The sequence below is a fragment of the Dromaius novaehollandiae genome, unplaced genomic scaffold (assembly GCF_036370855.1).
Source record: "Dromaius novaehollandiae isolate bDroNov1 unplaced genomic scaffold, bDroNov1.hap1 HAP1_SCAFFOLD_58, whole genome shotgun sequence".
Taxonomy (NCBI): domain Eukaryota; kingdom Metazoa; phylum Chordata; class Aves; order Casuariiformes; family Dromaiidae; genus Dromaius; species Dromaius novaehollandiae.
In genome coordinates, this window is record NW_026991493.1 from 949,984 (window position 1) to 1,237,573 (window position 287,590).

General features: G+C 48.0%; 1 protein-coding gene across 1 annotated transcript; it reads left to right on the plus strand.

The window, feature by feature from the left end:
• The first annotated feature begins 187,409 nt into the window (after positions 1-187,409).
• LOC135326978 (transmembrane protein 18-like) lies at positions 187,410-193,573 on the plus strand. The gene is made up of 7 exons (XM_064504620.1): positions 187,410-187,417; positions 187,990-188,043; positions 188,379-188,526; positions 188,846-188,966; positions 191,478-191,532; positions 192,386-192,479; positions 192,602-193,573. Exons 1-7 carry the CDS (start codon positions 187,410-187,412, stop codon positions 192,686-192,688), a joined length of 567 nt encoding a protein of 188 aa, XP_064360690.1. The 3' UTR covers positions 192,689-193,573.
• Positions 193,574-287,590: the final 94,017 nt, after the last annotated feature.

The following is a 287,590-nucleotide window of genomic DNA, read 5'->3' on the forward strand; positions in this document are numbered from 1 at the left end:
CCGTGTAGTTAGGAACAGAGGAACTGGCATGAGACAATCAAACACTAAGGAGGAGACCAGGCGATTCCCAGTCAATCCACAATGAGAGGAAACAGGAGACTCAGAAAATACTGTGGAAATTGGAGTAAATTTATGGGATGTAGTTTTGGATTTTGAGGGTCACGTAATGGCAATACTGAAGGTTTAGAAGTTCCCTTTCTAGTGGATACTGGAGCCACCCTTTCCCTTTTAAATTTTGAGCCTAAAGGATGCAAATCATCAGATAAAATAGTGATGCAAGGAGTGATGGGAAAGGGCGAATGAATGTTATCTAAGCCCTTATTACTCACTATTGGGGGTACAACAGTGTGGGGACGTTTTATAATTTCCACAGACGCACCTATATGCCTTTTGGGGAGAGATCTCCTGCAAGCCTTGGATACTCAGATCTGCTTACAGCCGGAAGGGATAAAGCTAATAATTATGGGTTCATGTGTTCTGGCTAAGACACCAGAACCAGAGTCAACTAATCTGCAAATTCCAACAGGTTTAGAATCAGTTTCTAAAAAATTATGGAGCTCTTCAGGAATGGATGTGGGACTACTGAAATCAGCCGGTCCAGTCTCGATAAAAACAAAGGGGGGATTGCCTCCTGCAGTTAAACAATATCCTATCCCAAAGGAAGAGAGAAGAGTATCCAAAAACAAACTGATCATTATCTGAAAATGGGTATCCTTAGAGTCTGTGAATCCCCATATAACACCCCAATTCTGCCAGTTAAAAAGAACAGGCAAGATGCTGATGGTGATCCAGAGTATCGCTTTGTACAAGACTTAAGGGCTATAAACCAACATGTAGTTGCTCCACATCCAGTAGTCCCCGACCCATCAACCATTTTACTACAGATACCCCACTGGGCAACTTATTTTACTGTGATTGACCTAACAGCAGCCTTTTTTAGTATACCGATAGCTGAAGATAGCCAAGATCTCTTTGCTTTCACTTGGAAGGGACAACAATTAACTTGGACAAGGCTGCCACAGGGATTTACTGGGTCTCCGACTGTTTTTTCGCGTATACTTAAAAATGACCTCTCAGATATCGAACTTCCAGGACATTCTGCATTAATACAATATGTAGATGATTTGTTATTAGCAAGTAAAGATTATGAGACATGTTTGAAAGATACTGTTTCTCTGTGTAACGCTCTTGCAGAAAAAGGGCATCGAGCATCTCTGTCTAAACTCCAGCTGTGTCAAAGAGAGGTAAAATATTTGGGTTTTATCTTAAGAGAAGGACACAGGTTAGTTGATCCAGAACGAGTAAAGACAATTCTTGATATGCCTCGTACTGTAACAAAAAAACAGCTTAGGGGATTTTTAGGAGCTGTAGGATTCTGCCGACCGTGGATTCCGGGGTTAGCAGAATTTACTAAGCCTCTGGTACAGGCAACAAAAAAGGAGGAAATAGAGCCTTTGGCCTGGGGCCCAGAAAGGGAGAAAGCTTTTACATCTGTGAAAAAAGCGTTGGTTTCAGCCCCTGCTCTCGGGTTACCAGATTATAGCAAACTATTTGAATTATTTGTCCATGAGCGACAGGGAGTAGCAAGTGGGGTACTCACCCAAAAACTAGGCCCTCACCGTAGACCAGTGGCCTATTACTCCACGCAACTAGATGAGGTAGCTAAAGGCACTCCAGGACGCATCAGAGCAATAGCAGCTACTGCAGCTCTTATTGAAAAAAACACGACCTGTGGTTTTGGGTCATTCATTAACTGTGTATGTGCCACATGAAGTAGAACTGTTAATGAAGCAATATGCGACTCAAGCACTATCCCCACAGAGAGCTGACTGCTATGAACTGATAATACTGCATGCAGATAATGTGACTTTCAAAAGATGCAATATTTTGAATCCAGCAACGCTATTGCCTCAACCGGAGGACGGAGAGCCACATCATTCCTGTGAGCAGGTGGTCGTCAGCTCGAGCAAGCCCCGGGAGGACCTTAAAGATGAACCTTTGGAGAACCCGGACTTAGTTCTGTTTACAGATGGGTCATCCTATTATTTGGACGGAAGACGTCACTCCGGCTATGCTGTCACTAACGTCTTTGAGGTGCTCGAGGCCAATCCTTTGTCTCCATCAGTAAGTGCTCAAGGAGCAGAATTAATAGCATTGACCCAAGCAGCAAAAAATAGGTAAGAGCTTGCGGGTAAATATCTATACCGACTCTAAATATGCATTTGGAGTGTGTCATGCAACAGGGATGTTATGGAAAGAACGAGGATTCTTGCCGTCATCAGGAAAGAAATTAGCTAATGGAGAAGAAATACGTAATTTGCTGGAAGCAGTTCAACTGCCCAAAGAAATTGCGGTAATACACTGCCCAGCCCATACTAAAGACACTACAGAAATTAGCAGAGGAAATGCTCTAGCCAACGCTGCTGCGAGGGCTGCAGCTCAACAACCTCTGAGAGAATGTATGGGGGCAGTTCCAAGGATGGACCAGAGTGAGTGGCCAAACTTAATAGACCCCAAAACTATGTATGAAAAAGACTGCTCAGTGGAAGAGAAAAAACAATGGGAACAGTGGGAAGCAAAACAAAATGGTGATGGAATATGGACAATTTGGGAAAAACCAATTCTACCAAAAAAATATTTAATTACTATAGCTAGGTGGTTTCACGATAAAGCTCATGGGGGAGCCGAGGGAATAGCTAAACAGGTACAGAAAGTATGGGCTGCTCCAGGAATCTATGCAGCTGCTAGAAGAATAACAAATAGCTGCCCGACCTGCCAGAAGTTTTCAAATAACAAGCCAAGCTCAGATTTGGGGGGGACGACCATGGGCTTACTTCCCTTTCCAGAAGCTGCAAATAGCTTATGCAGATATGCCATCTGTCTATGGATAGAAACACTTGTTAGTGATAATAGATCAGTTATCAGGCTGGGTAGAAGCTTTTCCAACAAGAAAGGCTGACACAGGGGGAGTGGTAAAAGCCTTACTGAAGGAAATCATACCCAGGTATGGGGTCCCAGAAGCCATTGATTCAGACAGGGGTGCCCATTTTACAGCAAGCATAATCAATCAGTTATGTAAATCGTTAGGAATAAAAAGAAACCTACATGCTCCTTATCACCCACAATCTTCAGGACAAGTAGAAAGAATGAATAGAACATTAAAAGAGAAAATAGCAAGAATATGCACACATGCTAGCCTAAAATGGCCAGAGGCATTAAACTTAGCTCTGTGGGATGTTCGAAATTCTCCACGGCAACCCATAGGACTACCACCAGCAGAAATTCTTTTTGGGAGACATTTAGCGATACCAGGGACTTATATCCCTGCTAAGACCAGCCTATTAGACGGAGATGAACGAGTAACACAATAGGTACTAGCCTTACAAGAACGGTTTAAGGCCTTGCAAAATCAGGCTCAGTGGTTTCAGCCGGTGCCATCAGACATTCAGGCACATGCTATACAGCCTGGAGATAAAGTGTTGATAAAGGTATTCTCGCGAAAAACAAAACTAGAACCAAAATGGGAAGGACCCTATACTGTATTGTTAAGTTCTTACTGCGCTGTTAAAATTCTAGGAAAAGAGAATTGGATTCACCACTCTCACGTGAAACGAGTGACAGTCCAAGAAGCAAACACAGCAGAGGTTGCAGCAGAACAGTGAAAACAACCACGTAAAGCTTGATGCTACTTTCTGTAACCTGTGGTCAAAGAACCTTAGAGTGGCCATGGTCCCAGGCCCGTGTTAAGTATACCGGAAGTATGAGATTAAGTTCTGATAAAAACTTAAACCTCTCAACCCTGCTCATGCATGGAACTGAAGTATACTCAGAAAATGAATGGAGCTGGGATAATACTAACCAACTTCCCCAACTCCTGGGAAGGACAGGAAAGGAAATAAAGATAGGGTGTCGAGTGATCAACGGGTCCACCCATGAGAAGGCAACTCAAATCTCTCTCACTAAAATCAAATCAAATGAAAAAGAAAGGAAAATTTGTGCCACTGAAAAACTGGATTGTTGGTACAATTTTACCTTAGAACAACCTGTTGTTATAGTTTGCCTGTGGGCTCACCACAATGTGGGACTGTCATTTAAATTTAAAATAGACATTATTGAGCCCAGTACAGCAATACCTACCCTGACTACAATTATTTCCACCAATATAAATAACTCTGTTACCATGAAGAGTAAGAAAACCTTATCCCCACAAATCTTTGAAATTGGACCGTATGTGATTAGAAATACAGGCCAACAACGAGTGTTATTTAATCCATCATGGTCTCTCAAACGAGTAGAGCTATTAATGCAAATTATATCTCTACAATCAAACCGACCTGTTCACCATTCTTAGGTACGTCCTATGTGGGATGGACGGCGTGGTTACATAGGCGAACCCTCACCTCTCCAAAATGAACAAGGAGAGATGTGACCGGTATCATAGGAACAGGATTGGGAGTCCTAAACAGTATAGATGCTGAAGTACTCGTAAATAAACTGAGCACAACAACAAGTGACTTATACAGATTAAAACATCCATTGAGGTCTTCTCTATTAGCATTAGGAACTAACCAATGGCTTTCATCCGAGATATTACCTCAGTGGGAAAAAATGAATGAAAAAGATCACCACTTGATAGTGGATGCACTTGGGGAAGCCCAAATTAATATTTCCCTGGCCCTCAGTTGCATCCAAGCTCAACTGTGGATGCAATCTATGGCAGCAGCGATTATAAGGGAGGGGAAGAAGGCACTTTACCCACTGAAATTCGAAAGGTAATTTGGGATAATGTGACCGAATTTGAAAAGGAATTCCAATCCTGGTGGTATCTGGTCAATTTTACTTATGATCCTATCAACACTGAGGCCACAGCCTTTGTTTCAACAATACGTAATGCTCCAACATATACAATATATCCAATCATTGCGTTAGGATTAAATCACAATGGAGCTATACTCTATCCATTGGAACACAGAGTATGGGCCCAACGAAATGGAAATAAATGGCAAACTGTGGACGTTAGCGCATGTATTGTACAGGAACAGCAAGGGTTTATTTGTGAAAGTAATACCATCAAAGCCCAAGACATTTGTCTTGACACTGAGCAAAATGTTTGTCACTTTGAAATACACCCTGATGAAACACCTGCAACTATACTTGTATATATTGGGAGAGGGTGTGTATGTATGAGAACCTTTTGTAGTCTTATAGTTATAGATGGCATTGTAGTAGATATGAGTAATCATTGAAATATTTGTATTTGTAGCTTTACCAAAATCATGGGATGTGATTTCAATTATTCAGCTCCTATCACGTCTTATCAATTGTTACAATCTAATTATACATTAATTCAAAATTTACTACCTACTCCCATTGGGATGAATCTCACCCTGGTAAGGAAACTACTGCAACATGATGATTTGCATCGACTGCTAGAGCGCATCCGGAACAGTGGACAGAAAACTCTAATCACTGTTCACCATGATGCAAAAGAGATACATCATATCTTAGAAAGGGTAAAAAGGGACGGAGAACATCATGGCTGGGAAACTCTTCTAGGGTGGTCACCAACCACAACAGGGATTTATAATCATGTATTGCACCCGGTAGTAGTTGTGTTCAGTTTAACTGTGTTATGCCTATTGCTTACGATCATATTATATATAAGAGTATGGAAAGTGATAGTATGCCTCGAAAGACTTCAAGAACTCTGTTTAAAATATTAGCAGGGATGCTTCATAAAAACAAAGGGGGGAAACTGTTAAAGAATAGTGAATTGAAACTGTCTAGAAATGGCTGCTTAGCACAACTTACATAAAACTTGCTTAGCATGAGTGGCTAGATTTGCTGAAGCCTTAGGCCGTGCGTGGGAAAAGTAACGAATTTTTACTTAGTTTAATAAAAAATAGTGCCTCAGAGCTCGTTCAGGCTGGGAAGATAAGGGAGCCACACGCAGTCTGCGCACCTGTGTCACCGACTCCGAGAGGGAAGACGCCAAAACAATGGGGGAAAATAAGACCTTGGGAGGCAACCGCCAGACCCAACAAAAACAGAAGTACAACCGTCATCAGAGACTGCAAAAAAACAAGAATAAGGAGAAAACCAGCTTGCCTCAGAAAGACGATGAGACCCAATGAGGAGCAGGAGACCCCAGACCAAAAAATTACTATTGGTCTAACTATCGCGTGAGGGGTGGGAAATGGAAGTCGAAAAGACTATAATTACCCAGGATTTGTTTATGTTAGGGTCCCTCTTCGGAGGCACCCAGCTCGAGCTGTAATTACGGCACGCGTGTGATTAAAATTTACTTTGTTTTGATTTGGCTCTGAACTTTACTTGGGGGAACCTAGGGTCGAGCCCTGTTATGGTGGCCGACAAGCCTAATTTCCGTAACAGGCCGATGAGGCTGCAAAAAGGGCAGCATTATCCATGTCAGTGGCAGCATTAGTTCCAGAGAGACTGTTAAAAATGGAAATTCCAGTATACACTGAAAAAGAAAATAAATTAGCAGAAATACTGAAATGCATAAAAACTCCTGAAGGATGGTGGGTGACATCTACTGGACAGTGTGTGGTAACTTTGCCGATAATGAAGAAGCTGATGAAGCAAATACATGGTAGTACCCACATGGGAGCTGAGGCATTGGTTGAAACAGTTAAAAGATTTGCTGTGGGAGTTAGTATGTTAATAATTGCAAAGGGTATTACACAAAAATGTGAAATCTGTCTTAGAAATAATCCCAGGATTCAGAAGAAGCCCCCCCCAGGGGAAGTAAAAAGGGGCTTCATGCCTGGGGATTACTGGCAAATTGATTTTTCTGAATTACCAAGATGTAATGGATATAAATATTTGTTGGTAATTGTTGACACCTTTTCAGGATGGCCTGAGGCTTTCCCGTGTCGTACCACTAAAGCAGGGGAGGTAGTGAAAATGTTATTAAAAGAAATCATACCAAGATTTAGGGTACCAGAAGGGTTTTCTTCAGATAGGGGACCTCATTTTATAGCAGAAATAGTACAACAAATCTCAAAAATACTACAAATTAAATGGGACTTACATACCCCCTGGAGGCCACAATCCAGTGGAAAAGTGGAAAGAATGAATCAAACAATTAAGAGACAGGTAGGAAAATTGTGTCAGGAGACTCAGATGAAATGGACTGATGTTTTACCTCTGGCATTATTAAGAACCAGAATAACCCCAAGGGTTAGGGAGAAAGTTAGTCCATTTGAGATTCTGTATGGCAAACCTTACACTGTAAATTTAACTGGAAATGAAATTCAAATGCACGTTAAGGGTGATCAAATTTTAAGTGATTATCTCTTGTCTATGGCAAAGGTTCTTCTCTCCGTAGGTACATCCAGTTATACTTTTAGATTACACCCGAGTGAAAGCAGTACCTCGAGAGACGTGGAAAGCTGAACAAGTTCAACCTCTAAAGTTAAAAATATATAAAGATATATGAGATGTATTAGAAGCGAATCGGTTTTAAATTTAGATTGTATTCAGGGAAAAAATGCTTTAATCTGATTGTTAGGAATAGGGTTAATATTGTTGTTACGGTATCTGTGTAAAAATGATGTTCTCCTTAACAACCAGGGGAGAAATGTGGTGGTTAGTTTTTCTAGGTTACCTGAGCCAAACAATTAAAGGGAATCAGGAAGGATTTTGGAGTCACAATCTCCATTTGGAAGTAATTACGAAATCTATGAAGATAGTTAACCAGCGGGATTGCTGGGTGTGTACCCACTTCCCTGAACTTTCCAACAAGGGCTTCCCACTAATTGGAGTGCCTATGAAACAACCAAACAGGAATGGGAAGTCCAGAGTGTGACAGGAGATTATTATCAATGTATCCAAAGATGTAATAATAGTAATAAATGGTGGGAGAAAACTATACTTTATGGAAAGCAACCGATCAACTGTACTGGAGCCATTAAGGTAGGAGGTTATAAAGATTGCTCTCGGATACCTGAATAGGTTATAAGTGGCCAAGTAAGGAACTAAATGGGTGGCGTGTTCCAAAAGGTAGTGGATGGTATTGGTTGTGTGGAAACAAGGCACGAAAAGTGCTACCTCCTAATTGGTCAGGGACATGTACTTTAGGGGCAATAATCCCTAATGTTACTATAAGAAAAGAATTGAGTAATAAATACCAAAAATCCTGGCTAAGAACATTCATAAGGAGACAAAAGAGGGTCAATAATCCTTTAATAGATCGACCTACTAGGTTGCAGTCATTCGTAAGGTGGCTGTTTCCACAACTGGGAGTGAGTGAACTTGAAAAAGCAATAGTAAATATTTCAGCAGTTATTGAAAAAAATAGGGAATAAAACCTCTGATGCCACTGCAGCTTTACAAGAGGAGGTTTCAGAAATTGCTAAAATAACTACCCAAAACAGGATGGCTCTAGAGATGTTATTGGCATCTCAGGGAGGAGTATGTACAGTAATAAATACTAGTTGCTGTGTATATGTGGATCAAAGCGGGAGAATTTCTACCGATCTAAATGAAATCTGGAAGCAGACTGAAATCTTACATGGGGTTCAGAAAGAGGATACCTCTTTTGGATTTGAAGAAACATGGAAATGGTTGACTTCCTGGTTCCCTGACGTGAGCTCATGGGTTAAAAAGTGTTTAACAATTTTGGGAATGGTGTTAGTAGTTTTTGTATGCGTTTATGTAGTGATTCAATGCATTTGTAGATGTTGTACAAAATTAATATGGGAAAGATTTTAAAAGAGTGAGACTAATATGAAAATGATCATATAAGTCTCAAAGGGGGGAATTGTTACAAGACAACCCTGGGAAGCTCAGAAGGAATGCGTGAACTAGGTAGATTAGGATAACTTCTAACATTAAGTCTGAAGTGGTCTAGAGGTAGCCACTTAGATAAAACTTGCTTCATGAGTAGCTAAATTTGCTGAAGCCTTAGGCCGCACTCCTAGTTCAGTAAGAAAGGGCCCCAGAGCTGGTGCAGGCTGGAAAGATAAGGGAGTTACAAGCAGGCTGCATTCCTGTGCCCCACACTCCGAAAGGGAGGATGTCAAGGCTTTGAAATAAGGCCTGCTTGGGCACCAGGACCTTGGGAAGCAAAACCTCCTCTCGCTGCTGAAACAATGTTAATTAAGGGGTCTGGACTATCTCCCCCTTGTCAGGACTTTGGGAGATAACACCTACTGTCCCTGCTGGGGCAGTGTTAATTGATCTCCCCTCATCAGGACCTTGGGAGACAGGGGTGGGACCCGGGGAATGAAGAAATCACTAACCAATCAGTGTAAAAGGGAAAATTGCAAATCTGGCAATTTGTTTGTATAAATGCTACTTGAAAAGTTGGGGGGGGGTGTGTGCTTGATTTGTGGGAAACGACCGAGCACCCAGGCTTGTGCAACTCTGAAATAAATAAGCAAATGTCTCTCCTGAGTGTGTAATTATTGGCTTATTGCACACCGGGCAACGAATCCGCTTTTCGGACAACAGCAGCAGCCTCAGTGCCTGATATACGAAGGGCAGGCCAGTGCCTGCTGGCTGTGCTTGTGAGGTCACAGCAGCCTCAGTGCCTCCGAGGCCAGTGGCAGGCCCATAGCTGCTGGCTGTGCTCGTGAGGTCACAGCAGTCCCATTGACGGATATGCCAGTGGGATGCCCAAGGCTGTTTGCTGTGCTTGTGAGGTCACATTTGTCTCAGTGCTTCACAGGCCAGTGGCAGGCTCCTGGCTGCTGGCTGTGCTCGTGAGGTCACAGCAGCCTCTGTGCCCTATAGGGCAGTGGCAGGCTCATGGCTGTTTGCTGTGCTTGTGAGCTCACAGCAGTCTGAGTGCCTGATAGCCAGTGGCAGACCCACAGCTGCTGGCTGTGCTTGTAACATCACAGCAGTCCTATTGCCTGATAAGCCTGTGGCAGGCCTCTGTCTGCTGGCTGCCTTTTGAGGTCACATTTGTCTCTGTACCTTATAGGGCAGTGGGAGGCCCCTGGCTACTCGCTGTGCTTGTGAGGTCACAGCAGCCTCCTTTTCCTGTAGGCCAGAGGCAGGCCCATAGCTGCTGGCTGTGCTTGTCAGGTCACAACACTCCTACAGCCTGATAGGCCAGCAGCAGGCCCCTGGCTGCTGACTGTGGTTGTGAGGTCACAGCAGCCTCAGTGCCTCATAGGCCAGTGGCAGGCCCATAGCTGCTGGCTGTGCTTGTGAGGTCACAGCAGCCTCAGTGCCTGACAGGCCCATGGGCGGCCAATGGCTGCTTGGTGTGCTTTTGAGGTCACAGCAGCCTCCATGCATCATAAGCCAGTGGCAGGCCCATAGCTGCTGGCTGTGCTTGTAAGGTCACAGCAGTCCTATTTCCTGATAGGCCCGTGGCAAGCCTCTGTCTGCTGGCTGCCTTTTGAGGTCACATTTGTCTCTGTACCTTATAGTGCAGTGGGAGGCCCCTGGCTGCTGGCTGTGCTTGTGAGGTCACAGCAGCCTCCTTTTCCTGTAGGCCAGAGGGAGGCCAATGGCTGCTTGGTGTGCTGGTTAGGTCAAAGCAGCCTCAGTGCCTGTTTGGACAGTGGCAGGCCAATGGCTGCTGGCTGTGCTTGTGAGGTCACATCAGCCTCTGTACCCTATAGGCCAGTGGCAGGCCCATAGCTGCTGGCTGTGCTTGTCAGGTCACAACACTCCTACAGCCTGAGAGGCCAGCAGCAGGCCCCTGGCTGCTGACTGTGCTTGTTGAGGTCATAGCAGCCTCAGTGCCTCATAGCACAGTGGCAGGCCCATAGCTGCTGGCTGTGCTTGTAAGATCACAGCAGTCCTATTTCCTGATAGGCCCGTGGCAGGCCTCTGTCTGCTGGCTGCCTTTTGAGGTCACATTTGTCTCTGTACCTTATAGGGCAATGGCAGGCCTCTTGCTCCTCGCTGTATTTGTGAGGTCACTGCAGCCTCAGTGCTTCACAGGCCAATGGCAGGCCCCTGGCTGCTGGCTGTGCTTGTGAGGTCACAGCAGCCTCCGTGCCCTTTATGGCAGTGGCAGGCCCGTGACAGTGTGCTGTGCTTGTGAATAATTTGTAGTACAGAGGATCTGACAATGAAGGATAATCCTCTTTTGAGAATCTGAAGGGCTATAAAGCCCTGCTCTCTCTTGGCATGGCTCAGGCAACAGTTTGTGGTGTTTTAGGGGCGGCACTAATTGCTGCCCGGTGGGGGAGACAAGGTGATAAAAAGACCATTGAGTCCTTGGGAGAACACATAAGAAACTCCCAGAGTCAAGCCAAAGAGACAATCGAGTTCTTGCAAGACTCCCGGAGTCGAGCCAAAGAGACAGTTGAGTCTTTGCAAGAACAGGTAAGAAACTTGCAAAGTCAACTCACTGCGGAGCGCAACCATACTCAGCGGCTTCACATAATCTTATCAGACTCACTAGACCGAGAGAGAATCCTGCGGTCTGAATTGGAAGAAAACAGGCGGGGGGTTGATGATAGTGAACCGGGATTCTCGAATGTGGCCGAACTAGACGGAAAACAGGCATCTGATCTAAAATCCATATATCCAATTAAAGAATTAGAAGACAGCAGGAACTCCTTTTATCCTGGAGATGGGAACGTAGTAATGAGACCCTTGATTAAAACGGAAACCACTGACAATGGTCAGGGGGGTATTCAACGACGTACCACGCGTATGATCCCCTATTCCCCTCAGGACTTCGGAAAAATACTCCCGGGGCTCCCGGGAAACTGAAACTGAGTATGTGTGGAGAGTCTCCCTCACCGGGGGGGATCGCATTCTGCTGAGCGAAGATGAAGCTAGAGGATATTGGGGACCCAGAGTCTTTCTAACCACAAATGATAACAGGGAACCATGGTCCTTGACCCAGAGGGTAGCCTACTGGGCAGGAGGATTAGACCCAATGGAAAGAGGAGACCCTTTTTCTATTAAAACACCCACAGCGGGCCACATTCTGGAAAGCGTGCAGAAAACTGCTTGCCTCCAATTGATGCATGACCGTTTGCTGCTTCTGCAGCAGCCCTCCCCCATGCAGTGTGTGGCTGACCCCGAGAGGTCACATCCTCTGATCAGGGGACTTCCTGATGCTTTAAAACTATATGCTGTTCAGCTGCAAGACCGATTACGAACTCCCCGACTGAGACGAAGGGGAGGCCCCCCCGACATGACTTGGGGGGAGGTGGCACAGGAGCTAATTAATTACGGAAGGCGTATGGGATTCACTGGCCAGGGGGAAACAAAGCATAAAGCAGAAATAAGAAGAGTTGAGGAAAGTGGGAGGCAATATAAATCACTGCAACACCCACATCCTGGGAAACCGGTACGGGTGTTGGATAGCAGGAGACAATTATTATGGGCAGAAGGCATTTCAAAGGGAATTCCCAGAGAAGTCATGGATAGGTTACCAACTCCCAACCTGGAAGGTTTGGTAAGAAGTTGGGACAGGATAAGGGGAACCCCATCTTCCTCAAACCCCAAAGTTCCTCCTCCCTTATCCCAAGACCCCGTCTGCACCCCAGGACTCTTAAAACGAACCCTGAGACCGCACATTCCCGGATGGGCGCGACGAATATCTGATGCAGTAACTAAAGTCAATGGACGATGGGGAGTAAATGGCTGCCCCAGACTCGCTGCTTTTTGCCCTAATCCTCCATCCCTCTTACCTGGGACTGGGGAGAATAAGAAACCGAGGAATCCCTTGTATTACCCGGGACAACCGGTTCTAGTGGACTTACCCACTGTGGGACAAATACCTCTAGTACTAAAAGCTTCAAAAAATCTGTATGCATGGGTAGCTACTGATACCCATGGGAAAGATCATAGAATCCATGCCAGGTGGATCCTCCCTTCCTTTTAGGTCAACAATGTAAAAGGAAGAGGGCACTGGGGAAGAAGACTTGTCTTATGTTGAGCTTGAGTGTCCTCAACGATACTACCTGTGGTAGTTATAACAGTTATTTTTATCATTTTTTGTAATTGTGTGCTGCGATCATAATTAGCTTTATTGTTGAAAACACAACAGCCAAGAATGGCATTCTTAACCTGTGTTGGAAAGATACTTCTTGTCTTAATGTGCTTATATGTGCTATGGCAAACCTACCACCAGAATACACTTCTGGGGCTTGGTATTGTACCGGCCAAATAGGTGATGGGGCAACCACCTTCTTCAGCCCTCTGGGCCACAGAGGTGCAACTTACTTTCAATTCCCACCAGGGATAAACGGGCCATTTGCTCAGGGCATTGGAGCTAAGAAGGGGCATTACTGGATATGCAGGCACACAGCATATACATTTTTACCCACGGGGTGGTTGGGAATTTGTTATATAGGGATTATCAGACCTTTGTTTTTCCTTTTGCCAGAAGCAAGTGGACCTCGGTTAGGCATAAAGGTATATGATAACCTTGGAGACAGAAGTGTTGCCTGTAAGACGCGATCCATTAAGGGAAATTTGGGCGGGACGCAAAAATGGGGAAATAATCAGACTACAAGCGGCTCTAGAAATTATTACCAACAAAACCGCTGACACGATAGATCTTCTAACTTGGCAATCCCAACAGATGCGCACGGCAATCCTTCAGCACCACATGGTTTTTAGATTACCTGTTAGCTGAAGAGGGAGAAGTGTGTGGGAAATTAAATATTCCTAACTGTTGTTTGGAAATAGATGATGTAGGCGAAGTAGTTCTCCAGTTAACCAAAGATATCAGAAAAATAGCCCACGTCCTCGTCCAAACCTGGAATGGCTGGAGTGGCGATTTGTAGTCCTGGTTACTGGGGGCACCGTGGGTGAAACAGTTAATATTGTATTTGTTAGGTGCAGTTGCCGCCTTAATGTTCTTGTATAATTCCTTGCTTTGTTCAATTAATCGGACATGTTGTGTCAAATATGCAATTTGTTCCTACCACCTTGCCGGACGGCATAAAGAAAATCCGTGCCATCCATTGGCCGTGGCCAACCACAGTACCCATCATTTCCCAGTTTCTCCTGAAGGAGGAAATTGCATATTGACATCCACGGCGCATTTGCCAGCTGTTTTATGCCTATTGTAACAATCCTACCTCATTAACTCAGTTTTGATGTCTGTTTTGTAAAGTTAAATGTTGTTGAAGTTGTTAAAGAATAAGCTTGCATTGAGCAAGACCTCTGTTTAATCACTGTTAAGCACTTTATTTTTTACCCAAACCCATGTTGTTCCCACGACTTCCCCCCCGTCCCTAATTCTCTCTCCTTTCCTTCCTTGCTTGCTTGCTTTCTTTCTCTCTCTCTCTCTCCTGCTGCCAGGCTGCAATGTTGAGACACGGGGTGGTGTAGAGGACCGGTACTAAATGCGGTTTTGTCTTGACATTGCTGCTGCTGCTGCAAAGCTGCCGCTGCCAAGGTGTGTCGGGCAATGCCGCGCTGGCGCCCCCGGGAGCCGTCTGCGAAGTAAACAACCTCGTGCACCTGCACAGGGTAAAAAGGGTGCGAAAAGGGCAGAAGGGCGTCTCTAGGGCACGAACCGCACGTACTCATTTGCCATCTGCGCATGAGCAGGAGACCCCCAGATACCCCAGCCCATTTCTGGAAGGTTCCGAGAGGGCGGACTGCGCATGACGGTTAATCTGCATGGGAAGCGAGGAAGCACCTCCCAGAGGCCGGGCAAGAACCTATAAAAACTGCAGACTGTGTGAATGGGGGGGCTTGCTTGCGACGACTGAAGAACTCGAGCAGAGTCAGCGGAACCAGATGGGAGCTTCCCCCCTCTGCCCCCCCGCCCCGCCGCAAGGACTCCCAAAAGAAGAGGACCAACGGGACGCCGCTGGATCCACGGGTGGTGATATCTTTCTCTCTCTCTCTTCCCCTTTTCCTCTCTTTTTCCCTAAACGTGTGACGCGGGACATGTCTCGTTAGTTGATTCCATTTTGCCTTAATAAATCTTAAACTGGTTGGCTGGTGTCGTTTTCACCTTAATTGAGTGCAAGGGCATCACGAACTTGGTCGTTGGTCCTAAGGGGAGGGAGGTCGTCCTGAACGACTCCTTTCGGGCCGCGACACGTGTCTGATAGGTCACTGGCAGGCCCATAGCTGCTGGCTGTGCTTGTGAGGTCACAGCAGTCCTATAGCCTGATAGGCCAGTGGGATGGCTCCTGGCTGTTGGCTGTCCTTGTGAGGTCATAGCAGCATCAGTGCCTCATAGGCCAAAGGGAGTCCCCTGGCTGCTGGCTTTGCTTGTGAGGTCACAGCAGCCTCAGTGTCTCATAGGGCAGTGGCAGGCCCCTGGCTGCTGGTTGTGCTTGTGAGGCCATGTTTGTCTCCGTGCTTCACAGTTCAGTGGCAGGCCCACAGCTGCTGCCTGTGCTTGTGAAGGCACAGGAGTCCTAGTTCCTCATACACCAGGGGCAGGCCCATGGCTGCTGGCTGTGCTTGTGAGGTCACAGCAGTATGAGTGCCTGATAGCCAGTGCGAGGTCCATAGCTGCTGGTTGTGCTTGTGAGGTCAGAGAAGCCTCAGTGCCTCATAGGCCAGTGGCAGGCCCATAGCTGCTGGCTGTGCTTGTGAGGTCACAGCAGCCTCAGTGCTTCACAGGCCAGTGGCACGCCCATAGCTGCTGGCTGTGCTTGTGAGGTCACAGCAGTCCTACAGCCTGATAGGCCAGTGGCAGACCCACAGCTGCTGGCTTTGCTTGTGAGGTCACAGCAGCCTCAGTGTCTTATAGGGCAGTGGCAGGCCCCTGTCTGCTGTCTGTGCTTGTGAGGTCACAGCAGCCTCAGTGCTTCACAGGCCAGTGGCAGGCCCATAGCTGCTGGCTGTGCTTGTCAGGTCACAGCAGTCCTATTGCCTGATAGGCAAGTGGCAGACCCACAGCTGCTGGCTTTGCTTGTGAGGTCACAGCAGCCTCAGTGTCTTATAGGGCAGTGGCAGGCCCCTGTCTGCTGTCTGTGCTTGTGAGGTCACAGCAGCCTCAGTGCTTCACAGGCCAGTGGCAGGCCCCTGTCTGCTGGCTGTGCTTGTCAGGTCACAGCAGTCCTATTGCCTGATAGGCAAGTGGCAGACCCACAGCTGCTGGCTTTGCTTGTGAGGTCACAGCAGCCTCAGTGTCTCATAGGGCAGTGGCAGGCCCCTGTCTGCTGTCTGTGCTCGTGAGGTCACAGCAGCCTCAGTGCTTCACAGGCCAATGGCAGGCCCCTGTCTGCTGCCTGTGCTTGTGAGGTGACAGCAGCCTCCGTGCCCTTTATGGCAGTGGCAGGCCCGTGACAGTGTGCTGTGCTTGTGAGGTCAGAGCAGTGTCAGCGCCTCATCAGGCAGTGGCAGGCCCCTGGCTGCTGGCTGTGTGTTGTGAGGTCACAGCAGCCTCAGTGCCTCCTAGGCCAGTGACAGACCCACAGCTCAGTGCTCCTGAGGCCAGTGGCAGGCTCTTGGCTGCTGGCTGTGCTTGTGAGTCACAGCACCCTCAGTGCCTCATAGGGCAGTGGCAGGCTCATGGCTGCTGGCTGTGCTTGTGAGGTCACAGCAGCCTCAGGGCCTCATAAGCCACTGGTAGGCTAATGGTTGCTAGGTGTGCTTGTGAGGTCACAGTAGCCTCAGTACCTCCTAGGGCAGTGTCAAGCCCCTGTCTGCTGGCTGTGCTTGTGAGGTCACAGCAGCCTCAGTGCCTCCTAGGCCAGTGGCAGGCTCATGGCTGCTGGCTGTGCTTGTGAGGTCACAGCAGCCTCAGGGCCTCATAGGTTAGGGGCAAGCGCCCCCTTCTGTTTGTGCTTGTCAGGTCACAGCAGCCTCCATGCCTCCTAGGCCAGTGACAGACTCACAGCTGCTTGCTGTGCTTGTGACGTCACAGCAGTCCTATTGCCTGATAGGTCAGTGGCAGGCCAATGGCTGCTGGCTGTCCTGTTGACGTCACAGCAGTCTGAGTGACTGATAGGCCAGTGGCAGGCCTCTGGGTGCTGGCTGTTTTTGTGACGTTACAGCAGCCTCAGTGCCTCATAGGCCAGTGGTATGCCCTTGCTGCTGGCTGCTGGCTGTGCTTGTGAGGTCATAGCAGGTCTGTTGCCTGATAGGCCACTGGCACGCCTCTGTCTGCTAGCTGCATTTTGAGGTCACCTTTGTCATAGTGCCTCACTGGGCAGTGAGAGCTCCATGCCTGCTGGCTGCGTTATGAGGTCACGTTTGTCTTGGGGCCTTATAGGGCAGTTGGAGGCCCTTGGCTGCTTGGTGTGCTTGTGAGGTCACAGCAGCCTCAGTGCCTGATAGGCCCGTGGGAGGCCAATGGCTGCTTGGTGTGCTTTTGAGGTCACAACAGCCTCCGTGCCTCCTAGGCCCGTGGAGGCCCGTAGCTGCTGGCTGTGCTTGTAAGGTCACAGCAGTCCTATTTCCTGATAGGCCTGTGGCAGGCCTCTGTCTGCTGGCTGCCTTTTGAGGTCATATTTGTCTCTGTATCTTATAGGGCAGTGGCAGGATCCTGGCTGCTGGCTGTGCTTGTGAGGTCACAGCAGCCTCAGTGCCTCCGAGGCCAGTGGCAGGCTCATGGTTGCTGGCTGTGCTGGTGAGGTCACAGCAGCCTCAGTGCCTCCTAGGCCAGTGGCAGGCTCCTGGCTGCTGGCAGTGTTTGTGAGGTCACAGCAGCCTCCGTGTCTCATAGGGCAGTGTCAGGCTCATAGTTGCTGGCGGTGCTTGTGAGGTCACAGCAACCTCAGTGCCTTATAAGCCAGTGGCAGGCCCCTGACTGCTGGCTGTGCTTGTGAGGTCACAGCAGCCTCAGTGCCCCTGAGGCCAGTTGTAGGCTCCTAGCTGCTGGCTGTGCTGGTGAGGTCACAGCAGCCTCAGTGCCTCCGAGGCCAGTGGCAGGCTCATGACTGCTTTCTGTGCTTGTGAGGTCACAGAAGCCTCCGTGCCTCCGAGGCCAGTGGCAGGCTCATGACTGCTTTCTGTGCTTGTGAGGTCACAGCAGCCTCCGTGCCTCAAAGGCCAGTGGCAGGCTCATGGCTGCTTTCTGTGCTTGTCAGGTCACAGCAGCCTCAGTGCTTCTCAGGGCAGTGGCAGGCTCCTGGCTGCTGGCTGTGCTTGTCAGGTGACAGCAGCCTGAGTGCCTCCGAGGCCAGTGGCATGCTCCTGGCTGCTCCTGTGCTTGTGAGGTCACAGCAGCCTCCATGCCTCCTTGGCCACTGGCTAGCTCATGGCTGTTGGATGTGCTTGTGAGGTCACAGCAACCTCAGTGCCTCCTAAGCCAGTGGCAGGCCCCTGACTGCTGGCTGTGCTGGTGAGGTCACAGCAGCCTCAGTGCCTCCTAAGCCAGTGGCAGGCTCATGGCTGCTGGCTGTGTTTGTGAGGTCACAGCAGCCTCAGTGCCTCCTAGGCCAGTGGCAGGCTCTTGGCTGCTGGCTGTGCTTGTGAGGTCACAGCACCCTCAGTGCCCCATAGGGCAGTGGCAGGCTCATGGCTGCTGGCTGTGCTTGTGAGGTCACAGCAGCCTCAGTGCCTCCGAGGCCAGCGGCAGGCTCATGGCTGCTGGCTGGGCTTGTGAGGTCACAGCAGCCTCAGGGCCTCATAGGTTAGGGGCAAGCGCCCCCTTCTGTTTGTGCTTGTCAGGTCACAGCAGCCTCCATGCCTCGTAGGCCAGTGGCAGTCCCCTGGCTGCTGGTTGTGCTTTTGAGGTCACAGCAGCCTCAGTGCCTCCTATGGCAGTGGCAGGCTCCTGGCTGCTGGCTGTGACTGTGAGGTCACAGCAGCCTCAGTGCCTCATAAGTTAGTCTACAGCGCCTCCTGCTGGCTGTGCTTGTGAGGTCACAGCAGCCTCAGTGCATCCTAGGCCAGTGTCAGGCTCATGGCTGCTGGCTGAGCTTGGGAGGTCACAGCAGTCTCAGTGCCTCCTAGGCCAGTAGCAAGCTCCTGGCTGCTGGCTGTGCTTGTGAGGTCACAGCAGCCTCAGTGCCTCCTAGGCCAGTGGCAGGCTCATGGCTGCTGGCTGTGCTTGTGAGGTCACAGCAGCCTCAGTGCCTCCGAGGCCAGTGGCAGGCTCATGGCTGCTGGCTGTGCTTGTGAGGTCACAGTAGCCTCAGTGCCTCCTACGGCAGTGGCAGGCTCCTGGCTGCTGGCTCTGCTGGTGAGGTCACAGCAGCCTCAGTGCCTCATAAGTTAGTCTACAGCGCCTCCTGCTGGCTGTGCTTGTGAGGTCACAGCAGCCTCAGTGCCTCCTAGGCCAGTGGCAGGCTCATGGATGTTGGATGTGCTTGTGAGGTCACAGCAGCCTCAGTGCCTCCTAGGCCAGTTGCAGGCTCCTGGCTACTGGCTGTGCTTGTGAGGTCACAGCAGCCTCATTGCCTCCGAGGCCAGCGGGAGGCTCATGGCTGCTGGCTGTGCTTGGGAGGTCACAGCAGCCTCAGTGCCTCCGAGGCCAGCGGCAGGCTCATGGCTGTTGGATGTGCTTGTGAGGTCACAGCAGCCTCATTGCCTCCGAGGCCAGCGGCAGGCTCATGGCTGCTGGCTGTGCTTGTGAGGTCACAGCAGCCTCAGTGCCTCCTAAGCCAGTGGCAGGCCCCTAACTGCTGGCTGTGCTTGTGAGGTCACAGCAGCCTCAGTTCCTCCGAGGCCAGTGGCAGGCTCATGGCTACTAGCTGTGCTTGTGAGGTCACAGCAGCCTCAGTGCCTCCTAGGCCAGTGGCAGGATCTTGGCTGCTGGCTGTGCTTGTGAGGTCACAGCACCCTCAGTGCCCCATAGGACAGTGGCAGGCTCATGGTTGCTGGCTGTGCTTGTGAGGTCACAGCAGCCTCAGTGCCTCCCAGGCGACTGGCAAGCTCATGGCTGCTGGCTGGGCTTGTGAGGTCACAGCAGCCTCAGGGCCTCATAGGTTAGGGGCAAGCGCTCCCTTCTGTTTGTGCTTGACAGGTCACAGCAGCCTCCGTGCCTCGTAGGCCAGTGGCAGTCCCCTTCCTGCTGGTTGTGCTTTTGAGGTCACAGCAGCCTCAGTGCCTCCTATGGCAGTGGCAGGCTCCTGGCTGCTGGCTGTGCTGGTGAGGTCACAGCAGCCTGAGTGCCTCATAAGTTAGTCTACAGCGCCTCCTGCTGGCTGTGCTTGTGAGGTCACAGCAGCCTCAGTGCCTCCTAGGCCAGTGGCAGGCTCATGGATGTTGGATGTGCTTGTGAGGTCACAGCAGCCTCAGTGCCTCCTAGGCCAGTTGCAGGCTCCTGGCTACTGGCTGTGCTTGTGAGGTCACAGCAGCCTCATTGCCTCCGAGGCCAGCGGGAGGCTCATGGCTGCTGGCTGTGCTTGGGAGGTCACAGCAGCCTCAGTGCCTCCGAGGCCAGCGGCAGGCTCATGGCTGTTGGATGTGCTTGTGAGGTCACAGCAGCCTCATTGCCTCCGAGGCCAGCGGCAGGCTCATGGCTGCTGGCTGTGCTTGTGAGGTCACAGCAGCCTCAGTGCCTCCTAAGCCAGTGGCAGGCCCCTAACTGCTGGCTGTGCTTGTGAGGTCACAGCAGCCTCAGTTCCTCCGAGGCCAGTGGCAGGCTCATGGCTACTAGCTGTGCTTGTGAGGTCACAGCAGCCTCAGTGCCTCCTAGGCCAGTGGCAGGATCTTGGCTGCTGGCTGTGCTTGTGAGGTCACAGCACCCTCAGTGCCCCATAGGACAGTGGCAGGCTCATGGCTGCTGGCTGTGCTTGTGAGGTCACAGCAGCCTCAGTGCCTCCCAGGCGACTGGCAAGCTCATGGCTGCTGGCTGGGCTTGTGAGGTCACAGCAGCCTCAGGGCCTCATAGGTTAGGGGCAAGCGCTCCCTTCTGTTTGTGCTTGACAGGTCACAGCAGCCTCCGTGCCTCGTAGGCCAGTGGCAGTCCCCTTCCTGCTGGTTGTGCTTGTGAGGTCACAGCAGCCTCAGTGCCTCCTAGGCCAGTTGCAGGCTCCTGGCTACTGGCTGTGCTTGTGAGGTCACAGCAGCCTCAGTGCCTCCTAGGCCAGTAGCAGGCTCATGGCTGCTGGCTGTGCTTGGGAGGTCACAGCAGCCTCATTGCCTCCGAGGCCAGCGGCAGGCTCATGGCTGTTGGATGTGCTTGTGAGGTCACAGCAGCCTCATTGCCTCCGAGGCCAGCGGCAGGCTCCTGGCTGCTGGTTGTGCTGGTGAGGTCACAGCAGCCTCAGTGCCTCCTAGGCCAGTGGCAGGCTCCTGGCTGCTGGCTGTGCTTGTGAGGTCACAGCAGTCCTACAGCCTGATAGGCCAGTGGCAGGCTCCTGGCTGCTGGCTGTGCTTGTGAGGTCACAGCAGCCTCACTGCCTCCTAGGCCAGTGTCAGGCTCCTGGCTACTGGCTGTGCTTGTGAGGTCACAGCAGCCTCAGTGCCTCCTAGGCCAGTAGCAGGCTCATGGCTGCTGGCTGTGCTTGGGAGGTCACAGCAGCCTCATTGCCTCCGAGGCCAGCGGCAGGCTCATGGCTGCTGGCTGTGCTTGTGAGGTCACAGCAGCCTCAGTGCCTCCTAGGCCAGTGGCAGGCTCATGGCTGCTGGCTGTGCTTGTGAGGTCACAGCAGCCTCAGTGCCTCCTAGGCCGGTAGCAGGCTCATGGCTGCTGGCTGTGCTTGTGAGGTCACAGCAGCCTCAGTGCCTCCTAGGCTAGTGGCAGGCTCCTGGCTGCTGGCTGTGCTTGTGACGTCACAGCAGCCTGAGTGCCTCCTAGGCCAGTGGCAGGCTCCTGGCTGCTGGCTGTGACTGTGAGGTCACAGCAGCCTCACTGCCTCCTAGGCCAGTAGCAGGCTCGTGGCTACTGGCTGTGCTTGTGAGGTCACAGCAGCCTCAGTGCCTCCTAGGCCAGTAGCAGGCTCATGGCTGCTGGCTGTGCTTGTGAGGTCACAGCAGCCTCATTCCCTCCGAGGCCAGCGGCAGGCTCATGGCTGTTGGATGTGCTTGTGAGGTCACAGCAGCCTCATTGCCTCCTAGGCCAGTGGCAGGCCCTTCACTGCTGGCTGTGCTTGTGAGCTCACAGCAGTCCTATTGCCTGATAGGTCTGTGGCAGGCCAATGGCTGCTGGCTGTGCTTGTGAGGTCACAGCAGTCTGAATGACTGATAGGCCAGTGGCAGGCCTCTGGGTGCTGGCTGATTTTGTGAGGTCACAGCAGCCTCAGTGCCTCATAGGCCAGTGGCAGGCCCATAGCTGCTGGCTGTGCTTGTCAGGTCACAGCAGTCCTATTCCTGATAGGCCCGTGGGAGGCCTCTGTCTGCTGGCTGCCTTTCGAGGTCACATTTGTCTCTGTACCTTATAGGGCAGTGGGAGGCCGCTGGCTACTCGCTGTGCTTGTGAGGTCACATCAGCCTCCTTTTCCTGTAGGCCAGTGGCAGACCCACAGCTGCTGGCTTTGCTTGTGACGTCACAGCAGCCTCAGTGTCTTACAGGCAGTGGCAGGCTCATGGCTGCTGGCTGTGCTTGTGAGGTCACAGCAGCCTCCGTGCCTTTTATGGCAGTGGCCGGCTCGCGACAGTGTGCTGTGCTTGTGAGGTCAGATCAGTGTCAGCGCCTCATCGGGCAGTGGAAGGCCAATGGCTGCTGGCTGTGTTTGTGAGGTCACATCAGCCTCCGTTCCCTATAGGCCAGTGGCAGGCCCTTCACTGCTGGCTGTGCTTGTGAGCTCACAGCAGTGTCAGCGCCTCATCAGGCAGTGGAAGGCCCCTGGCTGCTGGCTGTGCTTGTGAGCTCACAGCAGTCCTATTGCCTGATAGGTCTGTGGCAGGCCTCTGGCTGCTGGCTGATTTTGTGAGGTCACAGCAGCCTCAGTGCCTCATATGCCAGTGCGATGCCCTGGCTGCTGGCTGCTGGCTGTGCTTGTGAGGTCACAGCAGTCCTGTTGCCTGATAGGCCAGTGGCAGGCCCATGGCTGCTGGCTGCGTTTTGAGGTCACCTTTGTCTTAGTGCCTCATTGGCCAGTGGGATGCCCATGGCTGCTGGCTGTACTTGTGATGTCACGGAAGTACCAGTGCCTGATAGGGCAGGGACAGCTCCATGCCTGCTGGCTGCGTTATGAGGTCACGTTTGTCTCGGGGCCTCATAGGGCAGTTGGATGCCCATGCCTGCTGGCCGTGCTTGTCAGGTCACAGCAGTCCTATTCCTGATAGGCCAGTTCAAGGCCAATGACTGCTGTGAGGTCAGAGAAGCCTCAGTGCCCTATAGGCCAGTGGGAGGCCCATAGCTGCTGGCTGTGCTTGTGAGGTCACAGCAGCCTCAGTGCCCTATAGGGCAGTTTCAGGCCCATACATGCTGGCTGTGCTTGTGAGGTCACAGCAGCCTCAGTGCTTCACAGGCCAATGGCAGGCCCCTGGCTGCTGGCTGTGCTTGTGAGGTCACAGCAGCCTCCGTGCCCTTTATGGCAGTGGCAGGCCCGTGACAGTGTGCTGTGCTTGTGAATAATTTGTAGTACAGAGGATCCGACAATGAAGGATAATCCTCTTTTTGCGAATCTGAAGGGCTATAAAGCCCTGCTCTCTCTTGGCATGGCTCGGGCAACAGTTTGTGGTGTTTTAGGGGCGGCACTAATTGCTGCCCGGTGGGGGAGGCAAGGTGATAAAAAGACCATTGAGTCCTTGGGAGAACACATAAGAAACTCCCAGAGTCGAGCCAAAGAGACAATCGAGTTCTTGCAAGACTCCCGGAGTCGAGCCAAAGAGACAGCTGAGTCTTTGCAAGAACAGGTAAGAAACTTGCAAAGTCAACTCACTGCGGAGCGCAACCTTACTCAGCGGCTTCACATAATCTTATCAGACTCACTAGACCGAGAGAGAATCCTGCGGTCTGAATTGGAAGAAAACAGGCGTGGGGTTAATGATAGTGAACCGGGATTCTCGAATTTGGCCGAACTAGACGGAAAACAGGCATCTGATCTAAAATCCATATATCCAATTAAAGAATTAGAAGACAGCAGGAACTGCTTTTATCCTGGAGATGGGAATGTAGTAATGAGACCCTTGATTAAAACGGAAACCACTGATAATGGTCAGGGGGTATTCAACGACGTACCACGTGTATTATCCCCTATTCCCCTCAGGACTTGGCTAAAATACAGGAAAAATACTCCCGGGGCTCCCGGGAAACTGAAACTGAGTATGTGTGGAGAGTCTCCCTCACCGGGGGGGATCGCATTCTGCTGAGCGAAGATGAAGCTAGAGGATATTGGGGACCCAGAGTCTTTCTAACCACAAATGATAACAGGGAACCATGGTCCTTGACCCAGAGGGTAGCCTACTGGGCAGGAGGATTAGACCAATGGAAAGAGGAGACCCTTTTTCTATTAAAACACCCACAGCGGGCCACATTCTGGAAAGCGTGCAGAAAACTGCTTGCCTCCAATTGATGCATGACCGTTTGCTGCTTCCGCAGCAGCCCTCCCCCATGCAGTGTGTGGCAGACCCCGAGAGGTTACATCCTCTGATCAGGGGACTTCCTGATGCTGTTCAGCTGCAAGACCGATTACGAACTCCCCGACCGAGACGAAGGGGAGGCCCCCCCAACATGACTTGGGGGGAGGTGGCACAGGAGCTAATTAATTACGGAAGGCATATGGGATTCACTGGCCAGGGGGAAACAAAGCATAAAGCAGAAATAAGAAGAGTTGAGGAAAGTGGGAGGCAATATAAATCACTGCAACACCCACATCCTGGGAAACCGGTACGGGTGTTGGATAGCAGGAGACAATTATTATGGGCAGAAGGCATTTCAAAGGGAATTCCCAGAGAAGTCATGGATAGGTTACCAACTCCCAACCTGGAAGGTTTGGTAAGAAGTTGGGACAGGATAAGGGGAACCCCATCTTCCTCAAACCCCAAAGTTCCTCCTCCCTTATCCCAAGACCCCGTCTGCACCCCAGGACTCTTAAAACGAACCCTGAGACCGCACAATCCCGGATGGGCGCGACGAATATCTGATGCAGTAACTAAAGTCAATGGACGATGGGGAGTAAATGGCTGCCCCAGACTCGCTGCTTTTTGCCCTAATCCTCCATCCCTCTTACCTGGGACTGGGGAGAATAAGAAACCGAGGAATCCCTTGTATTACCCGGGACAACCGGTTCTAGTGGACTTACCCACTGTGGGACAAATACCTCTAGTACTAAAAGCTTCAAAAAATCTGTATGCATGGGTAGCTACTGATGCCCATGGGAAAGATCATAGAATCCATGCCAGGTGGATCCTCCCTTCCTTTTAGGTCAACAATGTAAAAGGAAGAGGGCACTGGGGAAGAAGACTTGTCTTATGTTGAGCTTGAGTGTCCTCAACGATACTACCTGTGGTAGTTATAACAGTTATTTTTATCATTTTTTGTAATTGTGTGCTGCGATCATAATTAGCTTTATTGTTGAAAACACAACAGCCAAGAATGGCATTCTTAACTTGTGTTGGAAAGATACTTCTTGTCTTAATGTGCTTATATGTGCTATGGCAAACCTACCACCAGAATACACTTCTGGGGCTTGGTATTGTACCGGCCGAATAGGTGATGGGGCAACCACCTTCTTCAGCCCTCTGGGCAACAGAGATGCAACTTACTTTCAATTCCCACCAGGGATAAACGGGCCATTTGCTCAGGGCATTGGAGCTAAGAAGGGGCATTACTGGATATGCAGGCACACAGCATATACATTTTTACCCACGGGGTGGTTGGGAATTTGTTATATAGGGATTATCAGACCTTTGTTTTTCCTTTTGCCAGAAGCAAGTGGACCTCGGTTAGGCATAAAGGTATATGATAACCTTGGAGACAGAAGTGTTGCCTGTAAGACGCGATCCATTAAGGGAAATTTGGGCGGGACGCAAAAATGGGGAAATAATCAGACTACAAGCGGCTCTAGAAATTATTACCAACAAAACCGCTGACACGATAGATCTTCTAACTTGGCAATCCCAACAGATGCGCACGGCAATCCTTCAGCACCACATGGTTTTTAGATTACCTGTTAGCTGAAGAGGGAGAAGTGTGTGGGAAATTAAATATTCCTAACTGTTGTTTGGAAATAGATGATGTAGGCGAAGTAGTTCTCCAGTTAACCAAAGATATCAGAAAAATAGCCCACGTCCTCGTCCAAACCTGGAATGGCTGGAGTGGCGATTTGTAGTCCTGGTTACTGGGGGCACCGTGGGTGAAACAGTTAATATTGTATTTGTTAGGTGCAGTTGCCGCCTTAATGTTCTTGTATAATTCCTTGCTTTGTTCAATTAATCGGACATGTTGTGTCAAATATGCAATTTGTTCCTACCACCTTGCCGGACGGCATAAAGAAAATCCGTGCCATCCATTGGCCGTGGCCAACCACAGTACCCATCATTTCCCAGTTTCTCCTGAAGGAGGAAATTGCATATTGACATCCACAGCGCATTTGCCAGCTGTTTTATGCCTATTGTAACAATCCTACCTCATTAACTCAGTTTTGATGTCTGTTTTGTAAAGTTAAATGTTGTTGAAGTTGTTAAAGAATAAGCTTGCATTGAGCAAGACCTCTGTTTAATCACTGTTAAGCACTTTATTTTTTACCCAAACCCATGTTGTTCCCACGACTTCCCCCCCGTCCCTAATTCTCTCTCCTTTTCTTCCTTGCTTGCTTGCTTTCTTTCTCTCTCTCTCTCTCCTGCTGCCAAGCTGCAATGTTGAGACACGGGGTGGTGTAGAGGACCGGTACTAAATGCGGTTTTGTCTTGACATTGCTGCTGCTGCTGCAAAGCTGCCGCTGCCAAGGTGTGTCGGGCAATGCCGCGCTGGCGCCCCCGGGAGCTGTCTGCGAAGTAAACAACCTCGTGCACCTGCACGGGGTAAAAAGGGTGCGAAAAGGGCAGAAGGGCGTCTCTAGGGCACGAACCGCACGTACTCATTTGCCATCTGCGCATGAGCAGGAGACCCCCAGATACCCCAGCCCATTTCTGGAAGGTTCCGAGAGGGCGGACTGCGCATGACGGTTAATCTGCATGGGAAGCGAGGAAGCACCTCCCAGAGGCCGGGCAAGAACCTATAAAAACTGCAGGCTGTGTGAATGGGGGGGCTTGCTTGCGACGACTGAAGAACTCGAGCAGAGTCAGCGGAACCAGACGGGAGCTTCCCCCCTCTGCCCCCCCGCCCCGCCGCAAGGACTCCCAAAAGAAGAGGACCAACGGGACGCCGCTGGATCCACGGGTGGTGATATCTTTCTCTCTCTCTCTTCCCCTTTTCCTCTCTTTTTCCCTAAACGTGTGACGCGGGACATGTCTCGTTAGTTGATTCCATTTTGCCTTAATAAATCTTAAACTGGTTGGCTGGTGTCGTTTTCACCTTAATTGAGTGCAAGGGCATCACGAACTTGGTCGTTGGTCCTAAGGGGAGGGAGGTCGTCCTGAACGACTCCTTTCGGGCCGCGACACGTGTCTGATAGGTCACTGGCAGGCCCATAGCTGCTGGCTGTGCTTGTGAGGTCACAGCAGTCCTATAGCCTGATAGGCCAGTGGGATGGCTCCTGGCTGTTGGCTGTCCTTGTGAGGTCATAGCAGCATCAGTGCCTCATAGGCCAAAGGGAGTCCCCTGGCTGCTGGCTTTGCTTGTGAGGTCACAGCAGCCTCAGTGTCTCATAGGGCAGTGGCAGGCCCCTGGCTGCTGGTTGTGCTTGTGAGGCCATGTTTGTCTCCGTGCTTCACAGTTCAGTGGCAGGCCCACAGCTGCTGCCTGTGCTTGTGAAGGCACAGGAGTCCTAGTTCCTCATACACCAGGGGCAGGCCCATGGCTGCTGGCTGTGCTTGTGAGGTCACAGCAGTATGAGTGCCTGATAGCCAGTGCGAGGTCCATAGCTGCTGGTTGTGCTTGTGAGGTCAGAGAAGCCTCAGTGCCTCATAGGCCAGTGGCAGGCCCATAGCTGCTGGCTGTGCTTGTGAGGTCACAGCAGTCCTATTTCCTGATAGGCCCGTGGGAGGCCCCGTCTGCTGGCTGCCTTTTGAGGTCACATTTGTCTCTGTACCTTATAGGGCAATGGCAGGCCTCTGGCTCCTCGCTGTGCTTGTGAGGTCACAGCAGCCTCAGTGCCCTATAGGCCAGTGGCAGGCCCATAGCTGCTGGCTGTGCTTGTCAGGTCACAGCAGTCCTATTGCCTGACAGGCCAGTGGCAGACCCACAGCTGCTGGCTGTGCTTGTGACGTCACAGCAGCCTCAGTGTCTTATAGGGCAGTTGGATGCCCATGCCTGCTGGCCGTGCTTGTGAGGTCACAGCAGCCTCAGTGCCTGATAGGCCAGTTTGAGGCCAATGACTGCTGGGTGGGCTTGTGAGGTCACAGCAGCCTCAGTGCCTCATAGGCGAGAGAGAGGCCCCTGGCTGCTGGCTGTGTTTGTGAGTGTTAAAGAATAGTGAATTGAAACTGTCTAGAAATAGCTGCTTAGCACAACTTACATAAAACTTGCTTAGCATGAGTGGCTAGATTTGCTGAAGCCTTAGGCTGCATGTGGGAAAAGTAACGAATCTTTACCTAGTTTAATAAAAAATAGTGCCTCAGAGCTCATTCAGGCTGGGAAAATAAGGAAGCCACACGCAGTCTGCGCTCCTGTGTCACCGACTCCGAGAGGGAAGACGCCAAAACAATTGGGAAAATAAGACCTTGGGAAACAGCCGCCAGACCCAACAAAAACAGAGGTACAACCATCATCAGAGACTGCAAAAAAACAAAAAAAAGGAGAAAACCAGCTTGCCTCAGAAAGATGATGAGACCCAATCAGGAGCAGGAGACCCCAGACCAAAAAATTACTATTGGGCTAACTACCGCGTGAGGGGTGGGAAATGGAAGTCGAAAAGACTATAATTACCCAGGATTTGTTTATGTTAGGGTCCCTCTTCGGAGGCACCCAGCTCGAGCTGTAATTACGGTACGCGCGTGATTAAAATTATCTGATTTGTTTTGATTTGGCTCTGAACTTTACTTGGGGGAACCTAGGGTCGAGCCCTGTTATGGTGGCCGACAGGCCTAATTTCCATAACAGTTTGGCACCCCAGATGGGACCCTAGGCGACCACTGTTGGGGCCTCTCATCTCCAAACAATCATCTGGCGCCATCGGGTGAGTTCACCTGGGATCTTTGGCAACGAGAGGCACCGAGAAGGTGAGTCTTAAACTCCCGCCTAAATTCTAAATTCTGGTCTGGTAACAGTGCACTGAAAGGGTACGCGGACTGATCACCGTAAGGCGTACCAGGTGTGTGGGGGGGGTACGCGGGCTGGCCACTGTAAGGCATACCAGGGGGACAGGTAGGAGTCCCATCCCCAGGGTTAGAGTGGGTTTTAAGTCCCAGCTCGGTCCGGCCGGAGGAGGGTTGTGCAGCCTGATCAGCATAAGGCGCACTGCAAAACTGTAAGACCGAAATCTAGAGTCACCGTGACTGGTGTGAGTGTAAACAGCACTGTGTGTTGTGTGTGTGTGTGTGTGTGTGTGTGTGTGTGTGTGTGTGTGTGTGTGAGTGCGTGTAGCCTGGGAACCGATTGGGGCACCCGTCGGCTGAGAAGCCGCCTGCTGCGAAGGGACAGCAGTCCTAGCAGTTAAAGACGCGGGTGGTGTGAGTGCAGTTCCCAGAGAGCGAGAGAAAGAGAGGGAGAGAAATAGTGTGTGTGATCACACCAGCTACAGGGACTGGTGTTACCGGGAAGGAAGTGCACTGCCTGATTTGCTTAAGACGCACTTTTCAGGAACTCAATATGGGAAATAATTTCGGCATAGAAAAGGGGACGCCCTTAGCCGAAATTTTGGTAAACTGGAGTAAGATTGATGGTACCAAAAATTTAGGGAGAAAAAGGTTAGTCCAACTATGTCAGGAGGATTGGCCGTTCCTGACTAAGGAAGGTAATCTGGCAGAGCGATGGCCACCCCAGGGGTCCTTCAGTTACCAGGAACTAACTTTCCTGCGTCATCATTTGCAGAATAGGTTCCCCAGACAAATGGATTACTGGTATGTATGGGACAACTGGGCATTTGCTAGATGAAAAGAGGCGCCTAGGAAAGAGAGACTCTTTCCTCAGAATGCTGTAAGTACCGCAGCTGCTGAAACGCTTGTGGAAACTATTCCACCCTATGCGCTACCCTCTGCTTCAGCTTCCCTACACCCCCGCTTGCCTTCCGCCCCCGCCTTTCAAGCTCCTCTGGAAGGCCTTCCTGTGCCAGGAGTGCCCCCACCCGGTCTGGAAGGGGTACCTCGGGTCGCCACAACACGAGTTTACCGACCCTGGAGACCCCAAGATTTAATTATATGGAGTCAACGGCTCCCCAGACTTAGGGATGATCCAGAAAGAGTGTTACAAATCATAAGGGGAATTATGCGGGCGTATGACCCTACCTGGGGAGATGTACAAATGCTCCTTGAATCTGTGTTCACTCCAGATGAAAGGTGCTCAAGTTTGGATGCAAACCGCCGTTGGGCAGCAGAGGGGTGTGTTGGGGCTGCTCAAACAGCCTGGCCAGCTGTGGACCCCGGATGGAATCATAATGTAGATGCAGATTACAGGCAGTTGCAATTAGCCAGAGAGGGCTTAGAAGAAGCTATACGTTTGGCAGGACAAAAGACTGCAAATTGGTCTAAAGTAAGGCAGTGTCAGCAACAGGCAGAGGAACACCCCTCGGCTTTCTTTGCTAGGCTAATTAAGCAAGTCAGAATGTATGGGGGAGGACTAGACCCAGAAGCCGAGGCTAACAGGCCGCTAATGATTTCCACATTTGTAGACCAAGCAGCCCCGGACATTAGAAAGTAGTTTTCCAAACATGTTCCTGACTGGCCAGGAAAGTGAATGGATGAAATAATACGTTTAGCCACATTTGTGTATAATAGTCGAGAGGAGGAGAGGGCAAAAGAAAAGAGACAGCAAAAAAAAGAGGAAGTTAGTGTGTTAGCAGCTGTGTTAAGAGATGGATTTAGAGGACCCAGGGGGAGGGGACGTGAAAGAGCCAGGAGAGATAGATGGAACCAAAGTGAACGTGCTGTACAGTCAGGAGTTAATGATGTTTGTTATTATTGTGGGGAACAAGGACACTGGCAGCAGGAGTGCCCAGTGAGGCCCCGTGTAGTTAGGAACAGAGGAACCGGCATGAGACAATCAAACACTAAGGAGGAGACCAGGCGATTCCCAGTCAATCCACAATGAGAGGAAACAGGAGACTCAGAAAATACTGTGGAAATTGGAGTAAATTTATGGGATGTAGTTTTGGATTTTGAGGGTCACGTAATGGCAATACTGAAGGTTTAGAAGTTCCCTTTCTAGTGGATACTGGAGCCACCCTTTCCCTTTTAAATTTTGAGCCTAAAGGATGCAAATCATCAGATAAAATAGTGATGCAAGGAGTGATGGGAAAGGGCGAATGAATGTTATCTAAGCCCTTATTACTCACTATTGAGGGTAAAACAGTGTGGGGACATTTTATAATTTCCACAGACGCACCTATATGCCTTTTGGGGAGAGATCTCCTGCAAGCCTTGGATACTCAGATCTGCTTACAGCCGGAAGGGATAAAGCTAATAATTATGGGTTCATGTGTTCTGGCTAAGACACCAGAACCAGAGTCAACTAATCTGCAAATTCCAACAGGTTTAGAATCAGTTTCTAAAAAATTATGGAGCTCTTCAGGAATGGATGTGGGACTACTGAAATCAGCCGGTCCAGTCTTGATAAAAACAAAGGGGGGATTGCCTCCTGCAGTTAAACAATATCCTATCCCAAAGGAAGCAGAGAAGAGTATCCAAAAACAAACTGATCATTATCTGAAAATGGGTATCCTTAGAGTCTGTGAATCCCCATATAACACCCCAATTCTGCCAGTTAAAAAGAACAGGCAAGATGCTGATGGTGATCCAGAGTATCGCTTTGTACAAGACTTAAGGGCTATAAACCAACATGTAATTGCTCCACATCCAGTAGTCCCCGACCCATCAACCATTTTACTACAGATACCCCACTGGGCAACTTATTTTACTGTGACTGACCTAACAGCAGCCTTTTTTAGTATACCGATAGCTGAAGATAGCCAAGATCTCTTTGCTTTCACTTGAAAGGGACAACAATTAACTTGGACAAGGCTGCCACAGGGATTTACTGGGTCTCCGACTGTTTTTTCGCGTATACTTAAAAATGACCTCTCAGATATCGAACTTCCAGGACATTCTGCATTAATACAATATGTAGATGATTTGTTATTAGCAAGTAAAGATTATGAGACATGTTTGAAAGATACTGTTTCTCTATGTAACGCTCTTGCAGAAAAAGGGCATCGAGCATCTCTGTCTAAACTCCAGCTGTGTCAAAGAGAGGTAAAATATTTGGGTTTTATCTTAAGAGAAGGACACAGGTTAGTTGATCCAGAACGAGTAAAGACAATTCTTGATATGCCTCGTCCTGTAACAAAAAAACAGCTTAGGGGATTTTTAGGAGCTGTAGGATTCTGCCGACCGTGGATTCCGGGGTTAGCAGAACTTACTAAGCCTCTGGTACAGGCAACAAAAAAGGAGGAGATAGAGCCTTTGGCCTGGGGCCCAAGGCCCCAGGGAAAGGGAGAAAGCTTTTACATCTGTGAAAAAAGCGTTGGTTTCAGCCCCTGCTCTCGGGTTACCAGATTATAGCAAACTATTTGAATTATTTGTCCATGAGCGACAGGGAGTAGCAAGTGGGGTACTCACCCAAAAACTAGGCCCTCACCGTAGACCAGTGGCCTATTACTCCACGCAACTAGATGAGGTAGCTAAAGGCACTCCAGGACGCATCAGAGCAACAGCAGCTACTGCAGCTCTTACTGAAAAAAACACGACCTGTGGTTTTGGGTCATTCATTGACTGTGTATGTGCCACATGAAGTAGAACTGTTAATGAAGCAATATGCGACTCAAGCACTATCCCCACAGAGAGCTGACCGCTATGAACTGATAATACTGCATGCAGATAATGTGACTTTCAAAAGATGCAATATTTTGAATCCAGCAACGCTATTGCCTCAACCGGAGGACGGAGAGCCACATCATTCCTGTGAGCAGGTGGTCGTCAGCTCGAGCAAGCCCCGGGAGGACCTTAAAGATGAACCTTTGGAGAACCCGGACTTAGTTCTGTTTACAGATGGGTCATCCTATTATTTGGACGGAAGACGTCACTCCGGCTATGCTGTCACTAACGTCTTTGAGGTGCTCGAGGCCAATCCTTTGTCTCCATCAGTAAGTGCTCAAGGAGCAGAATTAATAGCATTGACCCAAGCAGCAAAAAATAGGTAAGAGCTTGCGGGTAAATATCTATACCGACTCTAAATATGCATTTGGAGTGTGTCATGCAACAGGGATGTTATGGAAAGAACGAGGATTCTTGTCGTCATCAGGAAAGAAATTAGCTAATGGAGAAGAAATACGTAATTTGCTGGAAGCAGTTCAACTGCCCAAAGAAATTGCGGTAATACACTGCCCAGCCCATACTAAAGACACTACAGAAATTAGCAGAGGAAATGCTCTAGCCAACGCTGCTGCGAGGGCTGCAGCTCAACAACCTCTGAGAGAATGTATGGGGGCAGTTCCAAGGATGGACCAGAGTGAGTGGCCAAACTTAACAGACCCCAAAACTATGTATGAAAAAGACTGCTCAGTGGAAGAGAAAAAACAATGGGAACAGTGGGAAGCAAAACAAAATGGTGATGGAATATGGACAATTGGGGAAAAACCAATTCTACCAAAAAAATATTTAATTACTATAGCTAGGTGGTTTCACGATAAAGCTTATGGGGGAGCCGAGGGAATAGCTAAACAGGTACAGAAAGTATGGGCTGCTCCAGGAATCTATGCAGCTGCTAGAAGAATAACAAATAGCTGCCCGACCTGCCAGAAGTTTTCAAATAACAAGCCAAGCTCAGATTTGGGGGGGACGACCATGGGCTTACTTCCCTTTCCAGAAGCTGCAAATAGCTTATGCAGATATGCCATCTGTCTATGGATAGAAACACTTGTTAGTGATAATAGATCAGTTATCAGGCTGGGTAGAAGCTTTTCCAACAAGAAAGGCTGACACAGGGGGAATGGTAAAAGCCTTACTGAAGGAAATCATACCCAGGTATGGGGTCCCAGAAGCCATTGATTCAGACAGGGGTGCCCATTTTACAGCAAGCATAATCAATCAGTTATGTAAATCGTTAGGAATAAAAAGAAACCTACATGCTCCTTATCACCCACAATCTTCAGGACAAGTAGAAAGAATGAATAGAACATTAAAAGAGAAAATAGCAAGAATATGCACACATGCTAGCCTAAAATGGCCAGAGGCATTAAACTTAGCTCTGTGGGATGTTCGAAATTCTCCACGGCAACCCATAGGACTACCACCAGCAGAAATTCTTTTTGGGAGACATTTAGCGATACCAGGGACTTATATCCCTGCTAAGACCAGCCTATTAGACGGAGATGAACGAGTAACAGGTACTAGCCTTACAAGAACGGTTTAAGGCCTTGCAAAATCAGGCTCAGTGGTTTCAGCCGGTGCCATCAGACATTCAGGCACATGCTATACAGCCTGGAGATAAAGTGTTGATAAAGGTATTCTCGCGAAAAACAAAACTAGAACCAAAATGGGAAGGACCCTATACTGTATTGTTAAGTTCTTACTGCGCTGTTAAAATTCTAGGAAAAGAGAATTGGATTCACCACTCTCACATGAAACGAGTGACAGTCCAAGAAGCAAACACAGCAGAGGTTGCAGCAGAACAGTGAAAACAACCACGTAAAGCTCGATGGGATACACGACTTCCCCAGGGTAATCTGTTCGGACTCGCCTCACTAACACAAATCTCTTTCCCTTTACTGTACCCTGCTGTTTCAAACCCTGGCAATGCTACTTTCCCTAAGCTGTGGTCAAAGAACCTTAGAGTGGCCATGGTCCCAGGCCCGTGTTAAGTATACCGGAAGTATGGGATTAAGTTCTGATAAAAACTTAAACCTCTCAGCCCTGGTCATGCATGGAACTGAAGTATACTCAGAAAATGAATGGAGCTGGGATAATACTAACCAACTTCCCCAACTCCTGGGAAGGACAGGAAAGGAAATAAAGATAGGGTGTCGAGTGATCAACGGGTCCACCCATGAGAAGGCAACTCAAATCTCTCTCACTAAAATCAAATCAAATGAAAAAGAAAGGAAAATTTGTGCCACTGAAAAACTGGATTGTTGGTACAATTTTACCTTAGAACAACCTGTTGTTATAGTTTGCCTGTGGGCTCACCACAATGTGGGACTGTCATTTAAATTTAAAATAGACATTATTGAGCCCAGTACAGCAATACCTACCCTGACTACAATTATTTCCACCAATATAAATAACTCTGTTACCGTGAAGAGTAAGAAAACCTTATCCCCACAAATCTTTGAAATTGGACCGTATGTGATTAGAAATACAGGCCAACAACGAGTGTTATTTAATCCATCATGGTCTCTCAAACGAGTAGAGCTATTAATGCAAATTATATCTCTACAATCAAACCGACCTGTTCACCATTCTTAGGTACGTCCTATGTGGGATGGACGGCGTGGTTACATAGGCGAACCCTCACCTCTCCAAAATGAACAAGGAGAGATGTGACCGGTATCATAGGAACAGGATTGGGAGTCCTAAACAGTATAGATGCTGAAGTACTCGTAAATAAACTGAGCACAACAACAAGTGACTTATACAGATTAAAACATCCATTGAGGTCTTCTCTATTAGCATTAGGAACTAACCAATGGCTTTCATCCGAGATATTACCTCAGTGGGAAAAAATGAATGAAAAAGATCACCACTTGATAGTGGATGCACTTGGGGAAGCCCAAATTAATATTTCCCTGGCCCTCAGTTGCATCCAAGCTCAACTGTGGATGCAATCTATGGCAGCAGCGATTATAAGGGAGGGGAAGAAGGCACTTTACCCACTGAAATTCGAAAGGTAATTTGGGATAATGTGACCGAATTTGAAAAGGAATTCCAATCCTGGTGGTATCTGGTCAATTTTACTTATGATCCTATCAACACTGAGGCCACAGCCTTTGTTTCAACAATACGTAATGCTCCAACATATACAATATATCCAATCATTGCATTAGGATTAAATCACAATGGAGCTATACTCTATCCATTGGAACACAGAGTATGGGCCCAACGAAATGGAAATAAATGGCAAACTGTGGACGTTAGCGCATGTATTGTACAGGAACAGCAAGGGTTTATTTGTGAAAGTAATACCATCAAAGCCCAAGACATTTGTCTTGACACTGAGCAAAATGTTTGTCACTTTGAAATACACCCTGATGAAACACCTGCAACTATACTTGTATATATTGGGAGAGGGTGTGTACGTATGAGAACCTTTTGTAGTCTTATAGTTATAGATGGCATTGTAGTAGATATGAGTAATCATTGAAATATTTGTATTTGTAGCTTTACCAAAATCATGGGATGTGATTTCAATTATTCAGCTCCTATCACGTCTTATCAATTGTTACAATCTAATTATACATTAATTCAAAATTTATTACCTACTCCCATTGGGATGAATCTCACCCTGGTAAGGAAACTACTGCAACATGATGATTTGCATCAACTGCTAGAGCGCATCCGGAACAGTGGACAGAAAACTCTAATCACTGTTCACCATGATGCAAAAGAGATACATCATATCTTAGAAAGGGTAAAAAGGGACGGAGAACATCATGGCTGGGAAACTCTTCTAGGGTGGTCACCAACCACAACAGGGATTTATAATCATGTATTGCACCCGGTAGTAGTTGTGTTCAGTTTAACTGTGTTATGCCTATTGCTTACGATCATATTATATATAAGAGTATGGAAAGTGATAGTATGCCTTGAAAGACTTCGAGAACTCTGTTTAAAATATTAGCAGGGATGCTTCATAAAAACAAAGGGGGGAAACTGTTAAAGAATAGTGAATTGAAACTGTCTAGAAATGGCTGCTTAGCACAACTTATATAAAACTTGCTTAGCATGAGTGGCTAGATTTGCTGAAGCCTTAGGCCGTGCGTGGGAAAAGTAACGAATCTTTACTTAGTTTAATAAAAAATAGTGCCTCAGAGCTCGTTCAGGCTGGGAAGATAAGGGAGCCACACGCAGTCTGCGCACCTGTGTCACCGACTCCGAGAGGGAAGACGCCAAAACAATGGGGGAAAATAAGACCTTGGGAGGCAACCGCCAGACCCAACAAAAACAGAAGTACAACCGTCATCAGAGACTGCAAAAAAACAAGAATAAGGAGAAAACCAGCTTGCCTCAGAAAGACGATGAGACCCAATGAGGAGCAGGAGACCCCAGACCAAAAAATTACTATTGGTCTAACTATCGCGTGAGGGGTGGGAAATGGAAGTCGAAAAGACTATAATTACCCAGGATTTGTTTATGTTAGGGTCCCTCTTCGGAGGCACCCAGCTCGAGCTGTAATTACGGCACGCGTGTGATTAAAATTTACTTTGTTTTGATTTGGCTCTGAACTTTACTTGGGGGAACCTAGGGTCGAACTCTGTTATGGTGGCCGACAAGCCTAATTTCCGTAACAGGCCGATGAGGCTGCAAAAAGGGCAGCATTATCCATGTCAGTGGCAGCATTAGTTCCAGAGAGACTGTTAAAAATGGAAATTCCAGTATACACTGAAAAAGAAAATAAATTAGCAGAAATACTGAAATGCATAAAAACTCCTGAAGGATGGTGGGTGACATCTACTGGACAGTGTGTGGTAACTTTGCCGATAATGAAGAAGCTGATGAAGCAAATACATGGTAGTACCCACATGGGAGCTGAGGCATTGGTTGAAACAGTTAAAAGATTTGCTGTGGGAGTTAGTATGTTAATAATTGCAAAGGGTATTACACAAAAATGTGAAATCTGTCTTAGAAATAATCCCAGGATTCAGAAGAAGCCCCCCCAGGGGAAGTAAAAAGGGGCTTCATGCCTGGGGATTACTGGCAAATTGATTTTTCTGAATTACCAAGATGTAATGGATATAAACATTTGTTGGTAATTGTTGACACCTTTTCAGGATGGCCTGAGGCTTTCCCGTGTCGTACCACTAAAGCAGGGGAGGTAGTGAAAATGTTATTAAAAGAAATCATACCAAGATTTAGGGTACCAGAAGGGTTTTCTTCAGATAGGGGACCTCATTTTATAGCAGAAATAGTACAACAAATCTCAAAAATACTACAAATTAAATGGGACTTACATACCCCCTGGAGGCCACAATCCAGTGGAAAAGTGGAAAGAATGAATCAAACAATTAAGAGACAGGTAGGAAAATTGTGTCAGGAGACTCAGATGAAATGGACTGATGTTTTACCTCTGGCATTATTAAGAACCAGAATAACCCCAAGGGTTAGGGAGAAAGTTAGTCCATTTGAGATTCTGTATGGCAAACCTTACACTGTAAATTTAACTGGAAATGAAATTCAAATGCACGTTAAGGGTGATCAAATTTTAAGTGATTATCTCTTGTCTATGGCAAAGGTTCTTCTCTCCGTAGGTACATCCAGTTATACTTTTAGATTACACCCGAGTGAAAGCAGTACCTCGAGAGACGTGGAAAGCTGAACAAGTTCAACCTCTAAAGTTAAAAATATATAAAGATATATGAGATGTATTAGAAGCGAATCGGTTTTAAATTTAGATTGTATTCAGGGAAAAAATGCTTTAATCTGATTGTTAGGAATAGGGTTAATATTGTTGTTACGGTATCTGTGTAAAAATGATGTTCTCCTTAACAACCAGGGGAGAAATGTGGTGGTTAGTTTTTCTAGGTTACCTGAGCCAAACAATTAAAGGGAATCAGGAAGGATTTTGGAGTCACAATCTCCATTTGGAAGTAATTACGAAATCTATGAAGATAGTTAACCAGAGGGATTGCTGGGTGTGTACCCACTTCCCTGAACTTTCCAACAAGGGCTTCCCACTAATTGGAGTGCCTATGAAACAACCAAACAGGAATGGGAAGTCCAGAGTGTGACAGGAGATTATTATCAATGTATCCAAAGATGTAATAATAGTAATAAATGGTGGGAGAAAACTATACTTTATGGAAAGCAACCGATCAACTGTACTGGAGCCATTAAGGTAGGAGGTTATAAAGATTGCTCTCGGATACCTGAATAGGTTATAAGTGGCCAAGTAAGGAACTAAATGGGTGGCGTGTTCCAAAAGGTAGTGGATGGTATTGGTTGTGTGGAAACAAGGCACGAAAAGTGCTACCTCCTAATTGGTCAGGGACATGTACTTTAGGGGCAATAATCCCTAATGTTACTATAAGAAAAGAATTGAGTAATAAATACCAAAAATCCTGGCTAAGAACATTCATAAGGAGACAAAAGAGGGTCAATAATCCTTTAATAGATCGACCTACTAGGTTGCAGTCATTCGTAAGGTGGCTCTTTCCACAACTGGGAGTGAGTGAACTTGAAAAAGCAATAGTAAATATTTCAGCAGTTATTGAAAAAAATAGGGAATAAAACCTCTGATGCCACTGCAGCTTTACAAGAGGAGGTTTCAGAAATTGCTAAAATAACTACCCAAAACAGGATGGCTCTAGATATGTTATTGGCATCTCAGGGAGGAGTATGTACAATAATAAATACTAGTTGCTGTGTATATGTGGATCAAAGCGGGAGAATTTCTACCGATCTAAATGAAATCTGGAAGCAGACTGAAATCTTACATGGGGTTCAGAAAGAGGATACCTCTTTTGGATTTGAAGAAACATGGAAATGGTTGACTTCCTGGTTCCCTGACGTGAGCTCATGGGTTAAAAAGTGTTTAACAGTTTTGGGAATGGTGTTAGTAGTTTTTGTATGCGTTTATGTAGTGATTCAATGCATTTGTAGATGTTGTACAAAATTAATATGGGAAAGATTTTAAAAGAGTGAGACTAATATGAAAATGATCATATAAGTCTCAAAGGGGGGAATTGTTACAAGACAACCCTGGGAAGCTCAGAAGGAATGCGTGAACTAGGTAGATTAGGATAACTTCTAACATTAAGTCTGAAGTGGTCTAGAGGTAGCCACTTAGATAAAACTTGCTTCATGAGTAGCTAAATTTGCTGAAGCCTTAGGCCGCACTCCTAGTTCAGTAAGAAAGGGCCCCAGAGCTGGTGCAGGCTGGAAAGATAAGGGAGTTACAAGCAGTTTGCATTCCTGTGCCCCACACTCCGAAAGGGAGGATGTCAAGGCTTTGAAATAAGGCCTGCTTGGGCACCAGGACCTTGGGAAGCAAAACAGCAGCAGCCTCAGTGCCTGATATACGAGGGGCAGGCCAGTGCCTGCTGGCTGTGCTTGTGAGGTCACAGCAGCCTCCGTGCCCTATAGGCCAGTGGCAGGCCCATAGCTGCTGGCTGTGCTCGTGAGGTGACAGCAGTCCCATTGACTGATATGCCAGTGGGATGCCCAAGGCTGTTTGCTGTGCTTGTGAGGTCACATTTGTCTCAGTGCTTCACAGGCCAGTGGCAGGCTCCTGGCTGCTGGCTGTGCTCGTGAGGTCACAGCAGTCTGAGTGCCTGATAGCCAGTGGCAGACCCACAGCTGCTGGCTGTGCTTGTAACGTCACAGCAGTCCTATTGCCTGATAGGCCCGTGGCAGGCCTCTGTCTGCTGGCTGCCTTTTGAGGTCACATTTGTCTCTGTACCTTATAGGGCAGTGGGAGGCCCCTGGCTACTCGCTGTGCTTGTGAGGTCCCATCAGCCTCCTTTTCCTGTAGGCCAGAGGGAGGCCAATGGCTGCTTGGTGTGCTGGTGAGGTCAGAGCAAACTCAGTGCCTGTTTGGACAGTGGCAGGCCAATGGCTGCTGGCTGTGCTTGTGAGGTCACAACACTCCTACAGCCTGATAGGCCAGCATCAGGCCCCTGGCTGCTGACTGTGCTTGTGAGGTCACAGCAGCCTCAGTGCTGTATAGGCCAGTGGCAGGCCAATGGCGGCTGGCTGTGCTTGTGAGGTCACAACACTCCTACAGCCTGATAGGCCAGCAGCAGGCCCCTGGCTGCTGACTGTGCTTGCGGGGTCATAGAAGCCTCAGTGCATCATAAGCCAGTGGCAGGCCCGAAGCTGCTGGCTGTGCTTGTGAGGTCACAGCAGTCCTGTTTCCTGATAGGCCAGTGGCAGGCCTCTGTCTGCCTTTTGAGGTCACATTTGTCTCTGTACCTTATAGTGCAGTGGGAGGCCCCTGGCTGCTGGCTGTGCTTGTGAGGTCACAGCAGCCTCCTTTTCCTGTAGGCCAGAGGGAGGCCAATGGCTGCTTGGTGTGCTGGTTAGGTCAAAGCAGCCTCAGTGCCTGATTGGACAGTGGCAGGCCAATGGCTGCTGGCTGTGCTTGTGAAGTCACATCAGCCTCTGTACCCTATAGGCCAGTGGCAGGCCCATAGCTGCTGGCTGTGCTTGTCAGGTCACAACACTCCTACAGCCTGAGAGGCCAGCAGCAGGCCCCTGGCTGCTGACTGTGCTTGTGAGGTCACAGCAGCCTCAGTGCTGTATAGGCCAGTGGCAGGCCAATGGCTGCTGGCTGTGCTTGTGAGGTCACAACACTCCTACAGCCTGATAGGCCAGCAGCAGGCCCCTGGCTGCTGACTGTGCTTGTGGGGTCATAGAAGCCTCAGTGCATCATAAGCCAGTGGCAGGCCCAAAGCTGCTGGCTGTGCTTGTCAGGTCACAGCAGTCCTGTTTCCTGATAGGCCAGCGGCAGGCCCCTGGCTGCTGACTGTGCTTGTTGAGGTCATAGCAGCCTCAGTGCCTCATAGGCCAGTGGCAGGCCCATAGCTGCTGGCTGTGCTTGTAAGGTCACAGCAGTCCTATTTCCTGATAGGCCCGTGGCAGGCCTCTGTCTGCTGGCTGCCTTTTGAGGTCACATTTGTCTCTGTACCTTATAGGGCAATGGCAGGCCTCTTGCTCCTCGCTGTATTTGTGAGGTCACTGCAGCCTCAGTGCTTCACAGGCCAATGGCAGGCCCCTGGCTGCTGGCTGTGCTTGTGAGGTCACAGCAGCCTCCGTGCCCTTTATGGCAGTGGCAGGCCCGTGAGAGTGTGCTGTGCTTGTGAATAATTTGTAGTACAGAGGATCTGACAATGAAGGATAATCCTCTTTTGAGAATCTGAAGGGCTATAAAGCCCTGCTCTCTCTTGGCATGGCTCAGGCAACAGTTTGTGGTGTTTTAGGGGCGGCACTAATTGCTGCCCGGTGGGGAGGCAAGGTGATAAAAAGACCATTGAGTCCTTGGGAGAACACATAAGAAACTCCCAGAGTCGAGCCAAAGAGACAATCGAGTTCTTGCAAGACTCCCGGAGTCGAGCCAAAGAGACAGTTGAGTCTTTGCAAGAACAGGTAAGAAACTTGCAAAGTCAACTCACTGCGGAGCGCAACCATACTCAGCGGCTTCACATAATCTTATCGGACTCACTAGACCGAGAGAGAATCCTGCGGTCTGAATTGGAAGAAAACAGGCGGGGGGTTGATGATAGTGAACCGGGATTCTCGAATGTGGCCGAACTAGACGGAAAACAGGCATCTGATCTAAAATCCATATATCCAATTAAAGAATTAGAAGACAGCAGGAACTGCTTTTATCCTGGAGATGGGAACGTAGTAATGAGACCCTTGATTAAAACGGAAACCACTGACAATGGTCAGGGGGGTATTCAACGACGTACCACGCGTATGATCCCCTATTCCCCTCAGGACTTCGGAAAAAATACTCCCGGGGCTCCCGGGAAACTGAAACTGAGTATGTGTGGAGAGTCTCCCTCACCGGGGGGGGATCGCATTCTGCTGAGCGAAGATGAAGCTAGAGGATATTGGGGACCCAGAGTCTTTCTAACCACAAATGATAACAGGGAACCATGGTCCTTGACCCAGAGGGTAGCCTACTGGGCAGGAGGATTAGACCAATGGAAAGAGGAGACCCTTTTTCTATTAAAACACCCACAGCGGGCCACATTCTGGAAAGCGTGCAGAAAACTGCTTGCCTCCAATTGATGCATGACCGTTTGCTGCTTCTGCAGCAGCCCTCCCCCATGCAGTGTGTGGCAGACCCCAAGAGGTCACATCCTCTGATCAGGGGACTTCCTGATGCTTTAAAACAATATGCTGTTCAGCTGCAAGACCGATTACGAACTCCCCGACCGAGACGAAGGGGAGGCCCCCCCAACATGACTTGGGGGGAGGTGGCACAGGAGCTAATTAATTACGGAAGGCGTATGGGATTCACTGGCCGGGGGAAACAAAGCATAAAGCAGAAATAAGAAGAGTTGAGGAAAGTGGGAGGCAATATAAATCACTGCAACACCCACATCCTGGGAAACCGGTACGGGTGTTGGATAGCAGGAGACAATTATTATGGGCAGAAGGCATTTCAAAGGGAATTCCCAGAGAAGTCATGGATAGGTTACCAACTCCCAACCTGGAAGGTTTGGTAAGAAGTTGGGACAGGATAAGGGGAACCCCATCTTCCTCAAACCCCAAAGTTCCTCCTCCCTTATCCCAAGACCCCGTCTGCACCCCAGGACTCTTAAAACGAACCCTGAGACCGCACAATCCCGGATGGGCGCGACGAATATCTGATGCAGTAACTAAAGTCAATGGACGATGGGGAGTAAATGGCTGCCCCAGACTCGCTGCTTTTTGCCCTAATCCTCCATCCCTCTTACCTGGGACTGGGGAGAATAAGAAACCGAGGAATCCCTTGTATTACCCGGGACAACCGGTTCTAGTGGACTTACCCACTGTGGGACAAATACCTCTAGCACTAAAAGCTTCAAAAAATCTGTATGCATGGGTAGCTACTGATGCCCATGGGAAAGATCATAGAATCCATGCCAGGTGGATCCTCCCTTCCTTTTAGGTCAACAATGTAAAAGGAAGAGGGCACTGGGGAAGAAGACTTGTCTTATGTTGAGCTTGAGTGTCCTCAACGATACTACCTGTGGTAGTTATAACAGTTATTTTTATCATTTTTTGTAATTGTGTGCTGCGATCATAATTAGCTTTATTGTTGAAAACACAACAGCCAAGAATGGCATTCTTAACCTGTGTTGGAAAGATACTTCTTGTCTTAATGTGCTTATATGTGCTATGGCAAACCTACCACCAGAATACACTTCTGGGGCTTGGTATTGTACCGGCCAAATAGGTGATGGGGCAACCACCTTCTTCAGCCCTCTGGGCAACAGAGATGCAACTTACTTTCAATTCCCACCAGGGATAAACGGGCCATTTGCTCAGGGCATTGGAGCTAAGAAGGGGCATTACTGGATATGCAGGCACACAGCATATACATTTTTACCCACGGGGTGGTTGGGAATTTGTTATATAGGGATTATCAGACCTTTGTTTTTCCTTTTGCCAGAAGCAAGTGGACCTCGGTTAGGCATAAAGGTATATGATAACCTTGGAGACAGAAGTGTTGCCTGTAAGACGCGATCCATTAAGGGAAATTTGGGCGGGACGCAAAAATGGGGAAATAATCAGACTACAAGCGGCTCTAGAAATTATTACCAACAAAACCGCTGACACGATAGATCTTCTAACTTGGCAATCCCAACAGATGCGCACGGCAATCCTTCAGCACCACATGGTTTTTAGATTACCTGTTAGCTGAAGAGGGAGAAGTGTGTGGGAAATTAAATATTCCTAACTGTTGTTTGGAAATAGATGATGTAGGCGAAGTAGTTCTCCAGTTAACCAAAGATATCAGAAAAATAGCCCACGTCCCCGTCCAAACCTGGAATGGCTGGAGTGGCAATTTGTAGTCCTGGTTACTGGGGGCACCGTGGGTGAAACAGTTAATATTGTATTTGTTAGGTGCAGTTGCCGCCTTAATGTTCTTGTATAATTCCTTGCTTTGTTCAATTAATCGGACATGTTGTGTCAAATATGCAATTTGTTCCTACCACCTTGCCGGACGGCATAAAGAAAATCCGTGCCATCCATTGGCCGTGGCCAACCACAGTACCCATCATTTCCCAGTTTCTCCTGAAGGAGGAAATTGCATATTGACATCCACAGCGCATTTGCCAGCTGTTTTATGCCTATTGTAACAATCCTACCTCATTAACTCAGTTTTGATGTCTGTTTTGTAAAGTTAAATGTTGTTGAAGTTGTTAAAGAATAAGCTTGCATTGAGCAAGACCTCTGTTTAATCACTGTTAAGCACTTTATTTTTTACCCAAACCCATGTTGTTCCCACGACTTCCCCCCCGTCCCTAATTCTCTCTCCTTTCCTTCCTTGCTTGCTTGCTTTCTTTCTCTCTCTCTCTCTCCTGCTGCCAAGCTGCAATGTTGAGACACGGGGTGGTGTAGAGGACCGGTACTAAATGCGGTTTTGTCTTGACATTGCTGCTGCTGCTGCAAAGCTGCCGCTGCCAAGGTGTGTCGGGCAATGCCGCGCTGGCGCCCCCGGGAGCTGTCTGCGAAGTAAACAACCTCGTGCACCTGCACGGGGTAAAAAGGGTGCGAAAAGGGCAGAAGGGCGTCTCTAGGGCACGAACCGCACGTACTCATTTGCCATCTGCGCATGAGCAGGAGACCCCCAGATACCCCAGCCCATTTCTGGAAGGTTCCGAGAGGGCGGACTGCGCATGACGGTTAATCTGCATGGGAAGCGAGGAAGCACCTCCCAGAGGCCGGGCAAGAACCTATAAAAACTGCAGACTGTGTGAATGGGGGGGCTTGCTTGCGACGACTGAAGAACTCGAGCAGAGTCAGCGGAACCAGACGGGAGCTTCCCCCCTCTGCCCCCCCGCCCCGCCGCAAGGACTCCCAAAAGAAGAGGACCAACGGGACGCCGCTGGATCCACGGGTGGTGATATCTTTCTCTCTCTCTCTTCCCCTTTTCCTCTCTTTTTCCCTAAACGTGTGACGCGGGACATGTCTCGTTAGTTGATTCCATTTTGCCTTAATAAATCTTAAACTGGTTGGCTGGTGTCGTTTTCACCTTAATTGAGTGCAAGGGCATCACGAACTTGGTCGTTGGTCCTAAGGGGAGGGAGGTCGTCCTGAACGACTCCTTTCGGGCCGCGACACGTGTCTGATAGGTCACTGGCAGGCCCATAGCTGCTGGCTGTGCTTGTGAGGTCACAGCAGTCCTATAGCCTGATAGGCCAGTGGGATGGCTCCTGGCTGTTGGCTGTCCTTGTGAGGTCATAGCAGCATCAGTGCCTCATAGGCCAAAGGGAGTCCCCTGGCTGCTGGCTTTGCTTGTGAGGTCACAGCAGCCTCAGTGTCTCATAGGGCAGTGGCAGGCCCCTGGCTGCTGGTTGTGCTTGTGAGGCCATGTTTGTCTCCGTGCTTCACAGTTCAGTGGCAGGCCCACAGCTGCTGCCTGTGCTTGTGAAGGCACAGGAGTCCTAGTTCCTCATACACCAGGGGCAGGCCCATGGCTGCTGGCTGTGCTTGTGAGGTCACAGCAGTATGAGTGCCTGATAGCCAGTGCGAGGTCCATAGCTGCTGGTTGTGCTTGTGAGGTCAGAGAAGCCTCAGTGCCTCATAGGCCAGTGGCAGGCCCATAGCTGCTGGCTGTGCTTGTGAGGTCACAGCAGTCCTATTTCCTGATAGGCCCGTGGGAGGCCCCGTCTGCTGGCTGCCTTTTGAGGTCACATTTGTCTCTGTACCTTATAGGGCAATGGCAGGCCTCTGGCTCCTCGCTGTGCTTGTGAGGTCACAGCAGCCTCAGTGCCCTATAGGCCAGTGGCAGGCCCATAGCTGCTGGCTGTGCTTGTCAGGTCACAGCAGTCCTATTGCCTGACAGGCCAGTGGCAGACCCACAGCTGCTGGCTGTGCTTGTGACGTCACAGCAGCCTCAGTGTCTTATAGGGCAGTTGGATGCCCATGCCTGCTGGCCGTGCTTGTGAGGTCACAGCAGCCTCAGTGCCTGATAGGCCAGTTTGAGGCCAATGACTGCTGGGTGGGCTTGTGAGGTCACAGCAGCCTCAGTGCCTCATAGGCGAGAGAGAGGCCCCTGGCTGCTGGCTGTGTTTGTGAGTGTTAAAGAATAGTGAATTGAAACTGTCTAGAAATAGCTGCTTAGCACAACTTACATAAAACTTGCTTAGCATGAGTGGCTAGATTTGCTGAAGCCTTAGGCTGCATGTGGGAAAAGTAACGAATCTTTACCTAGTTTAATAAAAAATAGTGCCTCAGAGCTCATTCAGGCTGGGAAAATAAGGAAGCCACACGCAGTCTGCGCTCCTGTGTCACCGACTCCGAGAGGGAAGACGCCAAAACAATTGGGAAATAAGACCTTGGGAAACAGCCGCCAGACCCAACAAAAACAGAGGTACAACCATCATCAGAGACTGCAAAAAAACAAAAAAAAAGGAGAAAACCAGCTTGCCTCAGAAAGATGATGAGACCCAATGAGGAGCAGGAGACCCCAGACCAAAAAATTACTATTGGGCTAACTACCGCGTGAGGGGTGGGAAATGGAAGTCGAAAAGACTATAATTACCCAGGATTTGTTTATGTTAGGGTCCCTCTTCGGAGGCACCCAGCTCGAGCTGTAATTACGGTACGCGCGTGATTAAAATTATCTGATTTGTTTTGATTTGGCTCTGAACTTTACTTGGGGGAACCTAGGGTCGAGCCCTGTTATGGTGGCCGACAGGCCTAATTTCCATAACAGTTTGGCACCCCAGATGGGACCCTAGGCGACCACTGTTGGGGCCTCTCATCTCCAAACAATCATCTGGCGCCATCGGGTGAGTTCACCTGGGATCTTTGGCAACGAGAGGCACCGAGAAGGTGAGTCTTAAACTCCCGCCTAAATTCTAAATTCTGGTCTGGTAACAGTGCACTGAAGGGGTACGCGGACTGATCACCGTAAGGCGTACCAGGTGTGTGGGGGGGGTACGCGGGCTGGCCACTGTAAGGCATACCAGGGGGACAGGTAGGAGTCCCATCCCCAGGGTTAGAGTGGGTTTTAAGTCCCAGCTCGGTCCGGCCGGAGGAGGGTTGTGCAGCCTGATCAGCATAAGGCGCACTGCAAAACTGTAAGACCGAAATCTAGAGTCACCGTGACTGGTGTGAGTGTAAACAGCACTGTGTGTTTGTGTGTGTGTGTGTGTGTGTGTGTGTGTGTGTGTGTGAGTGCGTGTAGCCTGGGAACCGATTGGGGCACCCGTCGGCTGAGAAGCCGCCTGCTGCGAAGGGACAGCAGTCCTAGCAGTTAAAGACGCGGGTGGTGTGAGTGCAGTTCCCAGAGAGCGAGAGAAAGAGAGGGAGAGAAATAGTGTGTGTGATCACACCAGCTACAGGGACTGGTGTTACCGGGAAGGAAGTGCACTGCCTGATTTGCTTAAGACACACTTTTCAGGAACTCAATATGGGAAATAATTTCGGCATAGAAAAGGGGACGCCCTTAGCCGAAATTTTGGTAAACTGGAGTAAGATTGATGGTACCAAAAATTTAGGGAGAAAAAGGTTAGTCCAACTATGTCAGGAGGATTGGCCGTTCCTGACTAAGGAAGGTAATCTGGCAGAGCGATGGCCACCCCAGGGGTCCTTCAGTTACCAGGAACTAACTTTCCTGCGTCATCATTTGCAGAATAGGTTCCCCAGACAAATGGATTACTGGTATGTATGGGACAACTGGGCATTTGCTAGATGAAAAGAGGCGCCTAGGAAAGAGAGACTCTTTCCTCAGAATGCTGTAAGTACCGCAGCTGCTGAAACGCTTGTGGAAACTATTCCACCCTATGCGCTACCCTCTGCTTCAGCTTCCCTACACCCCCGCTTGCCTTCCGCCCCCGCCTTTCAAGCTCCTCTGGAAGGCCTTCCTGTGCCAGGAGTGCCCCCACCCGGTCTGGAAGGGGTACCTCGGGTCGCCACAACACGAGTTTACTGACCCTGGAGACCCCAAGATTTAATTATATGGAGTCAACGGCTCCCCAGACTTAGGGATGATCCAGAAAGAGTGTTACAAATCATAAGGGGAATTATGCGGGCGTATGACCCTACCTGGGGAGATGTACAAATGCTCCTTGAATCTGTGTTCACTCCAGATGAAAGGTGCTCAATTTTGGATGCAAACTGCCGTTGGGCAGCAGAGGGGTGTGTTGGGGCTGCTCAAACAGCCTGGCCAGCTGTGGACCCCGGATGGAATCATAATGTAGATGCAGATTACAGGCAGTTGCAATTAGCCAGAGAGGGCTTAGAAGAAGCTATACGTTTGGCAGGACAAAAGACTGCAAATTGGTCTAAAGTAAGGGAGTGTCAGCAACAGGCAGAGGAACACCCCTCGGCTTTCTTTGCTAGGCTAATTAAGCAAGTCAGAATGTATGGGGGAGGACTAGACCCAGAAGCCGAGGCTAACAGGCCGCTAATGATTTCCACATTTGTAGACCAAGCAGCCCCGGACATTAGAAAGTAGTTTTCCAAACATGTTCCTGACTGGCCAGGAAAGCGAATGGATGAAATAATACGTTTAGCCACATTTGTGTATAATAGTCGAGAGGAGGAGAGGGCAAAAGAAAAGAGACAGCAAAAAAAAGAGGAAGTTAGTGTGTTAGCAGCTGTGTTAAGAGATGGATTTAGAGGACCCAGGGGGAGGGGACGTGAAAGAGCCAGGAGAGATAGATGGAACCAAAGTGAACGTGCTGTACAGTCAGGAGTTAATGATGTTTGTTATTATTGTGGGGAACAAGGACACTGGCAGCAGGAGTGCCCAGTGAGGCCCCGTGTAGTTAGGAACAGAGGAACCGGCATGAGACAATCAAACACTAAGGAGGAGACCAGGCGATTCCCAGTCAATCCACAATGAGAGGAAACAGGAGACTCAGAAAATACTGTGGAAATTGGAGTAAATTTATGGGATGTAGTTTTGGATTTTGAGGGTCACGTAATGGCAATACTGAAGGTTTAGAAGTTCCCTTTCTAGTGGATACTGGAGCCACCCTTTCCCTTTTAAATTTTGAGCCTAAAGGATGCAAATCATCAGATAAAATAGTGATGCAAGGAGTGATGGGAAAGGGCGAATGAATGTTATCTAAGCCCTTATTACTCACTATTGAGGGTAAAACAGTGTGGGGACATTTTATAATTTCCACAGACGCACCTATATGCCTTTTGGGGAGAGATCTCCTGCAAGCCTTGGATACTCAGATCTGCTTACAGCCGGAAGGGATAAAGCTAATAATTATGGGTTCATGTGTTCTGGCTAAGACACCAGAACCAGAGTCAACTAATCTGCAAATTCCAACAGGTTTAGAATCAGTTTCTAAAAAATTATGGAGCTCTTCAGGAATGGATGTGGGACTACTGAAATCAGCCGGTCCAGTCTCGATAAAAACAAAGGGGGGATTGCCTCCTGCAGTTAAACAATATCCTATCCCAAAGGAAGCAGAGAAGAGTATCCAAAAACAAACTGATCATTATCTGAAAATGGGTATCCTTAGAGTCTGTGAATCCCCATATAACACCCCAATTCTGCCAGTTAAAAAGAACAGGCAAGATGCTGATGGTGATCCAGAGTATCGCTTTGTACAAGACTTAAGGGCTATAAACCAACATGTAATTGCTCCACATCCAGTAGTCCCCGACCCATCAACCATTTTACTACAGATACCCCACTGGGCAACTTATTTTACTGTGACTGACCTAACAGCAGCCTTTTTTAGTATACCGATAGCTGAAGATAGCCAAGATCTCTTTGCTTTCACTTGAAAGGGACAACAATTAACTTGGACAAGGCTGCCACAGGGATTTACTGGGTCTCCGACTGTTTTTTCGCGTATACTTAAAAATGACCTCTCAGATATCGAACTTCCAGGACATTCTGCATTAATACAATATGTAGATGATTTGTTATTAGCAAGTAAAGATTATGAGACATGTTTGAAAGATACTGTTTCTCTGTGTAACGCTCTTGCAGAAAAAGGGCATCGAGCATCTCTGTCTAAACTCCAGCTGTGTCAAAGAGAGGTAAAATATTTGGGTTTTATCTTAAGAGAAGGACACAGGTTAGTTGATCCAGAACGAGTAAAGACAATTCTTGATATGCCTCGTCCTGTAACAAAAAAACAGCTTAGGGGATTTTTAGGAGCTGTAGGATTCTGCCGACCGTGGATTCCGGGGTTAGCAGAACTTACTAAGCCTCTGGTACAGGCAACAAAAAAGGAGGAGATAGAGCCTTTGGCCTGGGGCCCAGAAAGGGAGAAAGCTTTTACATCTGTGAAAAAAGCGTTGGTTTCAGCCCCTGCTCTCGGGTTACCAGATTATAGCAAACTATTTGAATTATTTGTCCATGAGCGACAGGGAGTAGCAAGTGGGGTACTCACCCAAAAACTAGGCCCTCACCGTAGACCAGTGGCCTATTACTCCACGCAACTAGATGAGGTAGCTAAAGGCACTCCAGGACACATCAGAGCAATAGCAGCTACTGCAGCTCTTACTGAAAAAAACACGACCTGTGGTTTTGGGTCATTCATTGACTGTGTATGTGCCACATGAAGTAGAACTGTTAATGAAGCAATATGCGACTCAAGCACTATCCCCACAGAGAGCTGACCGCTATGAACTGATAATACTGCATGCAGATAATGTGACTTTCAAAAGATGCAATATTTTGAATCCAGCAACGCTATTGCCTCAACCGGAGGACGGAGAGCCACATCATTCCTGTGAGCAGGTGGTCGTCAGCTCGAGCAAGCCCCGGGAGGACCTTAAAGATGAACCTTTGGAGAACCCGGACTTAGTTCTGTTTACAGATGGGTCATCCTATTATTTGGACGGAAGACGTCACTCCGGCTATGCTGTCACTAACGTCTTTGAGGTGCTCGAGGCCAATCCTTTGTCTCCATCAGTAAGTGCTCAAGGAGCAGAATTAATAGCATTGACCCAAGCAGCAAAAAATAGGTAAGAGCTTGCGGGTAAATATCTATACCGACTCTAAATATGCATTTGGAGTGTGTCATGCAACAGGGATGTTGTGGAAAGAACGAGGATTCTTGCCGTCATCAGGAAAGAAATTAGCTAATGGAGAAGAAATACGTAATTTGCTGGAAGCAGTTCAACTGCCCAAAGAAATTGCGGTAATACACTGCCCAGCCCATACTAAAGACACTACAGAAATTAGCAGAGGAAATGCTCTAGCCAACGCTGCTGCGAGGGCTGCAGCTCAACAACCTCTGAGAGAATGTATGGGGGCAGTTCCAAGGATGGACCAGAGTGAGTGGCCAAACTTAATAGACCCCAAAACTATGTATGAAAAAGACTGCTCAGTGGAAGAGAAAAAACAATGGGAACAGTGGGAAGCAAAACAAAATGGTGATGGAATATGGACAATTGGGGAAAAACCAATTCTACCAAAAAAATATTTAATTACTATAGCTAGGTGGTTTCACGATAAAGCTTATGGGGGAGCCGAGGGAATAGCTAAACAGGTACAGAAAGTATGGGCTGCTCCAGGAATCTATGCAGCTGCTAGAAGAATAACAAATAGCTGCCCGACCTGCCAGAAGTTTTCAAATAACAAGCCAAGCTCAGATTTGGGGGGGACGACCATGGGCTTACTTCCCTTTCCAGAAGCTGCAAATAGCTTATGCAGATATGCCATCTGTCTATGGATACAAACACTTGTTAGTGATAATAGATCAGTTATCAGGCTGGGTAGAAGCTTTTCCAACAAGAAAGGCTGACACAGGGGGAATGGTAAAAGCCTTACTGAAGGAAATCATACCCAGGTATGGGGTCCCAGAAGCCATTGATTCAGACAGGGGTGCCCATTTTACAGCAAGCATAATCAATCAGTTATGTAAATCGTTAGGAATAAAAAGAAACCTACATGCTCCTTATCACCCACAATCTTCAGGACAAGTAGAAAGAATGAATAGAACATTAAAAGAGAAAATAGCAAGAATATGCACACATGCTAGCCTAAAATGGCCAGAGGCATTAAACTTAGCTCTGTGGGATGTTCGAAATTCTCCACGGCAACCCATAGGACTACCACCAGCAGAAATTCTTTTTGGGAGACATTTAGCGATACCAGGGACTTATATCCCTGCTAAGACCAGCCTATTAGACGGAGATGAACGAGTAACACAATACGTACTAGCCTTACAAGAACGGTTTAAGGCCTTGCAAAATCAGGCTCAGTGGTTTCAGCCAGTGCCATCAGACATTCAGGCACATGATATACAGCCTGGAGATAAAGTGTTGATAAAGGTATTCTCGCGAAAAACAAAACTAGAACCAAAATGGGAAGGACCCTATACTGTATTGTTAAGTTCTTACTGCGCTGTTAAAATTCTAGGAAAAGAGAATTGGATTCACCACTCTCACGTGAAACGAGTGACAGTCCAAGAAGCAAACACAGCAGAGGTTGCAGCAGAACAGTGAAAACAACCACGTAAAGCTTGATGCTACTTTCTGTAACCTGTGGTCAAAGAACCTTAGAGTGGCCATGGTCCCAGGCCCGTGTTAAGTATACCAGAAGTATGGGATTAAGTTCTGATAAAAACTTAAACCTCTCAACCCTGCTCATGCATGGAACTGAAGTATACTCAGAAAATGAATGGAGCTGGGATAATACTAACCAACTTCCCCAACTCCTGGGAAGGACAGGAAAGGAAATAAAGATAGGGTGTCGAGTGATCAACGGGTCCACCCATGAGAAGGCAACTCAAATCTCTCTCACTAAAATCAAATCAAATGAAAAAGAAAGGAAAATTTGTGCCACTGAAAAACTGGATTGTTGGTACAATTTTACCTTAGAACAACCTGTTTTTATAGTTTGCCTGTGGGCTCACCACAATGTGGGACTATCATTTGAATTTAAAATAGACATTATTGAGCCCAGTACAGCAATACCTACCCTGACTACAATTATTTCCACCAATATAAATAACTCTGTTACCATGAAGAGTAAGAAAACCTTATCCCCACAAATCTTTGAAATTGGACCGTATGTGATTAGAAATACAGGCCAACAACGAGTGTTATTTAATCCATCATGGTCTCTCAAACGAGTAGAGCTATTAATGCAAATTATATCTCTACAATCAAACCGACCTGTTCACCATTCTTAGGTACGTCCTATGTGGGATGGACGGCGTGGTTACATAGGCGAACCCTCACCTCTCCAAAATGAACAAGGAGAGATGTGACCGGTATCATAGGAACAGGATTGGGAGTCCTAAACAGTATAGATGCTGAAGTACTCGTAAATAAACTGAGCACAACAACAAGTGACTTATACAGATTAAAACATCCATTGAGGTCTTCTCTATTAGCATTAGGAACTAACCAATGGCTTTCATCCGAGATATTACCTCAGTGGGAAAAAATGAATGAAAAAGATCACCACTTGATAGTGGATGCACTTGGGGAAGCCCAAATTAATATTTCCCTGGCCCTCAGTTGCATCCAAGCTCAACTGTGGATGCAATCTATGGCAGCAGCGATTATAAGGGAGGGGAAGAAGGCACTTTACCCACTGAAATTCGAAAGGTAATTTGGGATAATGTGACCGAATTTGAAAAGGAATTCCAATCCTGGTGGTATCTGGTCAATTTTACTTATGATCCTATCAACACTAAGGCCACAGCCTTTGTTTCAACAATACGTAATGCTCCAACATATACAATATATCCAATCATTGCGTTAGGATTAAATCACAATGGAGCTATACTCTATCCATTGGAACACAGAGTATGGGCCCAACGAAATGGAAATAAATGGCAAACTGTGGACGTTAGCGCATGTATTGTACAGGAACAGCAAGGGTTTATTTGTGAAAGTAATACCATCAAAGCCCAAGACATTTGTCTTGACACTGAGCAAAATGTTTGTCACTTTGAAATACACCCTGATGAAACACCTGCAACTATACTTGTATATATTGGGAGAGGGTGTGTATGTATGAGAACCTTTTGTAGTCTTATAGTTATAGATGGCATTGTAGTAGATATGAGTAATCATTGAAATATTTGTATTTGTAGCTTTACCAAAATCATGGGATGTGATTTCAGTTATTCAGCTCCTATCACGTCTTATCAATTGTTACAATCTAATTATACATTAATTCAAAATTTACTACCTACTCCCATTGGGATGAATCTCACCCTGGTAAGGAAACTACTGCAACATGATGATTTGCATCAACTGCTAGAGCGCATCCGGAACAGTGGACAGAAAACTCTAATCACTGTTCACCATGATGCAAAAGAGATACATCATATCTTAGAAAGGGTAAAAAGGGATGGAGAACATCATGGCTGGGAAACTCTTCTAGGGTGGTCACCAACCACAACAGGGATTTATAATCATGTATTGCACCCGGTAGTAGTTGTGTTCAGTTTAACTGTGTTATGCCTATTGCTTACGATCATATTATATATAAGAGTATGGAAAGTGATAGTATGCCTCGAAAGACTTCGAGAACTCTGTTTAAAATATTAGCAGGGATGCTTCATAAAAACAAAGGGGGGAAACTGTTAAAGAATAGTGAATTGAAACTGTCTAGAAATGGCTGCTTAGCACAACTTACATAAAACTTGCTTAGCATGAGTGGCTAGATTTGCTGAAGCCTTAGGCCGTGCGTGGGAAAAGTAACGAATCTTTACTTAGTTTAATAAAAAATAGTGCCTCAGAGCTCGTTCAGGCTGGGAAGATAAGGGAGCCACACGCAGTCTGCGCACCTGTGTCACCGACTCCGAGAGGGAAGACGCCAAAACAATGGGGGAAAATAAGACCTTGGGAGGCAACCGCCAGACCCAACAAAAACAGAAGTACAACCGTCATCAGAGACTGCAAAAAAACAAGAATAAGGAGAAAACCAGCTTGCCTCAGAAAGACGATGAGACCCAATGAGGAGCAGGAGACCCCAGACCAAAAAATTACTATTGGTCTAACTATCGCGTGAGGGGTGGGAAATGGAAGTTGAAAAGACTATAATTACCCAGGATTTGTTTATGTTAGGGTCCCTTTTCGGAGGCACCCAGCTCGAGCTGTAATTACGGCACGCGTGTGATTAAAATTTACTTTGTTTTGATTTGGCTCTGAACTTTACTTGGGGGAACCTAGGGTCGAACTCTGTTATGGTGGCCGACAAGCCTAATTTCCGTAACAGGCCGATGAGGCTGCAAAAAGGGCAGCATTATCCATGTCAGTGGCAGCATTAGTTCCAGAGAGACTGTTAAAAATGGAAATTCCAGTATACACTGAAAAAGAAAATAAATTAGCAGAAATACTGAAATGCATAAAAACTCCTGAAGGATGGTGGGTGACATCTACTGGACAGTGTGTGGTAACTTTGCCGATAATGAAGAAGCTGATGAAGCAAATACATGGTAGTACCCACATGGGAGCTGAGGCATTGGTTGAAACAGTTAAAAGATTTGCTGTGGGAGTTAGTATGTTAATAATTGCAAAGGGTATTACACAAAAATGTGAAATCTGTCTTAGAAATAATCCCAGGATTCAGAAGCCCCCCCAGGGGAAGTAAAAAGGGGCTTCATGCCTGGGGATTACTGGCAAATTGATTTTTCTGAATTACCAAGATGTAATGGATATAAACATTTGTTGGTAATTGTTGACACCTTTTCAGGATGGCCTGAGGCTTTCCCGTGTCGTACCACTAAAGCAGGGGAGGTAGTGAAAATGTTATTAAAAGAAATCATACCAAGATTTAGGGTACCAGAAGGGTTTTCTTCAGATAGGGGACCTCATTTTATAGCAGAAATAGTACAACAAATCTCAAAAATACTACAAATTAAATGGGACTTACATACCCCCTGGAGGCCACAATCCAGTGGAAAAGTGGAAAGAATGAATCAAACAATTAAGAGACAGGTAGGAAAATTGTGTCAGGAGACTCAGATGAAATGGACTGATGTTTTACCTCTGGCATTATTAAGAACCAGAATAACCCCAAGGGTTAGGGAGAAAGTTAGTCCATTTGAGATTCTGTATGGCAAACCTTACACTGTAAATTTAACTGGAAATGAAATTCAAATGCACGTTAAGGGTGATCAAATTTTAAGTGATTATCTCTTGTCTATGGCAAAGGTTCTTCTCTCCGTAGGTACATCCAGTTATACTTTTAGATTACACCCGAGTGAAAGCAGTACCTCGAGAGACGTGGAAAGCTGAACAAGTTCAACCTCTAAAGTTAAAAATATATAAAGATATATGAGATGTATTAGAAGCGAATCGGTTTTAAATTTAGATTGTATTCAGGGAAAAAATGCTTTAATCTGATTGTTAGGAATAGGGTTAATATTGTTGTTACGGTATCTGTGTAAAAATGATGTTCTCCTTAACAACCAGGGGAGAAATGTGGTGGTTAGTTTTTCTAGGTTACCTGAGCCAAACAATTAAAGGGAATCAGGAAGGATTTTGGAGTCACAATCTCCATTTGGAAGTAATTACGAAATCTATGAAGATAGTTAACCAGAGGGATTGCTGGGTGTGTACCCACTTCCCTGAACTTTCCAACAAGGGCTTCCCACTAATTGGAGTGCCTATGAAACAACCAAACAGGAATGGGAAGTCCAGAGTGTGACAGGAGATTATTATCAATGTATCCAAAGATGTAATAATAGTAATAAATGGTGGGAGAAAACTATACTTTATGGAAAGCAACCGATCAACTGTACTGGAGCCATTAAGGTAGGAGGTTATAAAGATTGCTCTCGGATACCTGAATAGGTTATAAGTGGCCAAGTAAGGAACTAAATGGGTGGCGTGTTCCAAAAGGTAGTGGATGGTATTGGTTGTGTGGAAACAAGGCACGAAAAGTGCTACCTCCTAATTGGTCAGGGACATGTACTTTAGGGGCAATAATCCCTAATGTTACTATAAGAAAAGAATTGAGTAATAAATACCAAAAATCCTGGCTAAGAACATTCATAAGGAGACAAAAGAGGGTCAATAATCCTTTAATAGATCGACCTACTAGGTTGCAGTCATTCGTAAGGTGGCTCTTTCCACAACTGGGAGTGAGTGAACTTGAAAAAGCAATAGTAAATATTTCAGCAGTTATTGAAAAAAATAGGGAATAAAACCTCTGATGCCACTGCAGCTTTACAAGAGGAGGTTTCAGAAATTGCTAAAATAACTACCCAAAACAGGATGGCTCTAGATATGTTATTGGCATCTCAGGGAGGAGTATGTACAATAATAAATACTAGTTGCTGTGTATATGTGGATCAAAGCGGGAGAATTTCTACCGATCTAAATGAAATCTGGAAGCAGACTGAAATCTTACATGGGGTTCAGAAAGAGGATACCTCTTTTGGATTTGAAGAAACATGGAAATGGTTGACTTCCTGGTTCCCTGACGTGAGCTCATGGGTTAAAAAGTGTTTAACAGTTTTGGGAATGGTGTTAGTAGTTTTTGTATGCGTTTATGTAGTGATTCAATGCATTTGTAGATGTTGTACAAAATTAATATGGGAAAGATTTTAAAAGAGTGAGACTAATATGAAAATGATCATATAAGTCTCAAAGGGGGGAATTGTTACAAGACAACCCTGGGAAGCTCAGAAGGAATGCGTGAACTAGGTAGATTAGGATAACTTCTAACATTAAGTCTGAAGTGGTCTAGAGGTAGCCACTTAGATAAAACTTGCTTCATGAGTAGCTAAATTTGCTGAAGCCTTAGGCCGCACTCCTAGTTCAGTAAGAAAGGGCCCCAGAGCTGGTGCAGGCTGGAAAGATAAGGGAGTTACAAGCAGTTTGCATTCCTGTGCCCCACACTCCGAAAGGGAGGATGTCAAGGCTTTGAAATAAGGCCTGCTTGGGCACCAGGACCTTGGGAAGCAAAACAGCAGCAGCCTCAGTGCCTGATATACGAGGGGCAGGCCAGTGCCTGCTGGCTGTGCTTGTGAGGTCACAGCAGCCTCCGTGCCCTATAGGCCAGTGGCAGGCCCATAGCTGCTGGCTGTGCTCGTGAGGTGACAGCAGTCCCATTGACTGATATGCCAGTGGGATGCCCAAGGCTGTTTGCTGTGCTTGTGAGGTCACATTTGTCTCAGTGCTTCACAGGCCAGTGGCAGGCTCCTGGCTGCTGGCTGTGCTCGTGAGGTCACAGCAGCCTCTGTGCCCTATAGGGCAATGGCAGGCTCATGGCTGTTTGCTGTGCTTATGAGCTCACAGCAGTCTGAGTGCCTGATAGCCAGTGGCAGACCCACAGCTGCTGGCTGTGCTTGTAACGTCACAGCAGTCCTATTGCCTGATAGGCCTGTGGCAGGCCTCTGTCTGCTGGCTGCCTTTTGAGGTCACATTTGTCTCTGTACCTTATAGGGCAGTGGGAGGCCCCTGGCTACTCGCTGTGCTTGTGAGGTCCCATCAGCCTCCTTTTCCTGTAGGCCAGTGGCAGGCCCATAGCTGCTGGCTGTGCTTGTGAGGTCACAACACTCCTACAGCCTGATAGGCCAGCATCAGGCCCCTGGCTGCTGACTGTGCTTGTGGGGTCATAGACGCCTCAGTGCATCATAAGCCAGTGGCAGGCCCAAAGCTGCTGGCTGTGCTTGTAAGGTCACAGCAGTCCTATTTCCTGATAGGCCAGTGGCAGACCTCTGTCTGCCTTTTGAGGTCACATTTGTCTCTGCACCTTATAGTGCAGTGGGAGGCCCCTGGCTGCTGGCTGTGCTTGTGAGGTCACAGCAGCCTCCTTTTCCTGTAGGCCAGAGGGAGGCCAATGGCTACTTGGTGTGCTGGTTAGGTCAAAGCAGCCTCAGTGCCTGTTTGGACAGTGGCAGGCCAATGGCTGCTGGCTGTGCTTGTGAGGTCACATCAGCCTCTGTACCCTATAGGCCAGTGGCAGGCCCATAGCTGCTGGCTGTGCTTGTCAGGTCACAACACTCCTACAGCCTGAGAGGCCAGCAGCAGGCCCCTGGCTGCTGACTGTGCTTGTTGAGGTCATAGCAGCCTCAGTGCCTCATAGGCCAGTGGCAGGCCCATAGCTGCTGGCTGTGCTTGTAAGGTCACAGCAGTCCTATTTCCTGATAGGCCCGTGGCAGGCCTCTGTCTGCTGGCTGCCTTTTGAGGTCACATTTGTCTCTGTACCTTATAGGGCAATGGCAGGCCTCTTGCTCCTCGCTGTATTTGTGAGGTCACTGCAGCCTCAGTGCTTCACAGGCCAATGGCAGGCCCCTGGCTGCTGGCTGTGCTTGTGAGGTCACAGCAGCCTCCGTGCCCTTTATGGCAGTGGCAGGCCCGTGACAGTGTGCTGTGCTTGTGAATAATTTGTAGTACAGAGGATCTGACAATGAAGGATAATCCTTTTTTGAGAATCTGAAGGGCTATAAAGCCCTGCTCTCTCTTGGCATGGCTCGGGCAACAGTTTGTGGTGTTTTAGGGGCGGCACTAATTGCTGCCCGGTGGGGGAGGCAAGGTGATAAAAAGACCATTGAGTCCTTGGGAGAACACATAAGAAACTCCCAGAGTCAAGCCAAAGAGACAATCGAGTTCTTGCAAGACTCCCGGAGTCGAGCCAAAGAGACAGTTGAGTCTTTGCAAGAACAGGTAAGAAACTTGCAAAGTCAACTCACTGCGGAGCGCAACCATACTCAGCGGCTTCACATAATCTTATCGGACTCACTAGACCGAGAGAGAATCCTGCGGTCTGAATTGGAAGAAAACAGGCGGGGGGTTGATGATAGTGAACCGGGATTCTCGAATGTGGCCGAACTAGACGGAAAACAGGCATCTGATCTAAAATCCATATATCCAATTAAAGAATTAGAAGACAGCAGGAACTCCTTTTATCCTGGAGATGGGAACGTAGTAATGAGACCCTTGATTAAAACGGAAACCACTGACAATGGTCAGGGGGGTATTCAACGACGTACCACGCGTATGATCCCCTATTCCCCTCAGGACTTCGGAAAAAATACTCCCGGGGCTCCCGGGAAACTGAAACTGAGTATGTGTGGAGAGTCTCCCTCACCGGGGGGGGATCGCATTCTGCTGAGCGAAGATGAAGCTAGAGGATATTGGGGACCCAGAGTCTTTCTAACCACAAATGATAACAGGGAACCATGGTCCTTGACCCAGAGGGTAGCCTACTGGGCAGGAGGATTAGACCAATGGAAAGAGGAGACCCTTTTTCTATTAAAACACCCACAGCGGGCCACATTCTGGAAAGCGTGCAGAAAACTGCTTGCCTCCAATTGATGCATGACCGTTTGCTGCTTCCGCAGCAGCCCTCCCCCATGCAGTGTGTGGCAGACCCCGAGAGGTCACATCCTCTGATCAGGGGACTTCCTGATGCTTTAAAACAATATGCTGTTCAGCTGCAAGACCGATTACGAACTCCCCGACCGAGACGAAGGGGAGGCCCCCCCAACATGACTTGGGGGGAGGTGGCACAGGAGCTAATTAATTACGGAAGGCGTATGGGATTCACTGGCCAGGGGGAAACAAAGCATAAAGCAGAAATAAGAAGAGTTGAGGAAAGTGGGAGGCAATATAAATCACTGCAACACCCACATCCTGGGAAACTGGTACGGGTGTTGGATAGCAGGAGACAATTATTATGGGCAGAAGGCATTTCAAAGGGAATTCCCAGAGAAGTCATGGATAGGTTACCAACTCCCAACCTGGAAGGTTTGGTAAGAAGTTGGGACAGGATAAGGGGAACCCCATCTTCCTCAAACCCCAAAGTTCCTCCTCCCTTATCCCAAGACCCCGTCTGCACCCCAGGACTCTTAAAACGAACCCTGAGACCGCACATTCCTGGATGGGCGCGACAAATATCTGATGCAGTAACTAAAGTCAATGGACGATGGGGAGTAAATGGCTGCCCCAGACTCGCTGCTTTTTGCCCTAATCCTCCATCCCTCTTACCTGGGACTGGGGAGAATAAGAAACCGAGGAATCCCTTGTATTACCCGGGACAACCGGTTCTAGTGGACTTACCCACTGTGGGACAAATACCTCTAGTACTAAAAGCTTCAAAAAATCTGTATGCATGGGTAGCTACTGATGCCCATGGGAAAGATCATAGAATCCATGCCAGGTGGATCCTCCCTTCCTTTTAGGTCAACAATGTAAAAGGAAGAGGGCACTGGGGAAGAAGACTTGTCTTATGTTGAGCTTGAGTGTCCTCAACGATACTACCTGTGGTAGTTATAACAGTTATTTTTATCATTTTTTGTAATTGTGTGCTGCGATCATAATTAGCTTTATTGTTGAAAACACAACAGCCAAGAATGGCATTCTTAACTTGTGTTGGAAAGATACTTCTTGTCTTAATGTGCTTATATGTGCTATGGCAAACCTACCACCAGAATACACTTCTGGGGCTTGGTATTGTACCGGCCGAATAGGTGATGGGGCAACCACCTTCTTCAGCCCTCTGGGCAACAGAGATGCAACTTACTTTCAATTCCCACCAGGGATAAACGGGCCATTTGCTCAGGGCATTGGAGTTAAGAAGGGGCATTACTGGATATGCAGGCACACAGCATATACATTTTTACCCACGGGGTGGTTGGGAATTTGTTATATAGGGATTATCAGACCTTTGTTTTTCCTTTTGCCAGAAGCAAGTGGACCTCGGTTAGGCATAAAGGTATATGATAACCTTGGAGACAGAAGTGTTGCCTGTAAGACGCGATCCATTAAGGGAAATTTGGGCGGGACGCAAAAATGGGGAAATAATCAGACTACAAGCGGCTCTAGAAATTATTACCAACAAAACCGCTGACACGATAGATCTTCTAACTTGGCAATCCCAACAGATGCGCACGGCAATCCTTCAGCACCACATGGTTTTTAGATTACCTGTTAGCTGAAGAGGGAGAAGTGTGTGGGAAATTAAATATTCCTAACTGTTGTTTGGAAATAGATGATGTAGGCGAAGTAGTTCTCCAGTTAACCAAAGATATCAGAAAAATAGCCCACGTCCTCGTCCAAACCTGGAATGGCTGGAGTGGCAATTTGTAGTCCTGGTTACTGGGGGCACCGTGGGTGAAACAGTTAATATTGTATTTGTTAGGTGCAGTTGCCGCCTTAATGTTCTTGTATAATTCCTTGCTTTGTTCAATTAATCGGACATGTTGTGTCAAATATGCAATTTGTTCCTACCACCTTGCCGGACGGCATAAAGAAAATCCGTGCCATCCATTGGCCGTGGCCAACCACAGTACCCATCATTTCCCAGTTTCTCCTGAAGGAGGAAATTGCATATTGACATCCACAGCGCATTTGCCAGCTGTTTTATGCCTATTGTAACAATCCTACCTCATTAACTCAGTTTTGATGTCTGTTTTGTAAAGTTAAATGTTGTTGAAGTTGTTAAAGAATAAGCTTGCATTGAGCAAGACCTCTGTTTAATCACTGTTAAGCACTTTATTTTTTACCCAAACCCATGTTGTTCCCACGACTTCCCCCCCGTCCCTAATTCTCTCTCCTTTCCTTCCTTGCTTGCTTGCTTTCTTTCTCTCTCTCTCTCTCCTGCTGCCAAGCTGCAATGTTGAGACACGGGGTGGTGTAGAGGACCGGTACTAAATGCGGTTTTGTCTTGACATTGCTGCTGCTGCTGCAAAGCTGCCGCTGCCAAGGTGTGTCGGGCAATGCCGTGCTGGCGCCCCCGGGAGCCGTCTGCGAAGTAAACAACCTCGTGCACCTGCACGGGGTAAAAAGGGTGCGAAAAGGGCAGAAGGGCGTCTCTAGGGCACGAACCGCACGTACTCATTTGCCATCTGCGCATGAGCAGGAGACCCCCAGATACCCCAGCCCATTTCTGGAAGGTTCCGAGAGGGCGGACTGCGCATGACGGTTAATCTGCATGGGAAGCGAGGAAGCACCTCCCAGAGGCCGGGCAAGAACCTATAAAAACTGCAGACTGTGTGAATGGGGGGGCTTGCTTGCGACGACTGAAGAACTCGAGCAGAGTCAGCGGAACCAGACGGGAGCTTCCCCCCTCTGCCCCCCCGCCCCGCCGCAAGGACTCCCAAAAGAAGAGGACCAACGGGACGCCGCTGGATCCACGGGTGGTGATATCTTTCTCTCTCTCTCTTCCCCTTTTCCTCTCTTTTTCCCTAAACGTGTGACGCGGGACATGTCTCGTTAGTTGATTCCATTTTGCCTTAATAAATCTTAAACTGGTTGGCTGGTGTCGTTTTCACCTTAATTGAGTGCAAGGGCATCACGAACTTGGTCGTTGGTCCTAAGGGGAGGGAGGTCGTCCTGAACGACTCCTTTCGGGCCGCGACACGTGTCTGATAGGTCACTGGCAGGCCCATAGCTGCTGGCTGTGCTTGTGAGGTCACAGCAGTCCTATAGCCTGATAGGCCAGTGGGATGGCTCCTGGCTGTTGGCTGTCCTTGTGAGGTCATAGCAGCATCAGTGCCTCATAGGCCAAAGGGAGTCCCCTGGCTGCTGGCTTTGCTTGTGAGGTCACAGCAGCCTCAGTGTCTCATAGGGCAGTGGCAGGCCCCTGGCTGCTGGTTGTGCTTGTGAGGCCATGTTTGCCTCCGTGCTTCACAGTTCAGTGGCAGGCCCACAGCTGCTGCCTGTGCTTGTGAAGGCACAGGAGTCCTAGTTCCTCATACACCAGGGGCAGGCCCATGGCTGCTGGCTGTGCTTGTGAGGTCACAGCAGTATGAGTGCCTGATAGCCAGTGCGAGGTCCATAGCTGCTGGTTGTGCTTGTGAGGTCAGAGAAGCCTCAGTGCCTCATAGGCCAGTGGCAGGCCCATAGCTGCTGTCTGTGCTTGTGAGGTCACAGCAGCCTCAGTGCTTCACAGGCCAGTGGCAGGCCCATAGCTGCTGGCTGTGCTTGTGAGGTCACAGCAGTCCTACAGCCTGATAGGCCAGTGGCAGACCCACAGCTGCTGGCTTTGCTTGTGAGGTCACAGCAGCCTCAGTGTCTTATAGGGCAGTGGCAGGCCCCTGTCTGCTGGCTGTGCTTGTGAGGTCACAGCAGCCTCAGTGCTTCACAGGCCAGTGGCAGGCACGTGGCTGCTGGCTGTGCTTTTCAGGTTACAGAAGCTTCAGTGCCAGGTATGCCAGTTCGAGGCCAATGGCTGCTGGCTGGGCTTGTGAGGTCACAGCAGCCTCAGTGCCTGACAGGCCCATGGGAGGCCAATGTCTGCTTGGTGTGCTTTTGAGGTCACAGCAGCCTCCGTGCCTCATAGGCCAGTGGCAGGCCCATAGCTGCTGACTGTGCTTGTAACGTCACAGCAGTCCTATTTCCTGATAGGCTTGTGGCAGGCCTCTGTCTGCTGGCTGCCTTTTGAGGTCACATTTGTCTCTGTACCTTATGGGGCAGTGGGAGGCCTCTGGCTCCTCGCTGTGCTTGTGAGGTCCCATCAGCCTCCTTTTCCTGTAGGCCAGAGGGAGGCCAATGGCTGCTTGGTGTGCTGGTTAGGTCAAAGCAGCCTCAGTGCCTGTTTGGACAGTGGCAGGCCAATGGCTGCTGGCTGTGCTTGTGAGGTCACATCAGCCTCCGTTCCCTATAGGCCAGTGGCAGGCCCATAGCTGCTGGCCGTGCTTGTGAGGTCACAGCAGTCCTAGTTCCTGATAGGGCCGTGGAAGGCCCCTGTGTGCTGGATGCCTTTTGAGGTCACATTTGTCTCTGTACCTTATAGGTCAGTGGGAGGCCCCTGGCTACTCGCTGTGCTTGTGAGGTCACAGCAGCCTCAGTGCCTCATAGCACAGTGGCAGGCCCATAGCTGCTGGCTGTGCTTGTGAGGTCACAGCAGCCTCAGTGCCCTATAGGGCAGTGGCAGGCCCTTGGCTGCTGCCTGGGCTCGTGAGGTCACAGCAGCCTCCGTTCTCTTTAGGCCAGTGGCAGGCCCCTGGCTACTGGCTGTGCTTGTCAGGTCACAGCAGTCCTATTGCCTGATAGGCAAGTGGCAGACCCACAGCTGCTGGCTTTGCTTGTGAGGTCACAGCAGCCTCAGTGTCTTATAGGGCAGTGGCAGGCCCCTGTCTGCTGTCTGTGCTTGTGAGGTCACAGCAGCCTCAATGCTTCACAGGCCAGTGGCAGGCCCATAGCTGCTGGCTGTGCTTGTCAGGTCACAGCAGTCCTATTGCCTGATAGGCAAGTGGCAGACCCACAGCTGCTGGCTTTGGTTGTGAGGTCACAGCAGCCTCAGTGTCTTATGGGGCAGTGGCAGGCCCCTGTCTGCTGTCTGTGCTTGTGAGGTCACAGCAGCCTCAGTGCTTCAGAGGCCAGTGGCAGGCCCACAGCTGCTGGCTGTGCTTGTCAGGTCACAGCAGTCCTATTGCCTGATAGGCAAGTGGCAGACCCACAGCTGCTGGCTTTGCTTGTGAGGTCACAGCAGCCTCAGTGTCTCACAGGGCAGTGGCAGGCCCCTGTCTGCTGCCTGTGCTTGTGAGGTGACAGCAGCCTCCGTGCCCTTTATGGCAGTGGCAGGCCCGTGACAGTGTGCTGTGCTTGTGAGGTCAGAGCAGTGTCAGCGCCTCATCAGGCAGTGGCAGGCCCCTGGCTGCTGGCTGTGTGTTGTGAGGTCACAGCAGCCTCCATGCCTCCTAGGCCAGTGACAGACCCACAGCTCAGTGCTCCTGAGGCCAGTGGCAGGCTCTTGGCTGCTGGCTGTGCTTGTGAGGTCACAGCACCCTCAGTGCCTCATAGGGCAGTGGCAGGCTCATGGCTGCTGGCTGTGCTTGTGAGGTCACAGCAGCCTCAGTGCCTCCCAGGCGACTGGCAAGCTCATAGCTGCTGGCTGTGCTTGTGAGGTCACAGCAGCCTCAGGGCCTCATAAGCCACTGGTAGGCTAATGGTTGCTAGGTGTGCTTGTGAGGTCACAGTAGCCTCAGTACCTCCTAGGGCAGTGTCAAGCCCCTGTCTGCTGGCTGTGCTTGTGAGGTCACAGCAGCCTCAGTGCCTCCTAGGCCAGTGGCAGGCTCATGGCTGCTGGCTGTGCTTGTGAGGTCACAGCAGCCTCAGGGCCTCATAGGTTAGGGGCAAGCGCCCCCTTGTGTTTGTGCTTGTCAGGTCACAGCAGCCTCCATGCCTCCTAGGCCAGTGACAGACCCACAGCTGCTGGCTGTGCTTGTGACGTCACAGCAGTCCTATTGCCTGATAGGTCAGTGGCAGGCCAATGGCTGCTGGCTGTCCTGTTGACGTCACAGCAGTCTGAGTGACTGATAGGCCAGTGGCAGGCCTCTGGGTGCTGGCTGTTTTTGTGACGTCACAGCAGCCTCAGTGCCTCATAGGCCAGTGGTATGCCCTTGCTGCTGGCTGCTGGCTGTGCTTGTGAGGTCATAGCAGGTCTGTTGCCTGATAGGCCACTGGCACGCCTCTGTCTGCTAGCTGCATTTTGAGGTCACCTTTGTCATAGTGCCTCACTGGGCAGTGAGAGCTCCATGCCTGCTGGCTGCGTTATGAGGTCACGTTTGTCTTGGGGCCTTATAGGGCAGTTGGAGGCCCTTGGCTGCTTGGTGTGCTTGTGAGGTCACAGCAGCCTCAGTGCCTGATAGGTCCGTGGGAGGCCAATGGCTGCTTGGTGTGCTTTTGAGGTCACAGCAGCCTCCGTGCCTCCTAGGCCAGTGGAGGCCCGTAGCTGCTGGCTGTGCTTGTAAGGTCACAGCAGTCCTATTTCCTGATAGGCCTGTGGCAGGCCTCTGTCTGCTGGCTGCCTTTTGAGGTCATATTTGTCTCTGTATCTTATAGGGCAGTGGCAGGATCCTGGCTGCTGGCTGTGCTTGTGAGGTCACAGCAGCCTCAGTGCCTCCGAGGCCAGTGGCAGGCTCATGGTTGCTGGCTGTGCTGGTGAGGTCACAGCAGCCTGAGTGCCTCCTAGGCCAGTGGCAGGCTGCTGGCTGCTGGCTGTGTTTGTGAGGTCACAGCAGCCTCCGTGTCTCATAGGGCAGTGTCAGGCTCATGGTTGCTGGCAGTGCTTGTGAGGTCACAGCAATCTCAGTGCCTTATAAGCCAGTGGCAGGCCCCTGACTGCTGGCTGTGCTTGTGAGGTCACAGCAGCCTCAGTGCCCCTGAGGCCAGTTGTAGGCTCCTAGCTGCTGGCTGTGCTGGTGAGGTCACAGCAGCCTCAGTGCCTCCTAGGCCAGTGTCAGGCTCATGACTGCTTTCTGTGCTTGTGAGGTCACAGCAGCCTCCGTGCCTCAAAGGCCAGTGGCAGGCTCATGGCTGCTTTCTGTGCTTGTGAGGTCACAGCAGCCTCAGTGCTTCTCAGGGCAGTGGCAGGCTCCTGGCTGCTGGCTGTGCTTGTCAGGTGACAGCAGCCTGAGTGCCTCCTAGGCCAGTGGCATGCTCCTGGCTGCTCCTGTGCTTGTGAGGTCACAGCAGCCTCCATGCCTCCTTGGCCACTGGCTAGCTCATGGCTGCTGGTGGTGCTTGTGAGGTCACAGCAACCTCAGTGCCTCCTAAGCCAGTGGCAGGCCCCTGACTGCTGGCTGTGCTGGTGAGGTCACAGCAGCCTCAGTGCCTCCTAAGCCAGTGGCAGGCTCATGGCTGCTGGCTGTGTTTGTGAGGTCACAGCAGCCTCAGTGCCTCCTAGGCCAGTAGCAGGCTCTTGGCTGCTGGCTGTGCTTGTGAGGTCACAGCACCCTCAGTGCCTCCTAGGCCAGTGGCAGGCTCATGGCTGCTGGCTGTGCTTGTGAGGTCACAGCAGCCTCAGTGCCTCCCAGGCGACTGGCAAGCTCATGGCTGCTGGCTGGGCTTGTGAGGTCACAGCAGCCTCAGGGCCTCATAGGTTAGGGGCAAGCGCCCCCTTCTGTTTGTGCTTGTCAGGTCACAGCAGCCTCACTGCCTCCTAGGCTAGTGGCAGTCCCCTGGCTGCTGGTTGTGCTTTTGAGGTCACAGCAGCCTCAGTGCCTCCTATGGCAGTGGCAGGCTCCTGGCTGCTGGCTGTGCTGGTGAGGTCACAGCAGCCTGAGTGCCTCATAAGTTAGTCTACAGCGCCTCCTGCTGGCTGTGCTTGTGAGGTCACAGCAGCCTCAGTGCCTCCTAGGCCAGTGTCAGGCTCATGGCTGCTGGCTGAGCTTGGGAGGTCACAGCAGTCTGACTGCCTCCTAGGCCAGTAGCAGGCTCCTGGCTGCTGGCTGTGCTTGTGAGGTCACAGCAGCCTCAGTGCCTCCTAGGCCAGTGGCAGGCTCATGGCTGCTGGCTGTGCTTGTGAGGTCACAGTAGCCTCAGTGCCTCCTATGTCAGTGGCAGGCTCCTGGCTGCTGGCTGTGCTGGTGAGGTCACAGCAGCCTCAGTGCCTCATAAGTTAGTCTACAGCGCCTCCTGCTGGCTGTGCTTGTGAGGTCACAGCAGCCTCAGTGCCTCCTAGGCCAGTGGCAGGCTCATGGATGTTGGATGTGCTTGTGAGGTCACAGCAGCCTCAGTGCCTCCTAGGCCAGTTGCAGGCTCCTGGCTACTGGCTGTGCTTGTGAGGTCACAGCAGCCTCATTGCCTCCTAGGCCAGTAGCAGGCTCATGGCTGCTGGCTGTGCTTGGGAGGTCACAGCAGCCTCATTGCCTCCGAGGCCAGCGGCAGGCTCATGGCTGCTGGCTGTGCTTGTGAGGTCACAGCAGCCTCAGTGCCTCCTAGGCCAGTGGCAGGCTCCTGGCTGCTGGCTGTGCTGGTGAGGTCACAGTAGCCTGAGTGCCTCCTAGGCTGGTAGCAGGCTCATGGCTGTTGGATGTGCTTGTGTGGTCACAGCAGCCTCAGTGCCTCCTAGGCTAGTGGCAGGCTCCTGGCTGCTGGCTGTGCTTGTGACGTCACAGCAGCCTGAGTGCCTCCTAGGCCAGTGGCAGGCTCCTGGCTGCTGGCTGTGACTGTGAGGTCACAGCAGCCTGAGTGCCTCCTAGGCCAGTGTCAGGCTCCTGGCTGCTGGCTGCGCTTGTGAGGTCACAGCAGCCTGAGTGCCTCCTAGGCCAGTGGCAGGCTCATGGCTGCTGGCTGTGCTTGTGAGGTCACAGTAGCCTGAGTGCCTGCTAGGCCAGTGGCAGGCTCATGGATGTTGGATGTGCTTGTGAGGTCACAGCAGCCTCACTGCCTCCTAGGCCAGTCGCAGACTCCTGGCTGCTGGCTGTGCTTGTGAGGTCACAGCAGCCTCAGTGCCTCCTATGGCAGTGGCAGGCTCCTGGCTGCTGGTTGTGCTGGTGATGTCACAGCAGCCTCAGTGCCTCATAAGTTAGTCTACAGCGCCTCCTGCTGGCTGTGCTTGTGAGGTCACAGCAGCCTCAGTGCCTCTGAGGCCAGTGGCAGGCTCATGGCTGCTGGCTGAGCTTGGGAGGTCACAGCAGTCTGAGTGCCTCCTAGGCCAGTAGCAGGCTCCTGGCTGCTGGCTGTGACTGTGAGGTCACAGCAGCCTCAGTGCCTCCTAGGCCAGTGGCAGGCTCCTGGCTGCTGGCTGTGCTTGTGACGTCACAGCAGCCTGAGTGCCTCCTAGGCCAGTGGTAGGCTCATGGCTGCTGGCTGTGCTTGTGAGGTCACAGCAGCCTCAGTGCCTCCTAGGCCAGTGGCAGGCTCATGGCTGCTGGCTGTGCTTGTGAGGTCACAGCAGCCTCAGTGCCTCCTAGGCCAGTGGCAGGCTCATGGCTGCTGGCTGTGCTGGGGAGGTCACAGCAGCCTCATTGCCTCCGAGGCCAGCGGCAGGCTCATGGCTGCTGGCTGTGCTTGTGAGGTCACAGCAGCCTCAGTGCCTCCTAGGCCAGTGGCAGGCTCCTGGCTGCTGGCTGTGCTGGTGAGGTCACAGTAGCCTGAGTGCCTCCTAGGCTGGTAGCAGGCTCATGGCTGTTGGATGTGCTTGTGTGGTCACAGCAGCCTCAGTGCCTGCTAGGCTAGTGGCAGGCTCCTGGCTGCTGGCTGTGCTTGTGACGTCACAGCAGCCTGAGTGCCTCCTAGGCCAGTGGCAGGCTCCTGGCTGCTGGCTGTGACTGTGAGGTCACAGCAGCCTGAGTGCCTCCTAGGCCAGTGTCAGGCTCCTGGCTGCTGGCTGTGCTTGTGAGGTCACAGCAGCCTGAGTGCCTCCTAGGCCAGTGGCAGGCTCATGGCTGCTGGCTGTGCTTGTGAGGTCACAGTAGCCTGAGTGCCTGCTAGGCCAGTGGCAGGCTCATGGCTGCTGGCTGTGCTTGGGAGGTCACAGCAGCCTCACTGCCTCCTAGGCCAGTCGCAGACTCCTGGCTGCTGGCTGTGCTTGTGAGGTCACAGCAGCCTCAGTGCCTCCTATGGCAGTGGCAGGCTCCTGGCTGCTGTTTGTGCTGGTGATGTCACAGCAGCCTCAGTGCCTCATAAGTTAGTCTACAGCGCCTCCTGCTGGCTGTGCTTGTGAGGTCACAGCAGCCTCAGTGCCTCTGAGGCCAGTGGCAGGCTCATGGCTGCTGGCTGAGCTTGGGAGGTCACAGCAGTCTGAGTGCCTCCTAGGCCAGTAGCAGGCTCCTGGCTGCTGGCTGTGACTGTGAGGTCACAGCAGCCTCAGTGCCTCCTAGGCCAGTGGCAGGCTCCTGGCTGCTCGGTGTGCTTGTGAGGTCACAGCAGCCTCAGTGCCTCCTAGGTCAGTAACAGGCTGCTGGCTGTGCTTGGGAGGTCACAGCAGCCTCAGTGCCTCCTAGGCCAGTGGCAGGCTCATGGATGTTGGATGTGCTTGTGAGGTCACAGCAGCCTCAGTGCCTCCGAGGCCAGCGGCAGGCTCATGGCTGTTGGATGTGCTTGTGAGGTCACAGCAGCCTCAGTGCCTCCGAGGCCAGCGGAAGGCTCATGGCTGCTGGCTGTGCTTGTGAGGTCACAGCAGCCTCAGTGCCTCCTAGGCCAGTGGCAGGCTCATGGCTGCTGGCTGTGCTTGTGAGGTCACAGCAGCCTCAGTGCCTGCTAGGCCAGTGGCAGGCTCCTGGCTGCTGGCTGTGCTTGTGACGTCACAGCAGCCTCAGTGCCTCCTAGGCCAGTGGCAGGCTCATGGCTGCTGGCTGTGCTTGTGAGGTCACAGCAGCCTCAGTGCCTGCTAGGCCAGTGGCAGGCTCCTGGCTGCTGGCTGTGCTTGTGACGTCACAGCAGCCTGAGTGCCTCCTAGGCCAGTGGCAGGCTCATGGCTGCTGGCTGTGACTGTGAGGTCACAGCAGCCTCACTGCCTCCTAGGCCAGTGGCAGGCTCCTGGCTGCTGGCTGTGCTTGTGAGGTCACAGCAGCCTCAGTGCCTCCTAGGCCAGTAGCAGGCTCATGGCTGCTGGCTGTGCTTGGGAGGTCACAGCAGCCTCATTGCCTCCGAGGCCAGCAGCAGGCTCATGGCTGCTGGCTGTGCTTGTGAGGTCACAGCAGCCTCAGTGCCTCCTAGGCCAGTAGCAGGCTCATGGCTGCTGGCTGTGCTTGGGAGGTCACAGCAGCCTCATTGCCTCCGAGGCCAGCAGCAGGCTCATGGCTGCTGGCTGTGCTTGTGAGGTCACAGCAGCCTCAGTGCCTCCTAGGCCAGTGGCAGGCTCCTGGCTACTGGCTGTGCTTGTGAGGTCACAGCAGCCTCAGTGCCTCCTAGGCCAGTAGCAGGCTCATGGCTGCTGGCTGTGCTTGGGAGGTCACAGCAGCCTCATTGCCTCCGAGGCCAGTGGCAGGCTCCTGGCTGCTGGCTGTGCTTGTGAGGTCACAGTAGCCTGAGTGCCTGCTAGGCCAGTGGCAGGCTCATGGATGTTGGATGTGCTTGTGAGGTCACAGCAGCCTCATTGCCTCCGAGGCCAGCGGCAGGCTCATGGCTGCTGGCTGTGCTTGTGAGGTCACAGCAGCCTCAGTGCCTCCTAGGCCAGTGGCAGGCTCATGGCTGCTGGCTGTGCTTGTGAGGTCACAGCAGCCTCAGTGCCTCCTAGGCCGGTAGCAGGCTTATGGCTGCTGGCTGTGCTTGTGAGGTCACAGCAGCCTCAGTGCCTGCTAGGCCAGTGGCAGGCTCCTGGCTGCTGGCTGTGCTTGTGACGTCACAGCAGCCTGAGTGCCTCCTAGGCCAGTGGCAGGCTCCTGGCTGCTGGCTGTGACTGTGAGGTCACAGCAGCCTCACTGCCTCCTAGGCCAGTGGCAGGCTCCTGGCTGCTGGCTGTGCTTGTGAGGTCACAGCAGCCTCAGTGCCTCATATGCCAGTGCGATGCCCTGGCTGCTGGCTGCTGGCTGTGCTTGTGAGGTCACAGCAGTCCTGTTGCCTGATAGGCCAGTGGCAGGCCCATGGCTGCTGGCTGCATTTTGAGGTCACCTTTGTCTTAGTGCCTCATTGGCCAGTGGGATGCCCATGGCTGCTGGCTGTACTTGTGATGTCACGGAAGTACCAGTGCCTGATAGGGCAGTGACAGCTCCATGCCTGCTGGCTGCGTTATGAGGTCACGTTTGTCTCGGGGCCTCATAGGGCAGTTGGATGCCCATGCCTGCTGGCCGTGCTTGTCAGGTCACAGCAGTCCTATTCCTGATAGGCCAGTTCAAGGCCAATGACTGCTGTGAGGTCAGAGAAGCCTCAGTGCCCTATAGGCCAGTGGGAGGCCCATAGCTGCTGGCTGTGCTTGTGAGGTCACAGCAGCCTCAGTGCCCTATAGGGCAGTTTCAGGCCCATACATGCTGGCTGTGCTTGTGAGGTCACAGCAGCCTCCGTGCCCTTTATGGCAGTGGCAGGCCCGTGACAGTGTGCTGTGCTTGTGAATAATTTGTAGTACAGAGGATCTGACAATGAAGGATAATCCTCTTTTGAGAATCTGAAGGGCTATAAAGCCCTGCTCTCTCTTGGCATGGCTCGGGCAACAGTTTGTGGTGTTTTAGGGGCGGCACTAATTGCTGCCCGGTGGGGGAGGCAAGGTGATAAAAAGACCATTGAGTCCTTGGGAGAACACATAAGAAACTCCCAGAGTCGAGCCAAAGAGACAATCGAGTTCTTGCAAGACTCCCGGAGTCGAGCCAAAGAGACAGTTGAGTCTTTGCAAGAACAGGTAAGAAACTTGCAAAGTCAACTCACTGCGGAGCGCAACCATACTCAGCGGCTTCACATAATCTTATCAGACTCACTAGACCGAGAGAGAATCCTGCGGTCTGAATTGGAAGAAAACAGGCGGGGGGTTAATGATAGTGAACCGGGATTCTCGAATTTGGCCGAACTAGACGGAAAACAGGCATCTGATCTAAAATCCATATATCCAATTAAAGAATTAGAAGACAGCAGGAACTGCTTTTATCCTGGAGATGGGAATGTAGTAATGAGACCCTTGATTAAAACGGAAACCACTGATAATGGTCAGGGGGGTATTCAACGACGTACCACGCGTATTATCCCCTATTCCCCTCAGGACTTGGCTAAAATACAGGAAAAATACTCCTGGGGCTCCCGGGAAACTGAAACTGAGTATGTGTGGAGAGTCTCCCTCACCGGGGGGGATCGCATTCTGCTGAGCGAAGATGAAGCTAGAGGATATTGGGGACCCAGAGTCTTTCTAACCACAAATGATAACAGGGAACCATGGTCCTTGACCCAGAGGGTAGCCTACTGGGCAGGAGGATTAGACCCAATGGAAAGAGGAGACCCTTTTTCTATTAAAACACCCACAGCGGGCCACATTCTGGAAAGCGTGCAGAAAACTGCTTGCCTCCAATTGATGCATGACCGTTTGCTGCTTCTGCAGCAGCCCTCCCCCATGCAGTGTGTGGCAGACCCCGAGAGGTCACATCCTCTGATCAGGGGACTTCCTGATGCTTTAAAACTATATGCTGTTCAGCTGCAAGACCGATTACGAACTCCCCGACCGAGACGAAGGGGAGGCCCCCCCGACATGACTTGGGGGGAGGTGGCACAGGAGCTAATTAATTACGGAAGGCGTATGGGATTCACTGGCCAGGGGGAAACAAAGCATAAAGCAGAAATAAGAAGAGTTGAGGAAAGTGGGAGGCAATATAAATCACTGCAACACCCACATCCTGGGAAACCGGTACGGGTGTTGGATAGCAGGAGACAATTATTATGGGCAGAAGGCATTTCAAAGGGAATTCCCAGAGAAGTCATGGATAGGTTACCAACTCCCAACCTGGAAGGTTTGGTAAGAAGTTGGGACAGGATAAGGGGAACCCCATCTTCCTCAAACCCCAAAGTTCCTCCTCCCTTATCCCAAGACCCCGTCTGCACCCCAGGACTCTTAAAACGAACCCTGAGACCGCACAATCCCGGATGGGCGCGACGAATATCTGATGCAGTAACTAAAGTCAATGGACGATGGGGAGTAAATGGCTGCCCCAGACTTTCTGCTTTTTGCCCTAATCCTCCATCCCTCTTACCTGGGACTGGGGAGAATAAGAAACCGAGGAATCCCTTGTATTACCCAGGACAACCGGTTCTAGTGGACTTACCCACTGTGGGACAAATACCTCTAGTACTAAAAGCTTCAAAAAATCTGTATGCATGGGTAGCTACTGATGCCCATGGGAAAGATCATAGAATCCATGCCAGGTGGATCCTCCCTTCCTTTTAGGTCAACAATGTAAAAGGAAGAGGGCACTGGGGAAGAAGACTTGTCTTATGTTGAGCTTGAGTGTCCTCAACGATACTACCTGTGGTAGTTATAACAGTTATTTTTATCATTTTTTGTAATTGTGTGCTGCGATCATAATTAGCTTTATTGTTGAAAACACAACAGCCAAGAATGGCATTCTTAACCTGTGTTGGAAAGATACTTCTTGTCTTAATGTGCTTATATGTGCTATGGCAAACCTACCACCAGAATACACTTCTGGGGCTTGGTGTTGTACCGGCCAAATAGGTGATGGGGCAACCACCTTCTTCAGCCCTCTGGGCAACAGAGATGCAACTTACTTTCAATTCCCACCAGGGATAAACGGGCCATTTGCTCAGGGCATTGGAGCTAAGAAGGGGCATTACTGGATATGCAGGCACACAGCATATACATTTTTACCCACGGGGTGGTTGGGAATTTGTTATATAGGGATTATCAGACCTTTGTTTTTCCTTTTGCCAGAAGCAAGTGGACCTCGGTTAGGCATAAAGGTATATGATAACCTTGGAGACAGAAGTGTTGCCTGTAAGACGCGATCCATTAAGGGAAATTTGGGCGGGACGCAAAAATGGGGAAATAATCAGACTACAAGCGGCTCTAGAAATTATTACCAACAAAACCGCTGACACGATAGATCTTCTAACTTGGCAATCCCAACAGATGCGCACGGCAATCCTTCAGCACCACATGGTTTTTAGATTACCTGTTAGCTGAAGAGGGAGAAGTGTGTGGGAAATTAAATATTCCTAACTGTTGTTTGGAAATAGATGATGTAGGCGAAGTAGTTCTCCAGTTAACCAAAGATATCAGAAAAATAGCCCACGTCCTCGTCCAAACCTGGAATGGCTGGAGTGGCGATTTGTAGTCCTGGTTACTGGGGGCACCGTGGGTGAAACAGTTAATATTGTATTTGTTAGGTGCAGTTGCCGCCTTAATGTTCTTGTATAATTCCTTGCTTTGTTCAATTAATCGGACATGTTGTGTCAAATATGCAATTTGTTCCTACCACCTTGCCGGACGGCATAAAGAAAATCCGTGCCATCCATTGGCCGTGGCCAACCACAGTACCCATCATTTCCCAGTTTCTCCTGAAGGAGGAAATTGCATATTGACATCCACAGCGCATTTGCCAGCTGTTTTATGCCTATTGTAACAATCCTACCTCATTAACTCAGTTTTGATGTCTGTTTTGTAAAGTTAAATGTTGTTGAAGTTGTTAAAGAATAAGCTTGCATTGAGCAAGACCTCTGTTTAATCACTGTTAAGCACTTTATTTTTTACCCAAACCCATGTTGTTCCCACGACTTCCCCCCCGTCCCTAATTCTCTCTCCTTTCCTTCCTTGCTTGCTTGCTTTCTTTCTCTCTCTCTCTCTCCTGCTGCCAAGCTGCAATGTTGAGACACGGGGTGGTGTAGAGGACCGGTACTAAATGCGGTTTTGTCTTGACATTGCTGCTGCTGCTGCAAAGCTGCCGCTGCCAAGGTGTGTCGGGCAATGCCGCGCTGGCGCCCCCGGGAGCCGTCTGCGAAGTAAACAACCTCGTGCACCTGCACGGGGTGAAAAGGGCAGAAGGGTGTCTCTAGGGCACGAACCGCACGTACTCATTTGCCATCTGCGCATGAGCAGGAGACCCCCAGATACCCCAGCCCATTTCTGGAAGGTTCCGAGAGGGCGGACTGCGCATGACGGTTAATCTGCATGGGAAGCGAGGAAGCACCTCCCAGAGGCCGGGCAAGAACCTATAAAAACTGCAGACTGTGTGAATGGGGGGGCTTGCTTGCGACGACTGAAGAACTCGAGCAGAGTCAGCGGAACCAGACGGGAGCTTCCCCCCTCTGCCCCCCTGCCCCGTCGCAAGGACTCCCAAAAGAAGAGGACCAACGGGACGCCGCTGGATCCACGGGTGGTGATATCTTTCTCTCTCTCTCTTCCCCTTTTCCTCTCTTTTTCCCTAAACGTGTGACGCGGGACATGTCTCGTTAGTTGATTCCATTTTGCCTTAATAAATCTTAAACTGGTTGGCTGGTGTCGTTTTCACCTTAATTGAGTGCAAGGGCATCACGAACTTGGTCGTTGGTCCTAAGGGGAGGGAGGTCGTCCTGAACGACTCCTTTCGGGCCGCGACACGTGTCTGATAGGTCACTGGCAGGCCCATAGCTGCTGGCTGTGCTTGTGAGGTCACAGCAGTCCTATAGCCTGATAGGCCAGTGGGATGGCTCCTGGCTGTTGGCTGTCCTTGTGAGGTCATAGCAGCATCAGTGCCTCATAGGCCAAAGGGAGTCCCCTGGCTGCTGGCTTTGCTTGTGAGGTCACAGCAGCCTCAGTGTCTCATAGGGCAGTGGCAGGCCCCTGGCTGCTGGTTGTGCTTGTGAGGCCATGTTTGTCTCCGTGCTTCACAGTTCAGTGGCAGGCCCACAGCTGCTGCCTGTGCTTGTGAAGGCACAGGAGTCCTAGTTCCTCATACACCAGGGGCAGGCCCATGGCTGCTGGCTGTGCTTGTGAGGTCACAGCAGTATGAGTGCCTGATAGCCAGTGCGAGGTCCATAGCTGCTGGTTGTGCTTGTGAGGTCAGAGAAGCCTCAGTGCCTCATAGGCCAGTGGCAGGCCCATAGCTGCTGGCTGTGCTTGTGAGGTCACAGCAGTCCTATTTCCTGATAGGCCCGTGGGAGGCCCCGTCTGCTGGCTGCCTTTTGAGGTCACATTTGTCTCTGTACCTTATAGGGCAATGGCAGGCCTCTGGCTCCTCGCTGTGCTTGTGAGGTCACAGCAGCCTCAGTGCCCTATAGGCCAGTGGCAGGCCCATAGCTGCTGGCTGTGCTTGTCAGGTCACAGCAGTCCTATTGCCTGACAGGCCAGTGGCAGACCCACAGCTGCTGGCTGTGCTTGTGACGTCACAGCAGCCTCAGTGTCTTATAGGGCAGTTGGATGCCCATGCCTGCTGGCCGTGCTTGTGAGGTCACAGCAGCCTCAGTGCCTGATAGGCCAGTTTGAGGCCAATGACTGCTGGGTGGGCTTGTGAGGTCACAGCAGCCTCAGTGCCTCATAGGCGAGAGAGAGGCCCCTGGCTGCTGGCTGTGTTTGTGAGTGTTAAAGAATAGTGAATTGAAACTGTCTAGAAATAGCTGCTTAGCACAACTTACATAAAACTTGCTTAGCATGAGTGGCTAGATTTGCTGAAGCCTTAGGCTGCATGTGGGAAAAGTAACGAATCTTTACCTAGTTTAATAAAAAATAGTGCCTCAGAGCTCATTCAGGCTGGGAAAATAAGGAAGCCACACGCAGTCTGCGCTCCTGTGTCACCGACTCCGAGAGGGAAGACGCCAAAACAATTGGGAAATAAGACCTTGGGAAACAGCCGCCAGACCCAACAAAAACAGAGGTACAACCATCATCAGAGACTGCAAAAAAACAAAAAAAAAGGAGAAAACCAGCTTGCCTCAGAAAGATGATGAGACCCAATGAGGAGCAGGAGACCCCAGACCAAAAAATTACTATTGGGCTAACTACCGCGTGAGGGGTGGGAAATGGAAGTTGAAAAGACTATAATTACCCAGGATTTGTTTATGTTAGGGTCCCTCTTCGGAGGCACCCAGCTCGAGCTGTAATTACGGTACGCGCGTGATTAAAATTATCTGATTTGTTTTGATTTGGCTCTGAACTTTACTTGGGGGAACCTAGGGTCGAGCCCTGTTATGGTGGCCGACAGGCCTAATTTCCATAACAGTTTGGCACCCCAGATGGGACCCTAGGCGACCACTGTTGGGGCCTCTCATCTCCAAACAATCATCTGGCGCCATCGGGTGAGTTCACCTGGGATCTTTGGCAACGAGAGGCACCGAGAAGGTGAGTCTTAAACTCCCGCCTAAATTCTAAATTCTGGTCTGGTAACAGTGCACTGAAAGGGTACGCGGACTGATCACCGTAAGGCGTACCAGGTGTGTGGGGGGGGTACGCGGGCTGGCCACTGTAAGGCATACCAGGGGGACAGGTAGGAGTCCCATCCCCAGGGTTAGAGTGGGTTTTAAGTCCCAGCTCGGTCCGGCCGGAGGAGGGTTGTGCAGCCTGATCAGCATAAGGCGCACTGCAAAACTGTAAGACCGAAATCTAGAGTCACCGTGACTGGTGTGAGTGTAAACAGCACTGTGTGTGTGTGTGTGTGTGTGTGTGTGTGTGTGTGTGTGTGTGTGTGTGTGTGTGTGTGTGTGTGTGTGTGTGTGTGTGTGTGTGTGTGTGTGTGTGTGTGAGTGCGTGTAGCCTGGGAACCGATTGGGGCACCCGTCGGCTGAGAAGCCGCCTGCTGCGAAGGGACAGCAGTCCTAGCAGTTAAAGACGCGGGTGGTGTGAGTGCAGTTCCCAGAGAGCGAGAGAAAGAGAGGGAGAGAAATAGTGTGTGTGATCACACCAGCTACAGGGACTGGTGTTACCGGGAAGGAAGTGCACTGCCTGATTTGCTTAAGACGCACTTTTCAGGAACTCAATATGGGAAATAATTTCGGCATAGAAAAGGGGACGCCCTTAGCCGAAATTTTGGTAAACTGGAGTAAGATTGATGGTACCAAAAATTTAGGGAGAAAAAGGTTAGTCCAACTATGTCAGGAGGATTGGCCGTTCCTGACTAAGGAAGGTAATCTGGCAGAGCGATGGCCACCCCAGGGGTCCTTCAGTTACCAGGAACTAACTTTCCTGCGTCATCATTTGCAGAATAGGTTCCCCAGACAAATGGATTACTGGTATGTATGGGACAACTGGGCATTTGCTAGATGAAAAGAGGCGCCTAGGAAAGAGAGACTCTTTCCTCAGAATGCTGTAAGTACCGCAGCTGCTGAAACGCTTGTGGAAACTATTCCACCCTATGCGCTACCCTCTGCTTCAGCTTCCCTACACCCCCGCTTGCCTTCCGCCCCCGCCTTTCAAGCTCCTCTGGAAGGCCTTCCTGTGCCAGGAGTGCCCCCACCCGGTCTGGAAGGGGTACCTCGGGTCGCCACTACACGAGTTTACCGACCCTGGAGACCCCAAGATTTAATTATATGGAGTCAACGGCTCCCCAGACTTAGGGATGATCCAGAAAGAGTGTTACAAATCATAAGGGGAATTATGCGGGCGTATGACCCTACCTGGGGAGATGTACAAATGCTCCTTGAATCTGTGTTCACTCCAGATGAAAGGTGCTCAAGTTTGGATGCAAACCGCCGTTGGGCAGCAGAGGGGTGTGTTGGGGCTGCTCAAACAGCCTGGCCAGCTGTGGACCCCGGATGGAATCATAATGTAGATGCAGATTACAGGCAGTTGCAATTAGCCAGAGAGGGCTTAGAAGAAGCTATACGTTTGGCAGGACAAAAGACTGCAAATTGGTCTAAAGTAAGGGAGTGTCAGCAACAGGCAGAGGAACACCCCTCGGCTTTCTTTGCTAGGCTAATTAAGCAAGTCAGAATGTATGGGGGAGGACTAGACCCAGAAGCCGAGGCTAACAGGCCGCTAATGATTTCCACATTTGTAGACCAAGCAGCCCCGGACATTAGAAAGTAGTTTTCCAAACATGTTCCTGACTGGCCAGGAAAGCGAATGGATGAAATAATACGTTTAGCCACATTTGTGTATAATAGTCGAGAGGAGGAGAGGGCAAAAGAAAAGAGACAGCAAAAAAAAGAGGAAGTTAGTGTGTTAGCAGCTGTGTTAAGAGATGGATTTAGAGGACCCAGGGGGAGGGGACGTGAAAGAGCCAGGAGAGATAGATGGAACCAAAGTGAACGTGCTGTACAGTCAGGAGTTAATGATGTTTGTTATTATTGTGGGGAACAAGGACACTGGCAGCAGGAGTGCCCAGTGAGGCCCCGTGTAGTTAGGAACAGAGGAACCGGCATGAGACAATCAAACACTAAGGAGGAGACCAGGCGATTCCCAGTCAATCCACAATGAGAGGAAACAGGAGACTCAGAAAATACTGTGGAAATTGGAGTAAATTTATGGGATGTAGTTTTGGATTTTGAGGGTCACGTAATGGCAATACTGAAGGTTTAGAAGTTCCCTTTCTAGTGGATACTGGAGCCACCCTTTCCCTTTTAAATTTTGAGCCTAAAGGATGCAAATCATCAGATAAAATAGTGATGCAAGGAGTGATGGGAAAGGGCGAATGAATGTTATCTAAGCCCTTATTACTCACTATTGAGGGTAAAACAGTGTGGGGACATTTTATAATTTCCACAGACGCACCTATATGCCTTTTGGGGAGAGATCTCCTGCAAGCCTTGGATACTCAGATCTGCTTACAGCCGGAAGGGATAAAGCTAATAATTATGGGTTCATGTGTTCTGGCTAAGACACCAGAACCAGAGTCAACTAATCTGCAAATTCCAACAGGTTTAGAATCAGTTTCTAAAAAATTATGGAGCTCTTCAGGAATGGATGTGGGACTACTGAAATCAGCCGGTCCAGTCTCGATAAAAACAAAGGGGGGATTGCCTCCTGCAGTTAAACAATATCCTATCCCAAAGGAAGCAGAGAAGAGTATCCAAAAACAAACTGATCATTATCTGAAAATGGGTATCCTTAGAGTCTGTGAATCCCCATATAACACCCCAATTCTGCCAGTTAAAAAGAACAGGCAAGATGCTGATGGTGATCCAGAGTATCGCTTTGTACAAGACTTAAGGGCTATAAACCAACATGTAATTGCTCCACATCCAGTAGTCCCCGACCCATCAACCATTTTACTACAGATACCCCACTGGGCAACTTATTTTACTGTGACTGACCTAACAGCAGCCTTTTTTAGTATACCGATAGCTGAAGATAGCCAAGATCTCTTTGCTTTCACTTGAAAGGGACAACAATTAACTTGGACAAGGCTGCCACAGGGATTTACTGGGTCTCCGACTGTTTTTTCGCGTATACTTAAAAATGACCTCTCAGATATCGAACTTCCAGGACATTCTGCATTAATACAATATGTAGATGATTTGTTATTAGCAAGTAAAGATTATGAGACATGTTTGAAAGATACTGTTTCTCTGTGTAACGCTCTTGCAGAAAAAGGGCATCGAGCATCTCTGTCTAAACTCCAGCTGTGTCAAAGAGAGGTAAAATATTTGGGTTTTATCTTAAGAGAAGGACACAGGTTAGTTGATCCAGAACGAGTAAAGACAATTCTTGATATGCCTCGTCCTGTAACAAAAAAACAGCTTAGGGGATTTTTAGGAGCTGTAGGATTCTGCCGACCGTGGATTCCGGGGTTAGCAGAACTTACTAAGCCTCTGGTACAGGCAACAAAAAAGGAGGAGATAGAGCCTTTGGCCTGGGGCCCAGAAAGGGAGAAAGCTTTTACATCTGTGAAAAAAGCGTTGGTTTCAGCCCCTGCTCTCGGGTTACCAGATTATAGCAAACTATTTGAATTATTTGTCCATGAGCGACAGGGAGTAGCAAGTGGGGTACTCACCCAAAAACTAGGCCCTCACCGTAGACCAGTGGCCTATTACTCCACGCAACTAGATGAGGTAGCTAAAGGCACTCCAGGACGCATCAGAGCAATAGCAGCTACTGCAGCTCTTACTGAAAAAAACACGACCTGTGGTTTTGGGTCATTCATTAACTGTGTATGTGCCACATGAAGTAGAACTGTTAATGAAGCAATATGCGACTCAAGCACTATCCCCACAGAGAGCTGACCGCTATGAACTGATAATACTGCATGCAGATAATGTGACTTTCAAAAGATGCAATATTTTGAATCCAGCAACGCTATTGCCTCAACCGGAGGACGGAGAGCCACATCATTCCTGTGAGCAGGTGGTCGTCAGCTCGAGCAAGCCCCGGGAGGACCTTAAAGATGAACCTTTGGAGAACCCGGACTTAGTTCTGTTTACAGATGGGTCATCCTATTATTTGGACGGAAGACGTCACTCCGGCTATGCTGTCACTAACGTCTTTGAGGTGCTCGAGGCCAATCCTTTGTCTCCATCAGTAAGTGCTCAAGGAGCAGAATTAATAGCATTGACCCAAGCAGCAAAAAATAGGTAAGAGCTTGCGGGTAAATATCTATACCGACTCTAAATATGCATTTGGAGTGTGTCATGCAACAGGGATGTTATGGAAAGAACGAGGATTCTTGCCGTCATCAGGAAAGAAATTAGCTAATGGAGAAGAAATACGTAATTTGCTGGAAGCAGTTCAACTGCCCAAAGAAATTGCGGTAATACACTGCCCAGCCCATACTAAAGACACTACAGAAATTAGCAGAGGAAATGCTCTAGCCAACGCTGCTGCGAGGGCTGCAGCTCAACAACCTCTGAGAGAATGTATGGGGGCAGTTCCAAGGATGGACCAGAGTGAGTGGCCAAACTTAATAGACCCCAAAACTATGTATGAAAAAGACTGCTCAGTGGAAGAGAAAAAACAATGGGAACAGTGGGAAGCAAAACAAAATGGTGACGGAATATGGACAATTGGGGAAAAACCAATTCTACCAAAAAAATATTTAATTACTATAGCTAGGTGGTTTCACGATAAAGCTTATGGGGGAGCCGAGGGAATAGCTAAACAGGTACAAAAAGTATGGGCTGCTCCAGGAATCTATGCAGCTGCTAGAAGAATAACAAATAGCTGCCCGACCTGCCAGAAGTTTTCAAATAACAAGCCAAGCTCAGATTTGGGGGGGGGGACGACCATGGGCTTACTTCCCTTTCCAGAAGCTGCAAATAGATTATGCAGATATGCCATCTGTCTATGGATACAAATCAGTTATCAGGCTGGGTAGAAGCTTTTCCAACAAGAAAGGCTGACACAGGGGGAGTGGTAAAAGCCTTACTGAAGGAAATCATACCCAGGTATGGGGTCCCAGAAGCCATTGATTCAGACAGGGGTGCCCATTTTACAGCAAGCATAATCAATCAGTTATGTAAATCGTTAGGAATAAAAAGAAACCTACATGCTCCTTATCACCCACAATCTTCAGGACAAGTAGAAAGAATGAATAGAACATTAAAAGAGAAAATAGCAAGAATATGCACACATGCTAGCCTAAAATGGCCAGAGGCATTAAACTTAGCTCTGTGGGATGTTCGAAATTCTCCACGGCAACCCATAGGACTACCACCAGCAGAAATTCTTTTTGGGAGACATTTAGCGATACCAGGGACTTATATCCCTCCTAAGACCAGCCTATTAGACGGAGATGAACGAGTAACACAATACGTACTAGCCTTACAAGAACGGTTTAAGGCCTTGCAAAATCAGGCTCAGTGGTTTCAGCCAGTGCCATCAGACATTCAGGCACATGATATACAGCCTGGAGATAAAGTGTTGATAAAGGTATTCTCGCGAAAAACAAAACTAGAACCAAAATGGGAAGGACCCTATACTGTATTGTTAAGTTCTTACTGCGCTGTTAAAATTCTAGGAAAAGAGAATTGGATTCACCACTCTCACATGAAACGAGTGACAGTCCAAGAAGCAAACACAGCAGAGGTTGCAGCAGAACAGTGAAAACAACCACGTAAAGCTCGATGGGATACACGACTTCCCCAGGGTAATCTGTTCGGACTCGCCTCACTAACACAAATCTCTTTCCCTTTACTGCACCCTGCTGTTTCAAACCCTGGCAATGCTACTTTCCCTAAGCTGTGGTCAAAGAACCTTAGAGTGGCCATGGTCCCAGGCCCGTGTTAAGTATACCGGAAGTATGGGATTAAGTTCTGATAAAAACTTAAACCTCTCAGCCCTGGTCATGCATGGAACTGAAGTATACTCAGAAAATGAATGGAGCTGGGATAATACTAACCAACTTCCCCAACTCCTGGGAAGGACAGGAAAGGAAATAAAGATAGGGTGTCGAGTGATCAACGGGTCCACCCATGAGAAGGCAACTCAAATCTCTCTCACTAAAATCAAATCAAATGAAAAAGAAAGGAAAATTTGTGCCACTGAAAAACTGGATTGTTGGTACAATTTTACCTTAGAACAACCTGTTGTTATAGTTTGCCTGTGGGCTCACCACAATGTGGGACTGTCATTTAAATTTAAAATAGACATTATTGAGCCCAGTACAGCAATACCTACCCTGACTACAATTATTTCCACCAATATAAATAACTCTGTTACCATGAAGAGTAAGAAAACCTTATCCCCACAAATCTTTGAAATTGGACCGTATGTGATTAGAAATACAGGCCAACAACGAGTGTTATTTAATCCATCATGGTCTCTCAAACGAGTAGAGCTATTAATGCAAATTATATCTCTACAATCAAACCGACCTGTTCACTATTCTTAGGTACGTCCTATGTGGGATGGACGGCGTGGTTACATAGGCGAACCCTCACCTCTCCAAAATGAACAAGGAGAGATGTGACCGGTATCATAGGAACAGGATTGGGAGTCCTAAACAGTATAGATGCTGAAGTACTCGTAAATAAACTGAGCACAACAACAAGTGACTTATACAGATTAAAACATCCATTGAGGTCTTCTCTATTAGCATTAGGAACTAACCAATGGCTTTCATCCGAGATATTACCTCAGTGGGAAAAAATGAATGAAAAAGATCACCACTTGATAGTGGATGCACTTGGGGAAGCCCAAATTAATATTTCCCTGGCCCTCAGTTGCATCCAAGCTCAACTGTGGATGCAATCTATGGCAGCAGCGATTATAAGGGAGGGGAAGAAGGCACTTTACCCACTGAAATTCGAAAGGTAATTTGGGATAATGTGACCGAATTTGAAAAGGAATTCCAATCCTGGTGGTATCTGGTCAATTTTACTTATGATCCTATCAACACTGAGGCCACAGCCTTTGTTTCAACAATACGTAATGCTTCAACATATACAATATATCCAATCATTGCGTTAGGATTAAATCACAATGGAGCTATACTCTATCCATTGGAACACAGAGTATGGACCCAACGAAATGGAAATAAATGGCAAACTGTGGACGTTAGCGCATGTATTGTACAGGAACAGCAAGGGTTTATTTGTGAAAGTAATACCATCAAAGCCCAAGACATTTGTCTTGACACTGAGCAAAATGTTTGTCACTTTGAAATACACCCTGATGAAACACCTGCAACTATACTTGTATATATTGGGAGAGGGTGTGTATGTATGAGAACCTTTTGTAGTCTTATAGTTATAGATGGCATTGTAGTAGATATGAGTAATCATTGAAATATTTGTATTTGTAGCTTTACCAAAATCATGGGATGTGATTTCAATTATTCAGCTCCTATCACGTCTTATCAATTGTTACAATCTAATTATACATTAATTCAAAATTTACTACCTACTCCCATTGGGATGAATCTCACCCTGGTAAGGAAACTACTGCAACATGATGATTTGCATCAACTGCTAGAGCGCATCCGGAACAGTGGACAGAAAACTCTAATCACTGTTCACCATGATGCAAAAGAGATACATCATATCTTAGAAAGGGTAAAAAGGGATGGAGAACATCATGGCTGGGAAACTCTTCTAGGGTGGTCACCAACCACAACAGGGATTTATAATCATGTATTGCACCCGGTAGTAGTTGTGTTCAGTTTAACTGTGTTATGCCTATTGCTTACGATCATATTATATATAAGAGTATGGAAAGTGATAGTATGCCTCGAAAGACTTCAAGAACTCTGTTTAAAATATTAGCAGGGATGCTTCATAAAAACAAAGGGGGGAAACTGTTAAAGAATAGTGAATTGAAACTGTCTAGAAATGGCTGCTTAGCACAACTTACATAAAACTTGCTTAGCATGAGTGGCTAGATTTGCTGAAGCCTTAGGCCGTGCGTGGGAAAAGTAACGAATTTTTACTTAGTTTAATAAAAAATAGTGCCTCAGAGCTCGTTCAGGCTGGGAAGATAAGGGAGCCACACGCAGTCTGCGCACCTGTGTCACCGACTCCGAGAGGGAAGACGCCAAAACAATGGGGGAAAATAAGACCTTGGGAGGCAACCGCCAGACCCAACAAAAACAGAAGTACAACCGTCATCAGAGACTGCAAAAAAACAAGAATAAGGAGAAAACCAGCTTGCCTCAGAAAGACGATGAGACCCAATGAGGAGCAGGAGACCCCAGACCAAAAAATTACTATTGGTCTAACTATCGCGTGAGGGGTGGGAAATGGAAGTCGAAAAGACTATAATTACCCAGGATTTGTTTATGTTAGGGTCCCTCTTCGGAGGCACCCAGCTCGAGCTGTAATTACGGCACGCGTGTGATTAAAATTTACTTTGTTTTGATTTGGCTCTGAACTTTACTTGGGGGAACCTAGGGTCGAGCCCTGTTATGGTGGCCGACAAGCCTAATTTCCGTAACAGGCCGATGAGGCTGCAAAAAGGGCAGCATTATCCATGTCAGTGGCAGCATTAGTTCCAGAGAGACTGTTAAAAATGGAAATTCCAGTATACACTGAAAAAGAAAATAAATTAGCAGAAATACTGAAATGCATAAAAACTCCTGAAGGATGGTGGGTGACATCTACTGGACAGTGTGTGGTAACTTTGCCGATAATGAAGAAGCTGATGAAGCAAATACATGGTAGTACCCACATGGGAGCTGAGGCATTGGTTGAAACAGTTAAAAGATTTGCTGTGGGAGTTAGTATGTTAATAATTGCAAAGGGTATTACACAAAAATGTGAAATCTGTCTTAGAAATAATCCCAGGATTCAGAAGAAGCCCCCCCCAGGGGAAGTAAAAAGGGGCTTCATGCCTGGGGATTACTGGCAAATTGATTTTTCTGAATTACCAAGATGTAATGGATATAAACATTTGTTGGTAATTGTTGACACCTTTTCAGGATGGCCTGAGGCTTTCCCGTGTCGTACCACTAAAGCAGGGGAGGTAGTGAAAATGTTATTAAAAGAAATCATACCAAGATTTAGGGTACCAGAAGGGTTTTCTTCAGATAGGGGACCTCATTTTATAGCAGAAATAGTACAACAAATCTCAAAAATACTACAAATTAAATGGGACTTACATACCCCCTGGAGGCCACAATCCAGTGGAAAAGTGGAAAGAATGAATCAAACAATTAAGAGACAGGTAGGAAAATTGTGTCAGGAGACTCAGATGAAATGGACTGATGTTTTACCTCTGGCATTATTAAGAACCAGAATAACCCCAAGGGTTAGGGAGAAAGTTAGTCCATTTGAGATTCTGTATGGCAAACCTTACACTGTAAATTTAACTGGAAATGAAATTCAAATGCACGTTAAGGGTGATCAAATTTTAAGTGATTATCTCTTGTCTATGGCAAAGGTTCTTCTCTCCGTAGGTACATCCAGTTATACTTTTAGATTACACCCGAGTGAAAGCAGTACCTCGAGAGACGTGGAAAGCTGAACAAGTTCAACCTCTAAAGTTAAAAATATATAAAGATATATGAGATGTATTAGAAGCGAATCGGTTTTAAATTTAGATTGTATTCAGGGAAAAAATGCTTTAATCTGTTTGTTAGGAATAGGGTTAATATTGTTGTTACGGTATCTGTGTAAAAATGATGTTCTCCTTAACAACCAGGGGAGAAATGTGGTGGTTAGTTTTTCTAGGTTACCTGAGCCAAACAATTAAAGGGAATCAGGAAGGATTTTGGAGTCACAATCTCCATTTGGAAGTAATTACGAAATCTATGAAGATAGTTAACCAGAGGGATTGCTGGGTGTGTACCCACTTCCCTGAACTTTCCAACAAGGGCTTCCCACTAATTGGAGTGCCTATGAAACAACCAAACAGGAATGGGAAGTCCAGAGTGTGACAGGAGATTATTATCAATGTATCCAAAGATGTAATAATAGTAATAAATGGTGGGAGAAAACTATACTTTATGGAAAGCAACCGATCAACTGTACTGGAGCCATTAAGGTAGGAGGTTATAAAGATTGCTCTCGGATACCTGAATAGGTTATAAGTGGCCAAGTAAGGAACTAAATGGGTGGCGTGTTCCAAAAGGTAGTGGATGGTATTGGTTGTGTGGAAACAAGGCACGAAAAGTGCTACCTCCTAATTGGTCAGGGACATGTACTTTAGGGGCAATAATCCCTAATGTTACTATAAGAAAAGAATTGAGTAATAAATACCAAAAATCCTGGCTAAGAACATTCATAAGGAGACAAAAGAGGGTCAATAATCCTTTAATAGATCGACCTACTAGGTTGCAGTCATTCGTAAGGTGGCTCTTTCCACAACTGGGAGTGAGTGAACTTGAAAAAGCAATAGTAAATATTTCAGCAGTTATTGAAAAAAATAGGGAATAAAACCTCTGATGCCACTGCAGCTTTACAAGAGGAGGTTTCAGAAATTGCTAAAATAACTACCCAAAACAGGATGGCTCTAGATATGTTATTGGCATCTCAGGGAGGAGTATGTACAATAATAAATACTAGTTGCTGTGTATATGTGGATCAAAGCGGGAGAATTTCTACCGATCTAAATGAAATCTGGAAGCAGACTGAAATCTTACATGGGGTTCAGAAAGAGGATACCTCTTTTGGATTTGAAGAAACATGGAAATGGTTGACTTCCTGGTTCCCTGACGTGAGCTCATGGGTTAAAAAGTGTTTAACAATTTTGGGAATGGTGTTAGTAGTTTTTGTATGCGTTTATGTAGTGATTCAATGCATTTGTAGATGTTGTACAAAATTAATATGGGAAAGATTTTAAAAGAGTGAGACTAATATGAAAATGATCATATAAGTCTCAAAGGGGGGAATTGTTACAAGACAACCCTGGGAAGCTCAGAAGGAATGCGTGAACTAGGTAGATTAGGATAACTTCTAACATTAAGTCTGAAGTGGTCTAGAGGTAGCCACTTAGATAAAACTTGCTTCATGAGTAGCTAAATTTGCTGAAGCCTTAGGCCGCACTCCTAGTTCAGTAAGAAAGGGCCCCAGAGCTGGTGCAGGCTGGAAAGATAAGGGAGTTACAAGCAGGCTGCATTCCTGTGCCCCACACTCCGAAAGGGAGGATGTCAAGGCTTTGAAATAAGGCCTGCTTGGGCACCAGGACCTTGGGAAGCAAAACCTCCTCTCGCTGCTGAAACAATGTTAATTAAGGGGTCTGGACTATCTCCCCCTTGTCAGGACTTTGGGAGATAACACCTACTGTCCCTGCTGGGGCAGTGTTAATTGATCTCCCCTCATCAGGACCTTGGGAGACAGGGTTGGGACCCGGGGAATGAAGAAATCACTAACCAATCAGTGTAAAAGGGAAAATTGCAAATCTGGCAATTTGTTTGTATAAATGCTACTTGAAAAGTTGGGGGGGGGGGTGTGCTTGATTTGTGGGAAACGACCGAGCACCCAGGCTTGTGCAACTCTGAAATAAATAAGCAAATGTCTCTCCTGAGTGTGTAATTATTGGCTTATTGCACACCGGGCAACGAATCCGCTTTTCGGACAACAGCAGCAGCCTCAGTGCCTGATATACGAGGGGCAGGCCAGTGCCTGCTGGCTGTGCTTGTGAGGTCACAGCAGCCTCAGTGCCTCCGAGGCCAGTGTCAGGCTCATGGCTGCTGGCTGAGCTTGGGAGGTCACAGCAGTCTGAGTGCCTCCTAGGCCAGTAGCAGGCTCCTGGCTGCTGGCTGTGCTTGTGAGGTCACAGCAGCCTCAGTGCCTCCTAGGCCAGTGTCAGGCTCATGGCTGCTGGCTGAGCTTGGGAGGTCACAGCAGTCTGAGTGCCTGCTAGGCCAGTGGCAGGCTCATGGATGTTGGATGTGCTTGGGAGGTCACAGCAGCCTCAGTACCTCCTAGGCCAGTCGCAGGCTCCTGGCTGCTGGCTGTGCTTGTGAGGTCACAGCAGCCTGAGTGCCTCATAGGTTAGTGTCCAGCGCCCCCTGCTGGCTGTGCTTGTGAGGTCACAGTAGCCTCAGTGCCTCATAAGTTAGTCTACATCGCCCCCTGCTGGCTGTGCTTCTGAGTTGACAGCAGCGTCAGCGCCTCCTAGGGCAGTGGGAGGCTAATGGCGGCTGCCTGTGCTTGTGAGGTCACAGCAGCCTCCGTGCTGTATAGGCCAGTGGCAGGCCCATAGCTGCTGGCTGTGCTTGTGAGGTCACAACACTCCTACAGCCTGATAGGCCAGCAGCAGGCCCCTGGCTGCTGGCTGTGCTTGTGAGGTCACAGCAGCCTCAGTGCCTCATAGGCCAGTGGCAGGCCCATAGCTGCTGGCTGTGCTTGTCAGGTCACAGCAGTCTTATTGCCTGACAGGTCAGTGGCAGACCCACAGCTGCTGGCTTTGCTTGTGACATCACAGCAGCCTCAGTGTCTTATAGGGCAGTTGGATGCCCATGCCTGCTGGCCGTGCTTGTGAGGTCACAGCAGCCTCAGTGCCTGATAGGCCAGTTCGAGGCCAATGACTGCTGGGTGGGCTTGTGAGGTCAGAGAAGCCTCAGTGCCCTACAGGGCAGTGGCAGGCCCCTGACTGTTTACTGTGCTTCTGAGTTGACAGCAGTGTCAGCGCCTCATCGGGCAGTAGGAGGCCCCTGGCTGCTGCCTGTGCTTGTGAGGTGACATCAGCCTCCGTGCCTTATAGGCCAGTGGCAGGCCCAAAGCTGCTGTCTGTGCTTGTGAGGTCACAGCAGTCCCATGGCCCGATAGGCCAGTGGCAGGCCCATAGCTGCTGGCTGTGCTTGTCAGGTCACAGCAGCCTCCGTTCCCGATAGGCCAGCAGCAGGCCACTGGCTGCTGACTGTGCTTGTGAGGTCACAGCAGCCTCAGTGCCTCATAGGCCAGTGGCAGGCCCATGGCTGCTGGCTGTGCTTGTGAGGTCACAGCAGTCCTATTCCTGATAGGCCCGTGGGAGGCCTCTGTCTGCTGGCTGCCTTTTGAGGTCACATTTGTCTCTGTACCTTATAGTGCAGTGGGAGGCCCCTGGCTGCTGGCTGTGCTCGTGAGGTCACAGCAGCCTCTGTGCCCTATAGGGCAGTGGCAGGCTCATGGCTGTTTGCTGTCCTTGTGAGCTCACAGCAGTCCCATTGCCTGATAGGCCAGTGCGAGGCCATTGGCTGCTGGCTGTCCTTTTAAGCTCACAGCAGTCTGAGTGCCTGATAGCCAGTGGCAGACCCACAGCTGCTGGCTGTGCTCGTGAGGTCACAGCAGTCCCATTGCCTGATAGGCCAGTGCGAGGCCATTGGCTGCTGGCTGTCCTTTTGAGCTCACAGCAGTCTGAGTGACTGATAGGCCAGTGGCAGGCCTCTGTGTGCTGGCTGCATTTTGAGGTCACCTTGGTCTCAGTGCCTCATCAGGCAGTGGGATGCCCATGGCTGCTGACTCTGCTTGTGAGCTCACAGAAGTACCAGTGCCTGATAGGCCACTGGCAGGCCCCAGGTGGCTTCCTGTCCTTGTCAGGTCACATCAGCCTCTGTGTCTGATAGGGAAGTGGAAGGTGTTGTAGAGGCCTCTGAGTGCCTTTTTTTGTGGTGCAGGGGCCTCCAAGTGCCTTTTTTGTGGTGCAGGGGCCTCCAAGTGCCTTGTTTCACATTGTAGCAGCCCCCGAGTGCCTTTTCTTGTGGTGTAGGGGCCTCCGAGTGCTGTTCTTTTGGGGTGTGTGGTCCTCCATGTATCTTTTTTTTGTGGTGTAGTGGCCCCGAGTGCCTTTTCTTCTGGTGCAGGGCACGCCGAGTGCCTTTCTTTCTGCTGCAGGGGCCTCCGAGTGCCTTTTTTTGTGGTGTATGGGCCTCCGAGTGCCTTTTTTTCCAGTGTAGGGGCCACTGAGTGCTTTTTTCTGGGGTGTAGAGGCCTCCAAGTGCCTGTTTTTCCACTGTAAGGGCAGCTGAGTGCCTTTTTTTGTGCTGCAGGGCCCTCTGAGTGCCTTTCTTTCCAGTGTAGGGGCACCGGAGTGCCTTTTTTTGAGGTGCTGGGGCCTCAGGGTGCATTTTTTTGCAGTGTAGTAGCCTCCAAGTGCCTTTTTTTGCAATGTGGGGGCCTCTGAGTGCCTTTTTTTGTGGTGCAGGGGCCTCCGAGTGCCTTTTTTGGTGGTGCAGGGCCCTCCGAGTGCCTTTTTCACATTGTAGCAGCCCCCGAGTGCCTTTGTTTGTGCTGTCGGGGCCACCCAGTACCTTTTTTTGTGGTGTGGTCCTCCGAGTGCCTTTTTTTTGCATTGTAGCAGCCTCTGAGTGCCTTTTTTTGCTGTGCAGGGGCCTGTGATTGACTTTTTTGGCAGTGCAGGGGCCACCGAGTGCCTTTTCTTGTGGTGCACTGGCCTCCGAGTACCTTTTATTCCAGTGTAGGGGCCTCTGAGTGCCTTTTTTTGCATTGTAGCAGCCCCCGAGTGCCTTTTTCTGTGGTGTAGGGGCCACCAAATGCCTTTTTTTCCAGTGTAGGGGCAGCCGAGTGCCTTTTTTTGTGCTGCAGGGCCCTCCGAGCGCCTTTCTTTCCAGCATAGGGGCCATCGAGTGCCTTTTTTTGCGGTGCAGGGTCCTCAGGGTGCGTTTATTTGCAGTGTAGTAGCCTCCAAGTGCCTTTTTTTGCAATGTGGGGGCCACCGAGTGCCTTTCTTGGTGGTGTAGGGGCCTCTGAGTGCCTTCTTTTGTGGTGCAGGAGCCTCCGAGTGCCTTTTTTTCCAGTGTACAGGCCTGCAAGTGCCTCTTTTTCCAGTGTAGGAGCCTCCGAGTGCCTTTTGTGGTGGTGCTGGGCCCTCCGAGTGCCTTGTTTCACATTGTAGCAGCCCCCGAGTGCCTTTTTTTGCAGTGTGGAGGCCTCTGAGTGCCTTTTCTTGTGGTTCAGAGGCCACCAAGTGCCTATTCTTGTGGTGCACTGGCCTCCGAGTGCCTTTTTTTCCAGTGTACAGGCCTGCAAGTGCCTCTTTTTCCAGTGTAGGAGCCTCCGAGTGCCTTTTGTGGTGGTGCAGGGCCCTCCGAGTGCCTTGTTTCACATTGTAGCAGCCCCCGAGTGCCTTTTTTTGTGCTGTAGGAGCCTCCGAGTGCCTTTTCTTGTGGTTCAGGGACCTCCGAGTGCTGTTATTTTGGGGTGTGTGGTCCTCCATGTACCTTTTTTTGTGGTGTAGTGGCCCCAAGTGCCTTTTCTTGTGGTTCAGGGGCCTCCGAGTGCCTTGTTTCACATTGTAGCAGCCCCCGAGTGCCTTCTTTTGTGCTGTAGGGGCCACCGAGTGCCTTTTTTTGCCGTGCATGGTCCTCCGAGTGCCTTTTTTTTTGCAGTGTACTAGCCTCCAAGTGCCTTTTTTTGTGATGTAGGGGCTTCCGAGTGCCTTTTCTTGTGATTCACTGTTGTCCGGGTGCCTTTTTTTGTGGTGCAGGGGCCTCCGAGTGCCTCCTTTTGAGGTGCACTGCTGTCTGAGTGCCTTTTTTTGCAGTGAAGGGGCATCTAAGTGCCTTTTTTTCCAGTCTAGCAGCCTCCAAGTGCCTATTTTTGCGATGCAGGCTCCCAAAGTGCCTTTTTTTCCAGTATAGTGTCCTCCATGTGCATATTTTTTGCAGTGCATGTCCTCCTAGTGCCCTTTTTTCCAGTGCTCAGGCCTCCAAGTGCCTTTTTTCTGTTATGGTCCTTCAACGTTCTGTGTTAGCACTCAACCTGTATTTACCTGTACTGCCTGAAATGATATTGTCAGGCCCACCACTGCTGGATGAGATAGTCATGTCACTTCTGCCTCACGGCCTGGTAGGCCAGTCAGGCCCATCAGTCCTCGCTCTGCTTGTGAGGTTGCTTCTGCCTCTGTGCTTGATAGGCCAGTGGCAGGGCCATGCCTCCTGGCTTTGCTTGTGAGGATACTTGTGTCTCCATGCCAAAAAGGGCAGTGGCAGGCCCATGGTTGCTGGTTGTGCCTTATGATGTCACTTTGACCTGCATGCCATTGCATGCATGGGCATGCACTGCCACGCCCATGGCTGCTGGTCTGCTTGGGTGTTCCCTTCTTTCTCCGTGTTTGATGTGCCATGGCAGGCCCAGAGCTGCTGGCTGTGCTTGTGAGGTCCCTTTGACCTCAGTGCCTGATGAGGCACTCAGAGCGCCATGAGTCCTACCTGCGCTTCTGAGCTCACTTCTGCCTCAGTGCCTGATTGGCAAGTGGCAGGCCAATAGCTGCTTGCTGAGGTAGTGAGGTCATTTTTACCAGCAGCCCTAAACTTAGCACTATGGGATGTTCAGAATCCTCCGTGACAGCCTCTAAGACTATTGCCAGTGGAAATTCTTTTGGGGAGACCTTTAGCCACAGTGGGCAACTCAGGCTAAAAGCAACCGCTTGGGTGGAGATGAGCGAATTACACTTACAAAAGGCAGGGGAAAAGCTCAGTGGGCCCACTCAGTACCAGGTGACGTGCAAGCACACGCTATCCAGCCTGGACATAAGGGGTTGGTACAGATAGTCACCTGAAAGTCTGAAGTGCAACCAAATCTCGGGAGGCCCCTACACTGTATTGTTGAATTCTTATTTCACTGTTAAACTTCCAGGTAAAGAAAATTGGCTCTAGTCAGATGTAAAGCGGCTGAGTGGACCGGAAGCTCTTGGAAGCACCACATGAGCTAAGCCGTACTGGACATTAAATGTTACAAAGTGTGGCGTGTAACACTTGCTTGTGTTGTTAGTTGTTGTCATGACATTTGTGCTTGCACTGGAGTATTGTTTAACCGCCCTAGCAAAAAACCAACCTGCGAGTAAAATGTGTTGTAGCCAAAATCGAGGAGAAGCAATTTGGGAAGCAAATGAGGAACGCTATTGTTCCTACTTGTATCAAATAGCGCATCCACAGAGTTGACAGCATGTTGCAGTGCCTACCACGTTGAAGGTGAGGCAAAAGCCCTGGAGGAGCATCCCATATGGCTAGAAATGGGACCAAGACATTACCCAAACTGAGAAGTCCAGTGTGTCACTAACTACAAATTGTAGTGACTCTCGCCTGGTGCCGGAGAGACGATTGCACTGAAAACTTCCGCCTTCCATTGCCCGGGTCCCGGCAGACCCCAGTGATGTGTTCTAACGAACGCTCTTGTAATGGGAGTGTAACTTGTAAGTCTACGCCATTAGTTCTACCCTGCACCCTCAGGAGCAGGCTTTCAACACTCTCTCCTGCTTTAACCACTTCCCCAATGCTCTCCATTTTAACTTTCCCTGCGGTCACTGCAGGAACAGCCCGACCATCTCCGCAGAGCTCCCACGCAGTTAAATCAACCGGAACACAAAAGTTACTGTTGAACCCTTTGTGGTCTCTAAAACCTGTAGCGTTACTCAGGCAAGAGAACATGTCTATGATTAAGCCATCCTGTCTGCCATTTTTAAATATAGCTTACACCACATGGATGGAATGGTTACGCAAGCGGACCTGAAGCGCCAAATGGCGAGAAAGAAAGGATGTCAGTGGTGTTACAGGGCCAGGATTAGGAGTTCTAAATAGCATCGATGCTGAGGCATTAGTGAATAAGCAAGTGCCACAAACAGAGATGTGTCTAGATTAGACAAAGCAAAGCCATTACGATCATCTCTGTTACCTCTTGGACGTAATCAACGGTGCTCCTCTCAGATTTCTACCTCAGTGGGAGCTCAAAGAAGGCAAGCTCATCAGCTTCCTTAGTTGCAGCAGGAGGAGCTCAAACTAATGTTTCTTTGGCGGTCCATTGTATCCAAGCCAAATGGACACAATCCGGACCAGTTGCAACAACTCGGGCAGGTGAGAAAGGGCTCCTACCCAGTGAAATTCGCAAAGCAGGACTCCTTCCAAAGGAGTTCAGTGTTAAGGAATCTTGGACTGCCACCATCTAGAGTTAATCAGAGTCAGGCTAGGGCAGCCCCATGACATTGCCTCCCGCACCCCCAGTCGACAATAACACCAGGCCTGTTCCCACCTTTCTCCTAAGAGTGTGAAACTGCTCAAACTCTCCCACCTATCAGTTCACATGGATCAGAGGTCTGGGCACACCAGGCTTGCCTCGGGCAATCCCACAAGACATGCCCAATCTCGCCATCCTCCCCTGTGGACACTTACACCACGTCCACTCACAGCTGCCTCCTAAGAATGCCCGCCTGCTCAGCTGCCTGTCCGAACAGCCGACGCTGACAGGCAAGAGCTGTTGCCAAGCAAGCTTGACCTGCATGCGCAGGGCAGCCCCATAGCACTTTCACAGCTGCCTTCCTCGCCGGTTGACACTTACAGCAGGGCTATTCCCTCCGAACGCCTAGGAGTGCCACACTGCTCCAATGCCTCCACTGACAGTCAGGGCTCACAGGCAGGAGCTAGTCCCAGCCAAGCTTCCCCTGCATGCCTAAGGCAGTCCCACAACAGGATAACGGCTTGCCTTCCTTTCCTGTCGACATTAACAGCACCGCTACTCCCGCCTTCCTCCTAGCAATGCCACGTTGCTCAAATGCCTGTCCAACGAGCAAGGGCTGCTGGGCAAGAGCGCAGGTATGCGAAACTAGCCTTGGGCAGCCCCACAAGATGTACCCATCTCGCCTTCCTCCCCCGTCAACAGTTACAGCAGGCGTACTCACAGCTTCCTCCTAAGAATGCCCAACTGCTCAGACGCCTGTCCGAACAGCAAGGGCCGCTAGGCAAGAGCTCTGGGCATGCCAAGCTTCCCTTTGCCAGCCCACAGCATATTCCCTGCTCTCTTCTAGGTGAGGGCCTTTTGGCCTTTACATCACGGCTACTCCCAACTTAGTCCTAAGAATGCCAAAATGCTCAGACGCCTTTGCGAGCAAGCAGGGCTCAAAAGCAAGAGCTCATCCCCACCACACAAAACCTGCTAAGCCACAGCAGGCCCACAACACGTTCACGGTTGCCTTCCTCTCCTGTCCACACTTAAAGGATGCGTACTCATGCCTTGCGAAGAAGGCAAGTCGTGAATGTGTTGTGGAGCTGCCCTAAGCATGCAGTGCAAGCTTGCTGGGGCATCTTTTTTGCCTGTGAGCTCTGGGTGTTCGGACAGTCGTGTGAGCAGTCTGGCATTCTTAGGCAGAAGCTGTGAGTACGCCTGGTGTAATTGTCGACGGGGGAGGATGGCGAGACGGGCTCATTTTGTTGTGCTCCCAGAGACAAGCTTGTCGTGCCCAGCGCTCTTGCCCGTGAGTGCCGGCTGCCAGACAGGTGTCTGATCAGGCGAGCTTTCTAAAGCGTAAGCCTGGTGTAATTGTCGACAGGTCTCAGAGGCAAGAAAGCTGGACTCCCCCAGAATTGCTCTGCATGCTTAGGGCAGCCCTGCAATGCGTTCACAGCTGCCTTCCTCGCCGGTCGACACTTACAGCAGGACTATTCCCTCCAGACGCCTAGGCGTGCCACACTGCTCAAGCGCCTCCACCGACAATCAGGGCTCACAGGCAGGAGCTAGTCCAAGCCAAGCTTCCCCTGCATGCCTAAGGCAGTCCCACAACAGGATAACGGCTTGCCTTCTCCTGTCGACATTAACAGCACCGCTACTCCCGCCTTCCTCCTAGCAATGCCACGTTGCTCAAATGCCTGTCCAACGAGCAAGGGCTGCTAGGCAAGACCCCCGGGTAGCCTTGGGCAGCCCCGCAAGACGTACCCATCTCACCTTCCTCCGCCGTCGACAAATACACCATGCGTACTCACAGCTTCCTCCTAAGAATGTCAGCGTGCTCAGACGCCTGAGCGAACAACAAGTGCAGAGAAGTAATAGCTCTGGGCATGCCAAGCTTCCCTTTGGCAGCCCACAAAATATTCCCTTGCCCTCTTCCTAGGTGCGCCCCTTTTGGCCCTTTACACCACGGCTGCTCACAAGCCTTATTCCTGAGAATGCCGGCCGGCTCCGACACCCGTCGTGGCAGAAGTGGATTCAGAGGGGAGAGCTCTGGGCACCACAGGCTTGCCTCGGACAGCCTGACCAAAAACGTCCAGGTCTCGCTTTCCTTCCCTGTGGACACTTACAGCAGGACTCTTCCCACCTCACTCCTGGGATAGGCACAGGTAGCACATGTCTCTCCCACTTGTCGGCACTCACAGGCAAGAGCTCTGGGCACCCCAAATTGGCTTCCGGCAGCCTCGCAAAACGTCCCCTCTCGCCATCCTCCTCCATTGATAAGAAGACCAGGCCAACTCAAAGCTTCCTCCTAAGAATGCTAGAAGACTCAGACACCTGTCCGAACAGAGAGGGCTCACAGGCAAGTGCTCTTCCCAAGCAAGCTTGATCTTCATCCCTAAGGCCGCCGCACAGCATGTTCACGAGGTGGGCCTTCCTCTCCTGGCGCCACTTACAGCGGCCTTTGCTTGCTCTAATTGTGGCGAGGAGAGGCAGGCAAACAGCAAAATTCTGGTAGGGCTGCCTTAGCTATGCTGATCGAACCTATGAGCTCTGGCTGTTCGGATGGGCCACTGAACAGTCTGTCGTGCTTAGGAAGAAGTTGTGAATACGCCTGGTGTAATTGTCGACGAGGGAAGATGGCGAGACGGTCTCGTCTTGTGGCACTGCCAGAGACAAGCTTGTCGTGCCCAGCGCTCTTGCCCGTGCGTGCTCGCTCTCTGGAGCAGGTTCTGATTAGGCGACATTTCTAAAGAGTTAGTCTGGTGTAATTGTTCATGGGGAGGATGGCGAAAGGCGGACGTCCTGTGGGGATGCCAGAGACAGGCTTGTCCTGTGCCCAGAACGCTCGCCTGTGAATACTGATGGAGAGAAAAGCGTTTGAACAGTGTGGCCTTCCTAGCAGTAGGTTGGAACAGGCAGGCTGTGATCGTGTTGTGGAACTGCCATAAGCATGAAAAGCAAGCTTGGTGGGGGCAGCTTCCTGGCCTGTGAACCCTGGCTGTTCGGAGCGCCAGCTGAGCAATCTGGAAGCGTGAGTACGTCTTGTGGAAACAGGGGAAGATGGCAAGATGGGCTGATTTTGTTGTGCTTCCAGAGACAAGCTTGTCGTGCCCAGTGTTCTTGCCTATGCTTGCCCACTGTCCGGACAGGCTCCAATTCGGCGAGCTTTCTAAGGCGTAAAACTGATGTAATTGTCAGCAGGGCTCACAGGCAAGAGATACGCCAACCAAGCGTGTTTTCATGCTTACGGCAGCCCACAATGCGTCCACGTCTCGCCTTCTTTGCCTGTCAACACTTACAGCAGGCCTACTCCCACCTTACTGCTCGGAGTGCCACACTGCTCAAATGCTTCTCTCCGCGTCAGTACGCACAAGCAAGAATTCTGGACACCAGCTGGAAAAGAGCTTCTGGCAGCTCCAGAAGACATACCATCGCACCATCCTCCCCAGTCGACAATTACACAAGGCTTGCTCCTAAGAATGCCAGCCTGCTCAGACGCCTGTCCAAAGAGCAGAAATGGGTTCAGAGGGGAGAGCTCTGGGCACCACAGGCTTGCCTCAGACAGCCTGACCAAAAATCCAGGTCTCGCTTTCCGTCCCTGTGGACACTTATAGCAGGCCTCTTCCCACCTCACTCCTCGGCGTGCCACAGGTATCACCCGCCTCTCCCACTTGTCAGCACGCACAGGCAAGAGCTCTGGGCACACCAAACTGGCTTTCGACAGCCTCGCAAAAAGTCCCCCTCTCGTCATCCTCCCCCTCGATAAGACCAGGCCAACTCAAAGCTTCCGCCTAAGAATGCCAGAAGACTCAGATGCCTGTACGAGCAGGCAAGTGCTCTTCCCAAGCAAGCTGGCCCTTCATCCCTAAGGCCACTGCACAGCATGTTGGCGGGGGGGGGGGCGGGCCTTCCTATCCCGCCGACACATAGATCGGGGCTTGCTGGCTCTGTGGCGAGGAGAGAAGAGGGTAGGCAAAGTGCGAAGCTGTTGTAGAGCCGCCTTAGATATGCATATCAAGTCTGTGAGCTCTGGCTATTCGGAAAGGTGTCAGAGCAGTCTGGCACTCTCAGGAGGAAGTTGTGAGTACGCCTGGTGCAATTGTCAAGGGGGAGGATGGTGAGACGGGCTCATCTGATGGGGCTGCGCAAGACAAGCTTGGCGTGCCCAGATCTCCTGTCTGTGCATTCTGACAGGTGGGAGAGGCGTTTAAGCAGTGTAGAACAAATAGGCGTAAGGTGGAAAAGGCCTTGTGTTATCGTCGACAGGCGAATAAGGCGAGACTGGGAATTTTGGCGAAACTGCCTGAAGCAAGCTGTCCTGGCCCAGAGCGCTTGCCTGTAAGCCTTTGCTTTTCGGACAGGTGTCTGAGTATTTTAGCAGTCTCAGAATAAGGTGCGAGCAGAAGTGGTGTTTCGACCAGGTCGATGTGGGGTGGTAGTCAAGGGCACGTTCTGCGGGGCTGCCTGAGGAAAGCGTGGCATGCCCAGAGCTCTTTCCTATGAAAGCTTGCTGGTCTCAGACCCCTGTCCCAGCAGCCAGGGCTCCAAGGCAAGAGCTTTTCCCAAGCACGCTGGACTTCCATCCCTAAGGCAGCCGCACGACACAATCAGGAGTGGCCGTCCTCTCCTGGCGGGATTACAGAGGAACTTGCTTGCTCTGTGTTGGGAAACGAGGTAGGCAGACTGCGAAACTGTTGGAGAGCTGGCTTAGATATGCAGCTCGGGTCTGTGAGCGCTGGCTGTTCGCACAGGCAGATGAGCAGTCTGGCATTCTAAGGAGGAAGCTATGAGGACACCTGGTGTAATTGTCGATGGGGAGGATGGCGAGACGGGTTCGTCTTGTGGAGCGGCCAGAGACAAGCTTGTCAGTTCCAGAGCGCTCGCCTGTGAGTACTGGGGAGGAGAGACGCGTTTGAGCAGTGTGGCACGGCGAGCAGTAAGGTGGGAATAGGCCTGCTGTATGTGCCGACGGGCAAAGAAAGGGAGCCGGGAAGGTGTTGTTGGGCTGCCCTGAGCATGCGGAGCAAGCTTGGTGGGGCAGCTCTCTTGCCTGTGAGCGCAGTCGACAGTTACACCAGGCTGACTCCTAAGAAAGTAAGCTTGCTCGGACGCCTGTCCGGAGAGCGGGCACTCATGGGCAAGAGCTCTAGACACACCAAGCTTGTCTCGGGACGGCCCATGGGCAAGGCTGAGTCTCCATCCTCCCTCGTCGACAATTGCACCAGGGGTTCTCACGCCTTCCTCCTAACAATGCCAGCCTGCTCAGCTGCCTGTCTGAACAGCCAGAGCTCACAGGCTTGAGCTGCATATCGAAGGCGGCTCTACAACACGTTTGCACTTTGCCTACCTCCACACAGCGTAAGCAAGCCCCGCTGTAAGTGTCGCCAGGAGAGGGAAGGCCCCCTCGTGAACGGCATGTGCGGCTGCCTTAGGGATGAAGGTCTAGCGTGCTTGGGGAAGAGCTCTTGCCTGTGAACGCTGGCTGTTCGGGCAGGCGTCTGAGCATTTTGGCATTCATAAGAGGAAGATTTGAATCTGCCTGGTTTTACAATCGAGGGGGAGGATGGCGAGAAAGGGGCGTTTCGCGAGGCTGCCGGAAGCACAATTGGAGTGCCCAGAGTTCTTGCCTCTGAACCCCTTTCTATTCGGAGAGTTGTCTGAGCAGGCTGGCATTCTCAGCAGTAAGGCTTGTATACCTGTCAAACAAGGGTAATATGGGAATTTGGCTCTTCTTCTGGGCTTCCAGATGGAAGCTTGTCCTGCCCAGAGGTCTTGCCTGTGAGCGCTGGCTGTTCGTACAGGCAGCAGAGCAGGCGGGCATTCTTTGGAGGAAGCTGTGAGTGGATGTGGTGTAAATGGCCACGGGGAGGATGGCGAGATGGGGAGAGCTTCGAGAGACAAGCTTGTCGTGCCCAGAGCGCTTGACTGTGAGTACTGACAGGGGCGAGAGACACGTTTGAGCAGAGTTGCACGCCTAGCAGTGCCATGCAAATGCAGTGTCGACAGCGTCTGCGAGGCCTGGGTGTTCGGCCAGTTGTCTGAGAAGTCTGGCATTCTTAGAAGGAGGCATTGAGTACGCCTGCTGTAAGTGTCGACGGAGAGCCGGGTTGTCTCGCAGGGCTGCCAGAGACAAGCTTGGCGTGCCCAGACCTCTTGCCCATGAGTGCCGGCTCTCTGGACAGGCGTCCGAGAGGATGGTTTTCTTAGGAGTCGGCCTGGTGTAACTGTCGACTGCACTCACAGGCAAGAGAGCTGCCCCACCAAGCTTGCTCCGCATGCTTAGCCCAGTCCCACAACACGTTCCCGGCTCGCGTTCTTTGCCCGTCGACACATACAGCAGGCCGATTCCACTTTACTGCTCGGAGTGCCACACTGCTCAAACACCTCTCTCCTCGCCAGCACACACAGGCAAGCGCTGTAGGCACGACAAGCTTGTCTCTCGAAGCCCCTCCATCTCGCCCGTCGACAATTGCAACAGTACACGCACAGCTTCTTCCTAAGAATGCCAGGCTGCTCTGATGCCTCTTGGACCAGCAGGCGTTCACAGGCAAGAGCTCTGGGCAGGCCAGCTTGCTTCGAGCAGTCTCGCAAAAAGTTCCCCGTCTCGCCTTTCTCCTGTGTTGACAATTACACAGGGCTATGCCCACCTTACTGCTAGGAGTGCCACACTGTTTAAACGTCTCTCCCTTGTCTTTTCCCACAGCCACGAGTCCGTCTCGCCATCCTCCCCATCGATAATAAGACCAGGCATACTCAAAGCTTCCTCCTAGGAGTGCCAGACTGCTCGGACGGCTGGCCGAACAACCAGAGCTCACAACGTTGATCTGCGGCTCTCCAACAGGTTCGCAGTTTGCCTACCTCTTCTCTCCACACTTAGAACAAGCAAGCCCCGCTTTACGTGCTGCCAGCAGAGAACGGCCACTCGGGAACGTGCTGTGCGGTGGCCAGAGCCCAGGCTGTTCGGACAGGTGTCTGAGCAGTCTGGCATTCTTAGGAGGCAGCTCTGAGTATGCCTGGTGTAATTGCCGACGGGGAGGAAGGCGAGATGTGGCCTTCTTGTGGAGCTGCCAGAAAGAAGCTTGTTGTGTCCAGAGCGCTCGCCTGTGACTGCCGCCAGTCCAGAGAGGCTTCTGAGCAGGCTTGCTTTCTTAAGATTCAGCCTGCTGTAACTGTCGACTGCGCTCACAAGGAAGAGCACTGCCCCAGCAAGCTTGCTCCGCATGCTCAGGGCAGCCCAATTAATACGTTCCCGGGTCCCTTTCTTTGCCTGTCGGCACGTATAGCAGGCCTATTCCACCTTACTGCTAGGAGTGCCACACTGCTCAAACGGCTCTCTCCTCGTCAGTACGCACGGGCAAGCGCTCCAGACATGACAAGCTTGTCTCTCGAAGCTCACAAGAAACCTCCACCTCACCCTCCTCCCCTTCGACAATTGCAACAGGCGTACTCAAAACTTCCTCCTAAGAATGCCAGACTGCTCTGACACCTTTCCGAATAACCAGAACTCACAGACCTGAGCTGCATATCTAAGGCGGCTCTACAACAGATGTGCACTTTGCCTGCCTCTCCTCGCCACACTTAGTGCAAGCAAGCCCCGCTGTAAGTGGCGCCAGGAGAGGAAGGCCACTTGCGAACGTGCTGTGCGGTGGCCTTAGGGATGAAGGGCCTGCTTGCTTGGGAAGAGCTCTTGCCTGTGAGCCTTGGCTGTATCTGAGTCTTCTGGCATTCATAGGAGGAAGCTTTGAGTTGGCCTGGTCTTCTTATCGAGGGGAAGGATGGCGAGAGGGGGACTTTTTGCGAGGCTGTCGGAAGCCAATTTGGGGTGCCCAGAGCTCTTGCCTGTGAGTGCTGGCAAGTGGGAGAGACATGTGCTACCTGTGCCTATCCCAGGAGTGAGGTGGGAAGAGTCCTGCTGTAAGTGTCCACAGGGAAGGAAAGCGAGACCTGGACGTTTTTGGTCAGGCTGCCCGAGGCAAGCCTGTGGTGCCCAGAGCTCTCCCCTCTGAATCCACTTCTGCCACGACGGGTGTCGGAGCCGGCCGGCATTCTCAGGAATAAGGCTTGTGAGCAGCCGTGGTGTAAAGGGCCAAAAGGGGCGCACCTAGGAAGAGGGCAAGGGAATATTTTGTGGGCTGCCAAAGGGAAGCTTGGCATGCCCAGAGCTATTACCTCTCTGCACTTGTCGTTCGCTCAGGCGTCTGAGCACTCTGGCATTCTTAGGAGGAAGCTGTGAGTACGCATGCTGTATTTGTCGACGGCGGAGGAAGGTGAGATGGGTACCTCTTGTGGGCTGCTCGAGGCAAGCCCAGCAGCCCTTGCTCGTTGGACAGGCATTTGAGCAATGTGGCATTGCTAGGCGGAAGGTGGATGCTGACGTGCTTTTAATGTCGACAGGAGAAGAAGGCAAGCTGTTATCCTGTTGTGGGACTGCCTTAGGCATGCAGGGGAAGCTTGGCTGGGACTAGCTCCCGCCTGTGAGCCCTGATTGTCGGTGGAGGCGCTTGAGCAGTGTGGCACTCCTAGGCGTCTGGAGGGAATAGCCCTGCTGTAAGTGTCGACCGGCGAGGAAGGCAGCTGTGAATGTGTTGCGGTGCTGCCCTAAGCATGAAAAGGAAGCTTGGTTGGATAGCTCTCCTGCCTGTGCCCCCTGCCGACAATTCTACCATGCTTACTCTTAAGAAAGCTCGTAAGTGTCGACCGGCAAAGGAGGTGAGCCGTGAATGTGCTGTTGGGCTGCCCTAAGCATGCAGAACAATTCTGGGTGGGGGGGGGTCCAGCTCTCCTGCCTGTGAGACCTGTCGACAATTACACCAGGCTTACGCTTTAGAAAGCTCGCCTGCTCAGACACCTGTCTGGCAGCCGGCACTCACGGGCAAGAGCGCTGGCCACGACAAGCTTGTCTCTGGGAGCACAACAAAATGAGCCCGTCTCGCCATCCTTCCGCCATCGACATTTGCTTGCCTTCTTCGCCTGCTGACAGTTACAGCGCGCCAATTCCCAACCTACTGCTAGGAGTGGCACACTGCTCAGATGCCTTTCTCCCCTGTCATTACTCACAGGCGAGCGTTCTTGGCATAACAAGCTTGTCTCTGGAAGCCCCACAGGTAGTCACATTTTGCCATCCTCCCCCATGAACAACTACACCATGCTTACTCTTAAGAGGGTGCTCAGAGGCTTCTCCGGAGAGCCGGCACTCATAAGCAAGAGATCTGGGCAGGAGAAGATTGTCTCTGGCAGGGCCACAAAACGAGCCGGGCTCACCATCCTCCCCTGTCGACAGTTACAGCAGGCGTACTCACAGCTTCTTCCTAAGCACGACAGACTGCTCCGACGGCTGTCCGAACAGCCAGCGCTCACAGGCTTGAGCTGCATATCTGAGGCAGCTCTACAACAGGTTCGCAGTTTGCCCGCCTCTTCCCTCCACACTTCGAGCGAGCAAGCCCCTCTGTTTTGCCAGGAGAGGATGGCCACTCGGGAACATATTGTGCGGTGGCGTTAGGGATGAAGGCTCTTGCCTGTGAGCCCTGGCTGCTCGGACGCGCCACTGACTATTCTGGCATTCATTGAGGAAGCGCTGAGTACGCCTGGTGTGATCGGCGACACAAGTGAACGGTGAGCTGCGCATATCCTGTGCGGCTGCCAGAAGCTCTTTTCCAGCTCGTGTCCAGAATTCTTGCCTGTGAGGACTGACAGGTGAGAGAGGCGTTTGCGCAATATGGCACTCCTCAGAGTAAGGCGTGAGTACGCAGCCTTTAAGTGTGGACAGGAGAGGAAGGCAACTGTGAATGTGTTGTGGGCCTGCTGTGGCTTAGCAGGTTTTGTGTGGTGGGGATGAGCTCTTGCTTTTGAGCCCTGCTTGCTCGCAAAGGCGTCTGAGCATTTTGGCATTCTTAGGACTAAGTTGGGAGTAGCCGTGATGTAAAGGCCAAAAGGCCCTCACCTAGAAGAGAGCAGGGAATATGCTGTGGGCTGGCAAAGGGAAGCTTGGCATGCCCAGAGCTCTTGCCTAGCGGCCCTTGCTGTTCGGACAGGCGTCTGAGCAGTTGGGCATTCTTAGGAGGAAGCTGTGAGTACGCCTGCTGTAACTGTTGACGGGGGAGGAAGGCGAGATGGGTACATCTTGTGGGGCTGCCCAAGGCTAGTTTCGCATACCTGCGCTCTTGCCCAGCAGCCCTTGCTCGTTGGACAGGCATTTGAGCAACGTGGCATTGCTAGGAGGAAGGCGGGAGTAGCGGTGCTGTTAATGTCGACAGGAAAGGAAGGCAAGCCGTTATCCTGTTGTGGGACTGCCTTAGGCATGCAGGGGAAGCTTGGCTGGGACTAGCTCCTGCCTGTGAGCCCTGACTGTCAGTGGAGGCATTGGAGCAGTGTGGCACTCCTAGGCGTTCGGAGGGAATAGCCCTGCTGTAAGTGTCAACCGGCGAGGAAGGCAGCTGTGAAAGTGCTATGGGGCTGCCCTGCGCATGCAGGTCAAGCTTGCTTGGCAACAGCTCTTGCCTGTCAGCGTCGGCTGTTCGGACAGGCAGCTGAGCAGGCGGGCATTCTTAGGAGGCAGCTGTGAGTGGACGTGGTGTAAGTGTCCACAGGGGAGGATGGCGAGATTGGGCATGTCTTGTGGGATTGCCCGAGGCAAGCCTGGTGTGCCCAGACCTCTGATCCATGTGAACTGATAGGTGGGAGAGTTTGAGCAGTTTCACACTCTTAGGAGAAAGGTGGGAACAGGCCTGGTGTTATTGTCGACTGGGGGTGCGGGAGGCAATGTCATGGGGCTGCCCTAGCCTGACTCTGATTAACTCTAGATGGTGGCAGTCCAAGATTCCTTAACACTGAACTCCTTTGGAAGGAGTCCTGCTTTGCGAATTTCACTGGGTAGGAGCCCTTTCTCACCTGCCCGAGTTGTTGCAACTGGTCCGGATTGTGTCCATTTGGCTTGGATACAATGGACCGCCAAAGAAACATTAGTTTGAGCTCCTCCTGCTGCAACTAAGGAAGCTGATGAGCTTGCCTTCTTTGAGCTCCCACTGAGGTAGAAATCTGAGAGGAGCACCGTTGATTACGTCCAAGAGGTAACAGAGATGATCGTAATGGCTTTGCTTTGTCTAATCTAGACACATCTCTGTTTGTGGCACTTGCTTATTCACTAATGCCTCAGCATCGATGCTATTTAGAACTCCTAATCCTGGCCCTGTAACACCACTGACATCCTTTCTTTCTCGCCATTTGGCGCTTCAGGTCCGCTTGCGTAACCATTCCATCCATGTGGTGTAAGCTATATTTAAAAATGGCAGACAGGATGGCTTAATCATAGACATGTTCTCTTGCCTGAGTAACGCTACAGGTTTTAGAGACCACAAAGGGTTCAACAGTAACTTTTGTGTTCCGGTTGATTTAACTGCGTGGGAGCTCTGCGGAGATGGTCGGGCTGTTCCTGCAGTGACCGCAGGGAAAGTTAAAATGGAGAGCATTGGGGAAGTGGTTAAAGCAGGAGAGAGTGTTGAAAGCCTGCTCCTGAGAGTGCAGGGTAGAACTAATGGCGTAGACTTACAAGTTACACTCCCATTACAAGAGCGTTCGTTAGAACGCATCACCGGGGTCTGCCGGGACCCGGGCAATGGAAGGCGGAAGTTTTCAGTGCAATCGTCTCTCCGGCACCAGGCGAGAGTCACTACAATTTGTAGTTAGTGACACACTGGACTTCTCAGTTTGGGTAATGTCTTGGTCCCATTTCTACTGGCAATAGTCTTAGAGGCTGTCACGGAGGATTCTGAACATCCCGTAGCGCTAAGTTTAGGGCTGCTGGTAAAAATGACCTCACTACCTCAGCAAGCAGCCAGTGGCCTGCCACTTGCCAATCAGGCACTGAGGCAGAAGTGAGCTCAGAAGCGCAGGCAGGACTCATGGCGCTCTGAGTGCCTCATCAGGCACTGAGGTCAAAGGGACCTCACAAGCACAGCCAGCAGCTCTGGGCCTGCCATGGCGCATCAAACACGGAGAAAGAAGGGAACACCCAAGCAGACCAGCAGCCACGGGCGTGGCAGTGCATGCCCATGCATGCCATGCATGCAATGGCATGCAGGTCAAAGTGACATCGTAAGACACAACCAGCAACCATGGGCCTGCCACTGCCCTTTTCGGCATGCAGACACAAGTATCCTCACAAGCAAAGCCAGGTGGCATGACCCTGCCACTGGCCTATCAAGCACAGAGGCAGAAGCAAACTCACAAGCAGAGCGAGGACCTGCACCACAAAAAAAGGCACGCGGAGACCACTGCACAGCAAAAAAGGCACTCAGAAGGACCTGCACCGCAAAAAAAGGGCTCTCGGAGGCCCCACTGCAAAGAAAAAGCACTTGGAAACCACTGCACCATGAAAAAAAGCACTCAGAGGGCCCTGCACCGCCAGAAAAGGGCCCTCGGATGCCCCTACATATGAAAAAAAGTCACTCGGAGGCCCCTGCACCGCAGAAATAGGCACTTGCAGGCCGCTGCATCACAAAAAAAGGCAATTGGAGGGCGCTACACCACAGACAAAGGCACTCGGAGGCCCCTGCAGAGGAAAAAAAAAGCCCTCGGAGGCCACTACACTGTAAAAAAAGGCACTCGGTGGCCACTACAGCACAAAAAAAGGCACTCAGAGGACCACACCACAAAAAAAGGTACTGGGTGGCCCCGACAGCACAAAGGCACTCGGGGGCTGCTACAATGCGAAACAAGGCACTCGGAGTGCCCGGCACCACCAAAAGAGGCACTCGGAGGCTCCTGCACTGGAAAAAGAGGCACTTGCAGGCCTGTACACAGGAAAAAAATGGCACTCGGAGGCCGCTACACCGCAGAGAAAGGCACTTGGAGGCACCTGCAATGGAAAAAAATGCCCCCTGAGGCCCCAGCACCGCAAAAAAAGGCACTTGGCTGCCCCTACACTGGAAAAAAAGGCACTCGGAGGCCCCTATAGCACAAAAAAGGCACTTGGGGCCTGCTACAATGTGAAACAAGGCACTCAGAGGCCCCTGAACCACAAGAAAAGGCACTCGGTGGCTCCTACAGCACAAGAAAAGGCACTCGGGGGCTGCTACAATGTGAAACAAGGCACTCGGAGGGCCCAGCACCACCAAAAGAGGCACTCGGAGGCTCCTGCACTGGAAAAAGAGGCACTTGCAGGCCTGTTCACCAGAAAAAATGGCACTCGGAGGCCCCTACACCACAGAGAAAGGCACTCGGAGGCCCCTACAGCACAAAAATAAGGCACTTGGGGGCTGCTACAATGCAAAAAAAGGCACTCGGAGGCCCCTACACTGGAAATAAAGGCACTCGGAGGCTCCTGCACCTCAAAAAAAGGCACTCAGAGGCCTCCACACTGCAAAAAAGGGCACTCGGAGGCCAGTGCACTGAAAAACAGGGCACATGGAGGCCAGTGCACACAAGAAAAGGCACTCGGAGGCCCCCACATTGCAAAAAAAGGCACTTGGAGGCTACTACACTGCAAAAAAATGCACCCTGAGGCCCCTGCACCGCGAAAAAAGGCACTTGCTGGCCCCTACAGCACAAAAAAAGGCACTCGGGGGCTGCTACAATGTGAAAAGAAAGGCACTTGGAGGCTGCTACAACGCAAAAAAAAGCACTTGGAGGGCCCTGCACCACAAAAAAAAGCACTCGGAGGCTCCCGCACTGGAAAAAGAGGCACTTGCAGGCCTGTACACCAGAAAAAAAGGCACTCGGAGGCTCCTGCACCACAAAAGAAGGCACTCCGTGGCCCCTACACCACCAAGAAAGGCACTCGGTGGCCCCCACATTGCAAAGAAAGGCATTTGGAGGCTACTACATTGCAAAGAAATGCACCCTGAGGCCCACGCACAGCAAAAAAAGCACTCAGTAGCCCCTGCACCGCAAAAAAAGGCACTTGGAGGCCAGTGCACTGAAAAACAGGGCACTTGGAGGCCAGTGCACCGCAAGAAAAATGCACTCAGAGGCCCCGACACCACAAAAGAAAGGCACTCGGAGGACCACACCACAAAAAAAGGCACTTGGGGGCTGCTACAATGCAAAAAAAGGCACTCAGAGGCCCCTGAATCACAAGAAAAGGCACTCGGTGGCTCCTACAGCACAATAAAAGGCATTTGGGGGCTGCTACAATGTGAAACAAGGCACTCAGAGGGCCCAGCACCACCAAAAAGGCACTCGGAGGCTCCTGCACTGGAAAAAAAGGCACTCAGAGGCTGCTACAATGCAAAAAAAGGCACCCTGAGGCCCCTACACCGGAAAAAAAGGCACTCGCAGGGCCCTGCACCACAAAAAAAGGCACTCGGAGGCTGCTACACTGTAGAGAAAGGCACTCGGAGGCCCCTGTACTGGAAAAAAAGGCACTCGGAGGCCAGTGCACCACAAAAAAGGCACTTGGAGGCTGCTACAATGCAAAAAAAGGCACTCGGAGGGCGCTACACCACAAAAAAAGGCACTCAGTGGCCCCTACAGCACAAACAAAGGCTCTTGGGGGCTGCTACAATGTGAAACAAGGCACTCGGGGGGCCCAGCACCACCAAGAAAGGCACTCGGAGACTCCTGCACTGGAAAAAGAGGCACTCGGAGGCCTGTACACTGGAAATAAAGGCACTTGGAGGTCCCTGCACCACAAAAAAGGCACTCGGAAGCCCCTACATTGCAAAAAAAGGCACTTGGAGGCTACTACACTGCAAAAAAAAGCACCCTGAGGACCCTGCACTGCAAAAAAAGGCACTCAGAGGCCTCTACAACACCTTCCACTTCCCTATCAGACACAGAGGCTGATGTGACCTGACAAGGACAGGAAGCCGCCTGGGGCCTGCCAGTGGCCTATCAGGCACTGGTAATTCTGTGAGCTCACAAGCAGAGTCAGCAGCCATGGGCATCCCACTGCCTGATGAGGCACTGAGACCAAGGTGACCTCAAAATGCAGCCAGCACGCAGAGGCCTGCCACTGGCCTATCAGTCACTCAGACTGCTGTGAGCTCAAAAGGACAGCCAGCAGCCAATGGCCTCGCACTGGCCTATCAGGCAATGGGACTGCTGTGACCTCACGAGCACAGCCAGCAGCTGTGGGTCTGCCACTGGCTATCAGGCACTCAGACTGCTGTGAGCTCAAAAGGACAGCCAGCAGCCAATGGCGTCACACTGGCCTATCAGGCAATGGGACTGCTGTGAGCTCACAAGCACAGCAAACAGCCATGAGCCTGCCACTGCCCTATAGGGCACAGAGGCTGCTGTGACCTCACAAGCACAGCCAGCAGCTATGGGCCTGCCACTGGCCTATCGGGCCATGGGACTGCTGTGACCTCACAAGCACAGACAGCAGCTTTGGGCCTGCAACTGGCCTATGAGGCACGGAGGCTGCTGTGACCTCACAAGCACAGGCAGCAGCCAGGGGCCTCCCACTGCCCAATGAGGCGCTGACACTGCTGTCAACTCAGAAGCACAGTAAACAGTCAGGGGCCTGCCACTGCCCTATAGGGCACTGAGGCTTCTCTGACCTCACAAGCCCACCCAGCAGTCATTGGCCTCGAACTGGCCTATCAGGCACTGAGTCTGCTGTGACCTCACAAGCACGGCCAGCAGGCATGGGCATCCAACTGCCCTATAAGACACTGAGGCTGCTGTGACGTCACAAGCAAAGCCAGCAGCTGTGGGTCTGCCACTGGCCTGTCAGGCAATAGGACTGCTGTGACCTGACAAGCACAGCCAGCAGCTATGGGCCTGCCACTGGCCTATAGGGCACTGAGGCTGCTGTGACCTCACAAGCACAGCGAGGAGCCAGAGGCCTGCCATTGCCCTATAAGGTACAGAGACAAATGTGACCTCAAAAGGCAGCCAGCAGATGGGGCCTCCCACGGGCCTATCAGGCTGTAGGAGTGTTGTGACCTGACAAGCACAGCCAGCAGCTATGGGCCTGCCACTGGCTTACAGGAAAAGGAGGCTGATGGCACCTCACAAGCACAGCCAGCAGCCAAGGGCCTGCCACAAGCCTATCAGGCAATAGGACTGCTGTGACCTCACAAGCACAGCCAGCAGCTATGGGCCTGCCACTGGCCTGTGAAGCACTGAGGCTGCTGTGACCTCACGAGCCCAGGCAGCAGCTATGGGCCTGCCACTGGCCTATGAGGCACTGAGGCTGCTGTGACCTCACAAGCATAACCAGCAGGGGGCCCTGTAGACTAACTTATGAGGCACAGAGGCTGCTGTGACCTCACAAGCACAGCCAGCAGCCAGGAGCCTGACACTGGCCTAGGAGGCACTGAGGCTGCTGTGACCTCCCAAGCACAGCCAGCAGCCATGAGCCTGCTACTGGCCTAGGAGGCACTGAGGCTGCTGTGATATCACAAGCACAGCCAGCAGCCAGGAGCCTGACACTGGCTTGAGAGGCACTCAGGCTGCTGTGACCTCACAAGCACAGCCAGCAGCCAGGAGCATGCCCCTGGCCTAGTACGCACTCAGGCTGCTGTGACCTAAAAAGCACAGCCATCATCCAGGAGCCTGCTACTCGCCTCGGAGGCACTGAGGCTGCTGTGACGTCACAAGCACAGCCAGCAGCAATGAGCCTGCCACTGGCCTCGGAGGCACAGAGGCTGCTGTGACCTCACAAGCACAGCCAGCAGCAATGAGCCTGCCACTGGCCTCGGAGGCACAGAGGCTGCTGTGACCTCACAAGCACAGCCAGCAGCCAGGAGCCTGCTACTGGCCTAGGAGGCACTCAGGCTGCTGTGACATTCCAAGCACAGCCAGCAACCATGAGCCTGCCACTGGCCTAGGAGCCACTCAGGCTGCTGTGACCTCACAAGCACAGCCAGCAGCGGGCCCTGTAGACTAACCTAGGAGGCACGGAGGCTGCTGTGACCTCACAAGCACAGCCAGCAGCCAGGAGCCTGCCGCTGGCCTCACAGGCAGTCAGGCTGCTGTGACCTCACAAGCACAGCCAGCAGTTATGAGCATGCCACTGGCCTAGGAGGCACTGAGGCTGCTGTGACCTCACAAGCACAGCCAGCAGCGGGCCCTGTAGACTAACCTAGGAGGCAGTGAGGCTGCTGTGACCTCACAAGCACAGCCAGCAGCCATGAGCCTGCTACTGGCCTAGGAGGCACTGAGGCTGCTGTGACCTCAGAAGCACAGCCAGCAGCCATGAGCCTGCCACTGGCCTCAGAGGCACTCAGGCTGCTGTGACCTCACCAGCACAGCCAGCAGTCAGGGGCCTGCCAGTGGCTTATGAGGCACTGAGGGTGCTGTGACCTCACAAGCACAGCCAGCAGCTATGCGCCTGACACTGGCCTAGGAGGCACTGAGGGTGCTGTGACCTCACAAACACAGCCAGCAGGGTACGCTGTAGACTAACCTATGAGGCACTCAGGCTGCTGTGACCTCACAAGCACAGCCAGCAGGAGGCGCTGTAGACTAACCTATGAGGCACTCAGGCTGCTGTGACCTCACAAGCACAGCCAGCAACCATGAGCCTGCCACTGGCCTAGGAGGCACTCAGGCTGCTGTGACCTCACAAGCACAGCCAGCAGCCAGGAGCCTGCCACTGGGCTCGGAGGCACTGAGGCTGCTGTGACGTCACAAGCACAGCTAGCAGCCAGGAGCCTGACACTGGCCTAGGAGGCACTGAGGCTGCTGTGACCTCACAAACACAGCCAGCTGGGGGCGCTGTAGACTAACGTATGAGGCACTCAGGCTGCTGTGACCTCACAAGCACAGCCAGTAGCCAGGAGCCTGCAACTGGCCTCAGAGGCACTCAGGCTGCTGTGACCTCACCAGCACAGCCAGCAGCCATGAGCCTGCCACTGCCCTATGAAGCACTGAGGCTGCTGTTACCTCACCAGCACAGCCAGCAGCCAGGGGCCTGCCACTGGCTTATGAGGCGCTGAGGCTGCTGTGACCTCAGCAGCACAGCCAGCAGCCAGGAGCCTGACACTGGCCTAGGAGGCACTGAGGGTGCTGTGACCTCACAAACACAGCCAGCAGGAGGCGCTGTAGACTAACCTATGAGTCACTGAGGCTGCTGTGATGTCACAAGCACAGCCAGCAGCCAGGAGCTAGCCACTGGCCTAGGAGGCACTCAGGCTGCTGTGACCTCACAAGCTCAGCCAGCAGCCAGGAGCCTGCCACTGGCCTCGGAGGCACTGAGGGTGCTGTGACCTCACAAACACAGAAAGCAGCCATGAGCCTGACACTGGCCTAGGAGGCACTGAGGCTGCTGTGACCTCACAAGCACCGCCAGCAGCCAGGGGATGCCCCTGGTGTATGATGCACTGGGACTGCTTTGACTTCACAAGCACAGCCAGCACCCAGGAAGCTGACACTGGCCTATCAGGCCTTGAGGTTATTGTGACCTTACAAGCACAGCCATCATCCATTGGCCTGCCACTGGCGTATAGGGCATGGAGGCTGCTGTGACCTCACAAGCACAGCCAGGGGACTGCCACTGCCCTGTGAAGCACTGAGATAAATGTGACCTCACAAGCACAGAATGCAGCCAGGGCCCTGCCCCTGGTGTATCAGGCACTGGGACTGCTTTGACTTCACAAGCACAGCCAGCAAACAGGGGTCTGCCACTGGCCTATGAGGCAATGAGAGTGCTCTAACCTCACAAAAAAAGCTGGCTTACAGGATCCTGCCACTCGCCTATTAAGCACTGTGGCTGTGAGGCTGCTGTGAGCTCACAAGCAGAGTCAGCAGCCATGGGCCTCCCACTGCCCTATAAGGTACAGAGACAAATGTGACCTCAAAAGGCAGCCAGCAGACAGAGGCCTGCCACAGGCCTATCAGGCAATAGGACTGCTGTGACGTTACAAGCACAGCCAGCAGCTGTGGGTCTGCCACTGGCTATCAGGCACTCAGACTGCTGTGAGCTCACAAGCACAGCAAACAGCCATGAGCCTGCCACTGCCCTATAGGGCACAGAGGCTGCTGTGACCTCACGAGCACAGCCAGCAGCCAGGAGCCTGCCACTGGCCTGTGAAGCACTGAGACAAATGTGACCTCACAAGCACAGCAAACAGCCTTGGGCATCCCACTGGCATATCAGTCAATGGGACTGCTGTGACCTCACGAGCACAGCCAGCAGCTATGGGCCTGCCACTGGCCTATAGGGCACGGAGGCTGCTGTGACCTTACAAGCACAGCCAGCAGGCACTGGCCTGCCCCTCGTATATCAGGCACTGAGGCTGCTGCTGTTGTCTGAAAAGCGGATTCGTTGCCCGGTGTGCAATAAGCCAATAATTACACACTCAGGAGAGACATTTGCTTATTTATTTCAGAGTTGCACAAGCCTGGGTGCTCGGTCGTTTCCCACAAATCAAGCACACCCCCCCCCCCCAACTTTTCAAGTAGCATTTATACAAACAAATTGCCAGATTTGCAATTTTCCCTTTTACACTGATTGGTTAGTGATTTCTTCATTCCCCGGGTCCCAACCCTGTCTCCCAAGGTCCTGATGAGGGGAGATCAATTAACACTGCCCCAGCAGGGACAGTAGGTGTTATCTCCCAAAGTCCTGACAAGGGGGAGATAGTCCAGACCCCTTAATTAACATTGTTTCAGCAGTGAGAGGAGGTTTTGCTTCCCAAGGTCCTGGTGCCCAAGCAGGCCTTATTTCAAAGCCTTGACATCCTCCCTTTCGGAGTGTGGGGCACAGGAATGCAGCCTGCTTGTAACTCCCTTATCTTTCCAGCCTGCACCAGCTCTGGGGCCCTTTCTTACTGAACTAGGAGTGCGGCCTAAGGCTTCAGCAAATTTAGCTACTCATGAAGCAAGTTTTATCTAAGTGGCTACCTCTAGACCACTTCAGACTTAATGTTAGAAGTTATCCTAATCTACCTAGTTCACGCATTCCTTCTGAGCTTCCCAGGGTTGTCTTGTAACAATTCCCCCCTTTGAGACTTATATGATCATTTTCATATTAGTCTCACTCTTTTAAAATCTTTCCCATATTAATTTTGTACAACATCTACAAATGCATTGAATCACTACATAAACGCATACAAAAACTACTAACACCATTCCCAAAATTGTTAAACACTTTTTAACCCATGAGCTCACGTCAGGGAACCAGGAAGTCAACCATTTCCATGTTTCTTCAAATCCAAAAGAGGTATCCTCTTTCTGAACCCCATGTAAGATTTCAGTCTGCTTCCAGATTTCATTTAGATCGGTAGAAATTCTCCCGCTTTGATCCACATATACACAGCAACTAGTATTTATTACTGTACATACTCCTCCCTGAGATGCCAATAACATCTCTAGAGCCATCCTGTTTTGGGTAGTTATTTTAGCAATTTCTGAAACCTCCTCTTGTAAAGCTGCAGTGGCATCAGAGGTTTTATTCCCTATTTTTTTCAATAACTGCTGAAATATTTACTATTGCTTTTTCAAGTTCACTCACTCCCAGTTGTGGAAACAGCCACCTTACGAATGACTGCAACCTAGCAGGTCGATCTATTAAAGGATTATTGACCCTCTTTTGTCTCCTTATGAATGTTCTTAGCCAGGATTTTTGGTATTTATTACTCAATTCTTTTCTTATAGTAACATTAGGGATTATTGCCCCTAAAGTACATGACCCTGACCAATTAGGAGGTAGCACTTTTCGTGCCTTGTTTCCACACAACCAATACCATCCACTACCTTTTGGAACACGCCACCCATTTAGTTCCTTACTTGGCCACTTATAACCTATTCAGGTATCCGAGAGCAATCTTTATAACCTCCTACCTTAATGGCTCCAGCACAGTTGATCGGTTGCTTTCCATAAAGTATAGTTTTCTCCCACCATTTATTACTATTATTACATCTTTGGATACATTGATAATAATCTCCTGTCACCCTCTGGACTTCCCATTCCTGTTTGGTTGTTTCATAGGCACTCCAATTAGTGGGAAGCCCTTGTTGGAAAGTTCAGGGAAGTGGGTACACACCCAGCAGTCCCTCTGGTTAACTATCTTCATAGATTTCGTAATTACTTCCAAATGGAGATTGTGACTCCAAAATCCTTCCTGATTCCCTTTAATTGTTTGGCTCAGGTAACCTAGAAAAACTAACCACCACATTTCTCCCCTGGTTGTTAAGGAGAACATCATTTTTACACAGATACCGTAACAATATTAACCCTATTCCTAACAAACAGATTAAAGCTTTTTTTCCCTGAATACAATCTAAATTTAAAACCGATTCGCTTCTAATACATCTCATATATCTTTATATATTTTTAACTTTAGAGGTTGAACTTGTTCAGCTTTCCACGTCTCTCGAGGTACTGCTTTCACTCGGGTGTAATCTAAAAGTATAACTGGATGTACCTACGGAGAGAAGAACCTTTGCCATAGACAAGAGATAATCACTTAAAATTTGATCACCCTTAACGTGCATTTGAATTTCATTTCCAGTTAAATTTACAGTGTAAGGTTTGCCATACAGAATCTCAAATGGACTAACTTTCTCCCTAACCCTTGGGGTTATTCTGGTTCTTAATAATGCCAGAGGTAAAACATCAGTCCATTTCATCTGAGTCTCCTGACACAATTTTCCTACCTGTCTCTTAATTGTTTGATTCATTCTTTCCACTTTTCCACTGGATTGTGGCCTCCAGGGGGTATGTAAGTCCCATTTAATTTGTAGTATTTTTGAGATTTGTTGTACTATTTCTGCTATAAAATGAGGTCCCCTATCTGAAGAAAACCCTTCTGGTACCCTAAATCTTGGTATGATTTCTTTTAATAACATTTTCACTACCTCCCTTGCTTTAGTGGTACGACACGGGAAAGCCTCAGGCCATCCTGAAAAGGTGTCAACAATTACCAACAAATATTTATGTCCATTACATCTTGGTAATTCAGAAAAATCAATTTGCCAGTAATCCCCAGGCATGAAGCCCCTTTTTACTTCTCCTGGGGGGGCTTCTTCTGAATCCTGGGATTATTTCTAAGACAGATTTCACATTTTTGTGTAATACCCTTTGCAATTATTAACATACTAACTCCCACAGCAAATCTTTTAACTGTTTCAACCAATGCCTCAGCTCCCATGTGGGTACTTACCATGTATTTGCTTCATCAGCTTCTTCATTATCGGCAAAGTTACCACACACTGTCCAGTAGATGTCACCCACCATCCTTCAGGAGTTTTTATGCATTTCAGTATTTCTGCTAATTTATTTTCTTTTTCAGTGTATACTGGAATTTCCATTTTTAACAGTCTCTCTGGAACTAATGCTGCCACTGACATGGATAATTTTGCAGCCTCATCGGCCTGTTACGGAAATTAGGCTTGTCGGCCACCATAACAGAGTTCGACCCTAGGTTCCCCCAAGTAAAGTTCAGAGCCAAATCAAAACAAAGTAAATTTTAATCACACGCGTGCCGTAATTACAGCTCGAGCTGGGTGCCTCCGAAGAGGGACCCTAACATAAACAAATCCTGGGTAATTATAGTCTTTTCGACTTCCATTTCCCACCCCTCACGCGATAGTTAGACCAATAGTAATTTTTTGGTCTGGGGTCTCCTGCTCCTCATTGGGTCTCATCGTCTTTCTGAGGCAAGCTGGTTTTCTCCTTATTCTTGTTTTTTTGCAGTCTCTGATGACGGTTGTACTTCTGTTTTTGTTGGGTCTGGCGGTTGCCTCCCAAGGTCTTATTTTCCCCCATTGTTTTGGCGTCTTCCCTCTCGGAGTCGGTGACACAGGTGCGCAGACTGCGTGTGGCTCCCTTATCTTCCCAGCCTGAACGAGCTCTGAGGCACTATTTTTTATTAAACTAAGTAAAGATTCGTTACTTTTCCCACGCACGGCCTAAGGCTTCAGCAAATCTAGCTACTCATGCTAAGCAAGTTTTATATAAGTTGTGCTAAGCAGCCATTTCTAGACAGTTTCAATTCACTATTCTTTAACAGTTTTCCCCCTTTGTTTTTATGAAGCATCCCTGCTAATATTTTAAACAGAGTTCTCGAAGTCTTTCGAGGCATACTATCACTTTCCATACTCTTATATATAATATGATCGTAAGCAATAGGCATAACACAGTTAAACTGAACACAACTACTACCGGATGCAATACATGATTATAAATCCCTGTTGTGGTTGGTGACCACCCTAGAAGAGTTTCCCAGCCATGATGTTCTCCATCCCTTTTTACCCTTTCTAAGATATGATGTATCTCTTTTGCATCATGGTGAACAGTGATTAGAGTTTTCTGTCCACTGTTCCGGATGCGCTCTAGCAGTTGATGCAAATCATCATGTTGCAGTAGTTTCCTTACCAGGGTGAGATTCATCCCAATGGGAGTAGGTAGTAAATTTTGAATTAATGTATAATTAGATTGTAACAATTGATAAGACGTGATAGGAGCTGAATAATTGAAATCACATCCCATGATTTTGGTAAAGCTACAAATACAAATATTTCAATGATTACTCATATCTACTACAATGCCATCTATAACTATAAGACTACAAAAGGTTCTCATACATACACACCCTCTCCCAATATATACAAGTATAGTTGCAGGTGTTTCATCAGGGTGTATTTCAAAGTGACAAACATTTTGCTCAGTGTCAAGACAAATGTCTTGGGCTTTGATGGTATTACTTTCACAAATAAACCCTTGCTGTTCCTGTACAATACATGCGCTAACGTCCACAGTTTGCCATTTATTTCCATTTCGTTGGGCCCATACTCTGTGTTCCAATGGATAGAGTATAGCTCCATTGTGATTTAATCCTAACGCAATGATTGGATATATTGTATATGTTGAAGCATTACGTATTGTTGAAACAAAGGCTGTGGCCTCAGTGTTGATAGGATCATAAGTAAAATTGACCAGATACCACCAGGATTGGAATTCCTTTTCAAATTCGGTCACATTATCCCAAATTACCTTTCGAATTTCAGTGGGTAAAGTGCCTTCTTCCCCTCCCTTATAATCGCTGCTGCCATAGATTGCATCCACAGTTGAGCTTGGATGCAACTGAGGGCCAGGGAAATATTAATTTGGGCTTCCCCAAGTGCATCCACTATCAAGTGGTGATCTTTTTCATTCATTTTTTCCCACTGAGGTAATATCTCGGATGAAAGCCATTGGTTAGTTCCTAATGCTAATAGAGAAGACCTCAATGGATGTTTTAATCTGTATAAGTCACTTGTTGTTGTGCTCAGTTTATTTACGAGTACTTCAGCATCTATACTGTTTAGGACTCCCAATCCTGTTCCTATGATACCGGTCACATCTCTCCTTGTTCATTTTGGAGAGGTGAGGGTTCGCCTATGTAACCACGCCGTCCATCCCACATAGGACGTACCTAAGAATGGTGAACAGGTCGGTTTGATTGTAGAGATATAATTTGCATTAATAGCTCTACTCGTTTGAGAGACCATGATGGATTAAATAACACTCGTTGTTGGCCTGTATTTCTAATCACATACGGTCCAATTTCAAAGATTTGTGGGGATAAGGTTTTCTTACTCTTCATGGTAACAGAGTTATTTATATTGGTGGAAATAATTGTAGTCAGGGTAGGTATTGCTGTACTGGGCTCAATAATGTCTATTTTAAATTCAAATGATAGTCCCACATTGTGGTGAGCCCACAGGCAAACTATAACAACAGGTTGTTCTAAGGTAAAATTGTACCAACAATCCAGTTTTTCAGTGGCACAAATTTTCCTTTCTTTTTCATTTGATTTGATTTTAGTGAGAGAGATTTGAGTTGCCTTCTCATGGGTGGACCCGTTGATCACTCGACACCCTATCTTTATTTCCTTTCCTGTCCTTCCCAGGAGTTGGGGAAGTTGGTTAGTATTATCCCAGCTCCATTCATTTTCTGAGTATACTTCAGTTCCATGCATGACCAGGGCTGAGAGGTTTAAGTTTTTATCAGAACTTAATCCCATACTTCCGGTATACTTAACACGGGCCTGGGACCATGGCCACTCTAAGGTTCTTTGACCACAGGTTACAGAAAGTAGCATCAAGCTTTACGTGGTTGTTTTCACTGTTCTGCTGCAACCTCTGCTGTGTTTGCTTCTTGGACTGTCACTCGTTTCACGTGAGAGTGGTGAATCCAATTCTCTTTTCCTAGAATTTTAACAGCGCAGTAAGAACTTAACAATACAGTATAGGGTCCTTCCCATTTTGGTTCTAGTTTTGTTTTTCGCGAGAATACCTTTATCAACACTTTATCTCCAGGCTGTATAGCATGTGCCTGAATGTCTGATGGCACCGGCTGAAACCACTGAGCCTGATTTTGCAAGGCCTTAAACCGTTCTTGTAAGGCTAGTACCTATTGTGTTACTCGTTCATCTCCGTCTAATAGGCTGGTCTTAGCAGGGATATAAGTCCCTGGTATCGCTAAATGTCTCCCAAAAAGAATTTCTGCTGGTGGTAGTCCTATGGGTTGCCGTGGAGAATTTCGAACATCCCACAGAGCTAAGTTTAATGCCTCTGGCCATTTTAGGCTAGCATGTGTGCATATTCTTGCTATTTTCTCTTTTAATGTTCTATTCATTCTTTCTACTTGTCCTGAAGATTGTGGGTGATAAGGAGCATGTAGGTTTCTTTTTATTCCTAACGATTTACATAACTGATTGATTATGCTTGCTGTAAAATGGGCACCCCTGTCTGAATCAATGGCTTCTGGGACCCCATACCTGGGTATGATTTCCTTCAGTAAGGCTTTTACCATTCCCCCTGTGTCAGCCTTTCTTGTTGGAAAAGCTTCTACCCAGCCTGATAACTGATCTATTATCACTAACAAGTGTTTGTATCCATAGACAGATGGCATATCTGCATAAGCTATTTGCAGCTTCTGGAAAGGGAAGTAAGCCCATGGTCGTCCCCCCCAAATCTGAGCTTGGCTTGTTATTTGAAAACTTCTGGCAGGTCGGGCAGCTATTTGTTATTCTTCTAGCAGCTGCATAGATTCCTGGAGCAGCCCATACTTTCTGTACCTGTTTAGCTATTCCCTCGGCTCCCCCATAAGCTTTATCGTGAAACCACCTAGCTATAGTAATTAAATATTTTTTTGGTAGAATTGGTTTTTCCCCAATTGTCCATATTCCATCACCATTTTGTTTTGCTTCCCACTGTTCCCATTGTTTTTTCTCTTCCACTGAGCAGTCTTTTTCATACATAGTTTTGGGGTCTATTAAGTTTGGCCACTCACTCTGGTCCATCCTTGGAACTGCCCCCATACATTCTCTCAGAGGTTGTTGAGCTGCAGCCCTCGCAGCAGCGTTGGCTAGAGCATTTCCTCTGCTAATTTCTGTAGTGTCTTTAGTATGGGCTGGGCAGTGTATTACCGCAATTTCTTTGGGCAGTTGAACTGCTTCCAGCAAATTACGTATTTCTTCTCCATTAGCTAATTTCTTTCCTGATGACGGCAAGAATCCTCGTTCTTTCCATAACATCCCTGTTGCATGACACACTCCAAATGCATATTTAGAGTCGGTATAGATATTTACCCGCAAGCTCTTACCTATTTTTTGCTGCTTGGGTCAATGCTATTAATTCTGCTCCTTGAGCACTTACTGATGGAGACAAAGGATTGGCCTCGAGCACCTCAAAGACGTTAGTGACAGCATAGCCGGAGTGACGTCTTCCGTCCAAATAATAGGATGACCCATCTGTAAACAGAACTAAGTCCGGGTTCTCCAAAGGTTCATCTTTAAGGTCCTCCCGGGGCTTGCTCGAGCTGACGACCACCTGCTCACAGGAATGATGTGGCTCTCCGTCCTCCGGTTGAGGCAATAGCGTTGCTGGATTCAAAATATTGCATCTTTTGAAAGTCACATTATCTGCATGCAGTATTATCAGTTCATAGCGGTCAGCTCTCTGTGGGGATAGTGCTTGAGTCGCATATTGCTTCATTAACAGTTCTACTTCATGTGGCACATACACAGTTAATGAATGACCCAAAACCACAGGTCGTGTTTTTTTCAATAAGAGCTGCAGTAGCTGCTATTGCTCTGATGCGTCCTGGAGTGCCTTTAGCTACCTCATCTAGTTGCGTGGAGTAATAGGCCACTGGTCTACGGTGAGGGCCTAGTTTTTGGGTGAGTACCCCACTTGCTACTCCCTGTCGCTCATGGACAAATAATTCAAATAGTTTGCTATAATCTGGTAACCCGAGAGCAGGGGCTGAAACCAACGCTTTTTTCACAGATGTAAAAGCTTTCTCCCTTTCTGGGCCCCAGGCCAAAGGCTCTATCTCCTCCTTTTTTGTTGCCTGTACCAGAGGCTTAGTAAGTTCTGCTAACCCCGGAATCCACGGTCGGCAGAATCCTACAGCTCCTAAAAATCCCCTAAGCTGTTTTTTTGTTACAGGACGAGGCATATCAAGAATTGTCTTTACTCGTTCTGGATCAACTAACCTGTGTCCTTCTCTTAAGATAAAACCCAAATATTTTACCTCTCTTTGACACAGCTGGAGTTTAGACAGAGATGCTCGATGCCCTTTTTCTGCAAGAGCGTTACACAGAGAAACAGTATCTTTCAAACATGTCTCATAATCTTTACTTGCTAATAACAAATCATCTACATATTGTATTAATGCAGAATGTCCTGGAAGTTCGATATCTGAGAGGTCATTTTTAAGTATACGCGAAAAAACAGTCGGAGACCCAGTAAATCCCTGTGGCAGCCTTGTCCAAGTTAATTGTTGTCCCTTCCAAGTGAAAGCAAAGAGATCTTGGCTATCTTCAGCTATCGGTATACTAAAAAAGGCTGCTGTTAGGTCAATCACAGTAAAATAAGTTGCCCAGTGGGGTATCTGTAGTAAAATGGTTGATGGGTCGGGGACTACTGGATGTGGAGCAACTACATGTTGGTTTATAGCCCTTAAGTCTTGTACAAAGCGATACTCTGGATCACCATCAGCATCTTGCCTGTTCTTTTTAACTGGCAGAATTGGGGTGTTATATGGGGATTCACAGACTCTAAGGATACCCATTTTCAGATAATGATCAGTTTGTTTTTGGATACTCTTCTCTCTTCCTTTGGGATAGGATATTGTTTAACTGCAGGAGGCAATCCCCCCTTTGTTTTTATCGAGACTGGACTGGCTGATTTCAGTAGTCCCACATCCATTCCTGAAGAGCTCCATAATTTTTTAGAAACTGATTCTAAACCTGTTGGAATTTGCAGATTAGTTGACTCTGGTTCTGGTGTCTTAGCCAGAACACATGAACCCATAATTATTAGCTTTATCCCTTCCGGCTGTAAGCAGATCTGAGTATTCAAGGCTTGCAGGAGATCTCTCCCCAAAAGGCATATAGGTGCGTCTGTGGAAATTATAAAATGTCCCCACACTGTTTTACCCTCAATAGTGAGTAATAAGGGCTTAGATAACATTCATTCGCCCTTTCCCATCACTCCTTGCATCACTATTTTATCTGATGATTTGCATCCTTTAGGCTCAAAATTTAAAAGGGAAAGGGTGGCTCCAGTATCCACTAGAAAGGGAACTTCTAAACCTTCAGTATTGCCATTACGTGACCCTCAAAATCCAAAACTACATCCCATAAATTTACTCCAATTTCCACAGTATTTTCTGAGTCTCCTGTTTCCTCTCATTGTGGATTGACTGGGAATCGCCTGGTCTCCTCCTTAGTGTTTGATTGTCTCATGCCGGTTCCTCTGTTCCTAACTACACGGGGCCTCACTGGGCACTCCTGCTGCCAGTGTCCTTGTTCCCCACAATAATAACAATCATTAACTCCTGACTGTACAGCACGTTCACTTTGGTTCCATCTATCTCTCCTGGCTCTTTCACGTCCCCTCCCCCTGGGTCCTCTAAATCCATCTCTTAACACAGCTGCTAACACACTAACTTCCTCTTTTTTTTGCTGTCTCTTTTCTTTTGCCCTCTCCTCCTCTCGACTATTATACACAAATGTGGCTAAACGTATTATTTCATCCATTCGCTTTCCTGGCCAGTCAGGAACATGTTTGGAAAACTACTTTCTAATGTCCGGGGCTGCTTGGTCTACAAATGTGGAAATCATTAGCGGCCTGTTAGCCTCGGCTTCTGGGTCTAGTCCTCCCCCATACATTCTGACTTGCTTAATTAGCCTAGCAAAGAAAGCCGAGGGGTGTTCCTCTGCCTGTTGCTGACACTCCCTTACTTTAGACCAATTTGCAGTCTTTTGTCCTGCCAAACGTATAGCTTCTTCTAAGCCCTCTCTGGCTAATTGCAACTGCCTGTAATCTGCATCTACATTATGATTCCATCCGGGGTCCACAGCTGGCCAGGCTGTTTGAGCAGCCCCAACACCCCTCTCTGCTGCCCAACGGCGGTTTGCATCCAAAATTGAGCACCTTTCATCTGGAGTGAACACAGATTCAAGGAGCGTTCGTACATCTCCCCAGGTAGGGTCATACGCCCCCACAATTCCCCTTAATTGGGCACTTTTCTCTCGCTCCCTGGGAACCGCAGTCACACCACCCGAGTCTTTAACTGCTAGGACTGCTGTCCCTTCGCAGCAGGCAGCTTTTCAGCCGATGGGTGCCCCAATCGGTTCCCAGGCTACACGCACTCACACACACACATACACAGTACTGTTTAAACTCACACCAGTCACAGTGACTCTAATTTTTGGTCTCAAAGTTTTGCAGTGCGCCTTACGCTGATCAGGCTGCACAACCCTCCTCCGGCCAGACCGAGCTGGGACTTAGACCCACTCTAACCCTGGGGATGGGACTCATGCCCGTCCCCCTGGTACGCCTTACGGTGGCCAGTCCTCGTACCCCCTTCAGTGCACTGTTACCAGACCAGAATTTAGAATTTAGGCGGGAGTTTAAGACTCACCTTCTCGGTGCCTCTCGTTGCCAAAGATCCCAGGTGAACTCACCCGATGGTGCCAGATGATCGTTTGGAGATGAGAAGCCCGACAGTCGTCGCCTAGGGTCCCATCTGGGGTGCCAAACTGTTATGGAAAATAGGCTTGTCGGCCACCATAACAGGGCTCGACCCTAGGTTCCCGCAGAAAAGTTGAGAGTCAAATCAAAACAAATCAGATAATTTTAATCACGCGCGTACCGTAATTACAGCTCGAGCTGGGTGCCTCCGAAGAGGGACCCCAACATAAACAAATTCTGGGTAATTATAGTCTTTTCGACTTCCATTTCCCACCCTCACGCGATAGTTAGACCAATAGTAATGTTTTGGTCTGGGGTCTCCTGCTCCTGATTGGGTCTCATCGTCTTTCTGAGGCAAGCTGGTTTTCTCCTTATTCTTGTTTGGCTGCTGGCTGTACTTGTGATGTCACGGAAGTACCAGTGCCTGACAGGCCAGTGACAGCTCCACGCCTGCTGGCTGCGTTATGAGGTCACGTTTGTCTCGGGGCCTCATAGGGCAGTTGGATGCCCATGCCTGCTGGCTGTGCTTGTGAGGTCACAGCAGTCCTGTTGCCTGATAGGCCATTTCGAGGCCAATGACTGCTGGGTGGGCTTATGAGGTCAGAGAAGCCTCAGTGCCCTATAGGGCAGTGGCAGGCCCATAGCTGCTGCCTGGGCTTGTGAGGTCACAGCAGCCTCCATGCCCTTGATGGCAGTGGCAGGCCCCTGACTGTTTATTGTGCTTCTGAGTTGACAGCAGCGCCAGCACCTGACTGGGCAGTTGGAGGCCAATGGCTGCTGCCTGTGCTTGTGAGGTCAAATCAGCCTCCGGGCTGTATAGGCTAGTGGCAGGCCCTTGGCTGTTGGCTGTGCTTGTGAGGTCACAGCAGCCTCAGTGCCTCCTAGGCTACTGGCTAGCTCCTGGCTGCTGGCGGTGCTTGTGAGGTCACAGCAGCCTCAGTGCCTCCTAGGCCAGGGGCAGGCTCCTGGCTGCTGGCTGTGCTTGTGAGGTCACAACACTCCTACAGCCTGACAGTCCAGTGGCAGACCCACAGCTGCTGGCTTTGCTTGTGAGGTCACAGCAGCCTCAGTGTCTTATAGGGCAGTGGCAGGCCCCTGGCTGCTGGCTGTGCTTGTGAGGTCACAACACTCCAACAGCCTGACAGTCCAGTGGCAGACCCACAGCTGCTGGCTGTGCTTATGAGGTCACAGCAGCCTCAGTGTCTTATAGGGCAGTGGCAGGCCCCTGGCTGCTGGCTGTGCTTGTGAGGTCAAATCAGCCTCCGTGCCCTTTATTGCAGTGTCAGGCCCGTGACAGTGTGCTCTGCTTGTGAGGTCAGAGCCTAATCGGGCAGTGGAAGGCCAATGGCTGCTGGCTGTGCTTGTGAGGTCACAGCAGCCTCCTTTTCCTGTAGGCCAGAGGGAGGCCAATGGCTGCTTGGTGTGCTGGTTAGGTCAAAGCAGCCTCCGTGCCTGTTTGGACAGTGGCAGGCCAATGGCTGCTGGCTGTGCTTGTGAGGTCACATCAGCCTCTGTACCCTATAGGCCAGTGGCAGGCCCATAGCTGCTGGCTGTGCTTGTCAGGTCACAACACTCCTACAGCCTGAGAGGCCAGCAGCAGGCCCCTGGCTGCTGACTGTGCTTGTGAGGTCATAGCAGCCTCAGTGCCTCATAGGCCAGTGGCAGGCCCATAGCTGCTGGCTGTGCTTGTAAGGTCACAGCAGTCCTATTTCCTGATAGGCCAGGGGCAGGCCTCTGTCTGCTGGCTGCCTTTTGAGGTCACATTTGTCTCTGTACCTTATAGGGCAATGGCAGGCCTCTTGCTCCTCGCTGTGCTTGTGAGGTCACTGCAGCCTCAGTGCTTCACAGGCCAATGGCAGGCCCCTGGCTGCTGGCTGTGCTTGTGAGGTCACAGCAGCCTCCGTGCCCTTTATGGCAGTGGCAGGCCCGTGACAGTGTGCTGTGCTTGTGAATAATTTGTAGTACAGAGGATCCGACAATGAAGGATAATCCTCTTTTTGCGAATCTGAAGGGCTATAAAGCCCTGCTCTCTCTTGGCATGGCTCAGGCAACAGTTTGTGGTGTTTTAGGGGCGGCACTAATTGCTGCCCGGTGGGGGAGGCAAGGTGATAAAAAGACCATTCAGTCCTTGGGAGAACACATAAGAAACTCCCAGAGTCGAGCCAAAGAGACAATCGAGTTCTTGCAAGACTCCCGGAGTCGAGCCAAAGAGACAGTTGAGTCTTTGCAAGAACAGGTAAGAAACTTGCAAAGTCAACTCACTGCGGAGCGCAACCATACTCAGCGGCTTCACATAATCTTATCAGACTCACTAGACCGAGAGAGAATCCTGCGGTCTGAATTGGAAGAAAACAGGCGGGGGGTTAATGATAGTGAACCGGGATTCTCGAATTTGGCCGAACTAGACGGAAAACAGGCATCTGATCTAAAATCCATATATCCAATTAAAGAATTAGAAGACAGCAGGAACTGCTTTTATCCTGGAGATGGGAACGTAGTAATGAGACCCTTGATTAAAACGGAAACCACTGACAATGGTCAGGGGGGTATTCAACGACGTACCACGCGTATGATCCCCTATTCCCCTCAGGACTTCGGAAAAATACTCCCGGGGCTCCCGGGAAACTGAAACTGAGTATGTGTGGAGAGTCTCCCTCACCGGGGGGGATCGCATTCTGCTGAGCGAAGATGAAGCTAGAGGATATTGGGGACCCAGAGTCTTTCTAACCACAAATGATAACAGGGAACCATGGTCCTTGACCCAGAGGGTAGCCTACTGGGCAGGAGGATTAGACCCAATGGAAAGAGGAGACCCTTTTTCTATTAAAACACCCACAGCGGGCCACATTCTGGAAAGCGTGCAGAAAACTGCTTGCCTCCAATTGATGCATGACCGTTTGCTGCTTCCGCAGCAGCCCTCCCCCATGCAGTGTGTGGCAGACCCCGAGAGGTCACATCCTCTGATCAGGGGACTTCCTGATGCTGTTCAGCTGCAAGACCGATTACGAACTCCCCGACTGAGACGAAGGGGAGGCCCCCCCGACATGACTTGGGGGGAGGTGGCACAGGAGCTAATTAATTACGGAAGGCGTATGGGATTCACTGGCCAGGGGGAAACAAAGCATAAAGCAGAAATAAGAAGAGTTGAGGAAAGTGGGAGGCAATATAAATCACTGCAACACCCACATCCTGGGAAACCGGTACGGGTGTCGGATAGCAGGAGACAATTATTATGGGCAGAAGGCATTTCAAAGGGAATTCCCAGAGAAGTCATGGATAGGTTACCAACTCCCAACCTGGAAGGTTTGGTAAGAAGTTGGGACAGGATAAGGGGAACCCCATCTTCCTCAAACCCCAAAGTTCCTCCTCCCTTATCCCAAGACCCCGTCTGCACCCCAGGACTCTTAAAACGAACCCTGAGACCGCACAATCCCGGATGGGCGTGACGAATATCTGATGCAGTAACTAAAGTCAATGGACGATGGGGAGTAAATGGCTGCCCCAGACTCGCTGCTTTTTGCCCTAATCCTCCATCCCTCTTACCTGGGACTGGGGAGAATAAGAAACCGAGGAATCCCTTGTATTACCCAGGACAACCGGTTCTAGTGGACTTACCCACTGTGGGACAAATACCTCTAGTACTAAAAGCTTCAAAAAATCTGTATGCATGGGTAGCTACTGATGCCCATGGGAAAGATCATAGAATCCATGCCAGGTGGATCCTCCCTTCCTTTTAGGTCAACAATGTAAAAGGAAGAGGGCACTGGGGAAGAAGACTTGTCTTATGTTGAGCTTGAGTGTCCTCAACGATACTACCTGTGCTAGTTATAACAGTTATTTTTATCATTTTTTGTAATTGTGTGCTGCGATCATAATTAGCTTTATTGTTGAAAACACAACAGCCAAGAATGGCATTCTTAACTTGTGTTGGAAAGATACTTCTTGTCTTAATGTGCTTATATGTGCTATGGCAAACCTACCACCAGAATACACTTCTGGGGCTTGGTATTGTACCGGCCGAATAGGTGATGGGGCAACCACCTTCTTCAGCCCTCTGGGCAACAGAGGTGCAACTTACTTTCAATTCCCACCAGGGATAAACGGGCCATTTGCTCAGGGCATTGGAGCTAAGAAGGGGCATTACTGGATATGCAGGCACACAGCATATACATTTTTACCCACGGGGTGGTTGGGAATTTGTTATATAGGGATTATCAGACCTTTGTTTTTCCTTTTGCCAGAAACAAGTGGACCTCGGTTAGGCATAAAGGTATATGATAACCTTGGAGACAGAAGTGTTGCCTGTAAGACGCGATCCATTAAGGGAAATTTGGGCGGGACGCAAAAATGGGGAAATAATCAGACTACAAGCGGCTCTAGAAATTATTACCAACAAAACCGCTGACACGATAGATCTTCTAACTTGGCAATCCCAACAGATGCGCACGGCAATCCTTCAGCACCACATGGTTTTTAGATTACCTGTTAGCTGAAGAGGGAGAAATGTGTGGGAAATTAAATATTCCTAACTGTTGTTTGGAAATAGATGATGTAGGCGAAGTAGTTCTCCAGTTAACCAAAGATATCAGAAAAATAGCCCACGTCCTCGTCCAAACCTGGAATGGCTGGAGTGGCGATTTGTAGTCCTGGTTACTGGGGGCACCGTGGGTGAAACAGTTAATATTGTATTTGTTAGGTGCAGTTGCCGCCTTAATGTTCTTGTATAATTCCTTGCTTTGTTCAATTAATCGGACATGTTGTGTCAAATATGCAATTTGTTCCTACCACCTTGCCGGACGGCATAAAGAAAATCCGTGCCATCCATTGGCCGTGGCCAACCACAGTACCCATCATTTCCCAGTTTCTCCTGAAGGAGGAAATTGCATATTGACATCCACAGCGCATTTGCCAGCTGTTTTATGCCTATTGTAACAATCCTACCTCATTAACTCAGTTTTGATGTCTGTTTTGTAAAGTTAAATGTTGTTGAAGTTGTTAAAGAATAAGCTTGCATTGAGCAAGACCTCTGTTTAATCACTGTTAAGCACTTTATTTTTTACCCAAACCCATGTTGTTCCCACGACTTCCCCCCCGTCCCTAATTCTCTCTCCTTTCCTTCCTTGCTTGCTTGCTTTCTTTCTCTCTCTCTCTCTCCTGCTGCCAAGCTGCAATGTTGAGACACGGGGTGGTGTAGAGGACCGGTACTAAATGCGGTTTTGTCTTGACATTGCTGCTGCTGCTGCAAAGCTGCCGCTGCCAAGGTGTGTCGGGCAATGCCGCGCTGGCGCCCCCGGGAGCCGTCTGCGAAGTAAACAACCTCGTGCACCTGCACGGGGTAAAAAGGGTGCGAAAAGGGCAGAAGGGCGTCTCTAGGGCACGAACCGCACGTACTCATTTGCCATCTGCGCATGAGCAGGAGACCCCCAGATACCCGAGCTCATTTCTGGAAGGTTCCGAGAGGGCGGACTGCGCATGACGGTTAATCTGCATGGGAAGCGAGGAAGCACCTCCCAGAGGCCGGGCAAGAACCTATAAAAACTGCAGACTGTGTGAATGGGGGGGCTTGCTTGCGACGACTGAAGAACTCGAGCAGAGTCAGCGGAACCAGACGGGAGCTTCCCCCCTCTGCCCCCCCGCCCCGCCGCAAGGACTCCCAAAAGAAGAGGACCAACGGGACGCCGCTGGATCCACGGGTGGTGATATCTTTCTCTCTCTCTCTTCCCCTTTTCCTCTCTTTTTCCCTAAACGTGTGACGCGGGACATGTCTCGTTAGTTGATTCCATTTTGCCTTAATAAATCTTAAACTGGTTGGCTGGTGTCGTTTTCACCTTAATTGAGTGCAAGGGCATCACGAACTTGGTCGTTGGTCCTAAGGGGAGGGAGGTCGTCCTGAACGACTCCTTTCGGGCCGCGACACGTGTCTGATAGGTCACTGGCAGGCCCATAGCTGCTGGCTGTGCTTGTGAGGTCACAGCAGTCCTACAGCCTGATAGGCCAGTGGCAGACCCACAGCTGCTGGCTTTGCTTGTGAGGTCACAGCAGCCTCAGTGTCTTATAGGGCAGTGGCAGGCCCCTGTCTGCTGGCTGTGCTTGTGAGGTCACAGCAGCCTCAGTGCTTCACAGGCCAGTGGCAGGCACGTGGCTGCTGGCTGTGCTTTTCAGGTTACAGAAGCTTCAGTGCCAGGTATGCCAGTTCGAGGCCAATGACTGCTGGTTGTGCTTGTGAGGTCAGAGAAGCCTCAGTGCCCTATAGGGCAGTGGCAGGCCCCTGACTATTTACTGTGCTTCTGAGTTGACAGCAGTGTCAGCGCCTCATCAGGCAGTTGGAGGCCAATGGCTGCTGGCTGTGCTTGTAAGGTCACAGCAGCCTCAGTGCCTGACAGGCCCATGGGAGGCCAATGTCTGCTTGGTGTGCTTTTGAGGTCACAGCAGCCTCCGTGCCTCATAGGCCAGTGGCAGGCCCGAAGCTGCTGACTGTGCTTGTAACGTCACAGCAATCCTATTTCCTGATAGGCTTGTGGCAGGCCTCTGTCTGCTGGCTGCCTTTTGAGGTCACATTTGTCTCTGTACCTTATAGGGCAGTGGGAGGCCTCTGGCTCCTCGCTGTGCTTGTGAGGTCGCTTCAGCCTCCTTTTCCTGTAGGCCAGAGGGAGGCCAATGGCTGCTTGGTGTGCTGGTGAGGTGAGAGCAAACTCAGTGCCTGTTTGGACAGTGGCAGGCCAATGGCTGCTGGCTGTGCTTGTGAGGTCACAGCAGTCCTAGTTCCTGATAGGGCTGTGGAAGGCCCCTGTGTGCTGGATGCCTTTTGAGGTCACATTTGTCTCTGTACCTTATAGGCCAATGGCAGGCCCATAGCTGCTGGCTGTGCTTGTGAGGTCACATCAGCCTCCTTTTCTTGTAGGCCAGTGGCAGACCAATTGCTGCTGGCTGTGCTTGTCAGGTCACAACACTCCTACAGCCTGATTGGCCAGCAGCAGGCCCCTGGCTGCTGGCTGTGCTTGTGAGGTCACATCAGCCTCCTTTTCTTGTAGGCCAGTGGCAGACCAATTGCTGCTGGCTGTGCTTGTCAGGTGACAACACTCCTACAGCCTGATTGGCCAGCAGCAGGCCCCTGGCTGCTGGCTGTGCTTGTGAGGTCACAGCAGCCTCAGTGCCTCATAGCACAGTGGCAGGCCCATAGCTGCTGGCTGTGCTTGTGAGGTCACAGCAGCCTCAGTGCCTCATTGGCCAGTGGCAGGCCCATAGCTGCTGTCTGTGCTTGTGAGGTCACAGCAGTCCTATTTCCTGAGAGGCCCATGGCAGGCCTCTGTCTGCTGGCTGCCTTTTGAGGTCACATTTGTCTCTGTACCTTATAGGGCAGTGGGAGGCCGCTGGCTACTCGCTGTGCTTGTGAGGTCACATCAGCCTCCTTCTCCTGTAGGCCAGATGGAGGCCAATGGCTGCTTGGTGTGCTGGTGAGGTCAGAGCAAACTCAGTGCCTCTTCGGACAGTGGCAGGGCAATGGCTGCTGGCTGTGCTTGTGAGGTCACAGCAGCCTCAGTGCTTCTCAGGGCAGTGGCAGGCTCCTGGCTGCTGGCTGTGCTTGTCAGGTGACAGCAGCCTCAGAGCCTCCTAGGCCAGTGGCATGCTCCTGGCTGCTCCTGTGCTTGTGAGGTCACAGCAGCCTCCATGCCTCCTAAGCCAGTGGCAGGCCCCTGACTGCTGGCTGTGCTGGTGAGGTCACAGCACCGTCCGTGCCTCCTAGGCCAGTGGCAGGCTCCTGGCTGCTGGCTGTGCTGGTGAGGTAACAGCAGCCTCAGTGCTTCATAGGGCAGTGGCAGGCTCATGGCTGCTGGCTGTGCTGGTGAGGTAACAGCAGCCTGAGTGCCTCCGAGGCCAGTGGCAGGCTCCTGGCTGTGCTTGTGAGGAGACAGCAGCCTCAGTGCCTCCTAGGGCAGTGGCAAGCCCATGGCTGCTGCCTCTGCTTGTGAGGTCACAGCAGCCTTCGTGCCTCCTAGGGCAGTGGCAAGCCCATGGCTGCTGGCTGTGTTTGTGAGGTCACAGCACCCTCAGTGCCTCCTAGGCCAGTGTCAGGCGCATAGCTGCTGGCTGTGCTGGTGAGGTCACAGCACCCTCCGTGCCTCCTAGGCCACTGGCAAGCAACTGGCTGCTGGCTGTGCTTCTGAGGTCACAGCAGCCTGAGTGCCTCCTAGGCCAGTGGGAGGCCCCTGGCTGCTGGCTGTGCTTGTGAGGTCACAGCAGCCTCCGTGCCTCCTAGGCCAGTGGCAGGCTCCTGGCTGCTGGCTGTGCTGGTGAGGTAACAGCAGCCTCAGTGCTTCATAGGGCAGTGGCAGGCTCATGGCTGCTGGCTGTGCTTGTGAGGTCACAGCAGGCTCAGTGCCTCCGAGGCCAGTGGCAGGCTCCTGGCTGCTGTCTGTGTTTGTGAGGTTAAGGCAACCTCAGTGCCTCATAGGTGAGGGGCAAGCGCCCCCTTCTGTTTGTGCTTTTGAGGTCACAGCAGCCTCAGTGCCTCCTAGGCCAGTGGCAGGCCCATGACTGCTGGCTGTGCTTGTGAGGTCACAGCAGCCTGAGTGCCTCTGAGGCCATTGGCAGGCTCCTGGCTGCTGGCTGTGCTTGTGAGGTCACAGCAGCCTCAGTGCCTCCTAGGCTACTGGCTAGCTCCTGGCTGCTGGCGGTGCTTGTGAGGTCACAGCAGCCTCAGTGCCTCCTAGGCCAGGGGCAGGCTCCTGGCTGCTGGCTGTGCTTGTGAGGTCACAGCAGCCTGAGTGCCTCTGAGGCCAGTGTCAGGCGCATGGCTGCTGGCTGTGCTTGTGAGGTCACAGCAGCCTCAGTGCTTCATAGGGCAGTGGCAGGCTCCTGCCTGCTGGCTGTGCTTGTCAGGTGACAGCAGCCTGCGTGCCTCCTAGGCCAGTGGCATGCTCCTGGCTGCTGGCTGTGTTTGTGAGGTCATAGCAACCTCAGTGCCTCATAGGTTAGGGGCAAGCTCCCCCTTCTGTTTGTGCTTGTGAGGTCACAGCAGCCTGAGTGTCTGCTAGGCCAGGGTCATGCTCCTGGCTGCTGTCTGTGCTTGTGAGGTCACAGCAGCCTGAGTGCCTCATAGGTTAGTCTACAGGGCCCCCTGCTGGCTCTTCTTGTGAGGTCACAGCAGCCTCAGTGCCTCCTAGGGCAGTGGCAGGCTCATGGCTGCTGGCTGTGCTTGTGAGGTCACAGCAGCCTCAGTGCCTCCTAGGCCAGTGGCAGGCTCATGGCTGCTGGCTGTGCTTGTGAGGTCACAGCAGCCTCAGTGCCTCCTAGGCCAGTAGCATGCTCATGGCTGCTGGCTGTGCTTGTGAGGTCACATCAGCCTGAGTGCCTCCTAGGCCAGTGGCAGGCTCCTGGCTGCTGGCTGTGCTTGTGAGGTCACAGTGTTGTCCAAAAAGCGGATTGTTTGCCCGGTGTGCAATAAGCCAATAATTACACACTCAGGAGAGACATTTGTTTATTTATTTCAGAGTTGCGCAAGCCTGGGTGCTCGGTGGTTTCCCACAAATCAAGCGCACCCCCCCCAACTTTTCAAGTAGCATTTATACACACAAATTGCTAGATTTACAACTTTCCCTTTTACACTGATTGGTTAGTGATTTCTTCATTCCCTGGATCCCACCCCTGCTCCTCAAGGTCCTGGTCAATTAACACTGCCCCAGCTGGGTCAGTAGGTGTTATCTCCCAAGGCCCTGAGGAAGAAGACATAATCCAGAGCCCTTAATCAGCACTGTTTCAACAGTGAGAGGAAGCTTTGCTTCCCAAGGTCCTGGCGCCCAAACAGGCCTTATTTCTCAGCCTTGGCATCCTCCCTTTCGGAGAGTGGGGCACAGGAATGCAGACTGCTTGTAACTCCCTTATCTTTCCAGCCTGCACCAGCTCTGGGGCCCTTTCTTAACGAACTAGGAGCGCGGCCTAAGGCTTCAGCAAATTTAGCTACTCATGCTAAGCAAGTGTGTGGCTACTCATGCTAAGCAAATTCTATCTAAGATAGAAGTTATCCAAATCTACCTGCTTCAGACATTCTTTCTGAGCTCCTCAGGGTTGTCTTGTAACAATTCCCCCCTTTGAGACTTATATGATCATTTTCATATTAGTCTCACTCTTTTAAAATCTTTCCCATATTAATTTTGTAAAACGCTTAGAAATGCATTGAATCACTACATAAACGCATACAAAAACTACTAACACCATTCCCAAAATTGTTAAACATTTTTTAACCCATGAGCTCACAGCAGGGAACCAGGAAGCGTAGGGAACGGCGATTGGAAGATCTCGCGATGGCACGGAAAGAGGAAGGAAGAGGAAGGATATGACGTAGAGATAGCAGTATGCTTGTAGGTATATAAGCGAATGCATACGTACAATAAACGCCATTTGTAGCATCCTCATATTGGTGTCAGTGCTCATTGGCCCAGAGGCAGGGGGAGCCTCCGTGCCGTCTCAGGCGGACGGGAGATTGTCGCATCAGAAGGCGACAAGGAAGTCAACCATTTCCATGTTTCTTCAAATCCGAAAGAAGTATCATCTTTCTGAACCCCATGTAAGATTTCAGTCTGCTTCCAGATTTCATTTAGATCGGTAGAAATTCTCCCGCTTTGATCCACATATACACAGCAACTAGTGTTTATTACTGTACATACTCCTCCCTGAGATGCCAATAACATCTCTAGAGCCATCCTGTTTTGGGTAGTTATTTTAGCAATTTCTGAAACCTCCTCTTGTAAAGCTGCAGTGGCATCAGAGGTTTTATTCCCTATTTTTTCAATAACTGCTGAAATATTTACTATTGCTTTTTCAAGTTCACTCACTCCCAGTTGTGGAAACAGCCACCTTACGAATGACTGCAACCTAGTAGGTCGATCTATTAAAGGATTATTGACCCTCTTTTGTCTCCTCATGTATGTTCTTAGCCAGGATTTTTGATACTTATTACTCAATTATTTTCTTATAGTAACATTAGGGATTATTGCCCCTAAAGTACATGTCCCTGACCAATTAGGAGGTAGCACTTTTCGTGCCTTGTTTCCACACAACCAATACCATCCACTACCTTTTGGAACACGCCACCCATTTAGTTCCTTACTCGGCCACTTATAACCTATTCAGGTATCCGAGAGCAATCTTTATAACCTCCTACCTTAATGGCTCCAGTACAGTTGATCGGTTGCTTTCCATAAAGTACAGTTTTCTCCCACCATCTATTACTATTATTACATCTTTGGATACATTGATAATAATCTCCTGTCACACTCTGGACTTCCCATTCCTGTTCGGTTGTTTCATCATATTTCGTTTGATCACTATCATTTCTTATCTGTTTCATAAACTCCATAAAGGAAAAATTAAGAGGCACTCCAATTAGGGGGAAGCCCTTGTTGGAATGTTCAGGGAAGTGGGTACACACCCAGCAATCCCTCTGGTTAACTATCTTCATAGATTTCGTAATTACTTCCAAATGGAGATTGTGACCCCAAAATCCTTCCTGATTCCCTTTAATTGTTTGGCTCAGGCAACCTAGAAAAGCTAACCACCACATTTCTCCCCTGGTTATTAAGAAGAACATTATTTTTACACAGATACCGTAACAACAATATTAACCCTATTCCTAACAAACAGATTAAAGCAATTCTTCCCTGCGTACAATCAAAATTTAAAACCGATTCGCTTCCAATACAACTCATATATCTTTATATATTTTCAACTTTAAAGGTTGAACTTGCTCAGCTTTCCACGTCTCTCGAGGTACTGCTTTCACTCGGGTGGAGTGGATCCAGGAATCAATTCCCTGCAGTTTCACAGCAGTATTTGTTGTTAGCAGTACAAGATACGGTCCTCTCCACTTTTCTACCAATGGCTCATCCTTCCAGGTCCGAAGATACACTTGATCTCCCGGCTGGAATGAATGTACAGGTGAATCTAAAAGTACAGGAGATCTTAACTGGATGTACCTACGGAGAGAAGTAAGAACCTTTGCCATAGACAAGAGATAATCACTTAAAATTTGATCGCCCTTAACGTGCATTTGAATTTCATTTCCAGTTAAATTTACAGTGTAAGGTTTACCATACAGAATCTCAAATGGACTAACTTTCTCCCTAACCCTTGCGGTTATTCTGGTTCTTAATAATGCCAGAGGTAAAACATCAGTCCATTTCATCTGAGTCTCCTGATACAATTTTCCTACCTGTCTCTTAATTGTTTGATTCATTCTTTCCACTTTTCCACTGGATTGTGGTCTCCAGGGGGTATGTAAGTCCCATTTAATTTGTAGTATTTTTGAGATTTGTTGTACTATTTCTGCTATAAAATGAGGTCCCCTATCTGAAGAAAACCCTTCTGGTACCCTAAATCTTGGTATAATTTCTTTTAATAACATTTTCCTTGAGAAATGTTGAGAAAAATCCTGGAGATTCCCTTGAGAAGATAGCAATCCTCTTTCTTTACAAATTGCGCCATGGGCATGTATAACCCCAAAGGCGTATTTTGAATCTGTAAACACATTAGTCCATTTTCCCTCTGATAATTCCAGAGCCCGGGTTAAAGCAATCAGTTTTGCTTTCTGGGCGGATGTATTTGCTGGTAGCGATCTTGCTTCGATTTCTCCTTCCAAAGTGACAACAGCGTATCCAGCCCTTCTTTCTCCCTTTACTATAAAACTGCTCCCATCAGTAAATAATTCCCAGTCTGGATTCTGCAACGGAATATCTCTCAAATCTGGACGGCTGGAGTATACTCGCTCAATAGTTTGCAGACAGTCATGAGCCAACCTCCCCTCTTCATGAAGTGGTAATAAAGATGCCGGATTAAGGGTATTGGACACCTTCATGGTTACATCTTCTTGCTCAAGTATCACTGCCTGGTACTGCACCATCCTACTTGGGGATAACCAGTGATGCCCTTTTTGTTCTAAAACTGCTGCAGCAGCATGTGGCACATAAACAGTCACTTTTTGTCCCAATGTCAATTTTCGTGCCTCTTGTATTAACAGCACAGCAGCTGCAACTGCTCTGAGGCATCCTGGCCACCCTGTACTCACTTTATCCAGCTGTCTTGAAAAGTAAGCCACAGGTCTTTTCCAATTTCCTAAAGTCTGTACAAGCACTCCCAAAGCCTGGTGCCCTCTCTCATGTACATAAAGCTCAAATGGCTTTGTTAGGTTCGGAAGTCCTAATGCAGGGGCACTCATGAGAGCAAACTTGATTTCATCAAATCCTTTTCGGCATTCTGGAGTCCACTCCAGCAAGTCTCCCGGCCCCTTAACAGCTTCATATAAAGGCTTTGCCATTAATCCAAAATTAGGTATCCACAGGCGACACCACCCAGCCATTCCTAAAAATCCCCTAAGTTCTCTTTTTGATTCTGGGGGGGCGATCTGACAAATCGCTTCTTTCCTTTCGATTCCTAATTTTCTTTCCCCTGGGATATTTCAAATCCTAGATAGATTACGCTTTCCTTCATGATCTGTACTTTTTCCGAGACACCCTGTATCCCGCTGTTCCCAAAAAATTTAATAAACTGATGGTTGTTTCTCTACATTCTTCAATAGTGTCTGCCCCCAGTAAGATATCATCCACATACTGTAATAAGGTAGTGGTCTCTTTCTTACCTTGCCATAATTCTAATTCTTTTGCAAGTACATTACCAAAAATTGTAGGGCTGTTCTTGAATCCTTGAGGGAGTACTGTCCAGCACAACTGCATTTTGCGTTTCGTTGTAGGACTTTCCCACTCAAAGGCGAATAATTGTTGACTTTGTTCCTCCAAAGGGATACAGAAGAGAGCATCTTTTAAGTCCAATACTGTAAAATAGACATTGGAATCATTTATCGTTGTTAACAAAGTGTATGGATTGGGTACCACTGGGTGCACATCAGTCACTATCTGGTTAATAGCTCGCAAATCCTGTACTAGACGATATTCTTGTGAATATGGTTTTTTTACAGGCAGGCTTGGAGTATTGTACTCGGATTGACATTCTCGCAACAGTCCATACTTTAAGAAATTATTAATCATAGGCTCCAGTCCAACACGGGCCTCTAACTTCATGGGATACTGTTTTCGCCTTACCGGTTTAGCTCCTTGTTTTAATTCCACCTTTACCGGTTCTGCACATCTGGCTCTTCCAGGTTTCTCCGTTGCCCACACAAAAGGGATTACTGCGTCCATTACTTCAGAGGGAATTTCGCTTGGTCCATCCTCCACCTGTTCGGAATCCAGTGCTTTCTGCAACATATATGCTTGTGCCTTCCAGGCGTTACTTTGTGGAATGTGCACCTTAACTTTGTTTTTATCAAAGGTTATCTGTGCCCCCAGTTTATTCAGTAAATCCCTCCCCATTAGGGGTAATGGGCATTCTGGCATGTATAAGAATTCATGTGTTAACACCTTATTTCCTATTTCACATTTAATTGGTTGAAAGAAAGGTTTGACCTCTCGCTTTCCTGTGGCCCCAATTACTGGCATAGAGAATTTACTCATTGGTCCCTTACAGCTATTTAGTACTGAATATGCTGCTCCAGTGTCTACTAAAAATTTAACTGTTTCGTTCCCCAGCTTTACTGAAACCAGGGGTTCGGCTGGGGAATCCAATTCCTCAACCCCCGGTCCCCATCAGTCTGAATCCTCTGTCCCAATCATGAGCAAATCTGCCTCTGGAACAGATGCAGACTGAGGTTTCCAATGATCTGATTGTCTCTTCGGGCACTCATTTTTCCAGTGCCCCTTCCCCCTGCAAATTGCACACTGATCTCTCCTTAGCGGAATTCTATTTCCCAAATTCCCTCCTACTCTATGCCCTCTTCCACGTCCTTGTCCTTTCGGAAAACCCCTTCCCTGAGAGGGAGTTTGTGCCCGGGCAAATGCAGCTGCCAAGACTGCAGCATTTTGCCTCTTATCTTTCAGTTTCTCCTTTTGTTTTTCCTTTCTCTCTACTTCTTCCCTGTTATTGTACACCTTATCTGCAATTTCTATTAATTGCGATATTGACATCCCCGACATACCATCTACTTTCTGAAGCTTTCTCCTTATATCTGGTGCTGATTGTCCTACAAATAATGTAGTAAAAGTCATTTTATTTGCTTCGTCCTCGGGATCCAAGTCTGTCCATTTTCGGGCAGTTTCACATAACCGCTCGTAAAATGCAGAGGGATGCTCATTCATACCCTGTGCGACTTGATATAGTTTTGCAATATTTTTGGGCCTAGGTACTCCATGCTTTACCTCATATAATATTAACTGTTGGCACTGTTTAGTCATTAACCTGCCTGCCCCTGTGTTTTGATCCCAACCCGGTTCCCGGGCCGGCATAAAACGGTCTGGTCTGTCTCTGGCATTTTGTCTTTCATTCTCCTCTTGAGCTTTGTCTAATACCATTCTTTTCTCCTCAGGTGAAAGCAAAGTATTTAAAAGCACCTGTAAATCCTGCCAATCTGGATTATGATTCTCAATTATCATTTTAAAGGATTGATACATCTTTTCTGGATTTTCTCAGTACGACCCTGCAGACTCCTTCCAATTCATTAAATCTGTAGTTGAAAAAGGGACCTTCACATACACAGGCATCCCGTCTGGTCCGACTGCTTGACGCAGCGGGGCCTGAGTCGCGGGATGTTGAGCCCGAGTAGCCCGAGTTCTGCCTGCAATCGGGCTACATGCCTCACTTCCCTTCTTTCTGCTGTCGACACTATCTTGATCTCTTTCCGGAGAGACCAGTAATTGTACATCCTCTTCCTCATCACCCACTTTTAAACATCTTTTCCCAATGCTACAAGCAGAGCAAAACCGAGGCATTTTCTCTTTGTTTCCCATCATCATTAACACATTTGAATCAGAGATCAACAGCTTACATTTTTTTCTAGTTTCATGATCATTTCTCAGAGAGAAGAACAAATCTACATATGGGACCTCATCCCATTTGTTCTGTCTTCTGCAAAACAACATAAGTTGCAAGATTGTATTATAGTTTAGCGTTCCAATTTCTGGCCATTTTTCCTCATCCTCCAGTTTATACATTGGCCACCACTGAGTACAGTATTCCTTTAATTTTCTCCTTGTTAAAGGATTCCCACCAAACTTACTCCAATGTTTCAGGATGCATCCTAAAGGAGAACAGGGGGATACCCCCACAGATTGTCCTGTTCCCATATTATTACCCTTAAGAGAACGTTCTTACCAATTACGCTTTCGTACACTCCAGTCGTCACTGTCCAAACGTGTACAAAGCTTACCTTTGGTTACCACAACCAATTACCCTTACATCATACCCTTTATGCAATGTCTCTTAATAATTACTGCATTGCACCTTTGAGTCGCTTACCTGTTCCGACCAGGGAGGGTGCTCACGGAGTCCCCGAACAAAACGGTCGGTGCGCGCTGGAGTCCGATGAGCAGTGTCTCCCCGCTGGAACTGGCAAGACGATCCGGGCAAGGCTTTACAGCGAGAGTCCCACCTGGGTCGCCAGAAAACTGTTGTCCGAAAAGCGGATTCGTTGCCCGGTGTGCAATAAGCCAATAATTACACACTCAGGAGAGACATTTGCTTATTTATTTCAGAGTTGCGCAAGCCTGGGTGCTCGGTGGTTTCCCACAAATCAAGCACACACCCCCCAACTTTTCAAGTAGCATTTATACACACAAATTGCCAGATTTAGCTACTCATGCTAAGCAAGTGTGCGGCTACTCATGCTAAGCAAATTCTATCTAAGATAGAAGTTAACCAAATCTACCTGCTTCAAACATTCTTTCTGAGCTTCTCAGGGTTGTCTTGTAACAACAGCAGCCTCAGTGCCTCCTAGGCCAGTGGCATGCTCATGACTGCTGGCTGTGCTTGTGAGGTCACAGCAGCATCCGTGCCTCCTAGGCCAGTAGCAGGCTCATGGCTGCTGGCTGTGCTTGTGAGGTCACAGCAGCCTCAGTGCCTCTGAGGCCAGTGGCAGGCTCATGGCTGATGGCTGTGCTTGTGACGTCACAGCAGCCTCACTGCCTCATAGGCGAGTGACAGGCTCATGGCTGCTGGCTTAGCTTTTCAGGTCACAGCACCCTAAGAGTTTGTCAGGCCAGTGGCAGGCTCCTGGATGATGGCTGTGCTTGGGACGTCACATCAGCCTCAGTGCCTCCGAGGCCAGTGGCAGGCTCCTGGCTGCTGGCTGTGCTTGTGAGGTCACAGCAGCGTCCGTGCCTCATAGGCCAGTGTCAGGCTCATGGCTGCTGGCTGTGCTTGTGAGGTCACAGCAGCGTCCGTGCCTCATAGGCCAGTGTCAGGCTCATGGCTGCTGGCTGTGCTTGTGAGGTCACAGCAGCCTGCGTGCCTCCTAGGCCAGTGGCAGGCCCCCGACTGCTGGCTGTGCTGGTGAGGTCACAGCAGCCTGAGTGCCTCCTAGGCCAGTCGCAGGCTCCTGGCTGCTGGCTGTGCTTGTGAGGTCACAGCATCCTCAGTGCCTCATAGGTTAGTGGCAGAATCCTGGCTACTGGCTGTGCTTGTGAGGTAACAGCAGCCTCAGTGCCTCGTAGGCCAGTGGCAGGCTCCTGGCTGCTGGCTGTGCTTGTGAGGTCACAGCAGCCTCCATGCCTCCTAGGCCAGTGTCAGGCTCATGACTGCTGGCTTAACTTGTCAGGTCTCAGCACCCTAAGTGTCCGACAGGCCAGTGGCAGGCTCCTGGCTGCTGGCTGTGCTTGTGAGGTCACAGCAGCCTCTGTTCCCTATAGGCCAGTGGCAGGCCCATAGCTGCTGCCTGTGCTTGTCAGGTTACAACACTCCTAGAGCCTGATAGGCCAGCAGCAGGCCCCTGGCTGCTGACTGTGCTTGTGAGGTCACAGCAGCCTCAGTGCCTCATAGGCCAGTGGCAGGCCCACAGCTGCTGCCTGTGCTTGTGAGGTCACAGCAGCCTCAGTGCTTCACAGGCCAGTGGCAGGCCCATAGCTGCTGGCTGGGCTTCTGAGGTCACAGCAGCCTCCATGCCCTTGAGGGCAGTGGCAGGCCCCTGACTGTTTACTGTGCTTCTGAGTTGACAGCAGCGTCAGCGCCTCATCGGGCAGTGGGAGGCTAATGGCTGCTGGCTGTGTTTGTGAGGCCACAGCAGCCTCAGTGCGTGATAGGCCCGTGGGAGGCCAATGGCTGCTTGTTGTGCTTCTGAGGTCACAGTAGCCTCAGTGCCTCATAGGCCAGTGGCAGGCCCATAGCTGCTGGGTGTGCTTGTGAGGTAACTGTAGCCTCCGTTCCCTATAAGCCAGTGGCAGGCCCTTGGCTCCTGGGCGTGCTTGCCAGGTGACAGCAGTCCTATTGCCTGATAGGCCTGTGGCAGGCCCTTGGCTGCTGGGTGTGCTTGTCAGGTCACAGCAGTCCTATTGCCTGATAGGCCAGCAGCAGGCCCCTGGCTGCTGCCTGGGCTCGTGAGGTCACAGCAGCCTCAGTGCTTCACAGGCCAGTGGTAGACCCATTGCTGCTGGCTGTGATTGTGAGGTTACAGAAGCCTCAGTGCCTGATAGGCCAGTTTGAGGTCAATGACTGCTGGGTGGGCTTGTGAGGTCAGAGAAGCCTCAGTGCCCTATAGGGCAGTGGCAGGCCCATAGCTGCTGGCTGCCTTTTGAGGTCACATTTGTCTCTGTACCTTATAGGGCAATGGCAGGCCTCTGGCTCCTCGCTGTGCTTGTGAGGTCACAGCAGCCTCAGTGCCTCATAGGGCAGCGGCAGGCCAATGGCTGCTTGGTGTGCTGGTGAGGTCAAAGCAGCCTGAGTGCCTGTTTGGACAGTGGAAGGCCAATGGCTGCTGGCTGTGCTTGTGAGGTCACAGCAGCCTCTGTTCCCTATAGGCCAGTGGCAGGCCCATAGCTGCTGGCTGTGCTTGTCAGGTTACAACACTCCTAGAGCCTGATAGGCCAGCAGCAGGCCCCTGGCTGCTGACTGTGCTTGTGAGGTCACAGCAGCCTCAGTGCTTCACAGGCCAGTGGCAGGCCCCTTGCTGCTGCCTGTGCTTGTGAGGTTACAGAAGCCTCAGTGCCTGATAGGCCAGTTTGAGGCCAATGACTGCTGGGTGGGCTTGTGAGGTCAGAGAAGCCTCAGTGCCCTATAGGGCAGTGGCAGGCCCATAGCTGCTGGCTGGGCTTCTGAGGTCACAGCAGCCTCCATGCCCTTGAGGGCAGTGGCAGGCCCCTGACTCTTTACTGTGCTTCTGAGTTGACAGCAGCGTCAGCGCCTCATCAGGCAGTGGGAGGCTAATGTCTGCTGGCTGTGTTTGTGAGGTCACAGCAGCCTCAGTGCCTGATAGGCCCGTGGGAGGCCAATGGCTGCTGGCTGTGCTTATGAGGTCACAGCAGTCCTATTTCCTGATAGGCCCGTGGCAGGCCTCTGTCTGCTGGCTGCCTTTTGAGGTCACATTTGTCTCTGTACCTTATAGGGCAATGGCAGGCCTCTGGCTCCTCGCTGTGCTTGTGAGGTCACAGCAGCCTCAGTGCTGTATAGGCCAGTGGCAGGCCAATGGCTGCTGTCTGTTCTTGTGAGGTCACAGCAGTCCTATTGCCTGATAGGCCCGTGGCAGGCCCCGTCTGCTGGCTGCCTTTTGAGGTCACATTTGTCTCTGTACCTTATAGGGCAGTGGGAGGCCCCTGGCTACTCACTGTGCTTTTGAGGTCGCTTCAGCCTCCTTTTCCTGTAGGCCAGAGGGAGGCCAATGGCTGCTTGGTGTGCTGGTGAGGTCAGAGGAGCCTCCGTGCCTGTTTGGACAGTGGCAGGCCAATGGCTGCTGGCTGTGCTTGTGAGGTCACAGCAGCCTCTGTTCCCTATAGGCCAGTGGCAGGCCCATAGCTGCTGGCTGTGCTTGTCAGGTGACAACACTCCTAGAGCCTCATAGGTCAGTGGCAGCCCAATAGCTGCTGGCTGTGCTTGTGAGGTCACAGCAGCCTCCTTTTCCTATAGGCCAATGGCAGGCCCATAGCTGCTGGCTGTGCTTGTGAGGTCACAGCAGCCTCCGTGCCTCATAGGCCAGTGGCAGGCCCCTGGCTGCTGGCTGTGCTTGTAAGGTCACAGCAGCCACAGTGCCTGATTGGCCCGTGGGAGGCCAATGGCTGCTTGGTGTGCTTTTGAGGTCACAGCAGCCTCCGTGCCTCATAGGCCAGTGGAGGCCCGTAGCTGCTGTTTGTTCTTGTAAGGTCACAGCAGTCCTCTTTCCTGAGAGGCCCGTGGCAGGCCTCTGTCTGCTGGCTGCCTTTTGAGGTCACCATTGTCTCTGTACCTTATAGGGCAGTGGCAGGCCCCTGACTGTTTACTGTGCTTCTGAGTTGACAGCAGCGTCAGCGCCTCATCAGGCAGTGGGAGGCCAATGGCTGCTTGATGTGCTTGTGAGGTCACAGCAGCCTCCTTTTCCTATAGGCCAGTGGCAGGCCCATAGCTGCTGGCTGTGCTTGTGAGGTCACAGCAGTCCTATTGCCTGATAGGCCTGTGGCAGGCCCTTGGCTGCTGGCTGTGCTTGTGAGGTCACAGCAGCCTCAGTGCCTGATAGGCCCGTGGGAGGCCAATGGCTGCTGGCTGTGCTTTTGAGGTCACAGCAGCCTGCGTGCCTCATAGGCCAGTGGCAGGCCTGTAGCTGCTGGCTGTGCTTGTAAGGTCACAGTAGTCCTATTTCCTGATAGGCCCGTGGCAGGCATCTGTCTGCTGGCTGCCTTTTGAGGTCACAATTGTCTCTGTACCTTATAGGGCAATGGCAGGCCTCTGGCTCCTCGCTGTGCTTGTGAGGTCACAGCAGCCTCAGTGCCTCATAGGGCAGCGGCAGGCCAATGGCTGCTTGGTGTGCTGGTGAGGTCAAAGCAGCCTGAGTGCCTGTTTGGACAGTGGTAGGCCCCTGACTGTTTACTGTGCTTCTGAGTTGACAGCAGCGTCAGCGCCTCATCGGGCAGTGGGACACTAATGGCTGCTGCCTGTGCTTGTGAGGTCACAGCAGCCTCTGTTCCCTATAGGCCAGTGGCAGGCCCATAGCTGCTTGGTGTGCTTGGTGAGGTCACAGCAGTCCTACTGCCTGATAGGCTAGTGGCAGGCCCTTGGCTGCTGGCTGGGCTTCTGAGGTCACAGCAGCCTCAGTGCCTGATAGGCCCGTGGGAGGCCAATGGCTGCTTGGTGTGCTTGTGAGGTCACAGCAACCTCCATGCTGTATAGGCCAGTGGCAGGCCAATGGCTGCTGTTTGTGCTTGTGAGGTCACAGCAGTCCTATTGCCTGATAGGCCCGTGGCAGGCCCCTTGCTGCTGGCTGCCTTTTGAGGTCACATTTGTCTCTGTACCTTATAGGGCAGTGGGAGGCCGCTGGCTCCTCGCTGTGCTTGTGAGGTCACATCAGCCTCCTTTTCCTGTAGGCCAGAGGTAGGCCAATGTCTGCTTGGTGTGCTGGTGAGGTCAAAGCAGCCTCAGTGCCTGTTTGGACAGTGGCAGGCCAATGGCTGCTGACTGTGCTTGTGAGGTCACAGCAGCCTCTGTTCCCTATAGGCCAGTGGCAGGCCCATAGCTGCTGCCTGTGCTTGTCAGGTTACAACACTCCTACAGCCTGATAGGCCAGCAGCAGGCCCCTGGCTGCTGACTGTGCTTGTGAGATCACAGCAGCCTCAGTGCCTCATAGGCCAGTGGCAGGCCCATAGCTGCTGCCTGGGCTCGTGAGGTCACAGCAGCCTCAGTGCTTCACAGGCCAGTGGCAGGCCCTTGGCTGCTGGCTGTGCTTGTCAGGTGACAGCAGTCCTATTGCCTGATAGGCCTGTGGCAGGCCCTTGGCTGCTGGCTGTGCTTGTGAGGTCACAGCAGCCTCAGTGCCTGATTGGCCCGTGGGAGGCCAATGGCTGCTTGGTGTGCTTGTGAGGTCACAGCAGCCTCAGTGCGTGATAGGCCAGTGGAAGGCCTGTAGCTGCTGGCTGTGCTTGTAAGGTCACAGTAGTCCTATTTCCTGATAGGCCTGTGGCAGGCCTCTGTCTGCTGGCTGCCTTTTGAGGTCACAATTGTCTCTGTACCTTATAGGGCAATGGCAGGCCTCTGGCTCCTCGCTGTGCTTGTGAGGTCACAGCAGCCTCAGTGCCTCATAGGGCAGCGGCAGGCCAATGGCTGCTTGGCGTGCTGGTGAGGTCAAAGCAGCCTGAGTGCCTGTTTGGACAGTGGAAGGCCAATGGCTGCTGGCTGTGCTTGTGAGGTCACAGCAGCCTCTGTTCCCTATAGGCCAGTGGCAGGCCCATAGCTGCTGGCTGTGCTTGTCAGGTTACAACACTCCTAGAGCCTGATAGGCCAGCAGAAGGCCCCTGGCTGCTGCCTGAGCTCGTGAGGTCACAGCAGCCTCAGTGCTTCACAGGCCAGTGGCAGGCCCCTTCCTGCTGCCTGTGCTTGTGAGGTTACAGAAGCCTCAGTGCCTGATAGGCCAGTTTGAGGCCAATGACTGCTGGGTGGGCTTGTGAGGTCAGAGAAGCCTCAGTGCCCTATAGGGCAGTGGCAGGCCCATAGCTGCTGGCTGGGCTTCTGAGGTCACAGCAGCCTCCATGCCCTTGAGGGCAGTGGCAGGCCCCTGACTCTTTACTGCGCTTCTGAGTTGACAGCAGCGTCAGCGCCTCATCGGGCAGTGGGAGGCCAATGGCTGCTTGGTGTGCTTGTGAGGTCACAGCAGCCTCCTTTTCCTATAGGCCAGTGGCAGGCCCATAGCTGCTGGCTGTGCTTGTGAGGTCACAGCAGTCCTAGTGCCTGATAGGCTAGTGGCAGGCCCTTGGCTGCTGGCTGTGCTTGTGAGGTCACAGCAGCCTCCGTGCCTCATAGGCCAGTGGCAGGCCCCTGGCTGCTGGCTGTGCTTGTAAGGTCACAGCAGCCACAGTGCCTGATTGGCCCGTGGGAGGCCAATGGCTGCTTGGTGTGCTTTTGAGGTCACAGCAGCCTCCGTGCCTCATAGGCCAGTGGAGGCCCGTAGCTGCTGTTTGTTCTTGTAAGGTCACAGCAGTCCTCTTTCCTGAGAGGCCCGTGGCAGGCCTCTGTCTGCTGGCTGCCTTTTGAGGTCACCATTGTCTCTGTACCTTATAGGGCAGTGGCAGGCCCCTGACTGTTTACTGTGCTTCTGAGTTGACAGCAGCGTCAGTGCCTCATCGGGCAGTGGGAGGCCAATGGCTGCTGGCTGTGCTTGTGAGGTCACAGCAGCCTCCTTTTCCTATAGGCCAGTGGCAGGCCCATAGCTGCTGGCTGTGCTTGTGAGGTCACAGCAGTCCTATTGCCTGATAGGCCTGTGGCAGGCCCTTGGCTGCTGGCTGTGCTTGTGAGGTCACAGCAGCCTCAGTGCCTGATAGGCCCGTGGGAGGCCAATGGCTGCTTGGTGTGCTTGTGAGGTCACAGCAGCCTCAGTGCGTGATAGGCCAGTGGAAGGCCCGTAGCTGCTGGCTGTGCTTGTAAGGTCACAGTAGTCCTATTTCCTGATAGGCCCGTGGCAGGCATCTGTCTGCTGGCTGCCTTTTGAGGTCACAATTGTCTCTGTACCTTATAGGGCAATGGCAGGCCTCTGGCTCCTCGCTGTGCTTGTGAGGTCACAGCAGCCTCAGTGCCTCATAGGGCAGCGGCAGGCCAATGGCTGCTTGGCGTGCTGGTGAGGTCAAAGCAGCCTGAGTGCCTGTTTGGACAGTGGCAGGCCCATAGCTGCTGGATGTGCTTGTGAGGTCACAGCAGCCTCTGTTCCCTATAGGCCAGTGGCAGGCCCATAGCTGCTGGCTGTGCTTGTCAGGTGACAACACTCCTAGAGCCTGATAGGCCAGCAGCAGGCCCCTGGCTGCTGACTGTGCTTGTGAGGTCACAGCAGCCTCAGTGCCTCATAGGCCAGTGGCAGGCCCATAGCTGCTGCCTGGGCTCATGAGGTCACAGCAGCCTCAGTGCTTCATAGGCCAGTGGCAGGCCCCTTGCTGCTGCCTGTGCTTGTGAGGTTACAGAAGCCTCAGTGCCTGATAGGCCAGTTTGAGGCCAATGACTGCTGGGTGGGCTTGTGAGGTCAGAGAAGCCTCAGTGCCTCCTAGGCCAGTGGCAGGCTCACAGCTGCTGACTGTGCTTGTGAGGTCACAGCAGCCTGAGTACCTCCGAGGCCAGTAGCAGGCTCATGGCTGAAGGCTGTCCTTGTGAGGTCACAGCAGCCTCAGTGCCTCATAGGTTAGTCTACAGCACCCACTGCTGCCTGTGCTTGTGAGGTCACAGCAGCCTCGGTGCCTCCTAGGCTTGTAGCAGGCTCATGGCTGCTGGCTGTGCTTGTGACGTCACAGCAGCGTCAGTGCCTCCTAGGCCAGTGGCAGGCTCATGTTTGCTGGCTGTGCTTGTGACATCACAGCAGCCTCAGTGCCACTGAGGCCAGTGGCAGGCTCCTGGCTGCTTGCTGGGCTTGTGACATTACAGCAGCCTCAATGCCTCCTAGGCCAGTGACAGCTTCATGGCTGATGGCTCTGCTTGTGAGGTCACAGCAGCCTGAGTGCCCCTGAGGCCAGTGGCAGGCTCATGACTGCTGGCTGTCCTTGCGAGGTAACAGCAACCTCAGTGCCTCATAGGTTAGTGGTAGGCTCCTGGCTGCTGCCTGTGCTTATGACGTCACAGCAGCGTCAGTGCCTTGTAGGCCAGTAGCAGGCTGCTGGCTGCTGGCTGTGCTTGTGAGGTCACAGCAGCCTGAGTTCCTCATTAGTTAGTGGCAGGCTGCTGGCTGCTGGCTGTGCTTGTGAGGTCACAGCAGCCTCACTGCTTCACAGGCCAGTGGCAGGCCCCTTGCTGCTGCCTGTGCTTGTGAGGTTACAGAAGCCTCAGTGCCTGATAGGCCAGTTTGAGGCCAATGACTGCTGGGTGGGCTTGTGAGGTCAGAGAAGCCTCAGTGCCCTATAGGGCAGTGGCAGGCCCATAGCTGCTGGCTGGGCTTCTGAGGTCACAGCAGCCTCCATGCCCTTGAGGGCAGTGGCAGGCCCCTGACTCTTTACTGCGCTTCTGAGTTGACAGCAGCGTCAGCGCCTCATCGGGCAGTGGGAGGCCAATGGCTGCTTGGTGTGCTTGTGAGGTCACAGCAGCCTCCTTTTCCTATAGGCCAGTGGCAGGCCCATAGCTGCTGGCTGTGCTTGTGAGGTCACAGCAGTCCTAGTGCCTGATAGGCTAGTGGCAGGCCCTTGGCTGCTGGCTGCCTTTTGAGGTCACATTTGTCTCTGTACCTTATAGGGCAGTGGCAGGCCCCTGGCTCCTCGCTGTGCTTGTGAGGTCACATCAGCCTCCTTTTCCTGTAGGCCAGAGGGAGGCCAATGGCTGCTTGGTGTGCTGGTGAGGTCAAAGCAGCCTGAGTGCCTGTTTGGACAGTGGCAGGCCAATGGCTGCTGACTGTGCTTGTGAGGTCACAGCAGCCTCTGATCCCTATAGGCCAGTGGCAGGCCCATAGCTGCTGGCTGTGCTTGTGACATTACAGCAGCCTCAGAGCCTCCTAGGCCAGTGGCAGGTTCATGGCTTCTAGCTGTGCTTGTGAGGTCACAGCAGCCTCAGTGCCTCCGAAGCCAGTGGCAGGCTCCTGGCTGCTGGCTGTGCTTGTGATGTCACAGCAGCCTGAGTTCCTCATTAGTTAGTGGCAGGCTGCTGGCTGCTGGCTGTGCTTGTGAGGTCACAGCAGCCTCAGTGCATCCTGGGCCAGTGGCAGGCTCCTGGCTGCTGCCTGTGCTTGTGAGGTCACAGCAGCCTGAGTGCCTCCTAGGCCAGTAGCAGGCTCATGGCTGCTGGCTGTGCTTGTGATGTCACAGCAGCCTCAGTGCATCCTAGGCCAGTGGCAGGCTCATGGCTGCTAGCTGTGCTTGTGAGGTCACAGCAAACTCAGTGCATCTGAGGCCAGTGTCAGGCTGCTGGCTGCTGACTGTGCTTGAGAGGTCACAGCAACCTCAGTGCCTCTGAGGCCAGTGGCAGGCTCATGGCTGCTGGCTGTCCTTGTGCTGTCACAGCAGCCTGAGTGCCTCCGAGGCCAGTGGCAGGCTCCTGGCTGCTGGCTGTCCTTGTGAGGTCACAGCAGCCTCAGGGCCTCATAGGTTAGTGTCCATCGCCCCCTGCTTGCTGTGCTTGTGATGTCACAGCAGCCTCAGTGCCTCCTCGTCCAGTGGCAGGCTGCTGGCTGCTGGCTGTGCTTGTGAGGTCACAGCAGCCTCAGTGCCTCCTAGGTTAGTGTCCAGCGTCCCCTGCTGGCTGTGCTTGTGAGGTCACAGCAGCCTCCATGCCTCTAAGGCCAGTGGCAGGCTCCTGGCTGCTGGCTGTGCTTGTGACATTACAGCTTGCTCAGTGCCTCCTAGGTTAGTGGCAGGCTCCTGGCTGCTGGCTGTGCTTGTGAGGTCACAGCAGCCTCAGTGCCTCCTAGGGCAGTGGCAGGCTCATGGCTGCTGGCTGTGCTTCTGACGTCACAGCAGCGTCAGGGCCTCATAGTCCAGTAGCAGACTGATGGCTGCAGGATGTGATTGTGAATTCACAGCAGCCTCCGTGCCTCCGAGGCCACTGGCAGGCTCATGGCTGCTGGCTGTGCTTGTGAGGTCACAGCAGGCTACATGCCTCCTAGGCCTGTGGCAGGCTAATGGCTGCTGGCTGTGCTTGTGAAGTCACAGCAGCCTTAGTGCATCTGAGGCCAGTGTCAGGCTGCTGGCTGTTGGCTGTGCTTGTGATGTCACAGCAGCCTCAGTGCCTCCTAGGTTAGTCTTCATGGCCTCCTGCTGGCTGTGCTTGTGACGTCACAGAAGCCTGAGTGCCTGACTGGCCAGTAGCAGGCTGCTGGCTGCTGGCTGTGCTTGTGAGGTCACAGCAGTCTCAGGGCCTCCTAGGGCAGTAGCGGGCTCTTGTCTGCTGGCTGTGCTTGTGACGTCACAGCAGCGTCATTGCCTCCTAGGCCAGTACCGGGCTCATGGTTGCTGGCTGTGCTTGTGAGGTCACAGCAGCCTCAGTGCCACCGAGGCCAGTGGCAGGCTCCTGGCTGCTTGCTGGGCTTGTGACATTACAGCAGCCTCCATGCCCCTGAGGCGAGTGACAGGTTCATGGCTGATGGCTGTGCTTGTGAGGTCCCAGGAGCCTCAGTGCCTCCGAGGCCAGTGTCAGGCTCCTAGCTGCTGGCTGTGCTTGTGAGGTCACAGCAGCGTCAGTGCCTCCAAGGCCAGTGGCAGGCTCCTGGCTGCTGGCTGTGCTTGTGAGGTCACAGCAGCCTCAGTGCCACCTAGGCCAGTGGCAGGTTCATGGCTGCTAGCTGTGCTTGTGAGGTCACAGCAGCCTGAGTGCCTCCATGGCCTGTGGCAGGCTTATGGCTGCTGGCTGTGCTTCTGAGGTGACAGCAGCCTCAGTGCCTGCTAGGCCAGTGGCAGGCTCATGGCTGCTGGCTGTGCTTGTGAGGTCACAGCAGTCTGAGTGCCTCCGAGGCCAGTGGCAGGCTCATGGCTGCTTGCTGTGCTTGTGAGGTCTCAGCAACCTCAGTTCCTCATAGGGTAGTGGCAGGCTCCTGCCTGCTACCTGTGCTTGTGAGGTCACAGAGAGCCTCAGTGCCTCATAGGTTAGTCTACAGCGCCCCCTGCTGGCTGTGCTTGTGAAGTCACAGCAGCCTGAGTGCCTGACAGGCCAGTGGCAGGCTCCTGGCTGCTGGTTGTGCTTGTGATATCACAGCAGCCTCAGTGCCACCGAGGCCAGTGGCAGGTTCCTGGCTACTAGTTGTGCTTCTGAGGTCACAGCAGCCTACGTGCCTCCTAGGCCAGTGGCAGGCTGCTGACTGATGGCTGTGTATGTGAGGTCACAGCAGCCTCAGTGCCTCCTAGGCCAGTGGCAGGTTCATGGCTACTAGCTGTGCTTCTGAGGTCACAGCAGCCTACGTGCCTCCTAGGCCAGTGGCAGGCTGCTGACTGCTGGCTGTGCTTGTGACGTCACAGCAGCCTCAGTGCCTCCTAGGCCAGTGGCAGGTTCATGGCTGCTAGCTGTGCTTGTGAGGTCACAGCAGCAACAGTGCCTGCTAGGCCAATGGCAGGCTAATGGCTGCTGGCTGTGTTTGCGACGTCACAGCAGCCTGAGTGCCTTCTACGCCGGTAGCAGGCTCATGGCTGCTGGCTGTGCTTGTGACGTCACAGCAGCGTCAGTGCCTCCTAGGCCAGTGTCAGGCTCATGGCTGCTGGCTGTGCTTGTGAGGTCACAGCAGCCTCAGTGCCTCCTAGGCCAGTGGCAGGCTAATGGTTGTAGGCTGTGCTTGTGAGGTCACAGCAGCCTCAGTGCCTCCTAAGGCCAGTGGCAGGTTCATGGCTGCTGGCTGTGCTTGTGAGGTCACAGCAGCCTCAGGGACTCATAGGTTATTGTCCAGCGCCCCCTGCTGGCTGTGCTTGTGAGGTCACAGCAGCGTCAGTGCCTCCTAGGCCAGTGGCAGGCTCATGGCTACTGGCTCTGCTTCTGAGGTCACAGCAGTCTCAGGGCCTCCTAGGTTAGTGTCCAGCGCCCCCTGCTGGCTGTGCTTGTGACATCACAGCAGCCTCCGTGCTTCCTAGGCCAGTGGCAGGCTCCTGGCTGCTGGCTGTGCTTGTGAGGTCACAGCAGCCTGAGGGCCTCCGAGGCCAGTGCCATGCTAATTGCTGCTGGCTGTGCTTGTGAGGTCACAGCAGCCTGAGTGCATCTGAGGCCAGTGGCAGGCTCATGGCTGATGGCTGAGCTCGTCAGCTCGCAGCACCCTGAGAACCTGACCAGCCAGTGTGAGGCTCCGGGCTGCTTCCTGTGCTTGTGAGGTCACAGCAGCCTCAGTGATTCATAGGTTAGTGGCAGGATCCTGGCTGCTGGCTGTGCTTGTGAGGTCACAGCAGCCTCAGTGCCACCGAGGCCAGTGGCAGGCTCCTGGCTGCTGGCTGTGCTTGTGACGTCACAGCAGTGTCCATGCCTCGTAGGCCAGTAGTAGGCTGATGGCTGCAGGATGTGATTGTGAGGTCACATCAGCCTTAGTGCCTCCTAGGCCAGTGGCAGGCTCATGGCTGCTGCCTGTCCTTGTGAGGTCACAGCAGCCTGAGTTCCTCATTGGTTAGTGGCAGGCTCCTGGCTGCTAGCTGTGCTTGTGAGGTCACAGCAGCCTGAGTGCCTGACAGCCCAGTGGCAGGCTCATGGCTGCTGGCTGTGCTTGTGAGGTTACTGCAGCCTGAGTGCCTCCTAGGCCAGTAGCAGGCTCATGGCTGCTGGCTGTGCTTGTGACATCACAGCAGCCTCAGTGCCACCGAGGCCAGTGGCAGGCTCCTGGCTGCTGGCTGTGCTTGTGAGGTCACAGCAGCCTCAGATCCTCCAAGGCCAGTGGCAGGCTCCTGGCTGCTGCCTGTCCTTGTGAGGTCACAGCAGCCTGAGTTCCTCATTGGTTAGTGGCAGGCTCCTGGCTGCTAGCTGTGCTTGTGAGGTCACAGAAGCCTGAGGGCCTGACAGGCTAGTGGCAGGCTCATGGCTGCTGGCTGTGCTTGTGATGTCACAGCAGCCTCAGTGCATCCTAGGCCTGTGGCAGGCTTATGGCTGAAGGCTGTGCTTCTGAGGTCACAGCAGCCTCAGTGCATCTGAGGGCAGTGGCAGGCTCATGGTTGCTGGCTGTGCTTGTGAGGTCACAGCAACCTCAGTTCCTCATAGGCTAGTGGCAGGCTCCTGGCTGCTAGCTGTGTTTGTGAGGTCACAGAGAGCCTCAGTGCCTCCTAGGCCAGTGGCAGGTTCATGGCTGCTAGCTGTGCTTCTGAGGTCACAGCAGCCTCAGTGCCTCCTAGGCCTGTGGCAGGCTCATGGCTGCTGGCTGTGCTTGTGATGTCACAGCAGCCTGAGTGCCTCATAGGTTAGTCTACATGGCCTCCTCCTGGCTGTGCTTCTGAGGTGACAGCAGACTGAGTGCCTGACAGGCCAGTGGCAGGCTGCTGGCTGAAGGCTGTGCTTGTGAGGTCACAGCTGCCTTAGAGCATCTGAGGCCAGTGGCAGGTTCATTGCTGCTAGCTGTGCTTGTGAGGTCACAGCAGCCTGAGTGCCTGAAAGGCCAGGGGCAGGCTGCTGGCTGCTGGCTGTGCTTGTGAGGTCACAGCAGTCTGAGTGCCTCCTAGGCTAGTGGCAGGCTCATTACTGCTGGCTGTGCTTGTGACATCACAGCAGCCTGAGTGCCTGATAGCATAGTCTACAGGGGCCCCTGCTGGCTGTGCTTGTGAGGTCACATCAGCCTGAGTGCCTGACAGGCCAGTGTCAGGCTCATGGGTGCTGGCTGCGCTTCTGAGGTCACAGCAGCCTTAGGGCCTCATAGGTTAGTGTCCAGCGCCCCCTGCTGGCTGGGTTTGTGGCATCACAGCAGCCTCAGTGCCTCCTATGCCAGTGGCAGGCTCATGGCTGCTGGCTGTGCTTGTGACATCACAGCAGCCTCACTACCACCGAGGCTAGTGGCAGGTTCATGGCTACTAGCTGTGCTTCTGAGGTCACAGCAGCCTGAGTGCCTCTGAGGCCAGTGGCAGGCTCATGGCTGCTGGCTGTGCTTGTGAGGTCACAGTAGTCTGAGTGCCTCCTAGGCCAGTGGCAGGCTAATGGTTGTTGGCTGTGCTTGTGAAGTCACAGCAGCCTCAGTGCATCCTAGGCCAGTGGCAGGCTCCTGGCTGCTGGCTGTGCTTGTGATGTCACAGCAGCCTCAGTGCCTCCTAGGCTAGTGGCAGGCTCATGGCTGCTGGCTGTGCTTGTGACGTTACAGCAGCGTCAGTGCCTCCTAGGGCAGTGGCAGGCTCCTGGCTGCTGGCTGTGCTTGTGACATCACAGCAGCCTCAGTGCCACCGAGGCCAGTGGCAGGCTCCTGGCTGCTTGCTGTGCTTGTGACATTACAGCAGCCTGAGTGCCTCCTAGGCCAGTGGCAGGTTCATGGCTCCTAGCTGTGCTTGTCAGGACACAGCAGCCTGAGTGCCTCTGAGGCCAGTGCCAGGTTCATGGCTGCTGGCTGTGCTTGTGATATCACAGCAGCCTCAGTTCCTCATAGGTTAGTGGCAGGCTCCTGGCTGCTAGCTGTTCTTGTGAGGTCACAGAAGCCTGAGTGCCTCCTAGGCCAAAGGCAGGCTCATTGCTGCTGGCTGTGCTTGTGAGGTCACAGTAGCCTCAGTGCCTCCTAGGCCTGTGGCAGGCTAATGGCTGCTGGCTGTGCTTGTGAGGTCACAGCAGCCTCAGTGCATCTGAGGCCAGTGGCAGGCTCATGGCTGCTGGCTGTGCTTGTGAGGTCACAGCAGCCTCAGTGCCGCATAGGTTATTGTCCAGCGCCCCCTGCTGTCTGTGCTTGTGAGGTCACAGCAGCGTCAGTGCCTCCTAGGCCAGTGGCAGGCTCATGGCTGCTGGCTGTGCTTGTGAGGTCACAGCAGCGTGAGTGCCTCTGAGGCCAGTGGCAGGCTCCTGGCTGCTGGCTGTGCTTGTGACATTACAGCTTGCTCAGTGCCTCCTAGGTTAGTGGCAGGCTCATGGCTGCTGGCTATGCTTCTGACATCACAGTAGCCTCAGTGCCACCGAGGCCAATGGCAGGCTCCTGGCTGCTTGCTGCGCTTGTGAGGTCACAGCAGCCTCAGTGCCTCTGAGGCCAGTGGCAGGCTCCTGGCTGCTGGCTGTGCTTGCGAGGTCACAGCAGCCTCAGTGCCTCCAAGGGCAGTACCAGGCTCATGGCTGCTGGCTGTGCTTGTGAGGTCACAGCAGCCTCAGTGCCCACAGGCTAGTGTCTAGCGCCCCCTGCTGGCTGTGTTTGTGAGGTCACAGCAGCCTAAGTGCCTCCTAGGCCAGTGTCAGGCTCATAGTTGCTTGCTGTACTTGTGAGGTGACAGCAGCCTCAGTGCCTGCTAGGCCAGTGTCAGACTCATGGCTGCTTGGTATGCTTGTGAGGTCAGAGCAGCCTCAGAGCCTGACAGGCCAGTGGCAGGCTCATGGCTGATGGCTGTGCTTGTGATGTCACAGGACCCTGAGTGCACCGAAGGCCAGTGTCAGGCTCATGGCTGCTCGCTGTGCTTGTGAGGTCACAGCAGCCTCAGTGCCTCCTAGGCCTGTGGCAGGCTCATGGCTGCTGGCTGTGCTTGTGATGTCACAGCAGCCTGAGTGCCTCATAGGTTAGTCTACATGGCCTCCTCCTGGCTGTGCTTCTGAGGTGACAGCAGACTGAGTGCCTGACAGGCCAGTGGCAGGCTGCTGGCTGAAGGCTGTGCTTGTGAGGTCACAGCTGCCTTAGAGCATCTGAGGCCAGTGGCAGGTTCATTGCTGCTAGCTGTGCTTGTGAGGTCACAGCAGCCTGAGTGCCTGAAAGGCCAGGGGCAGGCTGCTGGCTGCTGGCTGTGCTTGTGAGGTCACAGCAGTCTGAGTGCCTCCTAGGCTAGTGGCAGGCTCATTACTGCTGGCTGTGCTTGTGACATCACAGCAGCCTGAGTGCCTGATAGCATAGTCTACAGGGGCCCCTGCTGGCTGTGCTTGTGAGGTCACATCAGCCTGAGTGCCTGACAGGCCAGTGTCAGGCTCATGGGTGCTGGCTGCGCTTCTGAGGTCACAGCAGCCTTAGGGCCTCATAGGTTAGTGTCCAGCGCCCCCTGCTGGCTGGGTTTGTGGCATCACAGCAGCCTCAGTGCCTCCTATGCCAGTGGCAGGCTCATGGCTGCTGGCTGTGCTTGTGACATCACAGCAGCCTCACTACCACCGAGGCTAGTGGCAGGTTCATGGCTACTAGCTGTGCTTCTGAGGTCACAGCAGCCTGAGTGCCTCTGAGGCCAGTGGCAGGCTCATGGCTGCTGGCTGTGCTTGTGAGGTCACAGTAGTCTGAGTGCCTCCTAGGCCAGTGGCAGGCTAATGGTTGTTGGCTGTGCTTGTGAAGTCACAGCAGCCTCAGTGCATCCTAGGCCAGTGGCAGGCTCCTGGCTGCTGGCTGTGCTTGTGATGTCACAGCAGCCTCAGTGCCTCCTAGGCTAGTGGCAGGCTCATGGCTGCTGGCTGTGCTTGTGACGTTACAGCAGCGTCAGTGCCTCCTAGGGCAGTGGCAGGCTCCTGGCTGCTGGCTGTGCTTGTGACATCACAGCAGCCTCAGTGCCACCGAGGCCAGTGGCAGGCTCCTGGCTGCTTGCTGTGCTTGTGACATTACAGCAGCCTGAGTGCCTCCTAGGCCAGTGGCAGGTTCATGGCTCCTAGCTGTGCTTGTCAGGACACAGCAGCCTGAGTGCCTCTGAGGCCAGTGCCAGGTTCATGGCTGCTGGCTGTGCTTGTGATATCACAGCAGCCTCAGTTCCTCATAGGTTAGTGGCAGGCTCCTGGCTGCTAGCTGTTCTTGTGAGGTCACAGAAGCCTGAGTGCCTCCTAGGCCAAAGGCAGGCTCATTGCTGCTGGCTGTGCTTGTGAGGTCACAGTAGCCTCAGTGCCTCCTAGGCCTGTGGCAGGCTAATGGCTGCTGGCTGTGCTTGTGAGGTCACAGCAGCCTCAGTGCATCTGAGGCCAGTGGCAGGCTCATGGCTGCTGGCTGTGCTTGTGAGGTCACAGCAGCCTCAGTGCCGCATAGGTTATTGTCCAGCGCCCCCTGCTGTCTGTGCTTGTGAGGTCACAGCAGCGTCAGTGCCTCCTAGGCCAGTGGCAGGCTCATGGCTGCTGGCTATGCTTCTGACATCACAGTAGCCTCAGTGCCACCGAGGCCAATGGCAGGCTCCTGGCTGCTTGCTGCGCTTGTGAGGTCACAGCAGCCTCAGTGCCTCTGAGGCCAGTGGCAGGCTCCTGGCTGCTGGCTGTGCTTGCGAGGTCACAGCAGCCTCAGTGCCTCCAAGGGCAGTACCAGGCTCATGGCTGCTGGCTGTGCTTGTGAGGTCACAGCAGCCTCAGTGCCCACAGGCTAGTGTCTAGCGCCCCCTGCTGGCTGTGTTTGTGAGGTCACAGCAGCCTAAGTGCCTCCTAGGCCAGTGTCAGGCTCATAGTTGCTTGCTGTACTTGTGAGGTGACAGCAGCCTCAGTGCCTGCTAGGCCAGTGTCAGACTCATGGCTGCTTGGTATGCTTGTGAGGTCAGAGCAGCCTCAGAGCCTGACAGGCCAGTGGCAGGCTCATGGCTGATGGCTGTGCTTGTGATGTCACAGGACCCTGAGTGCACCGAAGGCCAGTGTCAGGCTCATGGCTGCTCGCTGTGCTTGTGAGGTCACAGCAGCCTGAGTGCCTCCTAGGCCAGTGGCAGGCTCATGGCTGATGGCTGTGCTTGTGAGGTCACAGCAGCCTCCGTGCCTCATAGGTTATTCTACAGCGCCCTCTACTGACTGTGCTTGTGAGGTCACAGCAGCGTCAGTGCCTCATCGGTTATTCTACAGCACCCCCTGGTGGCTGTGCTTGTGAGGTAACAGCAGCCTCAGTGCCTCCGAGGCCAGTTGCAGGCTCCTGGCAGATGGCTGTGCTTCTGAGCTCCAAGCAACTTGAGTGCATCTGTGGCCAGTGGAAGGCTCCTGGCTGCTGGTTGTGTTTGTGAGGTCACAGTAGCCTCCGTGCCTCCGAGGTCAGTAGCAGGCTAATGGCTGCTGGCTGTGCTTGTGAGGTCACAGCAGCCTCAGTGCCTCCTAGGCCAGTGGCAGGCTCATGGCTGCTGGCTGTGCTTGTGAGGTCACAGCAGCCTGAGTGCCTCCTAGACCAGTGGCAGGCTCCTGGCTGCTGGCTGTGCTTGTGAGGTCTCATCAGCCTGAGTCCCTCTGAGGCCAGTGTCAGGCTTATGGCTGCTGGCTGCGCTTCTGAGGTCACAGCAACCTCAGGGCCTCATAGGTTAGTGTCCAGCGCCCCCTGCTGGCTGTGCTTGTGACATCACAGCAGCCTGAGTGCCTCCTAGGCCAGTGACAGGCTCATGGCTGAAGGCTGTGCCTGGGAGGTCACAGCAGCCTCCGTGCCTCCTAGGCCAGTGGCAGGCTCCTGGCTGCTGGCTGTGCTTGTGAGGTCACAGCAGCCTAAGTGCTTCCGAGGCCAGAGGCAAGCTCCTGGCTGCTGGCTGTGCTTGTGAGGTCACAGCAGCCTGAGTGCCTCCTAGGCCAGTGTCAGGCTCATGGCTGATGGCTGTGCTTGTGAGGTCACAGCAGCCTCACCGCAAGGAATTTTCGAAGGCATCACAAGTGGATGCTGGTGCTAGTGTTTAGGCAACTGAAATCCATTCTCAGACTGGGATTGTAGCTGAGATTCCCACTTCACATGTTGATGCCACCTGTAGACACCTGGAGTGGAGGGGGGTCACTAATGTGGGGCTGACCACTAGGCTGACTGCCTGCAGAGGAAGCGTGAAACTTGGGATTTGGGGCATCGTCTGAGCCCTGGTTCTCAAGCGTGCACAGGGCCTGCTGCTTGCCCCCTCCAGAGCTCGAGTCCTCCTGTGCTAGCGACAACAGGCGATGTTGCAGCTGTGTGGGGAGGCCTGTGCACTGGGGGCTTTTCACCAATACAGAGCCAGCTGCTGAAGCTGGGAGCTCCTCCAGCATGAAGCCTATCTCGGCCCTTGTCCTAGGCACCATTTGCCTCCCTGCAGCCACCACCAGGACACACAAAGGCAGCTCATCTCTGAGCACGTCCCTTCGACCCTCTGCATGACAGGAGCCAGCGCTGGGCATGTGGGGCTGAGACGCGGAGAGCAAAGGGGGCATCATGGGAGCCAGCAGCAGTGTCACTGTGTCATAAGAGGTGCTGGGCGGCCGAGAAGACTGCCCTTTGTGCCCGCAGCCCCCAGCCCGCACCCGCAGCTCTGCCCCATGACCCGGCCGGCGCATCACAATGTGCGGCAGTGACACCCGGGTGGCCACGGTCACCAGCACCCCCCCTTGCCCCAGTGCGGCGCCGTGCCGGCGCAGGGCAGCAGGGAGACGCAGGCTCCCAGCCCAGCGGCACTGCCAGCACAGGGACACTGCTCCCAGCCTTGCTCAGGCCCGGCCCGTGCCTGGCGCTGCTCGGCGTGGGGCACGGCCACACCATAGCCGTCTGCCCAGCTGCAGCACCATGGGCCAGGCCAACTGCTGCGGCGCCTGGGGCACTCGCAGCCCCGCTCCTGGCACGCAGGCACAGCCCGGGGCCCCTGGCTACGTGGCTCCTGGTGCCAGCCTTGGGCTCATGGGCAGGGGAGCTTCCCGGCCCCCGGCGCCGCTTGGCGCCTTTGTGTCACGCAGGAGCCCCCAGCTCCTGCTCAGTGACCGGGCGCAGGTGACCCGGCACCACAGGACGAGGGACAGACACATCCTGCTCTTCCCCAACGCCATCGCCATCACCAGATTCAAGTAAGATTAGCAACCGCAGCTATCCTTCCTCCTGCTACCACCTCTACCACCAGCCCCAGGGCACTGCTCCTCCCCGGAGCTGCTTCCGCGGGAGCAGAAAGTGCCTCCTGGGGGCTGCCTGCACAGCACCTGGCCATCAGTGGACACGGGCTGGCTCATTTTAACCTTGGCAGGACCGCACAAGCAAAGCAGCACGTGCTTTCCCAGCAGCCTAAATGCCAACGGAGGTGCCCACAGCTGGGCAGGAGAAGGGATTTTGGCCAAACTCTTTGCATTTGTTCCTTACTGAACAGCATCTCTCTGCAACAAACAGCAATACTGCCAAATATTGCTGATCTGGATCCTCTAGGAGCCAAATCCCCACGGAGGCTGCCCAGAAGGAGGCCTTCTGCCTATTCTCACTGCGTATGCGATGTGTGGATGCCCTTTGCTCCCGACAAGGACTTGTGTCCAAATGACCTGCAGTCCTCTGCATGGGTGTCCCTGCACTGCGGGTAGGAACACCCTTTCCCTGTAATTCAGGGAGGTGTAAGAGGAAAGGGGCAGGCTCCTGGTTTTGCTGTCCTGATTCGCAGCCCCTGATGAAGCGCCTGCTGGCACTGCTGACCAGCGGCGACTTTTTGGAAGTGCCTTCTGTGTGCGCTGGGCCTGAAACTCCTTTCTTCTGCCTGAGCCTTGGGGTGGCTGCCTCAAGGCTCTGCCCCTGGGAAATGGCTCTGCCCTGGAGGGCTGCTGGGGCTGCCCCCATGACACAATCTCCAAGTCAGACTCTGCTCTTGCCCCCGGCAGATGCGGCTCCACCTTCCTCCTGAAGCACCGAGTGCGTCTCGGCGAGCTCTGGGTGCTGTGTCGGAAGCATGAGGTGGCGTGCGAGTGGGAAGATGAGGAGGAGGTTTTTGGCCTGAAATGTGCCAATAGCCTCGTCCTCGTGTGGCCCGGTGACTTCTGCGTGGTCACTTTCCGGTGAGTCTTGGGGACACGTCCAGGACTGTTCTGGGGGGTAAAGAGCACTGTGCTGGCCTTCAGGTCTCTGTGGGCTTGCTGGGGCTCAGCTCAGGCTGTGGGGAGAGAAAGCAGAGGCCCCGCTTGGGTTTCAGATGCACCCACCAGCAGCTCCAGGTGTGCACAAGGCACCTGCCCCTGCCACGTCCCTGCAGCTCTGCTCACCTGGGGGACACCGAGCAGGGGACACCGAGTGGGGGCTTTGGTGTCTGGCCGTGTGGAGCAGGGCCAAGCGGGCAAGATGTGCCTGGGGGCCTCTGCCTCTGCAGAGGAGGGAGGAGGAGCAGCGGGCTCTGAGGCTGTTTCTCCTCTTTGCCGCAGGTCGCAGGAGGTGAAGGAGCTGTGGCTCAGTGCCATCCTCAGGTGAGCCCTGCTGGGGAATTCAGCCTGCCAGCAGCTGGCGTCAAGGCTGCAGGCAGTGGAGAGCTCCCAGGGGAGCTGCCCCCAGCAATGCAGCGGTGGAGGTGGGGGAACGGGACACCCTCTGCGCAGGGCAGCTCCTGGGCAGAGCGGCAGGAGGTGCTTCACCTTGTGAGGGCACGTGAACAGCAAGGCCGTGGAGCTGTCACCTCAGCTCCTTGCTTGCATGGATTGGGACCCCAAGCTGCCACTTCCCATTTCCATACGGAGGAGGCCCGGAGGCAGCAGACCCGGGGGTGTTGCAGAGCGGTGCTGCCAGCGAGCGCTGTGGGAAGGTCTGCTGTGTGAGGGTGGTGTGGAGGCGCTGGGCTGGTGTCAGGGGAGCGAGCAGCGAGGGCTGGCTATGACTGAGCTCTGCCTTTGTGCCTGCCCTGTGCCCAGGCAAAGCCAAGGAGCCCAGGAGACCCGCGTCACCCGCCTGGCCTCCCTTCGGCTCCTTGTGAAGGTCATTGGCTCCTACAACCTCGTAAGTGTCCCTGGGGTTTCTGCTCTGCGTAGAGCACCACGGGGCTTTTGGCAGCAGCCCCTGCTACCAGCTGCTCACGTTGGCTCTTTGCTCTCTTGCCTAGCCGGTGCCGCTGAGTGCCCGGACCGTGGAGACGTTGATTCCGGCGGAGATCAGGGGCTCGCTCCGCCCCGGCCCTTGCCAGGTGCTGGCGGGAGGTGTCTGAGTTTCAGGAGGGAAGGTGGCGGGGACGGAAGCCCTCAAGACACCAGCTGCCTCACGGGGAGGTCTGGGAGGAGTTGCTTAGTGTGGGGGCAGTGCAGGAGGGCTGCGCCTTCTTGACATCCACCAGCACCCCAAAACTGCCTGGGGGCTGTGGTCTGCAGGGTCAAGTGGGGTGGCCGGCTGCAGCAGCAGCCTGTGCCCCCAGCACCTGTGTTGGGCAGAGAGGCAACGCCATTCCCACACCCAAGCGCCTCCTCCACAGGCGTCTGATGACCTCAGGATTGTCCCTGGAGCTGCTCACACGTTTCTGCGCTGCTGCAGCGACACGCTGGCGGCCCTTGCTGCTGCGGGGTGGCCCTGTAATCTGAACATGTTTCTTGCAGGCTGGCACCAAGCAATGCCCTGTCTTGGTCCCATCAGCTCCTGAGGAGGGACTTTGCCACTCGCCTGGTGAGTTGGAAAGAGAAGCTGAGCAGCTGCCTTCTCACATAGCGCTTGACAGCAGCTCCAAAGCAGGAGCCCTTCCTGCCCCTCTTGCCAGACCTTGGATGGGGCACGCTCAGACTGCGTAGCCAAAACTGCCGCCACTGCAAGCTGTCCAAGCGACGCATCTGCCTTACGATGGTCCCAGAAACCTCTGCCATGCCCAAAACCTCTGCACATGACAAACACCCCGCAGCTCTTTCTGTGCCCTGTGTGCTCCTGCTTTCTCAGAGGAAACAGTCACTAGAAGGTGAAAAAAGCAGGAAAGCTGGTGTGCTCAGAGGGGTGGTCACACTTTTACAGCTGTGGTGGTTCTTCCCTCAGGAAGCCCTTAGCTATCTCCCAGTTTCCCCCGCAGAGTCAGAGTCACTGTTTCAACACACGGCTCTGCTCTGCATTCGGCATCACACGGCACTGCACACAGACAATTTTCCTCTGGCTTTTTTCACCTGCCCTTTGCTTTCCTCTTGCTTGCAGCGGATGGGACTAAGAAAAGGAAGAGGTTGATCCTGTGGCCGTTTGCTCAAAGACGAACCTCGGCCAATGGGGACTGCCCAGGGCAGCCAGACTCTGGCCTCAAGAGCCCCCTCTTTGGGCAGCCTCTGGCAAGTCTTTGTGGGGAAGAGGAGACCCTGCCCCAGCCAGTCCAGGTAAGCCAGCCTGGCTATGCAGTTACCCTGCTCCCGGCTGTGTCACGGCAGCATCGCCAGCACTTGGGCTGTGGCTCTCTGGAGACAAGGGATTTGGGGGGCTGCCCTCCATGCTCACTTCTCACTGGCAAGGCCTGAAGGTCAGGTCTGATTGTGCAAGTCAAAGGGGTCAAGTCTGCGGGTTTGTGCGGCCCACGCAGCTGCTGCGGGAAGTAACTTTGGAGTGGAGACAACCCCAGAGCAGGAAGAGGAGAAGCAGGTCTGCTCCCTAAGGGGCATGTTGGTGGCCTTGCAGAAGTCATTGAAAGGAAGCTCTCAGCAGCATAAACAGATGGCGATTTCTGGGTTTCCCTGAAGAAGGTGCTCAAGAGGGTGGCTTGGGGTTACTTGGCCAAGTTTCTGCCAGTGTAACCTACCGGCAGTGAGAACTAGATGCAAACCCAAGCAAAGCAGAGTGCGCCTCCCAGGCAAAAACTTGCTTCTGTCTCCAGCAAATGCTCCCCTAAGGCTAAAGGGCCTTTCTTCACCCAAGGAACTCTTCTGCCACCCCTATCTGCTTTCTCCTGCAGGATCTCCTGGCCATACTGTACAGAGAAGGGCCTGCCACTGAGGGGATATTTTGCAAAGCTGCCAGTGAGACAGAGCGCAGGGACTTGAAGGAGGCCCTCGACAAAGGGGACACCGTTGGCTTGGACAGCAAACCTGTGCACCTCTTGGCGGTAGTCTTGAAGGTGAATTCTTCTGCCTTGCAGCTCTGAGAGGACACTGCGAACCTGCACGGGCCCACTCAAGTGCCTGGATGGTCCCAGGGGGGACTCAAAGCTGATACCCTAGTGAAGCCAAACGGCATGTTTTTGGACTTGGGAAAGTTTGGCATTTGTGTTTTCCATCTGGTTTTCAGTCCCCCTTGTTCTGCCACTGATTTCCTGCCTGCCCACGGGAAACTCCCTTCCTCCTCCTCCTCCTCCTCCGCCTCCTCCTCCCCAGCACCCTCCTCAGGGAGGAAGACTGAGATTTCTGGGTGGACTCCAGGCTGATAGGCACCAGGGCCTCTTACTGCACTCAAATAGGCATGTTCAAGCAGGGCAGGGACCCGTGCAGCCCACTGCTCTGCCAGTGGCCGTGAGCACCTTTGAGAGCAGGTAGCTCAAAGCAAGCTGCCTCCTTGGGTGCCCAAGTGCTGGGGGTGCTCCCTGTGGGCTCAGGCGTGGTGTCCAAAGCCTCATCTCCATATCCTGGCCTTGCAGGACTTCCTCTGCAATATCCCCTCCCAACTCCTGTCAGCGGCCCTGTACGAGAAGTGGATGCTGGCTCTGGAGAAGCCAAGCAGGGAAGAAAAGATTGAAGAACTGAAAGAGTGAGTGTTGTAGCCAGTCATAGTGTTCTGGAGGGGCTGAGAGAGGCCGGGGCCTTCTCCAAAAATGGGGAGTCGCATGGAAAAACCTGCCATTTCTATCAGCTTGCTAGTACTGATACTTCACAACACAGGCACAGGCTTTCATGGGCCTTTGCAAGGCTTCCTGTGATGTTTCCTGACAACCTTACCTTCATTCACACTGTCCATCTACTGAAAAGCAGGCACTGTGCTCAAACGCTCGCCTTGCAGTCAAGATCTGGTCATTCCAGATCTTGCACTTAACCACATACCCAGCTACCGCTGGGGGTTTCTTGACAGGACTTGTGTAAAGTAGTGAAAGTAAGCACAGGCGTTGCTCTCTTTGGAGAAGGCACCGTTTGTGGGAGTTTACTTGAGACTTGCTCACGGCAAGAAGCAGTGGCCACTGCCCCCTCAAGTCATGGCTTGTTGTGCTTGTGTTCACACAGGGTGGCTGACCAGCTGCCCCGGCCAAATCGTCTCTTGCTCAAGCCCGTGCTGGCTGTGCTCCATCACATTAGCCAGAACGCAGAGACCAGCAGGATGAACTCCCACAACCTTGCCATCTGCTTTGGGCCCAGCATGCTGAGCCCAGGCACGGACAGCACACTCCCACTGCAAGTCCAGAAAGAGATGAATGACAAGGTATGTTGAACTCACCAGCTAGCTCCCCCCACTGGGGCACAGCTGAGCCACCCCCACAGATCCCATGGCTATTGCAACAGCTAAATGCAGCAGCAGCACCTGGGAGCATGGGGGATGCCCCTCAGCTGGGCTATCTGCAATATGTGACAGGCAGATCTCCTAATGGAGCTGCAGCCACAGAGCTACAGCTTTCACTGGAGAAATGTCAGTCAGGAGCAGCAAGACTCTTGAGCACATTTTCTGCCTCTTGCACTGACACCCATGGTTTTCCGTGTGCAGGTGCTGGTGCTGGTGGAGTTCCTCATTGACAACTGCACAGCAATATTTGGGCGGGACATGGCCTTGGCTTGCAGCCCCTCTGCTGAGGAGTGTCCCGAGCACACCGGCAGCTCCGCAGGTAGGAGGCTGCACTGGGGATTGGCACTGCCCAGGGCTGCTGGTTGCAGGTCTTGAGCTGGCTGTGGGAAGATGTCTGTGGCAATGCAGAGAGGTGTGGAGGGTTCAATACCTTCCGGCAGTGCCTTCCCCCTGCAACACTTTTCCGGAAGTTCAGAATGACCTTCCTCACACCACAAACTGCATCCCAGCTGTTAAACATCTGTAGAGCTCTGCTCTGCAAAGCCTTGCTCACTATGGGCCAGAACTCTCCCCCTGTGCAGGATATTGCCCCCAGGGGTATTTGTGTCTCCTGAACTGCCCCTCACATCCATAGGCGTTAAGGCCGCAGCTTGCCATCTGCCCGGGCTGCGTGGTGCCACTGCAAAAGTCCCCTTTTCTCTTCAGAGGGCCAGTACAAAGTAGCTAACTGGCTCTTTGTGCCTACAGGACACCCAGGTGCTGCTCAGGAGGATGCTTCTGCCCACAACAATCCAGAGCCTGAAGCTGGATGCAGCTCCCCAAGCTCTGAGACGCAGCAGCCCAGAGGCAGAAGCCCCAGCGGGAGCAGGACATATGCAACATGTGTCTCTGCCCCTCCACTGCCTCCTTTGAAAACTGATATTAATATAATGCAAAGGAGCATCTCAGAGCCATCCCTGTCCTTCCAGCACCCCTCGGAGGGCAGCAGAAGGCACCAGAAATGGAGCAGAAGTGCAGATAATGTTGCTGTTGAGCAGCAACAGGTGAGCTTGGAGAAGGAGGCACTGGGAGAACAGCCTGCCATCTTGCCTATGCAATTATCCGATGGCGCTCCACTCCAAACATCCTCCAGACGCTCCCTGCAGAGCTCCTGTCCTGCTTTGCATGTCTCCTCCATAAGCCCCCTGGGATCTGCTGCCATTCCCTCTTCCTGCTTCTGTGCTTGTAGTGCTTGTAGTCTGAACAACTGGACAGGCTGAGGTGAAAGACTCAGGAGCTTCTGACTTGTTTGTATGAGCCAAGATGACATAAAACCTGCAAGGAAACATTCTGGATTCTTGTTTTAAACAGCTAAACCTGCCCCTCATTTGGGCAAAACAGGGGGAAAAAAAAGGAAAGAAAAAGGGGAGGAAAAGAGGAAAGAAAAGAGGAACAATGAAGGAAGGAAAAAGAAACAAGGAAAGAAAAAGGAAAGAAGAGGGGAAGAAAAAGGGAAGGAAAAGCAAACAGGGAAGGAAAATGGAAGAAAAAACAGGGAAGGAAAAGGGGAAGGGAAAAACAGGGAAGGAGAAGGGGAAGGAAGAGAGGAAAAATCAAGGAAGGGGAAGGAAAAGGGGAAAGGAAAAAGTAAAAATAGGGAAAACGAGCAAAATATAGAAAGAAAAAGGAAAGGAAGAAAGGAAAGTAAAAAAGGAAAGAAGCAGGAGACTAAAAAGGAAAGAAAAAAGGAAAGGGAGGCAAGAAAGAAGGAAAGAAAAAAGGAAAAAAAGAAAAAATGGGAAAAGGGAAAAAAAGGAATGAAAAGAGAGAAGAAAGGAAAAAAGCAAACAGGGAAGGAAAATAAATGAAAGAAAAAGGCAAGGAAAAAAGTAAAAAAGGAAAGGAATTAAAAAGGTAGGAAAGAAGAACACAGACCTAAAGAAGGAAAAAAAGGAAAATGAAAACAAAAAAGAAAGAAAAAAATTAAAAATGGAGAAAAGGAAAGGAAAGAGAAAACTGAAAGAAATGGAAGAAGAAGATGAAGAAAAAGAAAGAAAGAAAGAAAAGCAAAAAAGGGAAGCAAAAAAAGAGGAAAACAAGGCAAGAGACCACAAAAAGTAAGGGAAAAAATGAAAGCATATAAGGAAAAAAAGGAAAGAAAAAGAGGAAGGAAGGAAGGAAGGGAGGAAGAAAAGGAAAAAATGGAAAAATTGAAAAAGAAATGAAAAGAGGAAAGAAGGGAGAAATAAGAGAGTAAAAAGCAGATAAAGGGAAGCAAAAAGGCAAACAAAAAGAAATAAAAGAATTAAAAGCTAGGAAAGACGAACACAAAATAAAGAAGGAAAAAAGGAAAGGAAAGAAAACTAAAGAAAAAAATGAAAGGAAACGAAATAAAAATGGAAAAAATAAAGAAAATTGAAAAGAAAAATGAAAGAAAAAAGGAAAGGAAAGGAAAAAAGGGAAGGAAAAAGAGGCAAGAAAGGAAAAGGGGAAGCAAAAAGGAAAGCAAAAAAGGAGGGAAACAAGAAACACCCTTAAAAATAAGAGAAAAAAATAAAAGCATATAAAGAAAGAAAAAATGACAATGAAGGAAAGAAAAAAGGAAAGCACAGAAACAAGGAAAGACAAAAGGAGGAAAGAACAGGGGAAGAATAAGAAAAGAATAAAAGGATGGGAAAAAAGCAAGGAAAGAAAAGTAAGGAGAGCAGAAAGAAAAGAGAAAAATGAGAGAAAGGAAGGCAAATGGGAAGAATACAGGGAAAGAATAGGGAAAGAATAAAGGGATGAAAAAAGCAAATAAAAAGGGGAAAAGGAAAGAAAAACAAAGAAGAGAGAGAGAAAAACAAGGAGAGATAGGAAAACAAGGAAAGGAAAAAGGGGAAGAAAATGGGGAAGAGAAAAAGAGAAAGAGAAAATAGGGAAAACCAGGAAGGAAAAAAACAAGGGAAGAAAAAGGAAAAGAGAAAAGGAAAGAACAAAGGAGAAAGAAAAAGAGAAGAATGAAAACAAAAAAGGAAATAAAAATGAATGAAAAAAGACAACATGAAAAAGAAGGAAAGAAGAAAAAAGGGGAAGGAAAAAGGGGGAAGGAGAAAGTGGGAAGGAAAGGAAAGAAAAGAAAGAAGGAAAAGGAAAGAACTAAAAACAGGAAGGCAAAAGGAAAAAACAATAGGGAAAGAAAGAGGGAAAGAAAAAGAAAAAAGATAAAAAAGAAAAAGAAAAAAGCAACAAAGGAAATACAAATAGAAAAAAGAAAAATGAAAGAAAAAATAAGAAAAAAGGAAAGAAAAAAGGAAAGGAAGAAGAAAAAAGGAAAGGAAAAGACAAATAAGGAAAAAGAGGAAAGTAAAATGGGGAAGAAAACAAGGGAAAGGAAAAAACAGGAAGGGAAAGAGGGAAGAAAAAGGAAAAAGAAACAAGGAAAGAAAACAGAAAAAGGAGAAAGAGAAAAAGGAAAATAAAATACTTTTCTGCAGGACTATTTGACTGCTCCTTGTCTCTCCTTGAAAAACACATGGGCACTACAGGTATTACAGCTCCTTTTATACAATTCTGCAGGCACGGCAGGTCTCTTTGGATGGCCTGGCATAGCTGCATAGCAGGAGGGGAAGTGCCTGAGGAGCGGGACCACTGCTCTTGCTGTTGCCAGAGACTGCAAGCAAGATTTGGGGAAGAAATGCCTCTCTGCCTGGGAATCCAGGGCCACCCCCAGAGAACAGCAGGTACCAGTCAGGTGGGAGAGAAGTTACCAAGAGGTAAGGCTGCTGCAGAAGCAGCTTTCGAGACAGGGAGCACCCAGGCATGGCAGGTGGGATATTTTCCGACTGCAGTTGTTCCCAGGACACCTAGGATTCAAGTGGTTCAGGTTCAAGAAACACCACGACTAAACAAGACCTGAATGTCAACAGGCCTCATAAGAGATTTACCCCTCATCCACAGAGAACTTCTGTCTTCTGCCATCTCTTTCCTTGAAGACTTGTCCTGTCAGTCTGCTTTCTTTTCATGGCGTGAAAAGCCTCTCTGGGCAACCTGTGCCAGTGCTCAGTCACCCCCACAATAAAGAAGTTTTTCCTTGATGGATGGAATTGCCTGTGTTTCAGTTTGTACCCATTGCCCCTCATCCTATCATCGGACACCACTGAAAAGACTCTGGCCCCATCCGCTTTACACTCTCCCTTCAGATATTTATACGCACTGATAAGATCCTTCCAAGCCTTCTCTTCCCCAGGCTGAACAGTCCCAGCTCTCTCAGCCTTTCCTCATACGAGAGATGCTCCCATCCCTTCATCATCTTAGTAGCCCTTCACTGGGCTCATTACAGGAGCTCCACATCTCTCTTGTACTGGGGAGTCCAGGACTGGACCCAGCACTCCAGCTGTGGCCTCCCCCGGGCTGAGGGCAAGGATCACCTCCACGATGTCAGTGCTCCTCCTAATGCAGCCCACAATACCATTGGCCTTTTTTGCCACAAGGGCACCTTGCAGGCTACCAGGACTCCCAGGTCCTTCTCTGCAGAGCTGCTTTCCAGCAGGTTGGCCCCCAGCCTGTGGTGCTACATGGGGCTATTCCTGCCCAGGGGCAGGACTCTGCACTTCCCTTTATTGAACTTCATGAAGTTCCTCTCTGCCCATTTCTCCAGCCTGTCAAGGTCCCTCTGAACGGCAGCACAGCCCTCTGGTGCGTCAGACACTCCTCTCAGTTTTGTATCATCAGCAAACTTGCTGAGGTGCACTCTGTCCCTTCATCCAGGTCATTGATGAACAAGTGGAACAGGATTGGAGCCAGCTTTCAGCCCTGGGGTTCACCACTAGCTACAGGCCTCCACCTAGACTTTGTGCCACTGATCATAAGCCTCAGAGCTCTGCCATTCAGCCACTTGTCAATCCAGCTCACCATCTGCTCATGCAGCCCCTACTTGCTCAGCTTGCCTGTGAGGATGTCATGAGAGACAGCGTGGAAAGCCTTCCTGAAGTCAAGGGAGACAACAGCCACTGCTCCCCTCCTCCACCCAGCCAGTCATGCTATCGGGGAAAACTATCAGGTTGGTTAAGCATGATTTCCGCTTTGTGAAGCCATGCTGACTGCCCCTGATCACCTTCTTCCCCCTAATGTGCTTAGAAATGGTATCAAGCAGCAGCTGCTCCATCACCGTGCCAGGCATTGAGAGGAGGCTGACCAGGCCTGGAGTTTGCTTCAGTAATCCCTAAGCCGATCCTCCTGCATCAAGGGAAAGCCATTCTGCAGACTTTCCTCCTGGTCTCTGGGGCCTGGGACTGCTGAGGGCCACTCTTACCAGCAAAGACTGAGGCAAAGAAGGCGTGTAGTACCTCAGCCTTTTCTGTGCCCTTTGGCACCAGAGCCCCTGTCCCTTTTGGCAGCACAACCACATTTCCCCTAGTCTTCCTTTGGTTACAGATGTCTTCAGAGAAGCCCTTCTTCTTCTCCTTCACATCCCTTGCCAGATTCAACCCCAGATGACCTTCCCAGCCCTAGCCCTGAATGCTCCAACAATGTCCCTATCTTCCTCCCAGGTGACTTGTGCCTCCTTCCACCCTCTGAACACATCCTTCCTGGGCTGCAGTTTGGCCAGGAGCTCCTTGTTCATCCAGGCAGGTCTCCTGCTCCCTTTGCTCAACTTCCTGCTCACTGGGATGGATACTCCTGGAGCTTGGCAATATCAACCAATTGTCTTGCATCTGCCTCCCCTTCTCGGGCCCTATGCCATGGCACATTTCCTCATGGAGCAACACAGCCTCGTGCACCAGCCAGGTGCGAGCTCTTGTTCTGCCACACACATCTCAGCCACTTGATTTAGGAGAGCAACTTGCAGCCAAAGCACTTTGGCATCCACTCAAGAGCCAAGCATCAGTGCAGGCTGAGAAAGACCATCCTGGCAGGTTTCACAAACATTTGGCCTGGCACTCAGATGCAGACTGCACATGTAGGAACTTACATTTCAGTACCTGTGTGCAAGCATTTTCATGAGCCTACCTAATCCTTCTGCATAGTCTTTTGAGTCTTTCTGCAGACTCCTGGGATGGACCTGAGTCAAGCTGGGATTCAGCTGCCTGGAAGTGGGTGTCTACAGGCATTAGGGTATCCCAGGGCACCGCAAGGAATTTTCGAAGGCATCACAAGTGGATGCTGGTGCTAGTGTTTAGGCAACTGAAATCCATTCTCAGACTGGGATTGTAGCTGAGATTCCCACTTCACATGTTGATGCCACCTTTAGACACCTGGAGTGGAGGGAGGTCACTAATGTGGGGCTGACCACTAGGCTGACTGCCTGCAGAGGAAGCGTGGAACTTGGGATTTGGGGCATCGTCTGAGCCCTGGTTCTCAAGCGTGCACAGGGCCTGCTGCTTGCCCCCTCCAGAGCTCGAGTCCTCCTGTGCTAGCGACAACAGGCGATGTTGCAGCTGTGTGGGGAGGCCTGTGCACTGGGGGCTTTTCACCAATACAGAGCCAGCTGCTGAAGCTGGGAGCTCCTCCAGCATGAAGCCTATCTCGGCCCTTGTCCTAGGCACCATTTGCCTCCCTGCAGCCACCACCAGGACACACAAAGGCAGCTCATCTCTGAGCACGTCCCTTCGACCCTCTCCATGGCAGGAGCCAGCGCTGGGCATGTGGGGCTGAGACGCGGAGAGCAAAGGGGGCATCATGGGAGCCAGCAGCAGTGTCACTGTGTCATAAGAGGTGCTGGGCGGCCGAGAAGACTGCCCTTTGTGCCCGCAGCCCCCAGCCCGCACCCGCAGCTCTGCCCCATGACCCGGCCGGCGCATCACAATGTGCGGCAGTGACACCCGGGTGGCCACGGTCACCAGCACCCCCCCTTGCCCCAGTGCGGCGCCGTGCCGGCGCAGGGCAGCAGGGAGACGCAGGCTCCCAGCCCAGCGGCACTGCCAGCACAGGGACACTGCTCCCAGCCTTGCTCAGGCCCGGCCCGTGCCTGGCGCTGCTCGGCGTGGGGCACGGCCACACCATAGCCGTCTGCCCAGCTGCAGCACCATGGGCCAGGCCAACTGCTGCGGCGCCTGGGGCACTCGCAGCCCCGCTCCTGGCACGCAGGCACAGCCCGGGGCCCCTGGCTACGTGGCTCCTGGTGCCAGCCTTGGGCTCATGGGCAGGGGAGCTTCCCGGCCCCCGGCGCCGCTTGGCGCCTTTGTGTCACGCAGGAGCCCCCAGCTCCTGCTCAGTGACCGGGCGCAGGTGACCCGGCACCACAGGACGAGGGACAGACACATCCTGCTCTTCCCCAACGCCATCGCCATCACCAGATTCAAGTAAGATTAGCAACCGCAGCTATCCTTCCTCCTGCTACCACCTCTACCACCAGCCCCAGGGCACTGCTCCTCCCCGGAGCTGCTTCCGCGGGAGCAGAAAGTGCCTCCTGGGGGCTGCCTGCACAGCACCTGGCCATCAGTGGACACGGGCTGGCTCATTTTAACCTTGGCAGGACCGCACAAGCAAAGCAGCACGTGCTTTCCCAGCAGCCTAAATGCCAACGGAGGTGCCCACAGCTGGGCAGGAGAAGGGATTTTGGCCAAACTCTTTGCATTTGTTCCTTACTGAACAGCATCTCTCTGCAACAAACAGCAATACTGCCAAATATTGCTGATCTGGATCCTCTAGGAGCCAAATCCCCACGGAGGCTGCCCAGAAGGAGGCCTTCTGCCTATTCTCACTGCGTATGCGATGTGTGGATGCCCTTTGCTCCCGACAAGGACTTGTGTCCAAATGACCTGCAGTCCTCTGCATGGGTGTCCCTGCACTGCGGGTAGGAACACCCTTTCCCTGTAATTCAGGGAGGTGTAAGAGGAAAGGGGCAGGCTCCTGGTTTTGCTGTCCTGATTCGCAGCCCCTGATGAAGCGCCTGCTGGCACTGCTGACCAGCGGCGACTTTTTGGAAGTGCCTTCTGTGTGCGCTGGGCCTGAAACTCCTTTCTTCTGCCTGAGCCTTGGGGTGGCTGCCTCAAGGCTCTGCCCCTGGGAAATGGCTCTGCCCTGGAGGGCTGCTGGGGCTGCCCCCATGACACAATCTCCAAGTCAGACTCTGCTCTTGCCCCTGGCAGATGCGGCTCCACCTTCCTCCTGAAGCACCGAGTGCGTCTCGGCGAGCTCTGGGTGCTGTGTCGGAAGCATGAGGTGGCGTGCGAGTGGGAAGATGAGGAGGAGGTTTTTGGCCTGAAATGTGCCAATAGCCTCGTCCTCGTGTGGCCCGGTGACTTCTGCGTGGTCACTTTCCGGTGAGTCTTGGGGACACGTCCAGGACTGTTCTGGGGGGTAAAGAGCACTGTGCTGGCCTTCAGGTCTCTGTGGGCTTGCTGGGGCTCAGCTCAGGCTGTGGGGAGAGAAAGCAGAGGCCCCGCTTGGGTTTCAGATGCACCCACCAGCAGCTCCAGGTGTGCACAAGGCACCTGCCCCTGCCACGTCCCTGCAGCTCTGCTCACCTGGGGGACACCGAGCAGGGGACACCGAGTGGGGGCTTTGGTGTCTGGCCGTGTGGAGCAGGGCCAAGCGGGCAAGATGTGCCTGGGGGCCTCTGCCTCTGCAGAGGAGGGAGGAGGAGCAGCGGGCTCTGAGGCTGTTTCTCCTCTTTGCCGCAGGTCGCAGGAGGTGAAGGAGCTGTGGCTCAGTGCCATCCTCAGGTGAGCCCTGCTGGGGAATTCAGCCTGCCAGCAGCTGGCGTCAAGGCTGCAGGCAGTGGAGAGCTCCCAGGGGAGCTGCCCCCAGCAATGCAGCGGTGGAGGTGGGGGAACGGGACACCCTCTGCGCAGGGCAGCTCCTGGGCAGAGCGGCAGGAGGTGCTTCACCTTGTGAGGGCACGTGAACAGCAAGGCCGTGGAGCTGTCACCTCAGCTCCTTGCTTGCATGGATTGGGACCCCAAGCTGCCACTTCCCATTTCCATACGGAGGAGGCCCGGAGGCAGCAGACCCGGGGGTGTTGCAGAGTGGTGCTGCCAGCGAGCGCTGTGGGAAGGTCTGCTGTGTGAGGGTGGTGTGGAGGCGCTGGGCTGGTGTCAGGGGAGCGAGCAGCGAGGGCTGGCTATGACTGAGCTCTGCCTTTGTGCCTGCCCTGTGCCCAGGCAAAGCCAAGGAGCCCAGGAGACCCGCGTCACCCGCCTGGCCTCCCTTCGGCTCCTTGTGAAGGTCATTGGCTCCTACAACCTCGTAAGTGTCCCTGGGGTTTCTGCTCTGCGTAGAGCACCACGGGGCTTTTGGCAGCAGCCCCTGCTACCAGCTGCTCACGTTGGCTCTTTGCTCTCTTGCCTAGCCGGTGCCGCTGAGTGCCCGGACCGTGGAGACGTTGATTCCGGCGGAGATCAGGGGCTCGCTCCGCCCCGGCCCTTGCCAGGTGCTGGCGGGAGGTGTCTGAGTTTCAGGAGGGAAGGTGGCGGGGACGGAAGCCCTCAAGACACCAGCTGCCTCACGGGGAGGTCTGGGAGGAGTTGCTTAGTGTGGGGGCAGCGCAGGAGGGCTGCGCCTTCTTGACATCCACCAGCACCCCAAAACTGCCTGGGGGCTGTGGTCTGCAGGGTCAAGTGGGGTGGCCGGCTGCAGCAGCAGCCTGTGCCCCCAGCACCTGTGTTGGGCAGAGAGGCAACGCCATTCCCACACCCAAGCGCCTCCTCCACAGGCGTCTGATGACCTCAGGATTGTCCCTGGAGCTGCTCACACGTTTCTGCGCTGCTGCAGCGACACGCTGGCGGCCCTTGCTGCTGCGGGGTGGCCCTGTAATCTGAACATGTTTCTTGCAGGCTGGCACCAAGCAATGCCCTGTCTTGGTCCCATCAGCTCCTGAGGAGGGACTTTGCCACTCGCCTGGTGAGTTGGAAAGAGAAGCTGAGCAGCTGCCTTCTCACATAGCGCTTGACAGCAGCTCCAAAGCAGGAGCCCCTCCTGCCCCTCTTGCCAGACCTTGGATGGGGCACGCTCAGACTGCGTAGCCAAAACTGCCGCCACTGCAAGCTGTCCAAGCGACGCATCTGCCTTACGATGGTCCCAGAAACCTCTGCCATGCCCAAAACCTCTGCACATGACAAACACCCCGCAGCTCTTTCTGTGCCCTGTGTGCTCCTGCTTTCTCAGAGGAAACAGTCACTAGAAGGTGAAAAAAGCAGGAAAGCTGGTGTGCTCAGAGGGGTGGTCACACTTTTACAGCTGTGGTGGTTCTTCCCTCAGGAAGCCCTTAGCTATCTCCCAGTTTCCCCCGCAGAGTCAGAGTCACTGTTTCAACACACGGCTCTGCTCTGCATTCGGCATCACACGGCACTGCACACAGACAATTTTCCTCTGGCTTTTTTCACCTGCCCTTTGCTTTCCTCTTGCTTGCAGCGGATGGGACTAAGAAAAGGAAGAGGTTGATCCTGTGGCCGTTTGCTCAAAGACGAACCTCGGCCAATGGGGACTGCCCAGGGCAGCCAGACTCTGGCCTCAAGAGCCCCCTCTTTGGGCAGCCTCTGGCAAGTCTTTGTGGGGAAGAGGAGACCCTGCCCCAGCCAGTCCAGGTAAGCCAGCCTGGCTATGCAGTTACCCTGCTCCTGGCTGTGTCACGGCAGCATCGCCAGCACTTGGGCTGTGGCTCTCTGGAGACAAGGGATTTGGGGGGCTGCCCTCCATGCTCACTTCTCACTGGCAAGGCCTGAAGGTCAGGTCTGATTGTGCAAGTCAAAGGGGTCAAGTCTGCGGGTTTGTGCGGCCCACGCAGCTGCTGCGGGAAGTAACTTTGGAGTGGAGACAACCCCAGAGCAGGAAGAGGAGAAGCAGGTCTGCTCCCTAAGGGGCATGTTGGTGGCCTTGCAGAAGTCATTGAAAGGAAGCTCTCAGCAGCATAAACAGATGGCGATTTCTGGGTTTCCCTGAAGAAGGTGCTCAAGAGGGTGGCTTGGGGTTACTTGGCCAAGTTTCTGCCAGTGTAACCTACCGGCAGTGAGAACTAGATGCAAACCCAAGCAAAGCAGAGTGCGCCTCCCAGGCAAAAACTTGCTTCTGTCTCCAGCAAATGCTCCCCTAAGGCTAAAGGGCCTTTCTTCACCCAAGGAACTCTTCTGCCACCCCTATCTGCTTTCTCCTGCAGGATCTCCTGGCCATACTGTACAGAGAAGGGCCTGCCACTGAGGGGATATTTTGCAAAGCTGCCAGTGAGACAGAGCGCAGGGACTTGAAGGAGGCCCTCGACAAAGGGGACACCGTTGGCTTGGACAGCAAACCTGTGCACCTCTTGGCGGTAGTCTTGAAGGTGAATTCTTCTGCCTTGCAGCTCTGAGAGGACACTGCGAACCTGCACGGGCCCACTCAAGTGCCTGGATGGTCCCAGGGGGGACTCAAAGCTGATACCCTAGTGAAGCCAAACGGCATGTTTTTGGACTTGGGAAAGTTTGGCATTTGTGTTTTCCATCTGGTTTTCAGTCCCCCTTGTTCTGCCACTGATTTCCTGCCTGCCCACGGGAAACTCCCTTCCTCCTCCTCCTCCTCCTCCGCCTCCTCCTCCCCAGCACCCTCCTCAGGGAGGAAGACTGAGATTTCTGGGTGGACTCCAGGCTGATAGGCACCAGGGCCTCTTACTGCACTCAAATAGGCATGTTCAAGCAGGGCAGGGACCCGTGCAGCCCACTGCTCTGCCAGTGGCCGTGAGCACCTTTGAGAGCAGGTAGCTCAAAGCAAGCTGCCTCCTTGGGTGCCCAAGTGCTGGGGGTGCTCCCTGTGGGCTCAGGCGTGGTGTCCAAAGCCTCATCTCCATATCCTGGCCTTGCAGGACTTCCTCTGCAATATCCCCTCCCAACTCCTGTCAGCGGCCCTGTACGAGAAGTGGATGCTGGCTCTGGAGAAGCCAAGCAGGGAAGAAAAGATTGAAGAACTGAAAGAGTGAGTGTTGTAGCCAGTCATAGTGTTCTGGAGGGGCTGAGAGAGGCCTTCTCCAAAAATGGGGAGTCGCATGGAAAAACCTGCCATTTCTATCAGCTTGCTAGTACTGATACTTCACAACACAGGCACAGGCTTTCATGGGCCTTTGCAAGGCTTCCTGTGATGTTTCCTGACAACCTTACCTTCATTCACACTGTCCATCTACTGAAAAGCAGGCACTGTGCTCAAACGCTCGCCTTGCAGTCAAGATCTGGTCATTCCAGATCTTGCACTTAACCACATACCCAGCTACCGCTGGGGGTTTCTTGACAGGACTTGTGTAAAGTAGTGAAAGTAAGCACAGGCGTTGCTCTCTTTGGAGAAGGCACCGTTTGTGGGAGTTTACTTGAGACTTGCTCACGGCAAGAAGCAGTGGCCACTGCCCTCTCAAGTCATGGCTTGTTGTGCTTGTGTTCACACAGGGTGGCTGACCAGCTGCCCCGGCCAAATCGTCTCTTGCTCAAGCCCGTGCTGGCTGTGCTCCATCACATTAGCCAGAACGCAGAGACCAGCAGGATGAACTCCCACAACCTTTGCCATCTGCTTTGGGCCCAACATGCTGAGCCCAGGCACGGACAGCACACTCCCACTGCAAGTCCAGAAAGAGATGAATGACAAGGTATGTTGAACTCACCAGCTAGCTCCCCCCACTGGGGCACAGCTGAGCCACCCCCACAGATCCCATGGCTATTGCAACAGCTAAATGCAGCAGCAGCACCTGGGAGCATGGGGGATGCCCCTCAGCTGGGCTATCTGCAATATGTGACAGGCAGATCTCCTAATGGAGCTGCAGCCACAGAGCTACAGCTTTCACTGGAGAAATGTCAGTCAGGAGCAGCAAGACTCTTGAGCACATTTTCTGCCTCTTGCACTGACACCCATGGTTTTCCGTGTGCAGGTGCTGGTGGAGTTCCTCATTGACAACTGCACAGCAATATTTGGGCGGGACATGGCTTTGGCTTGCAGCCCCTCTGCTGAGGAGTGTCCCGAGCACACCGGCAGCTCCGCAGGTAGGAGGCTGCACTGGGGATTGGCACTGCCCAGGGCTGCTGGTTGCAGGTCTTGAGCTGGCTGTGGGAAGATGTCTGTGGCAATGCAGAGAGGTGTGGAGGGTTCAATACCTTCCGGCAGTGCCTTCCCCCTGCAACACTTTTCCGGAAGTTCAGAATGACCTTCCTCACACCACAAACTGCATCCCAGCTGTTAAACATCTGTAGAGCTCTGCTCTGCAAAGCCTTGCTCACTATGGGCCAGAACTCTCCCCCTGTGCAGGATATTGCCCCCAGGGGTATTTGTATCTCCTGAACTGCCCCTCACATCCATAGGTGTTAAGGCCGCAGCTTGCCATCTGCCCGGGCTGCGTGGTGCCACTGCAAAAGTCCCCTTTTCTCTTCAGAGGGCCAGTACAAAGTAGCTAACTGGCTCTTTGTGCCTACAGGACACCCAGGTGCTGCTCAGGAGGATGCTTCTGCCCACAACAATCCAGAGCCTGAAGCTGGATGCAGCTCCCCAAGCTCTGAGACGCAGCAGCCCAGAGGCAGAAGCCCCAGCGGGAGCAGGACATATGCAACATGTGTCTCTGCCCCTCCACTGCCTCATTTGAAAACTGACATTAACATAATGCAAAGGAGCATCTCAGAGCCATCCCTGTCCTTCCAGCACCCCTCGGAGGGCAGCAGAAGGCACCAGAAATGGAGCAGAAGTGTAGATAAGTGCACTAAGAAAACTTCAGAGGAAATCAAACATTTACAGTGAACAGTGAAGAGCAGGACCTAACACGGTCAAGGCTGCTCTTTGCTTTCAGCTAAATTTGGCCTCTTCCAACCTGGACAAGGACCCCAAGAGAAGTAGAAAATGGTTGTTTTGCCAGAACACAGCAGGGCTTTGACAGAATGCTGAAGAGATCTCTGGTGGGTTTAGTGGAATAATTTAATAGGCAGGCATGTTGGTAGGTAGGGAACAAAAAGACATTTGCATTTGAGAGTGCCTGTAAGGTCTGGGAATAGTGAAGGCCTGTAGAGGCCTGAAGCTCTTTTGCATTGAGGAAAATGCCCTGACAGAAACTGGATGAAAGAGAGGAATTTAATCACAAACCTGAGTTAAGGAAATAAGATTCTGGGAAAAAAAAAAAAAAAAACAAACCATACATTCATTTCACTTTCAGACTAATGCAATATTGTTTAACACAACTAAGAAGCTGATCTTCCTCTATTGTGAAATCATGGAATCAAAATAATTCAGGTTGGAAGTGATGTAAGGAGTTATTTCCAACCTCCTGCTCAAAGCAACATCAGTTGTGAGGGCAGACCAGGTTGCTCTAGGCTTTATCCAACTGAGTCTTGAAAACCTCCAAGGATGGAAGCTGCACAACCTCTCTGGGCAACCTGTTCTACTGCCTGAGTGTCCTCATGGTGAACAAGCTTTTCCTTTTATCCAGCCTGAACCTCTCATTCAATTTATGCCCATTACCTCTCATCCTCCAACCATGCACCACTGTGAAGAGCCTGGCTTCATCTCCTTGGTAACCTCCATGTAGGCATTGGGGGTCTCCTGTTAGTTCCCTCTGAAGCCATTTATTCTCTAGGCTGAACAAGCCCAGCTCCCTCAGCCTTTCCCCATAGGGCAAGTGTTTCAACTCTTAAACACATTGGTGGCCCTCTGCTGAACATGTTCTAGGTTATTATTATCTTCCTTGTATTGGAGGCACCTGAAGCTGGATGCACTATTCCAGATGTGGTCTCATGATTTCTGAATAAAGGTGAAAAATCACCCCCCCTAACCTGCTGGGTATTCTGTTAATACAGTTCAGGAGACTGTTGGCATTCTTTGCTGTCAGGGCACATTGATCGTTATGTTGACCAGGCCCCCCGGGGCTGTCCACAAGTGCTGCTCTGCAGCCAGTCAGTCCCAGTCTGGATCACTGCAAAATTAGAATTATAGAATAATGTAGGTCAGACTGACAGCAACCTGAGACCAAAGCAAGGTGATGAGTTGTCATCCTGGGAAGTCCAGTCAATGACTCAGGACCAGCAGGGGACCATGCTGGGCATAGGCCCACCTATAATATGGTTGGGACCAGGACTGGGGGCCAAGTCTAGAGATTAGGTGGAGCTTCCAGGCCCATGGGCATAGGGTGTGTGGGTAGAGGTCCCAGATAAGGCTAGTCTGGACAAGAATGGCCTATGGTACTCTCGGGGCCATACCATATATGGATGACACTTTGGTACAAGGACAAACTGAAGTCGAAGTACAACAGTACACTGGAGAAGTAATCAGCGTTATGCAAAACACAGGTTTTAAATTAATCATGATAAAGCCCCATTAGTAAAATCTGATGCTTAAAAAGGGTCAAGATGAATGGCGCTCAGCTCATCAATGGGTAGAGCTAATTATAAGACTCCCCATTCCCACAGAAGAAGCTGAGTTGCATTCAATTTCGGAATGAACTTTTTGCAAGACTTTATCCGTCTACTTTCAAAAATTGGAAAACCACTAATCAAACTGTTAACTACTTTCTACGCATGTATAGCAGACTACTCGGAGGAAGAGCAGGCCTTGGAGCAGTTGCAGAGAGGAGCAGCCCTTTTCTCCAGAGCAGAACTCTGGAGCAGGCTCCCTGCAAAGCAGGGGATACCAAGAAGTTGGGTATACGTGTGCCTCCTGCCATACATGCTCATCTCCCATCTCTGCCTTGACTGAGACTCTGGTGGAGGGATGCCCCTCTTGCTAGCTTGCTGTCTTTTGACAGCTTTCTTCCTCCCTAAGGAAGAAACAGAAGATCACTATTAATCCTTCCATTCCCCCCGCCACCCATGCTACCTGCCACATGCACCTGGAGAGTCTCAGTTCTACTCACATGCTTAGCATGGCAGAGAGCAGGGTCCAGTGCATTGCCAGACACCTGGACATGTTCATGATTATATCAAGAGACTGCAGAAGAGAAAGGAGATTGGAGGCACAAAAGGAGGTGAAAGTGACTTGGAGAAATCAAGGGGGAAATCACAAGGCCTAAAATCTAAGGATCAGTGCCACTGCTGAGGGGTTGACCCTCCAGGAACACGTAAAGGGCGCACCACTGAGTATGTCTTTCTCAGACACACTCTAACAATTAACCTTGTCCAGGGATGGTTTAAATTAGTGGTAGCTGGCTTGGCCCAAACTGCAGAGGCCACAGCTGATAGGGTCTCAGTGGGGGCACTCTGGCCTTGGAGCAGCAATGCAGCCTGCCCTCTCCTTGGGAAAAGCATGGAGAGCCCCTGGGAGAAAAGGCAACAGTGGGTCTAAGTCTCCCATTCCTCCCTGCTATCCCGCTCACCATCCCTTTGGTACCCCAGTTCCTTCTCAGCGTGAGAAACAAGATTATCTTCACTGGGGTCTGTCTGCTCCATGCTGGAGCCCCTGCCTTATGCTGCTGAAGAAGACTCAGCTCATGCCCTCAGAACCAACCCCTCCCCAAGCATTCCACAACTGCTGTAGGGAGAAGCCACAGGAAGCAGCAGTTCACCTGCCCTGCCTGGTAAAGGAGGCCACCTACTACTTCAAACAGAAGCATCTCAAGAGCAAGAAAAGGGCACCCAACCCTGTCACTAAGTGCAACTAAGCCAGAAGCACCACCTGCACAAGATCTTGACTACATCTGTCAAGATCCAGCTGATGAGATTAATCTGGTCTGAGGTAGATAATAATAATAATGACAAAAAAGGAAGACAAACTTTGCTACCCAACTCCTACTAACATTTTTTATAACTGTAATGTACTTTGCTTTTTTGTCAAGGTTATTGTTGTTGATGAACTTCTGCACTGGGTGGCTTCACCTGGTCCTAATTCACCGAAAACTGCTTTGTCTGGCAAGGCTGGGGTCACACTTTCTGAGTGAGTCAGTCAGAATGCAATAAGCCAAACAAAAATGGGCCAATGCACGTTGATATGGTGCAATCAGCCACTCAGTACTCTTGAAAACAACATGCTTAAGAAATCATGGTTCCATGTTCAAAGGTTGTTGGAAATGCCTGGGGACCAACTTCAGGGTTTCTTTCAAAGAATGAAGTAACAACTTGAGTCTCACCAACTCCAAGCAGACCCTCAAAGACGCAAAGCCATAAATCAATGTGCATGTTAAGGACAAGAATAGCAGAATAACCGCAAGCTGTGACCTGACTTTCTTGATGTGTGAACAACTCATGATCAGAGGACGTGCCTGTTGTTGGACTGATCTTGTCACATTAGGGAAGTCATGAGCTATTTCTATTTTGTATTCCGTGTATTTTTCATTGATGTTTAAGAACAAGAAAGTTCCTAATAACATTTCCCCAAGAAATTGCCTTTTTAAACTGAGACTATTATAAATTCTGTTTCACCCAGCTTGGAAAGCTTGGATAGCTCACACCACCACCATCACTCCTAAGCAAACTCCAGTTCATAATGGAACATACCCTGCAGAGACAGAACAATATCAAAGGCAAAGAAGAAAAGAGTGTAGGACGTGGCTGGCTTGGTACAAGGACAACAGATATTGGTATGATATTTCATTTTTCAAAGATATTCTAAATACAGCTCTTGCATTACAAGGGACATTAGCTTCTTGAGGTAAAAATTAGGAATACAATACCACAAGAACGAACCTACACTTAGGATCTTAATGAAATAAGATCACTGAGAACTATCTACCTGCTAATTCACAGATTTGTTAAAGAAAGGCAAAAAAAAAAAAAAAAAAAAAAAAAAAAAAAAGGCAGCACTTCAGTATGTGTGGGGAATTTCAAAAACAAAAGTTCCTTCCTATTTACTTGGAGATTCTAACCTGCATGTCCTTCCACAGTAAGTAGAAAAGGCACTTCCAAGTAGTGGCTAGCACAAACCCAGATTTGCTGGCCAGCTCCCAGTGCTATGATTAAAATATAGTTTAGCACTCAGTTTTGAGATTCTCTGCCATAAGCAGATCTTTTTTGTCATTGAGCTCGGTCTTCAGCAACCTAAACTTATATAAATGTGTAATTTTAGATACCTACCTATGCACAATTAAGTTTTTCTTTTGTTAAAAGGGATACATTTTCCTTTTTCTCCTGTAAAAATCAAAATGGATTATACTGTAGCCTGGACAGAAATTATATAGGAATCTGAATCTTACAATAGAAAAATGAGATTCAGTTTTAAAAACCTATTTGTCTAGTTACTCTTAGTAAAAAGAACAGAAATATTTCTACATCATCATTGATATTGCATACCTCTTGTTTCTATAGTATCTTTAAAATTAAGATCTGAATGTAGCATGCTGGATCTGCAGAGAAGCTGTAACAGGAAAAATGTACAGGCCTTTCCCTATAAAAGAGCAATGTGTGTATTTGTTATTTTTAAGTATGTTCTGCTTCACATTCCATTCTCCATGAAAAATGAAAGCTAACCTATATCACACAAAAGTGTTGGTAATACTTATGTATCTGCTACCACCTGCTGACAAACACCATTATTGACTTTATCCTAGCCAGTCTCATAGAAGCAGCCTGTATTTTGTGATAAAGCTTGCACTGACTGCTCTCTACAGTGCCTGACAGTAAAAACTACATAAAATTTTCAATACTGTATGTTGTAGTCATAATAAGCCACTAACTTTCTATCCAGCCAGCTTGCCTGTATGATAGATTCACCACTGACCAGCATATTCAGCTCATAAAGCATCTACTATATCTTCCATTCACTGAACCTGTTCAGCTGTTGCAGACAGTTATTCTAGTCAGTTACTGAGCAATTTAAAAGAAACTGATTCCCCATTTACAGAAATCCCAAATCATTTAATCTAGTACATTAATCGTAAGATTTTTTAAATGACAAGTCAATTTCTCTTGGCCTTATTTCCCAATCTATAATGTGGGCTGAAAACATCTTTTTCTTTTTTCCAGTCTTAAAACTAAGATCAGAATAGTAATAGAAATGAGAGCCTTTGTTACTTAAAGCATTGTAAAATTAAGCAGGATGGTGCAAAGCCATTCATTTACCTCCAGATATTATTGTTGCTGAGAAAAAGACCACCAAAATCCTAAAACAAAATGGAAAAAAACATCTTCAGTTTTAGGTAACTCACACTAAATTGCAGAAGTATGACACTAAAAAGAGATTACAGTTCACACTGAGGCCTGTATTTGTCTATATGGTAGAGTAAGTGTTTATAGTGTTTACTTCTGCTTGCACTTCCAAACATTTTGAAAAAAGCTGTCAGAGTTCCCATTCCTGCAGCACTTCATGAACTTTCATGAATCAAATTTTAAACCCAATTTCATATAAAAATGATCTGGCAAAAAATGTAAGCCAAAGCTTCAGATCTGGTAAGCCAAACCTTCAGAAAAAATAATTTCATGACAGCAATAGAAATGTCATGAAAACCACAGCATAGAGCTACTGCGTAACAGTATGCCTTGTGGTTCAGACAAAGATAATTCTGTTAAGATCATGAAGCTTGCTGTCTTAGCCGATGAACCTGAACTTGAAATTTCTACTTAAGAGCGATAGGTCTTTAAGACTGGTAGGTTCCTCGAAACCTACACGCATTTAGCAAAAACAAAGGTGTGAATGAGATGTCTTATCCCCTTTTCATTGCCCACTAATCCATTTTTTTTCTTTTGCAAGATTAGCATTTTTCACCAGACTTAAGCTCCTGCCTGGAGTGTTCAAGTGGTTTCTAGTCAGAAATTTCCAATCAGGCTTAACACTGTCCTTTTTTTTTCCCGCAGTTTCATCCTAAAGCAGCTGAAGCCAGGCACTGTTACTGAGGGAAGACCGAAGAGGCAACACGGCACAGGGCTGCAGATCTGAAGGGCCCGGAAAGCCCTGACAGCAGCCTGACACTATGCAACAAACTGCCACAGAAAATACTCTCTGCCAATCTTCTTGTATGTCAGCTACTAAAAACCTAACAGGAGTTTCTGCCGTTTCTCTGAGAGGGTCGAGTCACCACTGAGAAAATTTCAGTTCCAGAAGCAGGAAAGACGATTCTTACTGAAGACCGGGGCAGCCCTGCTCCCCGCGCTGCTGCCGAGAGCCGCCTCTGCCCTCCCAGAGGGGGGCGGGAAGCCCTGGAAGCGCCACCCACACCGCGCAAACGGCCTCCCCCCGCCCCTAGCTGTCGCGGAGCAGGGCCTGGGCGGCGGCAGCCGTTGGGCGACTTCTCGCGAGGCTTCGGCGGCGGGGAGGGGCGGGGCGCTGCCGCCGCCGCCGCCGCCGTGGAGGCGCCGCGGGGCGCGCCCCTGGGGCTGGGCACTGTGCTGGTGGTGAGGCGCCCCCGCTCGCTGCAGCCGGGCTCCCCGCGGCGCTCGCGGCTCGCTGCGGCGGCGGGGCCGACGAGGGGAGGGGTGCGGACGGCGCCGGCCTCGGGGGTGCCGTGGGGCTCGGCCCCTGCGCGGGGGGGGCGCGTTTGGGCGGGCGGCCGGGCCGCGGGCACCTTCCCGGCGGCGTTGTTCTGGGGCGCCCCGTGGCTGCGAGCGGGGCCGGTGGGCGAGAGGGGGTTTCCTCTTCCGTGTGGGGTGTGGAAAGGAAAGCTGCCTGATGGAGCTTGCGTGATCGCCGAGTCTGTCTTAATTTTGTCCCTAGACGACGGACTGGTCTGAGCCCTGGCTGGTGGGGCTGGCGGTTTTCCACGTCCTCTGCTTCCTCCTGACGTGCTTCTCTCTGCAGCACTATCGGGTGCAAATAGGGCACTTCCTTTGCGTGGGTGAGTAGTGTGTGCAGTGCTGCTTCCCTGAACTTGCCTTTCGGGTGGCAGGCGGCACCTGCATCCTTTATGCCACTAATACTGTTAAAGATATTCTTCTAGGTTAGTAATTACAATTTTCTGTATATGTCTGCGTAATACTGGGTTTTGTGATATGCTTTACAATAGTTAAAGGGCATGCAAAGCAGTATTTCTCTTTTATTAATACATGTGCCTGTACACAATAATACTTACTTGCATTTCATTGTCACAGAAGCTGTTATAGCATATGTGCCTATTTGTTTTGTTTCCAAGACTATATGAAGTAGTGACTTGAAACTTTGGCCTTAGGGAGGATTTGTGATAAATAAGGTTTCTTCATAGTTAATTATGTATCACAGCTTCACAGAAGATTGCTGTTACTCTAGAGAAGCAGACAAGGACTCTCACAAGCTGGCAGTTACTCTCTGCCTTCTTCTAATGCTGCCCTTCAGGAAATATGGCCAGCTTTTGGCTGGATTCATTTCTGGATCTGGTCTACTGCCTGACTAACACCTGTGCGAATGGCATGAGGAAGAGCAAACCTGGTTCTTACCGTTGCGGTACCAGTGTTTGCTGTTTCAGGATTTGTCAGAGGTCAGCCTGAGGATCCTCTGTGGCCTTGCCTAACCAAAGCTCTGTCTTTGTGGCTGACTGGCTTAAGAGTAGCCTTGCGGAGGGTATTTGTTTTAGAAGATGTCATGGATTTGATTATATGCATGTGCTGCGAGCAGCACCGTGGTTCTAGTTATGGCTGTACACACTGCCTCAGTTCTGTCATGCTTACAGAGTAATGGAGGAAGGATGAGCAAGTTAAAGAGAATCACAGGCAAAAAATTCCACTTGAAGACTATGTTGACATTTTAAAATATCATTTAGTCAACTAGTTAAGTTGAAAGGGGAATCACAGTTTTCTCAAAACTGCAAATACGTAACTCAGCTAAAACTAAGGTTTCAGTGATGTAAATTACCTCCCAAAATTAATATAGAAATCTTAGTAAATTTCTGTAAATCCATTTCTAACTGCAGAGTACAGAGGAAGAAATAGTGATGCCACGTGTACAACACATTAGGCCCAAGTGTTCCTTTTAAAAAGTCAGGATTTTCTTTCTTAAATTTAATGTTAGGCATGTAGAATTTCTAATGACATGCTGGCTCGGTTTACTTTAGATTCTTCATCTAAAGTATTCTTAGTGTTACCAGCATGGATTTGCACACCCAAGCACTAATTGCATTGAAAATTGGAGTGGAACTGATCTTTGATGGCTTTTCAATGCAAGTATGATGTAAATTTCCTGTAAGCGAGATGAGTGCTTAAAAAAATCCTTATCAAGTCACAGCCTTGTACGTCCCTGAAAAATTGAACCACTGGTGATACATCAACAATAAAAAATATTTTATGTTGTACAAAGTAAAAAATGACTAAAGAAACTACAAAATTATCACACTGGTTTACCTTGACATGATAAGTATGATCTATATTGTGCAGTACCATACAAAGATAACCCAGCTGATGCCAAAACAATACAGAATATTGTTTATTATGGCATTCCCCTTCACATCACCAAATTTTTTTTTTAAACTGGTTTGGGCATGTCATCTTTAAAGTGACTGAAGCAGTTTTAAGTTTCTCCTTGTATCATTTTCCACAAAAAACAAAACAAGGAAATTTTTTAATTGGATAATATATAGTCTCATTGCTTTTCTATTAAACATATGATTTCAATGGATTTTCTTGCTGTCTTGATGCATTTATGCTACATATAACTGTTGAATAAGGATATACTAGTTTTCACTGGACTGCAGCGGACTGCTCTGCTATATACCTACCACAAACAAAGCTTGTGCTGTGTCCTCATAAGTGAATTCAAAACACTTCTGTGAAGCAGTTTTAAATACAGTGTTTCTCCTAGATATTTTAATGACCAAAAATGTTAAAACTATAAATAGAAGGGATTTACCTTTTTAAGACTTGGACGCAATGCAATGTAGGAAGGAACTGCATAAATGCTTGTTTATAATTCTGGTGAATTTACTCTTAATGTTTAGTACACTAGCTTTAGATAGTAATGGTGGATATAAAACCTAAAGCATCTAAAATGATATCTTAATTCTATACCAGTCTGGGGGGAGTGCTGACTTTATTTTACAGATTTATCTTAGAAGCAATCATCAACAAGATTGATGGAAAAAATACTGATTTAAAAAAAAAATACTCATGTGTATACTGAGCTCTTCCTGTAAGCTCAGATATGCAGGATTTTATGTCTCTTTGTAATATTGCAAGTATGTTTTCTGATCACTTAATATTTGTTAGTATCTATATGGGACACTTCAAACATTCAGAACTGGCTTTATGTAGTTAAATGTGTGACAATTTTCTGAGGATCATGGAATTTTAATGTAGAGTACGTATACATCTTAGAACTGATAACTTGCTGTTTATTTTTAAAGAAGTATTGAATCTAACAATACTTTTCTTTTGTTGTACAGTAGGTTTAGTTTACTGTGCTGAATATATAAATGAATTAGCAGCTATGAATTGGAGGTAACTGTTTTCCCTTTCACATTTAAATGCATGAGTTATTTTTTTGTATCATTCCACCAAAAACATTAATTGAAAGAGTCACTCATGTCTCATCAAGAGAATGTGATGGTGGAAGATCTGTTGCACTGATTGATAAAATCCTTTTGGACAAAACCATACAATGCAATATAGTTTCAACTTAGCTTATAGGAAAGAGTAATTTTTCTAACAGTTAACATGTGTTTACTGACTAAAAATCAAAAGAAGAAAAACACTTTTTGTTTGCATGGATTGTTGTAAACTAACTCTAAGAGAAAATCAGAGTAGTACAGTTAAGGGAAAGAGGACATGGGCTTTTTTTTTTTTTTTTTTCATTAGCTGTTTGTGTTTAATAAGGTGAAGTTAAGCACCATTTCTCAAAAATATCGCTAAGTATTTTATATGCTTATTATGTGCATAAATATCATGAAAATCTGCCTGGTTTACTTAGTCTGTGTACCAGAATTAAACTGATGACTTTTTTCCGTAAGCATTGAACTAATCTTTCCCCAGTGTAACAGGGAAAGATTACTATAGTAATACTAATAGTCTTTCTGGAAAGATACTATGTGTGTGTGTGTGGGGGGGGGTTCTGTCAAACAATAAAGCCTTACAAAAAAAAGAAAGGCTGGTATTGTAATGAATGTTCATAACTGATTAGATATTGACGACCCCTTTCTTCTGGCTTGATACAGTAGAATGTTGTCCCATGCTTGGGGCTCCCAAGAAGTGGGATAATCTGGCCAATATCCATGTAGAACAGCTATTATGAACATATAAAGTTGTGTGGAATACAGTGAATAATGTTCTTTTTTTTTTTTTTCTTTTCTATCAGGCTATTTTCTAAATACCAATACTTTGATTCAAGAGGAATGTTTATTTCACTAGTCTTTTCAGCACCACTTCTGGTGAATACTATCATAATTGTGGTATGTGTTTATTTAAATGGATACTTCTTTCATGAAACTGATAAGTAAATGTGTGTGTGCATGTGTGTGTGTACACATTATATTAAAAATGAGTTGAATGTAATAATACTCATACTTTTCAGGTCACCTGGGTTTACAGAACTTTGAATGTAATGACTGAACTGAAGACACTACAGCAGAGAATTAAAGCAGAGAAAAAGAAGAATTGAAAGTGTTGAATATTTTTATTATTATTTGTAAAAATACTGTTTCATGTAATGAGTCCTTCTTGTATGTTTATCCAAGAACAGCAATGTTTTTTTGTGTCTGATGTTGAGAGGACTTTGCACCCTTTGGCCATGGACAATGAGGTGAAAGCAGGGGTTCACAATACATCTCAACTTTGCTATGAAATCAGGACAGGCTGGTCTTAACAGGTCTTTCTGTGCTTTAGTATAAGCTATTTTTACCGTGACCAAGACAATTAACACTGATAACGGTACAAACTTCCAGTCAGTTTTCATACACCTGTGTATTTTTTTTAACTGTGTGTTAAATACGTATTTATTAAGTATCCAGTCTTCTACTTACGCCAATTGAAGCTGTGCTATGGATTCTAGTAAATGAGGGCTAATATTCAGAACACTTCAAGAACTCATGCTTCTACAGAACATTTTACTTTGTAGATCAAGTTTCATATCTCATGTATGTATTGTGTGGCAGTGAACAATTCTGATACAGGACCATTTTATAAATAAAATTATCCATTGTATCTTGAATACAGATTGTTGGATTGCAGTTGATATTTTTAATTGTTTTTTTTTTTCCTTTTCTTTCTCATACAAATTGCTGGTTTGGTAAAATCTTGTACTTAATTTGTGTAAGTCAGTCAAAACCATCTCTAAATTGTTTCAATTTATATTTTACACTTTAATGCAGTTAGATAAATATCCTTTCTTAAATATGAATGAAATTTTTATAGTGTCTTTTGCTAGTTTGTGGAACAGAAGGGAAGGGGAGAAGCTTTAAGGTGTTCTACAAAATTCTGTTCATATGTATATACACATGTATAAAATGTTTGACTTTTTAATAAAGAACTGGAAATGACAAATTGACTCTGGTGAAAAGATCATATTAGATTTAGGGAATTTGGTGAGGCAAAGGAGATGAATACAATGTAAAAGAGTCCATGTACTTTTTTTAGTAGAAGTTATATGCGGAAGCAGTTAAAGCCTTGTGCAGAGACCTAGAGCTTCGTCTAAAGTATGTATCATTTAAGACATGGGAAAAATGATCTACAAAATTAAACTTAGTAGAGTACAAAGGTTAGCTTGCAAAAGAACACTACTAAGGTTCTAAGCTTGCATGTATTTGTGAACTGGTGGAATTACATACTTCAGGAAAATAAGCAAATGCATGCACATACACAGTTTGAGCCTCACATGGGGCAGGGTGAAACTATTTCTGGAGGGCTTCACAACGTTGTGGAAGGGCAGTGCAAGTGCTAGGCTGGGATCCATTTCTTTACCTTTCCCATGAGTTATGAGACTCCTTAACTCAGCACAGCTTTCCTCATTCATTCCTCTATCAAGACCTGCAGGCTGTGTAGGCCATATATATATATATGTATGTTAGCATATAAATAAATATGTGCAGGTGTGGACACTTGTAGTGTTCCATTCTGTTACAACTCCTAGTGCAATTTTGGGCACTTCTTGAAAATGTCTGCAGTAGTCTGGTGGATAGTATGTGCCTTTAGGTGCATACTAAAAGCCACTGTTTTGGAGGTGTGAAAAGAATTTAGCCAAATGGCTGCAGGATAGCCTGTGCAACTTGTCTTCAGGACCAAAGAATAGGCCTATTCTATTTATATAGACATAATTCTCCCAGCCTGGTTTGGAAAAGTTCAGCTTTGGTCTTTATAGATGGGGCAAGATCAGAATTTGTGGTCTAGAGTTTTTCTTCTGTGGACCTAAATGTGACCACACAAATGTTGTCACAACAGTTCACAAGATAAAGGTCATGAGCAGAACAATATCAGGGTATAATCATTTTAGTATTACACATGTTTTCAGTTGAAATCCTTGCCTGGTACTGAGGGATCACCTATTAAGAATAGCCTTTGGCATCGTTGCACACTGTGTGTAGGAATTTGATTCACAGTAAATAAGGTAGTTTAGAGCAGCATGTTCCCTAAGCAGCAAATATCTCACAATCAAAAAAATCTGCTATATTTAGTACATCCAAGGCAACCTTTCCCTACCTATTTCAGTATTGAACCCATTTCCTTGTGTCTGAGGTTGGAAAAATGAAAATTCCTCCTGTGTATGTGAAACTGGAGAGATGCCACAATCAGAACTCTCGTAAGATAGGCAAGATAATAAGTGTCTTTCTGTATCGCCCAGGTGGGTTGCTGTTGCTTGGTCCTAGATTTATTAACAGAAACAATTCTCCACATCTTTGAGGATCCCAAACAAAATCAAAAAAAACCAATCTTGTGCTTGCCAAAGTTCACTTTCTTTTTCCCCTCCATGTAATAGACCTTTTAGGCAGTATTTTGTTTTGTGTTGCATTGACAGCTGAATGTTGCTATTTAATACAAGGTTTTAATACACCACAGTCTTTTAATAAAGTGAACCCTTACATTTGAAAGGCAGGGGGGTTATTTATTTATTTTTAATCATCAAGTGAGAATAATCTTTTACCTGTATGGTATCTGATAATTTTGGATGCCACTAGTAAAATGTGGTAGCTAGCAGGTGGCTATTACTTAGTTTATAGAGAGTCAACGTGGCAGAGGAGTGAGCTTGTTTTCTGGAAGTATTGATGAGTGAAAGTATGGACGGCACCTAATTCCGAAACATAATATTTTCTTGAATGAGGAACATCTCAAAATTCAAACTTCAAAATTTTAAGCATTTTTAAAGCTTTCCTGACTACTTAAACTTTAATAATTTATCTTATATAACTATTTAATTTACTCATCACAAACAAACAGTGTTGCTTTCATATATATGATTGTCAGAAAAATCATCCTGTTTTCTACATTTGAGAAAGACTTAAACTTATAACTGGGTTGATGATTTGTCCTCTAGCTAGCCTTGCCTAGGAAACCACTATGTTCAAGAGTTAAAGTTTGCAAAATATTTGACATCAGTGTCTAGCCATAAGAGAAACCCTCAAAATTAAGTAAAGCGTGGTTTTTTATTTGTTATGTGACTGGATTTATGAAGTGATACTACAATAGCATAAAGTAAGAGCCTAGTTGCTGTCAAATCAAAATAATTACATCATGAATTTAGAGACTGTTGTTTTGCCTATTTAGAATTTTATATGTATAAGTGAATGAGAGCCAAATGTTTAAGCCAGGCGGAATACCTTAGCCAATACTATTTAATTGGGAGATGTGAATTTAGGTTGCTTGTGGAAAAGCCTATTTATTCTTTCAGTTTGGAGTAAACATACAAAAAAACAATTGGGTCCTTTGGTAAATAAGGCTAGACAGAGCTGATTTGCTACTGCTGCTGTGTATCTTGCAGGCAGTGACTCAACCTTCAGCCTTCCTTAAGAGCCTTCCTTTCCACCGCAACACGTGCTGTTAGCCACTGTGGAAAAACATTAAAAGAGAAGAAGCAATATTAACCTGGCAGCTTTACCCTAGCAGGAAGAAGCTCTGTTGCGTGAAAATTTGTGTAAAAAGACAAGCTGGCAGAAATTGGCATCATCCCCTGTGGAAAAGTTCCCTACAGAGAAGACATGAGTTTCCAAGAACTAGAATTTAGGATTCTCTCTTCTTACACATTCACTGTAATTTACTCTTTTTTTTTAAAAAACTAATTTTCAAACCAAATACAAGTGTATCTGTTTTTCTGTGCATCAAATCATTATAGTTAACCATACTAGCCACTGGATGTCACTGTTTCATATGCAAAAGCTGACTCAAAATATTTCTTTCATAGCCAGTTCTGCAATGCTTTTCACCATAAATTCATAAATACTTTCTGCAGTGTTTTAGGATGACCAGGAATGCTTGGACCTTAGCTTTCGAAAGCATAAATTGTCATCTGAACTGCAAGATAGATCTCCAGTCACTTGCAAAAGTTTATTCAAATTCTTCCTCTTTTCATTCAAAAGCACTTCTTGTAGCAGTGAAGATGAGCACGTATGTAGTGTTTTGAAGTCAGGATTGTGTTTTGGTTTGTATTTTAAAGCTTCTTAATTAGGCAAGGAAATAAATATCCCCCTTCACTCACACCTGCATTTCACCTGGAGGAGCCTGTCTCCAACCAATTATTAACAACTAAAACGAAAACAATTACAATGTTTTGCAAACAATATGCAGGAAAGTGTACTGAACTGGTCTTGTTCATGAACTAACAAAACTTATGCATATCTCCCATTTCTTTGTGATTTACCCTTACATAAGGCATCATTACCAAGGCTGTCCTTATTAAGTTATATAGCTATCAGTTGTTTATAGCCATCAGTGAGGTTGTCAGAGTGTCTGAAATCACTTCGGTCTTTCTCTGCATTCTGAAAAACAATACCCAGCAAAGTTCAGAGGCTTTCTGACTCCCTTTGAGAAGCTGTACGTGCAGAGTTCTCCACTGGACGTTCCCCTTTGTATCTCGTGTGTTGAGCTTGTAATCTTGCTGCTCTGTTTCTTATTTATCCTCAGAATCCATCTGAGCTCTCTTTCTGCTCCCTCTTTGAGAACACAGACTTGCAGTTCTGAGTTGTTTTCACTCCCCTTCCTGCAGTTTGCATGCACGCACATACACAAAACAACTATGAATAGCTTTGGCAATTTAACCTGCCATGCTCGTGAAACACCTGCCTCATACCTCAAAACTGATCGGCTACGTAGACCTCTGTTTTGCAGCCTGCTTTCCTCTGACCAGTTCCTCCCCTTTGTGGCTGTGCTGATACTATTGTTTTACTGCAAAACTGGAACAGTGTTGTACCAAATAGGAATAATTCAAGACTCAAAAGGAAGACCTCTATGTTTGTATCTGTGTTTACACATTTAAATATTTCATTTAAATATGACTTGCAGGATCCTTTCTTATACAGTTTCTCAGACATAATAAAGCCCGGTAAAGAGCTGTAACCGATAATAGTCAGTGTTTGTAACAGTATAACATTTAAATAGTCCCATGGATACTGGGTCTTGTTGTCTTTGGCACTGTCCAGAGTTAGAACCAGCTGAAACCAACGTCAGGATCAGATGTGTGGCCTCTCTGGTCTGAAAACATTATAAAAATCAGAAAGGCATTCAGCAGAACTGATTGAAACAAGACACATTTCTTAAAATGGACAAGTTCCTAGTGTCATTTATAACACACACGTTAATCCTGAATCAAAGAAATACTATCCAATATCCCCTTCCTCCCATCTGCTCCAGCAAAGACCTGAGAAAAAGGGTTTGCATAATGGCCTGAGGGCACACAAAATGAAGTTCAGCTGGACAAGGAGATGCCTAGGCTAAGTCCCTTCACTGGGATTGTGTTTATACCTCAATCTTAGCATTGTGAAATCAAATGCATCCAGGTAACTACAACTGGCAGGGTGGGTTGTGAAGTTTTTCATATAATTAGGACAGATGCACATTGGTCTTGAAGAACACTAGCCTTGGAAGGGATTTAGTATTGTAGAAACAAGGAGCTTTTAGAAATTCCTCACATGATTCAAGAAATTGCTTTGTGGAATCTGGATAAATATGCAAACAAAAGTAGAAATGTATTACTCCTTTGCAGTCTGCAATGACAATTTACCAATAGCTCATCAGTAATATTTTTTCCTGAAGTCATGTGTGGTAGGACCTGCAAGACATGAATCATTTTAGGTCAATAACTCTATCATTCATGCTTCTGATACCATACTCCATGCTTTGATTTAGGGATTAGCAAGAGTAGTCAGCTTCCTGTAGCAACCTTGGAAGAGACAGTGATTTATGAGATTTGTACCAATCAAAAGCATCACAAAAATCAGGAAGCTGATGTACCAAATAAAGTATAAAAGTGTCCAGCCCTTCACGACAAAATATTTTATAACAGAATCCAGGGAACTGTCAGTTTGGGGATTTTTACATTCGATCCACTGCAGTGTTGTAAAAAATGGAATTAAAGACAGGTTTAATGGCTCTACTTGAAGGTGTTGGTTTTGTAGGTTAATTAATAGTGAGACTTTTTCTAAATAATCACTATCATCAATCACTATGTCCATTTTTCTTTTGAAATCACAGAGTTAGCAGAAATGAAGGAAACAATCTAATTTTATATAACTTCCTGTATTTTTTTAATTGCACCAAATCCTAAATTAAGCTAATCCTTCTTCAATGGTTATAAAAAAGCAGGACACAGAACATCCCTCTGATGAAAATGAGCTAATTTATAAAAAGAACACAAGAGTGATTTCTTTTTAGCAAATTGGTTTATCGATTTATACCATCAAAGTTTCAAATTAATTAGCAAATAAAGCATGTGGTATCCAAGTTTTCTACTTTTGCATCTGCTGCCATGTCACAGAACGAACAAGCTTAATATGCCAAATTAGCTGTCCAGATTTATATGTGAGTGAAGAATGACAATTGTTATCATGGTAATGATTTTCACGTAATTCTCTTTGAAAAAGAAATAGACATAAATTCTCTTTGAAAAAGAGACATGCCATTTGTCCACAGTGAATTTGTCAAACTGTAAGAAAGGTCAGAATAGCACTGTCAGAGTCCAATAGTCTTTGACCTGGTTTCCCTACAACAAACCATGCTCTAGTTGCTACAAGATTCAGTGTCAGGAGATTCATTCTGAAGGTCACGGATTTACTATGTATCCTGGAGCATGCTAAATGACCTCCCTACTGACAAAAGAGAAACAAGCTATTTTCCTAAAATACTTTGATAGCCTTGGTAAAGATGGGCTCTACAGACACAACAGTACTGTTATTAATATTAGTCTTTATTCTTGCAAAAGGAGTTCATTTTCCAAGAGAAAAGATACAGATCTTTTTAAAAGAATAGATATCTTGCCAAGAATGGGGTGTTAACAGTAATAAACCACAATGTTATGCCATCTTAATTTAGAGTATTTTTCTATCATTAGTAAGTCACCTATCTAAAGAAGTAAATAAGATTCTAGAAGTGAAATGAATGTAGTGCTGGTAGTGAAAGGCAGAATAGTTTAAGGTGAAAAATGTGTATGGGATATATTAAAGTTCCAGCAAGTTTAAAAGAAATAGGCAGGAAGGAAGGAAAATTAGTGCATGAATCATACTCCTTTGGGTAACAGTGTCAGCAGACTCTGAAATCATCATGCTGCACAGGACAAACAGATGAGCAAATTGATGAGTAACTGACAAAACACTTTTTTTTCCCCCCGAACACTGAACTAGCAAACGGTTCTTTTTATATATTAAAGATGTGAGGTAATCACAACCATCTCTCTGAAAGTCAGAGCTATAAAGAAGCATATAAAAGAGCAGATGGTACGTTATGATGATGCCCTAACAAATGCAAGCAGCCAGAATTGCAAAAGTGCTTCTTTGTGGACCAATTTAATCATCCTGACTGAATTTAGCCCTTGTTATCTTCCTGTAGCAGGTATTTCTGGCATGGTCTAGCTTGTGTCAGTTCCTTACACTACATGGCTCAAGTTTCTTTACTAGAAAGGTCCAAGTTTAAGCCAATCTCTCACTGAGCCCAGATTCCTTCCTCTGTTAGCCAAGGGCTAACTCCAGAATTGAACCAGAGTGAGAGTCAGCATGTAAGCATGATCAAGGAGTATTGATTTGAGCCCTAAGCGGACAGTATAGACCAGTGTTTTCTTAAAACACTTTGAAACCTTGTTTTGGTTATATCTATCTTGATGTGATCTCCCAAGTTCATTAGTTCAGTTCCTCCTTGGTTTTTTTGTGATTGCTCTCCCACCTTGAGTTGATGCTAGCAATTCCCCTCCCCAGACAGAATTTCAGTTGACCCATGAAAGTGTTTGCACAGAACTAGCAGGAAGGTATTGGAATGATGTTACAATTCTCGTGTAAAAACCTAACCATATACAGAAATAATTCGGTATTGCCAAAAGTTTGGTATGAAGTCTTCAAGAAAGAGAGTGAACACTTACAAGAAACAGAAGTTAGTGGAGAGCCAATGGAGATATTTTCTTTTCTCTGACTTTACTAAGAACTTAATATTTTCTTCTCAAATGAGATTTTCAACTTGCAAATACTGATAGACTCTGTCCTACAGCAAGAGTTCAAGACAGTCCATGTCTTTTATACATTTAAAAATATCATTTTACACATGTAAAAATATTGTGATACTGCTGTAATCACTTATATTGCTCACCTTATCCAACGTATGAACTTTAGCTACCATTCCCAAACTGTAGTGTGGGAATAAAAGACATAAGGTTCCCAAACCGGGTATGTGGACAGTTATACTCTAGCTACAATAGAAGTGCAAATGGTGAAGTGAGAAGAAGATGAAGGATGAAATCGTGTGGGAAATACTACAGATAAAAATGAGAAACTGGTAACTATATCTGACCTACTTTACTTCACAAATCCTTCAAACTCCTTTTGTCAATACAACGAAAAGACTAGAATCTTCATTCTTAAAGAATATGGCTATTAAAATAGTACCTGCCTCTACACTCAGCTAAAAAGATGAAGTATTCAATGTTTTTTCCTAAGACTGCAGTCTCAAAGGTACCTTATCTACAATTGTGCCTGGCTTTTGTATGGCTCATGGCATGCCTTAAATCTATTTTTCTACACTAACATTTACTGTAAACTATTTATTTAAATCACAAAGTATAGAAATAAGACCAAGTCAATCATAGAATGTGGTTATGGATGTAACTTTCTATCTTCCATTAAAAGGCTCACAGACAAATACAAATAAGACAAATACAGCCTTTGCTCTTATGACATGAAGGGCAGAATAGAGGTAGCATAATTCCCCTAAAGAAGCAGAAATTGGAAGAGTGAAACTATAAACCCTATATCACACATAGTAATTACAACTCCTGTGGTCATACTGAGCTGGATTTAAATTAGCTACCTGTTTACTGGTAGCGGGGGAGCCACAATGGCCTCTCGAATAAACCCTGAGTGGCTGGCATGCACACACCTCTGTGCAGTCACAGAGCAAATTAATGGCAGGAATATTTATGCAATGTCCACTAGCTTGAACTTCTCAGTGGCAACTTTCTCCACTTGAATGGATTTTTAATTTGACGCTAAAAGATGTAAAAAGATAGTCATTCCCTTCAGATCAAAGTACTTCAGACCTGTCAGAACTTTCAGCCCTTAAAGTATTCAAGAATTTTTCTGTTTCCAAATGAGCAACTAAGTCAAGCCTTTAGGATCACTTACAATTCCATGGTAAAGAAGTTTTGTTTCCTCTGCTGAAATCTAGGCGATGAAGTCTACTACATGAAGCTTACCAGATTCTGCCTTTAGTATACTCAAACTTACCCACCTTTTGCTTTCTTATAGCAGATGTTTCCTTCACACTTCAGTGCTTCGGGTAAATGTTTATATGAAGCTATCTTATTTTGGATCCTATTTTGACTCCACTTTGAAAAGCTCATTAAAACACATCTCAGCACAAAGAACAATAGGAGACCATACCAAGGATTCCAATAATAGTTCCTTTTCTGACCCTTTTTGAAGGCAGACAGGTCATCCAGACTAGTGAAATCAAATATGCAAGCATCTACACTAGGCAGAATCCATCCAGCTTTGCAGTAAGACATGTTGTGCTTTTCCTCAAACTGCATTAAATCACAGTTTGTAGGTTAAGAAAGTGGATGTGACTTACCGTGCCTGTAGGTGGTCTCATACCGACAGCTCTGGTTCTGCCCTTAAGCTGCTAGCAAACTGAAGAGCTGAGATAGAGGACTTATGACCCTTCCCATTGAAGCAAAGGAGTTAATCGGAGAAACTCACATATTGCCCTCCAATGTTGACGGTGGGATCTTCTCAGAATGTTATGCTTTGCCACCCTAGTCTCTTGGAAAGATCAGCTTTTCCAGTCATTACAGTTTATGGCCACTTATTTCATTTACACATCAGTTTGAAATCTGATACATACCGTGCAGTGGACAGTGTTTGGAGTGTACAGTACTGCTTATAGCTGCATGTAGAATACTGTCTGCCTTTACATTGTGTAGGTTATATTTCCTAATTTTTTCAAAAGGTAAAAATTAATGATTTATAAAGACCGATATGATATTACCATCCTGAGAGCTCTGTTTAATGGCAAAAATGAATGAAATAATGGCTTTGCTGTATCAGACCAAATCTAATCAAGTCTCATGCCTCTGACCCATAGCAGATGCATAGCAGATGAAGTGTATAAGAACAAAAAAATCACATGGCCCCAGCAGGCCCTCCCCACATCTGGTGATTTTCATACTGGGACATATGAAAAGGCCAGAACCTTTGTGTAAAGTAGCTCTTAATGCACTTCCCCCCCCCCCCCCCAAGATTTTGTCCAATTGTTGGTGGGTTTTTTTTTTTTTTTTTAACTCATTCAAACTTTCAGTAACTTCAATACTAACTTGCATAAAGTTTTTCAGCATTTTCCAAGCTTTTAATGACTTCTAGCCAACTCTTAAAGCAAAATGAGAGAACACAAGTAAGCTTGTACACTATACATGATACTGTTTCAGATAGCTGGACTAGATGGTCCCTGCTTAAAAGGACAAGTGGATGCCTGTGACTTATCAATAAACTCCTACAGTGAAAGAAGGCTCAGGGGAGATAGGCGAGGGTGATGCACTTGTGAAGCTCAGGGAAGAGTACAGGGAGTGACTGACCACAGCTGTTGCAAAGGAAACTGAACTTGGCTCAACACAGTGGAGACCAGAGAGTTGCCTCTGTTTTAAATAAAAAACTGTATCAGTTGGATGGATCAACTGGCTTTATCAGTTGAGTGGATCAGCTGACTGTATCAGTTGAGTGAATCAATTGGTTGTGTCAATGTTTGTCTCTGAGTTAATGAAAAAGTGTAAATGTCCTCCTGAGTCCATCAAACCAGCATTTAGTGCAGGAGGGGATGTATATGTGGCTCAGCCCAACACAGAGTATAAAAACTGAACAACAGAACTTTGAAGAGAACAGCGGGCTGGAGCTGGTTCAGCCCTCACTGAAATCACCTTCCTGGTGACTGGGGATGCCAAGCATCATGACAATGAGCATATTAGAGAGACAAGTAATGAGAATCACTTCTGTGTTTTGATTCAACTATATATTGCAATTGCTATACTTTGCTAAGTGCAATTTGTATTTGTATTGTGATTTAAGTACATTGCTGTATCATTCTGCTAAATCAAAATCCTGTGTAATGTCAGATATCTTAAAGTAAGTAAATTTGGTATTAAATATTAAACCTGCCATGCGTGGAATATCTAAAAGAACCTGGTCAAAGACTATTGGACTCTGACAGTGCTATTCTGACCTTTCTTACAGTTTGACAAATTCACTGTGGACAAATGGCATGTCTGCTGCTTTCTTGTTCTCCTAAGTGAAGGTGATTGGGACTTTTTTGACCAAGTGTATTCTGGTAATTTGCTGAAACTGATGTATACATTTTAGGAATGAGCTGTTTTCAGCAACATTTCTGATGGGAGAGGTTTCTCAAGTCTAGGCTGGAATTGCTGATCAGACAGAAACAGCTGGAGGGAACCTCAGAATAACTGACAACTCAGTGAACAGGACCCTCATTTAGAAAGGGGTGTAACTCAGATGCATACCCCTGATCAGATTTAGGCATAAGCTTGAGATTCACCCTAGTGGAGTGCCCTTATCAATATCCTATTAGATCTTCCTGGGCAGCCTCTTGTTATTTCCTGTCAGAAAGCCACTTTAGCCTGAAAGAGAGCGACTTCAAAGTTCAGTTATTAGGCAACAAGAAAACGTGGCTCAAATTCTAACTTGGTGTGACCAGGTGCAGTTGCTGACATGCCTGTTGATTTTCTTCAACTTTGGCAAGCAGTCTAGCCATCAAAATATGCTGGAGAGATCCTCTCTACTTTTTGTTTTTTGTTTTTATCTTGATTATGAATGTAAACATAGGGTATATATTTTAGAACTGCTTTTAGGAATACTTCAATAAATCTTAAGTTATTCTGTATGGATAATTTTGTCATCGGATCACTAAAGAAATGGTTTTTTGTCACTGGATCACTAAAGAAATGGAAAGAGAAATCACACTGCAAAACATGCTTTAAAAATAGGAATATTAATTAGTTTAAATGTTTCGAATATAGCACATTTGGACTAATAACAATAAAATTTTGAAACAAGGAATCAAGAGGTACTGTAGGAACAATTCCAGCTTATTCAATGTTTAAGCTCTGCTATTTTTTTAAAAAAAAGATTAGCAATGCAACATTCTAGGAACAAAGAAATATAGTGCTGCAAACCCCTATATATATGCATACTTTTCTTAAATAATCTTATTTGCCCACTTATAAGTACTCATGTGCATGGGAATTTGTAGGATAATGACTGCCAGTATGTACAGTAAAATTAACTCTTAACCACATGCACATGTCAAGGAAGGGCTGTTGCTAATCTTTTTGTAGCAGCTTAAATGATCATTACTCTTGTTGTTGTTGACAGCTTTTTCCTGCTTAACTGCTGAAAACATTTTAGTATTATATGGTGGCTTTTCTCCAGGTTTACAGAATATATTTTTCATGTTGCAAGAGGGAAAATTTACATTAACCTTAATATATGGTACTTGACATTTGTATTACAAGTGGAGTTGATTACTTTAACATATGAGAAAACTACAGACTTAAAATACACAGAGTATAAAACAATAAGCACCATGTCCCAATGCCTTCTTTACTTTGCGCTATTAAACATTCTGCTGCTGGTCAGTTTTAAAAGTCATAATATCTGAAACTTTTGCTATGGAAAGATAAATTAATACTTAATTTATAGACTATTCTTAATGTCCATCAATGTTGTAGGTATTGCTATGTTATTGTTTCACTTGTGTCAGTTCCACTGTATAATTTTTTCCAGAAATACAGGCAAAGACCTTGACTGTTCAGGTCTTATGAAAAATGGGTAAACTTTACAGGTTTGGAATTCTGGTCTGAATAAGTATCTAACAGTTTTGACAAATTCTGAGCTGCTTTCTCAGATGTATACTGTACAACTATGTTTTTTCCAAAGGCACAAATGAACAAAGTTGTACAGTATACATCAAAAATACTTTTAAAATTAGAAAATGGACAGTAGAATGCCCTTTTTTAATGTGAGAAGCTTTGCCTGCATTACTTTAAATGTGCTCATTTCCTTTAATTATACAAAAATACAGCAGTTCAACTCACAACTTTTAGGTCAAAGCTGTGCCTAAAATTCTCTCACAGTTTGAGGGCAAAATCTGACACAGACTTCAGCTATGATTCTCACAAGGGACACTCCCTAGGCAGTGTGATGTGAGCACCAGCCTCAGTGAAGCATAAGACTTCCCCCATCTATTTCTTTCATTATATATATGTCTTTCCCTCCCCCACCCCCCCCACCCCACACACTCCCCAAATTTGGAAAATAAAATTCAGATAACTTTTCACTTCATCTTAACAAAAACCTCTAGTAATGTCTTGTTTTGTTTGTTCTTTGAATTGAAAGGAAGCAGATAAGAAAAGGATAAGAAAGCAGTTATCTGAGGTTTCAAGTTAAGTCATGCTAGCAACACCTATGAAGTCTTTGACTTTAATGAGAGAAAAGTCAGAGAGTTAAATGTCTTGAAATAAGATGACAGAGAAAGCCATAGTGACAGGATGAAATACCATGGAAGGGCAGGGTAAGACAGACACTGGCTCCTGGTGGCCCTCTAAGGCAAGTGCAGCATAGGAGAAAAGGTCTGCAGGTCCCATTAGATACGTACGGTTCCTGCCACTGCTGCTACCTGGGCAGAGGCGCTGCATGTCCATGGTACATGGGTGCCTGGTGGGCAGCAAGTCCTGGAGGAATCCGAATACAACAAGGGTGCTAAAATACCTCACCACTGCCAGTATACTACTCATCCATACCATCTTGGTGCAATTTGTCTACTTGTGCAATTTTTGCTAGTGCTGGCAGTAAACCACAAATGCCTCTTAAAAAACAACAACAACAACAACAACAACACCTTAATCTGTGTTTCTCCTGTGAGAATCAAAAATGATTAATCCTTTGGTGCCCAGGAGTCAGCAGTTCAATGATGCTAAGCATTAATGAAAGCTGTTTACTTTCAAAGTCCTTTACTGACTTTGTTGTACTGTCATGGACCCATCTTTTCACTTCAATAGTTAGTTCAGAATTTTCTTCACACTCCTGATCCTTTGAAACATTAAACACGAATATGCCCAGCTGACCTTCGGCTTAGAAGAAACATGAAAGAAAACAAAAGACAGTAAGCAAAGATTTGACAAAGAGTACGGAGACAAATCGTCCTGGGTACAGGCAACAGTGCTTTCACAAAGAGAAGAAATAACTGTGGCCAATTTAGTTACAGGTTTTTAATAAAATGTAATTTTACCAACCATACGATCACAGCAGTCTTGTTAATTCATGCTCCTTTCTTTTAATAGCAGGCATCATTACCTAAGCTGTTCCTATATAATGTGGGGAAAGGACACTTGCAAGTTGGTGCTTCTGTGGTTTCCTTCTGAACTTTTTCTCTGGATACCTGAGATTATTCACACATCCTCCTGAGGAATTAGGAGGGTAAATTGAACCGAGAGCTCCAGCAGAAGCTGATTTCCAACACCCTCTGTAATGTTGCTGCTTATTAGCAGTGATGCTCTCATATTATTTTGAGCGTCATTCCCACATTGAGACAGATATGCTTTCCTTATGCAGCTGAGGAATCCAGGCAATATACAGCAGTTACACCTACAATCATCATGCGTCTATTGACTTCATGGGGGGAGAGGGAACATTCACCATCTGCCCCCCTCCCAAGCCTTCCTCAGCTGCCGTGACAGACCTTTATGCTACACTTGCAAAGTGGTTTCCAAAGTGGTAGAGGCAGTTTGGCCCAGAGCTTGTTCTCCATTTCTATTCCCCTTAGGTCTGATATGTGTAGTTCTGCTCTCTGCTAGCAAAGTGTCATCGGATTGCTGTTGTCCAGTTATAACAGTGATACGAAGTACCAACTGTCCCCTGCTTCTTTTTGGAACAGAGAAAAGTGCATCATGGACTTTGAAAGGAATTAAGGGTGGGTGAGTCAATTAAATCCAGCAGACACAGGAATTCTAATAAATATATAGGAATACAATTTGATGTGTTTTGTCTGATTCTGTTTACTTATCTAATGTCTTTTGTAAACTGTAATTGTAAGAAATGAAGCCTACATTATTGCTTCCCTTTTAAAAAAAGAATTAGTTTTAATAAAGGTGTTCAGAGTTAGCTCAGCATTTGGAAAAACAAACTATTTCCTCAAATACTAAAGAAAGATAGAGGCAAAAGAAAGTGGAAGCTTTCATGAAGGACCCATCATAAAACCACAAGATTATGGGAATAATAGGTAGATAACTACCTAACCTTAGGCTACACAGGTCAGAATATCCATACCCCCTTTTTTCTGCCTATATCCCCTTGAATATCTGATTCTACACGGTAAAGGATCAGAAAAACAGTGAAACCCCTGCAAACAAAGACAGAAATTCTCTAGTAGTAGTCCAGGCTAGAGAAGGACCTCAAACCCATAAGATTTGCATGAAAAAAGAAAGCAATTAGTGTGATATCTATTTTAAAAGTACTAATTCCAGAAGACCTGATTGCTCTCTATAAATATATCAAGGAATATATATCAGGAAGTGAGAATAGCTATTTAAAATAAAGGATAAGGCACCAGAATAAATGGGTATGCATTAACAGTGTATAATTTTAGGCTGAAAATAAGAAAAAAATTAAACAGCTTGGAAGGTAGGAGACAGGACAGGGTTCTGCTGGAGACAGTTGTGTCTCATACAGCAGAAATAAACTTCACAATGTCAATATGAAGAAATTTAATAAAAGGAATACAATCTGTGGTTATCTGGTATAGCAATCTAGAAGGTTCCTCGTGCTTCTTTTTCCTACATGAACTCCAAGATTATAGTAGTCACTTCAAATGGAGCAGTATGCTGTAATCATATTGTATTTTTTTGTTTTCTTAATGTACATATGGTGACCATACTCCATTATAAACACCATCCTGCTTCCAACTAATTTAAATCTGGCAAACTAATCATTCAGGCTGATATAATGCATGCTTGATCTCTACCTCAGATTATTCATTTACTTACAAGGGGGGGAAAAAAAGTAAGAATAACTCCAGAAAAGAGTAGGGAGTTCTGTCTTCAGTGAAGGGTTTTCTTTTTCTCCTAGCCAGATCCTAGCCAGTGGTCCTAATAACGGCACAGGACTTGAACAGAGACTTGAAACATAATACTGAGACTAATACCGGAGTAAGAGAAATTCCTTTTACACTAGAACTCTTACAGAATACCTAAAACCTCCAGAGTTTCTAATTACATATCTTGTTCTCCCAAGGCTACACAATGCTGCAGGAGACCATTGCATGGATCTCAACCTTGTGCCAGCAGATAAATTAAGATAAGATATCTCTGATCTATCATCCACACGGTGCCAGGGAAAACTCACTGAATTTAATAATAGGAATTTTAAATCCACACTTTTTCCACTGAAGCATAACAGTAGAACTTCACACAAAATTTTGTTATAGACTTAGATTACTCTCTTTTATTCTAAGAGGGGAGCAAGCAATATATTCCTCCTTTTAGGAATGAAAAAAATCAAAAGGCTACATATGTAATTCTCACTCAAGCTACAAAGAGAGCCCTGCCAGACTAAGCAAAAGTAGTCCCTAATACATCGTCTCCTACCTGAATTCTGCCACATCTGTGCCTGGGTATCTTCAGTAAACATTTGTCAGGTGCTATGAGTTTTTAGATGAGTTAAATGTTCCATTAAGAGGATAAGATCTACAACTGCTGCTATAAGAGGATAAAATCTACAGCTGCTGCTATAGGAACTGAACTAAAAAGCTATGAATTGTTACAAACACTCTCTCATTTTTTTTTTTAATATCCTACGATATCAGATTTTGCAGGCGTGAGAGGGAAGGAAAGAAAAAAAATGACTTAATATTCTTCCTGGTGTAAGGATAAATATTCATAAAATGTTATAGTTAGGAAACACTGTGCAGCCCAGCTTTTCAGTGCTTTTTTTATTCACATACTCTTGTGCTTTCTTCACAGAGGAATCCTGCCTCATGCACAGTCTAGCTATTGATCATTTAATGAATTGTGGTTATACAGGAAATGAAACTGTTTTTCTAGGTACCCCAACTTCATTAAACATACACACTGAACACAGACAATATTAAGTATTAGTAAGTTAGGATAAGTATTGGGCCACACACAGATGTTGAACAGTTTCATTAACTGTTATCATTTTGTGTTTACAACTATGAGAAATCATGAATTAACGCAACAGAAAATTTTAATGTATAGTGAACCACATTATCAGTTTAGATCTGCAAGTAATGTTTTAAATTACATCTTTAGACAAAAAAAATAGCTTAAAATGACCATCCTCATAAAATAGCATGAAGCAGATTAAATAATTGGTTATAGAAAATACACAGTAGTTTTTTAAAATTTATTTTAACAAGGCTTTAATCAGAGCTGGCTAGAGATTTCTCACTTTTATGGCTGTCAGACGTAACAGCAGTTTATAACAATTGTTTGCAATCCTGTGCACCTGTTTGCATCCTATAGGTTAGTCTTAGTGCTCCTTGAATCTATTACGATATACTGAAACAATTCAACTTCAGTTTATCTGCAAAGACACATAGGAGGAAAATAGGTAAACATATATCTCTCTAAACCCTCAGGAACACTGTAAATAATTTAAGCACTTGTTCCCAACCTCGTATTTTTCTAAAATCATTTTTCTTCCCTTGCAGTACTTTTATTGACTGACTCTTTTCATTATAATATTCTGCACTGGCAGAAACGTTTTCCCTACACTAGTGTGTGCACTGTATTTTGAAAGCAAGTCAAACAACATTAGCAAGGTTTTCTTCAAAGTGACATAGACCAAAATACCTTTTTGTGCATTTTCAGGAAGAGTTTAAAAACTGATGTTTTCTTTAATTGAAAACATGCTGTACTGTATTTTACACCAAGTTTTCTTCTTTAGTCATACAAATGCTGGATTAGTTTATTCTTTTCTAATATTGATATTCTTAGAAAGTAACCGGCTATAGCACAGCACTTTTAAAATTTAAAATCTTTTCTCTAGTCAGTGCCAAGTATAAAGAGAATTTATCACTCTCTGATGTACTTACAAGTTAAGTTTTGCCAAACATTTATTTAAATGAAAAATGCTAGGCATTCTGTTTCTGGTACCTTGATAACTTTATTCTGGGGCTGTATTAAGTTGGTTTGTTGTGTAGGTCTGATTGCGTTTAAAAGATGAAGCCAACAAGATAAGCCTGGGAGCTTATTTTCTCCACATTTATAACTTTGACTGCCGCTTTACCTGAAAGTATTAGAGCAGACAGTTCATTACTACCTGAAAAGGGGACTACGTTGTATGTGATCATCTGAAACTGATGACTTTTAAAGGTCATACACAAAATGAGTTTTGCTTTGCTGCAAGTCTCTCTCCTCTGCACAGAAAGAACCTTATTTTAACAGCAGCAGTAAGCATTATGTAAGAAGAAATGAGAGATTTCAACTACCTTACTGATGCTTTCACTCTGCCATGAATTTACTTTCGATCTAATGGGGAGTATACCAGATGACTGTATTGTTAAAAGTTTCTCTTCTCTGGGTCATCATTTGAGTCATGAATTAGTAGTTTCTATGCCTTTATCTTGCTTTTACTGTTCATTTTTATAAATCTCCTATTATACATGTTCATCCATAATGGATAACAAAATTATTCCTAATTCGGTGACATTAAGGGGTTTAAAGCCTGCAGGGTTTGTGGATTTTGTAGACTCAAAAATGTACAGAGAGACTGCAAAATAGTACAATAAAGGATGTTTCCTTAGAGCGTGACTTCAGCAATTTCCCCCAATTCTCTTTTATCTAAGGATTTGTGCAATTTATGTAATGTCAGATCACAACATTCAAGCAAATACATACTCAGTCTCCTTATTTTCTTCTCTCCTAGCCACATGCATTCATAGATACTTGTTTCAAAGGACGCCAGAGCTTGACTCCTTCCCACCTAACAATTGGTACTTAACTGAAACACCTAAGTTGCCTCTGTTGTCCACAGAGAAAGACTGGCACCTTCAGAACATGATTTGGATATCCTCCATTAGCTTCCTTACGCTTTGTTCAAGACCAGTTACATAGCGTTAAATCTGAGCCAAAATATAAGGCTTGGATAGGCCTGGACCACCAAGTCGGGGAGCAGAATATTTTCTCACATATTCAAGTGTTATCTTGACAGGACATATGACATACAAAATCAGACCAATTTTAACCTGATCCAGGGAGGTTAGCTGCAGCATCTGTATTTTAGCTACTTGCTGATGGTGGGGAAGAAGGAGGCAGAAAAGGTAGAGGACAATCTAATCCAGTTAAGGAACATACTCAGGTCCTACACAATGTATGATGAGTCTTAGACAAGCAAAAAAGCAATCCAGCCTGTTGAAAGTGGAGTGTGAGCAACCTTAAGCCAGGAATGGCAGGATCTCAAGAGTCATATTTGCATTGCACTTGCCATTATGTTCAAGGGGTAGTATGCACTCACTGACATAAACACAGGTGCCTGGGGGTGGGGGGAAATCTTACTTATACACTGAATGGTCAACAATAACTTTCCCGAAGACCTGGGAAAATGAATGATATTTGATCTCTGTGAACAGTGTGATGAAGTCGTCAGTGTGTTCTCTTATATTCTCTAGGAGTGGATAAATATCATGAAGATGGTGAACTGGCTACTTTAAGAAACCAGTTAAATGGTCCAGAAGCCAGAACAGCCAGAGCAACACTTTGGATAATGAACTAAGCCCAGAAGGATAAAAGAAAGTAAGCCACGTGTGTGGACTCGAACTCACCATCAGCTAGCTTGCAGACCCAACAACCCACCCATCAGCGGGGACGCCCCTGATGACAACTGCCAAGGTTTGCTCACTCTACATGGAACAGATGTCATTATGGAGTCTTTAAATAAGAGTGGTGACATTACTGAATGTATGGAGTACACCTCCATTCCAAGCACGATGAAGGCAGAAGCTAATGTGCACTGCTCACAGGACCCTGAGGACAAAAGCCTATGGCAATGTTACTGAAATTCAAGTGAATTTTGAGCATTTCTCTCTGAGTTAAAAGGAATTTCGGCATGGGACAGGTGCTACTGCCACAACCTGCCAGATATTTGAACATATGAAATGCTATGGTTTTGAACAACTTTAAAGCTGATAGGTCATGTAGTGCTGAACAGCTGGTTCCCATCAGCCTTCTCTGTGGGGGGTGTCCTCATAGTGTTAGAACATTACAGTTCCAAAATCTCTCTCAGATATTTATATAATGATGTGAAAATGAAACAAAGAATTATCCATTCCCGAAGAATGCCTTATCTTGTTACATTTCCACTGGCATTTCTAAACAAGCGTTTGGATAAACTTCTGGTATGCAGAGAACATTTTTTCTGCATATTGATATTCATACAATACGTGTTCTGTACCATGGACAAAGTAGAGAATGGAATCAAAAGAATAATTTATCTTTTATGCCAAAACCTCTGCCAAAGGAAACAAGTAGACCCTTCATCTCAACAGCACTGAAACTTTCTCTTTCTATGTACCTCTGATCAAAGTTCTCTAATTTGTACAAGAATAAGTTATAGATAGAGACATTATGCCTTGACCTTTGTCAATTCAAATAACTGCAAGAAAAAAGGATGAAATTCTTCATTGCTCCAATTAAGTCCAGCAACATATGTCACACAGCCAACATTCTGCTGACCATATAAAAAATAGCTGAGGGAGGTCTTTTAACGTGACAAAAATAAGCATTGAACTATCTTAGCCTACACTTCGTAGGCCCCCAAAAGACGAGGAAGTTAAAGGTGATGATCCATTGTATGACAGTGTTTAGGATATTCAGATTTTACAAGTTTAATAATAACCAGGTTAGCAGAGGAATATCTGCTCAACGCTACATGGAGTAGGTCTATATGGACAGACAATGGCCTATTTAAGGAATTACCTCTCAGAATATAAAACAACTGTTATGGGTGGTTGTCCCGATCCAATATCGGGGGGGGGGGGGGTTCATTACGATCCCAAGGACGAGATTAAGACGCTAAAACCGGTCAAATATCGTACAACCTTTTAACTTTATTTTCCACGGAGTGGGGAGAAAAGGTGGGGAAAGGCAAAGGGGAGGAGAGAGAGAAAGAGAGAGAGAGAAAGAGATATCACCACCCGTGGATCCAGCGACGTTCCGTTGGTCCTCTTCACCCTGGGTGTAAATTTTAGCGATGCGCGTGCAGTAATTAGAACTCGAGCAGGGTCCGACCCTAGGTTCCCGCTGAAAAGTTCGGAGCCAAATCAAGGCAAATTAAATAAATAAATTGTAAGGACACGCGTGCAGTAGTTACAGCTCGAGTTGGGTGCCTCCGAAGAGGGACCCCGAACAAAGAAACCCCTGGGCAATTATAGCTTTTTCAAATTAAGTTTCCCACCCCTCACGCGGTAGTTCAGACCAATAGTAATTTTTAGGTCTGGGGTCTCCTGCTCCTTATTGGGTCTCCTCGTTGTTCCTAGGCAGGCTGTTTTTCCTCCCTTATCTTTACTGTTGCGGTTTCTGCTGACAGATGTGTTTTGATTCCTTGGGTCCTACCCTTATCTCTCAAGGCACAAACACAAAGAGGTGTTGTTCCAGCAATTAGCACTGCCCCAGCAGTGACAGTAGGTGTTATCTTCCAAGGTCCTGAAGAAGAGGATATAATCCAGACACCCCCCCCCCCCCCCAATTAACACTGTTTCAGCAGTGAGGGGAGGCTTTGTTTCCCAGGGTCCTGGCGCCCAGGCAGGCCTCACTTCAAAGCCTTCACATCCTCCCTCCTGGAGTGTGAAGCATAGGAATGCAGACTGCTTGTAACTCCCTTGTCTTTCCAGTCTGCACCAGCTCTGGGGCCCTTTCTCACTGCCTAAGGCTTCAGCAAATTTAGCTACTCATGCTAAGCAAGTTTTATAAAAGTTGTGCTAAGCGGCAATAATTTACAGTCCAGGTCCCAAAGTCTCTGCCCGATTGTGCCCTGGTTCGGCGCAGGCTCGATGTGTCCCAGGTGGTCGCAGGGAGACCGTTTCAGGGGTCGCAGCAGCTCAGTCCTGTTTCCGCCGGGAACAGATAGCTTGTTCGGGGTTATGGTTTGCTTGCACCTTATGTACCAAGAAATGTTTAAGGCAACAGTTCACTCATCTGTCCGCCACAGTGGTGTATGAAGATATTTTCAAAGCTTTAGATTGGTTGTCTAAAATATTGCAGGACTTTTTGCACTGCATATCATTAAGATAAAAAGAACCTTATCTATATATAAACCGAAGTTGGGTTCTTAGTTCACAACTGAAATCAAAAGATCATATTTAAAATACTATCTTATATCTTTTTTCTTGCAAATCAGTGTTTGGTGATCTAAAATCAACACCGAAGACAAGAAGAAATTAAAAGCTATCTAGTTCAGTGCCTTAGCAATCTATGCCATAGCTGCTAGTCAAAAATTATTTCTAAAAGTTTCACAGATACGATGAACACATTACATCTCCTTGTAACAGCCTTTTCAACCTCAGTTCTAGTTTTTCCCTTTCCTCTTCTTTTTGAGCAAAGAGAAGTAACTGAAAATTCTGGTTTCCTCAGACAGGTTTATGTTGACTTGAGGCATTTAAACCTCTTGCTGCTTGAAGTCATTTCTGAACGGGACACAGTATAAGAAACTGGCAAAACAGAGAAATGTCCCTCTTCTGATGGGGGATTCGCTGTTTGTTTTTAATGTGCAAACTCTATTTCACAAACCAACTTATTTTCCAGCCATACAGGAACCATGGTATGAGTATGAGTAATGCCCCTATATAATTATAAAGTCATACATGATGTGCCGGGTGTCCCATCAATTTTCTGGCCACATGTTACTACAGTAAAGTTGAATGGTCTAAATCATGGACGGTCTTGGTCATAGTCCCAGTCTCTATTTTCTCTTCTCTTCAACTGATTAGTTAGACATTTGGCTATATTAAGTAAAAATACCTCTATCTCACCTTCAGACTAAACAGGATATAGCACCTTTTCTCTCTAGCAATACAATCCTTGGGAATATATGTAATCTGACCTAAAACTCACTTCTTTGTCTTAGTAAGTAATATCCAATAGCTGAAAGGTAAACAGATAATTTCATTACAAACCCTTAAGAGACAGAATCAAGCAAAATGTCCATAATGCCCTCTGAATGAATTTGCTTTGTTTTGTGTATTGTCTGTGAAACAAGGGGAAAGGGGTTCTAAACTTAATAAGAATATGACAAAAATGTACAGATGCATCTTTCCTACAGTTAGAGAATTCAGAATTTCATTCCAGGTACGTAGGAGTTTGAAAGGTACAAGGAAAAAGATGGTGTAAGTTCATGTATGCCAATACCACTATAGGTTAATTCTTCTTCAGTATGCATGTTTTGTACATTTAGATTCACATTATTGACTGTGTTCAGTTCTGACACCATACCAGTAATATTGAGTGGAACTTCACAGCAGGGTATGGTGTTTAAAGACTGTGATCGCTATTCATCGTCTTGGAAACCTGGTAGCTTTGTTGCTGAATTTTCTATTTTGCTGTTATTTAAACAGCAAGTCCTTTAAGTAAGATATGGTTTTAGATTGACCTTTGCCTCCTATTTTGAATTTTGGAAGTAAATTTTCTCAAGTATTCAATATACTTGCAGTGAACAACAGAACAGTGGTAGAATTAAAAAAAAAAAAATCACTTTACTGAAGTCGCTCAATAAGCATGTTGTCGTTTCTGTGGTTCCCACCTCCCCAGTTCTCAGCAGCAAGCTGTTATGAAACAATGAATCTCTAAATCTGAAATACCTTTAGGTTCCTTACCCTTGTCTAGGTAAAGCATTTAGCAATGGCTTCACATTCTACTTTGATATTTCTCACATGTAGGAGGGCAACAACTCTGACAAATGTATAGTTTTGATCAGTATGTTTTTGATAAAAACAGCACAGAATTATTCCAAAATTTCTGAGACTGCAGTAACTTCCTAAACTGGAATGCTTTAATATAAGATCTCAAAGTACTGAAGAGGAAGAAAATTGACTTTCTGAGTGATACAGGAATTCCAGTAGTATACGAGGAACAAAAGACTTGCTTTGCCAGGTCCTGCCTGAATAGGACAGTAGTGCTGCTGGAAAGCCTAGTGTGTCACCTCTATCTTCCTGATCAGCCACTGGGACTATTACGAGCGTTTAGGGAAGAGAGAGAGGAGAAAAGAATATTGTAAGTCTAGATAGACTATTTAAGGAATGGAAATACTGTGTGTTTTTTTGATTTCCCTACAAAGCTGAAGAGTATTCTTGCGAGAAAGATAAAAGGAAGTAAGTAGAAAACAAAAATAGAACTAGAAACAGAAATAGCCTTTTAGATATAAATTGATTGCTGCTATTGTTAGGTGGAGATAATACTCCTGCCATGAAGAGCACAGTTCTTGCTATTGTGAGAGGGTTTAAACTGAACTATTGACCTTGCATATGTGATTGGTTTTGAGTCTAAATGAGAGCTGATGGGTGACCTCTCAGGTTGGGAAGTGAGAAGGTGAAGAGTATCTGAGAGTGTCGGCTTTGCTCAAGCTTGAACCCTAATTCACCAACTGCCTATAGCATCAAACCTCTCATCCTTTGCACTGCTGCTACCTGTGAAAATACTTGGAAGACATCCCAAAGTTAAGAGCCACAGAAGAGCAGTCCTCCTAAGCAACCATGACCTTTACTGTTGCCATTGTGCAATCAGAACTTCTCAGCGCTTTTCGGGAGTCACTTCCCACAAACTTTTTCTTTCTGCTTTTAAAAAGGAATCTTTCCTTCTATCTTCTCTTGCAGAGGAAAACCAGCTTTCCTCAGAAACTACACCCATATTTTTCCCTATGACTCCAGTACCATTTGAACCCTCTTTTTGATGACTATAGGCTAGCTGACTCAAAGACAACCATTCCCTTATGACTTACAAGACAAGCTACCAAGCAGCTCCTAACCAGCTTGCAGAGCTGTAGCTGTGTAGCCCTGTAATATGGTATTGCTAGCAACAGGCCATAAGCTTTGTACCGAGTCTGCAAGGCCTCATGACTGAGGCTGGTCAGGCTTGCTCGGCCTGAACTTTTCTTGACCTGCCTGCAGCTTTACTTCACTTTGTTTAGCTGTGACAGCAATTTCACTAATTGACCAGGTGTTTGTGGCAATTTGTTTTACTTTTGTTTATCTTTGTATGGTACAATCACAGTTTTAGATAGCAGTAACAAGCAGTTATTCTATGCAGAATGAGATATTTATGACTCTAACATAATGATGTAGTGTAAAGAGATACAGGCTGGTATGACAGCAGGGGCCTTGAGAACTGGAGACACAGGATGTCGCATAATGAAGTAAAGCTGTGGGATGATAAGAGACGAGGCACTGGCTTAGCACTGGAGATCCCATGGCTATGAACAACTTGTTCATGGTCAGATAAAAAAAATGCAGACCTGCAGCTGGGCAAAACTGATTTTTATGGGTAACAAAGAGAAAAAAGTAGCTGTATCTAATATACGTAAAAGGCACCATATACAGTAAACGTGGATGAAGCACGGAGCTGCAGACCAGTGAAGAGTGAGAAAAGGTGTGAAAGTGTGCTAGCAAACACAAAAATGAGGCCAAGTGGATTCTAGAGTGAAGAATAAAAAACCGTCAACACGAACATTATATTCCTCCTGGCATAGGACTCCGGATGCTGACAACTCACCATAACCTCAGAATGAAACCACCAACCTTCGAACCCACAGGAGCAAGGGAAGGGCTTCACATTTGTATATATATAAAAGGTGAGCTGCCTCTTCACCTGTAGACAAGACTTTGAGTGTGACAGAGCACAACAGATTTTTCAGGACTCCACTGAAACAACATTGCAAAATCCATTAATTTTCTATGAACTATTCAAGTACATATTTAAAGAAAAGCCAAGTAACACAAGAAATGTATAAAATAGAGCAAGTATGTGAAATATATCAGTTATCAGTCCAAAAATTATAGCGGTATAAGTCCTTCTCATGTAGACTTTCACCACGCCACTGGAAGAGCACATATATTGACTCCAAGTTTGATTCATTTTCAACTTCTGATTACTGTGGGATGGCTGATGTTGAATGGGGTGCAAACTACCCCACAGAGACAGAAGCCATCTCATTTATTACTGGAGCAACAAGTAAAGAAGTGAAAGAAGTCGGTCTCTCACAAACAGATTTTGGGAAATTATTCAAGGCTCCACTAAGTAGAATAACACATCTGAGCATGTCCAGTCTAGATACTTTCTACATACTATTTCTGTATCAGGAACAGGCTGGAGTTTTGTTCTTAGTATATAGATCATTTTTTATGTAGTCTCATTTCACAGAGACTCTGCACTGAATGGCTTGAAAGCTTCTGTATTAAGCCACATAACAAATATAGGAATCATGTCCTCCTGTCTGTGGGGAAGTTGGGCATAGGTTTGTGAATTGCAGTAACAACTCCAAGTGATCTATTATTATCTCTCTCCACAAAAACTGACAGAGTGGATAATGTCTTCTTGCGCCTGACCAGCCCCAACATGTTTTTTCCTCTTTGCATCCATCTCCCAGTCACCAGTTCCACATTAAGATGAACTGCAGCTGACGAACTGAAGCAGTTTATGCTTTGTTGTACTACTATTACTAAAAACAATCAAAGAAAAAAAAATCCATACTGCAGTAGTGTACCCTTTTGAAAATATACCTAAAATACACTGCTTTGGGGAGGGGAAACAATCCTGGAATTTCCCTCACCTCTCCTCATTCCCACCAGTCTCCCCATTCCCAAATTGACTTATTTATTATAAAACATTTGGTCTGGAAGTATGGACTACTGAACCCCTCTGGACACAGGGACTGGACCTTGGCATCTTGGACTGAGTCCAAAGCTGGAACAAGTCCAATATACACATTATATTACCCACAAAATCACATAAGGACTGTAGGCTTTGCAACAGTGTGTTAGGATCCCCATGCCAGTATGGGCACTTAACTATACCCAGTAATCATACAATTAGGGTTCATATTGAAAAAGAGAAGGGTGAAAGAGGTATATACATAGCTTTACTAGTTAACACAACTTTATTGTTTACTACCTTATAAGTAAATCAATTATTTGCTCAATAAGCAGTTTCTTCCACCCTCTTACAGACTCTCAGGTAATTTTTTTGAATGTAGCGTTCCCAACACATCACTATTTCAATAAGAAGTTGTACTTCTGCCTTGTACAACTAATAATGAATGAAGAATGTATCATGATTTTATACAAATACCATAGCTAAAACTGCACTGTACAAAACCATTATTTTTTATCCTTAACAAGTAGAACAGATTTTGTTCTACTCCCCTCCCAAAACATGTAATGAACTTTATACTTACTTCCCACAATATGTATCTTCTCTTCCCACAATATGTATCTTCTCTTTTAAAACCTTTTTACTCCTTTTTTCTCTATTGTCAGTCACCATTTGTCAGAATCCAAAATTTAGACTTTTCTTGCATCTAGAAAGAATTGAAGAGAGATTATTGGTCAAATCCAGAAAAGGCAAAAAAGAGAGATTCCTAATGCATAAGGCGCTATATGAACCCTCATGATCAGGAGGGCCAGCTTTTAAATAAAATATGGAATAGAAGTTGGAAATAGTTTATTCTCATGTATAGATATCACTTTTAACACAAGGCTGATGGCATTCCTCTAAAAGTAGTAGCTATTTTCTTCAAATCCAGAACTGAGAGACAGAAAAATCCAATCCAGGAATGCAAGACAAGACAATCCTGTAGCCACTGTAGCAGGGTTACAGGAGGGAGGGAATTTAAACTACGTATGCCAGCCAAAAATCTTACATTGGTGCTCTACATGAGTATTTGAATCAGGATGGACCTCTAAAAGTCAGAACACACGACTCTATTTCTCTGAAGTCTAAATCACAGTAAAACCAGAGTTTATCTTGGACATAACTGCACAAGAAGTTTAGTGTGATACTGGGTTCATGAATGTGCTTTATGGTATCTTGGGTCCACACAAAATCGCTAGTGGTTGAATCTGATTTTTAGTGTGGACACTGTAGCAAGGCAGAGGACGTGGACTAGAGAATCCAGCGCATGATCTGCCATATCACCCAGACAGATCAGGCCAGAATTGTATTGCAGATTCAGATCTCCTGCAATCATTCTGTACAGCCTGCAGGGGAAAAAAAAAAAAATCCCTACATCTGCTCAGTCTTAGTCATCACTCCACTCTCTAGCTGTCCATAACGCTTTTCCAAATCATTCCCATTTTATGCCTATGACCACCACATAAATTTGGAGATCTAAGCTTTCATCTCTCTTTACTTTCCTAGCCAATATGTTACAATAATTAGGAGAGAAATAAAGACATCTCCATAAAGACAGAATCCATGGTCCTTTATGCATTTTTTTAAAGAATATAGAACTGAGCATGATTTCAGTACAGCTAAGAGAAGCCAACACATCTTTGATACCATTTCAGAACCAATTAAACCACTGGGCAGCAGTGAAAGCAGGATATGATGCCAAGAGAAAGTTTTAACAAGACATGGGGCTTGACTACTTCAGTAACACCTGGTTATCCATCTCTTCTCTATCTCTCGTTACAGAGATCCTCTGTAGATCATTTAATACCCTACTCTGCTAAGCACTATTATTACTCTGTTTTTATGTCCTTCATCCTTCCATCACTTGTGGACTCTAAGTTAAAATAAATGTAAGAATACAGATATAGTAGCCTAAAGTACAGTATTTTTAATATTTCAGTAAAGTGCTGTGTAAGACACAACTGTGCAGACCACCTGTGTGTGGCTACGCAGCAGTATCCCTTTTGCCTTTTTTCTGCATTTGCACTGCTGAGATTTCATTTTTGGGGGCAGTGTTCTCAGGATATAAATGGCAAAAATCTCAGGTTGTAGTCTGCTCCTACGTACCTAAAATGCATGTATTTCTCAAATCTCCACATGTATCCTCCCTTTTTACATTAGTTCTTATGGGAAAAAATTGCCTCACTATCCATTGAATCACTAACTGTTGCATTTCTTGGAAACACATCTTCATTAAATAGCAGATCTAAATCAGGAACGTTCAGTTTTGCATGCAAGCAGAACTGATTACAGAGATAATGCTACCCTCATGAGCACAACAGGTTTCCATTTTTACCACTTCTGTGAACCTGACAGCACTGAATATAAGAATGAAGCCTAATGAAGAGCCTGCAGACATCACTGCAGTGGGTAATTCCCAGCGTGGTTGCAGCAGCAGTCATCATGCATGGAAGATTTGCATGAAGCCATAAGAAAGATTCCCCTAAGGAGGATGATTCCACTTAAGTTCTGCTTTAGACCTGCAGGGAAGCATGTATTTGGCGTGGAAAGGACTGGAGAAGGAAAAGGGTATTTATTGGATGATGATAGGTACCAAACCAAAAGCGTAAGGATACATTTTCTCTTACTGCTATAGGAATAAGAAACTTCTTCATAAATCACATCTTTGGGTACTGACTAAGATAGGAGTTGCAGTCTAGAAGTGCGAGTCCATCCCCAACCCAATGAAACCCAAATGAACATGAGATATACAGGAATCTCTATCACAAATATCACAAGCATAACATAAATATAATTTTGCATAATCAAGATTATCTGCACAATTAGAAAGAAAATCTCTCCTGGATTAGAGTGTAGGACTTGCTGAGCATGAATCAAACAGCATCTGTTTGCTTTGGAAAACGCAGACTCCACGCAGGGTCATGTAAGGCTTTTGACACTGTTTCCTATAACATCCTCACAGGCAAGTTCAAGAAGTGCTGGCTAGATGAGTGGACAGTGAAGTGTATTGAGAAATGTCTGAATGGCAGAGCTCCGAGGGTTGTGATCAGTGGCACGAAGTCTAGTTGGAGGCCTCTAGCTAGTGATGTCCCCCAGAGGTCAAGGCTGCATCCAGTCTTGTTCAACTTATTCATCAGTGACCTGGATGAAGGGGCAGAGTGCACCCCCAGCAAGTTTGCTGATGATACAGAACTGGGAAGAGTGGCTGATACACCAGAGGGCTGTGCTGCCATTCAACAGGCTGGAGAAATGGGTGAAGAGGAACCTCCTGAAGTTCAGTACAGGGAAGTGCAGGGTCCTGCACGTATGGAGGAATAACCCCATGCACGAGGACAGGCTGGGGGCTGACCTGCTGGAAAGCAGCTCTACGGATAAGGACCTGGGAGTCCTGGTCAGCCTGCAAGGTATCCTTGGAGTAAAGCATTGCCAGCAAGTCAAGGGAGGTGATCCTATCCCTCTACTCAGCCCTGGGAGGCCAGGGAATTTATCAGTGTGTATAAGTATCTGAAGGGAGGGTGAAAGGAGGATGGAGCCAGACTCTTAGTGGTGCCCAGCAATAGGACAAGAGGCAACGTGCTCTAGGTGACCCTGATTGAGCAGGGGGGTTGGACTAGATGATTTCCAGAGGTCCTTTCCAACCTCAGTAATTCTGTGTGTGTGTCTGTGTAAACACCACTAGAGCCTGCAGGCTGTGGGCCATATACCTTCCATTCTCCTCAGCCTCTGCAAGGCCTCAGCTGAAATCCTCTGCTATGAAAAGCAAAGGTCTGGGAGCTACAAAACATGACTTGTGACAAAAGGAGGACTTAATAGGGTTGGTTACAAAGAAGAAGAGAAGAGAGAGTAGATAATCATCAAGTTCACAGACAGCTAACAAAAACAAGCTAGCAAATACACTGTTCCTCAGAACCACTGAGGATGTAATATAAAAGAAGGAACTACAATTGTAATGAGACTGATACCTGACAGACAGAGTTAAGACAAACATTAAGAAAAATATTCTAATGTAAGAGAGAATATGGTGGTGTCTTCATCCTTTGCTGTCTGTAAAATATATTGGACAAACTTCTTTACAAAGTAACAAACATAGTTGAGGACAATAAAATAGATCTCAAGACCTTTTCATAATCCTGTAATTCTGTAAAAGTCACAAACAATTGATTCTTATTGTTCTCATAATTCTTTACGCTCCTGACCTTGTTCTGTCATCTCTTACAGACTTTATATATGTCTTCACTCTTTACCTTTCTTCTAAAGAAACAAAATCTGTATCTAGAAATGCAATGCTTAGCTTGTACTCTGAAAAGTTTCCCATACTGCATCCCTGAAAAACACTTTCAAAATAAGTTATTGGCCAGTACTATCTGATACTTCTTTCCAGATGAAGGCAGAGAAATAACCGAGGAAAAGGAAGAAGCTACTGTTTTGATTAAAAGTGCACTAAAAAAGGGGGAATTACATTCTTCTGTTTGAAAATTTTCATCAAAGAAAGTAGATGATCACAGCTAAGGAATGGTAAACTAGAATTTTATATGGCCACATTCCCCAAAATCAAAGACAACTCTGGTGAAGTCACAGACCTAAATCAAAGCAGCATTGTGATTCCACCTTGTCACAAAATGCATTCCCTGTAGTTCCTTTACTTTCTTCTGGAAATTTACATCAATTAGTTCACATTCTGTTTACAGCTTTGAAGAACTTATATGCCTTGATAAATCACAGCTGAGATATCACTGCCCCCGGAATGAACCACATAGCTGTGAAAAAATGCAATTTGGATGGGTAGGTTAGAAATAAAAATAAAAATAAAAAACTTATCTCACAGGATTTACTCAAAAAGAAGGCAGCATATACATGAATCACTATTGCTAAGTAGCAATTACTCTTTTCTGTGGTTCTATCAATAGTCCATGTCCTTTCTCCACTTCTCCATGAGCCCACTGCAGCTGCCAACTACAAATAATATTTGGGGTTAGTCTGTTCTGGGGCTTCTCTTTGTCCTCAGATTAAAAAAAAAACACAGTTACAAAAGGACAAAACAGAAAATCAGGGAAGGATGTGTTGGGCTATTGCTATTGTATGTCAGCAGGATGTTTCCACACAGCATGTTTTCTCTGAAAAGGCAGGGAAGGAGAGTTTGGCAGGTAGATGGCAATGGAAAATGAAATGGCTAGCTGCCCAGCCCCCTTTCTGTGGATGAGGGATGCCTGTGTATTCCTTGCCTACTCAGCGCGCTTTGCAAGCCACAGGCAATGGATGCTTCCTTCAGCATTTGTAAATTTTGTATACATTTTGTAAATTTTCCTTCTAACATTCACACACTCAGCTTCCACCTTTTTCTCTGGGCTCTGCTACAACTCACATTAACATTCTAGTTAACCTGCTAATCTCTTAGCACAAACACAACAGGCCACATTAAACAAACAACAGATGGAAATGTGAGAGACCTAATAGCTACACTGTGTGAAATACCCTGCAATTAGCAATGACTTACACTGATTTTTTGGTAATGGTCCTTCCAGAGTCATTCAAGTTTCCACCCACGGATGTATTAAATTCTCAAGAATGAATTTAAATCCAGCCCAGTACTTTCCACAGTGAGAAATGTTCGTTTGCTATATAGCATGGTACACTTTAACTTCTCTCTTTTTAGTGGTTCCTACCTGGTTGGTGTAATTTGATTGCTGGAAGTGATTTCATTTGCTGCTGGATTGGGCTACTGGATTATCTGCAAGAAATTATTCATATCAGACTCTCTTCTTTCACAAGAAATCCACCTTTCTTTTTGCTTCTTCCTACTCCAGGGAAGACCAGATTCCACAAAAGAGAACTTTCAGTACTTATTCAAATATTTATGTCTAATGGGAGAAACAGATACTAGCAGAGAGACAGACACCTCTCTCTAGCATGAGGAGGGTTTTTTTTTTTTGTGTCTGATTGGGTACTAAAAGCTGTTAATATTGCCCAATATATCTGGGAAGAGTTTGGGAAAAATAGCTTGCATTGCATCAGATCCAGACGCTGGGACAGCAGCAGCACTTCAGTGGTAAAATATTCTCTGTGGATACTTCCTATTTACTCTTGTTTGTTCCTTTACAACACCACAGCCAATTACCCAGCATATCAAGACACCCAATGTTCATGCAGAGGAGAGCAAAGAAGAGAGCAGCAGATCAAATCATGCAGGAAATTCAGCATGCCAGCTGGGAAATACTCAGGTGCAACTCAGGGAAAAATATCACCTCCTGTTTGCCTGTTCTGGAAAACTGCTCAGTAGAGAATTACTTGGCAAATGGCTGCTATCAACTGCTCTGGTACAACTGGATAATTCAATGTCTGGAACTCTGCTATTATAACAAACAGGAACAGACAAGGTATAGTAAGTCAGTTACAGCTCTGGAGACTTCTACAACAATCATAAAGCAACTGTGATGCTTTATTAACCTCCAGTTGGGTTTGGCAGTGTCTAGAGAATAGCCACTCTTCTTCTGCACTCAGAAATGGTAGATCCATTGCTAGCCAATATGCTAGTGCATAAATGACAATGTTAATCAGGCTTCTGCTCCACCTAAAAACCTTCTCTTTACAGGTCTTCAAGAGAAGGCAGCTAATAGCTCACGGTAGTTCATTGTTCATAATCTCTAAACTAACTTTCAGCTTCCAGATGCTGGCCAGCAGGTGCAGGACTCTTCTGGAAGCTGTTCCAAGGATAATGAAATATCTCCCAGAGGCCAGCAGACACTTCTCATAGTTTGGGATCTCCTGGACATAGTCAGAAAAGAAGTCTGATCATTAAACATCAATATAAAGTCTTCATATTAAAACAAAATAATTTATAAACTGAGAAAGATATTTGAGATAGTAAACTTTACTGCACCAGCCTTGCTTAGGCCTTGCTGTGGTGACAGCAGTGCTTGGCATGCCTCCAACTTATTTTGTACATGTCAGGAGGTTAAAAGGGGATCTAAGTACTACCAAAATTACTACCATGTGCACATATCTGGAGCATTTCCTGGCATGCCAAGGTGGAACATTCAAACCAAGATCTTAATCACATGCCCATGCAGATATGTTTAGTTCAAGCTTTAGATCCAGAGATCTCAGATTCAATTCCTGCTTCCTGTTACTGTGGCTCTTCAGTTCACGACTGCCTCTAACAGTTCATTATACAGGTTCTAGCTCCATATTTTTATTGATTCTGAGACAAAGGATTGATGACAGACTGCTACAAATTCTTCTGTCCTTGACACACAATTATTTCTGAAACAAACTAATAGCTTTCATTTATCTAGAACTCAGTCACTTCAAATGTGTCTGCTAATCCACCTTCCTTCTTGTTCTGATATAATTAAGAGATAATGTCAATGGAAGAGAGGTTTGTTGTGGGATAATATTTTTTCCACTGCAAGATATATGACAAAGTATTGATCATAAACTTCAAAACAAAGTAGTTATTTTCAAAATGATGGGACAGTTTTTGACAACTGTTTGTTGCTAAATCTTTATCTGTCTTTTTGCCTTCTTTATTTCTCATGTAAAACAAAGATTCAAAGCTGAAATAACTTGATAATGCAATACAATTAATTTCCAAACTACTTTCTGTTCAGCTAAGGAAATAAATCAGACTCCACTTCTTTCTTCCCCAAGAAAAAGCTGCACTTGCTTTAATAAGTTTGTTTTTTCATAGTGAAAGTTTAAACTCATAATACAGATTCATTAGTAGAGTTACACTGGAGTAACATGCTCATTTGGAATGTTTGATGACACTAATTACACAAAACCAGACACTTAAGCTAATATTATTTCATAAATACTCAGTTTCATACAGAATGTATGTAGGTAATATAGTTTTCAGATATGAAAGACGTATCTTTAATCTAGTACACAGAAAAAAGCCAATCATGTGGCAACACTGCTCTGCTAACAAATGATAAAAGGGAGTAATACGAGTGGGATATAATTCTATTCGCTACCTTATTAGAATTTTACATTTGGGATAGCTTGCACAAAAAAAGGATAAAAACTGGGTATAAGATGCTTTTGGGGGTCTTTATACAGTTTTTTTTCTTTTACGCCTTGCATTTTTCAATCCACTGTATATTTTGATGCTTGAATCTGCTTTTGATTAAATTGTATGGAGTGTCTCTCCATATCAAAATGGTATTTTATGCTTGCCACTGAATGAGCCAGCACAGTTCAAGACAGATGCCAAGGAAGTATGGTATCTGTTAGAAAAACACGCAAGGCTGGAGATTCTTGTAACCTCTCTAGAAAAACTGGAGTGTTTGGAGGTCAGACTGACAGGAGAAGAAAGAACAGCTTTGCATATGTGACATTCATAGAAATTCATGCTAAACACCATGGCCATAAGAGAGAGAGTGACTTGTGCTAAACATGCTATTAAAACATCAGAAAGGTTTGTGAAACAACAGATTTCTAACATAACCCCACATGTACAGCAAGTAAAACCGATCTCAGGGAAATAGAGTAGGTATTAGCAGTGTGCAGTAGCAGAGGAAATTTTACATTGCTGTAAGTGGGAAAAAGAATCAAATGACTGGGAAAATGCAAAGAAATCTAATGCCTTCCATGCGTACCATATTTTGTGTTCATTTGCTATCACTTCCCTGATTGCTATGTACAAGCATACAGAAAACCGCACAGTAATCTGATGACTAGTCAAAATCAACATACTTTCTCACAGAAAGAAAATGTAAATACAAAATAATTTTTTTTGTATCATATTTGTGCCAGATCTTGTTGAAAGTCATTCTGGAGAAGATTAGAGAAGAAAAGAAATCAAAAAAAGCATTGAAAGTGTCAGAAGACTCCAACCTAGAAGAAGCAAAAGAAGTACAGCAATAACAGAGCTAACAAAAGTATTAGCCTGGAAAATTAGTGGTCAGGCTGAAATCAAAGATCAGACTTTGGAAGGTAATTGAATGGATAATAGTGACACATGCGGCAACTGTCAACTCTGAAGAAGGTATAGTCAGAAACTAGAAGAATTAAAAATGTGTTTGTGTAAATAAAAGAAGAGAAAAATCTATAGGCAGCAAAATCCCAACAATCTACCCACAGACACTGCAGAACACTGATATGGCATGGATCGTATCAGCAAAAGAAAATGAAGCTAAAATAGAAGAAAAGGAGGGGGAAAATATTGAAAAGAACAGATAAAGGTCACAGAACAATGGACAGAAATCAGGCTTTATTAAGCAGCAAAATTAATAATTGTGTAGAAATTTGGTTTATTGCACCATCAATCCTCAAATCAAGGATGGTTGATTATGATTGTAATTAAGACTAAAAAACACATTTTCTTGGAAAACAGTTTTCAAATCGGCCTTTTTACGTGATTACAAGTTTGCCTTATAAAGTAACTAAACCATACTGGGAAAACACTTTACATGGCATGCATGCCTTTTATGAGAAGTTTATCAATATTAAAATAACTTGATATAGAAGCAATTTTAAAATAGCTTTTTTCTGTTCTAAGACATATTGCACTAGTTCAACTATTTGATCTATATAGCAGTTCCAAAATAGAAGAAATATGATCATTGAAAACAAAGTATTAACAAGCATGTTTCTATGTTTAGATTAGAAGAAATTTGAGGAAAGTGATTACAACCTTGAACTTATTTTTACTTTTGCTGAATAATGAATATTAATTTTCTTTCATTTCTCTAGCTGATGATTTTTAAAGTAAAGCTAGTTAGAGACATTAATATATTTACCTCGATAAAAACACATCAGGGTGCAGCAGCCCTTCTGGACCCTTCCATCCCCTGAGAAGAATACCACAGCATAGCCAACAGGGTCCCAGTTTCTACCCTACTCCAAGTCCCCAGCACTTTGGCTCATACAATGTATGTATGCCTCCTTAGAGGTAGGATGAAATATTCAAGTTCCTTTGCCCATAACCTTAAAAAAGGCTGCACTGTTCTATGTCACTTACTTCTGTGCCAGGAGGTGAGTCAGGCTACTAGGTGCGAGTGACGCTGTACTAAGGATTTCCCACTTTACTCGTGATGGGGATAATGGCACAACCAGAAGACCGTGGGAGCATCGAAGAAGGTCTGAAAGAAGATAGCTAGGCTTGACCAAGATTAGAGAACCTTTATCTCTTATTTCATTGAGGTTGTACTACTCTCTGCAGAAGACAGTGGCTTCATGAATTGGTTAAAGTTAAAATACCTGCTTAGCCCAAAAGGCTGTCTTCTACCAAACAGTATTCCAGGTTTAAAACTTACCAAAATATTTGTCTGTAATGCAACTAATTTAGTCCCACATGATATGTTAATAATAAAAGTTGGCATTGTACAAAGTGAATGTGGCTAATATTTTAAAGACTAAAAACTGGTACAACAGATCTCAAAATACACATGAATATGAATTTATGCTTATTCTAGCATTGAATGGATTTTTGCTTTCTAATGGGCATCTCATAGGTATCTCTTCTTGAATCACTTCTGTTTTAATATTCTAGTGATAATTCTGGATCTGGAATAAAATATAAAATAATTGCTAGTAAAATTTGCAGATGATACAAAAATTGCTGGAGAAGTAAAAATAATGTGTGCAATTCAGCAGTACAGTACAATCAAGACTGCTTGGTAAGTGAATTTTAATACTGCCAAATGCAATACAATGCATCTAGGACCATAAGTGCCATCTAAACGATGATGATGTTTGGAATACAGTGACCATGAAAATACTCCAGGGAATATATATCCTGAACAGTTTTGCTTGAGAGTAAATTAGTGCTCCATGCAGCATGGCTATGTAGCTTCTGGTACCAGAATTAGCTCATATCATTGCATGATGCCACTGACCTATCAGCTTGATAAGTGAAGAGCACAGGTAGACAATGAAAGGTGACGCTCATCCCACTGTCAACCTCATCATGAAGGATACTCTACAACTTCTTTTTCGACAACAAGTCACAGTCGTGCAACAGTCAGTAGATGATAGGAATAACACCAAAACTGCTGACACTATAATTGTCTACATGCAATAATGCCAACAGGAGACAAAAGCAGCAGCAACAAAATAACAAATGCTTAGGATCTTTCCATGGCAGATTGTCTTCATTGCTGGTGTAATAAGTACCAAACATCTTCCCATCTATATCACAGACCAGTCTGGATGCCAGACTGTGATCTTTAGGAAAACAAGCTGATCAAAGCAGATTCCAGTCTATCCAAATGAAACAAAGGCACTCCTGGACTCCTTGTCAGCTGCACCTCATCTGACTCCGACTGATGCCGAAAAAGAAGTTTTCAAGTTTGTAGAGGACACTGTCCCTTGAATGTTTATCCCGACAACTGATTATGAACTGATTAGAACTGATTATGCCAGAATGAGGGTACACAATTTACCAGAAGAAATAATTTACCAGAGGAAGATAATAATTCTGATTTCTTTATCCACATATAATAGCAAAGTCTATCTTTGACAGTTAATGTGGTTGCAGAACAGGAATTGCCTTCAGTAGACCATTTTATATCCATCAATCAATTATGTAGGCTTGGGCCATTATCTAGTTGAGAAACTTCCTGTATATATATTCAGACATCCAGGTCTTGCTCCAGAATCAGGTCATTGATTCCTACCAAAAAGCACTGTGTATGGTCAGGTTGATTGTCTTCAAACTTCTGTTGTACACCCTTTTCATTCACTCAAAAAATTCTCTATTGCATCATAAGTCTTTGATAAATGAGGGAAATTGGACTTGAGTGCCAAAATCAAGACCCAAATGTAATATATTGATACGAAAGCAAGTGCTGGCTATTAACTCTTTATTAAAATGTCTTGTTTTTCCCAGCTGTGTCCTTGCCTTATTATCTCTTATCAGCTGTGCATGACAAACACATGGCCGACACAGAGCACCCAGTAGTCACCAGCTTAAGGCAGAAACGATGACCTGCATGAGGAAAGATCCTCATGTGAGAGAAACAACTTGGCCAGAGAAGCACTTGAGTATACTTCTAAACTCATAACAGGAGTGTGCTACTGAGTATGATTTCAACACAAGGGCTCATACTGTCTCTCATGCCTGACCATGATTACCTAGCTTAACTGGAAGTGGTAAGCAGTTCAGAGAGAAGGGTAAAAACAAAATAGTGCTAGACTACAACATGGCAAAAGATACGTGCTGGCACAATAAGGACTTTGAGAAAACTCTAAGGGACACCACCCCCAGTTGTTTCACTGCTTGGAGCTGCTGTAGAGATGGAAGACTCTGCTTAATAACTTTATGCTGGTGTGCTGTCCTTGCTGTGTCACAGTAGCAGTGGCTGGCAGACAGGCAGGAACAGCAGAGCTAAACAAACCTCTCAGGCCCTCAGACTGCTCAGCATTATGAATTTGAGTAACTATTTAATCCCCCTTTTGAGATCTTGACAACACGTGCTTCTACCTGAGGTAAATCTGGTGTTGCAGCTGCTAAGAGGTATATTCATCAGGATAGTTTCTAGAAATGACAGTCACATGATGCACTTCCACTGTTGGGGAATGTGTGTAGCTATATCGTAGTCTCTATTCCCTGGTGGCAGTTTAATAGTATGGGCAATTACAATCCAGAGCCCAAGGCTGGTACTGCTTAGTTTACTGATACAGAGACATAGGTTTTTTTTGTCTAAAGTTACACATCTCTTTCATATCTCCTGTTCAGCTGCTGGCTGAGCTACTTCCATGTCAGAAGGCCCCTGAAGCTCCAGGTGTTGTCTGAGTTGCTTAAATTGTGTTACTGCTGTACTAAGACTGCATGCATTTATTTCAGGAGGACTAAGTCAATCTATTGGGATCAAGCTTCTAATATTCCGTTAATTAAGCCTGTGTAAAATTAAATCATTTACAAAAATATATCAACACTATGATTTCTATCATATCCAAACTTATTGTTTCAAACTATCAGTTTGATAAAGTCTTTCATCTGCTTGACACATGCTGATTGGCATTAATTTTATTAACTACTTGTAAAGTCTTGGACCTCATTCTGTCCTTGATCAGTATCAACATGACAAAGTCCTCCGTCCTCTTGTTCAACCTTTTTAAATATTAGCATTCTAGTTTGCTTCTAAGTCTCGTGAATTTCCTGACAATTTACAGATTTATTTGAAAAACCATTCAATCTGCTCCTTCAGAACTCCTGGAGGCAAATTACCTTTGCTAGATAATTTTAAAATGTTTAATTTTAGGTCCTTTCACATATTTCTGAAATATTCTTGGAATAGGATTTCTTTCATCATCATGGTATAAATAAATCAAGCCAGCCTCTTTTCAACCATAGAAAAGATATATCATTGAGCATTTCTACCTTCTTAGCATTAATACTGGCAATTTGTCCACCTCGCCTAGTAACAGATAATACTAGCTGGAGATAGATAATAGGTATAGATAATACTATAACAGAATAGATGATAGAATAGAATGGAATAGATAATAATAGTTGGAGCTCCATTTCTTGCTATAACACTTACTGTGTTTGACTATACATTTAAAAATGCTTATTCAACTCCATTGGCCACACAGACATTGTGACATCTTCCTGTCCCCTTTATCCTTTTACATTCCAGCTGCTGAAATCGTTCCATCTCCCTCCTCTAACCTCAGTAATACCAACTAGATCAAATCTGTGCTCATAAACTAGCAGTTCAAACTCTCTTTTTATTCCTCACGCTACTAACATGCCTAACAACTTCTAACATAAACAATTAAAGAATTTCTTCTATCTCATGGTATCTTGATTTTGTTATTGGCATCTTGATTTTTATGCTAAATGAATGTTCATTCCATTTTTTTTTCATTTTTCTCTATTTCTTTAATGCCCTCCTGACAATTCTACCTAGCCCCACCCTACAATATTAGAACATCTCCTACAGTGACGGAAGCCATTCATACAGAAGAGTTCCCTTTCCTCTTTGGTTCAAGATTCCACAGAAAAAACAAAATGATATGCTTTCCTCCACTAGCTTGACAAATAGACATCTTCCCGATATTTTACTTTGCTTGTGAGAGAGATAGGTGTCCCAGAATAAATCTTGGAACTTATTATCCTAAATTATTCTATGTTCCTGTAAATCACTTATAATCTCTAAGGTATCCCATGAAAGAACTTCATAAGTGTTCACCATCACTTGTCATGGGCAAAACAGTCTTGACTCAGAGAATTTCACTTAATTTAATTTATTGCCAATTGACATAAACTTTTAATTACTGATTTGGGTATTGAGAAAAAATGAGAAGACAAACAATCAAGTGACTTTGCTCCCCCTTCCCCAGGATCAACTTCAGTCCAACACCTCTTCTCTCCCTTCCTAGTCTCCTTGTTGTCACTGCAGGTTACAATCAGGCCCTCCAGTCCCTTCGGTGAGGTGATGGGCAATGCAGGAATTTGGGGTCAGTGCCTATTGGTTTCTCTCTATCACTCCTTGCTTCTTACTCTTTTCCTCTACTTCTCGTTGCTTCTTACTGATCCTTTGCTCTGACATGGGTTCCTCCAAGGGCTGCAATCCCTTCAGGGGTGTCCCTGCTTCAGCATGGGTCCTCCATAGGTTGAAGTCCTTTCAAGTGTGTCTCTGTTCTGGCATGGCTTATCCACAGGCCTCAGTCTCCTCAGAGGTGTCACTCCTCTGGCTTGGAGTGCCTCCTCCATCTCCTTCTGTATGTCTTCTTATATCTCCTCCTGTGTCTTCTCTTGTGCCTCCTCATGTCTTTCCTTTTGAGTGTCCTCACATCTTCTGTGTCTCCTTTTGTGTCTCCTCATGTGCATCCTCACGTGTCTCCTCCTTCTATCCTTGGATCTTTCCTTTTGTGCATCCTCATTGTCTGGTCCTGTGTTTCCTGCCCTTAATGGCTACTGCCCTTAAATACATTTGAGCAGAGGTACCATATGCTCCTCTGATTGGTTGAAGTTTTCACAGAATCACAGCATAGTGGAGGTTGGAAGACACCTCTGGAGATCATCTAGAACAGCCTTCCAGTTCAGAGTCACCTAGAGCAGGTTGTCCAGAACCAGGTCCAGTCAAGTTTTGAGTATCTCCAAAGATGAAGATACCACAACCTCTCTGAAAAACCTGTTCCAGTGTTCAACCACCTTCACAATAAAAAAGTGCTTTCTTATGTTCAGAAAAAATTTCCTGTGTTTCAGTTTGTGTCCACTTCCTCTTGTCCTGTCACTGGGCAGCATGGAGAAAAGTCTGGCTCCATCTTCCTTACTGCCCCATCAGATACTTACACACATTGATAAGATCTCCCTTTCTCTTCTCTAGGCTAAAAAGTCCCAGCTCTCTTAGCCTCTCCTCCTGTGACAGATGCTCCAGTCCTGTCATCTTTGTGGCCCTTTTGGGCATGCAGTGGGTTGTTTCCGTCTGTTTCAGAGCCAACTGGTACCAGGTGTGAATGGCACAGGGCAGCTCTTGGCCTTTTTCCAACACAGGGCACCCCTGCAACCCACCCACCTACCAAAATCTGTTGGTTATGTTATCTGTTGGTTATATTTGAGCTTCTTCAGCTCAAAAGTTGCAGCTCAAGTTAGGATGCAAGAAGGCCAAATGGAAGCCTGTTATCTGTCTCCCTTGCAGAATATTCAATCCAAATTTCTTAGCCTAGGCCAACCTAGTCTGGCTTCTACCTGGGAACAGGTAGGCAAGACATCCTAACTGAATGATCACTAAACTTCTTGCACAACAGAAGAAACTAGTAATTCCCCCTGTCTTTGTCAGCTTTAGTAGTTCATTCTGTTGCTACAGCCAAAATATAGAACAAAACTGCAACTGCCATGGTGAAATAGCTACTAAAATTATATTTAGAGTCTTCACTAAAAGAAAGACCAGTCGGGGAGATTTTCAGATGGATGATTATGGACAAGATCTGCCACAAGAAGCAATGATGCAAAGGACAGCATAGTCATATTCGCAACTGAAGAGATGGATTTTTTAATCATTGCTATTACATTATTATTTTTTAATGAAGTGCACTATGGAACTCTATATACATGGCTACATTTACGTGGCTGAAAAGCTTATCAAAGTTAATAAAATGAGAAATGTTCAGTGCAAGTGTTCATTGCACAAGTACCACTGTGTTGATCTGCAGCTTCATGTACAGTATAATATTGGGGGGGATGCAAGTGAGGATGGAATCTGTTCTTAGATACAAATAAGATAGATTGCCAATTAGAAAACTCTACATGCAATAGGAATCTGTTTTCTTTTTTACATCAACATTCACTTTTATTTTCTGTGACTTTTCCTCAATCACAGCATTCCACATATGAGAAATAATTGATGTTCATTATGGTGTGTGAGTTCTGTCATTGCATCCACCTACAAGTCCATTTTCTACCACCTTTGTGGACATAGTTACAGGTGATTCTACACTGTTCCCTGTTACAGTACAACACATGAAGTTTATGTGAGCTACAGAAACACATTTTATATGTGGAACCAATAATTTATTATTAGTGTAATTAAAATCTTAACATTATAACCAAATAATTATTATTAGTCCAGATCTAACCATTACAGAAAAAACAGGGAAGAACACAAAAGAAAATTCCACTGAAAACTCTCAATAATAAAACAGATAACATTGCCACAGACACACAGACACTCCTACTACCTTGTATCTTTCTCTGGTGTAAAACGAACCCTTCTGCTGTACCAGATTTCCTCAGGAATAGGTTGGAGGGTGGGTGGGGGATCAGCAGGTGGAGGACATCATTGATATTGATGATGGTGTTTCTCTTCTCCTCACTTCAAAGTCTGCTTGAGTGTTACTTTTTATGCTAACATGCACTGCACTTTGCTCTTTTTTTAAGGGTCCACAATTCAAGATTTCATCCAAATATACTATATATGCTGTGTTTTATGTATGCTGGATATTTGGGTTTTGTTCTGTTACTTTAAAATAGTTTTACTGAGTTCCCAAGGTTGCTTTACTTTAGTGACCACTGGTGATTTATTCATAGTTCTAGAGCCTCTGGTATCATCCTGTTCTTGTATTTTCAAGGCCTCTGCTATCAACCCATTGTACTCCAATACACTACATCATCATTCTAGTGTCATAGACAGATCACTCTACACAGAAAAACTGCTTGTTATTGCTACCTATTATTTGCAGAAGTACATCAAAATTATTATACTACTACACAACTGCATAATGCTAGCTAAAACTAACAAGTTGCATAATAGTCGCCTGATTGTTAGACAATTGTTGTTATAGCTAAAGACGTTAAAACACAACACCATGTAGGCCAAAACAAGTCCGGACAGAGTAAGGTTTGTAAGTCCTAGACCAAAGCCTTCCATGGTTAATACAAAACCTGTATTTTACCATCAGCAGTGGCAATAATGTATTTAGAGGGCTGCAAAACTATACAGTGACTTCTGTTTGAGCCTGTCACGTCACCCTGAGGTCTGTACTTCCTCTTCGGTCTTCTCAACTCTTTCTCAGTTTCTCCTATCTTCAATCCCCTAGGTAGAAATACACCACAGACCACTTCCAGGTGACTTTTGCTAAACAAAGCCTACAAAGAATAACCCATTCAATTTGTGAGAGTTATATTCCAGCATGCTGCCAGACAAGTAGAGTGTCATAGCATCAGATATGATAGGCTGAGCCTAAAGGCCACCATGATAGACATTTACTAAACTTTTCTATCTGATTGAATTAAATTGCCAGCTTCTCAGCAGAGTGGAGGATCTCTCTGGCTGGTACTCATATATCCTTCTGTATCTGTAGAAGACTGGCTGTGAGCTTACATGGCCACCACTAAAGGCATGATTTGTGGTGATTTGGAGTCATTTCATTGTGGAATTTCCCTCAGAAAGAAGAGGTGGGACAGCAGATAATGTAAGTAGAGCACTTGCCTGGATGACTTCTCATTGGCAAAATAAATATCACAGCTAAGTAGACTGGGGGTAGGAACTGCCAGATTAGAAAGCACTGGCTGTCCTGTCCTTTCTACTTCTTACCATCTGCCTGACAATCTTTGCTGCAGTTGCCCAGGCCTCACAGCAGGACACTATTGCAGTATCCTCTTTATGACACTAGAAGACTGTTTTTGCACAGTCAAAATTTTTAAATAACTTCTTTTTACCTTAATGTGTTTTGCATAAAAACAAACAATTTACATGTTTTGAATGCTACCTGGAGTCTCTTGGAGAGGTTTTAAAGGGATGGTGGAAATGGGTTTTTCGAAGTCATTTTGTAATTTTCTGCAACAGGTTCAGAGATACCACTCCAGACACCTAACCAAGAGAAACTGGGCTTCAGATTTAGGATCTCAGCAATATTATTTCCTTATTTTGTGCACATTACAACAGAAATTCTACAAAGGCTAAGATGCTTTGGTAAAGAGTAGGCAATGATCACTCAGATCAGAATTGTAAATAAGATGCATTACTTGTCGTCAATGGCAGATGTTGTGAGCATGCAGGCTTAGGTCATACATGGAGTTCTTTGTATTCTGTGCTTAAGGACTGATTTTCAAATACTCCCCCACCCATCACCACCACAAACAGTTACAAGTCATTACACGTCCCAGTGGAAATGGGGCTCGGTGTACTGTCTCTTTGTCAAATACCCGAAAGGAATTCTCTGTCTAATGGGAAAATGAGTCAGGCTGTGCTTCCCAGTAATAGACTTTCAAGAGTCTGGTGGAAAAATGTGGCGACTTCATGCACTGTGCAATGCCAATACTATACACAAGCAGAAAAATGACACCTAATGAGACAACAGCTAATATACATCTGTAACCAAATTAATGTTTTATAGGTCAATGTGAATAAGTATCCTAGCTCTTTGGGAGATAACTTCAGGGTTTAAGAATATTATATCTAACTAGCAAGTTAAAATAATAGATAAGACCAGGGCAAAAGAAAGTAAAAGCATAGAGCAGTTAGCACTTCCAAAACATATTCATTGCTGTCCCACAAGCATATAGACCTTAACTCATCCTTCTGCCCACGGTAAATGCTGTTATGAAGTTTAGCACAATCTAGCACGTTTCTAACATGTCCCTGATGGCATTGAAAGGAAAACAGATATGTTTCCAGTAAAAGCACTGGATGAAAGACTCTTTAACTTGTATGCAGTTAAATTATTAGAAAAGTAGCTTCTATTTAAATAGGATTCTATTCAAAGCTCTTTTCCTCTTTCCACTAAGCAGTAGATATGCATCCTGCTGACTCACAATGTTACTGAGCTGATAATGAAGTGTTTACCAACTAGAAAGTTACAAAAGCATTAAGCATTAATGCAGGTAAGAGTTACTCTATATCTGTGGTTTATTTAAAAAAAAAAAAAAAAAAAAAAAAAGACAGAGAATGGAAGACTGCTGAACAAAGCAGCATAAGTTCCTGAATCAAGGGAATCTTTTTCTAAACCGTATTGCTTTCCCCACAGCACCCTAAGCTGTTTAGCATCCTAAAAAGCTTCAGAAAAAGACATTGCCACAGAATGTTGCCTCCTGCCTTTTGAATGTCATCACTGACACTGATAGATTTTACCTTCTCTAGAGTAAACAATTATAGTTCAGCTATCAAATTGTTCAGCACTCCATAATTAGTTGAAGTGCATGATTTTTTAAGTATTCTGCATTTGGACTGAAGATACAAAAGTCAATTTTGTTACTCAGAAAAGAAGTCCTCCAGCATGCAGCACTGAACCTCCAAAACCTGTTGAAAACAAATCTTCTCAACTCTAAATTAAGATCTGAGGAGGAAAGGAATATCTTTAAGTATGTTTCAAGGCACATAGTGAAAAACAGAAGCTGCTAATGAAGAAATTCCACTCTTCAGATCTACTCCTAGATATTGGCTCAGATGCATAAGAACAAGACAGAAACTTGACCAGGGATCAAAATCATAGACCACTTTTTTTTTTCTATATCTTCTGCATTTATGCTTGTACATCTATCTGTCTACCTAAATGTCTGTGGTCTACGTTCATATAACACATATTCTCACAAGAGAAACATACTCCAAGTCCAGTGGAACTATGCATTCAGGCAGGCATCCATGCAGAGGCATCCTGCACATCTGCAGGTAGACACTTCTCTTAATGAGAGTTTCAGCTCACCAAAAAAGGCATACACCTCCTTGCCTCTGGCAATCTGTCAGGCACTCCAGGCATAGGCACCCACACACCCGCCCTCACGCTTTCTCCTGTCCCACCCTGACATGCTTCCTTGCATACAGTGTGCCCCTTGTCACAGCTGTCACTGCTCCCTTCTGCAGCACCATTCTGGGAAGCTCAGCTCTCTGCTTCCTAGCAAAGCCTGCAGAACATGAGGTTATCAGACCTGTAGGGTTGCTCTGCTCAGCAGGAGGTGAATTGCCCCATCAGACACTTCTCAAACCAGTGGCAGGGACTTCTATCTCCAGCAAAGCACCTGCAAGGACATCCACTATCCCTTGCATAATACCTCCTTGCCTCAGCAAGCACACCTGCTGCAGGGACCAGGCAGGTCAAACCACGTCAGCCACACTCCATATGGAGAAGCACATGCATGTACTCCCATGCACAGAAAATACCAACCCCCTCAAGGAAATGCCCTCAGTTCCCTTCACCTCTGGTCAGGATGGTAGCAAATGAGAGGATAGCTTTATGGCAGAAGACTTAACAATATTCAGTATCACAGTCATTCTAAGGAGAAACTTTTCATTATATTTTTAGTCACCTGAATAAAGCTGAAAAAAAAAATCATCCCTTCAAAGGGAAGGATGGTCTTTAATTGTAAAACCAGTGAAGACCTCTGTACTAAAAAGCAGTGTGGCACCAACCTCCATAATTAACAGTTTTTCAGTCTGCTCTTAAAATGAGATTATCACACCAGTTTTACAGCTTTTCTTTACATCCCTAGTTTATCCAGACTTCACTGATACACCTGAAGGTGCAACGCATAAAAGGAAGGAACACTATTATCAGACTGGTTTTTGGCATGGATTTTTCCTTGCCTCAGCTGAGAGAGGGCTAAGGAAGCATGAATTCAGGTCCTAACCAACCTCAGCAGATTGTGACATCCAACAGGTGGATACTGAACACTGCTAACTCAGGATTAATCTATGTAAGGTACTACTTGATACTACTTTACCACATTCATATCCTCTCTTCCTGTCCATTTCAAAGCACCTAGTCCCCTCTCTCAGTGAATTTATTTTTAGAAAGAAGTTAACATAACATGCAAGTGGAGCGGCTTACCTCCCATCTCTGGAAATGGGAATTCTGAAAGAGCAATTTCCTAACAAAAATGCAAAATAATAGAAGTTTAAAACTCATTTTGATATTAGAAAAATCAAGCGACTTTATTCAGAAGTTCAAGTTCAGGAACACAGTATTGCAAGTGACATTACAACAGTCCAGCAAGGAAATTGTCTCACATGTGACTCAATCTACCCATTTCTGCATGCCAACTCACAGCTTGGCTCTCAAATGTGGTTTCTACAATTTATCTTAACTCAACTTGCAGTTCCTCAGACCAGTCTAGACTCTTTTCTGCATAAACCTACTCCAGTCTTAGCATAGAAAGAGCTCTTGAGATAATTTGTCCCTTGTGCAAAATTATAGCTAATTATCTTCAGCTGCATGGGCAATCATTTATGTTATACACAGGGCAGCTTCCCACATGTTATGCATGCAGGCATGGCTCTAGGCAATATTCCCTCTGACATCACCCCCTTGTTAAGATCACTTTAACAACTGAGACAAAGTTCCCCTAGAGCTGTGTCTGAGTTTCTTTAAATCATGAAATCAGCCTTTCTCCTATTCTCTCATAAGCCACATAGCTCAAGGGCCAGACTACCCAGAGCACTCAATGAAAAGTTTGTGCCACTAACTGGAGTTCTCCATGTGTTGTCTTTAGATATGGTCACTCTCTACTTTCCTATCCTTCTCCCTCAGAATTAAAGCAAATTCCAAAGGCTTTGAAATTGGAAGAAACTGAGGAATACAGGGTATCCACGCACAGATGATCAGGTCTGGTGTGCATTCTTACAAGTATGGACGGGGCAGAATCTTTTCCAATACTTTGATCTATGTAAATTCACAGTGTGAAAATATACTAAAAACATTCCATCTCAAGAAAAACCAGGACCTTTTTTCATCTGGCTTATAGAATAATATTCCTGTATATGGACACTCTCGGGAGGTACCCCATAATTCATCTTTGACCAGTGACCATCCAGACTTTGAAACTGAGAGAAGTAACCTCCTCTTTACAAGGAGATAGTAAGCCCTCATGTAAACACGGACATAGGCGTCAGGAAGCATCAAGCAAATTCAGTTTTACTAAGAGATAAGAAGTCTCTCAGATGCAGTCTGATAAAGGAATTTCTTGTTCTTAGTCTCATATATTTGCACTGATAGATTTCTCAAAAGGTGGTCCAAACCCTGAGGGTAACTTAGGAAGTTAAGAGTGTCTAACTTCTTTTGTATTTATATATGACACAAGATCTTGTGCTTGGAAAGCTGTTTCTACCAGTTAGTGTTTCCAGGTTACTGGGCAAGTTTACTGTGTTCATATGAACTCATCCCTTGCATGAAATTTTCACTCAACTACATGCCAGGGTCACACTGAGCACATGTATCTCCTTTACAGCAAATGGAGATCTTCAAAAAATTTGTCGGTTTCCTTGTTATTGCCGACCTAGTACTTGTCATCAATTCATCTGACATGTGTCACCAGAAACAGGAGAAGGAGTAACACTTGAGGATAGGAGCAGACACAACTGTCATGCCTGGGAGGCTGATTTTTCCCTTCTGTTGCTCAAAATGCCTCTACTCCTGCCTATGACAGAAAATTGAACCCTATAGACAAGACAAAAACATCCCTTTGGAAGCAACTATTATCATTTGATTATGTTGGGTCTCCAGGATTATTAAAACTTGCTACCTGTGCTTGCCATTAACTCCCATGAAGTTTTAATAATATTCTCTGAAATAGAACTGGAAACATTTCCCACAACCGAATCAACACCTAATTATTTTCAATGCCTGGTGAGGGTGGAATGAATATGGAAACCTTTTTTTTTTTTTTTCTTTCAGTTTTAACACAAGTAAATGTGACTTTACAAATAATTACTGTGAGACTGCCATTTTTCAAGTTTTTGGTGCCTTTTAAAATTGTATAGCATGTCTTTTTACTTTGCACCTATTCTGCTGGGGTAATGACATTTTGCTTACTTTAAATGTCCTTCACTTTAAGCATATGTGTCAGTTTGACCAGAATTTGGTGCTGAATTAAATTCTTAACTTGGAACTCGTATATACAGAGAAGCTACTATGAAGTGGACTCCGGGACAGTACATTAACTACTCCAAACTAGCCTTCTGCAGGCCTCCCACAATGAACATTAAAAGTGCTTTTGTGCAAAACACCTCTCTCAGATCATCAGTAAAGGTTTTTTTAGGATACCAGTTGCTTTTATAAAATCTTTCCCAATTTCATCCTAAGGTAGGTGTATAAATGTAGGTGAGATGAAGCCCTTTCTGGAGGTACCTATTTTTCTCCCTTGACTCCATGAAGACATCAAGGCAACTCACTAGGCTCAGACAACCGACTTTTAGATTTCAGGAGTTCAAAGAAATTAACGTAGATCACTGCAGTGTAGGTACTATGCTGTACATTTGTTCTTTAGCTTATAAACTTGTAATATGCATGTGAAGATAAATCCCCAATATGGCTGAGAAAATCAGTTGTTTTGTTCCCATTAAGAGTGTAAAGAATAAGATTAATTCATTGCAGTTGCCAGGGCTTATTAGATTCTCTGAAATTCTTTTTTGATTAAAAAAAACCCTAGTTTTTAAAAATATTATATGCTATTTTATTGCTTCTCTGATAAGTTATGAATTGAATATAAGAGCACATTTGCACCTCAAAAACCATCAGGATTTCAATAAAAATATAAGTTAATCTAAGCAGTTTTTTAAACAGTCCAGTTACTTAACAGTCATTTTTGTCATTACTTTCAGGCACTTTTTCCAGTTATGTACTGCATGACCTTAGAATAACATGAAATGCTCTGTAAGAGTTAATGTGTGTTGGTGGTTTGATGAAAGACTAGAAAAGGAGAAGTATTGATTTTTAAAGTGTTTGCTCCACACGGCATATATTTTTCATAAGTATAGTCAGTAAACATGACTACTTATGACAACTATACTGTAACAAGTTTCCTGACTGACTGAAAGCACATTTAAAGTTCAAATTTCTACACTGAGACATGATAGAAGCCATGTTGTATTATTCTGGATAGATTAGCAATTAGGTGGAAAAATAGATGCATATCAAAATGTGGCAACACAGCTGACTATCAACGAATAATCAGCACAGAACTAGAACAGTTACAACTTCTTAAATGGAAGATGTAATGGTTACAATTAATTTCATAGAGAAAGATTTTTTTTTAGCAGGGTTTTATGATTTGCAGTTTTTCTCTTTCCAGTCAAAATCTCCCTTGTTCTATTGCTCTATCTGCATATTTTCAATGGCTCCTTCTCTCTAGCCTTTGGAAAAAGAATGGTTGTCTGTATACTGCATCCTCTGCCTGATCTGCTGTCTGTGAAGGTTATTCTGTAGCTGCTGTCTACGATAACTGATACTACGTGGAGGCTGAAGTTAAGAGATCTGGTAAGGAAAGATTTGAGGAATATTGCTGGTCAAAATATCTCTGACTTAGGTAGATTTGCCCAGGTCTGGTAATGGGCCTGCTGCCCAGCCTGCTGGCTGGACACAACAGCAGCAGGTCTCTGATAGAGACACATGCAGTAACACAAACAGGTATTTCTAACCGCATTATCCACCTCCATCTTGAGCTACAACCTCAGCCCACACAATACTACTCAAGGTTGAGGGTTTCCTTATACCTCTTCTGTTTTCATTCCAAATGCATCTGTTGCCAGCTGAAAGTTGTTGTTTTTTTAATCAAGAATCCTTGATTTGAAATTAAGAATCCTTCACGTTGCCCACTATTATGACAGTTCCTAGGAAACCTCATGCCTCTAGCTAGTCAGAAAAAAAACAAGAGATTTTTCTGACTGGCAAATTAAAGAGAACGATTTAAACTATAACTTCAGTTCCTGAAAGTCAGCCACACCCTAGGACTCAGAAAGGGCTGGTCTGGGTATCAGTAGGAATGAAAGTAGTGCTGTACTTGGAAGTTAGAATGGGAACAAGAAAAAACTTTACAAGTATGGAAAAGCAACCAAAAAAAAAAAAAAATTCCTGTAATCAATGCATGACTTATCTGGTGGCACTTCTATATAACTTTTGTTGTAGTTTGCTTCCCAGGTATTGTGAGCTTAAGTATTGCCAGGGAATTGAGACCTTGTACTCATTTTCTTTCAATGTATACAAAAGCCTAACTCCTGACAAAATGTACAAATCCACACAATTCATTATATATGTAAAAGAGATGGACATAAGCACTTCTTCCAGAAAAGAAAATACTCATTTATAAAACATTTCAGTTTGTCAGAAATATTGATATCATAGCACTGACATTTCAATACTAAAGTTACCAGCTCAGATAATTTCAAGCAGAATGTTCTTAAGCTTTACAACTTTCTATTTAATACATACATAAGCTGCAGTTCTTTGAAGAAAGGGTCTTGCAAAACTCTGTATTTATGATCTAAAAAAATCTTCCTTTTTTGCCCCAAACACTTATAGCTGAATACTGGAAAAGGAAAGTAATAATAGCATTTACTCCTGGCATGATGCACGCAGGGAGCATTGAGGACAGTTCATCTAATCTAACATTACCAGAAGCAAGTTACCGTCCTGTTCAGTGCATTCCAAATCACAGACAGACACTGATGCACTGTGTAAGGGACTTTGTAAAACAAGCTTCTCAGAGGCTCTGCACTTTCAAGCTATCATCCACCTATTCTGCAGCTCAGCAGCTGCACTATATAGTGCTTAGCTGCAGGTTCTTACTCCAGTAAACAATGGATATACTATCACATTTCTGCTTTTAACTACCACATGAGCCACCTTAACAGAGCAGCACAGGAGTAGTGCATAGCTAGCTTTTTCTGCTGGGGCAGATTATGCACAAAATGCTTGTGAAAGACAGGAAAGCATTTGCGTACATTTAGTTTTTTTTTTTTTTAACTGCAGCAACATGGAAAGTCTGTGCTCGCTTTCTGCAGGGATTAAAAAAGTGCTGGAGAAAGCAAAGAACAGTCTGTGATGCTTCAGAAACAACTTGTCATATCAACTCATATTTGTTCATCACACAGTTCTGTTGCAGTTGATTTTATGATATAGTTGTGCCCCCATGGCCAAATTAGGTGTCCAAAGTGCATTTCAGCATCCCTCAGAATTAGGTACCTGCTAGTTCTTCCTTTTTTCTCCCTACACTTCTAGTTCTCCCTTTTCAGCCATCATGCCCAGCCTTCTTTTATCAGCAGGTCCATAGTCAGTGGACAGCACAAAAAGTTTTGCACTTCTTTAAAGCCCCAATTTAAGATAGAAACCTCAAACCCAAATTTCAAGAGATTTTCTCTGCCTAGTTAAATATAGTCTTTTACGAGCTCTTTTCGCAGCCACCAGCTGCAATTTTGGAAATGCTAGGTATTCCCTTGGTCCGTCTTCATCTCCTCTCCTTCCTCCACCCTGCTCAGAAACAACAGGAGAGAATTCCTGTGTTTGGTGACTCTGAAAACGCAAGGACATTCTTTCTGCCTGCCACAACATTATGTAAGGATACAATGGCAGAGTGTAGTGTCTTTTAAAGAAACATGATTTGTTCCTTTCAACAAATATATCTTCAGCAATAGTACAGAAATAAGACTGCTTTTCTACAGACTCTAGTCTTCTAGTCTTGGGAAGCAGAAGAAATTGAATGGGGCATGATACAATGGTTCAGACAGACAAGGTGTTTAGTGCCATCTGAAGCACTTCAAGGGCATCTACATCAGCCATTTAGTGCACAACACAGATTCTTAATAGGAGTGACTTTTCCATGTGTCTATAGCTCATTGCACTAACAGGCAACATTGGTACACACAAGAAAAGTTGCTCTCCTGGTGAAACTAAGCAGAAAGTTGCATGATGGGGCCTACCTACAGTGCCCCTTTTGTACTGAGAACACAAGATACCACAAGGAAGGTGGAAAGGCACCAATACCAAGGTCCCTTTGCATCATCTCAGCAACTACTGTGTAGAAATACAACAGTGGAAACATCTACAGACCATGCCCCTCCCTCTCATGTTAAAACAGCTTTAAAAGGTGAGGAAGATTACTGGAATTCAGCACTGTTTCCTAAGCTTTGCATGGAGGCAGGATGACAGGATCTATTTCAGCCACTCAGGAGACTTAGTTATACAGCTGAACTTCCAAGGCATAAACTTATAGGTAGGCTTTTACCTCAATTATACCGCTCAGTACTAAATTGTTATTGAACAGGCGTTTCCCATATGACCTCCAGCAATGGTAAATCAGCCACAGACCACCAAGCAAGAGGTTCCCGTGGGACTCCCTGTAAATGGCGTAGGGGAAGGGTCAAAACCTTTCTCAGAAGTCATATTACCCAGATGCAACACATGGAGATACCTAGACAATTGACTGCTGCTGCTTACCCATAAACTGGCCGGCTATTGACTGTGGTCTACTTGGAAGCACTGCCCAGACAAAGGAAAGCTGACTACATCTGCCCAGCTCCAGGTGACTAGATTAATCTGGTAGGAGCTGGATAACAAAAGTAATATTTTTCTGTAACACACTAAGGAGGGAGTCTGGAGGTTGATAGAAACTGTATTAGGTGGCAACTGCTAATTGGCCTCAGGGATGAAGGAAGTCTAAAGATGAAAGTAATGTTTTTATTTAAAGCCATAGCTCATTCCACCAGTATCCCCAGATGAGATAATAGAGGTAGCTGGAGCAACTCCACTACAAAAAAATCTCATGTTTAATCTCTAATAGGCTGTAATTTACCTCAGGTATTACTGTGCTAATCTAAGCCTTTGTCTTGTTTAGAACATGAGCACTGTACTGGGAGGTTCCTGTTCTCAGGGGCTACCCTCCATTGCCCTTCTTGCTATGTAGCTGATATGGGAGAGGTGTTTACATAGTGAGTTGCTGTTGCAGGGAGGCATTTCCAGCACTCACTTCAACTTTGGCAAACAAAGGGACAAGAATATTCAGGTCAGGACAGCTTTTCCTTTCTAAGACATATAAATGTACAGATTATTGACATAAAGAGGTGAGTACAGGTGGGCAATACTCTGCTTCGGGATGCTGTCAAATGCATACCTCTACCCATCTTTCCTGAAAAAAAGGAATTGAGAAAACCTCCTTTAGCAGACTTTTGGTCACTCAAGCAGCTGTGAATGGTTCCAGTAAGAATGATGTTTTACTCTTGTTTCTTTAGAGTAACTTCTCTTTTTTTCTTGCTGCTAAAATCTGTGCTGCTAGAAGAAAAAAAAACAAAGACAGAAGCAGACATGAACAGTTTATCTCAGCAGCTGCAAGCAAGCTCACCTTCTGCGAGCAGCTTCTAGCTTCCTCAGTGCGGAGCACTGGCAGGCCCTCACCTCGCCTCCCACTGCCCAGGCTTGCTGAGCCTCCAGGAAAACAGCCAGTCACTGCTGGAAGAAATCCCCTCACCTCTCCCTGTCTCTTTGCTTACAGACTTTACAATAATGCTCATCTGAATGGGAAGCAGCTTCTTTCTGCAGCACACAGCCCTCTTCTATTAAGCTTTCTTATGTTTGCAAGAACCAGTTCCACAGTCACCTTTGAAGAAATGTTTGTTTTGCCAGTTTTCACAAAAGCCCCCCTTAAGCATGTTTCATTTTTGGCTTGCAGTTGTCAAGTGCTCCACAGCTTTTCCTCCCTCTGTGGACCATCATGTTCCAGTATTGTACTTTGTACCAAACACTATGTTAGGTTTGCTCGGTTTCTCCACCTTCCCCATTTCTTCTCTGATGCTACCTATGTACCAGTTTGCTGTCTTTTTTGCTGATCTATCCCCCACACATAATTCCTCTCCCCCCTCCTCTTTTTACCATTGAAACAGGAACTCTTTGTGCTTTTCTGCTTTTAATAGAAGACCCATTCCTCCCCCCATAAACACCACATCCTTTTACACAGTGAACTCTGCAGGTGTGTTTTCGTCCTTACCTCTCATTCACCACTCCTCTGGAGCTACTCTTTTAACAACATGCAGACACACTCCCTCCCACACCCCCACACCATGTGCCGAATAACTGACTTTCCAGTCTGCTGCCTTGATAGTAGCTTTTCTGCAGCCGGTTACTTTCCTCTCATACATCCAACAAGTCTCTAATGACTGCTCTTTAGTATAATGATCCAAAAAGCTTTTCTCTTACCTCAACCCTTTCCTGCTCCTCAGCAGACCTGATATATATGCTCAGCTGTTTAAGGAATGTGACTTACACTTGATTTTTTTCCCTTGATTTCAAATGTTGATATTGGTTTCTTGCTGGCTTATTGTTGCTTCTCGGTTCACCAAAGGAAGAAGATCTCCTGCTCTCCAAGCACTAGTACTCTCTCTGTATCCATACTAGCTTGATGTATATGCATAACTAGGTATGGTAGGTATGCTTTACCTCATAAAAAACAGTGATGAGTAGGGCCATCTTGTGAGTGGTGGTTCTGTCAATTTTTCAGTGCCTGTATGATATGGTTCCCTGGCTCAAAAGAAAGGTGGAGTTTTTATTCTGGCAGAACAAGATTCACAAATACAGGTTGCTTAGCCATGCCCCTTGTCTAACCATATTTTCCCATCTGAAACACCCATCCTTACATGTTCATTGACAAAGTTGTTTTTGAACTGTGGTAGCTCAATCTTTCAATTATAAAATTGTAATGTAAAATCTTGTCACCAATAAAATGAGCACACAGCTCACGTTTACTTTTGACTGCCTACAATCTTGAGTTAATTTCCAGTATCAGAGGTCCATTAGCAGCACAAACATTCACAGGCACCTAAAGTAACTTTCCAAAGTAATTACATAAGAGAAGTGGAGAGCTCCTTCTTCACCTACTTGTGCAGATCAAAGACCTCCACCCCATGCTTTAACTTGGCTTTCAAGCCTGAGAGGCATAGGGATTTGTCAAACAATTAGGTGCTGGAGATCAACAGTTCTCTGAAAATTTGCTGTTCTTGGTTCTTCATTTAGGAAATGGTAGAGGGCTGCTACTAGGGCCTGCAATTTTATGGGTTTTAAAACAGACCAACAGGATGTCAACACCCTTCCCACTATAATACCTAAGTAAAGCAATTGAACACTGTTGTTACAGGGGAAAACTGCTCAGCTCACCTGGGTTAAATCCAGTCAGGATCAAAGTGGTTTATTGATTTCTTAATGACACATAATTAACCGACATTCAGAATCAATATCAGCAATACAATGGATAAACTAAAATGCTCAACAATTACAAAATGTTAATGAGCACCTACAAATTTTTGTAACTAACCTCTTAACTAACACCCAAGGTTCTAATTCCCTCCCAAATACACACTCATACAGTTACATGCACACACATCCCCTCTCATAGGCAGTATGGGTTAGAAGCATGCCCTTTCAGGCCTGCAAATTCTCCTATTTACCCACATTTCCTGTTGGAGACTTGGGTGCTCTAGCTTCATGGGTGTCTCTACTGCTCCCTGCAACCCACCAAGCCACACAGTGATGAGAAAACACCCCACTAGTTTGTACACCTGAGATGTGGGTCTCTACATGTTGCACTCACACAGTAGCTGGATCCAGTCTACTAATGGCACCTGATCTGATTGCTGTTCTGTCACGCTTGCTCCAAGGTCTCTCCCCGCAATCACAAGTTTTCATGCTTATTTTGTACTTTTCAAGCTGACTCCTTCTATTCTTAACATTCTCTTGTAATCCCCAGGTTACTATTTAACTGGGATGAAGGTCATCTAAAGCAAACTTAGTCATTTTTACTTTCTTTCTAGCACTATCTATCTGGTTTTGGACAAACACCCTTTCAGAACAGTTTTGGGTATTCTGTTCACACTCATATTCCTATCGTATCAGCTGTTGTTACCCAGACCACATTAGCAAGAAGGTGTTCCAAAGACTCCCATACGACCACATTTAAAAGACCAGAGCTAGAATTCCTTTCCTCTCACTCTCCTATGGAGGCATATACTATTACTGGCAAAGGTTATGCAGTTTCAGCTGTCATTGGTGTGGTTTTTTGTTAGAGTATATCCTTAGTTTGCCTTCAGAACAAACTAGAGCAATTATGAAAGAGGTATCTATATTTCTCTAAAATAGTGAATTTCTTATTTTATACCTACTCACCTCAATACCAATCCTTAAATAGATTCTGACTGTCCAAAAGCCAGATAGAACACAGAAAGCAAATTGAACTCAGAAATCACAGTACTGTCTTTGAAAACCAGCATGCATTTACAGGACTATAGTATTTTTTTCCTAGAATGGCACTTCACTAACAATCATTCAATAGATTTTTTTAATTACAGGCAGAGTTATCACCACTATCACTATTAAGTCTGCAAATAGCATTTCAAATTCTGAGATCCTCTCATGTACTATGTTTCCTGCAGTTGCAGTAGGTTGAGAGTAAAGCTGTAGCAGAAACTGTAGTCTAGCCAGGGTAAAATCTTTCTCCTGCATCCTCACTTAGCCAATGAAGGGCACAGCATACTCCAGTTATTCACAGAGTGTTTGAAACATTGGCACTTAGAAATCCCACAGGCATCTCTGCCTTGCAGAAAGCCTACCAAAGGAATGCTCCATCACACTGTGGCACGAGAAAAGTGCAGATAGGCACGATGACTCCATCAATCATTTCTGTCCCTGTTTGGGAGGGAAGGGAGGAGGGAAGGAAATTCCAGCACTATTCTTCAGATCTAGGCCAATGGGAAACTTATAAACACTAATATTTTTCAAACAGGCATGCCCCAGCATGTCATGACAGGATATATACTCTCTGTCTGCTACAGTTATTGGAGGAAATGGGGGGAGATGTCATGATGCCAAGTAACTTGCCCATGGAAGAGTAAGTAGATGAAGCAAAAGGAAAATTTGTGCAAATGCAGAGAGATTTTTTTTACACTGACAAAGGAAAAACCCTGGAACAGCACAGTGTGCTGGAGATGCTGGATAAGGCCACACTGCTAGCTACCCATATTCTTTCTGCTTCCAGACTTTCCTTCTCTTTGGTACTCAGCAGCTCTGGAAATATACATCTGTATAGATGTGAAAATCACCTGTGAAACAACTACTCCTCATCTACTGAGGCTTCAGGCCTTTTTTTTCCAGGCCATTCCTCCTAGTCTTATTGTTTTGTATCAGCTTGCTCTTCTCTGTCTGCTCCACATCACACTGGCTTCTGCCACCTCCTCCTTCACCTTGCCACAGATGGGTTAGTATCTTCTTTTTTTTCTGAATTCCCTTGGTAATGGTACTTTCTTATCTAGTGCCAGATGTGGAAAAACTTTCTCTGATGGCTAACATTAATTCATGTCTCCTCTGCAAGAGTGAATAGCTCACTACACTTCATTTAATTTGATAAGCTGTAACCTTAAACTGCAACAGCACTCCAGTACCTCCTTAAAATTATAACAGAAAAAAATTCAATTGCTTGGCAATGCATTGTGACTTCAACTTACCCACGATGAAGCAACCAGAGCAATAGGGGTGATAATGAATAATAGAAACAGTGAAGAACTGGATAGCTGCTAGTTCTTTGCATTGTGTTAATCTCTGGTTCTCTGTTCTTTTTCACAGTTATCTGTTTCTGCTAGTTTGCCTCTGTAACAAGCTGAGCACTGTTAAAGATGAAAACAGAAAGCTCTTGGATGCTTTCTCCCCACTGAGAAAATTCATAACTACCCTCTCTTCTAATTTCAAGGAAAGATGAGAATATGTGGGTTTGTTCAGACTGAAATATTAGTAATTATAATGTCATTATCCCATTGTTTGGCTTCTCCTGTTAGCAGTACCACAGGTGAACTGCTGCAAAATATGCTCTAATTTGTAACTTTCCCTGAACTTGACAGTCAGATTGACTTTATCTTGATGGCACAGAATAATCTGAACAGCTTTTATTAGCCTACTTTCTGAGCTATCCCTTCTGCTTTAATACCTCCTTTTATATATATATATATGTTTCTCAGTTCTCAAAATAGCCTTTTAAAATGTAGTTTTTAAGACTAATCTTAAACAGCTGTCCTAAAAGGCTTTGTTATTGGTTTTATGAGTGGCAACATTTGACTTTGGTAAAGATGTTGCTTAAGCATTGACAGATAACTCATTTTCCAGCTGATACATTCTCTGCTTAAAACTGCCTGCTCCACTCTACATTCACACTGTTAACAAGTTGCGAACAAATGCTTGCTGAAAATCCTGAAACATTTAAGGGTTTGTAAAGACTTGCACCACTTAAGAAATGTGAGTCAAAAGCAGCCAACAACTTCTGTGGCAGTTATCTGTCAGCATTTTCCTTAATTTTTAAGGAAAGGTTCACTTGTAAAGGTTCAGTGAAGAGGTCTGGTGAGAAGGCTTAGATATCAGAAAATGCCATCTCTCTGAGTGCTACTAGCAATACCACATTCTTTGCACAGACATAGACTTTGTGTTATTTTAACAGTCTTAAATAAAAACACCTCACCAAGTTTCTCCATTTGAAATAGCATCTATGCAAAAGAGGTAGTTGTACTCTTTTTAACTCCAAGGCTTTTTTTTTTTTTTTTTTTTTTTTTTTGGCCTATCAACCAAAATATCTTTTTTCAATAAAATATAATTTATACTAAAAATAGCATGCAATTAGACTCAAAAGAGAAACCACGATAATACATTCTCTCTCATATATATTCAGTATAAGAACCAAATAAGAAAATGAAGCAAAAAAAGAAATTAAAGAACCTTGAATTCCAGAATCTGTATAAAAATGATGGTGTTTTACTATCTGAAGATGATATTATACTTCTTGACATCTGAAACTTGTCCCTGGATGACAGAAAGCAGAAACATCCTAAACTTCCCTAACTAGTCTGAACTTAACTAGACTTACTTAGTCTTCATAATATAAGCAACCCAAAATGTAACTCTTTTCCTATATTCTTCATATATCATGTGTCAAAAATCATTTCTCTCAGTTTCAGTAGAGGTGTTGTAAGTTTAAAATGACTTTGTATTGTCAAAATAATTTTACTGATTACTATTTTCACATCTATATTTACACGTCTCCTACAAGGGAGCCTACGAAACACGTTGCTTCAGGCAGACTGCCAAAGCCAAGGTGGTATCAAACAAGCAACCATACTTAAGGAGCACCCAGAAAGTATCCCAGTCAACTACAACTTGGTTTCCAAAGAGCCCTCTGAATGCTGAACAGGTAGCAGGTATTGCAGCGGTCATCTGACTACTGAGAAGTTACTTGCAGTTCTCTCTATATAGAAGACCTTAGGAGACTGAGATGGTGCTCGTAATGACTAAAATACATTTGATAATCTGAGATAAAATGTGCCACAGCACAGAAGGGAGCATTTTAGCATGGTCAGTTTATCTGTTAATGACATGTTAATCAGCAAAAGACATCTGAAGAGTTTTGGAATCTTGCAAAGTATCTATTTCCTTCGTCTCCCGCTCTTTAAACTGCACGTTTCTCTGCAGAGCACTGAAGAATCCCCACATATGTTTCTCCAAGATGTTACTCCCAATCACATATAAATTGAACCAATTCTTTGTCTTTCTATCCAAATGAAGGAGTCACCTTTATCATGAACTTGATGTGCCATGAATCACAACGACTTTGAACCATGCTAATAGTCACAAACACTGCTAATCAGAGCTCTGTCAGGGCCCAGTGATAAAGAAACTCACACCATAAATGTTGTTGCTCATGAATCACAAAAACTGCAACCCAAAAGCTCTTCTCTATCATTGATCTGAGATGCAGGTGCTAACTTACACTGCTCAGCTTGATAAGCTTAGGTTGATAGGTTGTCAGCCTACAGAGGGATCTTGAAATAACATCCAGAAGATAGAAAGGCTCAAATATTTGTCACACACTGGTGACACAACTTTGTGTGTTGCAAACTACCATCATGTTCATCTCACAGGCCAAGGCACAACTGCATGGTTTGTAGATATTTGCAAAGGTCATATCAACGATACCAAATATCCTCAGCAATCGGACTAGAGTCTGAAAGACCATTTTTATCTTGACCTGAGTCTAGGGCTCTTGAGAACTTTACAGAACAATTGCCAATTCTACTGGCACTCTGATCAACTGATACATGCTGGGCTGTCACTCCACTAGCACCTTTTCTCTGATCAACTGCTTAAATGAGCCTATGGCCAGGATGTGCACCCTGACGCTCATAAGTGCTGTGGCATTTTTCAACAGGATTATCAGAAACCATATGTTCTCAAAGCTGAGCATACACACCTGTTTAAAGTCTCCTTGGTGTGGCCGAAGAAGCTGGTTTATGTCTATCACCATGCTAGCTCTTCCTGCTCTGGTATTTGATCCTGGAAGGGCTTCAAGCTGCATGGCTTCCTATCCAAATTCCTGGTTCCCACCCCTTCTCAGACAATCTAGCCCTCACATGGCTACTTCAGAGACTGCATCATGGATTGAAATTTTAGCTTTGCCAAATTTATTGTTACAAAAGCAAAAATTCAACTTTCAACTTTACTCTGCTGTACAAGAAGAAACATCCTCTAATATCAAAACCCGCAAGAAATGTGGGGAAAGCTAATAGAATATTTCACCGACCAGCAAAGGCAGACTCATAGGGATTGATATAGTTTTAAAAGCCTGTTTTCTTTAAAAATAATCTTACTTATCAAAAACACGACTATTCATTATGAAGTTGAATGAAATGATCAAAGTATGCAGAAAGGATTCTCCTCATAAAAAAGTCAAAACTATTTTATGAAGCAAAATTCTTATATTGGTTTATGAAAAAAATAATTTCTGTTACATATGCCTTATACTGAAAAGTTTGTATCAGAATAAAACTGACTTACCTTGTCCTTTATAAAAGGGGTATTTTAATAGTTGAAATTGAGGCACCAATATCATAGAAAAATTTAGGATAGAAGGGACCCGCGGGGGTCATCTAGTCAAACCTCCTGCTCCAAGCAGGGTTAATATCAAGGTTAGATCAAGGTGCTCAGAGCCTTGTCCACTCAAATTTTCAACATCTCCAGAGATGAAGAATCCACAATCCTTCGATGATAGCATTGATCTGCAAAAAAAGTTTCTGAATCTTTATGTGAGAGAACAGATTGAACTGTCCAAGAAGGCTCATCATTACTTTAAACTGGTACTTCTGTACTATTTACAAATACATGGCTGAAGATGAGACACTAACACAAGGTACTACCATTTTTTTGCCTTGCACGTACATTGAGTACTCTGGAAAACGGCAAATCCCTAACAGCCTTACTGGCTAGGGATGATGGTTTGGAATGCCACTTATTGATTGATCTGCCTTGAAAAGGTGGAGGAGAGAATTTGTTTAGACAATACCCTAGACAATACCCTAGGAGTCTTCCTCCTCAGGTTTTTGATGCAACTTTGGCTTGTTAAAGAGTGCAGTCAGAGAGAAAAGGGGAAATTGGAGTGCCAGCTAGCTCTCGTGCACATTTCCCATAAAACTTAACCTCCTTCAAGGGTTTCATGACTCTTGCCTCCTTTACCAGCTATAGTCAAACCCTCGTATTAATATAGACTAAAATAAGATTTCTTACTTCTAGCAAACCTCTTCAGAAAAAACAGATTTTTCTGTAATTAACACTTTTCTCTCAAACTTTTTGTTAGCAGAGAACACCAAGTGCAGAGATTTTCAGGCACATACACATTTTTAAAAGAATCAATACTGCAAGTCAATAGTTCTTATTTTCTGACATTGCAATTCAAGTTCCCATTTCTAATATTTTCCTTCTATATGGAGTTTTCCTTTAACAAGAGTTACAAAAAATGATATCTTAGGAATAATTTAACTTCAACCATTTTCAAACATTTTGATTACTACAATTTCAGAAGGAATATTATATATTTGAAAAAATAAAATTGTTTCAGCTTTCCATCTGCCATTAGTAAGTAGTACATTAAACATTGTCTTACAGTCCAAATCTACTAATTACAATATACAAGTTATCACTAAGATTGCTTACAGCTGACACTAATGTAATGAAACTGCAGTCAATCTTGCTACTATTCTTTCTTTTCTTTTTCATTTTACTATAATTTTTATACACATCACTGCAAAAGACTTTACAGCTTCCAAGGAAAATGTGGTGAGATGAAAACTCAATTGTTCTTTCATTATCTCATTATTCAATGAAAAACATTCACGTACGTTCTACTGAGTTTTTCTATTTCTCTATTTTTTTTGACAGAAGTGTTAATTAGTACTCCTAAAGATGCACATTTTTGATACCTATAACCAGGCATTTTCCTTATTTCTTCGGTGCTTGTAACTAACAAAGATCTTCACTGATCATGACAGAGGACTCTTCAAACAGGGAGTCATTAACAGCAGTATTTTCAGAGACTGATCTTGGGCAATCAAACGGTCTGTTCTGAGGTTTTCAAAACCAACGTTAATTATCACAGAAAAATCTAAAATTGGGTTTATACTATACAAGTTCCAGATACTTTTTTCCCCCTTTTTTTCCCCCTTAATCTCTAATATGGCTACTCACTGGAATCCATCCATCGTACATTGACTTTGCACTCAAATTTTAGGATTCTCCTCTTTCCTTGATTGCATACTGCCTGCATTTTGGTAAATACTCAGACTCAGCTTGGCTGCATACCAATAAATTCCCCAAATGGAGAAATAGGGGCATAGAGAAAGTTCAGGCTGCACTTGAGTTCTAATCCTACTAACAAAATATATATGAATGCAACAAGATTGGTTTCATACTAGATTTTCCATAATCTTTCAAAGCTATCTTAATAAGCCTGAGAGGCACATGTCCCTCCACACACTAAACTCTTCCATTGTGCCCCAGAATGCCCCATGTGCCCCATTCTCTACCAAAACCTTAATTTTCAGGAAGGCTTTAAAGTACTCCTTTTATTTTTAGGGCAGTTTCTCCCTGCACCACCATCATGTGTGTCTAGAGAGAGACCGACAGGGAATGTGGATGCTTGTGAATGCATGTCCAACAATATCTTTTCACAGTATACTGCTTTTACATGAGAGACGGCCCAGACCAGCTTTAGCCATACAGTTGAGTACTACACATTTAAAATTAAGAAACTAACAGAGGATAAACTGCATGCCTGGGAATGCAATCAGCCTTCTTGGGAAGGAGGCTGGATGTTCCCTTCTTTGAGAAATTAATTTTTATTTTAGGGTGGTGCTGTCTATCATCACATTGCGGTCCTACACTTCCATGTTGCTGGCTGGGGCTCCAGAACCAGACTCCGTGAAGGAAACAGCCAGTGCGGGGGCACGTTTTAGGCTGCATCAGGGGCAGACTCTCCTAGACATTAGTAGCCTGTTACAATTCCCTTGTCCCCATGAATCTCAAAATAGCCTAAGATGAGAGTGGTAAATGTGATTAGAAGGCAGCAGTGACCAAGTACGCCAGAAAGAAATCCTGCTTAGTAAAAACGTGTCACATCCCAGGTTACCACTAGCTAGATGCAGTGCTCAGGCACTTTATACGTAGCATGGCTGGGAACCTCAGAATAGCTTTAGCTGTTGCCCACTTGTTCACCAGCATAGCTATAGGACACAGTGTAACTCCCGACCAAGATGTACATTGTTCCTCATGCATGGCATGCTTGGAAAAGGGGACAGTGCAGTGTGCATAGGGCAGACATAATTGAAGTGGTGTAGGCTTATGACAGTACTCAGATAGAAAGACAGTAACATTTTTCAGCATTTCCACAGAAGGCCCAATGGAGTTCTCTAAGCCACAAGCCTTAGTGGTGAAATTTTAGTGCTTTTTAATGTAAAAGCAGGGTCTACTGAACTCTGCAGGGCCATAAAATATGTTTAGCAGTAGGGACTAAAAGGGCAATTAGTAACACCTACGGGAAGCACAGGTACTGTTCCATAAACTTAAAAGGTATGCTGGGCTTTTTATTAGGATGAGGATCTATAGCACAAAGCTTCCCTCATCTGAGTATCTCAAAACCTGTTTTGTGAACATTGCTCCAAATGAGACAATGTTCCTGAAAAAGTAACATACTGAGGAAAAACAAAATAACAGTGCCATCTACTGTTCCTATTTAACAGCAGACTGTTGAATGCTAGTATCTTTTCCTTAGATTTCACTGTGAAATAAACTATGCTTATCCTTGCAATTACCTGAATGACACTGTTTTTATTGCATATGTATTTTGTTGACAGCACTCTTTAAACCTCTCCTTCTGGCATTCAGCAGGAACTGGCTAACATTTGTGTTGAGCCTGTAGCAAGTTCAGTTTGAGCCTTAGTCACAGCAAATTGCTTGCAGCTCTCAATATGAAAAAGTGAAGAGATGCAAGATACTGAGAGAATGTACTGGGAAACTATCACTATACAATTGTCCTGTTCTTATATTTTTCACTGGGAATCTGCTACTGGACATCGATGGGCACATCCTAATGTTCTGTTCAGTAGTAGTCCATGAAGGAATGTTTTCCTACAGCGTTAGCCTGATATCAGCACTAAAAGCAAAAATAGAGTGAAGTCCTCAAAAAGTCTCTTATATCTGCAAGAAATAGCAATGATTAGTATTTCAAAGATGTTAGGATCCACTATTTTGATTTTTTCAGCATATGTTAAATAAAGGAAGTTACTGGTAATCAGATTCACACAGGGCAAGCATTTAATTACATCAACTTAAACAAAAACAAACTGAAAATAAATATGGCTCTGAATGTTTCCCTGAGAAAAAAATTCTCATTTCTCAATTACCAAAAATTCTGCATTAGGCCTTCTTCCTCAGCCTGTCTTTTGGATTTTATTTTCTAGCATATGATCTCCAGTAATGACGAACTTCTGAGACCTTACATAACTTTAAGCAACTGAGGATAACATGTTTAACTTGAACAGTCAAGGTGCATCTACATTAGCAGTTTAGTGAGCAGCATAATTTCTCTTAGGTATGAATGTGCTGTGTATCCACACTCACAGTTACATGGAACACACTTTGTGTGCACAGTGGTTTCTCTCCTGAAATAAGCAGAAAGCTTTATACTGGATTGTGATCCAGAGTGCCCAGTGGGGCACAAAGTAGGGTCACAAAGTTCAGCCTTCAGAGGAAGAATTCAGCAACTCTGAAGTCTTCCTGCTACATGCAAGCAATAATTCTTGAAAATTCTATAGTTCTCTTCTCTTCCTTCAAGGAAATCCCAAATGATCAAGAAGGTAGAGATCAGTCACTGGTTCCTGGGCCCTCCAAAAAAATATAAACCAAAGCAGCATCTTGGCAGGTTCATCACTGCAAGCCACTAGCTGACAGATACAAATTTACTCTTGGCCTTTCTACTTCCAAAGAGGACTACTTTCATGAAGTATTTGCCGTATCAATGTAAGTGATATCATACCACCATCACATCCTCAGTTCAGGAGAACCAAACCAACAGCAGCTATCTGACAGTTACCACCTGGACCCTATCAGAGACTACTCCTCTGGTGAACCCAAGCAAGGACCAAGAATTTCACTGGGAGGCTGAACAATACAATGTTAGTATGCAAAGATCACAAGGAAGCTGATCTCTGTAGAGTTCCCTCCTACAGGATCAATGCTGCATTGAGTTAAAAGAATAAATGAAGGCAACAAATTTGAAAAACAGGGATAGAAATCAAGTTTCTGGTACAGCCAGGGAAGTCCATCCCTATTACAATGAGCTGCAGGAGAATTTTGTCTGGGAGAATGAAAACAAGGCTACTGCACTATTCAACATACAGTCTCTGGGACCTGCAGCTGTCCTGAAATAGGGTCCTGAGAGACTCTCACCTCCTTACTACATTGGGCACTAAAGCAGAGGAAAACAGAGGTCCCTGTTGAGAGACATTTAAAGGCTTTGGGGGAAAAAAAAGAGAGAGAGAGATGATTCACCAGCATTCCAAATGAGAGCATCCTAATACCCTGAAGTCTCAACATGCGAATGCTGAAAGAGAAGTGATTTGGTAACATTAGAGCTCTGACTTCAACTCGATACAGGATGGCACTGGGTGGGAGATGGTAATTCCTGTGGTTCATGACTTCAGGAAGATTGCCTATCTATTGCTAGTGGTGAAAGCCTAGACCAGACCATTTAGCAAAAGATCTCTGCCTACATCTTTCCCCTAGCAACAGCTAATGACATACTAAAGCCATGTTTCCATGTAGTTGCAGCAGTGACTTAATGGATAGGGGGAAAGGAAGGTACAGCAGCTGTTTATTAGGATCATACAGTTAATTTGCTTCTATTAGGACATCGGTCAATCAGTTTCTTTTCCTACCCCTGTGTGACTGTGTTACCCATACTCATATAAATGCATCATCTGGCAATACATTAGGAGGGTCTGTTCTGAAACCATAGACAGACAGTGCTGTTAGGCAAGGTAAAATTTAATTCCACTCCAGCAAAAAACAGCAGTAACAAGAAAAGGATGCCACAAGACTGCAAAAGGGTGAATGCTGAAGGTGCTGTTCTGCATGCTGCTGTGCATGGGGCCAAGCACACAGATCAGCACTAGCCTTTAATTGATAACACAGGCTCTGGAATATATTTCCAGCAGTGCCCCAGGTGTTAACATATTTTGTCACAGTCCTTGATCTGCTATGTTTTCTCCTTGCTCACTTTGTATTTTCCATTATGTAGTCAAAAGGCACCACAGGGGAGAGAAAGAATTTTTAGCATAAATGGCTACTACCTTTCTTGCAGGCAGTACTTTTTATGGTACAAGTGGTGACTGGAAGGACTGGACACAGAAAGTAAAATGGGAGGAGGGAGATGGAAGAGTAGATCTCCAGTTGAGGAGTACTTTTCCAGAAAGCAGGGGTGGGAGACAGTTCACTGGGAAGATATATTCCTTGCCGAATTTCTCTATTTCAATGGAACATGAGTTGATAGCAGGCCAGAGCATGACCCAGTGAGGCATGGGAACGTAAGTAAACTTCAGTTTCAGCAAACATTCAAGGTAGTCAACTTTTGCTGGACCTGATACTTTCCAACACAGAGATTCCACCCCAATCAGGGATGTGAAGGCTGGGGGCAGACTTGGCTACAGTGACCATGGAGTGTGGTGGAGTTCAGCAGGAGGAAACAAGGGAAGTCACAGGATCACAACTCTGGACTTCAGAACAGACTTCAGCCTGTTCAGGGATTTGCTTTGTAGAAAGGACCTAGATAGCTAGATGATTATCAGGATCTTGTCCTCCATGTTCACAAATGGTCCATCCCAACAAGCAGGAAATCAGGCAAAGGTGACAGGAGGCCTGTGCGGATAAAGAAAGAGATCCTGAAAAATCTCAAACATAAAAAGGAAGCGTACAAGAAGTGGAAGGAGGCACAGGTGACCCAGAAGGAATATAGAGACATTGTCTGAGTGCACACAGATAGGATTAAGAAAGCCAAAGCCCATTTGGCATTGAATCCAGCAAGGGATGTGAAGGGCAACAAGGGCTGCTATAGGTGTACCAACAGCACTAGGGAAAAATGTGGCCCACTGCTGAACAGAGCAAGGGACCTGGTAAAAAGGACAAATAGAAGGCTGAGGTACAATGCCTTATTCACCTTATTCTTTATTGGTGGACTTGCCTTCAGGAGTCCCAGACCATGGCATCTGTGGGAGAGCCTGGAGCAAGGAAGACCCTTGGTAGAGAAGGATCAGGTTAGGGAGCATTTAAACAAACAGGATGTACACAAGTCCATGGGACCTGACAGAATGCACCCATGAGTGCTGAGGGAGCTGGTCAATGTCACTGCAAGGGCACTTTCAGTTCTCTTTGAACGGTCTTAGCTATCAGTAGAGGCTCCTGATGGCTGGAAGAAAGCTAATGTCATCCCTATCTTCAAGAAGGGGAAGAAGGCAGACTGCCCCAGGGAATTACAGGCCACTCAGCCTCACCTCAATCCTTGGGAAGGTGATAGAGCAAATAATCATTGAAACCACTACCAAACATATGAAGGACAAGAAGGTGATTGGGAGAAAACAACATGAATTTACAAATGAGCAATCATGCTTGACCAATTCAATAGCCTTCTACGATGAAATGATTAGCTCAGTGGGCAAGGGAAGAGCAGTGGTTATTGTTTATCTTGACTTCAGCATGGCTTTTGACACTGTCTCCCATCACAACATGTGAAGTATGGACTAGATAAGTGAGCTGCACTGAAAACTTGTGGAACTGCCGGGCTCAGAGAGCTGCGATCAGCAGCACAAAGTCCAGCTGGAGGCAAGCAACTAGTGGTGTACCCCCAGAGTCAATGATGGGGCCAATAGTGTTTAACATCTTCACTAATGTCCTGGACGATGGGACAGAGTGCACCCTCAGCAAGTTTGCAGATGATACAAAACTGGGAGAAGTGGCTGATACACCAGAGGGCTGCAGGGAGGCAAATGGTGCCTAGGACAAGGGCCGAGATAGGCTTCATGCTGGAGGAGCTCCCAGCTTCAGCAGCTGGCTCTGTATTGGTGAAAAGCCCCCAGTGCACAGGCCTCCCCACACAGCTGCAACATCGCCTGTTGTCGCTAGCACAGGAGGACTCGAGCTCTGGAGGGGGCAAGCAGCAGGCCCTGTGCACGCTTGAGAACCAGGGCTCAGACGATGCCCCAAATCCCAAGTTCCACGCTTCCTCTGCAGGCAGTCAGCCTAGTGGTCAGCCCCACATTAGTGACCTCCCTCCACTCCAGGTGTCTAAAGGTGGCATCAACATGTGAAGTGGGAATCTCAGCTACAATCCCAGTCTGAGAATGGATTTCAGTTGCCTAAACACTAGCACCAGCATCCACTTGTGATGCCTTCGAAAATTCCTTGCGGTGCCCTGGGATACCCTAATGCCTGTAGACACCCACTTCCAGGCAGCTGAATCCCAGCTTGACTCAGGTCCATCCCAGGAGTCTGCAGAAAGACTCAAAAGACTATGCAGAAGGATTAGGTAGGCTCATGAAAATGCTTGCACACAGGTACTGAAATGTAAGTTCCTACATGTGCAGTCTGCATCTGAGTGCCAGGCCAAATGTTTGTGAAACCTGCCAGGATGGTCTTTCTCAGCCTGCACTGATGCTTGGCTCTTGAGTGGATGCCAAAGTGCTTTGGCTGCAAGTTGCTCTCCTAAATCAAGTGGCTGAGATGTGTGTGGCAGAACAAGAGCTCGCACCTGGCTGGTGCACGAGGCTGTGTTGCTCCATGAGGAAATGTGCCATGGCATAGGGCCCGAGAAGGGGAGGCGGATGCAAGACAATTGGTTGATATTGCCAAGCTCCAGGAGTATCCATCCCAGTGAGCAGGAAGTTGAGCAAAGGGAGCAGGAGACCTGCCTGGATGAACAAGGAGCTCCTGGCCAAACTGCAGCCCAGGAAGGATGTGTTCAGAGGGTGGAAGGAGGCACAAGTCACCTGGGAGGAAGATAGGGACATTGTTGGAGCATTCAGGGCTAGGGCTGGGAAGGTCATCTGGGGTTGAATCTGGCAAGGGATGTGAAGGAGAAGAAGAAGGGCTTCTCTGAAGACATCTGTAACCAAAGGAAGACTAGGGGAAATGTGGTTGTGCTGCCAAAAGGGACAGGGGCTCTGGTGCCAAAGGGCACAGAAAAGGCTGAGGTACTACACGCCTTCTTTGCCTCAGTCTTTGCTGGTAAGAGTGGCCCTCAGCAGTCCCAGGCCCCAGAGACCAGGAGGAAAGTCTGCAGAATGGCTTTCCCTTGATGCAGGAGGATCGGCTTAGGGATTACTGAAGCAAACTCCAGGCCTGGTCAGCCTCCTCTCAATGCCTGGCACGGTGATGGAGCAGCTGCTGCTTGATACCATTTCTAAGCACATTAGGGGGAAGAAGGTGATCAGGGGCAGTCAGCATGGCTTCACAAAGCGGAAATCATGCTTAACCAACCTGATAGTTTTCCCCGATAGCATGACTGGCTGGGTGGAGGAGGGGAGCAGTGGCTGTTGTCTCCCTTGACTTCAGGAAGGCTTTCCACGCTGTCTCTCATGACATCCTCACAGGCAAGCTGAGCAAGTAGGGGCTGCATGAGCAGATGGTGAGCTGGATTGACAAGTGGCTGAATGGCAGAGCTCTGAGGCTTATGATCAGTGGCACAAAGTCTAGGTGGAGGCCTGTAGCTAGTGGTGAACCCCAGGGCTGAAAGCTGGCTCCAATCCTGTTCCACTTGTTCATCAATGACCTGGATGAAGGGACAGAGTGCACCTCAGCAAGTTTGCTGATGATACAAAACTGAGAGGAGTGTCTGACGCACCAGAGGGCTGTGCTGCCGTTCAGAGGGACCTTGACAGGCTGGAGAAATGGGCAGAGAGGAACTTCATGAAGTTCAATAAAGGGAAGTGCAGAGTCCTGCCCCTGGGCAGGAATAGCCCCATGTAGCACCACAGGCTGGGGGCCAACCTGCTGGAAAGCAGCTCTGCAGAGAAGGACCTGGGAGTCCTGGTAGCCTGCAAGGTGCCCTTGTGGCAAAAAAGGCCAATGGTATTGTGGGCTGCATTAGGAGGAGCACTGACATCGTGGAGGTGATCCTTGCCCTCAGCCCGGGGGAGGCCACAGCTGGAGTGCTGGGTCCAGTCCTGGACTCCCCAGTACAAGAGAGATGTGGAGCTCCTGTAATGAGCCCAGTGAAGGGCTACTAAGATGATGAAGGGATGGGAGCATCTCTCGTATGAGGAAAGGCTGAGAGAGCTGGGACTGTTCAGCCTGGGGAAGAGAAGGCTTGGAAGGATCTTATCAGTGCGTATAAATATCTGAAGGGAGAGTGTAAAGCGGATGGGGCCAGAGTCTTTTCAGTGGTGTCCGATGATGGGATGAGGGGCAATGGGTACAAACTGAAACACAGGCAATTCCATCCATCAAGGAAAAACTTCTTTATTGTGGGGGTGACTGAGCACTGGCACAGGTTGCCCAGAGAGGCTTTTCACGCCATGAAAAGAAAGCAGACTGACAGGGCAAGTCTTCAAGGAAAGAGATGGCAGAAGACAGAAGTTCTCTGTGGATGAGGGGTAAATCTCTTATGAGGCCTGTTGACATTCAGGTCTTGTTTAGTCGTGGTGTTTCTTGAACCTGAACCACTTGAATCCTAGGTGTCCTGGGAACAACTGCAGTCGGAAAATATCCCACCTGCCATGCCTGGGTGCTCCCTGTCTCGAAAGCTGCTTCTGCAGCAGCCTTACCTCTTGGTAACTTCTCTCCCACCTGACTGGTACCTGCTGTTCTCTGGGGGTGGCCCTGGATTCCCAGGCAGAGAGGCATTTCTTCCCCAAATCTTGCTTGCAGTCTCTGGCAACAGCAAGAGCAGTGGTCCCGCTCCTCAGGCACTTCCCCTCCTGCTATGCAGCTATGCCAGGCCATCCAAAGAGACCTGCCGTGCCTGCAGAATTGTATAAAAGGAGCTGTAATACCTGTAGTGCCCATGTGTTTTTCAAGGAGAGACAAGGAGCAGTCAAATAGTCCTGCAGAAAAGTATTTTATTTTCCTTTTTCTCTTTCTCCTTTTTCTGTTTTCTTTCCTTGTTTCTTTTTCCTTTTTCTTCCCTCTTTCCCTTCCTGTTTTTTCCTTTCCCTTGTTTTCTTCCCCATTTTACTTTCCTCTTTTTCCTTATTTGTCTTTTCCTTTCCTTTTTTCTTCTTCCTTTCCTTTTTTCTTTCCTTTTTTCTTATTTTTTCTTTCATTTTTCTTTTTTCTATTTGTATTTCCTTTGTTGCTTTTTTTTCTTTTTTATCTTTTTTCTTTTTCTTTCCCTCTTTCTTTCCCTATTGTTTTTTCCTTTTGCCTTCCTGTTTTTAGTTCTTTCCTTTTCCTTCTTTCTTTTCTTTCCTTTCCTTCCCACTTTCTCCTTCCCCCTTTTTCCTTCCCCTTTTTCTTCTTTCCTTCTTTTTCATGTTGTCTTTTTTCATTCATTTTTATTTCCTTTTTTGTTTTCATTCTTCTCTTTTTCTTTCTCCTTTGTTCTTTCCTTTTCTCTTTTCCTTTTTCTTCCCTTGTTTTTTTCCTTCCTGGTTTTCCCTATTTTCTCTTTCTCTTTTTTTTCTCTTCCCCATTTTCTTCCCCTTTTTCCTTTCCTTGTTTTCCTATCTCTCCTTGTTTTTCTCTCTCTCTTCTTTGTTTTTCTTTCCTTTTCCCCTTTTTATTTGCTTTTTTCATCCCTTTATTCTTTCCCTATTCTTTCCCTGTATTCTTCCCATTTGCCTTCCTTTCTCTCATTTTTCTCTTTTCTTTCTGCTCTCCTTACTTTTCTTTCCTTGCTTTTTTCCCATCCTTTTATTCTTTTCTTATTCTTCCCCTGTTCTTTCCTCCTTTTGTCTTTCCTTGTTTCTGTGCTTTCCTTTTTTCTTTCCTTCATTGTCATTTTTTCTTTCTTTATATGCTTTTATTTTTTTCTCTTATTTTTAAGGGTGTTTCTTGTTTCCCTCCTTTTTTGCTTTCCTTTTTGCTTCCCCTTTTCCTTTCTTGCCTCTTTTTCCTTCCCTTTTTTCCTTTCCTTTCCTTTTTTCTTTCATTTTTCTTTTCAATTTTCTTTATTTTTTCCATTTTTATTTCATTTCCTTTCATTTTTTCTTTAGTTTTCTTTCCTTTCCTTTTTTCCTTCTTTATTTTGTGTTCGTCTTTCCTAGCTTTTAATTCTTTTATTTCTTTTTGTTTGCCTTTTTGCTTCCCTTTATCTGCTTTTTACTCTCTTATTTCTCCCTTCTTTCCTCTTTTCATTTCTTTTTCAATTTTTCCATTTTTTCCTTTTCTTCCTCCCTTCCTTCCTTCCTTCCTCTTTTTCTTTCCTTTTTTTCCTTATATGCTTTCATTTTTTCCCTTACTTTTTGTGGTCTCTTGCCTTGTTTTCCTCTTTTTTTGCTTCCCTTTTTTGCTTTTCTTTCTTTCTTTCTTTTTCTTCATCTTCTTCTTCCATTTCTTTCAGTTTTCTCTTTCCTTTCCTTTTCTCCATTTTTAATTTTTTTCTTTCTTTTTTGTTTTCATTTTCCTTTTTTTCCTTCTTTAGGTCTGTGTTCTTCTTTCCTACCTTTTTAATTCCTTTCCTTTTTTACTTTTTTCCTTGCCTTTTTCTTTCATTTATTTTCCTTCCCTGTTTGCTTTTTTCCTTTCTTCTCTCTTTTCATTCCTTTTTTTCCCTTTTCCCATTTTTTCTTTTTTTCCTTTTTTCTTTCCTTCTTTCTTGCCTCCCTTTCCTTTTTTCTTTCCTTTTTAGTCTCCTGCTTCTTTCCTTTTTTACTTTCCTTTCTTCCTTTCCTTTTTCTTTCTATATTTTGCTCGTTTTCCCTATTTTTCCTTTTTCCTTTCCCCTTTTCCTTCCCCTTCCTTGATTTTTCCTCTCTTCCTTCCCCTTCTCCTTCCCTGTTTTTCCCTTCCCCTTTTCCTTCCCTGTTTTTTCTTCCATTTTCCTTCCCTGTTTGCTTTTCCTTCCCTTTTTCTTCCCCTCTTCTTTCCTTTTTCTTTCCTTGTTTCTTTTTCCTTCCTTCATTGTTCCTCTTTTCTTTCCTCTTTTCCTCCCCTTTTTCTTTCCTTTTTTTCCCCCTGTTTTGCCCAAATGAGGGGCAGGTTTAGCTGTTTAAAACAAGAATCCAGAATGTTTCCTTGCAGGTTTTATGTCATCTTGGCTCATACAAACAAGTCAGAAGCTCCTGAGTCTTTCACCTCAGCCTGTCCAGTTGTTCAGACTACAAGCACTACAAGCACAGAAGCAGGAAGAGGGAATGGCAGCAGATCCCAGGGGGCTTATGGAGGAGACATGCAAAGCAGGACAGGAGCTCTGCAGGGAGCGTCTGGAGGATGTTTGGAGTGGAGCGCCATCGGATAATTGCATAGGCAAGATGGCAGGCTGTTCTCCCAGTGCCTCCTTCTCCAAGCTCACCTGTTGCTGCTCAACAGCAACATTATCTGCACTTCTGCTCCATTTCTGGTGCCTTCTGCTGCCCTCCGAGGGGTGCTGGAAGGACAGGGATGGCTCTGAGATGCTCCTTTGCATTATATTAATGTCAGTTTTCAAAGGAGGCAGTGGAGGGGCAGAGACACATGTTGCATATGTCCTGCTCCCGCTGGGGCTTCTGCCTCTGGGCTGCTGCGTCTCAGAGCTTGGGGAGCTGCATCCAGCTTCAGGCTCTGGATTGTTGTGGGCAGAAGCATCCTCCTGAGCAGCACCTGGGTGTCCTGTAGGCACAAAGAGCCAGTTAGCTACTTTGTACTGGCCCTCTGAAGAGAAAAGGGGACTTTTGCAGTGGCACCACGCAGCCCGGGCAGATGGCAAGCTGCGGCCTTAACGCCTATGGATGTGAGGGGCAGTTCAGGAGACACAAATACCCCTGGGGGCAATATCCTGCACAGGGGGAGAGTTCTGGCCCATAGTGAGCAAGGCTTTGCAGAGCAGAGCTCTACAGATGTTTAACAGCTGGGATGCAGTTTGTGGTGTGAGGAAGGTCATTCTGAACTTCCGGAAAAGTGTTGCAGGGGGAAGGCACTGCCGGAAGGTATTGAACCCTCCACACTTCTCTGCATTGCCACAGACATCTTCCCACAGCCAGCTCAAGACCTGCAACCAGCAGCCCTGGGCAGTGCCAATCCCCAGTGCAGCCTCCTACCTGCGGAGCTGCCGGTGTGCTCGGGACACTCCTCAGCAGAGGGGCTGCAAGCCAAGGCCATGTCCCGCCCAAATATTGCTGTGCAGTTGTCAATGAGGAACTCCACCAGCACCAGCACCTGCACACGGAAAACCATGGGTGTCAGTGCAAGAGGCAGAAAATGTGCTCAAGAGTCTTGCTGCTCCTGACTGACATTTCTCCAGTGAAAGCTGTAGCTCTGTGGCTGCAGCTCCATTAGGAGATCTGCCTGTCACATATTGCAGATAGCCCAGCTGAGGGGCATCCCCCATGCTCCCAGGTGCTGCTGCTGCATTTAGCTGTTGCAATAGCCATGGGATCTGTGGGGGTGGCTCAGCTGTGCCCCAGTGGGGGGAGCTAGCTGGTGAGTTCAACATACCTTGTCATTCATCTCTTTCTGGACTTGCAGTGGGAGTGTGCTGTCCGTGCCTGGGCTCAGCATGCTGGGCCCAAAGCAGATGGCAAGGTTGTGGGAGTTCATCCTGCTGGTCTCTGCGTTCTGGCTAATGTGATGGAGCACAGCCAGCACGGGCTTGAGCAAGAGACGATTTGGCCGGGGCAGCTGGTCAGCCACCCTGTGTGAACACAAGCACAACAAGCCATGACTTGAGGGGGCAGTGGCCACTGCTTCTTGCCGTGAGCAAGTCTCAAGTAAACTCCCACAAACGGTGCCTTCTCCAAAGAGAGCAACGCCTGTGCTTACTTTCACTACTTTACACAAGTCCTGTCAAGAAACCCCCAGCGGTAGCTGGGTATGTGGTTAAGTGCAAGATCTGGAATGACCAGATCTTGACTGCAAGGCGAGCGTTTGAGCACAGTGCCTGCTTTTCAGTAGATGGACAGCGTGAATGAAGGTAAGGTTGTCAGGAAACATCACAGGAAGCCTTGCAAAGGCCCATGAAAGCCTGTGCCTGTGTTGTGAAGTATCAGTACTAGCAAGCTGATAGAAATGGCAGGTTTTTCCATGCGACTCCCCATTTTTGGAGAAGGCCCCGGCCTCTCTCAGCCCCTCCAGAACACTATGACTGGCTACAACACTCACTCTTTCAGTTCTTCAATCTTTTCTTCCCTGCTTGGCTTCTCCAGAGCCAGCATCCACTTCTCGTACAGGGCCGCTGACAGGAGTTGGGAGGGGATATTGCAGAGGAAGTCCTGCAAGGCCAGGATATGGAGATGAGGCTTTGGACACCACGCCTGAGCCCACAGGGAGCACCCCCAGCACTTGGGCACCCAAGGAGGCAGCTTGCTTTGAGCTACCTGCTCTCAAAGGTGCTCACGGCCACTGGCAGAGCAGTGGGCTGCACGGGTCCCTGCCCTGCTTGAACATGCCTATTTGAGTGCAGTAAGAGGCCCTGGTGCCTATCAGCCTGGAGTCCACCCAGAAATCTCAGTCTTCCTCCCTGAGGAGGGTGCTGGGGAGGAGGAGGCGGAGGAGGAGGAGGAGGAGGAAGGGAGTTTCCCGTGGGCAGGCAGGAAATCAGTGGCAGAACAAGGGGGACTGAAAACCAGATGGAAAACACAAATGCCAAACTTTCCCAAGTCCAAAAACATGCCGTTTGGCTTCACTAGGGTATCAGCTTTGAGTCCCCCCTGGGACCATCCAGGCACTTGAGTGGGCCCCTGCAGGTTCGCAGTGTCCTCTCAGAGCTGCAAGGCAGAAGAATTCACCTTCAAGACTACCGCCAAGAGGTGCACAGGTTTGCTGTCCAAGCCAACGGTGTCCCCTTTGTCGAGGGCCTCCTTCAAGTCCCTGCGCTCTGTCTCACTGGCAGCTTTGCAAAATATCCCCTCAGTGGCAGGCCCTTCTCTGTACAGTATGGCCAGGAGATCCTGCAGGAGAAAGCAGATAGGGGTGGCAGAAGAGTTCCTTGGGTGAAGAAAGGCCCTTTAGCCTTAGGGGAGCATTTGCTGGAGACAGAAGCAAGTTTTTGCCTGGGAGGCGCACTCTGCTTTGCTTGGGTTTGCATCTAGTTCTCACTGCCGGTAGGTTACACTGGCAGAAACTTGGCCAAGTAACCCCAAGTCACCCTCTTGAGCACCTTCTTCAGGGAAACCCAGAAATCGCCATCTGTTTATGCTGCTGAGAGCTTCCTTTCAATGACTTCTGCAAGGCCACCAACATGCCCCTTAGGGAGCAGACCTGCTTCTCCTCTTCCTGCTCTGGGGTTGTCTCCACTCCAAAGTTACTTCCCGCAGCAGCTGCGTGGGCCGCACAAACCCGCAGACTTGACCCCTTTGACTTGCACAATCAGACCTGACCTTCAGGCCTTGCCAGTGAGAAGTGAGCATGGAGGGCAGCCCCCCAAATCCCTTGTCTCCAGAGAGCCACAGCCCAAGTGCTGGCGATGCTGCCGTGACACAGCCGGGAGCAGGGTAACTGCATAGCCAGGCTGGCTTACCTGGACTGGCTGGGGCAGGGTCTCCTCTTCCCCACAAAGACTTGCCAGAGGCTGCCCAAAGAGGGGGCTCTTGAGGCCAGAGTCTGGCTGCCCTGGGCAGTCCCCATTGGCCGAGGTTCGTCTTTGAGCAAACGGCCACAGGATCAACCTCTTCCTTTTCTTAGTCCCATCCGCTGCAAGCAAGAGGAAAGCAAAGGGCAGGTGAAAAAAGCCAGAGGAAAATTGTCTGTGTGCAGTGCCGTGTGATGCCGAATGCAGAGCAGAGCCGTGTGTTGAAACAGTGACTCTGACTCTGCGGGGGAAACTGGGAGATAGCTAAGGGCTTCCTGAGGGAAGAACCACCACAGCTGTAAAAGTGTGACCACCCCTCTGAGCACACCAGCTTTCCTGCTTTTTTCACCTTCTAGTGACTGTTTCCTCTGAGAAAGCAGGAGCACACAGGGCACAGAAAGAGCTGCGGGGTGTTTGTCATGTGCAGAGGTTTTGGGCATGGCAGAGGTTTCTGGGACCATCGTAAGGCAGATGCGTCGCTTGGACAGCTTGCAGTGGCGGCAGTTTTGGCTACGCAGTCTGAGCGTGCCCCATCCAAGGTCTGGCAAGAGGGGCAGGAGGGGCTCCTGCTTTGGAGCTGCTGTCAAGCGCTATGTGAGAAGGCAGCTGCTCAGCTTCTCTTTCCAACTCACCAGGCGAGTGGCAAAGTCCCTCCTCAGGAGTTGATGGGACCAAGACAGGGCATTGCTTGGTGCCAGCCTGCAAGAAACATGTTCAGATTACAGGGCCACCCCGCAGCAGCAAGGGCCGCCAGCGTGTCGCTGCAGCAGCGCAGAAACGTGTGAGCAGCTCCAGGGACAATCCTGAGGTCATCAGACGCCTGTGGAGGAGGCGCTTGGGTGTGGGAATGGCGTTGCCTCTCTGCCCAACACAGGTGCTGGGGGCACAGGCTGCTGCTGCAGCCGGCCACCCCACTTGACCCTGCAGACCACAGCCCCCAGGCAGTTTTGGGGTGCTGGTGGATGTCAAGAAGGCGCAGCCCTCCTGCACTGCCCCCACACTAAGCAACTCCTCCCAGACCTCCCCGTGAGGCAGCTGGTGTCTTGAGGGCTTCCGTCCCCGCCACCTTCCCTCCTGAAACTCAGACACCTCCCGCCAGCACCTGGCAAGGGCCGGGGCGGAGCGAGCCCCTGATCTCCGCCGGAATCAACGTCTCCACGGTCCGGGCACTCAGCGGCACCGGCTAGGCAAGAGAGCAAAGAGCCAACGTGAGCAGCTGGTAGCAGGGGCTGCTGCCAAAAGCCCCGTGGTGCTCTACGCAGAGCAGAAACCCCAGGGACACTTACGAGGTTGTAGGAGCCAATGACCTTCACAAGGAGCCGAAGGGAGGCCAGGCGGGTGACGCGGGTCTCCTGGGCTCCTTGGCTTTGCCTGGGCACAGGGCAGGCACAAAGGCAGAGCTCAGTCATAGCCAGCCCTCGCTGCTCGCTCCCCTGACACCAGCCCAGCGCCTCCACACCACCCTCACACAGCAGACCTTCCCACAGCGCTCGCTGGCAGCACCGCTCTGCAACACCCCCGGGTCTGCTGCCTCCGGGCCTCCTCCGTATGGAAATGGGAAGTGGCAGCTTGGGGTCCCAATCCATGCAAGCAAGGAGCTGAGGTGACAGCTCCACGGCCTTGCTGTTCACGTGCCCTCACAAGGTGAAGCACCTCCTGCCGCTCTGCCCAGGAGCTGCCCTGCGCAGAGGGTGTCCCGTTCCCCCACCTCCACCGCTGCATTGCTGGGGGCAGCTCCCCTGGGAGCTCTCCACTGCCTGCAGCCTTGACGCCAGCTGCTGGCAGGCTGAATTCCCCAGCAGGGCTCACCTGAGGATGGCACTGAGCCACAGCTCCTTCACCTCCTGCGACCTGCGGCAAAGAGGAGAAACAGCCTCAGAGCCCGCTGCTCCTCCTCCCTCCTCTGCAGAGGCAGAGGCCCCCAGGCACATCTTGCCCGCTTGGCCCTGCTCCACACGGCCAGACACCAAAGCCCCCACTCGGTGTCCCCTGCTCGGTGTCCCCCAGGTGAGCAGAGCTGCAGGGACGTGGCAGGGGCAGGTGCCTTGTGCACACCTGGAGCTGCTGGTGGGTGCATCTGAAACCCAAGCGGGGCCTCTGCTTTCTCTCCCCACAGCCTGAGCTGAGCCCCAGCAAGCCCACAGAGACCTGAAGGCCAGCACAGTGCTCTTTACCCCCCAGAACAGTCCTGGACGTGTCCCCAAGACTCACCGGAAAGTGACCACGCAGAAGTCACCGGGCCACACGAGGACGAGGCTATTGGCACATTTCAGGCCAAAAACCTCCTCCTCATCTTCCCACTCGCACGCCACCTCATGCTTCCGACACAGCACCCAGAGCTCGCCGAGACGCACTCGGTGCTTCAGGAGGAAGGTGGAGCCGCATCTGCCGGGGGCAAGAGCAGAGTCTGACTTGGAGATTGTGTCATGGGGGCAGCCCCAGCAGCCCTCCAGGGCAGAGCCATTTCCCAGGGGCAGAGCCTTGAGGCAGCCACCCCAAGGCTCAGGCAGAAGAAAGGAGTTTCAGGCCCAGCGCACACAGAAGGCACTTCCAAAAAGTCGCCGCTGGTCAGCAGTGCCAGCAGGCGCTTCATCAGGGGCTGCGAATCAGGACAGCAAAACCAGGAGCCTGCCCCTTTCCTCTTACACCTCCCTGAATTACAGGGAAAGGGTGTTCCTACCCGCAGTGCAGGGACACCCATGCAGAGGACTGCAGGTCATTTGGACACAAGTCCTTGTTGGGAGCAAAGGGCATCCACACATCGCATACGCAGTGAGAATAGGCAGAAGGCCTCCTTCTGGGCAGCCTCCGTGGGGATTTGGCTCCTAGAGGATCCAGATCAGCAATATTTGGCAGTATTGCTGTTTGTTGCAGAGAGATGCTGTTCAGTAAGGAACAAATGCAAAGAGTTTGGCCAAAATCCCTTCTCCTGCCCAGCTGTGGGCACCTCCGTTGGCATTTAGGCTGCTGGGAAAGCACGTGCTGCTTTGCTTGTGCGGTCCTGCCAAGGTTAAAATGAGCCAGCCCGTGTCCACTGATGGCCAGGTGCTGTGCAGGCAGCCCCCAGGAGGCACTTTCTGCTCCCGCGGAAGCAGCTCCGGGGAGGAGCAGTGCCCTGGGGCTGGTGGTAGAGGTGGTAGCAGGAGGAAGGATAGCTGCGGTTGCTAATCTTACTTGAATCTGGTGATGGCGATGGCGTTGGGGAAGAGCAGGATGTGTCTGTCCCTCGTCCTGTGGTGCCGGGTCACCTGCGCCCGGTCACTGAGCAGGAGCTGGGGGCTCCTGCGTGACACAAAGGCGCCAAGCGGCGCCGGGGGCCGGGAAGCTCCCCTGCCCATGAGCCCAAGGCTGGCACCAGGAGCCACGTAGCCAGGGGCCCCGGGCTGTGCCTGCGTGCCAGGAGCGGGGCTGCGAGTGCCCCAGGCGCCGCAGCAGTTGGCCTGGCCCATGGTGCTGCAGCTGGGCAGACGGCTATGGTGTGGCCGTGCCCCACGCCGAGCAGCGCCAGGCACGGGCCGGGCCTGAGCAAGGCTGGGAGCAGTGTCCCTGTGCTGGCAGTGCCGCTGGGCTGGGAGCCTGCGTCTCCCTGCTGCCCTGCGCCGGCACGGCGCCGCACTGGGGCAAGGGGGGGTGCTGGTGACCGTGGCCACCCGGGTGTCGCTGCCGCACATTGTGATGCGCCGGCCGGGTCATGGGGCAGAGCTGCGGGTGCGGGCTGGGGGCTGCGGGCACAAAGGGCAGTCTTCTCGGCCGCCCAGCACCTCTTATGACACAGTGACACTGCTGCTGGCTCCCATGATGCCCCCTTTGCTCTCCGCGTCTCAGCCCCACATGCCCAGCGCTGGCTCCTGCCATGGAGAGGGTCGAAGGGACGTGCTCAGAGATGAGCTGCCTTTGTGTGTCCTGGTGGTGGCTGCAGGGAGGCAAATGGTGCCTAGGACAAGGGCGGAGAGAGGCTTCATGCTGGAGGAGCTCCCAGCTTCAGCAGCTGGCTCTGTATTGGTGAAAAGCCCCCAGTGCACAGGCCTCCCCACACAGCTGCAACATCGCCTGTTGTCGCTAGCACAGGAGGACTCGAGCTCTGGAGGGGGCAAGCAGCAGGCCCTGTGCACGCTTGAGAACCAGGGCTCAGACGATGCCCCAAATCCCAAGTTCCACGCTTCCTCTGCAGGCAGTCAGCCTAGTGGTCAGCCCCACATTAGTGACCTCCCTCCACTCCAGGTGTCTAAAGGTGGCATCAACATGTGAAGTGGGAATCTCAGCTACAATCCCAGTCTGAGAATGGATTTCAGTTGCCTAAACACTAGCACCAGCATCCACTTGTGATGCCTTCGAAAATTCCTTGCGGTGCCCTGGGATACCCTAATGCCTGTAGACACCCACTTCCAGGCAGCTGAATCCCAGCTTGACTCAGGTCCATCCCAGGAGTCTGCAGAAAGACTCAAAAGACTATGCAGAAGGATTAGGTAGGCTCATGAAAATGCTTGCACACAGGTACTGAAATGTAAGTTCCTACATGTGCAGTCTGCATCTGAGTGCCAGGCCAAATGTTTGTGAAACCTGCCAGGATGGTCTTTCTCAGCCTGCACTGATGCTTGGCTCTTGAGTGGATGCCAAAGTGCTTTGGCTGCAAGTTGCTCTCCTAAATCAAGTGGCTGAGATGTGTGTGGCAGAACAAGAGCTCGCACCTGGCTGGTGCACGAGGCTGTGTTGCTCCATGAGGAAATGTGCCATGGCATAGGGCCCGAGAAGGGGAGGCGGATGCAAGACAATTGGTTGATATTGCCAAGCTCCAGGAGTATCCATCCCAGTGAGCAGGAAGTTGAGCAAAGGGAGCAGGAGACCTGCCTGGATGAACAAGGAGCTCCTGGCCAAACTGCAGCCCAGGAAGGATGTGTTCAGAGGGTGGAAGGAGGCACAAGTCACCTGGGAGGAAGATAGGGACATTGTTGGAGCATTCAGGGCTAGGGCTGGGAAGGTCATCTGGGGTTGAATCTGGCAAGGGATGTGAAGGAGAAGAAGAAGGGCTTCTCTGAAGACATCTGTAACCAAAGGAAGACTAGGGGAAATGTGGTTGTGCTGCCAAAAGGGACAGGGGCTCTGGTGCCAAAGGGCACAGAAAAGGCTGAGGTACTACACGCCTTCTTTGCCTCAGTCTTTGCTGGTAAGAGTGGCCCTCAGCAGTCCCAGGCCCCAGAGACCAGGAGGAAAGTCTGCAGAATGGCTTTCCCTTGATGCAGGAGGATCGGCTTAGGGATTACTGAAGCAAACTCCAGGCCTGGTCAGCCTCCTCTCAATGCCTGGCACGGTGATGGAGCAGCTGCTGCTTGATACCATTTCTAAGCACATTAGGGGGAAGAAGGTGATCAGGGGCAGTCAGCATGGCTTCACAAAGCGGAAATCATGCTTAACCAACCTGATAGTTTTCCCCGATAGCATGACTGGCTGGGTGGAGGAGGGGAGCAGTGGCTGTTGTCTCCCTTGACTTCAGGAAGGCTTTCCACGCTGTCTCTCATGACATCCTCACAGGCAAGCTGAGCAAGTAGGGGCTGCATGAGCAGATGGTGAGCTGGACTGACAAGTGGCTGAATGGCAGAGCTCTGAGGCTTATGATCAGTGGCACAAAGTCTAGGTGGAGGCCTGTAGCTAGTGGTGAACCCCAGGGCTGAAAGCTGGCTCCAATCCTGTTCCACTTGTTCATCAATGACCTGGATGAAGGGACAGAGTGCACCTCAGCAAGTTTGCTGATGATACAAAACTGAGAGGAGTGTCTGACGCACCAGAGGGCTGTGCTGCCGTTCAGAGGGACCTTGACAGGCTGGAGAAATGGGCAGAGAGGAACTTCATGAAGTTCAATAAAGGGAAGTGCAGAGTCCTGCCCCTGGGCAGGAATAGCCCCATGTAGCACCACAGGCTGGGGGCCAACCTGCTGGAAAGCAGCTCTGCAGAGAAGGACCTGGGAGTCCTGGTAGCCTGCAAGGTGCCCTTGTGGCAAAAAAGGCCAATGGTATTGTGGGCTGCATTAGGAGGAGCACTGACATCGTGGAGGTGATCCTTGCCCTCAGCCCGGGGGAGGCCACAGCTGGAGTGCTGGGTCCAGTCCTGGACTCCCCAGTACAAGAGAGATGTGGAGCTCCTGTAATGAGCCCAGTGAAGGGCTACTAAGATGATGAAGGGATGGGAGCATCTCTCGTATGAGGAAAGGCTGAGAGAGCTGGGACTGTTCAGCCTGGGGAAGAGAAGGCTTGGAAGGATCTTATCAGTGCGTATAAATATCTGAAGGGAGAGTGTAAAGCGGATGGGGCCAGAGTCTTTTCAGTGGTGTCCGATGATGGGATGAGGGGCAATGGGTACAAACTGAAACACAGGCAATTCCATCCATCAAGGAAAAACTTCTTTATTGTGGGGGTGACTGAGCACTGGCACAGGTTGCCCAGAGAGGCTTTTCACGCCATGAAAAGAAAGCAGACTGACAGGGCAAGTCTTCAAGGAAAGAGATGGCAGAAGACAGAAGTTCTCTGTGGATGAGGGGTAAATCTCTTATGAGGCCTGTTGACATTCAGGTCTTGTTTAGTCGTGGTGTTTCTTGAACCTGAACCACTTGAATCCTAGGTGTCCTGGGAACAACTGCAGTCGGAAAATATCCCACCTGCCATGCCTGGGTGCTCCCTGTCTCGAAAGCTGCTTCTGCAGCAGCCTTACCTCTTGGTAACTTCTCTCCCACCTGACTGGTACCTGCTGTTCTCTGGGGGTGGCCCTGGATTCCCAGGCAGAGAGGCATTTCTTCCCCAAATCTTGCTTGCAGTCTCTGGCAACAGCAAGAGCAGTGGTCCCGCTCCTCAGGCACTTCCCCTCCTGCTATGCAGCTATGCCAGGCCATCCAAAGAGACCTGCCGTGCCTGCAGAATTGTATAAAAGGAGCTGTAATACCTGTAGTGCCCATGTGTTTTTCAAGGAGAGACAAGGAGCAGTCAAATAGTCCTGCAGAAAAGTATTTTATTTTCCTTTTTCTCTTTCTCCTTTTTCTGTTTTCTTTCCTTGTTTCTTTTTCCTTTTTCTTCCCTCTTTCCCTTCCTGTTTTTTCCTTTCCCTTGTTTTCTTCCCCATTTTACTTTCCTCTTTTTCCTTATTTGTCTTTTCCTTTCCTTTTTTCTTCTTCCTTTCCTTTTTTCTTTCCTTTTTTCTTATTTTTTCTTTCATTTTTCTTTTTTCTATTTGTATTTCCTTTGTTGCTTTTTTCTTTTTCTTTTTTATCTTTTTTCTTTTTCTTTCCCTCTTTCTTTCCCTATTGTTTTTTCCTTTTGCCTTCCTGTTTTTAGTTCTTTCCTTTTCCTTCTTTCTTTTCTTTCCTTTCCTTCCCACTTTCTCCTTCCCCCTTTTTCCTTCCCCTTTTTTCTTCTTTCCTTCTTTTTCATGTTGTCTTTTTTCATTCATTTTTATTTCCTTTTTTGTTTTCATTCTTCTCTTTTTCTTTCTCCTTTGTTCTTTCCTTTTCTCTTTTCCTTTTTCTTCCCTTGTTTTTTTCCTTCCTGGTTTTCCCTATTTTCTCTTTCTCTTTTTCTCTTCCCCATTTTCTTCCCCTTTTTCCTTTCCTTGTTTTCCTATCTCTCCTTGTTTTTCTCTCTCTCTTCTTTGTTTTTCTTTCCTTTTCCCCTTTTTATTTGCTTTTTTCATCCCTTTATTCTTTCCCTATTCTTTCCCTGTATTCTTCCCATTTGCCTTCCTTTCTCTCATTTTTCTCTTTTCTTTCTGCTCTCCTTACTTTTCTTTCCTTGCTTTTTTCCCATCCTTTTATTCTTTTCTTATTCTTCCCCTGTTCTTTCCTCCTTTTGTCTTTCCTTGTTTCTGTGCTTTCCTTTTTTCTTTCCTTCATTGTCATTTTTTCTTTCTTTATATGCTTTTATTTTTTTCTCTTATTTTTAAGGGTGTTTCTTGTTTCCCTCCTTTTTTGCTTTCCTTTTTGCTTCCCCTTTTCCTTTCTTGCCTCTTTTTCCTTCCCTTTTTTCCTTTCCTTTCCTTTTTTCTTTCATTTTTCTTTTCAATTTTCTTTATTTTTTCCATTTTTATTTCATTTCCTTTCATTTTTTTCTTTAGTTTTCTTTCCTTTCCTTTTTTCCTTCTTTATTTTGTGTTCGTCTTTCCTAGCTTTTAATTCTTTTATTTCTTTTTGTTTGCCTTTTTGCTTCCCTTTATCTGCTTTTTACTCTCTTATTTCTCCCTTCTTTCCTCTTTTCATTTCTTTTTCAATTTTTCCATTTTTTCCTTTTCTTCCTCCCTTCCTTCCTTCCTTCCTCTTTTTCTTTCCTTTTTTTCCTTATATGCTTTCATTTTTTCCCTTACTTTTTGTGGTCTCTTGCCTTGTTTTCCTCTTTTTTTGCTTCCCTTTTTTGCTTTTCTTTCTTTCTTTCTTTTTCTTCATCTTCTTCTTCCATTTCTTTCAGTTTTCTCTTTCCTTTCCTTTTCTCCATTTTTAATTTTTTTCTTTCTTTTTTGTTTTCATTTTCCTTTTTTTCCTTCTTTAGGTCTGTGTTCTTCTTTCCTACCTTTTTAATTCCTTTCCTTTTTTACTTTTTTCCTTGCCTTTTTCTTTCATTTATTTTCCTTCCCTGTTTGCTTTTTTCCTTTCTTCTCTCTTTTCATTCCTTTTTTTCCCTTTTCCCATTTTTTCTTTTTTTCCTTTTTTCTTTCCTTCTTTCTTGCCTCCCTTTCCTTTTTTCTTTCCTTTTTAGTCTCCTGCTTCTTTCCTTTTTTACTTTCCTTTCTTCCTTTCCTTTTTCTTTCTATATTTTGCTCGTTTTCCCTATTTTTCCTTTTTCCTTTCCCCTTTTCCTTCCCCTTCCTTGATTTTTCCTCTCTTCCTTCCCCTTCTCCTTCCCTGTTTTTCCCTTCCCCTTTTCCTTCCCTGTTTTTTCTTCCATTTTCCTTCCCTGTTTGCTTTTCCTTCCCTTTTTCTTCCCCTCTTCTTTCCTTTTTCTTTCCTTGTTTCTTTTTCCTTCCTTCATTGTTCCTCTTTTCTTTCCTCTTTTCCTCCCCTTTTTCTTTCCTTTTTTTCCCCCTGTTTTGCCCAAATGAGGGGCAGGTTTAGCTGTTTAAAACAAGAATCCAGAATGTTTCCTTGCAGGTTTTATGTCATCTTGGCTCATACAAACAAGTCAGAAGCTCCTGAGTCTTTCACCTCAGCCTGTCCAGTTGTTCAGACTACAAGCACTACAAGCACAGAAGCAGGAAGAGGGAATGGCAGCAGATCCCAGGGGGCTTATGGAGGAGACATGCAAAGCAGGACAGGAGCTCTGCAGGGAGCGTCTGGAGGATGTTTGGAGTGGAGCGCCATCGGATAATTGCATAGGCAAGATGGCAGGCTGTTCTCCCAGTGCCTCCTTCTCCAAGCTCACCTGTTGCTGCTCAACAGCAACATTATCTGCACTTCTGCTCCATTTCTGGTGCCTTCTGCTGCCCTCCGAGGGGTGCTGGAAGGACAGGGATGGCTCTGAGATGCTCCTTTGCATTATATTAATGTCAGTTTTCAAAGGAGGCAGTGGAGGGGCAGAGACACATGTTGCATATGTCCTGCTCCCGCTGGGGCTTCTGCCTCTGGGCTGCTGCGTCTCAGAGCTTGGGGAGCTGCATCCAGCTTCAGGCTCTGGATTGTTGTGGGCAGAAGCATCCTCCTGAGCAGCACCTGGGTGTCCTGTAGGCACAAAGAGCCAGTTAGCTACTTTGTACTGGCCCTCTGAAGAGAAAAGGGGACTTTTGCAGTGGCACCACGCAGCCCGGGCAGATGGCAAGCTGCGGCCTTAACGCCTATGGATGTGAGGGGCAGTTCAGGAGACACAAATACCCCTGGGGGCAATATCCTGCACAGGGGGAGAGTTCTGGCCCATAGTGAGCAAGGCTTTGCAGAGCAGAGCTCTACAGATGTTTAACAGCTGGGATGCAGTTTGTGGTGTGAGGAAGGTCATTCTGAACTTCCGGAAAAGTGTTGCAGGGGGAAGGCACTGCCGGAAGGTATTGAACCCTCCACACTTCTCTGCATTGCCACAGACATCTTCCCACAGCCAGCTCAAGACCTGCAACCAGCAGCCCTGGGCAGTGCCAATCCCCAGTGCAGCCTCCTACCTGCGGAGCTGCCGGTGTGCTCGGGACACTCCTCAGCAGAGGGGCTGCAAGCCAAGGCCATGTCCCGCCCAAATATTGCTGTGCAGTTGTCAATGAGGAACTCCACCAGCACCAGCACCTGCACACGGAAAACCATGGGTGTCAGTGCAAGAGGCAGAAAATGTGCTCAAGAGTCTTGCTGCTCCTGACTGACATTTCTCCAGTGAAAGCTGTAGCTCTGTGGCTGCAGCTCCATTAGGAGATCTGCCTGTCACATATTGCAGATAGCCCAGCTGAGGGGCATCCCCCATGCTCCCAGGTGCTGCTGCTGCATTTAGCTGTTGCAATAGCCATGGGATCTGTGGGGGTGGCTCAGCTGTGCCCCAGTGGGGGGAGCTAGCTGGTGAGTTCAACATACCTTGTCATTCATCTCTTTCTGGACTTGCAGTGGGAGTGTGCTGTCCGTGCCTGGGCTCAGCATGCTGGGCCCAAAGCAGATGGCAAGGTTGTGGGAGTTCATCCTGCTGGTCTCTGCGTTCTGGCTAATGTGATGGAGCACAGCCAGCACGGGCTTGAGCAAGAGACGATTTGGCCGGGGCAGCTGGTCAGCCACCCTGTGTGAACACAAGCACAACAAGCCATGACTTGAGGGGGCAGTGGCCACTGCTTCTTGCCGTGAGCAAGTCTCAAGTAAACTCCCACAAACGGTGCCTTCTCCAAAGAGAGCAACGCCTGTGCTTACTTTCACTACTTTACACAAGTCCTGTCAAGAAACCCCCAGCGGTAGCTGGGTATGTGGTTAAGTGCAAGATCTGGAATGACCAGATCTTGACTGCAAGGCGAGCGTTTGAGCACAGTGCCTGCTTTTCAGTAGATGGACAGCGTGAATGAAGGTAAGGTTGTCAGGAAACATCACAGGAAGCCTTGCAAAGGCCCATGAAAGCCTGTGCCTGTGTTGTGAAGTATCAGTACTAGCAAGCTGATAGAAATGGCAGGTTTTTCCATGCGACTCCCCATTTTTGGAGAAGGCCCCGGCCTCTCTCAGCCCCTCCAGAACACTATGACTGGCTACAACACTCACTCTTTCAGTTCTTCAATCTTTTCTTCCCTGCTTGGCTTCTCCAGAGCCAGCATCCACTTCTCGTACAGGGCCGCTGACAGGAGTTGGGAGGGGATATTGCAGAGGAAGTCCTGCAAGGCCAGGATATGGAGATGAGGCTTTGGACACCACGCCTGAGCCCACAGGGAGCACCCCCAGCACTTGGGCACCCAAGGAGGCAGCTTGCTTTGAGCTACCTGCTCTCAAAGGTGCTCACGGCCACTGGCAGAGCAGTGGGCTGCACGGGTCCCTGCCCTGCTTGAACATGCCTATTTGAGTGCAGTAAGAGGCCCTGGTGCCTATCAGCCTGGAGTCCACCCAGAAATCTCAGTCTTCCTCCCTGAGGAGGGTGCTGGGGAGGAGGAGGCGGAGGAGGAGGAGGAGGAGGAAGGGAGTTTCCCGTGGGCAGGCAGGAAATCAGTGGCAGAACAAGGGGGACTGAAAACCAGATGGAAAACACAAATGCCAAACTTTCCCAAGTCCAAAAACATGCCGTTTGGCTTCACTAGGGTATCAGCTTTGAGTCCCCCCTGGGACCATCCAGGCACTTGAGTGGGCCCCTGCAGGTTCGCAGTGTCCTCTCAGAGCTGCAAGGCAGAAGAATTCACCTTCAAGACTACCGCCAAGAGGTGCACAGGTTTGCTGTCCAAGCCAACGGTGTCCCCTTTGTCGAGGGCCTCCTTCAAGTCCCTGCGCTCTGTCTCACTGGCAGCTTTGCAAAATATCCCCTCAGTGGCAGGCCCTTCTCTGTACAGTATGGCCAGGAGATCCTGCAGGAGAAAGCAGATAGGGGTGGCAGAAGAGTTCCTTGGGTGAAGAAAGGCCCTTTAGCCTTAGGGGAGCATTTGCTGGAGACAGAAGCAAGTTTTTGCCTGGGAGGCGCACTCTGCTTTGCTTGGGTTTGCATCTAGTTCTCACTGCCGGTAGGTTACACTGGCAGAAACTTGGCCAAGTAACCCCAAGCCACCCTCTTGAGCACCTTCTTCAGGGAAACCCAGAAATCGCCATCTGTTTATGCTGCTGAGAGCTTCCTTTCAATGACTTCTGCAAGGCCACCAACATGCCCCTTAGGGAGCAGACCTGCTTCTCCTCTTCCTGCTCTGGGGTTGTCTCCACTCCAAAGTTACTTCCCGCAGCAGCTGCGTGGGCCGCACAAACCCGCAGACTTGACCCCTTTGACTTGCACAATCAGACCTGACCTTCAGGCCTTGCCAGTGAGAAGTGAGCATGGAGGGCAGCCCCCCAAATCCCTTGTCTCCAGAGAGCCACAGCCCAAGTGCTGGCGATGCTGCCGTGACACAGCCAGGAGCAGGGTAACTGCATAGCCAGGCTGGCTTACCTGGACTGGCTGGGGCAGGGTCTCCTCTTCCCCACAAAGACTTGCCAGAGGCTGCCCAAAGAGGGGGCTCTTGAGGCCAGAGTCTGGCTGCCCTGGGCAGTCCCCATTGGCCGAGGTTCGTCTTTGAGCAAACGGCCACAGGATCAACCTCTTCCTTTTCTTAGTCCCATCCGCTGCAAGCAAGAGGAAAGCAAAGGGCAGGTGAAAAAAGCCAGAGGAAAATTGTCTGTGTGCAGTGCCGTGTGATGCCGAATGCAGAGCAGAGCCGTGTGTTGAAACAGTGACTCTGACTCTGCGGGGGAAACTGGGAGATAGCTAAGGGCTTCCTGAGGGAAGAACCACCACAGCTGTAAAAGTGTGACCACCCCTCTGAGCACACCAGCTTTCCTGCTTTTTTCACCTTCTAGTGACTGTTTCCTCTGAGAAAGCAGGAGCACACAGGGCACAGAAAGAGCTGCGGGGTGTTTGTCATGTGCAGAGGTTTTGGGCATGGCAGAGGTTTCTGGGACCATCGTAAGGCAGATGCGTCGCTTGGACAGCTTGCAGTGGCGGCAGTTTTGGCTACGCAGTCTGAGCGTGCCCCATCCAAGGTCTGGCAAGAGGGGCAGGAGGGGCTCCTGCTTTGGAGCTGCTGTCAAGCGCTATGTGAGAAGGCAGCTGCTCAGCTTCTCTTTCCAACTCACCAGGCGAGTGGCAAAGTCCCTCCTCAGGAGCTGATGGGACCAAGACAGGGCATTGCTTGGTGCCAGCCTGCAAGAAACATGTTCAGATTACAGGGCCACCCCGCAGCAGCAAGGGCCGCCAGCGTGTCGCTGCAGCAGCGCAGAAACGTGTGAGCAGCTCCAGGGACAATCCTGAGGTCATCAGACGCCTGTGGAGGAGGCGCTTGGGTGTGGGAATGGCGTTGCCTCTCTGCCCAACACAGGTGCTGGGGGCACAGGCTGCTGCTGCAGCCGGCCACCCCACTTGACCCTGCAGACCACAGCCCCCAGGCAGTTTTGGGGTGCTGGTGGATGTCAAGAAGGCGCAGCCCTCCTGCACTGCCCCCACACTAAGCAACTCCTCCCAGACCTCCCCGTGAGGCAGCTGGTGTCTTGAGGGCTTCCGTCCCCGCCACCTTCCCTCCTGAAACTCAGACACCTCCCACCAGCACCTGGCAAGGGCCGGGGCGGAGCGAGCCCCTGATCTCCGCCGGAATCAACGTCTCCACGGTCCGGGCACTCAGCGGCACCGGCTAGGCAAGAGAGCAAAGAGCCAACGTGAGCAGCTGGTAGCAGGGGCTGCTGCCAAAAGCCCCGTGGTGCTCTACGCAGAGCAGAAACCCCAGGGACACTTACGAGGTTGTAGGAGCCAATGACCTTCACAAGGAGCCGAAGGGAGGCCAGGCGGGTGACGCGGGTCTCCTGGGCTCCTTGGCTTTGCCTGGGCACAGGGCAGGCACAAAGGCAGAGCTCAGTCATAGCCAGCCCTCGCTGCTCGCTCCCCTGACACCAGCCCAGCGCCTCCACACCACCCTCACACAGCAGACCTTCCCACAGCGCTCGCTGGCAGCACCGCTCTGCAACACCCCCGGGTCTGCTGCCTCCGGGCCTCCTCCGTATGGAAATGGGAAGTGGCAGCTTGGGGTCCCAATCCATGCAAGCAAGGAGCTGAGGTGACAGCTCCACGGCCTTGCTGTTCACGTGCCCTCACAAGGTGAAGCACCTCCTGCCGCTCTGCCCAGGAGCTGCCCTGCGCAGAGGGTGTCCCGTTCCCCCACCTCCACCGCTGCATTGCTGGGGGCAGCTCCCCTGGGAGCTCTCCACTGCCTGCAGCCTTGACGCCAGCTGCTGGCAGGCTGAATTCCCCAGCAGGGCTCACCTGAGGATGGCACTGAGCCACAGCTCCTTCACCTCCTGCGACCTGCGGCAAAGAGGAGAAACAGCCTCAGAGCCCGCTGCTCCTCCTCCCTCCTCTGCAGAGGCAGAGGCCCCCAGGCACATCTTGCCCGCTTGGCCCTGCTCCACACGGCCAGACACCAAAGCCCCCACTCGGTGTCCCCTGCTCGGTGTCCCCCAGGTGAGCAGAGCTGCAGGGACGTGGCAGGGGCAGGTGCCTTGTGCACACCTGGAGCTGCTGGTGGGTGCATCTGAAACCCAAGCGGGGCCTCTGCTTTCTCTCCCCACAGCCTGAGCTGAGCCCCAGCAAGCCCACAGAGACCTGAAGGCCAGCACAGTGCTCTTTACCCCCCAGAACAGTCCTGGACGTGTCCCCAAGACTCACCGGAAAGTGACCACGCAGAAGTCACCGGGCCACACGAGGACGAGGCTATTGGCACATTTCAGGCCAAAAACCTCCTCCTCATCTTCCCACTCGCACGCCACCTCATGCTTCCGACACAGCACCCAGAGCTCGCCGAGACGCACTCGGTGCTTCAGGAGGAAGGTGGAGCCGCATCTGCCGGGGGCAAGAGCAGAGTCTGACTTGGAGATTGTGTCATGGGGGCAGCCCCAGCAGCCCTCCAGGGCAGAGCCATTTCCCAGGGGCAGAGCCTTGAGGCAGCCACCCCAAGGCTCAGGCAGAAGAAAGGAGTTTCAGGCCCAGCGCACACAGAAGGCACTTCCAAAAAGTCGCCGCTGGTCAGCAGTGCCAGCAGGCGCTTCATCAGGGGCTGCGAATCAGGACAGCAAAACCAGGAGCCTGCCCCTTTCCTCTTACACCTCCCTGAATTACAGGGAAAGGGTGTTCCTACCCGCAGTGCAGGGACACCCATGCAGAGGACTGCAGGTCATTTGGACACAAGTCCTTGTCGGGAGCAAAGGGCATCCACACATCGCATACGCAGTGAGAATAGGCAGAAGGCCTCCTTCTGGGCAGCCTCCGTGGGGATTTGGCTCCTAGAGGATCCAGATCAGCAATATTTGGCAGTATTGCTGTTTGTTGCAGAGAGATGCTGTTCAGTAAGGAACAAATGCAAAGAGTTTGGCCAAAATCCCTTCTCCTGCCCAGCTGTGGGCACCTCCGTTGGCATTTAGGCTGCTGGGAAAGCACGTGCTGCTTTGCTTGTGCGGCCCTGCCAAGGTTAAAATGAGCCAGCCCCTGTCCACTGATGGCCAGGTGCTGTGCAGGCAGCCCCCAGGAGGCACTTTCTGCTCCCGCGGAAGCAGCTCCGGGGAGGAGCAGTGCCCTGGGGCTGGTGGTAGAGGTGGTAGCAGGAGGAAGGATAGCTGCGGTTGCTAATCTTACTTGAATCTGGCGATGGCGATG

Bases quoted from the DNA above. Each gene is read 5' to 3' on its own strand.
- LOC135326978 (XM_064504620.1), top strand. The intron at 188,967-191,477 runs GTGAGTAGTGTG...TTTGTTGTACAG, and splicing joins AGGGCACTTCCTTTGCGTGG to TAGGTTTAGTTTACTGTGCT. The intron at 192,480-192,601 runs GTATGTGTTTAT...CATACTTTTCAG, and splicing joins TGAATACTATCATAATTGTG to GTCACCTGGGTTTACAGAAC.